Raw genomic sequence first — 242200 nt, 5'->3', positions numbered from 1 at the left:
CATAGCTAGGATTACAGGCGTGAGCCATCTTGAGCCATCCACCTCCAGCCTCAAGCTGCAGACTGTAGGCTTCATCCAGCTAACATCTGCAGCTCACCTTTACATCCAGCTCCCTTAACAGACTTGCCATACATTTTTTTTACACCCAGATTCCAGTCACATTTATGGGTTTGGTTTTTTTTTTTTTTTTTTTTTTGCACTTTTAAGTGCAAATGTCACTTTTAGCAATGCTTGAAGAAAAGTCATCTTACATCCCAGGAATATTCTTTCATTTCCACCCTTCTTCCAAAAACAAAACCTGTTGGGAGCTGGAGGTGTGGCTTAAGTGGTAGAGTAACCTGCTTTGCAAGTTCGAACCCCTGACTTTAAATCCCAGCACTGCCAAAACACTGCAGCTTGTTGGAATCTGCAGTAGGCTAGATAACGCCTCCCTCCCAAGATATCCATGTTCCACTCCCCAGGATCTATGAGTATTTTATCCTACAAGGCAAAGGGGAGTTTTGGAGAAAAGATCCTGAGAGAGGGAGATTATTCTGGATCACCTGGATGAGCTCAATCCATTGGATAATCGCAGTATAATCGCAGAGGGTCGGGTCAGAAAGAGGAGGTGTGACCACAGAAGCAGGGCCAGAGGGGTGCAGCCACCAGCCAGGGAATGTGACAACCTCCAAAGCTAAAAGGGGAAGAGGAATGGAGTCTCCCTAGCCTGAAAGGAATTCAGAGCCTTCATGTGAGTCCTTACAGACCATTTCTCCAGGACTATAAGAGAACGAACTTGTTCTAAGTTTGAGATCATTTGGTAGCAATAGGAAACCCAGTTCAATGAGCTCCTCCTCACAGCCTCAGGATGAGGTCTCCTTGACTCCACTTAATGACTAAACAACAAAGTGAGAGAGGATAGTTGACTCCACAGCAGCCAGAGTGGTCCAGACAGCCCCCTCTGGATGACTGCGTGAGGCGGAGTCCTGGTCTTCTTTACTGAGCACTTGGTTTTGCAGTTTTACCCTTCCGTGACTCAGTTGTTTTGTCTACAAAATGAGGGATGATAAAACAGAGGGTCCTCAGAATCACACCTGGCACCTGGTGACTGTTGCTCCTGTTTCAATCATGAAACTTAGAACCAGACCTGATTCCCCCAGGGCTTCAGCCCCCAAGTTGCCTAAATGCCTGAGGCCAACTCACTCTTGCTCCTGACTGTGCTATCTCCTCCCAACTCCAAGTTCTAGGACTCCACATTGGCAGACTGGAATCAGTGGTGGTGAGAGTGTTACATTATAGAAATTGGCACACACTTCACATCGTGCCTTTTTAGTTTTTCCCCAGAAAGGTTACCAGTACACCATAGCCTCAGTCTACCTTTTCCCCTGAAAGCAATTGGAAAATAAGAGCCCAGTGTTTGTAAAATCAGGCCAGCTGCTCTCTCAACACTTAGGAAGAAAAAGATCAAACTGAGTGTGGTGGTGCACAACTGTAATCCTAGCACTTCAGAGGCTGAGGCAGGAGGCTCATGAGTTTCAGGCCAGCCTGAGATGCTGTCAGAAAGAAAAGGGGAGGGAGTAATTGGGTGTAAGATAACACTTATTTCAGCTCAGTCTGCTTTCTTGTACCTTTGATATATCGGACCTGGTAGCCACAGAACAGCAACCTAACAAAAGCCCAGGGAGCAGCAAGTGACAAGTGTTGTCAGCCAGACCTGGTGGTTCCTGCCTATAATCCAGATTCTAAGGAGGCAGAGTCAGGAGAATCAAAAACTCAGGGCCAACCCAGGCAAAGTTAGCAAGACCGTGTCTCAGAAACAAAATAGGTCACACATGGGGTATGGCTTAAATGGGAGAGCATTTGCCTAGCAAGTACAAGGCCCTAGGTTTAATCCCTAGTCCCACAAAAATAAATAAATAAATAAATAAATAAAATTGATTCTTGGGATATAGTTCTCCAAGGCCTCTCAAGTTTTTATGCATACACACCACCTACCTTTGTTCCAGACTACCTTATCAGGGATGTTAGTAAACAGTATTGGAGGATAGTGTGTTTTTCTGGAGCCAAAGTCAGGCTTGGTGTCCGCTATGAGACAAAGTTCCCTTCTGTAAGCCTGGGATCCCATTTGTACTGTGGCCCACTGCGTCTGCAGGTATTGCCTGGTCCTCTTTTTAGGGGGGCACTGCAGGAATTGGGGCTCAATTCCAATGCATGTGCTGCTGGTCTGGCTATTGATGAGTCATAAGCTGTCCTTTGTCCCTGACCTTCTCACTGTCCCTGTCCCATAATTTCTGCCAGGATCAATGAAACCATGGCATGCTATTTTTTTTTTTTGACATTATGGGAGTTTGAACTCAGGGCTTTATACTTGCTAGGCAGGCTCTTTACCAATTGAGCCATACCCCCAGCCCTTTCTTCATTGGCTATTGTTTGAGATACAGTTTCGTTTTATGCCTAGGCCAGCCTGGACCTCAATTTTCCTACTTGTGCTTCCTTGCACAGCTGGGATAACAAATGCACCCCACCATGCCCAGCCATTGGTTGAGATGGGATCTCCTAAACTTTTTGCCTGGGCTGACCTCAAACCATGATCCTCCTCATCTCTGCCTCCCATGCAGCTAAGATTACAGGTGTGAGCCACTACCCCCAGGGCACGGAATGCTAATTTATAAGCTAGTAAGGTAAAATCTCAGATACTTCATAGGTTTGATGCCCATAGATTTAAGAATCCAGAGCTCTAAAAAGATGACAAAATCCAAGTAGAAAATGCACTGTCTGCTTACCTACACATATACACACAAAAGACCCAGTAAGCCTGGTTATATTGGAGAGCACTTTAATAGCCTACAAATTGATACCTTTATTGTCACAATACTTTAAGTCATTTTATAGTAACAGTAAAATTCTGAGTAACTTTATAGTAAAAGAAGAGAAACAGAGGAAAACAATTCCCTGAACAGTGAAATTTTCATACCCTATTATGATGATTGCCTACATCTGTCCAGTTTGCGCTCAAATCAAAGACAGCAAGCATATTTTACTCATTTTTTTTCTGTTAAAGTCACTTCAAATACTAACTGGGAAATTAGGAGTGATTTTTTGGCAAAGGAAAGTACAAAAAATTTTAGTTTCCTGGCAGGTTTAACAAGTGCATCAAACAAGTATAGTTTGGGGTCATCTGATGCTGTTTTTTGCAAGCCATGCTGCTCTCGATTCTCCATGCATGAGGACTGGCACACAAAAACAGCCTTTGAGCCAGGCATGGTGGTATATACCTGTAATCCCAGATACTCAGGAGGCAGTGGTCTGAGGATCACCAGTTTGAGACCAGCCTGGGCAAAGTGTGAAGATCCTGTCTCAAAACAAAATACAAAAATCTTTAAAGGACTGCAAAGGTCTGTAAATTCAAAGACAAAAATTCTCTCAAGTCTTAACAACCTTATTTTGTATTTTCTGCAACTCAAGCTCATGCAAACAAGGCAACAAGAGTACAAACAAGGCAACGATAGTGCCTGAAGATGATCAGAATCCCTTGATTATTCTACCAGCCACCCAGGACTCAACATCAGAAGCTTGGAAGGCTGGGATGAAAGAGGGTTCCCTGAGCACTCAGAAAATGGAAAGTTCCATCCTGGTGCCCTGCAGGCAATGACCTATTTAGGACTGACTGTCTTTCTGTGGTGAGAGATGACAAATGTCTCTTCACCAAATGACAGAGGAACATCAGTAAGCAAGTGAGAACCCATGTGTGACAGATCAAAGTGAGTTACCAGTTTTGGGGTTTTTTTTTTTTTTTTTTTTTTTTTCAGATCACCCAGGCGTTACCTGGATGGCCCAAGCTAGGGGGAGAAAAAAGGAAAGAGTGTAAGGAGGGAGGAGATGGTGAAAAATGCCTACAGGGCAAAACAAGGCCAGGGAGAATGGAAGCTGGCTTTGGGGTCTAGGATCCTGGGATCAGGCCTTTGTCCTCCTAGTTTGCTGAGATCCAAGACTTGTCCAGGAAACTGAAAAAGGCTATTCATTCCAACTTGCAAACCAAACTTACTACCCTGGTCTACCAAGCCCTTGTGCATTCTTCCTGTGTGCCCATAAATGCAATACCACCGCGGTTCTATTTAGCTAGTAATGTATAAAACACCTAAAATCCCAGATAGACGAGCATCACCTCATGGTTTTTGTGCAAGGACCTGAAACAGAAACAAAACTCATTTGAGATCCCCAGTTGTGTCCTCTCCAAAAAAAGGGACAACCAGGGAAGTCCATAGCTCAAATTTCTAGCATGTCTGGAAATACCTTTATTGTTCTTTTTCAACGATATAAAATGTATTTGCAAACACAGCTGAATCACCTCAATCAAGGCTCCTTAAAAATTTTCATTAAAAAATTAATCACAGAATTAATCACACAAATTAATTATCAGCAAACGAATCTCTTCTGATTGTAGCTCCAATGCAATTTTCTTGACCCTGCTTGATTTGAAAGTGGGACAAAAGTGTGTGAGCAAGGCTACTGTCCCAGGGTTGGCAAAGACAGCCCTAAACTATGTTTGCTAGCTTCATTTCCCCACCAGCCTTACCAAAGCTGAGTTGGATGACTTGACAGGAAGAGAGGGGCCCAGACTCAGGCTCCCAGGAAGCTTAGCCTGGAACAGGAATGGAGGAAGTGACATTCTGCTCAAAGAATTCCAACGGGATGAATTTTTTAAAAAACTGGAAAAGGCAATCTATAGTGCCAGTTCTGCCCTTTTCACAAGCGATGGCCACCAAATGAGTGCAAACATGGCAGCCTACAGGTGTGGAGTTGGGCCAAGAGAAAAGTCTTGCGTTCACTTGTGCATCCTCCACAGCCCAGCACCCAGTCTTCTCGCTCTGGCTGGGAGGGGTGAGGCAGAGTGCAGAGGCCGGCTGCCATGTCTCTAGCCCAGAATGGCAGCAGCAAGACACCTTGGCCCTCCTGCCACAAGCCATGAGGTCCTCCCTCCAGACAAAGAGGCCACCAATCTCTTTTTCTTTCTTCTTTTTTTAAAGCTTCTTCCATTTGAAACACCAAGGAGTAGTGACCCTTGGCCTCAGAGTAAATTGGTCTCTCCAGTGCACAGGTGGTCGTCAAATCTCATCAGTGTGTGGCCCTCACCACCCTCACCACCCTGGAAGTCAGCATGCTGAAACGCCTATGGCCAGAATTTCAGCTGGATCTGTTCCCAGCTGACCTTCAGTTACAATCACACGGTCCTGACCAGCTGGAGTGTCACATGTGAAGCCAGCAATTTCAAACACATCAAAGAAGGTATCCAGGGTGATGGCTGAATTCTTCCTGTGATTTGAAGCTCTATCTGTGAGGTATTTGTGTGTGTGTGTGTGTGTGTGTGTGTGTGTGTGTAAGAATGAAAGTGGAGAGAAACAATTAAAAAAAAAAAAAAGACAAAAGCAGTGTACCTTATATTGGTTTCTTCAAATACAATGCATGTGCCAAGAAGTAGGCATGAGAGAAACCTCTGGAATGACTAGTAACTTGTCCTGAGGCACTTCCCACCCTGCTGACTTCAAGGTCTCACACGCACAAAACTGTCCTTGTTAGGAGTTCTCAATATGTGGACAGGATTTCCAAAAGGTCCATCATTAAATAAGCCACAACAGGCACCAGAGATGTCCCACACAGGATAAGACTTGCCTTGGCAGGAGTAGCTCCAAAGTCACACACTCTCAAAAGCTTTGAAAGAAAAATGGCACAGAGCAGTGAGCAAGAGTCCTGGCGCCTGCACCGGCTCTTCTCCCCAAACTTGCCTCTGTCAGGGCCCAGCTGCCTTAGGGGCAGGCAGACTGGCAAGGGCACAGGGCAGGATGTCAGAGCACAAGGAGGAAACCCAGCCTCAGTGATGTCAAAGCTTAGCTCTGGTTTACTAAGCAAATTCTTCTTAGGCTCCAAAGCACGTGTTCACACTTCCTTCTTGCCTTTATGCAATGAAAGTTCAGAAGAGCTAACACCATGGGTATAAAGAGGCCTTAAGTCATGCCTTGGGGTGCACACGTGTTGGGAGGTATTTTCCTAGAGGGAAAGGGTTAGATGTCTCTGCAGCTGAGATGTCACTTCTGGACGTGTTGTAAAATGTGCTACTTGCAAAGTCTCTTCCCCTAAACTGTCCCCACAGGAGTCGGGTGTGTTCAATTGACTGATGCCACTGCGGGCCTCACGCCACACACATGCTAGAGCATCTACCTGAGGAACCTGACAAGGTGTGGCGATGGAGAAAAACCCTTGTACCAGTCAGTTAGCGTGCACCTCCTTGGCTAAGGGACAGGCACACCTCACTCTCGTGGGCACTTGCCTGTCCACCCCTCTTCCTCCTCAACCCCAATTCCACCCCAAGTGTGGGGCTGACTTCTCTTTGTGCAGCCCTGGCTGAGCTCTGCGACCTAGAAGTGGTGCTGGTGGAGGGCTGCGGACGACGGGCCTTTGTCCAGCCTCTTGACATGGCAGGAATGGCAGAACAGGTGGTCTTCCAGCGGGTAGCAGCGGTGACCATCTTCATCATTGAGCTCCAGACCACAGTCCTGGGGGAGAAGCAAGAATGTTCAGTGGAAACAAAACAAAACAGACCACGAAGGTGATACAAAGGCCACAAGTCCCCACAAATCAGCACAGGGTGCTGTGTGTTTTTGTGCAGCTCCTGCCCAGAGAGGTTCTGTCTAATATGGGAGCCACGACTACATGTCGCTGTGGAGAACCTGAAATGGGGCTGGTCACAACTAAGACATGCCGTCAGAGCAAATGCCACTGGATGTCCAAGAATAGGGCAAAAGAGGACCAAAACAAAAAAACAAAAACAAAACAAAAAACTCACAGATAACTTTTCTTTGGGGGTGGGGGGTTGCAACACAGGGAGACAGGGTCTCACTATATGACCCAGGCTGCCTGGAACTACGTAGCTCAGGCTAGCCTCCAACTCACAATCCTCCTGCCTCCGCCTCCCAAGTTCTGGGATTACAGGCATGTACCACCGTGCCTAGCACACATAACTTTTTATATTGATTATATGTCTAAAGGATAACATTTTGGATCTGTTGGATTAAAGAAAGTCATCCCATCTGTTTCTTTTAACTTTATAAATGTGGGTACTGGGAAACCACAAAGGACACACATGTCGTGAATTTGTGGTGTCTCTATCTCTGCTGGACAATGCTAGTCTAGAAGGTGTAGAAAGGTGATCAAACACCTTCACCCTCTTCTCCAGGCACCTGGGGTACCACCCATGAGCCACACCTACTTCTGCAGTGCTGGCAGTGGGACCAATCTATGTGTCCCCCATACGTAGTCCCAAAACGAATCTAATCTCCTTTTACAGGTATGGATGAAATTCTAACGGGCACCACCACAGCTGGTGAGGGCGATCCCCTGCCTCTCCTAACCATCATAGCACACTAGTGACTTCTTCAATGTGGGATGTCACACAGGACAGAGGAGGGCACATGGCCCCATCCACCTTCACACCCACCAGCTGACATGCCTGCTTCCAAGAGAGGTTTTTCCAGGGCTAGGCTCAGAAAGGAAATTTTGGCAGATATTAGAACAGCCTACCTGCTGGAGGGGAGGGAGTCTCTCCTGCCAATCATATACCTGCCTGACAACTTACCCTGAAACAGAACCTGAGCCCACATGCACAAGCCCCTCGGAGCGCTGCAGCTTCAGGAAAAGCAGCTGTGAGTTTCAGGACCCGCCAGTGCTAATGTCACAGAGTAGGATGAAGACCTCACGTCCCTGTGCCCCCTCCCCCCATCAGCTGCAGAGCACAGACCCTGGCCAGATCCCTGTGACCATCAATGGTCCCAGCAACAGGAGGCTTTTCTATGATGGACTCTGGGGGCTGGGCAGGGGGGCCTACCTCACAGTGGTAGCACTCCACGTGATAGTCTCTGTCCATGGACACCACACGGATGGTCTCATCTGAGCCCTGGCACCAAAGAAAAGCAAGACATGCAGAAGAGGCTGTTGGGGGACCATTGTATACCATGGGTCATGGTGTGGGGAGGGAGAGATTCTGGAGTAACAATTAGGGAGTCTTTGGGTAAAAACAAATCAGCAGTAAACACTTGTAGGAAAAAGAACAGAATTAGTTAATGAGAAAGAAGGTGGGGGTAGAGACAGCATTACCTACCAGAATGTCAGAGAAAAAAAGACCAAAGGGGACATTTACTTTTTTTGGTACTGGGGGCTTGAACCTTGAGCCATTCCACCAGCCGTTTTTTGTGATGGGTTTTTTTTCAAGATAGGCTCTTTCAAACTATTTGCCTGGGCTGGCTTTGAACTATGATCCTCCTGATCTCTGCCTCCTGAATAGCTAGCCCAGCTGACATTTACTTTTTAAGAACAAATAAAGACAAGCTTTTCTGCTCATCTGCAGTCTGAGTTAGTATCAAGTCAGAGAGTTTGACCTGCTAGAGGGACACACAGGCACAAAGAAGAGCATGGGAGAGAGGAGGGGTAAAACTGCTTATCTCAGAGTTGGGATTTTAGAGAGATCTTTTGAAAGGTGTAAGGACAAAACACAGCATCTTGTGAGCCCAGGGAGAGATTCTGATCTTAGAAGACCCTAAGTTCTGAAAAAGTTCTTACCTCAGGTGGAAGGATTGGAAGCCCACAGGCTGCACACTTTGGGGCCAGCACCCTGAGGGAAAAACAAGAAAGCCATACAGCACACCATGTGTTGCTTCCGAGAGGCGAGGCCCAGAATAAGACTTGCACTAGAGCCTGCACAGGGCCACCTCTTGCCCATTGCTCCAGCCCTTGGATAAAGGTTGCTCCTGCTTGTTCTATGCCATCTACTTCAGTACTGCTTTGGAATTATTCCCAGCTGGAACAGGACATTTGGCTGCCCCTCCCTCCCCTATGGACAGTCTAACCTGGTTGTTTGCTCCTCTCCTGGTGCTTCATAAAGCCCAGGAAAACTGAGAGTGGTGGAAACCAACCCTGACCTGGTACCTGGTGACAGTAGGCAAAGCTGGAGCCAGAGACTTGGTGGATTCCTCTTGAAGTCTAGTCAGGAAGCTGGTACTAGCTATTTCTTTTGTTTTGCTTGCTGCACTGGGGTTTGAACTCAGGGCTTCATGCTTGCTAGGCAGACTTTCTTACTGCTTGAGCCACCACACCAGCCAGGGTAGTAGCATTTTTGTTCTAAATTTTTCATTAAACTGACTTTTTTTTTTTTTTATATTGGGGCCTGAACTCAGGGTTTCATGCTTGCTAGGCAGGTGTTCTACTACTTGGTGTAGTTTTTGTCCAGGGCTGGCCTCTGACCACGATCCCCCATCTCTCCCTCTGTGTGGCTGGGACTACAGACATGCACCACCACACCCAGCCCCAACATGACTTTTAACCAGTTCTTATCTATGCCAGCATCAAATAACCTGCCAGGCCCGTGTTAAACTCTTATAACCACTAGGCTGAACAGGACAAGTAGCTACAAACATGCTGGCATTATTCCCACCCTCTGCTGAGGTCAGCATGGCCATGTGCAGTCCCCATCCACTCCTTCCCTCCTTACTTGTGATAATCTCGAACGCAGTAGATCTTGTTTTCTGAGTCCACAGTGAAGGGCACCCCGTCTAAACACTCATTACAGATGACACAGCGAAAACAGCCAGGGTGGTAGGACTTCCCCAGGGCCTGCAGAATCTGGGGTATAAAAGAGGCGAGGCCACGACTCAGCAGGGTGATAGGGAAGGAAGAAGCAATAAAAGGAAAGGAACACATAGGGCAGAGGGCCATGTGCACAGTCATACGACATGGATCAGATTCCTCCCAGAGTGTCACCTGGAGGAAGAGCAAGAGACTTTGGGGATGGGAAGTCTTGCTTGTTTAGATGTGTAGACATGAGGGGCCCAAACTGGAATCCTTCTTCTGTGATTTCTCAGGTTACTGAGCTGTTTCCTTTCCCACCCCTCCCCTGCTGCACGAAACTCTAATGTAGTTCTTTCTAGAACCATACTAGGAGAGGGCTGGGCCAGTCCTGGGACCAAATCCTCCCTCCCCTGGGAGATGCAGGAAATGAAGCAAAGCAGGACCACAGAAAGAGGCACCCCTGGTTTGGGAAGCCACAGAACATGGGAAAAGGAAATTCCACATGGAAATGGCAGAGCTTACACAAATCCTCCTGACTTCAGCCTCTTCAAATGCGACTTTGACGCCATGTGAAAATCCAGAAACCCTGACCAGAGTCCAGTTTATCTCAAACCCAGTCTAATAAGCAAAGACCCTTTATTGTTGTCCTTGTTTTTAAATACAGTGAAGGGAAAGCCCCCACAAACCTGCATTTGATCTGAATGTGATACCTGGATCTGCTACAGCCACCCTGAAACCAAGACAGAGTCAAGACATAGAAGGGCCGGGCACCGGTGGCTCACACCTGTAATCCTAGCTACTCAGGAAGCAGAGATCAGGAGGATTACGGTTTGAAGGCAGCCCGGGCTAATAGTTTGTGAGACTCTATTTTGAAAAAACTCATCACAAAAAAAGGTCAGTGGAGTGGCTCAAGGTGTAGGTCCTGAGTTCAAACCCCAGTACTGCAAAAAAAAAAAAAAAAAAAGACAAAGGGGAGACGGGAAAAATGATGCAAAGACCGTGCACCGTCCATCATTGCTGCACACTCTGACCCCGTCCCGGACTTCCTGAATGAGAAAATCAGGTGTACGGCTCCACAGCTGGTGATGATTTTTATATGTGCTACAGTTTGAGAACTATTGGTTTAAGCTAAAATGAGTCCGGGTTTTTCTGTTTGTAGTAGAAAGCATCTCCCTCTGTCCAATTATCTGTGCCAGGAAAAAGCAAAAACAAGTGAACAGTGGCATCACCCTAAGCAGAGAACCACAGAATGGTCATCTGCAGCCAGAGGAAGCCACACAAAAAGCTTCGAATGGGCTGAAGAAGGGGACTTGGAACTTAGGAGGGCTTGGCAGGACTTTGAGACCATGGGAAAGATGTGCTATGTTCCAGCTTCTTCCATAGGAAGCCTCAGGCAGATAACTGCAGGTCCAGCCAGGGAGCGAGAGGAGGACCTCGTGCCATCCTGCTGCCCCCGACGCTTAGCCTCCACACTTCCTCATTCCCTCCAGGTTTTCTGAGGCCCTTCCCATTTGTAACAAGCTGCCAGAGAGGAAGAACAACGTCAGGCTTCCAAAACGCACTTGGCGACGGAGGCCTCAGAATGCATTTCCTCCAAGAGTAATGCAGTCTTGGCAGATAGAGATCCTTAATTTAACCCACGCTGTGCCTAAAGTAAGTTGCCATTTTGCCGCATCCTGGCCAGCTGTAATGATTCTCACATGTGGCACTATGCCTTTTTTTTTTTTTACAGAATATACCCCTCTACTGACAATAAAGGACACAAACAATTTGTACAGAGCTGGATAATAGGGGCTGTGCTCTAAAATCTGGAAGAATCTGTCTGTGCATTATTAAAATTCTTGGCAGGAGTCAAGAGTCCTGCCTTTAATACCAGGGATCACTACTAGAGACTTTCTCTAAAAGTTTTCAAGTCCTCAAGAAGGCATCTGAGATTGCAGGTTCAGTTTCTCATTAGCCCCTAAGGTAGAGATTATCTCCCGAAATCAACTCCTTCCCTTCCTGGATGCACAGACCAATCCTCATGTTGAGACATGGAGAATAGACCCCTATCTTTGAATCAGGACTGACCGGTGACTTTCTTTGATCAACAGAATGAAGAAGAAATGATGTCTAGAGATTTCTAAGTTGAGGACTTAAGAAGACGAGCAACTTCTGCTCCTCTCTCTTGCTGTAAGGAAGCTTGAATTAGGCTACAATAAAATTGGAGATCACAGGGGGAGGGTCCTGGAGGGTAAGCAATCATCTGGGAGGCTCTAGTTCAGCTGTGTCACCAGATAAACAAAGCTAAGTGACCACAGCCAATCCCACAGAGAGCCAAAGGGTCACCTTGCTGAACCCTGTCCTAATTCCTGCCCCACAGAACCGTGATAACTCACTGTTGTTTCAAACCACTAAGTTTTGAAACAGTTTGTCACACTGCAGTAGACAAAAGAAGTCTTGGGACAACCAGAAGACCAGGGGTTTGGACAATATTGACCTCATAGGCAGTGGGTTTGCCAGAAGGACTCTAAAAAGAAAGATAAATTCTACAAAAGAAACAGAGCCCTACAAAATATGGCGGCCCTTGGAGAAGGTAGGGGGTGAAGGTCTATGGTTCCTGCCTGCTTCCCTCTGGGGAAATGAGTAGAGGCCATGTTCCCCTGGGGACGTCTTGGCTACTAGTGATGCCATGGCTTTCCCAGGGCTAAGCTCCACTGTGGTCTGTCAAGGCCTGGATAGCATCAAGTACTTGCATGAATAGGGAGGCTCTGTTCACTGCTGCTTTATAAATGTTAGCACACAACCAGCAGAAAGTATGCATGTCCATCAAAGGCACGCTCAAGGGTGCTCAGAAGTCTTAGCAACCCTGTACATAAATAGCTCAAAACTGGAAAACACCCATCAATTCCACATAATGCAATTTCCTTAAAAATAAATGAACTGCCAAGACAGGGAACAATGAGGATGAATCCCAAAAATATATTCTAAGTGAGGAAAGGCAGACTCAAAAGAGCTTACATTCTATGATTCCACTTAAATGAAGTTCTTCCAGGACCCTCAAAATGTGTCCATGGCCATGGAGGGTCCAATGGCAGTGGCCGTTAGGGAAGGGGATCTTGAATGGGAAGAGGCAAGAAGGACTTTCTGAGATTTAGGCAATGTCCTGCATCTCAATTCAGTGGTGGTTAAATTGGTAGGGGCACATATAAAAGCTCACTCAACTGTACACTTAAGATTTACCCCTTTTCCTCTGAATCATTTCTCAATAAAAAGGTAAAAAAAATAAATAAATAACAATGACCAGCAATTCTCTCTCCAGAATGAAATTAATGGGTCTGTGATGACAGAGAGGGACTGAGTTTTCTAATTAAAAGTATGTTATAGCCAGGCACCAGTGGCTCACACCTGTAATCCTAGCTACTCAGGAGGCAGAGATCAGGAGGATCACAGTTCAAAGCCAGCCCAGGCAAACACTTTGCAAGACCCAATCTTGAAAAACAAAAATAGGACTGGTGGAGTGGCTCAAGGTGAAGTCCCTGAGTTCAAGCCCCAGTACTGTAAATAAATAAATAATTAAATAAATAAAAGTATGTTACAAACCATTTCCCATGACCAGCATGTTACATGCTGGCCTTGAACTCACTATGTAGCCCAGGCTGACTGAACTCTCAATCCTTCTACCTCAGCCTCCTGAATGCTGAGATTATAGGCATGCACCACCATGCTCAATACATGCCTGGTTCTTAAAATTTTTGAAGACTGGTTTCCAATGGTGAACAGTTCAATCCCTGCATTCATTCACCTCACGACCCAACTCTATAAGGAAACACTGTCCTCACTGAAGAGACAAAACACTAAGAGGCAGGACAACCTCAGAGAGCCAGAGGCTGAGCAAGGAATGAGAGGTAAACAACTTAGGCCTGGTTCTGCTGCCTGAGAACCAAAGGACAGTCCTCCAACCCCATGTTAGGTATGGCTCAAGCTGGGCAGAACACAGTGGAGAAATGACTATACCCATCTGGCTTCGCATCTGCCTCCAGGGTAGCTGAGATTTCCACATTAAAGCAGGCAGCGTTTGGCCGCTCTGGTGGATCACCACCAGGCACACAGAGAAGTCAGAGGGAGGCCAGTGTGAGCCAAAGGGCCCAGCAGGGTGGAGGAGACAGCATGTGCAAACTTACCACATTGTGCAGTCTGAATGGTTACAGATGCAAATACCAATAAAAGCCAACAGCATGGTCCTGTTACAGAAACCAGCTGCACAGCACAGGGACTTCGAATAAAATCAACTGCCCCCACAAATCCAGAGAGGAAACACTGAGCTCAGTTGTTCATTTCTTTCTTCCCTGCATGCCTCCTCCTCCCAAGATGGTCTACTCTTGTTCAGCTGACTACTCACCATGTCCATGATCAAATGGCCACAGAGAAAACACCTGTCCGCAGACTGCTGGAAGCCAGAGTACTGCCGAGGAAGGGAAAAGAAAGTTAAACTAGGCTGCTAGAAGAACCAGCCACCTCCCCACAAGTCAAGAGAGTTACAAGGAATTTCTAAGAAATATGTGTCACTCTGTGCAGGAATCTGTCATTTCTTCGAGGATCACCAGCTGTGGGTTGGCTCATGGGCTCTCCTCTGCCACAAAAGTCATTACACGTACAAACACCACTCACCTAGCAACTGTGCCAGGCTACCTAAGAAAATCTTTAATCCCTAATCTCAGTGGTTCTCAAAGATTTGTTACCTTGGTGGAGTGGCTCAAGTGGTAGAGCGCCTGCCTAGCAAGCATGAAGCCCTGAGTTCAAACCTAATACTGCCAAAAAGAAAAAAAAGGAAAAGTCAAAGATTTGTTACCTGACATTACCCAGAAACTTGTAAGGAATGCACACTGTTGGGCCCTACACCAGAACTGCTGAATTGGAGACTTGGGAATAGAGTCTGGAGAGGTCTGGGGGAGCGGGGGGGAGAGAGAGAGAGAGAGAGAGAGAGAGAGAGAGAGAGAGAGAGAGAACGAGAACTAATGCCTTTTGTAGCGAGCTTCAAAGAAACTTGAGATATATCTCAAAAAAACTTCAAAGAAGCTGGATAAATATCTGCTTGGCCTTACTCCCTCCCTTACACACACACACATGGAGTCTTGAAATAAATGAGGCTTTTTAAGCTTGAAGCCCTGAGTTCAAACCCCAGTCCCACAAAAGGAAGGAAGGAGGGAGGGAGAGAAGGAAGAAGGAAGAAAGGAAAGAAAAGGAGGAACTTTCTTCAGAAAGCTTAAGATACTGTATACCAGAAGCTACTAGAAGCTTAGGTATTACAAATACAACTTGATGAAGAAGCAAAAGGAAAAGAAAGGTGGAAAGCAAAAACAAGGGAAGCTTTTTGCAACTCTACAATCAAGTGGAGGGTCTGTTGCCCATTCTCTAGGGATAACAGTTCTTTGTTTTCATTTGGGATCCTGCCCCCACTTGTGTTCCCATTCCTGTGGGGCTGCCTCCAGGCTGGATTCCAGGGCAGGGCGCTGACTCCAAGGCAGGGCAGGGCCAATCAGACCCTTGTGTTCCTCCAGCACCAATGATTTTGGCCAGAGGAGGGCATGTGAAGCCAATGAGACTTTGGGAGACGTTTGTGGAGGCTTTTTAAAGAGAGAAGGGCAAGAGTGCCCATCAGCTTTGAGGCTGAGAGAATGCAACACCATGAACACAGCCAATATCCAGGCACTGCCGGAATGAATTTCATTTCTCCTAAAGCCAGTTGAGTTGGCTTATCTGTAATTAGCTAAAGAGAGTTCCCATGAATCAACTCTTCCTGCTAAAAACTGAATGGAGCTTTTAAGGCAGCTGAGGGGGCAGGGAGGAAGTCAGGGTCCAGACCCTGGAGAGCTTCCTGCTTTGTAGCTACAAACCCTGGCTCAGATCAGGCGAGGCTGACCTGTGGAGGCTGGCCTCTGCTGGACCTCACTGAGCCACAGGGAGTACAAGGCTCAACATGCAGCTGCATTCTGGGAGAGCTGGGGACCACAGTGGGGTGGAGGACAGCCCAAGGACACAGTTCTCAGAGACAAGGTCCAAAGGCAAGGTAAGCCTTCCTGCTTTAGACAAGTGGTATGCAAGGGGCTGAGGGACATCCCTGGGACATGTCTAGTGGGGAGTGAGATGGCAGCTGCTGGCTGCAGAGGTACAGCAGGTCTGAGCTCAGATCTGGAAGTCCCAGGCACATGGATGGACTTTCAGGACAGGACAAGTGACAAGGGGACAGACTGAGGCACCCTGCAGCTCCTTCAGAGCACGAAGCTCGTCTTGTGCCTCAGGGACACCCAGGCCCCTCTCTCTGTCACCAGGTTCCCAACAGCACTGGGCAATGCAGAGAGCCTCTGTCCTGTGCCAGGCCTGTCCAGGATCCAGCTTGTGCCTCTGTCCCCCTGCACAGGCTGGGCGACACACTCACCAGGAAGTCTTCCTCACAAAACACTTTGCCACTGACAAAATAGAAGGCTTTTCCTCTCAGCTTCCGGCCTAAGGAAAAACACAAAGCGGTGGAAAGGATGGAGGGTTAGTAATGTAGTAAAAGAAAGGGGAAAGAAAGGTACATTAAAAAAAAAAAAAGAAAGAAAGAAACACATAACACCACCTATCAGAGTCTCCAAATACTACAAGATGCTGTGACCCCTGGGCAGAGGGCAGGCTGAGGCCAGAAGGAAAGGTCCCTGAGGGCTGACCTGGGAGTCACCTGTGTCCACCTTCTAGGGTCTTCTTTTTTTAGAAAGGTGCCAGCAGAATCCTGGGTGACAGGACGGCAGAGGCACACACCACAGTGGGTGCTGGCAGGTGTCTTGTCTCCCACAGCACTTTGGTATGTCCTCATGGATGCTGTGACAACCTTCCAGGGCTCTATAAACTGGTTAAACCTTTATTTCCATTTCCTCTTTCATCTGATCTTTAGAAAACAGTGTTGGAAGGGAATAGATTTTTTTTTTTCTCGGAGATACATGAGGCGGGTAGAGGAGGGAAAATGTCAAAGCACCCATCATCTTAAATGTCACCTTTGTTTCCATAAGGCTAAAACGCTGACTAGAGAACCCTCTCTTACCAACCCTTTTCTTGGAGTATGAGAAAATAGGGTGGCTGGCTGCCAGCGGCTCACACTTATAATCCTAGCTACTTGGGAGGCTGAGACTGGGAGGATCGTGGTTCAAGGCCAGTTCAGACAAATAAGTTGCAAGACCCCCATCTCCAAAATAATCAAGCAAAATGGACTGGTGGAGTGGCTCAAGTTGTAGAGTGCCTGCTTTGCAAGTGTGAAACCCTGAGTTCAAACCCCAGTCCCACCAGATCTCTCACATGCTAGGCAAGCATGTTACCACTGAGCTGCATCCCAACCCTACTATGATACGTAAGATTAAATGTTATAGCCTTCATCTCATAAGTGAGGACAACCAAGTAGTAAGTGACCAGTCTGTCACTCTACGACCTGGAGGCCACCGAGCATGACCGAGTGCTTGCTGAACACAGACCCACAAGAATCCAGTAAACGGAGAAGGCAGTTTTCATTATTTAAGGCACTTTTTAAAAAATTTATATATTTTTTGGTGGTACTGGGGTTTGAACTCAGGGCCTCACACTTGCTATGCAGGCACTCTACCACTTGAGTCCCTCCACCAGCCCTGTTTTGTGTTGGGTACTTTTCAAGATAGGGTCTCACAAACTATTTGCCCCAGCTGGTTTTGAACTTTGATCCTTGTGATCTCTGCCTCCTCCTGAGTAGATGGGATTATAGGCATGAGCCACCAGTGCCCAGCTTCTGGGCACTTTGCTTCTGTTACATCCCAAAAAGTGCCACGTCTTAGACAAGTATGTAAAAAGTCCTGTGACAAGCCACATTTGGAGATAATCTGATTGGTGACTGGCTGCATCTTCCAATTGGAAACAGACTAAAATATTGAACACTAAGGCGAGTAGGGGACCTGGCAGGAAACAGCAAAGGACATGGTTTCTGAGAAGCATAGAAGTAGAGAAAACGTTTTCTCCAGGCTGAATCTCTCCAGATCTGGCCAATGAAACAGACGCCAATGAACCTGGAACTCCCTGGCATCGCTGCCACTTGTCCTGAAAGTTGCAGTGTAGGGCAGGATCCAGAAAGTCCTCATTGACATTCACGCTAGAGCACCCAGCTGACATTAGGTGGCGCCAAACCAGAGGAAGAACCAGGACTCCTACAGGGCAACTCACAGAGAATGCCAAGCTCGTTGGCCCAGGAGGCTGGCTTGGGTCATTTCATTAATCGTGCAATAATGTGACTCCACGTTTTAGGCATTTGAACCTTACTTATTGTATTATGGTGGAGTTTTACTGAATCTTCATTTTGCTGATGGGGAAACAAACGCTAAAGAGGTCAGTCCAACTTATCTACATAGCTGAAAATAAGTAGAAGAGTTATGATTCGAACTCAGGTCTTTCCAAGGAAAAGTCACCACATTGTAGAGTCTCTCTCACTGTCTATTCCAAATGGGATTTCTCAGACTAGAGGGAATATCTTAGTCAGTTTGGTCTGCTAGAACAAAGAACCATAAGCTAGGGCAGTTTGTTTGTTTCTTTCTTTATTTTTAATTTTTTTGTGGGGGAGAATACTGGAGTTTGAACTCAGGGCCTACACCTTAAGCCACTCCGCCAGCCCTTTTTTGTGATGGTTTTTTCAAGAGAGGGTCTCTCGAACTATTTGCCCAGGCTGGCTTCGAACCATGATCCTCCTGATCTCTGCCTCCTGAGTAGCTAGGATTCAGACATGAGCCACGGGTGCCCAGCTTGCTTTAGTTATTTCTGAGATAGGGTCTCACATTTTCGCTCAGACCCACCTTGACCACGATCCTCCTATTTATGCTTCCCTCATTACTAGGACAGCAGGCATGCACCACCACACCCAGCTAGTATTTTTCTTAAAATAAGCACTGTCGAAGCAACAAGTCTTCTTTTAAATCATAAGGTGATCTCTTTACACCTGGTCAGTCCTTGTTTTACATGGGCTTTGTTCTTTCAAGCAACTGACTAGATTTTCCTTCAACGTTTGTCTTTCCCATCAAAATTAAAGGGAAAAAGTACATTTAAACTGATACATTTTGGGTTTTTTCTTTTCTTTTTGGTGCTGGAGATTAAACCCAGGGCAGTGCGTGTGCTAGGCAAGTGTTCTAGCCCTGGGCTACATCCCAGCCTTAAACTGAAATGGTTTGTGCTTTACATGCAAAAGAGCACTGGAGAGAAAATCCTCCTGGCTCTGGGCCAGAGGTTCTCAAACACCTGGCGGGTTTGTGACAACACAGACTGCTGGGCCCCATTCCCACTTTCTGACTCTAGTAGGTTTGGGGAGGGGTTTCGAATTGCCACAGCTAGTAATAAAGTCCCAGACGATGCAGAGGCACTGGCCCAGGGACCACACTTTCATTAGTGCCATCTCATGCCTGTCCTCTGAATACCATTTCCACCTGATGCGATCAGGTAACACCAGAGTGCCAAGAACTTGGCCATTCCTGGATAAATGCTGTGTGTGTGTGTGTGTGTGTGTGTGTGTGTGTGTGTGTGTGTGTGTGTGTTTCATATGCAAAATTCTATATTCTGATTGGTCCTGTATGCAGAACAGGAATTCCCCCTCCAAGGAAATAGTTGGTGATATGCACACTAACCATCTACCAAGTAACCAGTCTTTTCCTGACTTTTGGATTACAGTAGTCAAGGTGTTCTTTCTTTTCCTATTTTGACAGGGTTTATAAAATATTAACTGGTAAGCGCCTGGGGAATATGTCCTGGAGGTGCAAAGAATAAATATTTTAGATTTGTCTCTAGCACCTTCAAGTGAAAGAGGGACAATTCAGGGCTGCTAGAGTGTTCAAGTGGTAGCGCTCCTGCCCAGCAAACACGAGGCCCTGAATTCAAACCCCAGTACCACCATAAATAAATTTTTAAAAAATTGTGAAAAGAGAAAAAAAAATGCATCTCATAAAGCCAGTGTGAGTGAATGACGGAAGCAGCAGATAAGGATGTCACACAGGGCACCCATTTAATGAGACATGTAAAACCAGACTTGCAGTGACACTCACCACCTCCCTTCATTCTAGAAATAGAAACGAGTGTTAACTGATTTGGAAAAAGTAATTGGTCCAGGCAGCAAGATTACACCACAAATTTCAGTTCACAAACTGCTCCCTGACAATTTCCCCAATAAGGAGTTCCTAAAAAAAGGAAGTAAAAATTAACGATCATTTACACTGGCCCTTTTCTGGGAGGCAGTACTGGGGTTTGAACTCAGTGCTTTGCTCTTGCAAGGCAGGCGCTCTACCTCTGGAGCCACGCTGCAGCCCTTTTTGCTCTGGTTATTTTGGAGATAGGTTCTCACTTTTTGCCCCAGGCCAGCCTGGACATCATTCTCCTATTTATGCCTCTGCCTAGCTGGGATGGCAGGCACACATCACCACGCTCAGCTTCTTTCCGTTGAGATGGGGGTCTCAAGAACTAACTATTTGCCTGGGCTGGCTTTGAACCTCAATGCTCTTGATCACCACCTCAAGTAGCTGGTATGATGCCCCGATTGTCCTTTTAATATCCCATCCCAATTAGTAACTTCTGCCTGTGTGGTCCCAGTGAACACCAGCCGTGTGTGCCTAACTTCTATGTAAATTTAATTAAAATAAAGTAAACATTGAAAGTTCAGCTCCAGTTCTCAGTCAAGTCCGTTTCAAGCACATGATGGCAGCTACAGAACATTTGCAGCATTGCACAAAATTCTACTTGATCTACTTCTTCAACAGATTTTTTTCCAGAGCAGGTTAATTCTAAAAAGATAGTGCTCAGCCACGTGCAGTAGCTACTTGGAATGCAGAGATTGGGAGAATCATGGTTTGAGGCCAGTCCATGCAAAAAGTTCTTCAGATCCCATCTCAACCACTAAACCGGGCATGGTGGTTCACATCTCTCATCCTAACTACTCAGGAGGCAGAGGTAAGAGAATCACAGTAGGAAGTCAGTCAACAGCAGAAATGAGACCCTATTTGAAAAATAACTAAAGCAAAAAGGGCTGGAGGCAAGCCTCAAGTGGTAGAGGTTATGAGTTCAAACCCCAGTACAACCAATAAAAAGTTATTGCTAATAACAAAGCAATAGAGGGAGGTCAACCAAATTGGTTCAGTGCAAATGAAACAGATGCAATGTGGATTTCACAGCCTCACCTGGGTTCAGGGAGCGGAGGAACAAGGCAGAAAGGTGAAAAATGAAAAAGCACTCAGGCTTGAGGGATTAAACTTAGCTCTGCCCCTTCCCAGAATGACCTTGGCCCATCGCCTAACTCCTGTGGGTTCATGGTAGAAGGAGTGACAGCAGGGACATCTGGGGGGTCACCGTGGAGAGCCCGGCCCAGCGCTGACCCACATGAGGTGTCTGATGGTAAGTGACTGTGGCCAGGACCCCTTCACCAACCCTCAGCTTCCTCAAATGACACCTGCCTCTGGTAGAAGTCACATCACTTCCTCTCCCTCTGTCCAAGTCCTTTATCTGTAGTAAAGGGCCAAGCTTGGGGGTTGTTTTTCATTTCCATCTATCGGACTTTTTAAAAAGTTTATTGATTAGCATATTACAGTCATATGGAGGTACAGTGTGGCACTTACAAAAGTGCTGACAATGTATCTCAGATTCACTCTCTCCATCTTTCTCCATAAGCGCCATTCCCCTTATTTTCCTATAAAATGCAGAATGCAGAAAAATGAAACAAAATCCAAGCCTCAAGTATCATCCAGTTCAACTGGCACAAAGTCACTAGGTCAAACTGTTACAAAAGCTTCTTTTCTTTTGGCAGTGCTGGGGTTTCAGGACTTCAAGCTTGCTAAGGCAAGTGCTCTACCGCTTGAGCCACTCCGCCAGCACAAAAGTTTCTAAACAACTCCACCACTGTGCCTGTCTCCTGTGGACCAGCACCAGTCTGAGGGTCATACTGTGGGTGGCTCTGCCCCACACATTTGTTGTTGTTGTTGCTATTTGGGGTTTTGGGGGGAGGGGGTACTGTGATTTGAACTCAGGACCTCACACTTGTTAGGCAGGCTGCTCGAGCACTTGAGGCGTTCCCTAGCCCTTTATGCTTTTATTTCTTTATTGGGCAATACTGGGGTTTGAGCCCAGAGCCTTGCACTTGCTAGACAGGCACTCTCGCGCTCCCCAGTCCCTTTTTGCTTTATTTTTCAGGTAGGATGTTGTGCTTTTGCCCAGAGCTGGCCTGGACCTAGACCCACCTCTCTACGCTTCTCACATGGTTGGAATCACAGACAAGCAACCCCATGCCTGGCTTTTTGGTGGAGGTGGGGTCTTGCTAACTTTTTGCTCAGGCTGGCCTTAACCTCCACCCTCCTGATCGCTACCTCCCAAGTGGCTGGATTACAGGCATGAGCCACCATGTCTGGCTGTCTTACAGTTTTCTAAGTCTGTTGTCTTTTTGTTTGCCGTTCCCACTATTCCAGGCTATTCATCTTGATGAGGGAAGAGAATGTTGCAGAGTCAAAAACCCAGACATGTGCCGGGGTCTCCTTGGAGTGTTCTGGAAGGTACTGACCAGCTGGAGCCTGTGTGGAAACTAGCCAAGGTCAGGGACAAATGTCTGAAGAATGAGTGAAAACAGAGCCTTGTTTTCACATAAGCTGGAGATGGTGCTCATTCTCACAAACCCAGAAAGTGAAGAATAATCAGCCCAAGACTGTGTTCTGAGCTCATGTAACAAATCATAAAAGCAAGCCTGGAAAAGAATTCTGTGCCCAAATGGCTTAACTGCATGCCAGAACAAAGCTCAGGGGATTTGAAAATACAAAATGGCCAGGGCTTGTTTGGCATCCAATCAAAGATTACCAGAAATGCAAGGAGGCAGGGAAACTTGACCACAGTGGACAGACTGACACAGAAATTCCAATAAGCAGAGATCACATACTGTCTGATTCTATTTGTACAAAATGTCTGTATGGGGCAGTGTACATATTTTTCTTCCTCCACGAGCATCTTTGACTACGTGACTGAATTTGTGTGACACAGAAAATACAAAAAAAAAACCAAAAAAAACAAAAAAAACCACATTGGACTGATAATTTCTTACTAATACATGAACTCTGGTTAGAAAAGCTTTAGGAAGCTGAGGCTTCGTATGCATGGTCCAGTACAGTAGCCGCTAGCCATATGTGGTGATTTAAATTTAAACTCTACCTAATTACAATGAAAAATTCAATTCCTCAGTCACACTACACACAGTTGCTCAAAACCCGTGTGTGGTCAGTGGCTTCCATAGTTTGCAGTGCAGGACCAGTTAAGCAGAGGGGACTGAGGGCAAGGTCAAGGGCAAGGTCACAGGCAAGTTCCCAACAGACTGTGTTATATCCCCAGGATCCTCATCAGGCATGTACACACAGGGCTTCATCTCCAGACCCCAGGAGGGAGCCAGAAGTCAGCACTGTAACAGGTTCCCCGTGGACGTGCATGACGCACAGTGAAAGTTCTGGACCATAAAAGCAGTAAGTGGCAGGAACATGCGCTGACAGCCACCTGGACACGAGTATTCCCCCACTCACCAGCTGTGCCACCACTCTGAGGCCCCACATGCTCTTCTGTAAAATGAGTGTGGCTGGGGGGTGGAGGGCAGCAAAGGGCATCAGAGGCAGAGCAAATGCTCCCCAGAGAGTGGCACATGACACAGGTGCAAACAAAACTGTTTGGAAAAGGAGACAGGAGAAGGAAAGGAAAGTAGAAGGAGGGCGAAAGGGCCAGGGCTAGGGACAAATATTTAAGAGGAGAGAACAAATGACACGCTTGGCAAAATGAGAAAGCCAAGGAGACCTGAGCCAGGACTGTGGCTCTGAGAAGAGGCACCATGGACTAATTGTGGTGAGGGGCCCCTAGTGTGTCAGTTCCTTATGCTCTTCTTAGGGTTAAGGAGGCAGGTGACACGCGGGCACCACCAGGTACCACCCTTGGTCTGGGATTACTGAAGGAAAAAAATGGAGCATTGCAACCAAAACCATGCATGTAGGATCAGGTGCTCAGAATCTGCATATGGCCATAGGGGTGGAGGTCGTACCAAAGTTACCCTCTGAAATGTAGTTTGAACCTCTAGACCGCTCATGGGATGGACACACAGAGTCGTGTTCTCTGCTGCTGAGTCCCAATTCCAGTGCACACAGGGGCCCTCTGAAAACATGGCAAGTCAAAGTCTCCCTCTGCACTCGCCCACTGCACAGCCCTCCGCCCAGCTCCAGCCTATAACGTCTGTTAATTCTTCTTTCTCACTTTGTGGAGTTCCAGCTTTCTCCTTGGGTCCAGCTGACTGCTACAGAAATGGACAGCGTGGTGGGACAACTCAAAGCCAGGGAAATTCAAGATCAAAGCCCTGAAGGACCAGACTTGCAATCCAAGTCTCTAGCCAATCTCTCTCCTATGTGTGCATCTGGCTATGGAGTGCCACCTCTGCTGTTCCAAGCCCAGGCCACTCTCCTGCACTGACACTCCAGACTTTGTTGTCACAGGGCCCCAGGGAGCAGCTGATGCCAGAGCCACGGCCCTTTGGCTGGTATTCTCTGTGAGGAAAGGGAACCTCATATAGTGACTCACAGCAAGGGCTGCAGATCCGCACGGTTGTGGGTTCAAGTGCTGCCATGCTATTAAGAGCAATGCAACCAACAGCAAACAAAGGAAACTCTGCAAGCCACCATGTACTTGGCTGTGACACGAAGGCAAGAACAGGGCTGAAGGATTTAGGGAGCTGCTACAGGAGGAGGGCTTATGTGGTGTTCAGCCTACAAGAAAGCTTATCTCTAAATTAACGATAGCTATCCAGATGACTGTTAATGAGGCAGGATTACTGTAAATTAAAGGAAGACTCCTAGGTTCCAGCTCCACGATGTCAGAAAGTGTCAGCCCTTTCAATGACTGGGTGGACGAAGTCATTTACAAAGGCAAGGAGAAAGGTAAAGGATTCCAGAGGCAGAATTTAGACATTGTAAGAAAACCAAAATGGCCCATGAGAGCCTTCAAGGTGAGCCCGAATTCTGATTGTCTTATTAACCTCAAGTGACAAAATGGCGCTCTGTGCATGTTCTATGTAAGCTTGTCACTACTCATCAACAGACTTTCCCCTGACCTGGTGTGAATGAGTGAGATTTCACAAGCTTCAGCACAATCTTCGCTGTCCAGAAGGCCAAATGAACAATGGTGTACAGCCTTTGTGTGGTTGTCTCTCTCCCTAAGTAAGTCAGTACAGCTTCTCACCCAGGGATACAAGCACAGGTGACCACATGGAAATTAACCAGCCCCAACCTTGTCTTGCTCGTCTCAGCACTGTCCTCTCAGTGGGCTTGTCCAGTCCTCCGTGGTCTTCCTCGGATCTCAAACCTCCCAAGTCCCCAATCCCAGGACCTGGGCACCTTGGGCTCCTGGGGTAGTGTGTATGGTGGCTGAGTACCACGTGCAACATTTTCCAGTTCATATAGTTGCAAACTAATAGAAACTACAAATACCAACATAACAAACAGGTTTCACATCCACTCCAGGACCAAAGTTGTTTGGCCTTTACAAAAATGAATAAAATCTTACTTTACAGACCTAAAATGGCCTGGAAGGAGGACACAGAGCCTTGCCCCATGTTCTCTCTCACACCTTGTTCTGGAAGGTGCCAAAGGGATCGCCACCTGACCCCCTGCCAAGTCAACACACTTCTCTTCCTTCTCATTCCACCTCTCTCAAGCCCCAGACGGGCGCCAGTTTCTGCTCAGACAGGCCACTTGGCACACAAGTGTCTGTCACCATTGGCCGAGTCCATTCCTGGCTTCCATCCACACTGTGCCAACAGCGTCCAGTGAGCATCCAGTTGGGGTCATGGCTGCCTCAGATGGGCAGGGCCTGAGGAAGGAGAAGGGAGCCCCACAGCCCATATCTCCATAGCAACCAAACACTCTAGACCCAAGGAGCATGTCTGGAAAGAAGAGAAGTTGAACAAACCACACAGACGCCCCCGTGTTGGGCCCTGAATGCTTCCTTCTGGGAAGGAGTGCTAAGCAAACGGTTCAGCAGAGGAAAAAAAAGAAGCAAGAACAAGAAGTCATTCTCTCAGGTCTGTGACGACTCACAAACCTGATACCAGCTAAATGCCCTAAGACTGTGTCCACGATCCTGTCACAGTCCTCACAGTTAGGAGTATATGCCACAGGACACACTGTTGATACACTATAGTCAAAATTCTAAAAACAAAAAAATAGGTGTAAATTTGGAGAAAAACTGGAAGGAAAAACAGAACAGTGAAAATACCTATCTACAGTCCCAACTCAGCAGGTTTCTGTCTTTTAATTTGTCTTTGTGGGGATCGTGCAGTTCTCGCAGCTAAAAATGAACTAACCATGGCTGTTTCTTGTCAGTGATGGGGGAAGGAGGCATGTGTATCTGTGTAGCGGAATTCGGGTAAAAGGTTGCCTGTGTCTTGGTGTAACACCCCTGTAGCCTTCCAAAACACAAAAAGGGGTAGGAGGGAAAGTGTCCCCAACTTCTCATTTCTAAGGAGGCATGGCTTCCTGCCTGCCCCTCAGAATGGAGCCGTGGCCTCTGAGGCCACTTAGTGACTGTCTGGAATTGTTTCTCAGGGTCCCCTAACTTGCACTGCAGTCATCTGGCCCCTTTCATTTGGGTCATTCCTATGATATGCAGGACAAGGACCCAGGAAGCCAGCACCTTTCTCAATTCTTCTCTTTGCTGCCTATGTGTCTTAGTTTGTAGCTATAACTAAGTAGCACAGACTGAATAGCTTACAAAGAACAAAAGTTTCTTCAGCTCACAGTTCTGGAGGTCCGGGGTAGAAGGGCCATATATGGTGAGGGCCTTCTTGCTATTAAGAACTCTGTGGGTCCCTAGGCAGCATAGGACGAAACACGGCAAGACAGAGGACCACAAATCAGCTCACATCTCTCCTATTCTTCTTATAAAGCCACTAATGCAATCATGGGGGCCCCACTCCCATGACCTCCCAAAGACCCCACCTCCAAATACCAGCAACACATGACTTTGTGGGTTAAACATCAACATGGGTTTTGGAAGTGACAAATGCCCAGAACACAGCACTATTTGACCCTAAAAGAGGCTTTTGTATCTTCACTAGTTAAACCAGTCGGAGTGGCCTTCAAAGTGTGTAGGGGGCTGGGAGCATGGCTCAAGTGGTAGAGCACCTGCCTAATAAGTGCAAGGACCTGAGTTCAAACCCCAGCACCGCAAAAAAAAAAAAGAAAAAGTGTGTGTGAGCTTGACACCATCCCAACATAGGATTTTAATGCAGTAACAATAAAATTCAAGAAGCTGTGAGCATCTTACATGTACCATATATATCTAGCTGTAATCTAGATTTACATACCATACATAGATCTGCAGGAGCTAAGAGTGTAACTCAGTGGCAAAGGTTTGCCTAGCATGTGAAAAGCCCTGGGTTTGATCCCTGACATCAAAAAAAAGAAAAAGAAAAAGGAGGAAGTAAAGGTGAATGTGGAGTCAGAAGCTCTGGATACCAGTGCCAGCTGATTGCCAGGTTTGGACCTCAAGAATTTCTCCCCCACTCGCTGTCCCCACTTTCTAACAGGGGTGGACAGGATGCACCACAGCCCCCACTGTGTCATCTCCATGGCACTGAGGCTCACCAAGACAGGTTCCCAAGGACCTGCAGGGCCAGAACATGAAGCATCAGGCGCGTCCTTCTGTTGGAAGCTGAGCTACAGGGCAGCAATAAGTTAACTGAACAAAGGCAAATCACTTCTCGTACCAACAGAAGCTGCCCTGGCACATTCCTGGCTCTCCAGCACGCTGGATGTCCCCTGCACTGGAGAAGAGGTGGGACAGTGACAGCGAGGGAGTGTGCACACAGCAGGCCACTGCGCTTAGGCACTGACAGAGCCCAGGACCTGGGTCCTTCAGCAGCTCTGTACTAGCGCCAGGTTTGCTGGCCCTGGAGCCACAAGGTGTGCAGTTTACAGTTTGCATGACGACACCATCAAGCAGACAAGTTCAGGAGCAAAGGCTCCTCCCTACAGGGGACAGGGAAGGCTGCCTAAACAGGCAATGTTGGAGCTGGGCCTTTGGGCAGGGCTGATTTCAAATGTAAGAAGTGAGTGAGGAAAGAAGGTTCCAGGTGGTGTGGAGAAATGGGACGCACAGATTGGGTTTGGTGGTGATGGGAAGAAGGAAGTGACAAGACAGGGACCAGATCACAAACAGGGACATTTTTCTTGCTAGCCCAAGAAAACCCGCCAGCTCTGTCCTTGAACACCTGTGTTGCCACAATCTGAAGCAAGAGAAACTCAGTGCAGCTGCAGGTGGAATCAGTTGTCATCTGCAATGGATGACTGCCTGGGCCCTCACCTAAAACTCCTATGTTGAAAGCCCATCCTCCCAGGTGCCTCCCAGGCGGGTGATGGTATGAGAATGCAGGGCCTCCAGGACTAGAGTCCTTGTGAATGGGACCAGCATCCACACAGCTTCCTGCCCCGTCTGTGAGGACTGGGGGAAGGCACCCTCTGTGAGCCAGGAGGCAGGCCTTACTCAGATGCTCCATCTGCTGGCCCCTTGAGCTTGGCCTTCCCAGCCTCCAGAACTGGAAGGAATAAACGTCTGTGGTTTACAAGCTGCTCAGGCTATGGTGCTCTGTTACACCAGCCCCAGGGTCTGAGATACTCCTCCCCCGACAGCTTCCCTAGTTCAAATGATAACTAACTGCTTGAGGTGAAAAACAGCCTCTAACTACTATTTGTGGTTTTGTCCCAGTAAATATAACAAATATTGAGAAACGGAGGAGTCAAAAGTCAAAGACAAACATAAATTTTCAAGGACAATCTAATTACAACTTCCAAACACATAAACCACAAGGTATATGTCAAAGATTTTATTTGGCTCAAATCTGTAATTCCAAGTTAGTGAGACCCCCCCATCTTAACAACAACAAAAGAAAATCAAAAAACTGGGTATGGTGGTTTGTGCCTGTAATCCTAGCTACACTGGAGGTGTAACTAGAAAGATCATGATCCAGGCCAGACCAAGCAAAAAATTCAAGGCCTTACCTAAAAAATAACTTAAGCAAAGAGGGCCTGGAGTATGGTTCAAGTGGTAGAGCACCTGCATAGCAAGTGAAGACCCTGAATTCAAACCCTAGTACCACACACACAAAAATTAACTTATCATTTGAGCAAACCAATAAGATTTTGCAACTGGGAGAATATGCAGACCATTTACGGGCCATCAGGACTGCTGAAATAAATTTGCTTAATAGATGCAAAGCAGTCCCTCTCCATAGGGCAGCAATAACCACCTGCACCTCAATGCAGTGGACGACTCATGCGTGCTGCTGTCAGCATTCTGCAACCGAGAGTGTAAGACAAGGAAAGGCCTGAGAAGGACACCTCACACATCTCCACTAAGTCACACAGTAGACTTCCTGATCCACTTCAAAGTCTTGTCCAATTTTCCCCTACAATGGTGAACACTGATCAAGACACAAACTCTCAGGCATCAGGGCTGACCCGCGGGGCTGAGAGTTCAGGCTTATTCCAGGATCCATCGGGCCTGGCAGGTTAAGAGACAGGGGAGGCCCATATGTTTCCCTTTCCTAGGAGGCTTCTGAAATGAGACACCTGGTACTGAACCAGTGGCACTCAGCTATGACCAGGTACTTGGAGGTACCTGCAGAGCTTTGGAAAATATGCCTGGCCCACTCTAGAAATTTCACCCTTAGAGCTTCCTGATTCTCCCTGTTTTAAAATCTCCCCTGGTGCCAGGTGCCAGTGGCTCACGCCTGTAATCCTAGCTACTCAGGATCAGGAGGATGGTAGTTTGAAGCCAGCCCAGGCAAATAGTTCATGAGACCCTGTCTTGAAAATACCCATCACAAAAAGGGCTGCAGAATGGCTCAAGTGGTAGCGTGCCTGCCTAGGAAACCTCGCAAGCGTGAGGCCCTGAGTTCAAACCCCAATAGAGCAAAAAGGAAAAAAACAAAACAAAACAACTCCTCTAGTGATCCTAATGAGCTGTCAGGATTGAGACACTCCAGGCCAAATGGGGTAGGAAAGACCCCTTCGTCCTTGATACTCTGTGGCTTTTGCAGTAATGATTCCTTTTAACTGAGAACTGCTAATCTCAACATAGATTTGGAAAACATCAGTGGGGCATTTTCCAAAATCACTCCTAAAAATTAATCTTTGGAAGCAACCAAAAAGCAAGCACAATTCATGAGTTGGTCTCAGATGTGGCAAACATCCTGCAGGGCTGCCACGCCCACTGCCAGCAGCTGCCAGGAACTCACTCCAAGTCTCCTGACTTGGTGCATACTGATGGCTTCAGGCGAGCATGATGATTGGGACTTCATACTCACACCCCACGCACTCATGCTCACAGTAGCTTTCAAATCAAACACTGGGGTCAAAGAAGTGGCCGGCTCACCCTGGGTCTGCGAACTGATTAGTGGCTTTCTGGGTGTTCCCCACAGCAGGAGGCAAAACTGACAATGGGGTATGCCCTGAGAATCAATCGTTCAGCATACATTGTCAGGGACCACTCTGAACCCACTCAACTCATCCTCAGGCAATCTTGAGTACTTTGTGATAAGTCAATCTTACTCTGATGGCTTTGTGTGGGTGATTAGGAATTCCTGCTCTCAAGGACATTGCCTAGCATGCAGGGGGCCCTGGCTTCCATCCCATGATCTTCCCCATCCCCACCTTCTCTAACCGCGTGTCCCTTACCCCTCCCCCCAAGCGCCCCACACTTACTGCAGGCGGCACAGGTGAAGCATGCGTCATGGTACAGGTTCCCCATGGCCTGGCAGGCCTGGCCAGCCCCAAAGACCCCTTTGCTGCATTTCACACAGGCTCCTGCAAGGCAAGAACACACCAGTGAACCAGTGTAAACTGAGTCCTAAAAATGCCACCAAACAAAGTGAGGTGCCATGTCTCCCTCCCACAACCAGCCCATCACAAAGTCCATGGATTTCTCCTTTGAAATCTCTTTCTGTCACTCTTCCTTTCAATGATCAGTCCTTGCCACTGCAGAAAACAGGCACCAGGCCAGACTTCTACACCACTGCGAACACACACACACACACGCACACACACTGTCCTGCTAGTGTTCAGGACACCTCACTGAGTCAACCCACCTCCCTGCCAGAGATTTCAGTGGTTCCCACTGTTTATAAAATAAAGTCCAAAACCAACACCATGACTACAACAAGATAAACAGATAGGTTGGGCAATTTCCACTAAATTATTTCCTTTAATTTTCAGTAGACACTACTAACTAGGGTTTATTACCATCATTTTCTATGAAATGAATCAGACTAAATCCAGGGCTAGCAATGTAGTTCAGTGGCAGAGCACTCACCTGGCATGTATGAGGCCCTGGAATCCATCCCCAGCACTGGGTATCCAATCCCCAAGTTTGTCAGACACAGGCCCCCAGCCAAAACAAGCCTACTGGTTCACAGCTCTTAGCTCTCGATAAGGGTCCCCTGAGTGGTCCCCTACTTTGGCCCCTTCACGCATTTACAGACTTCCGGCCTCCCTCTCCACCTTTTCCATGACCTTGCCTCAACCTCTCAAGTTCTCTGGCTCTGAAGACAACATGACAAACCAGAAATGAAAAGAGCCAGGGTCTCTGAGCATCAGTGTTTTGTTGTTGTTTGTTTGTGGCTTCATGATGCCAGGCAAGTGCTCCACCATGTGAGCTGCACGCCCCAGCCCAGCATCAGTTTCTTAACTGGAAATGGAAGGTCATTCTATCTGTCCCTCAAGGTCCCAGGAGTAGCAGTGGAAAAAAAAAAAGCAGCTTTGTAAACCCAGGGATGATTTTACAGCACACAGCAAAAAACTGCTTCAACATAAATCAGCTAAGAAGGGCTGGTGGAGTGCCACAAGTGGTATAGCACTTGCCTAGCAAACATAAGGCCCTGAGTTCAAACCCCAGTACAAACCCCCCCAAAAAAAATCACCTAAGAAATTCCAGGCTTCACTATCGCCACTCCTATTCAACATAGTACTGGAATTCCTAGCCAGAGCAATTAGGCAAGAAGAAGGAATAAAAGCAATACAAATAGGTAAAGAAACTGTCAAAATAGCCCTATCTGCAGACGACATGATCCTATACCTTAAAGACCCAAAAAACTCTACTCAGAAGCTTCTAGACATCATCAATAGCTATAGCAAGGTAGCAGGATATAAAATCAACATAGAAAAATCATTAGCATTTCTATACACTAACAATGAGCAAACGGAAAAAGAATATATGAAAACAATTCCATTTATAATAGCCTCAAAAAAAATCAAATACCTATGTGTAAACCTAACAAAAGATGTGAAAGACCTCTACAAGGAAAACTATACACTTCTGAAGAAAGAGACTGAGGAAGACTATAGAAAGTGGAGAGATCTCCCATGCTCATGGATTGGTAGAATCAACATAGTAAAAATGTCTATACTCCCCAAAGTAATTTACATGTTTAATGCAATTCCCATCAAAATTCCAATGACATTCATTAAAGAGATTTAAAAATCTACTGTCAAATTTATATGGAAACACAAGAGGCCACGAATAGCCAAGGCAATACTCAGTCAAAAGAACAATGCTGGAGGTATCACAATACCTGACTTCAAACTATATTACAAAGCAATAACAATAAAAACAGCATGGTACTGGCACAAAAACAGACATGAAGACCAGTGGAACAGAATAGAGGACCCAAATATGAAGTCACACAACTATAACCAACTTGTCTTTGACAAAGGAGCTAAAAATATACGATGGAGAAATAGCAGCCTCTTCAACAAAAACTGCTGGGAAAACTGGTTAGCAGTCTGCAAAAAACTGAAACTAGATCCATGTATATCACCCCATACCAAGATTAACTCAAAATGGATCAAGGATCTTAATATCAGACCCCAAACTCTTAAGTTGATACAAGAAAGAGTAGGAAATACTCTGGAGTTAGTAGGTATAGGTAAGAACTTTCTCAATGAAACCCCAGCAGCACAGCAACTAAGAGATAGCATAGATAAATGGGACCTCATAAAGCTAAAAAGCTTCTGTTCATCAAAAGAAATGGTCTCTAAACTGAAGAGAACACCCACAGAGTGGGAGAAAATATTTGCCAACTATACATCAGACAAAGGACTGATAACTAGAATATATAGGGAACTTAAAAAACTAAATTCTCCCAAAACTAATGAACCAATAAAGAAATGGGCAAGTGAACTAAACAGAACTTTCTCAAAAGAAGAAATTCAAATGGCCAGAAAACACATGAAAAAATGCTCACCATCTCTAGCAATAAAAGAAATGCAAATTAAAACCACGCTAAGATTCCACCTCACCCCTGTAAGAATAGCCATCATCAGCAACACCACCAACAACAGGTGTTGGCGAGGATGCGGGAAAAAGGAACCCTCTTACACTGTTGGTGGGAATGTAGACTAGTACAACCACTCTGGAAAAAAATTTGGAGGCTACTTAAAAAGCTAGACATCGATCTACCATTTGATCCAGCAATACCACTCTTGGGGATATACCCAAAAGACTGTTACTCCAGAGGCACCTGCACACCCATGTTTATTGCGGCACTATTCACAATAGCCAAGTTATGGAAACAGCCAAGATGCTCCACCACTGACGAATGGATTAAGAAAATGTGGTATCTATACACAATGGAATTCTATGCAGCCATGAAGAAGAACGAAATGTTCTTCTGATAAATGGATGGAATTGGAGAACATCATTCTGAGTGAGGTTAGCCTGGCCCAAAAGACCAAAAATCGTATGTTCTCCCTCATATGTGGACATTAGATCAAGGGCAAACACAACAAGGGGATTGGACTATGAGCACATGATAAAAGCGAGAGCACACAAGGGAGGGGTGAGGATAGGTAAGACACCTAAAAAACTAGCTAGCATTTGTTGCCCTTAACGCAGAGAAACTAAAGCAGATACCTTAAAAGCAACTGAGGCCAATAGGAAAAGGGGACCAGGAACTAGAGAAAAGGTTAGATCAAAAAGAATTAACCTAGAAGGTAACACCCACGCACAGGAAATCAATGTGAGTCAATGCCCTGTATAGCTATCCTTATCTCAACCAGCAAAACCCCTTGTTCCTTCCTATTATTGCTTATACTCTCTCTACAACAAAATTAGAAATAAGGGCAACATAGTTTCTGCTGGGTATTGAGGGGGGGTGAAAGGGAGGGGGCGGAGTTGGTGGTAAGGGAGGGGGTGGGGGGGAGAGGAAGGGGGTGGAGTGGGTGGTAAGGGAGGGGGTGGGGGCAGGACGGAGAAATGACCCAAGCCTTGTATGCACATATGAATAATAAAAGAAAAAGGAAAAAAAATTTAAAAAAAAAAGCTCTGGAATTTTAAAAAGATAATAAAATAAAATGGTTCCTGTGTATCTTGAAAAAAAAAAGAAATTCCAGGCTTCCCAAGATCTCATCTGCCTCTGTGAATAAGCTGGCAGTCTCTCTAGCCAGGCCAACCCAGAATTCCTACAGCAACAGTCCAGGCTCTGGGCCATTATAATAAATGAATGATATAGTAATTAAATAAGTAATTCATATGATTAAAAGAGACAGTCAAAGAGGAAATATACCAAAATATACAGAGTGGTTCCTTTATGTTGTAAAATTGTAGCTTGTTTTACTTTTTCACATTTTCTGTACTAAAAAATATAAAAACCAGCTGGGTGTGGTGGTATACTTCTATAATCCCAACACTCAAGAGGATGAGGCAGGAGGATCTCAAGTTCAAAACCAGCCTGGGCTACAGAGCATGACCCCGTCTCAAAACAACAAACAGGAAAAAATATTCAAGGATGGAGGGTATAGCTCGAAGGTAGAGCACTTGCCAAGAGACACTGGGTTTCATACGATGCTAAAAAAACTTATACTGCAAAAAGTTTAATCCCAAAAGTGTTTGCATCAGCTTTGAAAAATCAGCCTTACAAGAATTATTTGTGTGTACAAGAGCTATCCCAGGGCCCAGCAGGCTGGCCCGCTCCTGGCCTTTGGTCAGTAGGGGGCGCACATGGCCTTTTCTAACTACCTGTAGTCAGGCTGCAAATCCTCAGCCTCCTGCCTACGGTGGAAAGCGCTGTTTCAGGGTTCCTATTTCAAATTAACAGACTAATCACAAAGAAAGCCCAAGCTTTGTTTCATCTCCATCACCCCCTTCCACCCACACAGGCAAAGAGAAAACAGCATGCCAGGACCCTTGAGTCCCCTGCCCCAACATAGGAAGCAGGATGAAGTAGTTATCTTTTGAATAGGGTCTTGCTTTTTTGCACAGGCCTTCCTAGACCTTGATCCTATTTACACCTCCAAGGTAGCTGGGAATACAGTTAGGAACCACCAGGTCCAGCTTATTGGTTGAGATGGAACCTCAGTAACTATTTTCTCCAGGCTGGCCCAGATCTGCCTGATCTCTGCCTCCCAAGAAGCTGGGACCCATCTTATTTTTGATGCATTTCAAAGTAAGCTGCAGACAGCAGTCTACTTCACCCCTTCAGCCTCCCTAGCATTAACTGGAATTTAGCATTTGCTTAGACTTATTGTTTCCAGGTAAAATTTACAAACAGTGAAACTCACAAATTATAACTCTATCATTCAATGAGTTTTAACAAATGAACCTAGGTGATCCAATCCCAAATAAAGCTTCGGAATACATCCAACAGCTCTAGAAAGTTCCTGTAGTCTCTTCCCTTCTACTTCCTCTCCAAAGGCTGTGTGTAGAAGATGACAGGACAGCTGGTACCTCCGTACCTAGCAACAGCAAGGTCAATGCACAGGTAGCAGCACTTTTGGCTCATGGCCTCCTACACCTTGGGCCGCTTTCAGGGCAGGAAATCCAGGGTTCTGGGTGAAGTGCATTCCTTTGCTTCTCTGAGCTGAGGGTGCCCACCTAGCAGTGAGGTGTGATCACAGCAGTGTCCTGCCATCACCACTCATCTTCAAGGCTCTTTTAAGCAGGCTGATAGCTCAGGAATGTCATGGTGCTATACCTACCGCTGGGAGCCAGGGAACAAAGGCCACTGGACACGGTTGGGGGTGGGGGGCAATGACCTCGGGCACGTGGGATGGAGTAGATATGGAAGCAATGGCACTGGTGTGTTCATCACTGGACACGGTGCCTACCGTGCCATGGCAGCTTCCTGGTTACATGGGCATTTGCCCTCCTCTCCTAGTAAGCTGTGAGCACCTTTGGAGCAGGGGCCATGTCTAAACTGTGACCTTGGGGGCTGATGGAGTGGCTCAAGTGGTAGAACGCCTGCCTAGCAAGTGTGAGGCCCTGAGTTCAAACCCCAGTACCACCATAAACAAAAACAAAAACTTACATAAATTGTGACCTCCACAAGCACTCAAGGAAATGCTGAGTCCCACTATGTAGCTCCTACACAGCCCTTGCCTCCTCACCTCCTTCCTTGGCACCCCTCTTATATCTTGGGCACATGTTTCTGCCCTTGTAAACATCTTTTTGTTTGTTTGTTTGTTTCCTTGCTTGCTTGCTTTTTGGTGGTATTGGGATTTGAACTCAGGATCTCACACTTGCTAGGCAGGCGCTCTACCACTTAGCCAAACTCCCAGTCCTGCAAGTACTTTTTTTTTTGTGCTACTGGGGCTTGGACTCAGGGCCTTCACTTTGAACAACTCCTCCAGCCCAATTTTTTGTGATAGTGTTTTTGAGATAGGAGCTTATGAACTATTTGCCTGGGCTAGCTTTGAACTGCAATCCTCCTGATCTCTGCTTCCTGAGTAGCTAGGATTACAGGCGTGAGCCACCGGTGCCCAGCATAAGTACCTTTTACAGAGGTTTGAGGTCCTGTTTGTCTCTGAACACCCTAGCCACTGACACATATAAAAACAAAAACACTGAAACAGAACACACGGGTGTCTGCTGAGCCCTGGTCATGACGTAATTCAAATGTAACTGTGACGATGGGAGAAAAATCTCCTTGGAAAACAAGGATCAGGCAGTGGCCAGGGATTTGTTACACTATTTGGTGATGCTAAGATTCGTTCCAAGACCACCCCAGCCCAAGCCCCTGGCTGGCCTGACACTAAACCTTTTGAACAAACAAAAAAAGGCAATTTGGTCAGGCGGCAACCAAGGCAAAGCTAGAGACTGAATGTCAACGCAGCGCAGTCTTGCACGTAATTCTTCTGGTGAACACAGCCCAAACGTGCAACAGCGCTGCTTTGTTAATGGCTGTGGTCTCTTCCTTAAACCCAACACAAAATTATTTAGCAGCAAGTACCAGAAGCACAGTTTGGCATAGAGTGACTGCCTGTTTCTACCCATGGAAAAGATGACCCCATGAACAGGACAGCTCACCACAAAGGAGACACAAGCTGACACTCGTGAGTCAGCAATGCAGCTGGCCTGGACCGAAGAAGTGAGTCATCTTGTAGGGCTGGGGGGATAAAAATCTGACCACCTCTTCCAGTCCTGCTCAGAAAGTGACTAGCAGCATGGATGACATCTTTAAGTGGCCACTGTGACAACGGCCCAGGGTCCTCCCAGGACTTCCTGCTGCATTATCTATGAACCTCAGCCCTTCCTCCACTGTCGATGCCCTGTCCAGCAATGCTCTGAGCCGGTAACCTGCTGCCTCCACCTCCCCGTCATGCTCTCTGGGATCCTGGGCTTTCCTCCTTCAGGCTGCTGGCATTGTTCCTTGCCACTCTGACCGCCAGGCGCAGATACAAAGCAAGGAAGGAAGCCCTCTGCATTCAGACCATCGGTCACAGAGTGAGGAAGAGCCCCTCTGGAGCCACGCCAATAGGAAAATACTTCGTCTGTTCAGCATATAGCAAATGGATGGTCACGTATTTCACAGACAAGAATAGGAAAAAAATAAACAGTGCAGGTTTCACATTCTAGGAAATGATGTACTAACCACAGAGGTTTTCACCCCATGAAGGAGGTGCTACCATCTGCAAGTTCTAGAAAGACCCTATAGCTTGCTAAAGGTCACACGGCTGGTTGGTTTGAGAGATGGGATCTGAGCCCAACTTACCTTCATGTGGCTATTCCTAACGCACACACAGGGACCCTCATAAACAGAAGGACCCTTTCCTCCCCGCCCAGCACACTCCCTGTTGGAGGGATTCAGACCCAAGATCAGCCCTGCCCCACCCATCCCTCCTCCCACTCTGCTTTGCTCCTGCCACACAAAGCCATCTCTGCCTGGGACCTCAACCACAAGGCCTCTCCCATGAAAACGGGTGGTCCACAGTCCCTCTGCCTCTTCCAGACGCTGCAGCTGAGTGCTTTCCTCCTGCCCCTGAGTCAGGGCAGCATCTGTCACCCTGGCACTTCTCCACTGCCTGGAGCCACGCACTGATGACAGGGTGACGAGCAAGAAGACCATGCTCCAGCCCTGCCCTGGTGGAAACCAAACTGCCACCGCTGGCAGGTGGGCTGCCCAACCTCACCTGGAGTCAGGCACAAAGTAGCCTGGCCCAAGGAGAGGCTGGGGCTCAACAAGCAGAGAAAGAACAGGCTGGGGGCGTGGCTCAAGTGGTAGACCGCTTGTCTGACAAGCTCAAGGTCCTGAGTTCAAACCCCAGTACTGCCAGAAAGGGAGCAGGAGAAGGAGAGAGAATAAGCTATTAGCTTAGCGTCCTTCTGCTTTCATGCCACCAGAAACACTAAACAAAGTAAGAAGCAGCATCAGCTGTCACTATAATAATCCTCTCGAGCCAGGAGAAAAGACAGGTAATGAGGAATGACTTCCTAGCCTTTCTTTCATTTTCTAAACTGATCTTTCGAAAAATGACTTTAAAGAGAGAAGCGACACACGATAAACTGCACACATTACCTTCTCATACACCTGTGAAACCATCACCAGGATAAAGACACTAAGCATACGCAGTGGTATGCTTACATACCACTAGGGACAGGTGGCCTCCCGCCTTTGTGATTCCCACCCTCTTCCTTTCCCCACCCCAGGCAACCCCTCATCTGTTTTCTGTCCTCCCAGCTTAGCCTGTATTTTTGAGAGTTTATATAAGCGGGATCTGGATTATGTACTCTTCTTTGGCTGTTTTCTTTCATTTGGCATAACTATTTTGAGATTCATCCTTGTTCTTGTGCGTATTGATATCTTTTATTTATTTATTTATGGCAGCACTGGGATTTGAACTCGGGGCCTCACGCTCACTTGGCAGGCACTCTTACCCTTGAGCCACTCTGCCAGCTGTATCAATAGCTTATTCATTTTCCTGCCATATGGTATTCTATTGTAGGGATGTATCACATTTTGTATATCCACTCACCTGTTCATGAGCATATAAGGTGTCCCCATTTGGGGGCTATTACAAATAAAGCCACTGTCAACGTTGGTGTACGAATGTCTGTACAGATATGTATTTGCTTTCCTCTTAAGTAAAGACCTAAGAGTGGAATGGCTGGATCTTCTGGCTGGTACAGGGTTCACTGCCGAAGACACTGCCCAAGTGTTTTCTGAAGACATTCGATCCTTTGACCTTCCCACCAGCAGTCCATTACAACTCCAATTTCTCCAGATCCATGCCAACACTTGGTGTAGACTGTCCTTAATTCTATGTCCTCTAAGAGGTAGGTGGTGGTATCTCGTGGTTTCAACTTGCATGTTTCAAGCAACTGATGTTGCACATGGGCAGCTTTTCATGAGCTCATTTACCATTCTCTGCCTTCAGTGAAGCATCTGTTCAAATCATTTACCCATCCTTTCTCCTACTGTTTTGTTGGCATTTTTTTGGTGGTACTGGGGTTTGAACTCGGGGCCTCATGCTTGAGCCACTCTGCCAGCTCTTCTCCCACTGTTGAGTGACAGGCTTTCCTTACATGTTCTGGACACACGTGCTTCATCAGAGACTGCTTTGCAAAGGTTTCGTGAGGGTCCTGCAAACTCTAGCTGCCTTGGTCTCAGCTCTGTTTCAACCCAGGGAGTCTGTGGGGCTCTGCTTCTCCTCTCCCTCCCTGTGCCATGCCTGGAAATTCCCACAAGTAAAAACCTGTGGAGGACTCGCCTTATTTGCGTCCTCTCTCGGGAGCCCCTTTCCTTTCTTTCTCTGATGTCCAGTGTCTTAAAAACCTTCGGTTCCTATATTTTATCTGTTCTTTTTGCATGTTTTATTTTTGGTTCTTTCAGGCGAGAGGTTAGTCCAATCCCTGCTGCTCCATCTTCAGAATGAGGATTCATTAAATATCAAGCACTATGCTAAACATAATTTTTGAGATTATTCATTTAAAAACAACTATCATTACTTTACAGATGAAGAACCTCAAGTTCAAAAATGAAGGAGAGCTGGGTATGGTGGAGCACACCTATAATCCCAGCACTTAGGAAGTGAAAGCTAGAGGATCATGAGTTCCAGGGCAGCCTAGTGAGACCTTATCTTAAAACAAAACAAAAGAAGTAGAAAGCCCCAACGTCAGGCTGACTGAACATATGTGACCTCTCTGGTCCACTCTACTGCCCTTATAAAGGGCTAAGGGAATGAGAGACGGGAAGGGTCAAAGTCGTCGGCTCCTCCTCAGACACCTGCTCCTTCGTGGCTGCGAGACAGAGTGCGCTGTCTCGAAAGAACCCCTTCTTCCTGTAGAGATGGTGGCCTGCCCCGGGGTCCTGGGCGTGGAGAGACCTCAGAAAAAAGCATTCTGTGTACCTAGGCATGTCTTTCATGGGACCACCCAGGAGCTCGGGGACTGGGAGGCTTTGAGATGTCATTAGTAAATAGACGAGGGTGGGGGATTCTTTCTGTTTTGATTTGGATTTTTTGATATAGATCTCACTATGCAATCCAAGCTAACCAGAACTCACGCCCTCCTGCCTCAGTCTCCCGAGCACTGGAATTACAAGCGTGCATCACCACACCAGGCTGTAGCACTTTTTAAAATAGAATTTATTTTTTAGAGCAGTTTACAGCAAAACTGAGAATGTACAGATATCCCACATACTCCCCGCCCCCGATACGGGCACAGCCTCCGCACTGTCAATGTCCCCCACCAGAGAGGTGCATTTGTTACAAGGCGTGAGCCTGTGTTGACATGTCACTAGCACCCAGCTCCATAGTTCAGCTGAAGGTTTGCTCTGGGTGCTGTCCACTATGGATCTGGACACATGCATGTATCCTACAGAGTAATCTCACTGCCCTGAAACTATCCCTGTATCTCCTCTCCATCTCTCCCTTCACATAACCCCCAGCCATCTTTTCCTGTCACCACAGTTTTGCTCTTTCCAGAATGTCATATGGATGGAATCATATAATAGGCAGCCTTTTCAGATGGGCTTTTTTTTTGGCAGTACTGGGGTTTGAACTCAGGGCCCTGCACTTGCTAGACAGGAGCTCTACCACTTTAGCCACTCCTCCAACCCTTTTTGCACTGGTTAGTTTTGCTTTATGCCTGGACCCTGAGCCTCCTATTCGTGCTTCCTTGAGTAGCTGGAACGACAGGCACATGCCACTGCACCCAGCCATTGGCTGAGATGGGGTCTCACTAGCTTTTTGCCTAGGCTGACCTTACCCATATCCTCTTGATTTCTGCCTCTCAAGTAGCTAAGATTACAGGCTTGAGTCACCCAAGTAATACTCATTTAAGGTTCCTCCTTGTCTTTTCATGGCTTGATCAGTTATTTCTCTTTTGGGTTGAATGATGTTCAGAAGGCTGAGAGGATCGTGGTTCCAGGCTAGTCCAGGTCAAAAAAAAAAAAAAAGTTTGCAAGATCTTGTTTCAACTGAAAAAAGCTGAGTGTGGTAGCATGCACCTGTCATCCCAACTACAGGCAAAAAGCCTAAAATAGGAAGATGACTCACTGGCCAGTCCTGCCTGGGTAAAAAATGAGACCCTATCTTCAAAATAATCAGAGCAAAAAGGGCTGGAGGCATGCCTCAAGTGGTAGAGCCAAAGGGTGAAGTCCTGAGTTCAAACCCTAGTGCTGGGGAAAAAAAAACAAGGAAAAAAAAAAAAACCAACTTGCTATGGGCAGAGACCTGGCTGTGTTCTTTAGTATTTCCATAAATGGAAGAGAAGCAGTGTGTCACCCATAGCAAATGCCACAAACCTTAATGCATTCAAAAGCCAGGGCTGGGGGAGGGAAGAGGTAGGTGACGTCACAAAGACAGGAAAACTCTGGGATGCTTCACATGACAGCAATGAACCTGGGACACTGGAGGTGACATGAAGTTCTGAACCAGTGTGGTGTGGGGGAGAAGGGGCCAGAGAGCAGACACCACACCTGTAAGGGAGACAGGGCTTCAGAAGGCCAAGGCTTTCCCCAAGAGGCTCCAGGCCACTCCCAACAGAACCTTCTGAAGACAGGGACCATCCCCTACTCTCAGTTTGCCCCTCCACTGTTCACTGGCCCTCATCTGGGAGGCCACAGATGGTGGAATTTTATATCTGGAATTTTATATACAGTCTTCCATGTGACAGAGAAGAAAACTGGGCAAGAAGCAGCACCAACAACACTGTGCCCTGCTATCACACAGTGTCCTTTAGGAGCCAAGGCAGTGGAATAGGCCTTACTAAGAGCTTTTCAACTCACCAGACCTAAGCAGTTTTCCTTTTGAGGGAATCTGGCACTTTGCTGCCATTGTTGCTTTGGTTCCATGTTAGTGGGTTGGTGAGAGACACATCAGACTGGCCTAACTCTTCACGGAGAGCAGGGGTTCTCAAACCACTAAGTGGGTAGGAACTTTTCTCAAAAAACATATTAAGAGAACCTCAAAAATATATAACCATCAAAAAAGAAGACACTATGGTTTAAGGCAGAGCCCACTTCTGCCTTCTGGAATGTTCTGGCCCCTGCAGTGGTGCCAGGAAGACTTGTTGAAAACCAGTAACTGCATACTGGATCAGTGTTCCTCATACAGTAAGTTACCTAATATTGGGGTTCAGTTATCTCCTGCACACCCAAAGCCAAAAGCCAAATTTGGGAGAATTATGGGAGTGGACCTGGTGCAGGAGTTTCTACCCCAGGGAAGGATCAGACCTGGCTTCCCTGATCCTGGCTTCTCAGCTCCCCCTCATGTACTTGTCTGGGGGCTACACTGATAAGGAGTGAACTCACGGTGGGCCCACCATGAACTGGAAGGTTCTGGAATATGTGCCCCTGCTGCTGGACAGGATGGCAGCTGACATACCGCCTGGCCTTCACAGGAGTGAAAAGAATGGAATCAAAACAGCACACAGTGGAAGTGACAAGAGGAGTAATCGGAGAACAGAGAGAAGCAGAGAACCACCGAAGCCCCCTGACAACTCCCTGAGGTACGTCAGGGTGAAAGAGTGGCCACGTGGCACAGGGTCACGAGCAGAGCCAGGAAGAGAACCCACCAGCCCAGCCCGAGTGAAAGGAAAAAGACTCAACCACTGGATGACATGTCAGAGGACAAATTCCCAGCATACACTGTCTCTCACCATAATAATGTGATTTTATTCTTTTAAGAGAACCAGTATTTTCTTTCTTGAAATAAAACATACCTTTGTTAGAAAAAAAGAAAGAAAGAAAAAGAAATGGTTTCAAGTTAAAAGATGCCAGCAGGCCAGGCACTGAGTGTGGCCCTAAACTCCACAGTCACATCTCGGCTTCTCTCACGGTGAGGAGGGGAGGTCACTGAGCTGTCCTCCCCTGTCCTCACCACTAGACATCCCAGGGGACAGCACAGCCATGAGGCATCTAGTGTGGGCTGAAAGGCGTTTGAGGCAAGGGTCAGGGCATCGGGTCAAGGGTGGGAGAGGGGTGACGATCGAAGGAGAGAGACATGCCTGGCGCACACTTGCACGGGTAGTCAGGACATATGTAGCAAGCTTCTCAGGTGAAGGACGTAGCCTGTGGACCTAGACAGCTCTGGGTGACAACAGGCTCTGGAAGATGGGCCAAGCCCTTGGGGGAAAGGCTGGACCTAGGACCCCAGCCACAGCCCTCCCCCAGCTGCCAAAAGCTCAGAACACATCCCCAGATGCGACAGGCTGAGTGTGGCCACCCAACATCACCTCCAAAATGGTTCCCACTTTCGGGGTGGGGCCGAGGTTGAGAACCATACACAGGCAGCACATGGCAATCCCGACACCCTGCCTCTGCCATGTCTCCCACATGCAGTGCAGTTCCTCGGTCATGGGTGAAGCCATCACCACGCCACAAAGGACGTGCTTAAGGCCATTCTGCATTGCACCAGCCTACTTTCTCCAGCTTCCATTAAAACACGATGGCCTCACACCCAGTGATGGCCTCACTGCAATGCAACAGGGAAGGAAGTTTTTAACGCAATTCCCCAATCACTGTGAGACTGAGCTCGCCCTGCCGGACTCCCTGCAGGTGCATTGCTGCTTGACACCACCCCTCCCTGAGCTGAATGATCCCCTGCCCTCCTATCCCCCAAAGAAAGGAGTTCATGGCATCGTGAAGGGCCTTCCACCCACCCTGCTCTTCTGCATACACCCTTCTCCCTGGCCTCCCCATGTCTCCTAGCTACACAGGCTACACAGTGACTTTTCTTAGCTCTCTCTAAAATATGAATGTCCACCGGCAAACAAAGGGTTCTGCCTGGCTAGGGTCAAGTGCAAGGGGGTATGCCACTTGTTATTTACCTGATTGGCAAAAGCAGAGATGCACAACTTGGCACAATGTATCAAAAGTATTTAAAAAAAAAAACTTACACTATGTGACCCAGTAATTTTACAGAATTTATGTAAGAAAAAAAAAAATCAGGCCAGGCATGGTGGCTTATGCTTGTAATCCCAGCTACTCAGGAGGCAGAGGTCAGGAGGATCACAGTTTGACACCAGCGTGGACAAACAGTCTGCAAGACCCTATCTCAAAACAACCCACCACAAAAATAGGGCTGATGGAGTGCCTCAAGGTGTAGGCCCTGAGTTCAAGTCCCAGTATTGCAAAAAATTAATTAATAAAATAAACAAACAAATAAAGGAGATTTTAATGCCACTTTTAATGCCACCTTTACACCTGCCTTAGAGAATAACCCAGGGCACACCATAAGGCCTTCTTCTTAGAAAAGATTGAAATGTTGCTTTTCAAGACTCTGGTTTAAAAGCCACAGAGCGAGTAAGCTACTTGCAAGGCACACACAACCTTATAGAACCAAGAGATCTTCCAGGGAGATGAACAACAACCCTGCCAGGGGAAGGAAACAGGCAGAAATAGGCTCACAGCCACTGTCCTGGGGCCACCACACTGAGAGTGGACAAGGGCTGCAGTGGGGGAGGGGCTAGTTTGGTTTTTCACAGGATGGACCTGACTGCTGATTGACTCAGCTCCAGGAAGACTGCTGGCTGGACAGAAGGGACACTTCCTAAAAGGAGAGCTGAGTGACACTTGTCTAGATGACACTTGTCTAGATGGTTGCAGGCAGGACATTCCTGTGGGAAGAGGGGAAGGGGCCCATCTAAATTCTGATTCTATAGTTATTTGCCTAAAATGAGAATGAGGTAGGAAAGAAATACAGCAAACAGAGTGTCCCAGGAAATCGCAGAAACCAAAACACAAGTGGCTTTGCCAACCAGGGACTAAGAGCAGAGTTTCCGGAGGCTGGGTTTTGTCCCGGGAGGCCCCTGACAGCGGAAGGAAGAATATGCTCCCAAAACACGCCACTTTGACACAGCGTCACTCGGCGCTAAAGGCACCTGGACACAGCAGATGCAAGACCAGCTTTCTAACGTTCCCCTTTCTTCCTTAAAAGAAGAGAATTTTAGCTGGGTACCAGTGGCTCATGCCTGTAATCCTAGCTACTCAGGAGGCAGAGGTCAGGAGGATCTCGGTTCAAAGCCAGCCTGGGGAGATAGTTCGTAAGACCCTATCTCGAAAAAACCCAACACAAAAAAGGGCTGGTGGAGTGGCTCAAGGTGAAGGCCCTGAGTTCAAATCCCAGTACCTCAAACAAACAAACAAACAAAATTTAAAAAAAAGAACAGTAAGAGAATTAAAAAAAAAAACAACAAACCCTCCCTCCCTTGTAAAGGATGGGCATAGCTCAGTGTTGAGTGCTTGTGTTGCAAGCGGGAGGCCATGGGTTCAACCCCAGTGCTATAAAAATCAATCAATCAATTAGCTAAGAGCTCTGGTGTAGAACAGGAGCTGAGCTCTCCTGCTGCCCTCTGCACCAGGAGGAAAGAAACAAATGTCCCTGGGGTTGTCCCGCTGCACAGACAGACCTTGCTAAAACCATTCCACCTCCTAGAGCCTTCCCCACAACAAGGAGTTATTCTCCGAGCTGCCCCTTCGTGTCCGAGCTGCCACAGAAGTGGGAATTTTGCCTCTTCTATGTGACATCCTTTCCTTAGGCGACTCCATGTCATAAAGCTTCTCTCCTGCTTCTCCTACTTCATCTTAATTCTCAAACCCAGCCAGGGCCCTAAGAGGGACCTCCTTACACCCTCCATGGTCACAACTTTCACTACAGCCTCCGGTTCTGTTTTTAAAAAAGTTCATTTGCATTCACTCAGATTCTTTCAAATTAAGTACCTAGGTGGTGGGGATGCAGCTCAGTGGAAGAGCACGCGTAAGGCGAAAATAACCAAATATGTATGCATATACACGCATCTATAGAGAAAAGAGTATTAAACGTCTATGTGTTTAAAAAACACCATCTTCACAGTGATTATCTAAGGATGACTTAGATTCTTTTCGTTTTTTCCTTCTAACTGGGATTTGAACTCAAGGCTTTGTACTTGCTAGGCAGGCGCTCTACCACTTGAGCCGCTCGACCAGCTTCAGTCCTAAACTCTTAAGAGAGCATAGTAACTGCTTAAAATGAGGGGCAGGGGGGAGGGGAATGGAGAAAGGATTAAAATCTCTCGTGAAGGCACTATTTCAGGAGAAGAAACTGGAAAAGTATCCACTAAGCACTGCCAGCTTGGAGAAGGTGGCTTAGGTAGCAACGAGCCAGGCGCTGTGGTGCACTTCTGTAATCCCAGCTATTCAGGAGGTTTTGAGGTCCGAGGCTGGCCAGGGCAAAAGCATGAGACCTTATCTAAAAAACAAGCTAAAAAGAGCAGAAAGGACCAGGGACATGGCTCAAGTAGTAGAGTGCTTGCCTTGCGAGTGCCACGCTGAGTTCAATCCCTAGTACCACCGAATATAAGCAACAATAAATAGATTTGTTGCACGTGTGTTTCTGTTTAAAGACGCCTTATCTGAGCCAGGCACTGGTGGCTCACATCTGTAATCCTAGCTACTGAGGAGGCCGAGATCAGGAGGATCCAGGTTCAGAGCCAGTCTGGGCAAATAGTTCTCTTGACCCTACCCTGAAAAACCCATCACAAAAAAAAGGAGTGGTGGAGTGGCTCAAGGTGTAGGCCCTGAGTTCAAAGTTCAAATCCCAGTTCCACCAAAACAAAAAGTGAAGTCTTGCATTAGGGACTCAAATTTCTCACTGCTCTGTGAATGTCCGAGAATGATCATAGGAGGCTACAAATATTGATTTCAGATCACAAATAAATTTTCACAAGTAGGCAGATATGCAAATACAGAATCCACAGAGGGTTTGGATGGGCTGCATATGCACCCTATTGGAATCCATTTACATATGTTTTAGAACACGCAAAACTAATAAAGGCTGAAAAGTCAGAATAGGGGCTGCGTGGAAGAGGCACGAGGGGACTGTGTGAGGGCAGAGCTGTTCTCTGTTTTGATAGGAGTGTGAGTTACGTGGGTGTGTGTAGGTGTCAAAACCTAATGAGGCATTTTCAAAACACAGCCACAAATTCCTAGACACTCCTCCCATTGAGTGTTGGTGTGGGCAGGGCTTGTGACTGCTCAGAGCAACAGAGCACAGCAAAAGTGACACTAAGTGGCCTCCCTGGTTGGGTGGGTAAAGGCCAGGGGACTGAGGGCATGGTGCCCATCCTGGAGCATTCAAAGCAGAGATCAACACCCCCCCACCACCACCAAACAGCACCATCTCTATTCTTCCCGTCCCCACCTTCACTTCCTTTGCTCTCTGGCCGTGAACTTGGGCATAGCTGCCATTTCACACACGCCACACACCCACTGCCGGGCATGAGTAACCCACAGAGGTGGCAGTCACGGGCCGAGGACAGAGGAGGGGCTGCCAACTCCAGCCTATTCACAACTTCTAAAACTGACCTCTGGCTGGCCCACAAAGGGCCTCTGTTTAATTCCCTGCCACCTGAGAGCCAGGCCTTAGCTCTGTCAGGCCAAGCCCCAGACAAATGGGCCTTTAGTAGCTGCCTGGAAAGCCACCTCCCAGCCTATGCCCCAACTTGGCCACCTGCCACCCTCCACATGCCTGCAGGAAGGCCCACGCCCAGGCAAGGGCTACAGAGCCTGACAGAGGAGCAGGGTACAGGCACATGGTCAGCCCACAGCCCCAAGTCCCAACATTCCCGGCCTCTCTGGACAGGAGGCACTGTCTGCTGTCTCCACTGTACTGCAAGGAGTGCTATGTCTGAACTTGAGAGCTGAGATTGCATTTTGAAGGGCACTGGAAAATTGGCTCGGTTACAACCACTGCCTGCTCTGTCTTGCCCCTGTGGACAGCAGCTTCAGGTTGTGGGCCTTCCCCTGGGTGGGAATACACACTCCAAGCCTTCCTGTGAGTGCATTTGGCCTTCTGAGCCCAGGCACACAGCCTTCTGGGCTCATTCTGCAGGTGGCAGCCATGAACTTGATCTCACTTGAACAAATCAAAGCATTTGTCCTTCTAAACACATCGATTGGGCTTGGCTTTAGTGATGCTTTAATATTTTGGGGGGGGGAGGGGAGGTGGTACTGGGGTTTGAACTCAGGACCTCATGCTTACTAAGCAGGTGTTCTATCACTTGAGCTATTCCACCAGCCCTTTTTGTGTCGGGTATTTTCATGATAGGGTCACATGAACTATTTACCCAAACTGTCTTCAAACCTTAATCCGCCTGATCTCTCCCTCGGTGTAGCTGGGATTACAGGCGTGAGCCCACGGGTACCCAGTTTTTTTTCTGGGCGGTGTGGGTCAGTGCTGGACATGGAACCCAAAGGCCTTGCACATGCTAGGCAAGCACTACCACTGAGCTACATTTCCAGTCTGATTTTACATTTTCAAGTAGTCACACTTACAGAGTAAAATCAGGCAGAAACTAATTTTAGTAATATATTTTACTTAACTCAATCTATCCAAGATAGCCTCAGTTCAACACAGAATCAACATAAAAATATCAGTAGCTATTTTTCTTTCTGTTTTCCCCACCAAATCTTTACATTCACAAGGTCAGATGATCCTCCCTACTGGACAGCTTCCATATGTCCTAGCTAATTCAGTCTTCTCAACAATCATATACACATTTGACCGATGGGGAAACTGAGGCACGGGACTACGAAATAACCTGCCCAGGGTCTTACACCAGGGGCCAGTCCAGGGTGGGCAGGTGCAAAGCCCACATCTCATGAGGGTGGGATCCCTACGCCAGCTTTCCTGATTGGGGAATGTCTCTCAAACAAAGACTACCCGTGTCTGCCACTACGTCCCTGTGCCATCCCAATCTGTCCCCAGGCCTCCACAGAGCTCTATGTGGGATCAGGCAGAAGCTCCCCGCTGTGACTGCAACTTCTTTGACTTCCTCCCCCTCTGTCCCGTGGCCCCACATCCTCACCCATCTCTCCTGAGACCAGATCCTTCAGAAACTGTCTACACACAGTGTCTGTCCCGGTACCTGTTTCTGGAAAGCCAGCCTACACATGCCCTCAGGACCCTGGCCTGGGCTTTGTTAAGAGACCTCCAAGGTGGCCCTGGAGCTGCTCCTCACCACCTTCCACCACCTCCTAACTCCACTGTGGCACTCATGGCTAGTCCCTTTGGAACTCTGGGAAACAAGTTCCCTGACCGTGTGATGCCAGTCACCCAAAGGACACTCCAAATAACTACAGAAATGCAAGTGGTGGCTCTAGGGAAGGAGCCCATCTCGCTCAGCCAGCGCCCCCCAGTGTCCTCACAGAGCCTGGCCCAACACAAGCCAAAAAACAACACACATGACTCAAAGCTGGCAGGGGACCCCAGTTCGCTGTGTGACCTCCTGTGCTCTAGGCAAATCTGTCACTGCAACACGTATCACACCCTCTGCACCCCAGGGCTTCCTCACCCTGAACCTCAAGGACAAGAGGGATCTCCCAGACCACAGGCCCGAATCTGAGGGTCACACAAAGGAAACCAAATTATAATAAGCACAGGATATCCAGTCTTCAGAGATGAGGGAACTGGGAGCAGAAGGCTGAAGCAAGGTCCCCAAGCTCACACAGCCACAAGTGGCCCCATACTTAGTGTGAGGGATGACTGCCAAAAAACCCCCTGGAGCCCAGCCACAGCTGGGGACTGGCAGCCCTCACAGCCATCTCTTTCTAAACTTACTACCTTACTGTGTCATCAGGAAGCAAACTGTGGTACAGGGAGGGGACAGAGACACTTCAGCAGATGCAAAACCCCAGGGCAAGTCTGACCATCCAGTGAACCAACTTGGTTACACCCCACTGAAAGGAAAGCCATAAACTCAGCTGAGAACCCAGAAGTTGAAGTTAAGGTCAAGGGAGGCTTCAGGCAACAAGACACAAAGGTGCTACTGACAGCTCTTCTGTAGTAACTGTCACCTGCTATCCCAGCAGGGCTGCCCTGATGTGTTTATCCCTGACTATGGGGTCTTTATGGGAAGAATGCCTTGCCCACCAGGTCCTCCAAGGACTTAACTCAGGTCCTCAGACTTGCCAGGCAGGCTCGCTATCACTTGAGCCATGCCTCCAGTCCAATTCCCTCTTCTTAAATGACAAACAGCATCATGGCCGGCTTCCTGAACTTTTTATATGTTACAAACATGGGGTTGGGGGTTGGGGGGAAGATAGGCCCTTCATGTGTTCCCAAGAGGCTTCCAGAAGTTAGCCATCCTCACTCTCTTGGGACACACAGATAAACAAGTCACAGAGATACAAGTCACAGAACAAGAGAGATGAGGAAGGAACTTGGCCAAGGCTACACTCACAGCTCCCAAAACTTAAAAATAACCTGGCTGTGGATCCTAAAGTCCTCCATTTGAAATGCACAAACAGAAAGTTCCCTAGCATCTGGTGTGACCCTGAGATCCTGTGTCCAGCTGGTTTCCCTGCCTCGGACATTTTGTTAACCTGTTTGTGCCAGAGTAGCGTTTCTGTTCAGTTTGTCGGGTAGACCCTAAACACAATTTTCATCCAAGTGTGGTTCCTCTATCTCTGCACATAGCCTGGCCCTCAGGACAAGGTTTGCTGGCTGTCCCCAAAAGAAATTGTGGGGGTGTCACACAAGCATCACACAGCACTCAGGGGTGTCACACAAGCATCCCTGAGAGCATGGCCCGCCCACCCTAACCCACACCCCTCAGTGGAACACCATGTCAGGAGCCAGGCCACTGAGCAGTCACATCCTGTGAGCCTCGAGGGCTTTGCCACTGCCCTGTGGTGGGACGCTCGGAGGAACACAGGCTCCTGGGCAAAAGGAAGAGGAACCTGGGTATTGCCCAGGGCTGTACCACAGGGTCCTGCTCCTCCACTCTCCCTCAACTCTCTGCTTCCTTGTTGCTCCCAACGTGGGCTTGACTCCACTGGAGAAGGGGGGACCTCAGCCCTGCCTCCTAAGTGGCCACAACACCCCAGGAAATCCCCTTTGTCAGAATGTCCAGGAGCTGAGAAACAGCTGAGGGACAGAAGTGGAGACCTCAGCCACCAAGCCCTGCAAAGCTACCCAGTAATGCATTGGGCAGGTTACTTAACTTCCGCGTACCTTGTTTTTCCCACCTGTAAAATGGGAACAATAAATAGAGTTGGTGGGGGGATTAAGAAAGCAGTACATGTGGGATGCTTAGAAAAGTAATTGCTTGACACATTGTGGCCAACATTCAAACCCCACCTAGGAATCCCTGTTCATCACCCTTCACCCTGGATGACGTCTCTCTATTCCTTCAGCAGACACGCACTGAGTCCACACCACGTGGGACACTGGTACATAGAGGGGGAAGACCAGTATAGACAGTGCTGGGCCCCAGGCCACTGTCCTCTGCATTACCAAAGGGCTCCCCACTACTGTGTACTGGAAACTTCCTACAGAAAATCTTAACACTGATTAGGTTTCTTTTTGGCAGTACTTGGGTTTGAACTCAGGGCTCTATGCTTGCTAGACCGGTGCTCTACTGCTTGAGCCATGCCTCCAGCCCTTTTTTGCTCTGTTATTTTGGAAATAAAGTCTCGCTTTTGCCCAGGCAGCCTGGATTGTGATCCTCCTATTTTAAGCTTCCTGCCATAGCTAGGATGACAGGCATGTACCATTGCACCCAGCTATTGGTTGAGATGGGGTCTCCCAGGTTGGCCCTGAAATGTGATCTTCCTGATCTCAGCCTCCCAAGTGGCTAGGATTACAAGCATGAGCCACTGAGCCCAGCTTTGTGTTTCTCCTTTTAACTATGTTTTCCAAAATACCCAAAGTATTGTGACTAAAAATGTAACCATGACTAAAACAAAGCTTGTTTAACTGTGTGGAGGTCTGGAAAGAGGGTGGCCCCTGCCTTTCCAGGCTCTCTGCCACTGTCTACAAGGATGCTCCCAGTCCCCAGTTAGTGCTGGGCTGCAATCCAGGTACCTATCACACACGGTGCCTGTCTTGACCCAGCAGAGGCCGGGGGCTTGCCTGACATAGCCCCTTGTGCTGATTACCTCGACAATATCTGTTTCTTGCCTCCCAATGCATCCTTTCTTCCAGAGTTCCATCTCCTAGACGGAAATCATAAATCAGAAAATGTAAAGAAATGCTGACAACCTTGGGCAAGCCAGGCAACAGTGGCTCACGCCTGTAATCCTAGCAACTCAGGAGGCAGAGATCAGGAGGATCATGGTTTGAAGCCAGCCCCAGGGAAAAAGTTCATGAGACCCTCTCTCAAAAAGAAAACCATCACAAAATACGGCTGGTGGAGTGCCTCAAGGTGAAGGCCCTGAGTTCAAACCCCAGTACTGAAAAAGAAAGAAAGAAAAGAAAGAAGGAAGGAAAGGAGGGAGGAAGGGAGGGAGGGAGGAAGAAAGAGAGAGAGAGAGAGAGAGAGAGAGAGAGAGAGAGAGAGAGAGAGAGAGAAAGAGAGAAAGAGAGAAGAAAGAAAAAAAGAAAGAAAGAAGAAAGAAAGAAAGAGAGAGAACCAACCTCTGGCAAGAATGGCTATGTCATAAAATCAGTTCCACACTCTGATTATTAATGGGAAAAGCAGGAAGACTGGGAAAAGCCAAGACATTCATTCCTGGTCACGGAGGGAGAGAGCAGAGGGGAGGACCCCAGAGAGAGGACACTCCGGAACAGATAGACAGCGTGGGAAACCCATGTCAGCGCTCCTGCAGGGGCTGTGTCCCCCACCCCAGGGGATCAGCAGGCAGGGGCAGCACTGCCCTGGCCAGAAGGACGTTGGCTAAGAAGGGCAAGGGCCTGGGCCTGTGTGGAGAAGAAGCTCGAACACTCAGAAACAGCAGTGAGACTGGAACACAGGGGCAGAAAACAAGACGAGCACGCAATGGCCTGGAGTCAGGGCCTGAGTGTGACTGCTGTGCCTGTCCCAACCAACCCAAGGCAGCACAGACGGATGAAGGAAACCGTGGGTCTGTGGACTTGGGGGAGGGATGCCCGCCCTCTGAATGAAGCCTGTGCCCCTGCCATCTGTGAAGGGGGCACCCTGGACAGAGCTGGCGGGCAGCCCCTGTTCTGGGACCCTGAACAGCTGCTCGGTTACAGGATTGGCCCACGTTGTTTCCTTTGCTAGAAAAAGTGTTCAGTATGTAATCTAGGCTGGAATTCTGTCCCATAGGTCACACACCTACTGCTAATAACATCAGGTAAGAAGTGCTGAAAAGGTCATTAAGACAAGAAAGAGGCTAGGGGGAAGGGACAGAGAGGATGGCTTTCGTAGGCGCAGTGTCTGGACTGCTCACATCGCCTCCTGCATGGCCACTAAAATGAAGTCAGGTGGAACAGGCTGGTCCGCCCCTGGCAGGCACAGAGCCACTTCCAGAACTCATCCCTATGTCCAGGCTATCAGTCTGCCACAGAGGTGTTCTGGATTCAAATACCACAACAGGAAGGTTGACCAAAGCCAGAAAAGTAAAGACAATGCCCAGCCTCTTCTCCCTCCTTGCAGGGGGCTAGGGCTGAGGGCCCTGTCTCCTGAGCAGCTTCTGCATGGATGGTCCTCGGGCCCCATAGCACAGGAGGGCACAGGAGCTGCAGGTCCAAAGGATGCCCAGTCCCAAGTCCTAAATGTGGAGGAAGGCGGTCTGGGAGGGAAAGGGAGCTCACAGATGTTTACAGCACTTGGATGGACAGTGACTCTGGAAGGACAAACAGACAGCATTCAACTCAAACTCTAGAGACGACCTAGACACACCGCACAAGCCATCAAAGAAGGAAAAGCTATGGCCCGGGTGGCTGTGCCACCTCTCATACCTGTGTAGCCTTGAGCAAGTCACCCAACCCCTGTGGCCTCAGCTTCTCGGTTATAAACAAAGAATGATGGTGCCTGAGTCGTAACAGCTGGGAGGATAAATGACAGCAATGCCTGGCACTCGGCAGGCACCAGGGCGCCCAAGATCATGGGCTCTTTCCTGTCCCAAGAAGCAAGGCTGTGCAAATACTTCACTGAAAGAGAAGTGGCCAGGGTGCTGGTGTGCACCAGGCACACCACACTCCTGAGGGGACCGCCCCAGCTACACAGGCCAGCTCACCCGAGGTCGCCACATTCCCAGGGTGGCTACGTTGCCTGACTGATCCATGCTGAGTGTGAAGGTCAGGCTCTCTCAGCCCGACTCAGGTGATGCTGGATGGCTTACCTAGCTTCCAGGCTCCCTGTGGGCACAGGTAGGGACCCGAATAGCACCCTTAATGGCCCTCTGCACACTAAACTTCCAGGGTCAGCTTCCCAGGAAACGCAGCCTGTGATAAGCGGCTCACTTCTACCTTTTTTCCTTAGAGAGAGGAGCAGAGTGAGGAAGACATGGACATGGAGAAGGGTGGGGCATAGCTCAACCAAGGCACAATGCCCTTTACACACACACACACACACACACACACACACACACACACACCACAGCATAAGAAGTCACACCACACCCCAGTGTCTTCTAACAAACACCCAGCAGCACAAACAAGCTTGTCCTTCATCGCGTGAAATGGAAGTCAGGCACAGAAAGATAAACACCACCTATTCTCACTTACACATGGAAGTTAAAACACTCATCTCAAGCCAGCATGTTGGCACTCGCCTGTAATCCCAACTACTCAGGAGACAGAGATCGGGAGGATTGCAGTTTGAGGCTAGCCCAGGCAACAGGTTATTGAGGACCCCCCTCCACACACTCAACTAGTAAGTCGGACATGGTGGTGCGCACCTGTGATTCCAGCTACCTGGGAGGCATAGGTAGGAGGATGGCCCTGGGCAAAAACATGAGACCCTATCTGAAAAATAACTAAAGCACACGTCTGTGTGCTTTATCCCAGAAACTCAGGAGGCATAAGTAGGAGGATTGCCATCTGAGGCTGGGCAAACTCAAAACCCTATTTTAAAAATAATCAAAGCAAAAAAGGCTGAGGACATGACTCAAGTGGTAGAGCACCTGCTTAGCAAGACCCTGAGTTCAAATATCAGCACTGCCAAAAACAAAAAGAGCTGATTTCAAAGAAGTGGGGATTAGCCAGTATTTACCAGAGCCTGGGAAGGGTGTGGGGTGAGGGATGGAGAGACATCGTTAACAGGACAAGGAGGAATGGCTCTAACGTCCTGTAGCACAGTAGGGTAGTTGACAATTCAGTATTTCAAAATAGTTAACAGAACAGATTTTGAATGTTCCCAACATGAAGAAATGATAAATGAAGCTGGGTGCTGGTGGCTCATGCCTGTAATCCAAGCTACTCAGGAGGCAGAGATCAGGAGGATTGCCCTTCAAATCCAGCCCTGGGCAAATAGTTCCTGAGACCCTATCTTGAAAATACCCAACACAAAAAAAGGGCTGGTGGAGTGGCTTAAGGTGTAGGCCCTGAGTTCAAACCCCAGTACCGCAAAAAAAAAAAAAGTAAATGTCAGAGTTCATAGCTATGCCTGATCTGCTTGTTTCACATTATAGCTGTGTGCTGAATGTCACACCACACCCCAGAAATATGGACAACTACTATGTGTTGATTAAAAACAAAAACTATGTATATATTTTATTTATTTATTTATATAATTTTTTTTTAATGTTTGTTTGTTCTTACCCAGCAGGGAGAGGGGAAAGAAATGTGACCTCTATGGAAGTCTATTTTACTAAACCCACAAAGAAAGCCAAGGAAAGCGCCAGAAGAGCCCTCCATGCTAAGGTAGTTAACCTATAACCAGAAACCAGGGGTCTGCAGTCTCTAAAGGCTCTCACAGGCTCTTGTCACAGTCAGATACCCAGGAGGTGTGGGGCTAGGCCAAGCAACCAGAATGACATTGGCCTTGATAGTGGATTGGAGTACTCCAACTCTCTCTGCCAAGAGCCCTGTACCATGAAAAAAATCGTGCACTTGGAAGTAAAATCTAAGCATTTAACAAACATTGTGTGTGATAAAGACAAAACCAAAACCTTTCTAGGATTATCAGATCCAGGGAAGGGGAAGGCGTCCGTGGCAGAGGCATTCTGCTGACCAGGTGGCTGGCCACCTGGTTCTAGAGACAGACAAGGCATCGTGGCCTGGAGAGCACTCGGTCCATTCAAGGTCCTCCAGCAGGGCCAGGCCAAGACTCAACTGCCAGATGGAACTTCCTGCCACACAGCCAGTCAGGAAAGAGAGCGTGGATGCTCCACTGCCAAGTAGCTGTGGGGCAGACCCCCCCACATTCCACGCACAAACTCCATGGAGGGTAACTGGGTGACAGCTGAAGGGTACAATGCTCCCTGACCAGCAATCCCTCTCCTGGGACTTTACCCTACCACTACACCTACAATGTGGCAGACAGGCACATTCTGAAGAGTCATGACCCAGGGACATTGGTCATCCATCACTCAACACATGCTATTCAACTCCCAAGACACACAGTCCAGTGTGGGAGCGAGGCGCAGTGGGCAGCAGGCCATGAATGGGACTGACAGAGACACACACCACATGCTACATTCATTGTACCGGGACATTCGACTAGAACGTCCAAGTGCAAAGGAGACTGCCTTTTCCTTGTGCAGACTTCTGGATCTGTGGAATTTTCTATGTGCAAATATGATGCATAGTCAAAAAATAAAGTAAGCATTTGGGAAATTGAGGCAGAAGGATCATGAGTTCAAAGCCAGCCTGGGCTATAGGCTGAGACCCTCTTGCAAAAAACTAAAACAGGAGCAGAGTGCAGTGGCTCAAGTCTGTAAACCCAACTACTCAAGAGGCAGAGACTGGGAGGAGTGTGGTTCAGCCTGGGCAAAAAGTTACCAAGACCCTATCTCAAGCAATAAAGCTGGTTGGGGTGGCGCACGTCATCCCAGCTACGTAGTGGTAAAAAGAGGAGATTAAGACCAGACTGGCCTGCACAAAAACATAGACCCTATCCCAAAAATAACTAAAGCAAAAAAGGACTTGGGGTGTGGCTCAGGTGGTAGAGAGCCTACTTTGCAGATACAATGCCTTGAGTTCAAACTCCAGTACCGTAAAGAGCAGGAAGGAAGGAAGGAAGTGAGTGCCGGGTGCCAGTGGCTCATGCCTGTAATCCCAGCTAACTGGGAAGCTAAAATTGGGAGGACTGAGGTTCTAGGCCAGCCTGGGCAAATAGTTTGCAAGACCCCATCTCCAAAATAACTAGAGCAAGCCAAGTACCAGTGGTTCACACCTGTAATCCTAGCTACTCAGAAGGCAGAGATCAGGAGGGTCATGGTTCAAAGCCAACCCTGGCAAACAGATCTCAAGACCGTATCTCAAAAATAGCCATCACAAAAAAAAAAGAAAAGAACAGCAAAGTGACTCAAGTGACAGAGTGCCTGTCTAGCAAGCACGAGACCCTGATTTTAAATCCAAGTAACAAAAAAAAAAAATCCAAAACCTAAACTAGTCTTCCATGATTCACCTGCCTCAACTGTACCCAAGTACCAAAAGCCACACAACCCACGCTCATACACATGGCTGTGGGCAGCTCAGACTGACCACTCAGGGGTCTCTGGCCTGAGAAAGCTACTCCCAATTGAGTCCTCCATGAACCTGTCACCGTGAGAGGCTAGAAGTGGCACCCAAAACACTTGAAATCCCACATTTCCCTTTTTTGAGAGCGGTCATGAGCAGTGCCACCCTGCTTCACCCTTCACGAGTGGGTAACTCCCAGCTACAAGATCCGCTTTCTGATCAAGATGCTTTCAAGTTCCTGAATCAGAAGAAATGATTCAAACAGGAAGCCAAAAGAAAAAATGCCACTCGAGGATAACTAGGGCATTCCTGGTGGGGACCCCACCATCACCCCACCAAGGTCAACTCCAGCAGCCCTAACTCACCAAAGTAGTCAGCCTTCGGGTGGGTATCCATCTCCCGCTCCAGACGCTGGGTGAGGGCTTCTAATTTCAGTTCTGCAGCTGAGGGTCCGAGCTCAGGACTGGAGATGAGGGTCTGGCAGGGCAGTCTCACCCGGGTGGAACTGGGGCTCCCTGGGAGCCTAGGTCCCAGGGTGCTGTCAGGGGACCAGTTGGGAGGACCCTCTTTAGGAGATAACTCAGGCGGGGTGGGCATCACTGGGTGGACAAGGCTAGTGGGGCTGAGCTTGGGACCAGGGCCAAGGTCCGTGCAACCAGGCTTGGGACCCAGTCCAGGGACCACACCTGGCTGGGAATTGTCCTTGCCAGCTGTGGAAGCTAATGGGGCAGAACTAGAAAGGTAAGATTTGGGCCCATCCTGGCACCGAGGCTGAGGGTGCACAGTGGGCTCGGACATCACACCTGGAGCCTCACACCCCAGTCCCAAATTTGTTCTTGGAGGAGCTCCTTGACTAGGGCAGCTGGGGGCCAGGGGTGCTGAAACAGACAGGCCCCTGGACCGAGCTGGGGTCCCATTCTCCACGCCTGGGTTAGGAAGGCCAGGGCTCACCCTCTGAGAGGAGGCAGTGCACCAAAGGCCTGCTCCCTTCTCATTGCTGCGGCCACCACCACCACCCTCCTGGTCACCACTGAGGCCACTCTCAAAAGACTGACTGAAGTTCAGAGAGAGCTGTGGCTGGTACAGACGATGGTCCCCGCAGGGTTTGGGCAGTGAGAGGTCACTCCCTGGGGGATCAAGCCACCCACTCCCTAGACTCAGGCCGATGCCAGGGGACACTCCTGATTTGTCACCCCACTTTGGGCTTGCCGAAGAAAGGTTGTCATAATAGTCTCCATGAGTGAGGCAGGAAGGATCCTCGCAGGGGCCTGGTGGATGGAAAGCAGACATCTCAGAACTTTCTGGACCCTCTCTAGAGCCACAGTCCTGGCTGCCAGGCCTTGTGCTGTGGACATACGGCCTGGCCCTCTGCTCCTGGGGAGGGTACGTAGGCTGCCCAGCCACAATGGTGGTGGCGACCCCAGGTGCCACTGTTGGGGCAGCCAGAGGGGGCTTGCCAGCACTGTCCACAGCCAGCTTGCTGCTCACACTAGTGTCCCGGTGGGCCTGTGGGCCCAGGCGGCTTCCCCCATTGACAGGACCTCTGCTCCCTCTGGGCAGGGTCTCTTCCTGCAGGAGCTGCTGCTGCTGTTGGAGGTGGATTTTGGCCATCTTTGTAGCAAACACCCTGCGAGTTTCTTCGAACTCCGGCTTGTTGCCTGTACCCTTGTCCACTCGGAAGAGCCCATCCTTAGAGGCTTCATACAAGTTCAGGTCCTCTATGAATTTACTGGCCTCCAGGCCCAAGTCATCATACTTATCCATGTTGCTGACCCGTATGGGGCCAGGCCCAGGCACCAGGAGTGAGCTTAGGGGCGGTAGGATGCTGGGGAAGCATCAGTTCAAGTCCAGCCCAGGACAGGTAAAGACTTCCACCTGCACAGCGTAAGGGTCATGATTCCAGGGCTTTCTATCCCGACAAAGTGAAGGTAGCTTCCAGGCCAGCTGGAACAAGTTTGCTTCCCCCCCCCTCAGGAGCGTCCACGTGGGGACAGCTGGTGGCGCTTAGCCCTGCTCTGAAGAGTTCTCTAGTGCAATTCACAAAAGGAGAAGGATCGGCAAAAAGAAACACGAGAGATTGTTTCTTAAAGAACAGAAAAAAATCACATCCACCTCAAGCAACCGGACTCGGAAACCCACGACAGGCGGCGGCTGGAGTGGGGCCGGGGTGACGCTGGCTGGGCGGGACAGGAGCGCGCGGAGGCCGGATGCGGCGGGAGCCGAGCGGCGGCCGAGGCGGGGACGTGAGCCCGCTTCCTCCGCGGGGCCCGGGGCTGCGATCCTGGGCGACGCGGAGCGCAGGGCGGCCGCGCTAGGAAGTTCACGGCCGCCGGGACGAGCGGCCCATTGTCCGATGGCGGCGGTGGCTGGCGCGCGCGGGCCGCAGGGCGGCGGGACGCGGAAGTGAGGGCGCCGGCTGCAATCCCGCCGCTCGCTCGCTCGCTCGCTCGCTCGCTCGCAAGCTCGCCGGCCGGGCACGTCCCGGGCCCGCGGGGAGGGGGCGGCCGAGGGGCGGGGACGGGGCGGGGACCGGGCGCGGGCGGGCGTCCCCCACCCGCCCCGGGAGGATCGGAGCTGGCAGCGTGGCCGGGCCTCCTGCCCCCGGCCCGGCGCGGCGCGGTGCAGCTGGGGAACCCCGAGACCTGCCCCGCACGTCCGCCCCGCACTCTTGCCCCGGGATTGCGCGGGAGTTTCCCGCCCCGAGCTGTCGCCCCCTGCGAATCCCGGAGGGATCGGGTGCTCCCTCCTCCCTTCCTGTCCCGGGCACTCAGCCTGGCCCCGCCCCTGGCAGCGCAGGGCGGGGTCCTCAGCCAGGCGACACTGAGAGGCCTCGGTGGCCTGCGAGGGCCGGAGACGCGCGGCTTGGAATTTGCCGAGAGTTTGGAGAGCGCGCCTTCTCCTCCGCACCCCTGCCTCAGTTTCCTGGGTGTGAAACAAATCCTGCGTGTTGCTTGAGGCTGCCTCTGTCCCCGGCTGTGCCTGACTCCCGGCCTGCCTAATTGGAAATCTTAGATGTCACCTGTGGTTAATCCCCTTTGACAGGTAGAGAAGTGCCCAAGATGTCCTGGTAACCAGCCAAGCGTGGATGGGGGCCCAGATCCTCTGAAGGCCGGGGATAGGAAAAAGTCACCTTGTGTCCAGAGCGCGCGAGCGTTTCACGTCCTGCGTGCAGCAATAAAAACACGTGCCCTGGTGGGTTCCTCTATGGGGACTCTTGATCCCCAAGTCGATCACTCCAGGGGTGATGGGCCTGACTCCTGGGCGTCCCCGCATGGCCCGGCACCTCCTATAGCAACTCCCAGGTGACCCTGAAGAGGTTTCATTGACCACACAGCCAGCAGCCGGGGTAGTCCTGGGGTAAATCCCAGACCAGCCACTGCCCTACTTAAAAACTCAGCGCTTCCTCGGGACCTCGACTGAAATCGGCCTTCCGGGCTTGGCGGGCCCCGCCGCCATAACCTGACTTGGGGGTCTTCCCTCTCAGTGCTCCGGCTGCAGGAGCTTCCTGGTGTCTGTCCAGAGCCTCCCCTGAACTTCTGGTGGCTCCTCTTTCCCATCCCTGTGGTAATCACTTCCTGGTAGAGCCTTTCCCCAAGGGTCCCTGCTCTTTTTCAGAACTTTCTTCATTATCTTGTCAGTTCTGATCTCTGTTTATACAGTCCTCTCTCGTATCCACTGGGAGATTCGCTCCAGCCCACCCCCACCTCCATCAAAATCCAAGGAATGCTCAAGTGCTTTATACAAAAGGGCAGAGTATGGGACTGGCAGGGTGCTCAGTGGTCGAGCACCTGCCTAGCAAGTGTGAAGCCCTGAGTTCAAACCCCACTACCGCCAAAAAAAAAAAAATCCTCCTAAAATGACATAGTATTTGAAGGTAACCTATGCAGTCTTACCATATACCTTAAATCTCTCTAGATCCTTATTATTTTGGCTGTGCTGAGGTTTGAACTCAGGGCCTACACCTTGAGCTACTCTGCCAGCCCTTTTTTGTGATGGGGTTTTTTCGAGATAGGGTCTCGTGGAACTATTTGCCCAGGCTGGCTTCCAACTGCAATCCTCCTGATCTCTGCCTCCTGAGTAGCTGGGATTACAGGCGTGAGCCACTTATGCCCTGTCTCTGTAGATAATTTATAATCCTAATGCAACATAAACGCTTTGCAAATAGTTATTGGATTGCATTTGAGGGAATGACGAAGAGGAAAGTACAGTCTGACATGTTTAGTACATAACACCATTTTTTTCTAGATATTTTCCATCCACTGTTGGCTGACTCTACAGAAACAGAGCTCTAGATACTGAGGGCCAACTGTAATCTTTCATTTATCTGTCCATATGTCTTTTTTATATTTGCTGAGTTGGTTTTTCCACTCCATTATACCATATCCCTATTCACTCAGTGCTTGGTTGAATAAGTGTTACTTGCAAGTCTCTATTTGCAGGGTTGTGACAAGGAACAAATAAGACAGTACACATGAAAGGGCTTCATATTCTGTAAACACAAAGTGTGGGCCGGTCACTAGTAGACTCTGAGTCCCCAGAAAGCTCGTTGAAAATGCAGCATCTCAGTCTGGAGCCCCAGCCTGATGGGCCCAACCCACCTTTTGACAAGGTTGCTGGGAGGGTGTTTGCACCATGCAGTTTGATGAGCACAACTGTAAAGCACTGTAATAGAATTAGGTGTTTTTATCTTAAAAGGATCTTCTAGGGCTGGGGTGGTAGCTCAGTGGTAGAGCACTTGCCTAGCATGTGTGAGGTCCTGAGTTCGAACCTCAGGAATGCAATAGTAATAGCAGCAGTAGGTGATAAAGATAGCCTCCTGTTTGCTGGGTATGGTGGCACATACCTATAATCCCAGTTATGACGGAGACACAGAGAGGAGGAGCTCAGTCCAAGTCCAGCCCCTTGTAAAATGCAAGACCCTGTCTGAAAAATAAAAAAGCAAAAAGGAAGTGCTCTGAGGGCGTGGCTCAAGTGATAGAGTGCCTGCTTAGCAAGTGCGAGGCCCTGAGTTCAAACCTCAGTACCGTACTTCCAAAAAAATAAAGATAGGGTGGTAAGGGAGGGGGTGGGGGCAGTGGGGAGAAATGAACCAATCCTTGTATGCACATATGAATAATAAAAGAAAAATGAAAAAAAAATAAAAATAAAGATAATATCCCATTAAGCCACATACAATGCCACTGTGAAAGTGTCCTTCTAGGCTAGAGAGGCCAGGAGACCCTGGATGTCTTACTGCTGCTGTTTAATATGCAAGAGACTTGAAATCCTGAGTCTCTACTCCCATGTCCTATGTAGGCAGCAGGAAACATTTCTCCCTGTTTCCCCCAGCACACACACTTCTCTCTACTTTATCCTGTTATACTAAATAAATCCTTGTTAAAACGTGAGAGAGAGAGAGAGAGACCAAAATTGGAATCCTAACAGTAGGCTGGGATGTAGCTTGCCTAGCATGCGAGAGGCCCTGGGCTCGATCCCCCAAAAAAAAAAGAAAGAAGGAAAGAATCCCAACCATGATTATTTGATATAGGCCAGTTTTGTCTGCTTAAATGTCCTTTTTTTTTTTTTTCCTTTGGTGGTATTGGGGTTTGAACTCAGGGCTTTGTGCTTGCTAGGCAGGCTCTCTATTGCTTGAGTCACTTTACCAGCCCAGTGAAAATACCTATTAGTTTCCCAAAAAATGTGTTCCTACTTACACACCAGTAGTTTAACAAGCAATACCTGAGCCAAACGTTTTTATCAGTAGGTTAGCACAGCATTGTATTTAAGTGTTTACCAATAAAGTTTTGTTTTGTCTTGTTTTACTTTGTCCTGTTGAATGAAACGTGTTCAGTATTTTACTTTTCCCAGCGCCTTTGTCCCCATACACTGAGTGACTTAGAAGCAACTGAGTGTGTTTCTCACAGGTGTGGAGGCTGAAGTCCAAGATAAACTAGCAAATTCAGTGTCTGGGAAGGACCTGCTTTGTGGTTCACAGACTGTACCTTCTCCCTGTGTCCTCGGACAGGGCAGGATGGCAGAGCTCCCTCACACCTCTTTTAATAATCAAATTGGCGATGGCTTCACTCTCATCACCTAAGCACCTGCCAAAGACCCCACCTTTTTTTTTTTTTTTTTGGTGATACTAGGATTTGAACTCGGAGCCTCAGGCTGCAAGCATTCTACCACTTGAGTCATGCCCTAGTTCTTTTCTTTTAGTTTGTTTTTTAGGGGCAGGGGTCAGCCTTGGACCATGACCCTTCTACCCCTGCCTCCCAGGAGATGGGATTACGGGTGTAAACCACCATTTTTTTTTAAGATGGTCTCATGGTCTCATTTCTTCATTCAGTTGGTCTCCAACTCCTGGGCTCAAGTGATCCTCCAAGCCACCAGGCCCCAGCTAAGACCCGCCCCCCACCTTCTAATATGTCATCTGAAGTGTAGGATTCAACACAGAAGTTGGAGGGTGGGTGCAACCATTCAATCCATAGCAATCACAGAAGCATGGGATCATCCCCAGGTGTGCGTGTTCCTCCCATGGCCCTGCCTGTGTGATGGGCGCCATTACCAACACACAGCTTTCTTTCCTTTGCTCCTGAAGCTGTAAAAACTGTCACCTGACACACTCATGGAATGTGCAACTCCCTCTTAGATCTGCGCAGAATCCCAGTAAGTCGGGCCTGTCATGTTCCTCCCCAGCTCCCAGCCCTCCAGCAATGTCCTAAACCAAGGGCAAGAGACCCCCTCGGCCCCCTGCTCACTCCATTGACTTCCTGGCTGTTCCTTGCTCTTGGCCTCGCCATACGTTCACTCACCCGCTGAACAAACGTTACCTTATCCAGCACCTGTGACACCCTGGGCTCTTTTCCAGGTGTGTGGACAAATAGACGAACATCCTTCTGCTATCCGGACTCCCATTCCAGTGTGGGGGTCGGGGAGGGTGGACAATAAACAAAATACAGCCTTAGAGGACAAAAAACCTTGTAGACAAAAAAAAAAAAAAGGTAAAAAAAAAAAAAAAGGGCAGGGAAGAGGCCGTAAGGAGGGGTGCAGAGGAGACCTGGCTAAGAAAGTGACACCTAAGTGGCTGGGCTGTGACTCAATGTACTGCACTTGCTTAGCATGTGTGAGGCCCTGATCTGACCCCGGCACTGCAAAAAATAAATAGATACAACGTGGGAGGCTGAGGGAATGATCCAGAGCGCCGGGGCTGGCAGCAGGAGGGCTGCTAGTGTGGAAGGAAGAGGAGACAGCTTCTGGGGTAGAGAGGCTGGACTCCAGTGCACATGACATTCATGGTAACAGAGGGAGGATTTGAGCAAGAAGTAGGTAGAACTGGTGGAGTGGTTCAAGTGGTAGAGCCCCTGCCTAGCAAGCATGAGGCCCTGAGTTCAAACCCCAGTACTACCAAAAAAAAAAATAAATTTCCCTGTGTACATCTGTGTTTACATGCGTGATAAATGTAAGTGTATTTTTAGAGGCGTGTATAAAGAACTGTGGACTGAGGCTGGGCTTAGTGGTACGTGCCTGTAATGCCAGCCCTTGGGAGGCAGATGCAGCAGGACCATGAGTTCAAGGCCAGCATGGGCCAGCCTGGGCTACATAGTGCTAACCTGTCCTACCCCCAAAAAAACTGTGGACTGAAGAGCACTTGAAAACCTCAAGTTCAACAGACTGTGGGCAGTAAGTCCACTGTGCTGGGCAGCTTGTGGATTACCAGGGGGCATGGGACAAGGGACTGGCTTGGGACAGAGCCCTGCTTATTTTGCAGTTAACTGAAAGGCCTTTCTGTGGCTTTTGCTTGCCTATAGGAACCATCCTAGCACACAATGCTGTGTGTGTCCCAAGGCTAGAGGGCCACTTCAGGGACAGCTCTGAAAAGAATCTTTGTATTTCAGCTGAGGAGATGGATGAAGAATTAAGAGCCGAGGCTCCTCTGGGCTCTTTCCATCCCCCGGAGCCCCGACCAGGCCAGGAAGCCCTGGCCCCTCCAGATCACTTCCTGAACCTTGGCCCAGTCTCACTGTGGCATCGCCCCATGAATGGACAGAAGCGCTGTGATGAAGGCTTTTTCCAGCTCTAATGAACCTTTGTTTCATGATTTTCTGCCCTGGAAAGCTGCCTCAGCCAGACCCAGATCTTAGGACCATGACCTTGCACTGTGTGTGGCCTCTGCCAGGCCGCTGGCGCCCACTCTTCTCCCTGCCTGCACCCCAGCCCTCCAGCCACAAGGCAGCCCAGCCGGAGCCATGTGCCTGGCCACAGGTCCTCAGAGCTCCCCACACACCCGCAGGGCTGTGGCCTGGCCATCCTCTCCCCGGACCATCTGCCCAGAGAACAGCAAAAGATGCTTAACGAGACACAGTGAAGTGGAGGCTGATTTGTGAATGAAGCCATTCTCAGGCTTATTTTTAAAAAATTTTTTTAATAATGTATAAAGGCTGGGCGTGGTGGCTCACACCTGTAATCCTAGTTAATCAGGAGGCAGAGATCAGGAGAATCTTGGCTCAGGGTCAGCCTAAGCAAAAAGTTAATGAGACCCCCATCTCAACCAACACGTGGGGCATAGTTTTTCTCACCTGTCACCCTAGCTATGTGGGAGGTGTAGACAGGAGAACAAAGTCCAGACTGGCCAGGACAAAAACACAAGACCCTATTTGAAAACTAAAGCAAAAGCAGCTGAGGGCATGGCTCAAGTGGTAGAGCGTCTGCCTAGCAAGCACAAGGCCCTGAGTTCAAACCCCACACCACCAGATAAATAAAATAATATATGCATATGGCTTAAGTTCTAAAGGCGCAACTGAGCACACAGTGAAAAGAAGATATCCTCCTCCTCACCAAGCCCCATCTACGCAGTGCCCCTCCGGGGCTGGCACTGTCAACTTCCCAAAGTACTTGGACGTGTACCTGTCTTTTCTTTTTCTTGAAGCACAGAAAGTCAAGGTGCACTGCCCCTGGCATTCTGCATTTAACAAGGGTCTCAGAAATCACTCCACACCATGTCTCGTGCAGCTGCAAATATTCCTTGTCCAGGGCGAGTCGCAGGTCATTCAGCCAGTGTCGCACCCACAGACACGCGGCTGCCTCATGTTTTGGCCGTTACACAGCCCGCGGCAGTGGGTGACTCCACGTCGCCCCTGTGCCAATGTCTCTGTAGGACAGACACTGCTCCTCCTTCAGTGGTTTCACTTGTGAGTTTTCAGCTTTATGATGAGTTCATTGGGATATCAGATGAATTTTCAATTTCCAGTATTTTCCACGTATAATTGACTTTATCAGGATGTAATCGTGTCATAAACCAGGGAGTGCCTGTATTCTCAGAACACCGCCAGGCCACTGAGATGACTGAGGCTTCTTTATGGACAGCTGGGCAGTCTGCCTTGCTGTCCCCTGGTGACCAGCTCAGCTGTGGTCAGTGTGAGAGCTGCCGATTGGTCGAATGTCACAAGTCGTGGTACTCACTCTGCCCAGCACCATCTGTACGTGTCACACCGTCTGCCCCTCCCACCAACCAACCACCCGAGAGATGGCTGCTCTTGTTGGCTCCTGCCTTTTATTCCAGGTGAATAAAAGGCGCAGGAGAGGGAAGGTGCTTGCATGAAAGCCACAGCCAGGAAACAGCAGGACTTGAACCCAGGCAACCTGGCTCTATGCCACCCCATCTCTCACACATAGTAACCCGAGTGAGCACTTGGCTACAGAGCCCACTAAAGCTGCATCCAGACTGTCCATCAGTGGACACAGGCTGGTGAAGCCCAGAAGGGGAGTGGTAAGTAAATCCCCAGATGTCCACCCTCTGCCCTGGGTGATGGCTGAGGTCCTCTCTACATTTAGATTTGTGAATCCATTCATTTTCCAACAGCACTGTCCTCCTTTGGGTACAGGCTGAAGGTAATAGTCACATGCTTCATTTTGCTTTGGTGCTGGGGACCAAACTCAGGACCTGATGCATGATGGGCACTCTACCACTGAGCTGCACTCCCAGGCTTTTAAACTTTTCCAGTAGCAGTGTGGTATATAGAAACAGTGTAGCATAAAGGAATCTTGTCAACTGGACACTGTGCAACCTGAACCCAGACAGACACCCAGAACCCTCAAAGTCCCCTTGCCTGGGCATAACCCCTATCCTGACTTCAAAATGTCCTAGATTAGTTTTGCCTGTTTCTATTCTTCATGTACACAGAGCCACACAGTATAGATTTTTTTTTTGATCTGGCTTCTTTTAGTCAACATTGTGTTTGTGAGATTTGTCGGCACTGTATATCACTGAGTGTCCATTTTTATTGCTGTATACTACTCCATTGTGTAAACAGGCCACGCTTTACCCATTCTGTTGCAGCAGGCACTTGCATAGTTCTCACTTTGGTGTGCCTGTGACCCATTTCAGGACAGGCTTTTGCTGAACAGTATGGGCATTTCTGTGCAGTACATCCATGGGAATGGAATTGCTGGGTCACAGGGCATGAGTAGATCCTGCCAACCAAGGCTTCAAAGTGGATGTGGTTAACCCCGCCAGCAACCAAGGAGAGTTCTGATTGCTCCATAGCCTCATCAACATTCGATAGCATCGGTCTCTTCACTTTAACCGCCTGGGCACTGCACAGAGGAACCTCGTTGTGGTTTCATCTCATTCCTCTAAATAAAATCCAGCACTCCAAATTCCTTTTTATATGGTCAGAAAACAGAGTCAGCTGGGCACCAGTGGCCCACACCTATAATCCCAGCTACTCAGGAGGCAGAGATCAGGAGGATCATGGTTCAAAGCCAGCCCAGGCAAATAGTTCATGAGACCCTATCTTGAAAAAATTCAATACATAAAAGGGCTGGTGGAGTGGCTCAAGTGGTACAGCCTACCTAGCAAGCATGAGGTCCTGAGTTCAAACTTCAGTACTGCCAAAAAAAAAATCATTGCAGAATGACTGGATTTCTTTCTTCCTTAAAAGTCTCTGAAGTAAACCTTCCCTCTGTTTTCTGCCCTGAGCTCAGGCAGGATGACCCAGGGTCAGTCCTTTCTCTGCCTCCTCTTTCTCTCTCCACAGCATGAATTGGGAGCCCCAGATTGTGTTCTACCTTCATGCTTACACAGAGCCAGCCCCACAGAGCCTCCACAATCTGACTCCATCACATGGACTTCGTGACAAGCCAGGTCACCAGGTCATTGAATCAGACAGAGTCACCAAGATTTCCTGTCCAACAGCCAAACTTCAGAGGATTCAGCTGCACAAAATTCTCCACCCAATGCACCTTTTGTTTGTCTGTTTTAATCCATCACAAAGACAGATGTGACACGATGGACAACTGAGGCCAATGTGGACAGGGAGGAAAGATGGACATTCCAGAAGCTGGAGCCAAAATTACCCACGAGAGCGTTAGAACAGAGCACGTCTACTGCTGTGCCTGGCTCTTGAAAGTTCCTCAGGTGGTCACCTGCTGGCCAATTGTCAACAGCCTCACATCTTAGGGGCTATCCCCATTTTACAGACACTGAAGCTCAGAGAGGTTGTGCCACCTGTTTAAGGTAGCACAGCCTGTTAGTGGGGAGCTGGAAGGCAGACCCGCCTCCTTTCAACACCAAAGACCTCGGCCCTCTAACAGCTGCCAGAAGGCAGCCAGGGAGCTCACTCGCTGGGAGCCCCACACTCAGCCCTACCTTTGGGACTGACACATAAGAGAGGAAGCTGTCCAGCTCCCATCTTACCCAAAGAGCACTGCAAAGCCAGGTGACACCAGGTGTTGACGATGGTGTGGTCCAGAGAAAGTTCTCCACCGTAGGACCATGTGGGATAGGGCGTGAAGGTCCTCTGATGGTAGAATGGTGAAAATATACACGTATTCCATTCACTGGCTTTATGAACTCTATGTCTTCTTATGAACACATCATCACGTTCCAGAAGCTTTTATTTATTGTTATTAATTTTTTTTGGCAGCACTGGGGTTTGAACTCACAACCTCACACTTGCTAGGTATGTGCTTTTACCACCTGAGTCACTCCACCAGCCCTTTTTTAGTGTTGGATATTTTTGAGGTGGGGTCTCATGAACTATTTGCCTGGGCTGGCTTTGAACCTCAATCCCCCTGATCTCAGCCTCCTGAGTAACTAGGATTGCAGGCGTGAGCCTCCAGAGCTCAGCTCTTGGCTCTAGAAGACAGGTCTGGGTGCAATGTCTCCATGGCCCCCACATGCCTATGTGTGCTTGTGCACGTGTACAAATCTACAGTCTATGTTACACAAAATTGTGACGATACTGCACATACTGCTTGGTAGTCTGATTTTTTCCCCCACTTGATTTCTTTCTTTTTTTGTGGTACTGGGGCTTGAACTCCGGGCCTTCACCTTGAGCCACTCCACCGGCCCTATTTTTGTGAAGGTTTTTCAAGATAGGATCTCTCAAACTATTTTCCCAGGCTGGCTTTGAGCCGCAATCCTCCTGCTCTCTGACTCCTGAGTAGCTAGGATTACAGGCGTGAGCCGCCAGCGCCTGGCTCTTTTTTCTTACACTGACCTATCATTCAACAGTTCTTTCAAAACTAGGGCCCAAGGTTGAGCTTCAGGGGAAACCACGAGGTTTCCAGAAGTACATGCTAAGTTTTGTGACGGGCTGAGGGTGGGTCACTGGTAGAGGACTTGCCTACTATGCACGAGGCCCTGAGTCAGATCCCCAATGCAGCAAAAAATAAAAAGAGTAAGTTTTATGAGGAAGTATAAATGCAGGGGGCAGGGGGCACAGGGGAGAAATGGCCCAAACAATGTATGCACACAGGAATAAATGAAAAAACAATTAAAAAAATTTAAAAAAAGAAGTATAAATACAGTCAGGAATGAGACCTTATCTTGAAAATACCCAACACAAAGCAGGGCTGGAGAGTGGCTCAAGTGGTAGAGTGCCTGCCTAGCAATTGTGAGGCCCTGAGTTCAAATCCCCCCAAAAAGAATGAATGTGCATTTTCCCAGAGAGTGGGCTGCAGTTTTGCTCACGTCTCCTAACCCTTAATGTACAGTGTGGCTTATGGCATAGTGTACACTGACTTAGGAAAGCAGCCCGTTCTGTGGGATGGCTTCTGTTTTTGCCCAATATGACTGTTCCCTAGGGGTAAGTTCCCAGGGGACAATGTTGAGTCAAAAGAAATGCCCCTCAGCTTTATGTCTTTTTGATACTATCGCCAAATACACAGGAGCTCTGGGAATCATGACCTTTGGTCTGAGGACGACAAAGTCCTGGCCACTGGAAGAGTCTCGGCTCTCTGGTGTTTTTATCCCTTTTGTCTCCTCACGGCTCTGGAAGGCATTAAGAGACATTTGATTGATTGTGTTGGTCACCTTTGCCTTTGTTGTCACTGTGTCAAAATACCTGACAGAAACAACCTAAGGGAGGAAGGATTTGTTGGCTCATGGTTTCACAGCATTGAGGCCATGGTGGCTTGGCTCCATGCACTTGAGCAGGCCATCATGGCAATGGGAGGAGTTTCTTCACCTCATGGTGGACAGGAAGCAGAGAGAGAGAGGTGAGGCCGGCAGACCAGGTATAGCCTTTGAGGGCAGCCCCACCCCTCAAGTTTCCAGAACCTCCCAAAATAACACCACCAGCTGGAGACCAACTTCACTGCATGAGCCCATAGGGGATATTTCATAGTCAAGCCGTGACAATGAGGAACACTGAGGCTCAGAGGGGTTAACCGTCATGCCCACATCAGGTCCAAGCCGAACTGCAAACTGAGGTCTGTGTGGTTCCACGGAGGCTAAATTAAGGGAGTTTTTAAAAAAAATAGTTACCTGGGGTTTTAGCTCAGTGGTAGAGCACCTGCCTAGAATGTGCAAGGCCCTGGGTTTGATCCCTATTACCACAAAAAAAAAAAAAAAAAGGAAAAAAAAAATGGCCCTGGGCCTGGGGTTGGCTGCCCAGAGGAAAGCCAAGTGTAGTGTCTTTTTCCTGACACCAAATGTGTGGGTTTTTCCACGTCATGCAATCTGCCAATTTTCTGACACCAACATGGTGTCTAACCGTTCAATTCTGACACTATCCAGGTTAGCACAGACTCCATAGGATAAGGGATCTGTCCCACAAGCCTGTCCCCCACTTCAGACATCAGCAAGTCTGGGTCCCCAGGCCATGGGATTCCCACACCCTCCTCCTCAGATCCAGTAACTGGCTAGAATGACCCAGGAGCTCATGGAAACACTCCCTCCTTGTTTACTGCAAAAGATGCACTCAGTGACAGACAAACAGAAGAGATGCAGAGCAAGGCATGGGTGATGGGTGGCATGGAGTCCCCCCCTCCCCACTCTGGACATAGTCACCAACTGGAAGCCCTCCCAATCCCACTGGTTAGGTGTTTTCTTTCCTCCCTCCCTTTTTTCCTCCCTCCCTCCCTTCCTTCCTTCCTTCCTTTTTCTCTTTCTCTCTTTTTTTTTTTTTTTTTTGATACTGGGGTGTGAACTCAGGGTCTACACCTCAAGCCACTCCACCAGCCCTACTTTTGTGATATTTTTTTTCGAGCTAGGGTCTCAGGAACTATTTGCCTGGGTCTGGCTTCAAACCACAATCTTCCTGATCTCTGCCTCCTGAGTAGCCAGGATTACAGATGTGACCACCAGCGCCCAGCTGGTTAGGTATTTTCTGAGGTTTCATTACATAGGCATAATTGATTAAATTATTAGACATTGGTCACTGACCTCAGTATTCCAACCCTTCTCTGCTGTCTGAGGTCAGGAGTTAGGCTCAGTGTTCAGGTGCCAGTCTTCATCTCAAAAGCCATAGAGGCCCCCTCTCCTCTCCAGGACTCATCTCATTAGCATAAACTCAGCTGTGCAGGAAAGGGGCTTTTTTTTTTTTTTCTTTACAAAGAACACAGGACAATCCTCTTGGAACATTCCACAGGTTTAGGGAGCTCTGTGTTAGGACCTGGACCAAGATCAAATATCTGTTTCCTACCATAGCACCCCAAAAATGGTGGCGAAGTGGAGAAGCCCAGGTAGCTGATGGGGTGAGGTCAAGGATAAGGTGCTGGAGAGACCTGGAGTGGGGCAGGAGAGATGGAGGTGTGGGAAGTGAGGGAGGGGGACAAGGAGAATTCCTAAGTCTTCTGTTGACACTACTGGGAGGGTGGGGTGACATGTGATTGGCCATTTACTAAAATGGGATAGATTTGGGGAGAACCAGGGCTGAAGGGAGAAAACAGAAGAGGTGAAAAGTCAGCTGAGCAGCCTAAGGGGAGGGGATGTGGAATGAAGCCAGGACATGAGTGAGCTCACCTGGGAGAGGGGCAGGGGCAGAGGATGGAGGGTACCCAGCCCCAACATCAAGGGAATGACATGGAGCAAAATCACCCAGGCAGCAGGAGGAGAAGAGGGAACCCACCCATCCATGGATTTAAGAGGAGGACTGAAAAGTGACTGACTTTGCAACATGAAGGTCATTGGTGGTGACCTTCAGTGGGGAGGAGGTGTGACCTCCTCCTCCTGGGATTTGTGACTAGATCTATTTTATTTAGGTAAGAAAGAAACGGGTGACCCCATGGAAGCAGAGATCAGGAGGATCACAGGTCAAGGACAGCTCAGGCAAAAAGTTAGCAAGACCCCACCTGAACAAATAAGCCTAGAGCGGTGTTAGAGAGCTCTAATCCCAGCTACTCAGGAAGTTAGAGGTAGGAAGATTGTGGTCTGAGGCTGGCCCTGGGCAAAAACTCAAGACCCTATCTGAAAAGTAACTAAAGCAAAAAGGGGTGGTGGAGTGAATGAAGTGATAGAGTGCCTGCCTAGCAAGTGTGAGGCCCTGAGTTCAAATGCCAGCACCACCAGAAGAAAAGAAAAGAAAGAAAGAGATGGGTGACTCCAGAGGACCTGAGCACATTTGTGCTTTATTTGTAAAGCAAGAAGCTCCTGGAAGCTGCTGGAATTTCCCTGTGAACTTGGGCTCTGGGTATGAAGCAGTCCCCATCTGCCACCGTGAGGAGAAGTGACCAGTGCTGCAGAATGCCAGCCCCACCCTCCAGGGACAGAAAGAGTCCCTGCTTACTGTCCTCCTGACTTCACAGCTGCTCAAGGCCTCCCACCAAGCCCGCACCCTGCTTCATGCCTCAGCCGCTAGGAGATAAAAACACAGCCCAAGGCCAAAGCGATGTGTCATACTTGGCCACCTGGCACACGAATCAAACTGACGAGTGAGGTTCAGAAGTTCAGCTCGAACACAGAGAGAAACCTGGGCTTTGACAGGAGCGAGCAGTGGGCCTGGAGACTCAGTATCAGATTTATGTCTTTGTAGCCTGTCTTCCTGGGAAGAGGATTTTAAACCACAGTCAACGCATGAGGCAAGAAGCCAGGACAGAGTATTGTGGTGTACTCCTTTAATCCATCACTTGGGAGGCTGAGACAAGAGGATAATGAGTTCAAGGCCAGCACAGGCTATATAGTGGGCTTCAAAAAAGGGGGGAAAGATTAATTCTGTGCTTTCTTTTTTCTTTTTTCATTTTACCCCGAGCCATGTCTCCAAACCATTTTGATCTGGTTATTTTTGGAAATGGGGTCTCATGAACTATCTGCCCAAGCTGGGCTCAAACCATGATCCTTCTGATCTCAGCCTCTGAAGTAGCTAGGATAGGCATGAGCCACCGGCACCTGGCAATTCTGCACTTTCTACCAGCTGTGGATGAACCCCAAGATACAGCAGCCAGTCACAGGGCACCCACCACATCTTAGGGTTGGTTGGACTAGAGCTGTTTTTTTTTTCTTTTTGTGGTACTAGGGCTTGAACTCAGGGCTTCAACTTGAGCCACTCCACCAGCCCTTTTTGTGATTGGTATTTTTGAGATAGGGTCTTGCAAATTATTTGCCTGGGCTGGCTTTGAACTTCAATCCTGATCTCTGCCTCCTGAGTATCTAGGATTATAAGTGTGAGCCACCAGCACCCAGCTTTTTGTTTTGTTTTTTTCTTGTCAAAATAAATGGGTGTTTGGTTTTGAAAATGTTTCCATGGTTTGATTTCCTCTGAGGACTGCAAGCCTCAGTGAGGGCAAAGTGCCTCAGGGGTCCTTCCTGGGCTGTGGGCTGGCTGTCCTGGATGATGGTCACTCCAGGCAGGCAGGGAGGCCTGAGAGGGAGGCTGCTTCTCTCTTACAGCCTCTACCCATTGGGGAACTGACCAAGCTGGGCTGGACAGAATAGGGAGAAGGGCCTGCTGGAGGAGGGCCTGTCTCCCACTCTGGGAGTGCCATCCCTGATGACCCAAATTTAGGGACAGGTATTGGAATAAGATTTGCTCTATTGCTTGAGCCACACCTCCAGTTCATTTTGCTCTGGTTATTTTAGAGATGGTAGTCTCTCGAACAATTCATCCAGGGTGGCCTCAAACCTCCAATCCTCCCAATGTTAGCCTCCCAACTAGCCAAGATTACAGGCCTGAGCCACCAGCACCCAGCAGCTTCTGGATTGGTTCTAAAGCCAGTGAGAAACACTGTGTTTAAGTTTTTGCCCCAATATTCATTCTTGGAAGTGAAGTTTAAAATGGGGAGGACAGGCTGGGGCTGCAGCTTAGTGGCAGAGCGAGTCTTACTGAGAGAGGGCTTGGGTCAGCTCCCCAGCACCAGTAAATTAACTTAATTAAATGGAGAGGCGAGGGATGCGGATGAAGGCCCAGGCTGACGCACCCTCCCAAAAGAGAGGCTTTTATAGCCCAGGAACCACCAGGCACCTTGGCAGGAAAATGTGCCCCTCTGCCCTCTTTCACGTGTGTAGTTCCGACCTCACTGAGTCTGTATGAAGGAACAGGCTCACACCTGGGAAAGTGGGGGCTTTTCCTGAGGCCGAGTTCCCAGGAGGGCAGCCCAGGAAAGAAATTCCCCTCATTGCTGGTCTTGGCTGAAGGTCTCACTGTTTCTTCTTCTGTAAGTGGAATCATTTGGATTTCCATCTGTATGTGTGTGTGCCTCTCATTCCTTCTCTCTCCTCTTTCTCTTCTCCCTCCCTCCCTTCCTTTCTCTCCATCTTCCTATTTATCTATCTATCACCTATCAGTCATCTACTATCTTTCTTTGATTTCTTTCCAGTGCTGGCTCTTCCACGTATTAGGTAAGTGTTCCACCAGAGCGCCCCAGCCTCATGCTTTTCTTTCTTTCTTTTTCTTTTTTTTTTTTTTTTGCAGTGCTGGGGTTTGGACTCAGAGCCTACACCTTGAGTCACTCCACTAGCCCTTTTTTTTGTGTGATGGGTTTTCTTGAGAAAGGGTCTCCTGAGCTATTTGCCCCGGCTGGCTTCTAACCATGGCTGCAATCCTGATCTCTGCCTCCTGAGTAACGAGGATTACAGGCCTGAGCCATTGGCACTGCTTCAGTTTCTTTACATGACAGTGTTTATTCATTCACTCACTTGTTTGTTTTGTTCACCCAATCGTCACTGCAGCCGGATTCTTGAGCCTAAAAAGACAGCGTCATCTTTGAATAAACCCAATCCTTAGCATGGTTTCACTGCCTGCATCCCCCTCACCCCCACACCTTCACTCGAAGGCCCCAGGCACACTTGCCTTTCAGTACCTCAAAGGACTTTGTTCTTTCCTGTCACTTAGCACTGGCATATGCTGTCCCCTCTGCTGGAACCTCCTGCCTTCTAGTTTGCACCCGATGGAGTCCATTCACCCTCCAAAGCCAGAGATGTCCACCCTCACGCTCACAGAGAGAAGCCAGTGTGTCATGATCTCTTGTGGACATTATCTCGCTGCATCTGCTTCTGTCTCCTCTGTCAGGGGACTCACAGCCCTCCCTGGGACTCATCATTCAGACATGGGAACCAGCTGCTCCTTGCAGAACAGGTGCCCTGTGCCCCTTACTTTCAACACATACAGCTTACGATTCTGGCAGCACACGGATTTTACACTGGAAACAAGGTGAGTCCCGGTCAGTGTCAGTGGTCCATTGGTCAGCGAGGAAGGCGCCTCTGGGGGTCACTTGCTGTTCACCTCTCTCTCTCTCTCTTTCATGGTGGGACTGGGGCTTGAACTCAGGACTTCATGCTTGGGAGGCAGGTGCTCTACCACTTGAGCCACACCTCCAACTCTTTTTTGCTCTGATTATTTTGGAAATGAGGTGTTGGTTTTTGCCCAGACCACCATGGACCGTGATCCTCCTATTTTATGCTTCCATCATAGCTGGGATGACCAGTGTGGCCACCACCCCTAGCTATTGGTTGAGATGGGGTCTTGCTAACTTTTTGCCTGGTATGGCTCCGAACTGTGATCCTTCAGATTTCAGCCTCTTACGTAGCTAGGATTTAGGTGTGAGACACCATGTCCGGCTTTCACCTCACACTTACCCAGGCCTCTTGGATGAGAAAATGAAGCCAATCTCCTTTTCTTCCTCAAGGAGTTTCTTAATTCCATTTATACAAAAAATGCTCAAATACAGCTCCCCCTCCCCAGTAACAACCATCTTTAAAATCTTCAGAGCAAAGTCAGTGTTGGTCCCCATCCCTTTGCTCTCCTGCTGTCTCCTTTGCATGACTGCTTTGACAGAGCCTCATCCATCAGGAGAGCTGGCTGTACAGGTCAGGGCCCTGTCTGCTCTTGGCTTGATTACAGACCAACACAAAACCATGTTCTAATTCCATGTTTAACCAGACATGGACTTGTGTTAACATGTTCCTTCTCCTGAATCATGTTTGTTTGTTCCTTCAACAAATATTTATTGAGGGACTGGGGGTGTAGCTCAGTGGCTTGGGTCCATCCCCAGCACTACAAAAAAAAAAAAACAACAAAAAAAAAACCAAAACCCAAACCAAAACGAGCAAATATTTATTGAGTGTTAGCTTTTGACTCAACTCACGACTGCTCTGTAGTAATGGGAAACAGAGATGGCTGAGGCCCTGTCCTGGTTCCCCAGAAGCACATGTGGTACAGGGGAGTTAAGGGGAAAGGAGAGACTTCACACCCGGGTCATACTAAAGCAGTGTGACCAAAGCATGAAGGAGGGACCCTAACAGCCCAGTGTTCTGGGAAGGCCGCCAGGAGGGAAGGCCTTGTGGATGAACAGTGGTTAGTCTGGTGAAGAAGTGTACTTCAAAACCAGGAGTGACGGCACACACCTATAGTCCCAACTACTCAAGAAGCAGAGGCAGGAAGATCACCAGTTGAGACCAACCCAGGCAAAGTAAGCAAGATCCTATCTGAAAAACAAACTAAAAACAAAAATAACCCCTTCTCCAAACCAACCAACCAACCAACAAACCACCAAGAAAAAACAAAAACAACGCCCATGTGAGAGTAAATATACACTCATCCTGTGAGCCGGGCGTTCCCCCTTGGGTGTTTATCCCAGAGAAATGAAAACTTATATTCATACAAGAACCTGTTCATGAAAGGTTGCAGCAGCTTTCTTGCTAATAACCCAAAGCTAGAAGTAAGGGAGAGGTCCTTCCATGGGTGAGTGGTCAAAAAATAAAAAAACTTTCAACTACTCAGGAATAAGCAGACTTGGCTACCGGTAAATGCAACTCCTCAAGAAAGAGGAATCTCAAGGGAATTCTGCTGGGTGAAAAAGGCCAGTGTCAAAGGTCACCTGCTGTACAATTCCGTTTATATAACCTTCTTGAAATGGCAGCCATAGACATGAACAGGTTAGTGGTTGCAGGAGTTAGGGATGGGGGGGTGTACAGCAGGCCACAGGAGGAACACTTGTAGGGGTGGAACAGTCTGAATCTGACTGTGAGAGTGCATTCACAAACCTGCATCTGTGGTTACAGTGCACACACACACACACACACACACACCACATTAACACCAGCAAAACTGGGCAAGCCTGAGTAAGAGTGCTGGATTCCACCGTATCTGTATCCTGGCTGCGATGCTGCCCTACAGTCCTGCAGACATTACCATCAGGAAACAGGGTGAAGGGTACACAAGAGCTAGCTGCATTCTTTCCTTTTCAAATTAACGTGCATTAATTGTACAGAGGGGTTTCACTGTGATACTTCCACACATGCACAATGTACCTCGATCAAATTCATCCCTTCTCTCCTTCCCCTTTATCTCTCCCTTCTTAAATGTAGTTCTGTTTTCATGCAAGACTATAAAGTACTTTGATCATATTCAACTTGCATTATTTCTTACACCTCCATGTGAATCTATAAACAAAGAAAGAAAACAATAAATATCAGCGTGTCAGAGGACTGTAAGTAAACACCGAACGGCCTAATACGATTGAAAGTGATACACTAGAACGAAGAGAGATTAAAATGAGGCAGAAGAAATGTCATGAATGAGAAGTTTTGAAAACTGATGAAAGAGGGTGAGGGGTGTGGCAGCTCATGTAGCAGAACACCTGCCCAGCAAGCACAAGGCCCTGAGTTCAAATACCAGTACCACACACACACACAAACAAAACCCCGAAATCAACCCATGGACTCAAATCCCATGACCCCCAATCAGTATTAATATGAGGGGAAAAAACCTACATTAAGGCACATGTTAGTTAAACTACTGACATTCAGAGTTAAAGAGAAAATCTTAAAAGTTGCCAAAGGACAGAAGACACAATCTTCAATGGAGCAAGAAAAAGATGACAGCTAATTTTCATCTGCAGTAATGGAGGCAAAAAGCCAATGGAATAACATCTAAAATGCCAAAAGAAAAGTCTCTCTCTACTGAAAATATAGAAAAAGTGTTTTTCAGACAAAAAAAAAAACCAAGAGAACTTACTGCCAGAACCCATTTTCAGAAACATTGAAGAAAATTCTAGACCAGGCATGAGGGCATGTGCCTGTAACTCCACCTACTCAAGAGGCCTAAGTAGGAGGATCTTGGTCCTGGGCTGCCCTGGGCAAAACCCAGACCCTACCTCAAAAATACCTGAAGCAAAAAGGGCCAAGGGTTTAGCTCAAGTGACAGAATGTCTGCCTAGTAAGTGTGAGGTCCTAAGTTCAAAATCCAGTTCAAATTCTTTAAGATAAAGGGAATTATTTCAGATTGAAGGTCAGAACTATAGGAAGAAATGGTTAGTATTTGGGAAATAAACAAAGACTATTTTTTTTTCTTTTTAAAATTTCTATAAAGACTCTTGGCTGTTTAAAGAAAAAACAATAAGCAATTTATGCGGGTTGTATGACCTACATAGACAATAAGTCAAAAGACACGAGGGGATACTGTGTAAGGATGGTTCAGTTTTAGCCGGGTATCATTGTGCATACTTGAATCTCAGCATTCAGGAGACTGAACCAGGAGGATCTTAAGTTCAAGACCAGCATGGGTTACACAGCAAGACCTTGTCTCAAAAAAAAGTTCCGATTTTTACATTGTGTTCATGAAATGGCATAATATTAACTCATGAAAGATATCAAAAGTTAAGGTTACATGTCATGATGTCTAAAATAACCCTTCAAATATGACAAAGAGCCAGCCATGGTAGTTCCTGCCTGTAATCCCAGTACTTAAGATGCTGAGGCAGGAGATCGAGAGTTGCAGGCCAGCCTGGGCTACCTACTGAGATCCCGTCTCAAAAAACAAAACAAAACATAAAAGCTATCTAGTTTTTTGGGTGTCTTACCTATCCTCATACCTCCCTCGTGTGCTCTCGCTTTATCATGTTGACCTCAATGCAGAGAAACTAAAGCAGATACTTTAAAGCAACTGAGGCCAATAGGAAAATGGGACCAGGAACTAGAGAAAAGGTTAGATCAAAAAGAATTAACCTGGAAGGTAACACACATGCACAGGAAATCAATGAGTCAACTCCCTGTATAGCTATCTTTATCTCAACCAGCAAAAACCCTTGTTCCTTCCTATTATTGCTTATACTCTCTCTGCAACAAAATTAGAGATAAGGGCAAAATAGTTTCTGCCGGGTAGCGAGGGGGGTGGGGAGGGGAGAGAGAGGGATGGGGGGAAGGGAGGAGAAATGACCCAAACATTGTATGCACATATGAGTAAAAGAAAAAAAAATAACAAAAATATGGCAAAGAGATATAAGTACATTAGCTGCTCAATACTGATGACTGTGTAAAAAAGAGTTATTTCCTCTTGATTTCACAGATATGGAAACTGAGGCTTGACCAGGTTAAAACTTTGCAGCAGGTCACCAGATAGGATACTCAACCCAAGTTGTGACCCATGTTGGGGCTCAGAAAACAGTACCCCAAAGTGTGGTGCTTTGGCATGCTATATGCTTTGAACTAAAGGAGAAGGAGGGTCTTTCTGACCTCCTGCCCGGTCCCTTGCCTCTCCTTCTCTCCTCAAACACAGGAAGGGCTTGCTCTTAGGTTCTGCTGTCTGCCTAAGACTGGATCTTCCAAAGGATTCACTTGTGGGAAAGACAGTGACCACACAAAGAGCCAGGGGAACTTTGTCCCAGAATATAGCCTCTTTGGGGACCCATTCATATCCCCTACTCCCTTGCCTCCTGCCCTTTCCCCATGAAGAGTAAAATAAGCAAACAAGTCTCCCTAGGTATTGGATATACACACATATATATTTGAGATTTTGTCATGCACAGAGTTTCTGTCACAACCACTCAGCTCTGTGCCACTGTGGATAGACAACTGGGCACGGTGGTGTTCCAACAAATCTTCCCTGACACAAACAAGTAGCAGGGCAGATCTGGCCCCCAGATCATGGTTTACCAACCTCTGCTTTGTTCCAATGTCCAGTAGCTTTCAGATGCCCAAGGAAGGTCATTCTTTCTGGTCTGCATCCAGAATGAGGGGCCAGAACCACCAGTTCTGCCAACAGGGTGTATTTGGTCTGAACGTTTGGTTGCCTCCACCCCTCTCCCTTGGGCCCTGACCCAGGATTTTACCTACCCAAAAGGCTCAGTTCCCTTTCACTCCTGCCTCAGGGGACTGTCCAGGCAGAGGCAGAGACTGCTGAGTGCCATTACTGAGCACAGTGTGCTCCCTCAGTGCTCTCTTTCTCTGTCTTAAAATAACCCCAGGCTTCCTCCAGCCGCTTCCTCACTCCTTCTCCCAGATGTCTCCCTGTGGCCTGTTGCGCAAAGCTCCCGCTCTGGTGGCCCTCTAACGTGAGGTCAGCCCAGCGCTTGGCCATCAAGTCTTTAAAACACACAGGGACTATTTTTAACAAGGGTTGTTGTGTCTCCATGACCAACTTCCAGCCATCAAACTGATCTGGTGCAGCTTGAGCAGAGGGGCCGGCGCAGGGCTGAGGTGAAAGGTCTAGCAGGAGACCACACCATGGGGAGGCTGGCATTTAAGACTGCCCAGCAGTTTTCAGCTGACAAACTGTCCTCAAACGACATTCACCCACTCTTCCTCTCAGGACACCCACCCCACTCACTAGTTGGCTCAACTTTGTAATGAAAGAAATCAAAATCTCAGCCATGTTGAGTAACTTACTAAAGGTCACAGAGTCCATTTAAGGTCAGAATCAGAATCAGAATTTGCCCTGCGTTGTCAAGCTTCATCCAAAAGTCTGTAACCATTTCTTGACCCTTGGCATCACTTCTGAAATTTGGACCTGTTGTTCTGGAGGTGCCTCACCTCTACCTGCAGGTAGAGTTTTGCTTAGGGGCTCAGGAATCACTCTTCTGAGCACCCTCAAATGAGAACTGCTGTCCGCTGTGGGCATCACAGTCCCACAGGCACCCATTTCAGCTCCACCAGTCCCCATGACCAGGCACCTTTGCGTAGCGTCCAACCTACACAACCGTACCAGCGGCCCTGCCGAAGAGGAATTTCAAACTCTTTCCACCCGCCCAGAAAAAGAAATGTGCAGGTACCTTTGTGGCTGGTATAGGAGACCACCTAATTCATGGATTGTGACCAAGCATGGTCTAATTAAATAAATGAAGAATTCGAAATGAAAAATTTCAAAAAAAAAACGTTAAATTCTCTCGCATGCATTAGGCAGCTCAGTTGCTAGGGAGACGCTCCCAGTCAGCCCTGGAAGTCCAGCGCTTTGCGGGAGATAACGCATCAGGCATCCCGCAGCACAGAGGGGACCGCTGGCGCCCTGAGCACGCGGTTTTTCCTCCGTGGCGACCTCCTTGGAACCAGATAACCGAGAATGCCAAAGCTCTATCGTATATGAGAACACACCACGGCCCAAACCCACTGGCCATCAGGGCGCGACCAAGCTGCCCTACTGTGCATTGTGCTGGACTCAAAATTCAACCTGGCTACCTCTCAGCCCTCGGAGAACGGTGAGGAAAACGGGCACCTGGGTGATCCCAGTACTGTTAGAGTTAACTCAAGGTATCAAGTAGACTTACAAGGATAATGACGCCTAGTTCATCAAATGAAAAAGCTCTCTGATTTCAGACTGCACATACCACAAAAAATGCCATTAAGCAATGGCACAGTGCTTTCTTATTTAGCTTTTTAATTTTATACTTAATGAAATATGTCTTTCAGACTCATTTAGATCAATTTTCTCGTCTATCACTCAGGCACATACATAGAAAGGAAGCTGTAAGTATAAGGACTTGGTTAAGGCTTGGTTCCCATTCAGAACCTCACTCTTTTGAATCACTTCTTTTATGGTACAAGGGTTTTGAACTCAGGGCCTTGTGTTTGCTAGGCAGGGGGTCTACCACTTGACCATGTCTCCAGCCCCTGAATCATTTTTATACAGAGTGTGGTGTCTCTACTCTCCACACTTTCATCCTCTGTGACATCTTGAGGCTGTGACATTTTTCCAAAATGGTGCTCCATTACCGTTTCTTGAATTTTCTTCCAAGTTGCTGGTATCTACTGTGCAAAATTTCAGTGATATCCATGTCACAACCATCCATTGCATTTAGGAATGTGTCCTGGGGCTGGGGGCATGGCTCAAGTAGTAGAGTAGTAGAGTGCTTGCTTAGCATTTATGAGGCACTGGGTTCAATCCCCAGCACTACAAATACATATATATATAAAGAAGAAGAATGTACCCTGCTAGACTGCAGAGAACTGTGCATCTCAGTACTGGTGAGACAGGTGAACCAGTGTGGGGAGGCAGGTTGGCCCTGCAGGCTCCATGTTGGAAATCTGTGCTCCCAACAATTGAGCGGCCAGCTGTGGGGCCTTCACCCTCCCCCTGCAGCGCGACTATTGCAACAATAGGCTGCATGACTTTCCCCAGCCACTTCTGAAAAAGGTGCTTTGTTCTGCTTGAGGTGGGCAGTTTGCATGCACGAGGGTCTGGGAGGGTTTGAGCATCTCTGGGCTTGAAGTCTTCATCTTCTAAGGGCCTCTGGGGTCAAGCCTCAGGGTCCTTCAGCACACACAGCAGGAAACAGAGGCCTGACCTCTCTCCTCCTGCCTTCTACCACGCTGTCCCCTGGGTGAGACACACTCTGGCTAACCCCCCCGCCTCTGACTGGCCACATCTCAGTGCTGGCCCTGTTGGATTGGACAAGTTCACGATCTGTTTTACCCTGAGATCCTGAGAGTCTCAACTCATGAGGATTCAAACCAGGTTCAGGTGGGGTGGCTCAAGGCACACAGTGACCTCTTCACATCTGGCCACCTCGGTTGTAGGACCTGTGCCCTCTGGATGAGCCTTCTATACTCCAGGGTAGTCCCTGCTGTCCTGGAAATGGGGTGGACATCTTGGTCTGGCTCCCTCCGCCATGGCCATTCACTGGCAGTGCTCCTGGATTTGCCTTTCCTCTCTCACACCTCAACCCAGTCCTCAGCTCTAACTGGCAAGAAGGTAACACTCAGGCTACAATGGTCCCTCCCAGCAGTGGGGTGATCGCTCACGCCACGCTGTCAGAGGAGGGGAGCACCTGCGTGGACGCTGCAGGTGGTGTCTTGTCTGAGCACATGTGAGCATCTACCTGGGCCCTGGGCTGGGCACTTCCCTGACAGCTGTGACTGACTAATTCTCAAGACTAAATTGCCCTCCCCACACCTCCGCAGTCATGTGGTGTGAGGCGTGTTCCTTTAGATGAAAATAAATCAGCAGGTACCTTCCCCCAAAGCCGGCTTTTAGCATGGTGTGTGGGATAGATAGCGTGTGTGTGTGTATGTGGGGTATTGTGTTTACATGTGGGGTGTGTGTGTGTGTGTGTGTGTATGGTGTGTAGTGTGCTGTGTATGTGCGGGGGTGGGGTGAGGTCAAAGTCTTCCAGGATTAGAACCCAGTGAGGACCAGGGAAGTGTTCCCTTTCCACCCTGAATGAACAGAGCATCCCTGACCCTTCAGAGCAGGAACCTAAGGAATTTCTCAGTTTTCCTGTAGGGCATCTGGGAAGCCTGCTTTTCTCTACCTCTCAAAATGTCCTAACATCCCCTAAGTCAACAACACTCGCACCAGCTCCACAAACCAATGTGTGAGTCTTACAGAAGAGATGGGAAGAATTGGGAGCAGTGAAAGAACTCTGGCATCAGACTGGTATTTTATGAAGCTGCACAGAAGCTCTGTAGAGTGAAGACCGGAGTCCAGGCCAATGGCAGGGCGGGCACCCACTGGGCAGGCAACGGAGTCTGTAATTATACAGCTATTTTAGACCTAGAGTTAGCAATGGTCAGATTTAGAAGGTACACAGCTGTCACTCAGGTGGCATCACATGGGATATTTAGAAAATAACTAAGAAGTACAAAGACAAGGTTGAAAACAAGGTCTGGTCACATAGCAGAGACAGATAGCTGCCCACCAAACTCTGGGTTCCTCTTCCCTCTGACAGCTGATGCTGGAAGAGGCTGACAGCTCCTTGCAATGGGCTGAGGCCAAAGGACTGAGGATTGGCTAGAGGAAGTGGGCAGAGTGCAGTATGGCACCCTCCTATGACTCTCCACGTCTCTCCCCAGCCCTGCAGGCTGCTCTGATGTCCTGGGCAACCTCAAAAGCCCAGAGCTGAAGATGGCTCCTCTGTGACCCTGGAACCTCCAAGACACGAAATGTGAATGGAATAGACCCTCCTCCCTTGTTCCCTTTCCCTGAGGATTAGACTTCAGGGAGAGAGAAATAGCGTTTGCTGTGCTGGATGCTGAATTTGGGGATTTATCTGTTATAGTATGTTGAGTATCAGTTCTGGTGATGAAGACATTTTTATTGCTGGAGATGACTTGTGGACAATCAGGACATGAGCAGACCTCTAGGTATTAGTGCACAGTTAAGGAGTCAGAGGTAATAATGACCTAACTGGTGACTCAAACAGGAGCTGGCACCCAGAGGTGTGCTGATGACTAAGATGTCTGTAGTTAATTTAAATGACTGAGAGTTAGCTGATAATCAATGGACACATAGATTATCATATGTTCCCGCAGCCCTGCTCTCAGCCTGTGTCTATCTGCAGTGGCTGCTTTTGTAACTTCCCACTGGCCAGAGTCCTACTCTGGAGGCCACCTGGCAAGCTCCCCTGACCTATCTTGTCCTTTCTAGTGGAAAGGATTTGCCTCTACCCAGTGAGTGACATCACCCCTGGGTGGCCTGCTTCCTCTGCAGGTCCCACACATTCCTTCCCACTCCACCCCTGCAACAGTGCCTGAGGAATGGGATCCCTTCTTTCAACTCTGAGGACAGGCCTTCTTCATGAATCCCAGATGGGCCTCCTATTGTTTGTGGCAGGGATGGCCTGGGGGAGCCTCTGGATGAACTGCGGAAGGCCCTTGCAGCCCTTCTGAGGTAGGCCAGAAGTAGGGAAAATTTCAGAACTTGTATGTATGTTGCCCAGGACAGGCACAGACCACTCGCACCTGTCTGGGAACTGCTACGCCCCTCCCCACTCATTATTAGGTGGGAATCACCTGGTTCCTCCCTTCCCATAGATTAGTGTAAGTTAAAAAGAAAAGCACCCTCTCTCTGCCGGAAGACTCTGCCTGCGCCCCACCACGCTCCCCTTTGTATTTCCCTTCCCTAACTTTTAATAAACTCCATTTACACCCACGTGTCCTGCGATGGATTCTTCCCACGGGACACAAAGAATTTGGAAGTCTTCTGCTCACAGACTGAATACTTCCAGCCTCCCTCTTCCATGGGTGTTTACTAGCTGTAGGTAGAACTAGGCAAAAGTGATTTTGTGACTTCTAGGTCCCTGTCTGGTGCCCAAAGGAGGCTCCTCTAGCTGGTGCTAGAGGTAATGGCTCCCAACCTGGTCCATCCCAGGTTAGAGGGAGCCCAGGTCCACACCGAATCATATGCTCAGAACCCCAGGGTGACCTCAGTCAGTGCACATTGACTGTGACCAGGCTTCCCAGGCCCAGGTCAGGAAGTGACGTCTTAGCAGGTTCTAGAGGAGTTTGGGGCCAACTGCAGAGAAACCTAGAAATCAGGACTGTCTTGGGAAATCCAGGAGGCATGAAGGCTGGCTTCGAAAAGGTCTTTGGGAAGAAAGTGGGGAGCAGGGTTGGGGTCATGGCTCTTCCATCTTCTCGTGTGTGGTCTTGGGCCTGGTACATGAGTCCTCAAGAACGACGTTAGTTAGCACTGCTGTTGCTGATGGCTGGGGGAATCACAGACCACAGGTCTGACATACTGGTGTCTGGCACGGACATGCTTTCTCAGAGGCCGAGCAAGAGCTGGAATTCAAATTCAGGGCTTAAGGCAAGGGATATGAGTCATAGGTGTTGGGCTCCAACAGGCCTGGGCACCTCCTTTCCTCCAGGGCCTCATTAACTCTGCGCCTCCCTCCCTCCTTTCCTCCCTAATGGGCAGCCTAGGGTGGGTGATGGGGGCCTGGATTTTGGGTCTGAGGCTTTTGTCCTTGGGTGCCCTGCCAGCACTGTCACCACCCGCTACCTTCCCTGGGGGATCCCCACTTGCTCACTGTTGGTCACCCCAGATTCCATTCTCCAAACTCATCAGCCTGATGGGAGCCTTTGGCTGCCCGCCCTCTAAGTGTCAGGCAAGGACCCAGCCCACAAAGCAGCTGTTTTCCACTGGCTCTTCTCACAGGAAAACAGGCGCGTGTGAGCTCTTCCCATCTCACCCACTCCTTTGCCTTTCCATGACCTCTGTGCAGGGTGTGGCAGGCCCCGATCAGCCACCCCACCAGGTTAACAAACACTTAACTCCTGTGCAACTTTTGCCTGGAGGCAGCACCAGGCTTTGTAAAATGTGGGGAGAGATGCTCAGAGTGGGATGTACAGAGAGTGGGTCAAGATAACCCTGTGTTTCCAGCAAATCACAGCTTCTTGGCGTCAGTTTTGACACCTACAAAAGGGAATGCTAGTTGTTTTCTGTCTGGTCTCATTCAGTCTTGTCTGTGTCAGTAGGAAAGCCCCATTGGAGGAGTGCTGCCTTCAGTTGTTCTGTCTCCAAGGCTGCAAGAGCCAAGGGCTAGGACAGGAGGAGACTCTTGCCTGCTCAGACTGTGCAAATGCTAACTTCCCAGGATATTTTGTGTTTCTTCGGATTCCACACCCAAGCAAAGGATGGTTTCCCCAACTGGGCACATCCTCCTAGGCAACTGGACATCCCAACCAAGAGAAAAAGAGAAAAGCCAAGGGGAACAGGTTCTCAGCTTGTTTCAGTCTTCTCAACCTTGTACTTCTTGTTTCTTGAGACAGGATCTCACTGTGTAGCCTCAAACTCTCAATCTTCCTGCTTCAGCCTCCTGAGTGCTGGGATCACAGCCATGTGCCACCATGCCCAGCTAACATTGTATATTTTGATGTTTTCTCCATTATCAAAATATGTCATGACCAATAAAAATTAGAAAATGCAGAAAGTAAACAGAAGGAAAAAATAATTCATAGGACCCTCATCCAGTCATCTGTGGGCAAATTTCCTTCATTAAAAAAAAATATGGTTCAGAGCACACTGTTTATGTATCTTGTCTTTTTTTGGGAGGGAGTGGGGTGGGACTGGGGCTTGAACTCAGGACTTTGTGCATGTAAGCAGCCACTCTATCACTTGAGCCACACCTCTAACCATATCTTGTTTTAGTCATGAAAAAATTTCCATGTTTTATATATATATATTTTGTTGTTGTTGCAGTCCTGGGGTTTGAACTCAAGGCCTCACACTGGCTAGGCAGGCACTCTTTCACTCGAGTCACTTCATCGGCCCTTTTTTTGTGAAGGTTTTTTTCAAGATAGGGTCTTGCAAACTACCTGCTCAGGCTAGCTTTAAACTGCGATCTTCCTGATCAGCTAGAACTACAGGCATGAGCTACTGGCACCTGGCTACATTTTTTTTTTTAAATGTCTTTTGGGGGCTGGAGGTGTGGCTCAAGTGATAGAACGCTTGGCCAATAAGCAGAAGGTCCCGAGTTCAAACTCAAGTACTGCCAACCCCTACCCTCATCTCCCAAAAGCCAAAATGTCTTTTAGGCTAGAGATGTTGGTCAAGTAGTAGAGCACTTGCCCACATGTGTGAGACCCTCGTTTCGGCACTGGAGGTGAGGGTGTCCCTTGCTGGCTCGTCTTTCACTGACTTTTCTTGACCAGCTCCCTGAAGGCCTGTGTTCCAGCTGGGATAAGGAAGGCCTCTGCCAGCTCATGTACTGATTTAGTCTTGAAGATCAGTTTTGCTTTCTTTGGCAGACTTCTAGTGTGGCGGTGTCCACCAGACACCTTGTGCACAAACTCTCTTTACTCATTTCCAACACAGAAATGACCTTGACATCTGCCCATGAGCCTGGGTAACCCCAAGCCCTCTGGAACCAACCTAGGCCCTTGGCCTCTCAGTCACCACCTGCAGAAAGGGCTCTGCTTCTATGCTTTCCAGGATTTATAGAGTGAAAACTTTCCAGAAGGGGAGCCCCAGTCAGACTCCCTTCAAAATGCACACTTGTAATCCCAGCTATTCAGGAAGTGGAGGTAGGAAGATCATGGTCTGAGGTTGGCCTGGCAAAAGTGGTAGAGTGTTTGCCCAGGAAGCTCAAGGCCCTGAGTTCAAACCCCAGTAACCATCAAAAAACAAAGAAACAAAAATGACTTTGGTCCACACTTCACCTGATTGCCATACATCAAGCAAGATGGGCAATTAGGTGAGGGATCCAGGAACATATGGCAGGGTAGCATTAAGTGGAAGCCAGAAGAAGTGGGTTTTGATCCTGGCTCTTCTACCTGTTAGCTGTGAAAATGGAGAAAATTACTGAACCTCAAAGCCTGTCTTCATAGTTATGAGAACAATCCCTTCCCCATGGGATTTTTGTGGAAACTAAATGAGGTAATGCATGTGAACAAACCAAGTTCAGTTTTTGACTGAATCCAGGCAGCCGATAAATGGCTGAGGTCATTCCCATCCCATCCACTCCCCCACAGGGAGGAGGCTTCTGTCCAATTATCCCACCATGTACTACCTCCTAGTAAGTACCAGCGAGCGCTTGCTTTCAACAGTTTTATCCAAAGCCATACCGGTTTCTGCTAGCTGGTCAGGCAAGTAGCCTTGAGACTTTACTGCTCTGGCCAGATAACGTGCAAATACAGGGCTTCCTACCCTGTCTCTTAAGACCACTTAGTTTACCAGAGGGAAAAACAGGACAATCAAGCAAAAACACTCCTCCCCTATGTGCCAAATCTTCTCATTCACTTATATTTAATCCACATTTGTCCCTATACATAATGAGATCCTGTGTGAACCTCTTAATATGTGCTCTAGAGTTCTGGCCCCTACCTTCCCTCCTGGTCCTTGTCTTTCCTAGCTCCACTTCATCACATCTTGGTGTTGGGCCACTGACCCCATTTAAGCTGAAGATTAGGGAGAGGAAGGACTCATCCTAATTTGAGAGGATGGCTCAAATGCATCAATTAATCCAGTGCTTCTGCTATCCATTAGAAGCCCTTGCAGAGTTTGTTTGGTTTTCCGTGGGGCTGAGATGGAACCCAGGGCCTCTTACATGTTAGGCACACACTCTGCTGCTGAGTTACGTCTCAGCCCCACTTGAAGAGATTTTAAGATAATTGATGCTCAAGCCATACCCCAGACCAATGAAACTGGAATTTCAGGGCATGGGGACCAGGCATGGTGCTGAGCTGGAGCTACGTATGAGACCTCAGGACTTAACTGCTGATGTTAAGGGGCTAGAGTCAGTGCTGTCTCCTGTGGAGTGAGTTCCAGAGCGTGAGGCCCACACGTGTCTCCCTGTAGCATTCCACATGGAGCTGGGCACACAGCCAGCGCTTCTGTGGTGATGGAAGACCTCACTCTGCTCCTGATTAATTCCTAGAACTGGAACATGATGGCTATTTCAAGATCACAGATATGTCCCAAAGTGATAAACATTTTATTACACTAAAAAAAAAAAAAAAAACCTGTCAACTTCGGGGGGACCACATCACAGGCCATTTCAGAATAATGGCACCAGATAACATAGCTTTTTTAACATCATAAAATGACTAAATGTTTCCCTGTCCCCATTAATTATTAACCACCGGCTATGGCCAGTTCTGGTAAAAGCACCTCATTCCTGACTTCATAGGTTTGCCTAATATACCCACAATTTGGGTCCACTCCTGGCCACCTTCCCAGCAGCTGGGAGGTAGGAGGTAACACCACAGTCCATTCCCCTAGGGTGAAGTTTCTCTTCCCAGCGACACCTCTGGGGGCTGCCAAGACAATGGCAACATTGCCATCTGGGGCCCACATGAGACATCTGGGGCCCGAGTCCCTCTGGGTGAAGTGGGGCTCTGAGGTTAGGGACCAGCAGCGCAGAGCACAGTTCTGCTTCCCTAGGTAGTGGTATGATGCAGGCCTCCTCATTCAAGTTCACAAGTGGAGCCCTGCCTGAGTGCATGTGCGTCAGCATCAGGATGGGAACAGCAGGCCACCCAGCTAGGATGTGGGGGAGGAAGAGGCCAGTGTGACACAGCTGAGGAGCCCTGGGGATATGAGTAGAGGGACCAGCACTGCTGGCCTTTACATTCAGAGCAGCTTCTCTCTAATGCTCTCTCACTGAGTTTTTTCTTTTCTTTTTTCTCTTCATTTTGTTTAGTTTTTGAGACAGGGTCTTGCTATGTAGCCCAGGTTGGCCTTGTGAACTTGAGAACCTGCTTCCCAGTGCCGGGATTACAGAATGCACCACCACACCTGGTGCCAGAGAAACTTCTGAAGGTCCCAGTGCCCAATTCCACACACTGGACACTTGAATGTGACCTGAATGGCTTCTTTACCTAGCCAGGAGAGCAGTTAAGGCATTGGGAAGTTCAGCTATGGCTCCCAAGCTGTAAGGCTCCTCGGTGCTGCCTGAGTCCAAAGAAGCACGTCACTCAGAGCCATCGCTAGGATCCAGAGGCCCTGGGCTGCTCAAGAGCTCTCACTTGCTTCTTTCTTCCCCCACCCAGCAGCACTCTGACTTCATATAGGGTCAGATGGCTTCCTCCACCTTGAAATGGGAGTGGGGAGCAAGGAATGGCTGCATACCCTTCCCCTTATTCCTCCTTTGCTCACGTCCACCCTGTCTCTTGCACCAGACCATGGCACACATGCATGCTCATTGACTCCAGTCTGTCCTGGTGAGAAGGCCAATGTCTTTTCCCTTTCCTAGGGCTGGCAGACTCCTTCCCTTCACCTCCTTCGCCTGGAAGGAGGTTTCTTGGAGGCCCTGTGCAGCCACAGCCTCCTTGCAGTCACTCTTGTATCAGGAAGTTGATGAGGGCAGTCCTGGGGGACAAGAAGGCCTTCTTGATGCTTCTCCCCTGCAACAATCTGACCCCCAGCTCACTCTGGAGAACAAGTTCGTGGACTTTGTCCTGGTCCCGGGCGACTTGCTGGGGCACGGGGACCTTGCCACAGGCTTTGTTGTTGATCTGCAAAGAAAAAACATTGAGGAGTGTCCTCAGAGTGGCAGGCAGCTCAGTACCAATCCCCACTGCCTGCCAGCAGAGCTGCTGTGCTGGTTTGGAGAAGGAAGTGGAGGTCAGGAGGAAGCCAGTTGGTAGCCTCCCAAGAGGAAACTCTCCAATGAGACAGATAGGATTAATGCCCCCGCTGAGAGGAAGAGACAGACAGACAGACAGACAAATAAGGGGCTTTGCGTGAGTGCTCACATGAAGAGTGAGGACTACTATGCATTTCCTGGATACAGCTGCTCAACACAGCCAGGGTGGAAGTCATATCAAAAATCCTTAGCATGAGACGCAGGAGAGGGAGTGCGCTATCCCCTTGGATTTTACCAGGATCTCAGGCAGGCCAACCTCTTTCTGATGACTGGCTCCAGAAGGGGGCGCTCAAGGGCGATGACTCAGAAATTAGACCCACATTGTGTCATATTAACATATTAAGTGTTCTGGCTTAAAATGGACCAGTCAGCGTGGCTGCAGTCATCTGGGGGCAACCCAGATGTCCTCAATCAGGACAACTGTCACATCACACGAGAACCGCCATGTTGCTGGGGAAAGGGAGTGAGTGGCTCAGAAAGCCTCTGTCCTCACAGCCTTGCTTCAAAACTCTCCATTCCACTGCTCCCACTCCACACTCACATCGCTCTAAAATGCTCTTGGTTTTCACTTGGAAAAATATTGTCATTATACATGAAAAGTGACTAGAGACAATTCTCAAGTTTCAAACACAGCACACTGTGGCATGGCTCTGAATCACCTGCTTTGCTTTTTCTTTTTTTAATAGAACTTAGCAGCACATCCACTATTTGCGTTAACCTACAAAAACCACTGTGTCCTACCAGAGTGTGAAATATTATTTTAAAAAAGTGAGCCTCCATGAGTCGAGGTTTTAGAATCTGTTCTGAAGTTTGTGAGAGACTGTGGTCCTCTGTCTTTGTGGCTCTGAGCCATTGGAGAAGAACTCTCATCTGCCACCCAAAAACTGTACTCTTTTCAAAATCTTGGGGGTACCCTTGTCAGTGAGTCACATGCCAATCCTCCTGTGTCTGCTCACTTTTTCCTGTGGAAGTAAACCCATGGCAAGACCTCTGGGCTTCCACCTACAGTGGGGGTTCTGGGTAGGGTGAGCAGGCCCGGTCTTACAAACTGTGGGGCTCTGGGCTTGATTCTCTCTTTTTAAAGGATATAATCCTTTGGATTACTGAGTGAAGTAAGTGAAATAACCTGTGAGAAGTGACCAGCTCATTAAGTCCTATGCACTCCACCTTTGTCAACTGGCCTGGCCAGGGTGGAAGGAGCTGGTCTCAGGCCAGCAATGACCCCTACTTCTAAACCCAGTGAACTGTCTGTGCTTACTATGTTCTGTGTGTCCCTGGAGCCTGGCGGGCTGGTCCTAAGTCATTCTTGTCCACAGTTGGGACTTGGGGATGGGCACATGACTTCTGGATATGGTCACAGTACCAAGTAGTCTTTCCCATGCTGCCAGGGCACCCTCTAGTGGCTCTGGCTGTCTTGGACTCCCTGGTGTCTCTTATCCAGGGCAGTCCCTTCAGGAAGACTGGGCCTCAGTTATGTTCCTCCCAACACTTTCCACAGCACAAGACACCAATTAAACGGGGAGAGAAGCCAGGTTGGGACCCAACACTGACCTTGGCCTTTAAGGTCCAAGGAGAACAGGTACTTTCAGCCACTTCAAACAGAGGTTCCCGCACCCTTGTCTCCACAAGGGCTGTGACATGGGGCTCCTCCTTCAAAGCCAAGGCCCATCTCTTTCTCTCCAGATGCCTTTTCTAATCTCCCAACCACCAGAGGCGGCTGTGCTGATGCCAGTAGCAGTTACAATTTATTTGGTGAACTTTGGACTGGCAGTGTGACCTTCAGGAAGTTGTGAAGCCCTGTTCTGCCAGGGTTTCCTCACCTGTAGAGAGGAGCAGGTCCTGGGGGACAACAGGCCTGCCCCAGGGCTGCTGTGTGGAGAAAATGAGTTTAGATCTGGAAAGTTCTACAGCAGCATCTAGCCCTTAGTGGGTCTTGTCATTAGTGTGTCCAGAAGCACTTCCAGAAATTACCCCACCTAATTCTCTTGACAACTGGGTCAGGCAGCCACTGTGTTTATCTCCATTTTGAAAGGAGAAAACTGAGGTTTAGCCAGACTTATACCAGGATGGCCCAAGTCCCATCTTCACCTTGAGGCTTCACAGACTCAGTGAGTGACAACTCACTCAGCTCATAGGAGAGAAAGCCTTATTTCTGCATCCCTGGTATTTATTTGGCAGAGCCCAGCATGTCACGAGCACAGAGAGCAGAGAACATGCTGAACAGCAGCATTCAGACCTGTGCTTGCAGCTTCTGTTCCTGGCTGGGCTCCAGTGAGCTATCACATGGAGTCGGAACCTAGGCCTCCTGCCTTGGCACACTGCCACCACCCAGAGCCCCCCAAGTTGGAGCCTACACACTTCTTTTTCATCCCACCCTTTTCTTTTGAAGACAGGTCCCACTATGTAGCCCAGGCTGCTCTGGAACTCCTGCCTTCACTCCCCAGTGCTAGGATTACAGGCACATACCACCATGCCTAGTGGTATTTTAAATAGAAATTCTGTGATAACTTAAATAGAAAGACATTCTCATAGGCTGAAACTTTGAGCTGGCATTTGTCAACTGTGCTGAGGACAAGTTCTCAAGAATACATAAGATATTTATTTCTCATAAACATTATTCAAAGAAATGTCCTCTCTGTGCCACAAAGGATGGTTTTGATTTTGAGGATTTTTTTGAAGGCTCCAGGGTCCCCTGCCCCCTCCACCCTGGGGGATGGGACAAAGTGATGGCCACAGGGAACTAAGTGTCCCCACAGGTGTGGAGCCCAGTGGCTGTTGGGCCAAACACTGTCTTTTCAAATTGACTTCCTGTTAGCCTGAGCTGCACAGGTGCAACTGGCTGGGCCTCTGTGAGGTTTGCTCTCTACAATCTGCATTCACTTTCTTTATTTTTCTCTTTCCCCTTTATTCTTCCCTACCTACCCCTCAGCTTTAAGCTCCATGAGGGTAGGGACTATCTGTCTCATTTGCTTTTGTATCCTCAGAACCTGGTACCACGCCTGGTGTAGAGCAAGTCCTGGATAATTACTGAAGAACAAATGAATAATCCATCCTGAGCCTGAGATCTAGGACCTCACTTCCCTGAGTCTGTTTCCTCAGCTAAAAAGTGAAATCAGTGCCTACTGTGAAGGGTGACATGAGTAAAGTAACATTCTGAATAGAAATTCCCTGGCCCCATGTGTGGCTCAGAGGAGACATATCAGCATATCCAAGAGAAATTCCCCATAAATGTGTCTCAAACAAATCAAATGTATAAAAATTACAGGAATACATACAGAAGTTATTTCCTATAAAAGATTTAAGCAATAAAACTACTCTTATGAACTGAAAATGATCCAATTTACAAAAAAAAAAAAAAAAAGGAAAGGAAAGGAACAAAGTCAGGAATTTTATGTAGCTGTTCTGAAATATATTTTACAATAACATATTCATGTATCGCCAGTTATCTGTCACCCTCTCTGTGCCTGGCCTGAAGACCCACCCAGGCATAGGCTGTTCCAAGCAGTCAGAAGGGAGGCAACTGGAAGCTGTGAAGCAGGACAGGTTGGTGCTTTCCCCTTTCCAATCCTACCAGGTCCCTGAGTCCAGCATTTACCTGGTGGTGGTATGTGGTGACAGACAAAAGCTGAGGGCAAATGAAAGACAGGCCTGTGTGTGTGTGTGTGTGTGTGTGTGTGTGTGTACGCTCAGAGGAGGCACTTACCAGAACAGTCACCTGTACTACATCAGGCTGCTGAAGGAACTGTGTGTCCACAGTGGGCCATGCCTGAAGCAGCACTCCAGTGTCCCAAGCATAGTGGTCACAGAGCTTCTTTGGCACCAGCGCCAGGCCTGCAATGCCAAGTCAGAGAAGGTCGGGTCACTCTGAGCACACAGGGTACATATGAGCTCAGGGGCAAGCCCCTGACTGGGAGCTGTCTGAGGAGGCTGGGGAGCCCCAGCACAGCTTTTCGGGCCCACCGCTTACTTTGGCCTTGTTTGTAATCCCAGGTTCATAGACCTGGGAGGTGTAAAAGCCCCCAGAGATGGAAAGACAAATGGACATGCTGCTCTGAAGTGAGCATTTGGAAAAAAAGTCTGCCAACTTTCAAATTCCAAGACCACCAAAAAAAAGTAAAAAACCACATGACCAACTTTCTTAACCCATTTTTTTTAAAAATCAGTTTTTCCTTTTTTTTCTATTGCTTTGTGATTTTTCCTTCCAAATATATGATACCAGCATTTGTTTCAGGACCATTAATTTCAGACCTACTCAAAGTATGTGTTTGTAATGAAGAAGAGACCTTGGCCAGAATATAAATCAATACAGTGCTTCTTTCACTGAGAAAGTCCTGCTTTAAAAAAAAAGTGGTGGTGGGGGAGATATGGCTCAGTGGTACAGTGCTTGCCAAGCATGCACAATGCCCTGGGCTCCATACCCAGCACTAGGGAAAAAAGACCAACAATAATAACAAAAATCCTATTGTCGACCTAATTCAACTGTGTGCTCTGTGACAGCTGGTGTATGTTCCAGCACAATCTCCCCATTTTGCCATGGATTGGCACTGACAGGTCCCAGGCCAGCCTCACGTCTCTCTGAGTAGCATTGGTCCATTCTGTTTTGTAGGCCTCTGTCTCGATTCCTGTGCCAGCACCAGAGATTTATTTGTTGTGGCACTCTTGTTGTGACCCTGTGTTGCTGGTCAACCTGAGGGAACTGAAGGCTCCTCCCAGCCTGGGGACCAAGTGGTTTATAAGACATAGGACCTTTCCTGGTGTCCAGCGGGCTCCTGTGGCCTGGGGCTTTTACGCTTCTTAGTGAACTTATTCCTTGTCTAACAAATGTGCTTTTTGGCAAAAGCAGAAAGTAGATTCCTGCTTTTTCACAGAAGGGATCCTATGATAAATCCTATGGGGTCACAGAAGGAGATATCAGTTCTCTATTTTAGTAAGCTGGCTGGGGGTGACATGTCCCGTGACCCAGCTGCAGCAGGAAGACGTCCAGAGCCTCCGTATGGAAGTTGCACAGATGAAAGGACCTTGGACCAAATGCACTGAGCAGAAGCTGCTATGAATTCCACTTAAAAACCAAGGAAGCCCAAGCCTTCCTGGATCCTTATTTATAGCAGCTGGCCCTGGCCAGCAGCCAGCATGTCCAGATAGATGGAAGTGGGGCCACCCTGCTGAGCCACAAGGAACAGAAACTCACAACACTGCTCATCATGTCTCTGTTTCCCTGCCCTTTTGAGGGAAGTAAAAAACACCTAACGCTTGCACAGCAAATAAAATGGTTTCTTTACACGACATAGCCAAGGTGACAGGTCAGATGGAAGGCTGGCCTTTGGGAAGCATGTGGAGAGTCTGAATTCAGGCTGGGAAGTGGCCAGGCCATGGCACGCAGGGCCACCACACAAGGTTGACTGTGACTCAGAGCCTACCCCCTTCCTTGGCTCCCTAGGAGGGCTGACCCTTCCTTCAGAATCACAGAACAAGGCTCCTTTCCCACCCTGAGAGATGATGAGGTTTCTGTGCCACCTTGGTGCCCCAGAGTGAGTGCTGGGGAGCTACGGTGACTGTGGTACTGGTAGTCCTCTCCTGTGACCTCCAAGTCGTCTGTTAGTACTTTCACACTGACAGCCACAGAAAGGTGACCCCTAACCTCCCTTAGACATTACAGAGGACTCTTCATCTGCAGGTCTCAATCTTCCCATACAGACCCATTTTTCTTCATAAACGGGGATAAGATTGTGACTTTCTGTAAAGAGTGGCTACGAGGGCTGGGAACGTAGCTCAGTGCTAGATGCTTCCCTGGCATGCGTGAGGCCCTGGGATTGATCCCCAGCACCAAAATGAAAACAATTTGGCTACAGTGATGGAGGCCCATCTTTGGACCTACCTCCTCCCCAACTCCCCATCCCCTGCCTGCATTCAGAAGGGAAGACCTGGAGGCTCGGTGGTATCTAAGCCTAGAGTAACCACAGTGCCTACTCTAGTTCCGGCAGTTCTAAGGAAATGAACAGGAAGCAAGGCCACTTCACTTCAGCCTTTCCCTAGAGAAACTGATTCATTGATGTGACTGAGAAATAACGACAGCCATGCAAGCATGGGTATTCACATATAAAATACTATCAGAAATTGGGGTGCGGCTCAGTGGTACAGCACATGTAGCATGCACAAGGCCCTTGGCTCAATTTCCAGCACCAAAAGCAAACAAATAATAATAATGAAAACAAACAATAAATAAAAACAATTTAAAAAAAAGAACAAAAAAAAACCAGAGCATCAACAGATATCTTTTTCTCCCTTGTAAATAATCTCTCTCACACACACAAACACATTTCTTTTCTGCTGTCTCTTTCTCTCTCTCTTTTCAGTACTGGGGTTTGAACTTAGGGCTTCCAACATGCTAGGCAAGTGCTCTAGTACTTGAGCCATGCCCCCAGCCCTTGTTGCTTTTTTCATTTTTCAGATGGTATCTCCAGCTTTTGCCTGGGGCTGCCCTTGGACTTTGATCCTCCTACCTCTGCCTCCCAAGCAACTGGGATTACAGGCACGAGCCACCACACCCAGTTTATTTTCTGAGAGAGTGTCTCACTAACTTTTGCCCTGGGCTAGCCTTGAACTGAATCTTTCTATTTCAGCCTCCCAAGTAGTTGAGTGCCTGTCTCCCTCCCTGCCACCGACTTCTACATGATTTGCATGTTTATGATTTTATTAATGAATATAGCAAAACACTGTGGCTACAAGATTTCACAAGCAATTTTGTTGTTGTTGTGTGGAAATGAAACCACAGGGCCTTGTGCATGCTAGGCAAGTGCTCTGCCATTAAGCTACATCCCAGCCTTCATAGCCACTTCTTACAAAGAGCTACAAAGAAAACTCTTTCCAATTATTTTAGGAAAAAAAAAAAAAATCTGTAGGCAGGCACCGGTGGCTCATGTCAATAATACTAGCTACTTGGAAGGCACAGATCAGGAGGATCCCAGTTTAAAGCCAGCCCAGGCAAAAAGGGAGATGCTCTCTAAAAAATATCCAGTGTACGTACACACACACACACACACACACACACACACACACACACACACACACACACAAAGGTGGAGTAGCTCAAGTGGTAGAGTGTCTGCCTAGCAAGTATGAGGCCCTGTGTTCAAATCCCAGTGCCATCAAAAAGGTTGTGTGCAAGAAGACTGATACCTGCAGATGAAGACTCCCCTCAGAATGCCTATCGGAGGTTAGGGGTCACCTTACTGTGGCCATCAGTATGAAGCACAACAGAAGACTTGTAGGTCACATGTGTGAGATGGCTGAGGCAAATATTAAGTAAGAGAAGGCACTGTCAATCTCTAACACCAGCCAGAGAAAGAGATGTTTAAGACAGATATTTTATCACCACAATTTAAATACAGAGGCTCCCTGAGTTTTGATGGCTCAACACACAATGGCAAGAAAGCAATGTGCAGCCACCAGGCACTGTACTTTGAATTCTGATTCTTTCTGGGAGGGCAGTATGTGGCATGACCCTCTCTCAAGATACTGGGTGGCTCCCATCAGCCACATGATGGCGATGGTGACAACCAGTCCCCTATAGTAGCCCCCCCTTACCCTGGGGCATATGTTCTGAGATCCCAATAAGTTGGACTTACTGTCTGCAGTCAGTTCTAAGCACCTTCCTCAGAAGTGGGGTGTGTATCAAATGAGTTCTCTCTCAGGGAATGGTGCTCCTGGGGCCCCAAGAAGGCCCAACACTGCCTTGACAATCCTGCTACATGACTACTGGGGGGGTGCAGTGGCCTCAGAGGCTAGTGGACACCCTGGCCAGGTGCATATGGGTGTGTATCTACTAAAACCCTGTCCAACAGAAACAGATTCCTTCCTCCCTTCCTTCTGTCATGTTCTGGAACCAGTTTCAATGCCCAGGACTGATGAATCTAGAAAGGCAATTAAAACAACAACTTTATTTTGAAATAATGAATAGATCACAGGGAGGTGCAAAGAAATTCAAAGGAGGTCCCATGTACCCTTTGCACAGGTGATACCCGGCATGACTGTAGCTCAATACCAAAACCAGGAAACAATCAATGCACAGAGTTTATCCAGACTTCATTAGCTTCAGCAATTTGTGTGTGGCTTAGTGCAACTGTGTGGAGCTTCACACAGCCACAGCCACAATGAACACAGAGCTGCCTGTCACCACAGGCTCCCTGGTGCTCCCCTTTTGTGGCCATTGCCCCTCACCCAACCCTTGATCCCTGGCAACCACTGATGTGTTTCCCCATCTCTATAATTTTCCCCTTTCAGGAAATGTTAGCTAAATGGAATCATGTAGCACATAACCATTTGAGATTAGTTTTAAACTTAGCATATTACCCTAAGAGCCATCTAAGCTGTTGTCTGTTAGACAGATATACTTTTTTGCAGTGGTGGGGATTGAACCCAGGGTCTCCTAGCACACACTCAACCACTTGAGCTACACTCCTAGCCGTTTTGGTTTTTACTTTGTTTTTGAGATAGGGTCTCACTAATTTTTCCAGGGCTGGCCTCAAACTGGGGATCCTCCTGCCTCTGCCTCCCAAGTAGCTGGGATTACAGATGTGTGTACCACCACACCCCAATTAGAAAGATCATTGATATTTAAAATTTTTTTTTGTGTGTGTGGCAGTACTGGGCTTTGAGCCACTCCACCAGCCCTTTTTTGTGATGGATTTTTTTCAAGTTAGAGTCTCATGGACTATTTGCCTGGGCTGGCTTAGAACCGTGATCCTCTTGATCTCTGCCTCCTGAATAGCTAGAATTATAGGCATGAGCCACTGGCGTCCACCTTTTGCTTTTAAGTAGTATTTTCCTTAGTGCACACTCATTGTAAGAAGGGATTTCACTGTGGAAAGGTCATTTTGGATGATGATGAAATTTTACCTCCAAATGGCATTCCACCAAGGAGCTCCTTATTAGATTTTCTGTTCTTTCACTGTCTAGCAACAAAGGAAGCCTTGAGCCTTTCATCTGAAAATACCATCAGTGACTCCAAAGACTCAAAATTTCCTTATGCAAGTGGGTAACACCCTCATCTGGAGGAGACAATATTCTCCTATGGTAAACAAAGGATAAGGTTGTAAATTCATGTGGTGTCTTTAAGCTTCTCTGATCCAAGCTGAAGGAAGGAAAAAAGGATTTCCTCTTCCTCCTCAAGTTTGTAAACTAACCAGCTGCTTGTCCTTTTCTTTATTAAAGGGGCAACTGAGCTGACTGGGGCTCCATGCACTGGGCTGCTCTCAAATGCTTTCTTCCTATCTGGGATGAAATGGCTGCAGTGCCTCAGGTTTTCAACTCATCCTAGAAGACAGATTTCAGCCCTGTGGCACTCCGGGCAAATCTCCCCTAGGAAAGCAGGCTTCTTCATGAACTCGGAAAAAGGTAGCTTCTGAACACCCTACCCACCTCCCCTATTCTCCTTATAGTCATTCTCAGGTTATCTTTCTAACTGCAGGGATAAGCCAGCAGTTGTATGAAAGGTAACTTTCCCAGAATAAATGAAGCATTTGTAAACGCTGTCCCAGAGCTCTGTTCTAGGTGTTTATAGGAAAGCGACAACTTTCTCTGGAAGTCATTTCACGTGGAACACAAATAACAAATAGCGTGGGAAGACCATAACAACAGCCTCACAACACTGTGCTTCTGTGTGCAAAGGATTTTCAGCATCTTGTTGCATGGCCCTTATTAACCTGCTGGGACATACAAGAAGGGGCCGATTCCCAATCTCTCCTGGGGTCTCCTGTGAGTTAACAAGCATGGGGCTACTCACCTGGCTATGTGGTACCCACAGCTGCTCACTCAGAAAGGATGATGCAGAAACATGGGGGAGATAGGAGGCAAAGGTTCACCATTAAAAAAATTAGTTGTTATGCATTTGGGATTTTTTTAAATTTGTTCTGAGACATGGTTTTGTTATGTATCCAGGCTCGCCTGGAACTCATGATCCACCTGCCTTGGCTTCCAGAGTGCTGGGATTACAAGTGTGCATTACCATGCCAAGCCCTGTTCTTATGGACTTCTAAAGTGTCAAAGAAGACCTTGACTAAAATGACCAGAGACTACAATGCCCACTGCTCTCAATTCCTTCCCCAGCTTTCTTATGAACACCTAACTCAGAATACAAGCTCGATCAGTGTTTACAGAATGACTGAACAAAACTGAAGGAAAACTAAGATTCAATTTATGTCCAATCATATCAAACAGTTCACAAAAGCCATACCATGTCATGTGTGGGAAAAGCATGGAACAAAGCCTGAAGTGGCTCCTTTCTATCACACACTTTACCATCTGTCCTGCCAGAGAAGGAGTGCCAGAGACAATACTGCAGTGTACATTCCTCCCAAAGTAGGGACTGGGAGACAGCAGACCAGCTTTCTCCCACCCACATTCAGATGCTGAGACTAGAGGGGCATGCAAGAGGGAGTTTTGGAAAATCCTACTTACAGCAGTTCTTTACTTTTCCCTTCCTGGGGGAAAGAAAAAGAAAAAGGCAGAGGTGGGACGAAGGAAGAGAAGAGAGGAGTACACTGTAGGTCAGAGTGGGTGAGTTAGGCACTGTTTTACAGCAAAGAAAGATGAGGAAGAAGGAGCAGTGTGCCATTTCCAAGCATGTGATCAGCAGTACTAGTTTAGGAGCTAATATAATAAAAGGATGCAAGAAGTAATAACATGGCCACAGCCTGGTGGTCCAGTACCACCTCCCTTCCAGGAGTTCTGTGTGCTCAGCAAGGAGTGCTGAAACCTGGTGAGAGAGGCACCAGCTCCCTTTCCGAAGTCAATAGAACCCGCATTCTCAACCTGACAGTGCTTATAGAGAAAAACTGGTCTGAGAAAAAATGATCACAAAATTCCAAATAAAACACCAGCAAACAGACATCTTTCCTCCAAATAGAATTTAACAGTACACTAAGAGTCTAGTACTCCATGTATGAATTGATCCCAGAATACCTTAATATTAAGCAAGTTGGACATAAATCATATCAAAAAGGGCAATGGAGAAAATGAAAAGGAAATGGCATTTCACCTCAACAAGTGAACAATGGCCATTAAATAAGGTGTAACTCCCTTTCCTCATATGTGTGCCAGTGAGCAAGGATAGAAGGCTGCTTCCTGGACATGACAGGGAGAACCCATTGTCAACCAACAGCCAATATGGCACCTAAGAGGAAAGTGTTAGCTCCATTAAAAACTACAGATCATCTGACCTGTGCAGGCTGGAGGAATCGGAGTTTAAGGCCAGCCTGGAGCTACACAGCAAGATCTTGTCTCAAAAAACTAAGAATGGGAGATGTAGCTCAGTGGTAGACTGCTTGCCTAGCATGTGCAAGGCCCAAAGGTCTATCCCTAGTACCATAAAAACCAACCAAGCAACCAAAAATCCCAAACCAAACCAAACAAACCAAAAAATAAGAGCTGGCGATGTAGCTCGGTGGTAGAGTGTTTACCTATCATGTGTGAGGTCCTAGGTTCAATCCACAGTACCACACAGACTCATACACAAAAAAGGGACTGGAGGTGTGGCTCAGAGACCCTGAGTTTAATCCCCAGTGGGGGGGGGGGGGGAAGGTCAGGCATGGTGATGCATACCTGTGATTCCAGAACTTTGGAGGCCAGGGATCTTGAGTTCAAGGCCAGCCTGGGCTACATAGTCAAGACCTTATCTCAAAAAAATGAACAAACAGGGCCAACAGACTGGCTTAAGTGGTAGAGCGCCTGCCTAGCAAGCATGAGGTCCTGAGTTCAAACCACAGTACCAACAAAAAATTTTTTTTAATCCAAAAAACAAAAAGTTTACAAATATAAAACAAAACCTAAAAATTTACATTTCATTTTTAAACTGGAAATACTCAGAATTGAAGTTTTTACTAACCCTGGGAAGCTAAAACAAGCCCCACCTGATGCAAATATGGCCAAACCCTTGCCTGGGGTCTGACTCAGAGTCCAAGTGTGCACTGATGGAGCACACCAGGTGCTCATACTGACATTGGTCTGAGCCCCTCTATCTGTTCTGGGGATAGAAGGAGAGTGCAGCTTCTGGCATCTGTCCTCTCAAACTTGTGAGCAGTCACTTGTGACTTCAAAGAGACAGGATGGGCCTGCATTGGATCACTCCAGCTCACATGCTGTGTTTATCATGAAGAGACTGAAAATCCCATGCATAGGGTGGGGCTCAGTGGTACAGCACTTGCCTAGCATGCATGAAGCCCTGGGTTCAATCCCTAGAACTGCAAAGCTAAAAAATATGTCTGTGTATTATCTCTGGAATCATGATAAATGTTCTCATTTCTGCTCAAGTATATGCAGAGATGACCCAGAGAATTTCTGGAACCTGATTTGCATCAAAAGCCTTAATGTTAGCGTGACAATGGTGGCTCACACTTGTAATCCTACCTACTTGAGAGGCTGAGATCAGGAGGATTGAGGCTTGAGGCCTGCCCAGGCAAATTGTTCCTGAGACCCCCATTTCCAAAATAACCAGAGCAAATGGAATAGAGATGTGACTCAACTAGTAGCACACCTGCTTTGCAAGTTTGAAGCCCTGAGTTCAACCCTCTCAAAAAAAAGTCCTACCCGCCCCCCCCAAAAAAAAGCCTTAATGTTTTCTACATCTTCTGACTAACCAGCTATGGTTACACAAATAACTATATCAGCTATTCAGCTTTTTTTTGTGTGTGTGGTGCTGGGGAATTTAACCCAGCTATTCAGCTTTTTTTAAACAACAATGTGAAATACACACACATGGGGAAAAAAAACAAAACAAAAACAACAACAATGAGAGGACAAAGGGCATGGCTCAAATGGTAGAGTGCTTTCTAGAGGCCATGAGTTAAATTCCTGATACTGCCAAAAATATTTTAAAAAATTAATAAAAACAAGGTAAGCCAGGTGTGGTTGGCTCACACCTGTAATCCCAGCTTTTCAGGAGGCAGAGGCAGGAGGATCAAAACCAGCCCTGGCAAAGTTAGTGAGACCCTATCTCAAAAACAAAACAACTGGGGATGTGGTTCAAGTGGTAGTGCACTTGCCTAGCATGTGCAGGGCCTGGGTTAAATCCCCAGTTCCACAAGACCAAACAAAACCAGTGTATAACTGTAAGCAGTCTAAATGTTCAACAACAGAGAATGGGTAAATAAAATAACGGAAAAGTATATGATCATTAAAAATGATGTCGCAGGGCTAGGGGCATGGCCCAAGCCGTACAGTGTCTGCCTTGCAAGTGCGGGCCCTCCTGAATTTAAACTCCAGAAGCACCACCACAAAAAAGAAGATGTCATAGAAAAATATTTAATGACTCAGAAGTAAACATGCTTGTGGAATATATAAATGAGTAAACTAAGGAACAGTATGGCCCCTAGATAAGAAAAGAGCAATAAAAGCAAGATGGTTAATAAAAGAGATGAAGTACCGTGTCTACAACAACATGGTCTAACTTAAAAGCATTATACTAGACGAAGGTGAGAAAGAAAGGACTACATATTGTGGCACCCCATTTATATAACATTTCTGGAAAAGGCAAAACCTCTAGAGACAGAAAACCAATCAGTCACAGCGGGGTGGGAGAGGGTATGGGATGGAATAATGGGGTAGAGACCTTTTTGGGGTAATGGGAATGTTTTAAAACTGGATTACAGTGATGGCTGCACAAGTCATCAAATGTATACTAGATGTGAGTAAATTTTATGGTATGGGTATCTTGTAAAGACATGGAAGAATTAGAACAAAGTTAAAAACAATGAGCTAGATTTGTGGATATAACCACTGATCACACAAGGGTGTTGGTGGTGGATACTTATTTCCAGAGGGTAAGAATACAGGGCTTTTTATTACCAATCCTTGGCATCCAGGAACTGGTCTGACAAATCACAGATAGGCCTCAGTGTCTGGCAACTAGCTGGTGCTCATGGCAAGGCCACATTACTCTCTTGTTAGATACAAGTGATCTCACAGACCAGGTCTCAACATCAGACCAGGTCATACAGGGCCGGAGCAAGACCACATCCCAGGCAGGATGGAGTTGTGTGGCATGAGATGTCATCATGCAACTCAGAATGGTGAACAATTTAAAACTTTTGAATTGTTCATTTAGGGAATTTTCCATTTAATATTCTTTTTCTTTGGCAATACTGGGGTTTGAACTCGGCCTCATACTTGCTAGGCAGGCGCTCTGCCACTTGAGCCACACTGCCAGCCCTTTTGTGTTGGATAGTTTCGAGATAGGGTCTCACTAACTATTTGCCTGGGCTAGACTTGAACCATGATCCTCCTGATCTCAGCCTCCCAAGTAGCTAGGATTACAGGCATGAACCACCAGCACCCAGTCCCATTTAATATTTCTGCACCTTGGTTGACAATGTACAAGTGAAACCTGGGAAGGGAAGCCACAAATAGGGGAAACTACTGTATTTGAACATCTGGAGGTGGCTTGAGATACCAAAATAGATAAAACCAAATTGTACGCTCATGGGTGTACAATGAAAGCAATGAAACAGGCCTCCTCTTTCTCAAGAGATGAAGAGTGCTTCCCTTCCAACAGAAACACTTGCTGATGATGCAAACACAGGGACACTGAGGAAATAACTGTCTATCTTAGCTAAACTATTCCACCTCCCCTGAAGCATTCTGAAGCAAATCTGAGTGAGATGGCAGTACTTTGAAAGTAGGAGAAAACAAACCTTTGTGATAGATATACACACTGCTCTGACCATAATCCTACCACAATTTCCACCCATCTTCTATATCATCCTATTATTTAGGTGGTAGGAATTTCAAATTCTCTACCACTCCTCAAGTTCTTCTCACTCAATCTTGCATGATGGCCCTTGGTTTCCTCACTTGTCACCACATCAGTCTATTAAATCAGGAGAGATCTTTCATGTAAATAGAAATGCCAAATGAAACGCATTTCCGATGGACTAGTTCTAGAGACATCTGAAGACTCCCAGGCATGACTCTTTTGCAGCTCAATTTCATGTCTCTTTGTCCATCCCCATATCCTTGGCCCAATTCCATCTGAGGAATTAGATGAAGTCCCTGATTCTCTGTGAGCCAACAGGTCTACAGATGTGGAGAGAAATCTAGGGCCTGTATAGTCAGACCTGCCTCAGTGTGGAGTTTAGTAAAAGCCATTTAGTACAGAGGACTGAATCACAGTATAAGTGAGTTAAGTTTCAGATCTGTAATTTAATTCCATATGCCTTTTATTCAGCTGTAAAGTAAGACCAAACATGAGCTCCCATCTTAAAAGAGCATTGTCAAATGAAGTCATGACTGGGAGGATGAGTCAAGAGAAGGAATGTCCTGTGGCGACATCAACGTTCACACTATTTTAAAGTAGGGAAGTGTCTCTCCTTTTGAAAGAGTAATCACATGGAAGAAATTCACAGTGCAAGACAGAGAGGTCCCTGAGTGAGATGCCACATATAGGACCTCCAGGCTGAAGACATCTGCGTTCTGAATAATGCATTACTACTAACCTCCTAGTTAGCAGTACCTGGGCAGACAAGGACCTCACGTACCTGCCCAGAGCTCCGAAGTTATGTGAGGGGCCATTGGGGCGGCCATCACCATCAGGGCACACAGAGCATCCTCAAACTCACGGCTGTGGAGAACGACCCGCTGGGAGGCTTGCTAAGGAAGGGAAAAGAGCGACATGAGTCTGAGGAGGACAAGTAAGCATGGGTAAGAAGGGCCAAGCATGGGTCTCATATCCAGAGATGCAGCAGATAGGAAGAAACCCTGTTAGCCCAGGATAGGGGACTCCGCCGCTAAACCACAGCATTACAAACAGCTGTGGCAGCTGTTTACCATGCTCGAGCCGGATGCGAGGCATGTAGTTCTCACAACTACCCCGGCTGACAGATGAAGAGGGCGCAAATGTGCCCTGGGGACAACATTAGTCAAACTCTTAACTACTCAGGTAGGTACCTAAGCACTGGGGACCCAGTGAGAAATGCAGAGACCTGCTCTAGGGTTTCTCACTGTGGAACCCCTAATCCTAGGATTCTCTCTACCCACTGCACCAAACAACAAAACTAGCCTAACCAGGTTATGGCATCCAGTACATGTGGGACAAGAATAATTGCAATTTTATGATACGTTTTTAACCTTAAAGTAGGTGTCAAGGTAGGCACGGTGATGCATGTCTGTAATCCCAGTAGTCTGAGGCTGAGGCAGGAGGATATTGAGCTTGAGGCCAGCTTGGGCTACCTCAAAAGACCTTGTCTCAAAAAACAAACAAACATCCCTCCCCAAATCCTGCCCCCTCAAGATACCCCAATAAAAGAAAGAAGAGGTGTATTTTTCTGAGTATGAGATGTAAAAATATTATACCTGGACTTTTTTTAAAAAGTGAAGGTAGCCAGGCACCAGTGGCTGATGCCTATAATCCCAGCTACTTGGGAGACTGAGATTGGGAGGACTGAGGTTCGAGGCCAGCCTGGGCAAATAGTTCTCAAGACCCCATCACCAAAATAACGAGCGCAAAATGGAATGGAGGTGTGGCTCAAGCTGCTTTGCAAGCTCAAACCCTAGTCCCACTAAAAAAAAAAAACCAAAACAACAAAAACTGCCTGATAAGATTTGAATATAACTTTATGTATAAAGGTATAGAGAGAGGCTGTGGGCAGAAATAGCGGCAAGGGGTGAAAATTAATTTTTTGATTTAAATTTTGTATACTATTTGCCTTTTTTTTTCTTGATTAAAATGTAGTACATCTCACCAAAAATTTGAGAAACACAAAACCACTAACAATTATGCTGTCCCAGGCTCTGAAGAAACAAAAATGTGTATATATGTGCTAATACACACAACCTTTTCATGACTGGGCTTTTCGTTGGGTGGGGGGTGGGATTGAACTCAGAGCTTCTTGCTTGCTTGCAAAGCAGGCGCTGTACCACTTGAGCATGCCTCCAGCTGTGACTGGACTTTTCATCACATGGACACCCGAATCACCTGCCTTACTTCATGAATAGTTTCTGGTATTCAGTATTCCTGGAGACGCGGTATTAATGGTGAGAATGCATTTTCTCCTTGTTGATATGATGGAAGGACCAGAGGATATAGAAGTTCTAAGTCTCTGTGATTATAAATCACCCACAGCAGACACCCAGGTTGAAGGACACACACAGTCACAGGGTCACAGTCCTGATAGCTGGAATGTTTTCTGAAGTATACATCAGCCTTACCTATTAGCAGTATGCTAGAACCTGTCTCCTTATCCTTGCAACAGACAGAAAATGGTCATGTTCAAAAGCCTCTGCAAATGTGATAGGTTAAAAAAAAAAAAATCACATCTATTTTTTGTTATTGTTGCTTTTAGTTTAATTTTGTTTTTTAGACAGGGTCTCACTATGGAGCCCAGGCTGGCTTTGAACTCAGGATCTTCCTGCCTCAACCTCTTGAGTGCAGGATTACAGTCATGTACCACCATGCTTTTAATTTTTTTGGCCTTTTTTATTTTATTTTTTTGGTGGTACTGGGGTTTGAACTCAGGACTTCACACTTGCTTGGCAGGTGTTCTACCACTTGAGCCACTCTGCCAGTCCTTTTTTGTGTTGGGTATTTTTGAGATAGGATCTTGAGAACAGGGATCCTCCTGATCTCTGCCTCCTGAGTAGCTAGGATTACAGATGTGAACCACCAGTGCCCAGTTTGCACTGGTTATTTTTGAGATAAGATCTCGCTTTTTGCTCAGGCCAGCCTGGACATGACTCTCCTATTTTATGTTTCCTGCTGTAGCTGGGAGAATAGGTGTGCACTACCATGTCCAGCTTTTCCTGGTGAGATTAGGTCTCACAAACTTCTTTGTGCAGGCTGTCCTCGAATCGAGATCCTCCTGATCTCAGTCTCCCAAGCAGCTAGGATTACAGGCATGAACCACCAGCACCCAGCTCAGGGTTAAGTATTTTCATATTAACATGTAAGTTCTCTAAACTGGGCACCACTGGCTCACGCCTGTAATCCTAGCTACTCTGGAGGCAGAGATCAGGAGAACTACAGTTTGAAGCCAGCCTGGGCAAATGTTTTGTGAGACCCTCTCTCAATGCAACCCATCACAAAAAAGGGCTGGTGGAGTGGCTCAAGGTGTAGGCTCTGAGTTCAAGACACAGCACCGCAAAAAAAAAAAAAAAGTTCTCAATAATATTAAGGATAGTAGCCTTCTGTCTATGTAATTATAGGTCTGTTTGTTTTTTGGTGGCACTAGGCTTGAACTCGGCAATGTCACGCTTGCTAGGCAGGCACCAAATAGTTGTAAGTGTTTTCCCTAGCTTCTACGTATCTTTTTACCATGGCTATTTTGACATACTAAAAATATCAAGTTTTATGCAGTTGAATCTGTAAATTTCTTTTTTTCCTCCTGTTCTGTTGTAAATTTCCGTTTTTGTGTGTTGGTGACAGAACTGAGGGCCTCATGCATGCTGAGCATATGCTGTGGCACTGAGCTCCACTCCTCTTCTACTGTCCTTAAAAGCCTAGGAAGGCCTTCATTTTAAAAAAGCACTGCTATTAGTTTTAGTGCATGTTTCCTACTGCCTAGTAACTAACACTATTTGTTGACAAATTCTTCCTCTGGCAAGAAAAGTGGGAGGCTAGCTGATGATGTGGCTCAAGCTGCCAGAGCACCTGCCTAGTAAGTGTAAAGTCCTGAGTTCAAACCCCAGTGCCACCAAAAGAAAAAAGAAAGAAGGAGAAAGAAAAACTGGAATCATATGTAGCACAAAGATGAGTGATAACGAAAAGGTTGTTTTTTTGTTTTCAGTGACAGTTATTCTGATCCATGTAGGTAAAATAAATATAAAATGCAGTGATGGCAAGAAAACATCACAATTCATTCAGGAAATCAGACAGCGTGGGGGGGGGGATGAAGAAGCAGAAAAGAGAGAGGCCTGATCTGGTCCTGGGTTTGTCACTAATCAACCAGATATGACATTTAAGCTCCCTGGGCCTCCATGTCCTTGCCTGTAAAACACTGGGGAAGAAAGCAGTTAGAGCAGGCTGTCTTTAAAACCCTTCCAACAACAGGACTAGGTTGTGATATGGAGAAAATGCTTCCTTAGACAACAGAGCCACATCAGGGAGGTGGTCTACTGTGCTGCTTTCTGTCCCTACCTTGGGATCCTGCAGGTCACTCTCCCACCCCTTTGCCACCAGCAGAGGCCACTTACCAAGAGGGCGCTGCTGAGTCCCATCAGCTGAGAAATTGCAGAATTCAGGGAGAAGTCCTTTGTGAAATGGGCCGTCACCTATTAGTAAAAGTTGAGTTATTCACCTTCATTAAAATTCTCTTAAGCTTTCCAGGAAAAAAAAAGTGAAATAGATTCAAAAGCTACTTATAAATACATCATCTAAAATAATCACTATGGTTCATAGAACAAAGATTTAAAAAATTCAAAGTCAATTCTGTTTCCTCTATTTAAGGCTGCAGCAAGGCTGGAGGTGTAGTTCACGTGGTACAGTACTTGCCTGGCATACATGAGGCAGGGCAGGGTGGCCAGAGCTACTGCTGAGCAAACATCAAAATGAGGAAACAGGAGATGTGGTGAGGGGCTCACACTCCTTGGCTATGTGACTTCAATTCACACAGCACATGGTCTTGCATTTTGAAATGTCAGAACACTAGCATGATTTGTCAGCCTTTCATGTTTGTGTACTTTTCAGTGCTGTAGGCAAGACTACAGAAAAATAACACATCTTTAAGATGTCAAGAGTTTACAGCTCAGTGAAATAACCCAAGCCTATTATCCGACAGAAGACTCTGCCAGATCCAGAGGAAAAAACATGCTATGAAAACAGCGCTGAGGTATGGCTCTGATCACTGAATTCAACCCAGGGAGCTCCGTTCACCTCACAGAGGGCACAGAGGATATTAAGTTGAAGAAGTGACATCAGATGAGACCCAGTCGGACTCTGGGCCACTCCAGGTCACACAAATCAGAGAGGAAGAGCCCTACCATGCCTCAGTGTCAACTGAATCAGAGTCCAGATAAGCAACCTTGGCTGACTTTATAGATTGATCAGTACATCTTTTAGTTTATTTTTTTTCTTTTATGGTATTGAGGATTGAGCCCAGGGCTTGACACATGATAAGCAAGCGCTCTACCATTGAGTGTGTTACACTCCCAGTTCTGAATCAGCACACCTTAAGAGGGAAAAATCAGCCAAAGAAGGACCTGCAGTAACAAATACCCATAAAAAAAATGACTTTGGATTTGCAAGAATTAACCTACAGTAACTCACACAGACATTTAGTTCCAAAGTAACCAAGTAGAAAAGCCCTGCTATGCTGAGCACCAGAGAATTTGGAGTCAAGGCCAGGCTCTCAGAGCGTGCTCGGGGATGCAGTTGCCTGGCACCCACTGCAGTTTCTCACCTGAGAGATGACCATGTTCTTGTACTCCAAGAGTTTGCGGGTCTCAGCTCGCTCCTCACTTGTCAGCAGCTGAGGCTGGGGGCTCGGCCCACAAGCTCTGGCCTCAATAAAACGGGTTGCCAGGGACCACAGACGCTGCTGCCACCTCAGCACCCCAGGGAGGGCATCGGCTGCATTTGGGGATAGTGAAGGAAACAGAAGGAACACTCATGAGAAGGATCCATGTGGTGGATTGGTCACAAAGCTGAGGGCATCACCAACCCCCCATGATCCTCCCTGGCTCCCAGCGTTGGGGAAGTCAGACCAGGACTGATGCTGCCATCTCCCAGGGTCCCAGATGTTCCACACGAGGCAGCAGGGCTGCTCAAGTGCTGCCACCAACTGTCCTGGGTCCATGACAAGACCTGAAGCTCAGTGAGATGGCTTCAGCACGCTCCTGCCTTGGTTAGCAAGCAGGCTGCCACAAGTGTCTCCAAGCTAACAGTGTGCTCAAAGATAGTCGGCTGACATGGGGACAAGCCCTTGCTCTCACAAGGACAGGTAACAGCAGTAGTGGTGACTTTAGGCCGTGCCTGGGAACAGCACTGCCATACAGTGTGAGGTACAGTGTCTACACAGTGTGACATAACCTGTGACCTTGCCGGGTGTGTGGACTATGTATTCCAGGCATGTGCAACAACTCTACTGCAGTGAAGGTGAACAGCTCACCTGGTTGCCTGGTGACAGAGGGCCAGTCCAGGTGCCTATACTCTTTGGCCACTGGGTCAGAGGTCCTAAAGCCCTGGGGGCAGTGGAGCCTTCCGGGGGGCTGGTCAGAAACAGGTTCTCAGAGCCTGTCCTGCAGCTGAGGGGAGGGTCAGAACCAGTGTGAGTCTATGCTCCTGAAGCCCTGGTGACTCTGAGGCAGCTTGTGCTAGGACTGATTTGTGACCACTATCCCAGGCCCAACTCCCAACCAGACACGATTATGTTGAAATAACTGGAGATTCAATAGGTGACACACACACTTCCTAGAAGGCTCAGATTCCCAGGCATCTACTTTCCTCTCCCACAGCTATCCTTGGGCAGATCACACAAAGCAAATGAACCTGTTGGATGGTTTTCTCTAGGACAGCTAGGTGCCCAAGACTGTTTAACTTCACAACTTCTTAAGTCCATACAGCTCTGAGAGACAAACCTCCCAAGAGGGAAGATGGGTTGGCTGAAGGTGGTCACAGGTAACACTGGCCCAGACCCCATTCAGGGCTTCTGTTTTGGTGAGGGAGGAAGACCCTGTCCTAGGAAAATCCATTGGGGTAGACCTAGAGAGGGCTGGCCTCTGCATCACAGGGGGCCTAGGAACAGCACAGAAGTCAGCTCCCCAGGTGTGGCCCCTGGAGACCTGGCATTAGAGTCTGCACAGAGCCTGCTGCTGCGAGGCCCACCCGGAGGCCATTGGCAGCTCTGAAGTGACTGGGCATCTGGAGTGCTACGAGTTCTGTTCTGTAAGCGGTCCTGAGGCCACACATGCCTGGGAACACTGGTGTAGGATGGCCTGGATGCTGGACAGGCTGCTCCTATGGAGTCGATTTCTACAACTCTTCACTGATGTCTTCCTTCCCCCACTTCCTTCTGAGCCAGGACAGATTACAAAGGAAGCAGGCCAGGAAGAGGAAGGTGACTTACTCTTCACATCCCACAAGATATCCTTCTCAGGAGGGGCTGCAAAGAGGATGTAGAGCCGAATCGTGTCGATCCCATACTGAGTGACAACTTCCTCAGGGTCCACGCCATTGTGTCTGGATTTACTCATCTTCTCCCACGTCACCTCTAACTTCTCTTTCGTTTTTGTGTGAACAGGAGCAGAACCTACATGCAAAAAAAATACACGGGGATGGCATGTACTTTTGACAGAGCTCATCAGAAAAACCTGGGCAAACAAGAAAACTGCCATTTGAGGAATCACATGAATTCACTCAACACGCCTTTCTCTCTCTATATACTATGTTATAAAAATGTTGTTATTATTATTATTATTTAGTGCTGAGACTCAAATCCAGGGCCTGTACATGCTAGGCAAGTACTCTAGCACTGAGCTATAGCCCCAGCACAAATGTTTTTATTTTGAATAAATGAAATCTACTTCACTTTCCCTTCTTTTTGCAAATAAATATACAGGTAATAATGGATTCTGTCAGCTTTTCCTACAAAACAAAGTAATTCCCCCCTTTTAAAATAAATTAATTATGCACAAAAGGAAAGTAAAATAGAATGAGAAGGGGTGGGGATATGGCTCAGTGGTGGAATGCTTGCCTAGCATGCACGAGGTCCTGGGTTCCATCCCCAGCACTACAAAAAAAAAGAAAGAAAACTTGCCTGCCCAAGTTGCAGGGTCTCACAGCACTTTGCTGTGAGACTTGGAGCCCCATTCACATCACAGTCACCAAAATACAATCTTGCACTGTCAGGGCAAGTAGAGCTGCTCTGCTAAATATGGTGGTTCATTATATGCCAGCCAGTCACACCTTCCTTGGAAGTGTCTCTTTTCCCACTCAACATTGCTGCTATAGACAGTGCTGATGGAAGAGGCTACGTTTGGATGAGGCATTCTTGTGGCTAGCCTCAGTGGAGCCTCTTCCTTAGAAACTGGAACTAAGAGACCAGAAACTGTTTCCATGTTGTTGCCACTAGAACCCTCCTACCACCCAGGAGATGGGCATGACTTGCCCTGAGGCCACCCAGGCTCCTGTAAGCTGAATTGGAGCAGAGGAAGAACAGGGTGGAAGAACAGGGAGCAGCAGACAGACTATGGAGAGGCTTGAGGAAGGCAGAGAAAGGAGAGGTTGGTGATCTCCTAAGTGCTGAGGAGCTCAGCTGTAGTTCCCGTGGCTGGGTCTCAGTGACGTCCCATTGTCCTTGTGTTGAATCCACATTTGGGTGAATTTTTGCCCTAACTCCAACAGCAACTGAACTCTCAAGGACCTGATGTATACACCTGACAGCTAACTCCATCTCTACAGATGGCCCCTGCAGATCAGGATGGGCAAGTCTGCCATGGAGGGGAAGGATGCTCACAGAACTGCCTGGAGCCATGTCATCAGAGCAGAGAGAGAGAGGGATGAGGTTCAAGGACCCACTCCCTGCTCTATTGTGCCCTACACTGGGTCTGGCCTTTATAGCACTGTTGTACAATTAGGATAAAGGTATCTGTGTGGGCAGAGAAGTTGAGAAGATAGAAAAGGATGGACACATTTGGTCCTGAAATGTATGGCTTGGAAGTTTGGATTTCAGACCCTGCTCATTCCCTTGGTTGGTGCCTTTGTACAGAGGACAAACTGTACAGCTCTCCTTGGACAACCCTGCCCATACTTTCAGAGAGCACTGAAATTTACAGTACCATAGATTTGGCTCCTTTCTCCTCTGATCTCTGCTGGAGAGGCCCTGACAAGTTTTGCTTCTCCAGCTTGTTTTCCCATGGACCATGCTGGCCGTTCCAAACCCTGATGTATGATTGGTTTGGTCAGGGAGTTCCACCAATGCTTCCACCTACCCCTCTCCAGTGTTTGACTTGGGGATCCCCCTGCCCCATTCAAGGGGTGGTTGGGTGTCCCAATCTCATCCATTATGCACTGGTTTTTCTAAAATGTAATGGCCAGAATGTTTCTCACAGCAACCCCAATAGGTGTTTCCTCTTCATTTCTAACATGTCACTTGCACATTCCCTGTGGTACACCTAGAGATCTGCAGGAGAAACTGCCTTTGAGGAAGGTGAAAACACAGCAGAGGGAAGAGGCCTGGAGAATCGGGGGCAGAGGAGTGTTCAAGAAGGCAGGACAATGGGAAGGCCTAGTGGCGTGAGTTTCAGACTCCAAGGTGTAGAGGGAGTGGGTAGAGTAGAGGCCTCAGGTTTTGAAATGTGCTATTGGGCTTTCTAGAGAGAAATGCCAGGAGACCCCCAGCTGGAAGACTGTCCTGGGTCCAGGGCTCTGTCCAACAGGGCTGGGCCAGGAGGTGGTGCCTGAGGGCCCTCTATGGTCCACACAAGGCAGAGCCCCAGTGACACTGTTGCTGTATGGGGCTGGCACAGAGCTGCAGAGAGCCCAGACCAGGACAAGCTGAGATGCAGAGACCACGAGGCCAATCAGACCCCTCCTGGTCCAGCCAGGACCAAGTGGCAAATGTCTGCTTGATCAATTACTCCCAGGACTGGCCTTAGTTCTCACCTGGACCACAGCCTGGCCCTCACCCTTTTATTTCGGTACTGGTGTTTGAACTCATTATGCTCCACCACTTGAGCCACCCCTCCAGCAGCCTGACCCTTCTTACCTGTGAGATCTACTTCCTCTCTCTGCAGGTACTGTCCTGATGGAAGCCGGAATGTCTGCCCCTTGATAAGGCCTTGGGCCAACAGCTTGTGAAAAGGCTCCCTGAGGAAATAAAGGGAAAAGGAAAGTGGAGGGTGGAGATATAAAGCATCCAGAACCAGTGTCACAAACCAAACCCACTGAAGGGCAGCTGACCCATGAACACAGGGTGGCTGACCAAGACTACCTGTAGAACATATTGCACAAGTGGCTCCTTAGGAATAAGTGATAACATGAAGTCAAATCGGCAGGCAAGTGGAAAGAGCCCTGGGCCTCAGATTTGAAAGGCCTGCATTCCTGCATTCAAATCTCAGTTCTGCTTCTCAATGGATTCTGGGAGTCCAGGCAAGTCTTCTATAGAACAGGAATGGGAAAGTCCTGCTTCAAACTACTGCTGGAAGACTCAATGAAAAGACTGCATGAAAACACTTGGTTTTTAACCCCACAAACATCAGCTGCCTGCTGAGCTCAACAGAGGAAGGGCGTGGAGGATGCAGGGATCACTTAGGGCTCCCCTCATGAAGGTTTCTTCCTTTTTAACTGAACCTAATATACAGTGCTTACTCACATTCTTTAAACAAATTTAAAATCATAGAAGTTATAGGGGAATATATCCTTGCCATCAAAGTTTAAGCCCTACCCTCCTTCCTCGTCCCACTCCTCTCCAAAGAGGCCGTTTTTATCCATTGTTTAGTGTGTAACCCTGGAAAAGTCTGGAGACCCTTTTCAACGATGTTACGAACACAATTATTTTTATACCCACATGTGATTTTTTTGGAATTTTTTTGGTGGTATTGGGGTTTAAACTCAGGGACTCGTGCTTACCAGATAGATGTTCTACCGCCTGAACCATGCCTTCAGTCCTCTCCCCTCCCCATTTGATTTATTTTTCAGATAGGGTGTCACAGCATTCTTGTCTTGAGCCTGCCTTAGACCTTGAACTTCCTACCTAGGCCTCCTGTATAGGTAGGATTACAGGTGTGAGCCACTGTGCCTGGCCCTAGAGTTTTTGGACGTAAGTAAGATGAGATGGTGCATTTCATCAAGTGACCCACCACTGCCCCCTTATGGCAGTGTGTAGATGTGCAACCTGCCAGAATCTGACCCTGACCCCTGCTGTTCTGCATAAGTTGCACTCCTCCTGCTTCATGTTCTAAAATCCTATCTCTTTCAACCTAAGCTGTTAATGAAACAGTACACATTAAAAAGTGATATTTTAAAAGGGCATAACTGAATTTTCACTATACAAACACAAGTATAACCAGCACCCAGATCAATGAGCAGTGCGGCCAATCTCCTGAAATCCTCCTGCCATCTCCAGACACTCACTCCCCACCATGGCCATCACTAGCCTGACTGCTCATTTAGTGTTGCCCGTTTCAAAACCACTTCTAACAAGATTTGAATGAGGGATTCCCAGGATGTCCACACTAGGGACTTTCCCCAGAACTGGCAGGTGTCAACACACAGAACAGTGATGCACTGAAACCAAGGCCCTGATTAAACAAACACAGTTTAATTTCTGAAAGTTAGCAACAATGCACCTGGATCGTGGAAGTTCATCTGGACTCTATCCTCTCCTGAGCTGTGGTACAGCAGGGATCTAAAAGCTTTAGATGGGTCATCTGAGCAGGGATAGCAAAACTCGACTCCAGTGACCTTACTTACACCACCCAGACCACTCAGAGCCATGGCAGTACTTCCAGGTATACTCATCCTGAGTCTCAGAATTCTTCTTAGTGCCATAAGCCCACTGTTGTTATGTGAACTGGATTATTTATTTACTCAACAAGTATTTGCTGAGTGGTGACTATGTGCCTGGCACTGATCTGGCACTGGGGTACCAATCCCTGCCCTCAGGGAGCCAGCCAGCCTAATTGCCATCATAGAACCAAGTCAATGGCTGGCCATGCTAGGAGCTGTGAGGGAGGGGAAGAAAGAGTGTAGCTGTACTTGAGGAGTACCTCTTCCTTCTTTCAAGACAAGTTCCAGGTCCTCAGCTTGGCCACCACAACTTCCTTCTTCTCATGTTCTGCTTTTTCTAAGTTACCCACACAACACACCCTATTGATACTCTTCCCTGAGCTATTGTTAAAACTGCCCATCTGTGAAACCTCAATTCAGCTTTAGGCTCTACTCCAATGCCTCTCCTCCACTGGAAGGTCTGGGAACCTCCTGGCCAGGACCAGGTCTCTTTCCTTGCTGAGGTGTCCAGCCTGGTACCTACAGCTAAACTTGACAGAGATGAAAATTTATTGTGTGTTCAGGGGAGTGGCTGACCTGTCCACTGTCTTCCACAGAGGAGAAGGAGGAAGAAAATCTTTGAAGACCCCTCCCAATGCTTAGTTCATAAAATACACTCAATAATGTTAATTGGTTTGAACTAAATCAAGCTTATTTCAATGAGTGAATAAATAAACTTCCCAGCACCAGAGGTCCCCCAACCAAGGTAAAAGAGGAAGCAAGAGGTGGAGGTGGGAAAGACACAGGAGGCTGTGGCCTCCAGCTGGGGCTACCCTCCCTTTTTGCAGGGATGGATACAACTGTCCACCTCCTGCTAGAGGGAAGTCCAGCAGAGGGAGGTGGGAGCGCCCTGCAGGCTCACAGAGAATTTCACAGTGGAGTCATGCTCACCCCCTGTGTTTTCCTCCCTCCTGCGGGGCTCTAGGGAATGCTCCATGGGGCACTGGGAATCTGGTGCTCATCTCTTGGCTGAAGCAGGCCACATCTGCCCTCATGCAGAGTTTGGCTCTGCATCCTCACTTGTTTATCCATTCAACACAAATTTGCATGACAATTGATATAGAGTACTCTTAATTAATTGGAGAGCTTATAGTATAAGAGGTCACTCCTAAATAACCACCAATGCCACAAGGAAAGGCTTAGAGCGTGGAGGTTCACGGTGCATGGGACTGAGGGACCAGGGAACATCAAGGGCCCTGCTGGAGTAGGGATCACATCCTGTTGCGGAGTCCATCACTCAGATTCACAGCCAGTGTGGTATCCTCATTTGTTCCCTCGTTCATTCACTCAACAGATGGTACTTAGGAACAAACCTGTGTGAGCAATTCATCTTAGGGGCTGTGCACAGCAGGGGCCTCCATAACAGTAAAAAATCTGCAGCTGTAAACCACCAACTAAGGCTTCGCACTCCAGGATCATCAGAGGCAGGGCCATGATGGAGGCCTTCTGCCTGAGGCCTCACACTGAGTCAGCTTTCTCTTATTCCTTCAGCATTACCCCCGGAGGCAGATACCGCCCCCTGCCCTGAAGCACAGATGCACACAGCTGCACGCAAGCAGATGATGACAGGTGATGGAGTTGCCACTATCTCCATGTTAGACCTACTTCACTAATTCAGAGATTAAATTAACCCAAGGTCATCTCTGTCCCACTTCCTCAGGAAGGAAGGAGGGGACACTAGGAAGGGAGGAAGAAAAGGAAAGGAGAAGAGGAAATTCCAAACACAGATGGATAGGCTACTTTAAGTTCTGTTTAATTGTGTATAAGGAGCATACTTATTAAGATGTGGCTACAAGTCTCAGGACATGCCAGAGCCCTATCTAGTGGCTGCAGAAGACATTCACATACTTCTGAAGCCTTGGACAGTCTGCTGTCCACTCTCTCAACCTGGTCAGGCAGCTGCTTATGGATTCCTGAAAGTGCAAGGAGACTGTTCGAACTAAGTTTTCCTTCTTCCTTGCTCTGTACATAGGGCATCCTTCCTGCTCACGTACTAAGTCCAGTTTCTAACTGTCAGCCAAGTTCATTCTTTTTTTTTTTTATTCATTTATTCACATGTGCATACACCAAGTTCATTCTTAAAAACCACAGTTTCTACTGCCTGGCAGCAGCCAGTCACAGACAAGGGGGCCTTATTAACATGCTGAGCCCCAGCAGAGCATGTCTTTCCATCATGATCCTTTCCCAAGAGCCCCGTTTCTGAGCAATCAGACAGTGAAGAGAATGCTCTGTGGACAGACAGCCAGAGCATGGCCCTTCCTGTGAAACAGCGACTTCTGAGGCCACAGCTCTGCTGACTGCAAACCACAGAGAGAACTGACTTCAAGGAATTAGTGTCTCTCTGACAAGAGTCCATGTTTGAGCTGTCTCACACAGAGAGAAAAGGCCTCCTTAGCCCAGGTATGTCGAGGTCCAGCTCCTGCATGGGAAAGCCAGGAGCCAAAAACAGAGGCCTGCACTATGCCCCTGGGCCTCAGCACCTTCCCTTCTGCAGAATACATACTGAAATGAGTGCTGCTGTAAAATCGTCAAGTTACATAACTACTGTAAAAATCTGGGTCAGACAGTGCATGCCTGGAGTCCCAGCACTTGAGAGGCGGAGGCAGGAGGATGAAAGGTTCAAGACCAGCCTGGGACACACAATAAGATCCTGTCTCAAAAAACAAACAAAACAACCCAACCCCAAACAAAGCAAAATATCTGGAAAAAAACAACAGTGCATTTAAAAATAATAAAACCAGTAAGTTTACCACCCAGAGACAACTATTATTGACATGCTGGCATAATTCTTTCTAGTCTTTTTCTCTTTCTCTCTCTTTTTCTTTTTCTTCTTTCTTTTTTTCTTTTTTGTGGTACTGAGGTTTGAACTGGGCCATGCCCCAGGAATTTTTTTTTTTAAAGTAGTACCAGGGCCTCACAAGCACTCTATCATCTGAGCCAGGTACCCAGTCCTTCCTTTTTTTATTTTTGAAAGCAGAAGGATTTATTTATTTATATATTTACTTCTTGAAAGATTAACTCTAGTGTGTGAACAAAAGAGAATTAAGGATGAGCCCAGGTTTGAGCTCTAACCATGACAGTCGACAATTAGTACGAGAAAAATTAAATGAGTATATGTTAATTTTTTCCCTCACCCTCCTGACTCACAGAAACATGAAGATCTGTTTGACTTCTCTTTTTAAATTTTTAATTTTTTTAATGTTTTAAAAATTGTGCTGGGTGAGGGCATATTGTGGCATTTACAAAAGTTCTCACAATATATCAAATATATCATACTTGAATTCACCCCTCCATCATTCTCCTTTATCCTCTCTCCTCCCTTTTTTAATTTTTATGACAGGGTTCTATGCAGACCAGTCTTGCCTTGAACTTGCAATCCTCCTGCCTTAGACTCTCAAGTGCTAGGATTACAGGTGTGGATCACCACATCTGGCTCAAATCCCTCCTGAAAGGACACTACTAATCAAAAGAATTCCAGAAACAGATCTATAAAATTCTGATTTATAGAGATTTCAAGGCACACGTGATTGGTGGGTCTCAATTTTTCCACCCAGACCAACTTGATAAAAGTTGTTTGGAGGCTCTCTGACTTCTGCTTGAAGAACTCTCAATCACTTGCTATAGAAAGTGGGTGATTTTCACTGTACTTGTGGCTGAATGGTTTACCAAAACACACTGGACAGGTGCTAGGCATGGTGGTGTATATCTATAATTCCAGCTATTCAGGAGGCAGAGGCAGGACTGCAAGTTCAAAGCCAACCCAGGCAAAAAGGTACCTGCGTCAAAAACAAAATGAAAACAAAGTTGTGGGGGTGTAACTCAAGTGGGAGAGCCAAGTGTGAGGTCCTGGGAGTATGAGAGAGAGAGAAAGAATGCCTCTGACCATGAGGCAGTGTTAGGGGGACAGTTTTCAGAGGCTATAGTTACCTGGATATCACTCAACAGGAGGAACATTGACAGCAGTGCTGAGAAACACTACCGATGACCTCTGTGCCATCTTCCCAAGGGGTAGCTTTGAGTACTCAAAGCATGGAACAGAATCTTACCATCTTGAAAAGAATTTAAAGAAAATGAGAATAACTGCACAGGTTTCCCTTTCTCTCTCTCCCTCTCCCTCTCGCTCTCTTTCTGGTGGCACTGGGGTTTGAACTTAGGGACTCAATGCTTGCAAGGCAGGGGCCCTATCTTGAGCCATGCCCCTATACCCTTTCAGCTTTGGTTATTTTTTGGACAGCTCCTTGTGTTTTCCTTAGAGTTGGATTTGGATGGAGTCTTCCTATCTACACCACGCATCCCTTGCAGCTTACTACCATGCCCAGCTTATTTGTTGAGATGGGCTCTCTCTAACTTTTTGCCTGGGCTGGCCTCAAACCTCAATCCTTCCAATCTTCGCTTTCTGAATAGCTGGAATTACAGGTATGAGCCAATGTGCCTGGTAGGACATTCTTTTAAAGAACATAAACTTTTATCTGTTTGTATCAAGGGATTAAACTCAACTTCCTTAAACAAAGAAGAATACATTATATATTCACTAAGAATGTATAATACCTGTGACAGAAGAGGACACAATTCCCATCCTCAGGATAATTTTTACTTAGGTAAATTCACTTCTATAGGTAAGAAATGCAAAAATGCAAAGAACTGTAAGTTCTAAAACCTGAAATACAGACATTTTAACTAATCTTACATCTTTAACTAATTTACACAAGGATCATGCTGGTAATGTGCACAGTGCCCTTCTGATGCAGATGAGTTTATTTTTATACATGAAGGTCTCTGGGCCTAATGAGAAGAAAATTAGTTTAAGCATTTAATTTATATCCTAAATTAGTTTTCTGTACAGTAGACATCTTTAATTCCATGTGTGCAGTGCAGAGGAGCTGGTCTGAGGGTGGGATGGAGACAGGGAACTTCAAATGTGCTTCTTTTTAATGAAACTGGGTCTTTGCCTGCACTACACAGGTTTTAAAAGTAACATATTTTTATGTATCAGAATTTTAAAAACACATATCCTTTGACCCAGTGTTAGGACTCCAGATTTGCTTTCCTTTCCTTGCTAAGAATATAGTCACTAAACCGTTTTTCTCTTTTGTAATAATAAATTGAAAAAATAGATGACTGCTTAAATAAATTATGGTATACTATGCACCAATTAAAAATGGGAAATTTGTTTACACTGTTTTGGAAAGACTACCAAGGTAGTCAAAAAACCAAAAGACATATACCTAATATATGTCATATTTAAAATGAGTGTATCATTAAAGACCATATATATGGAGATAAGCAAAGTATTTTTCTGGAAAAAATCAAAAGAAACAAAAGTGGAGGAAAGGGATGGCGGGGAGGTGCAATGAGGAAGACAGCAAATTCACTCACTGTGCAGTTAACTTTTTCATCTCAGACAAGCATTACTTTTTTTTAAAATTGTCAACATGAGCTATCTGGATGGGGAGATAATCAGACACCCTCATCCTTTTTTCTCTGTAATTAAAAAATATTCTAAAGGATGTCTCAGGCATTATGCTTCTAGCAAGATAGCAGAGAAGAGAGCCTGAATTACTGTCTTAGTGAAAACCACCTAAAAGAGCCAGACAAAATATAAAACACATTGTTTAAGATGTGTTATTGAACCAGCAAAAACAAACAAACAAACAAACAGAACAAATGACCAACAAAAACTCATCCCCTGCCCCCACATAAACAAAACAGCTAGAAAGTAGAGTCCCTGTGGCCACTTGCGCCCTGAGGCATCCATGGGCCCCCGGTGATGATGGTGAACCTCTGAGCACGCCATAGAGCCCAGAAGGTGGGAAGGAAAACTGGGGCTGAGCCACCTTGGGAGCAGGCCCTGCAGAAAGGCAGGTACCATCAATGTCAAGTGAGTCAGAAATGAACTGGAGGCTTGGTACAGAAAAGCAAGGAAACTTGCCTTCATGACCATGAGGCTGTCAGGAAGGAAAGGAAACTTTCTTGAGACTCTGGGCCCTTGCAGAGTCTGGGACTGAATCTAAGCCACCTGTATGGTCCTGAAAACCTGAAGCGGCGAATTTAATTAAAAGTGGCTTGGGTTGGCAGCATCTCCAGACATCAGGGAGAAGAAATCATCTCTAGCAGAGGTCGGAAGAGTCCCATAAACAGCATCAAGGCATATGAGCTCACAGCTAAATATCACACTCTCACACACACACACACACACATGCTCCAAGGGAACAAAGCTGCATGAGTAAGGACAGTAGAAACAACAAATGATAATTCATATCTATAATGACCTTAGATATAAGATTATCAGTTAGATATATAAAATAGCTATGTCCAATATATTTTAGGAAATAAAGGTTTGAGACTGGAGGTGTGGTTCAAGTATACCTGCAAAAAGACCTGAATTCAAATCCCAGTCCCATAAAAAAAAAAAAAAAGCCTGAAATATAGCAAGACTATACAAACAAGGCATATTTTAAAAGCCCAGAACTTTTTTGTTTGAGACAGGGTCTTGTTATAGTCTGGCCTGAAACTATGTAGTGCAGGCTAGTCTTGACTTTGCGATCCTCCTGCCTCAGCCTCCTCAATGCTGGGACCATAGGTATGTGCCATCATTCCTGTCCAGAACTTCTAGAAATTGAAAATGTAATGAATGAAATAAAAAACTCAAAGTTAATCAGGAGATTAGAGACAAAGACAATTAGACACTGGAAGACAGACACAAAGAAATCACCCCAGCGAATCATTGGTGGCTCACACCTGTAATCCTAGTAACTCAGGAGGCAGAGATCAGGAGGACTGCAGTTCAAAGCCAGCCCGGGAAATCAGTTCACAAGACCCTACCTTGGAAAAAACCATCACCAAAAAACCCCAAAAGGGCTCAAGGTGTAGGCCCTAAGTTCAAAACCCATATTGCAAAAAAAGAAAGAAAGAAAGAAAGAAATCACCCAAGGCTGGGTAAAGTGGCTCACCCCTGCAATGCCAGCTACTTGGGAGGCAGAGATCAGGAGGATGGAGGCTAGAGGCCAGACTGAACAAAAAAAATCTGGGTGTGGTGGTGCACACCTGTCATTCTAGCTACGCAGGAAGCATAAATAGGAGGATCAAGGTCCAGGCTGGCTCAGGCATAAATGTCAGATCTTATTTGAAAAATAATGAGAGCAAAAGAGCTAAGGCTGTAGCTCAAGTGGTAGAATGCCTGCCTGCTAAGAGTGAGGCCCTGAGTTCAAATCCCAGTACTGGGAGGGAGAGGAATAAAGAAGAATGATGGAGGGGGTGAATTCAAGCATGATATATTTGATATATTGTAAGAACTTTTGTAAATGCTGCAATGTAACCCAGCACAATAAAAAAGAAAAATTTTTTAAAAAAGCAAATGTTAGCTGGGGAGGAACGGGATGTGTAGGAAGAGGGGGGATGTGATTGGCGAGAAGGCACCTTGGGTGTTCTAGGTATTAGTAATATAATATTCTATTTCTACAACTGAGGAGTCAGGCATGGGTGTTCATTCCCCACCCCCCTCCTTCCTTTCTTCTTTCCTAGACAGCGTCTCGTTGTGTAGCCCAGGCTTGCCTTGAACTGTGATCCTCCTTCCTCCCCATCCTGAGTGCATTTTAGTCTTTACATTGTACAATATACTGAATATGTTTTTACTATATATAGGCTACTTCATGGGAAGAAAGCATGCCGAGATGTTTTTTGAATGTTAGGAAGAACCGATTATAGGCCAACAGGAAAAGAATTTACGTGCATTTACAATGTGATTTTCTAGGGTCTAATCCATCGTACCCATTTATCAGGAGTGATAAGCTAGGATGTAGCCAAGCTTAGAAAACGAAGTTCACACAGAGGGACTGGATAATAACCATGATCTCATATGAGATGCTGTGAAAAGCCACATAATATCAAGGCCACTCCTTTCTGCCTCACAAATAAAAATCTCAAATCACTTAACTAGACAGAGAAGCCCTGAAGGCTAGACTCTATGCCAATATGCCATATCCCATGCCATAGCTGATTAGCAATACATATACAGCTGACAAGGACCTCTAAAATAGACTTGAAAAATAGAAATCTTCTGCTACATATGTTTACTTTGCTTCAGAAGAAGTGACAGCTGCTTCAAGTTGCTGTTTGTGAATTTAATTCTTTTGCAAAGTAGTATAAGTACTCACCTGTGTTTGACCATTTTTTGATCGTGGCAAAAATGACTGAGGAATCTTGCGTAGAACAAGTGCATGACGGCATGTTCTTTCCCTCCAATGTATAAATCCACAGGCATCCAGTAATCTGCCAGGGCTGGGTTGAAAGGACTAGAAGAAAGAGGAATGGGCATTTTAAAAACGTACTCCACCACGACTACATAAATTAGGTAGACCTATTGTAATTTGCATATGCCCTGCATGAATTATGTCAGGGAAATACAGTGATTTTCTTTTAAGAATACAGTTAAAGAAAAGCTTATGTAATGAAGGAGATAAAAGTCAGATTAGTGTTAACTTAAGAAATTTATAAGAACGGCTACAGAAGACATTACTGATATATTTTAATAAATGCATTTTTTTCATATAAAATGAGAACAAGAGAAAAACATAACAGCACAAAAAGGTATCTCGGCATAATGAGTATTTGAGTACCTAGGGTTGTTTTTACGGGACTGAGATTTTTCAGATCTTAACAATAGGGGGCGTTGTGGCACTTACAATGGAGACTAATATGCAAATACCAAATGTTTCATTTTGAAAGCAGAAATTCAGTTTTATTTTTAAAAGTCACTTTAAAAGAGTCAGCAAGAGTATGGATGTGGCTTACTGAAGCAATGAAGTATATTCGGGGTATAATTGTCATAAACGAGCCCAGCAAGCTCTACTATGGACTTCTTTGCCAGCAAGATGCTGAAGGACAGGCCTCCTACGACGCCTTGGTACTAAGGGAGGAAAGGAACCTTCCCTTCCTCTGTTTTCTGGCTGCGGCCCTTGGGAAAAGGGACAGTGCTGACTGGGATAGACCTCTGCATTCCCAGCTAACACCCTCACTTCAGGTCAATCACAGATCTCTCTCCTCGAAGGATTTGTGCTCTATGGTTTCAAATACTGGCAAATTCTCTCTCCCCCACCTCCAGGCACTTTCCCCAGCATGGACTGGGCTGGCCCTAGCTATGAGGCTGGAAGCAGGAGCTTGTCACTCAGCCAACCATCACACGTGTGCATTTTAGCTTGGTTTCTCTCCTCTGGTTACTATGCCAACATTCTGGTAAAATTAAAACAAAACAAAACAAAACAAAAAACCTAACAAATGGCTCCCTAAAGAAACTGAACTGCAGATCCAGAAAGAGAAGTGAAGGATGGTATTTAGTTGGGAAACAAGTTTGAGATAAATTAAGAAATGAAATGTTCAGAGTAGCTGGGATTTATGATCTACCCAAGAAACCATCCTAGAGAGAACAACAGCGCTAGGAAGAAAATGAAGAGACCAGGGTTATTCATACATGGGGACTGGGAAGGCATCAGCTACACCTGGCACCAGGCAAGGGTCCCTTGCTGGGCTTTCAGGTCTGCATTGAAGGCTTTGTTTTGAAGCCCTGCGGGGGAAGGAGCCTGCCTTCCTGCATCTAAGCCAGCTGTTACTGAATGGGAGGCACAGTGGCCCCTCTCTACAAGGTGGCCCAGGAGAGGGCCACTCAGGTGGTTCCCAGTCACAGTAATCACTTGGCATCCTTTCTGCCTCTGTGGGAGATCTTTCACTGAGGATCCCACTCATTTCTGGAATGAACTCAAATGATGGAATTATAATACTGCAGGCAGGGAGGGCCAGCAGCAGCCATCTCACCAGAAATGCATTCTTGCACAACCAACGAAGAACAGGAGTGTTTTGTTTGCTTGTTCGTTTTTGAAATACAGCCTGGCTACATAGGGTCTGGAACTCACTATCCTCCTACCTCAGCTTCCCGAGCGCTGGCATTACAGGCATGCATCACTGCATCTACTTTTCACTTGTTAGCTATTTCTCCTGATAATTATTTAAAACGGTTTATAGTTTTTATTGTTTTACCATTTTAGGAATTTTATCTATTCACTGTATGTGGTAAAGGCAATGCTTCTTAGCTCTCTAAAGCTCCTCATCTTCTCTCCTTCCTGTAGAGTAACACCATGATTTTCAGTGAAGTACGTTAACACTACATTCTTACAGGAAATAAACTGCAGTGCCCTGCAAGGAGGGTGTGACAGTAGCATTTCCTTCCTTTTTCTGTTTTGTTTGTTTGTTTTATAGTTAGAATTTACTTGGTGGTGATTAATCTACGTTAATGATTTGATATGCTCACTTTAAGGAGCCTGCTTTGCTTTGTTTTATTTTGCCTTCAGTGCTGGGATCAAAGCCAGGGCTCTCACATGCTAGGTAAGCACTCCACCAATGATCTTCCCATCCCACCCAAGATATCCTGGTGTTCTTTTTTCTCCCTAGTACTGGGGTTTCAACACAGGACCTTATGCTTGCTAGGCAAGCTCTCTGCCACTTAAGTCATGCCCCCAGCACTTTTTCTTTTAGTTCACCTTTAAGATAGGGTCTCACACTCTTGTCCAGGACTGGCCTTGAACCAAGATCCTCCTACCTATGTCCCCATGTAGCTGAGATTATAGAAGTGCGACACTACATCTGGCTTTTTTGTTGAGAGAGGTCTCACTTTTTTGCCTGGGCCAGAAGAGGCTCTGTTTTGAGGCCGCAGTTGACCAACAAGGTCAGCTGCTGTGTCTTTGGGTCCACTGTGGTGTTCCTGCCAGCCCATGCTCTCTTAGCACTCCCAGGAGGCAAGAGGGAGGGCACAAGAGCAGAGTCATTTCTGCCTGCCTTGGGGTTCTGACATGGACATGTTTGCTTGGGACTTCCCACTGGCTCAGCTGAGGCCCTGGGAGCTGGCTGTGGTCTTAGGCTCCTTCATGGGACCCTCCCTCCTCCTGCTTCTCCTGCACCTGCCACACATGACCACAGTCCAGCTCCTTATTCCATGTTCTGCACAGGCCCTCCCCATTATATCTCTCACATGTCTAATTCTGTTTTGTGCTTGCCTCTTGGAGGATGCAAAATGACACACGCCACCAGCTCAGCAGGCATTACCTGTGAGGATTGTGAGGGTCAGTGTATCTGAAGTAGTACCATGCAGAGTCCACGAAGGTGTCCATTGTGTCTGTCTCTCTCCTGGCTGCTCCTTTGCACCTGAGAAATCAATGAGGTTCAGTAAATGGTTTCATTTAAAATATAATACAGTTCCCCCAGCTTTTGAGAAAGCTGTGACAATGAGCATGAATTTAAAATGTCATAAGAACAATACCACATTATGAAAAGACAATTCGGAGACAGCTCGCTTTTTGAACTGTATGGTACATGACGTTTTACAGAAATTTACAAAATGCAAATCTTAATCTTCAACCACTAAAGGCCTTTTTCTTCACTTCTCTGAATTTAACCTGGTAGGAAATCTAATCACCTGAGAGGACAAGGCAGCTTGTCTCTCTTGTGCATGAACTTCTACTTCAGGCATATCAGGACTGCCTTCAGCCAGTGCCAATTTTATGATGCTTATGAAGCAAATCAATGGATGAAGAGAAAGCAAAAACCAAATGTGGCTAGATGTGCTGAAAAATGAATTCAGGCGGGGGGGCTCATTCCTGTAATCCCAGCTACTGGGTTGGGGAGGGCTGAGATACAGAGGATCCCAGTTCAAGGGCAGACCCACTAAATAGTTTTCAAGATCTCCATCTCCAAAATAACAAGAGCAAAATGGACTGAAAGTATGGCTCAAGTGGTAGAGAATCTGCTTTGCAAGCTCAAAGCCCTGAGTTCAAACCCCAGTCCCATCAAAAAAAAAAAAAAAAAAAAAAACCTGGGTTTTTCCTCTGCCTCTGCTCTATGGCATGGGATGCAGAACTCCATTGGATGACCTTGGAAGGCCCAAAGGTTCCTATCGGTCTGTGGGAATCATTTGGGAGCATCCCTTCTCAACTCTTTGACAAATGGTGTCAAGCTGGGAGCTTGCCATTAGCTCTGGTGGGGAGTATGTACCACACAGAAATGGGCAACCATTGGAAATCAGGACTCCCCTGCAGACAGCTGGTTACTACACATTTATAAATACATTGCTGCTTAAAAGTGGGATCCTTTTTGAAGGGCAAAGAGAGCACTACTGATACAGAGAGAATGAAATGAGATCCTTGGTGTGTGAAGGGTTGAAAAGAAGATGCACTCCCTGCTGGGTGTGGCGGTGCACGCCTCTAATCCCAGCCTGGGCTATATGGTGAGACCCTGCCTTAAAAAACACCAAAATGGGGAGAGAAAGAGAGGGAGGGGAGAGAAGGGGAGGAGAGGAGAGGAGATTCTTTCTGCATTCTCTGTCCTAGGGATGGAGACACCCAGGGTTAAGGCTCACAGGGCCCAAGTGATAATTCACACGAATGTTCATAGGGTGTGGGCCTGTAGAGCTGGAAAAGAACAAGCTGTCAAATGCCATTCCATCCAGGGACTCAAGAGAAAGGACCCTTGGTCAAGCCTTGCTCAAAAGGGGGCTTAGCTCCCGAGACTCCTAGGCCTGATCAGCAGTGGACCAGCACCTCTTGTCTGTGGGTAGAGCCGGCTGTCAACAGGACCCTTGTGGCAATGGGAAGCCACATCAGGAGAGCACAGTGCAGGCTGAAGGCTCTCCCTTTGGAGGCACAGAAGCAGGGCCAAGTGTACCTCTACAGGCAGTGTGAGTCCTTGGGGGTTCTTAGAGAATTGGGAAGGAGGAATGAGGAATTCCATGAGGAATGGAGAAATATTCTGCTAATTAAGCATGCAAGGACTTTTTAATTTAAAAACAAAAGAAGGGTTGTACTTTATATGTTGCATTTGTGAAGCAGTTCACACAGGCTTAGTCAGGGCCTCCCACTGGGCACATAGAGGCCCCTAGGGTAGGAGCTTGTCAGAGAAGCCCTTGGGATATCCTGTTTCCCACCCAAGCCTGCTGGTCTCAATAGTGTACCTCTAAATTAGAGCCCAGTCTTTATGTGAAGAGCAATCAACCACAGAGATACTATTTTAGGAAATAACCAGAAGATAAAGGTGATCTTTTCTTCCTCACTTGACTTGTCCACTGGTACCAGTGCAGGTACCAGTTTATAAAAGGCATCACATCTGGTTAACAACACTCAAGGTTCTGGAGTTCAAGAGTGAAGAACCTGTACCTGTTGATCTCTGGCTGCTGTAGTCTACCTCTGCTATCTCTCCTGGTGGCACTAGCTCATTGACTCTCAGCCCTGGATGCTCACTGAACTAATCTCAAGGCCTGGTCTCTGGCCTCCAGACATTCTGCAGTCAAGGTGGGAAGTACTGACCCACCAACAAGCTGCAACTGCGGCAATGGGTGTAGGCCTCTTGTTACCACTAATCAGCAAAGAGAGCATGCTAGTTTCCTCCCAGAGCCACAGTCTCCTCCCAGGAAGCAGACCAGCGTTTCCTGTGTTCCTTAACAAGCTCCATGGCAAGTTTCAAAGTGGCATGGGTGACAGTGGTCCCACTCCCCTCTACTAGACATATGCTAGGTGCTCTGTGAAGCACACATGTGCTCATCTGTCTTTGGTAAAGCCCTGCAGTTCTTGCTGAGAGAACTGCAGCTCAGAGAGGTTAAGCAACTTTCCCCAGTTCAGATGGCCATTTAAGAGGCAGAAGGACCTGAATCCATCATTGTCTGATTCTGTAGCCTAAGTCTTTCAATTGCACTATGCAGCTACCCAGATACCAGCCCAGGAACTCAGCTCTACCCAGGCAGAAAACTAAACTATTGTTATCATTATTGTAATTTTGGTGGAACTGGGGTTTGAACTCAGAGCTTCATGCTTGCAAAGCAGGTGATCACAAATAAGGCTGCTTGAGTCACACTTCCAGTCCATTTTTCTCTGTTTATTTTGGAGATGGGGTCTTATTTGCCCAGGCTGGCTTCGAACCGTGATTCTCCCGATCTCAGCCAAGTAGCTAGGATTACAGGTGTGAGTCATAGGTGCCTGACAAACTATTTTAACACATCTTCATAATGATCCCTAAGCAGAGAAAAATGGCTCCTTTATAGAAGGAAGGAGGAAAATCCTTGATAAGTTATTTGTTTAATCAACTGACATGGCATCATAAAATCACACTTGAGACGCTAGTGAACTGACAGAAAAGCAGAATCTTACTCCAAGAGAGGAGAAGGGCAATGTGATAGGCTTCTGTATATCAGAGAATGCAGGCCCTGAAAACACTGCATGTCTTCTACTCTCAGATCTCCACTATTATCACAAGCAAACACCCTTTCTCCTCTCCAGGGAGCTCTGTGGAATACAAAATGGAAGACAGTGGTCTTTTTGTAAATACAATGATCACTTGTAGTCTTCCACCTGTTGGATCAGATGTTTCTGAAGGAGAAGGGAGGGTGCCCACACAGGGGCTGGACCAAACCCTTCTCTCAAAGGTCTCTACAGACTTGCAGTCTCTCCAGGCTTGGAAGTCAGGAGAAAGGGAGCAGTGAGCACTAGGGAAAAGGAGGGTATCAGAGATGCTGGGGGACATGACTCTTTACCTTGGGCAGGAGCAGTTCACCCACTCTGAGGCTGAGGCCAATGGGGAGCCTCCCTTGCCAGTGAAGGATGTGATGTTGGGCAAGGTGACTGGCAAGTCCTCCAGAGGAACAGGAATAGGGCCGCAGGCCGGGCAATGTATGATGGGGATCGGTGTGCCCCAGTATCGCTGCCGTGAGATCAGCCAGTCCTTCAGTTTGTTACTTGTCACGTCTCCGCCCACTCTCTTCTCCCGGGCTTTCTGTGTCAGGGCTAGAAAGGCATTTTGCCGGGTCATACCTGTGAACTGAGAGGGAAAGGAGAGACAGCTATTCCTCTCTGTAAGATGGTTCCTCTCTGTAAGATGGGTGCCACCCCCGTATCACATTCCACCCCACTCCCAAGGGACTGTCTGTGCCAGGACACATTGTGACTTTCACAAGCGCTGGGTACTTTTGCCTTTGTAGGCCCCTTCCTCCTTAAGATATATTAAAAATCACATCTTACCTCTGTAGTGATAGAAGAAAAATACAATATTATCCTAAGGAGAAGGAGGGGGACCAACTGGGGCTTAGGCCTGAAGAAGCAGACCACTCCCTTCGTTTTTAAGCACCCTCATTTTATAGACAGCAGGGCAGGACACCGATAGCACAGAAGAAAAATTCTCTTTTCACTGATGCATTCAGAGAACCAAATGAATGGAATAAATTGAGACAGTGTAGTTTCCTAACAACCTTGGGATTGGTTCAGTGCAGACATACTGTCACCATCTATGCGTGGGGCTTATGCTAGACCTTGGGGGCACAAAGATAAATGCAGTGTGGTCATGGCCTTAAGAGGCTCAGTAATGAAACATAAATAAGGCCCAGCTTGGTGGCACAAGCCTGTAACCCCAACCCCTTGGGAGGCAGAGATCTGGAGGAACACAGCTTGAGGCCACTGTGGGCAAAAAGTTAGTGAGACCCCCATCTCAACAAATAACCTGGGCATGGTGGCTCATGCCTGTAACTGCAGCTATGCAAGAGGCATTGGTAGGAGCATCATATTCCCAGGCTGGACCTGTGCAAAAAAACTAGAACTTACTTGAAAAATAATCTAAAGAAAGCAAAAAGGGCTGAGGGTGTGACTCAAGTGGTAGAGTGCCTGCCTAACAAGTATGAGATAGTAAGGTTCAAACCTCAGTACTGCCAAAAAATAAATAAATAAAAAGAAAAGAAAGAATAGCCATGTTTACCAAAAGGAGCCCCTCTTTTTAATTTTTTTTTTGTGTGTGTGTGTGATCTGAAGCACCTTCAGTAGTACAGGGCTATGCTCTGGGAACACCTCTTCTCCAACCTGCCCTGCACTCCTGTTGTCATACAGTTATGAAGCAAATTATGACAAGCTTTCTTCACTGTCTTTCTGTTCCAGAAGCTCACAGAAGAAATCAGCTTTTCAGTGTCTCCTTCCCTTCACTTACTGACAGAATCCTTTTGCCTAGATACTCAGCCTGGAGCCAGGACAGAACTCCAGTGACCACCTGAAGCCAGGTAGAATCAGTGCTTGGGTCCTACATGAAGGAGGGGTGTTTCTCTGAGCACTTGAGAAGTCTAATTTGGGCCAAGGATGGCCTGTTCTTTGCCCCAGAGACTTGGAGGGGGCTCGCTTCCACATACCTTGGGTAGGCACTCTTTACCCCCAGGGGCCTGTTCAAACAAGGTCTAAAACATGGCTCTGGGTTCAATATCTTAGAGCACGATTCATGTCTGGTGATGCAATTTATGAAGTGAAGGCATGAACATGAAGTCAGGAAATGTTATTACTCCTTATAAAGGAAAACAAACCAACCAACCTTGGCCATTATTCCCTTGTTCGCAGATAGATAAGATTATCTGATTCCAAACCAAGAAGCCTGGGTGTCCAGGTCTGACAGGATCAGGCTCGCCCAGGGAGGGGACAGTAAGCACTCATCCAGTGAGGCACAGCGTGGCCAGTATATCCTGGATTCTGCCTCACTTTAGAATCACCTAGGCAACTTTGCAGTCCCATTGTATTCTCACCACTGGTTATCACTAGATTAAAGTACATGCTGGGGCCCAAGTCTCAGTATTTTACCACTTTCCAGAGTGCTCTAAGCCACATGTTCCAACCTTAATGCTCACGCGGATCACACAGAGATCTTATTTGAATGGGATGGGGCCTGAGAGCCCATATTTCTAACAAGTGATGCCAGTGCCACTGGTCCTGGGACCAGGCTTTGAGTAGCAAGGTTATAAGCCAATGAATCTCAAAATGTGGTCCTTGGACTGCCAGCAGCAGCAACACTTGCAGATTTGCTAGAAAAGCCAATTCCTAGCTCCCACCTGAAAGACATGAGTCTGAATCTTGGCTGGGGCCTGGGACCCTGTGTTTTAACAAGGCCAGTGGTGACTGGTGTGAGCTAGATTTTGAGACTCACAATCCTAAGCCATTTCCCACTTCCACCTGCCACCCCTCAACCCTGTCTCTTTCACTGTTCTTTCTGGTTTGGTTCAACACAGACGCTGGGTTCAAATCCCACCAGCGATTGCATCTCCAAGTGTCTCATACTAGCGGGAGATAACCTTGACCAAAGAAACATGACTCTGAGCATCTCTTCGTTTCTACAAATGATTAAATTTGAGGTGGAATGGTAATGTAGAAAGAGCAGATGCCTTCCTAAGGCAGAAGAGTCAACTTCAGTCACCTCTTCCAAGAGACCAGAGATTCTCTGGAAAAGAATTTTTTTTTCTCAAGCAGAAGATCCCCAAATAGTTCAGTTACTTGAATAGCGTACTAATCTAAGACTGGACTGAATTTAGAATTGATCAACTTTTAGATCTTTATTTTGTTTTCACAGGCCAAGAAGCAAGACTTGTAGGCATGGGGACCAGTGAAAGGGCAGGTTGTGATTCACATGTGAAGGAAAATGGCTCATCAAACTCATTCCAAGGTCATAAGGTCAGAAGTTTAAGTTCTTAGGCACAATAGGGGAGGCACCAACCTCAGCAGAGCTGCTCAGCCTCTCAGTGCCATCTGGCAAAGTTTCTATGACTTCAGAGTAGGGCAGGCCCAGGGATTGGGCTAAGAGAGCGTCCTCTGAGCTGGTGCTGGGAATCCCTATTCAGAGGGGAAGAAACAAAACAACATCTTTGCAAGCACCCAACTCACAAAATAATCCACTGAAGTGGTTTTTTGTTTGTTTGTTTTTTTTTAAAAAAGAGACTTATCTCTTTCGCTGGTAAATCATAAAAACCACATCACGTCACAGTCTTGAAAAAACCCACCACCACCCTAATGTGATCCATTGACCATGTTGTTGTTATTTCCCTTAAGACTTTTTCCTTTCTAAAAATAGTTGTAATACAAAAATTTTTGTGAAACAAAAATACAATTCTTGTGAAACAGCACAGCACAAACTCTTGCGGACACCCCAACTTTGGATTGCCTCAGCAGTGAGGACAGTGGCTCTCTCATGGGCGAAGGGCGACTCCTGCAGCCTTTCCTAGCACTTGAGAGCATCCACTCTGTCAGGAAGCTGAAAGATGGCAACTGGGCTGTGTTCCCGAAGGCACTAGTACATTCTGAACAGACATTTATTCTTCAACCCACATGTGTCCTTTAGGAAATGAAGTCGAGCATAAGTAAATCACTCGCCCACGGGGGCCAAGGCCTGCTGTTTTGGCTTTAGCTGTGCATAAAAACAGGCTTTTTGGTGGCTGGTCTGGGGGGGTGGTTGCTCAGCCCTGGTACTGTTGACACTGTGGACTTCACTGTGGGCTGTCCTGTGCACTGTAGGATATGCAGAAGCATCCCTAGCCCCTACCTGTACCACTCCCTCAGTTGGAACAAAACATCTCTCAAACTGCCAAATGTCTCCTGGTGGCAAAGGGACCCTGGTTGAGAACCCCTCTTATTGGTCACCATGGAAACTTCTAACATGCTTGTGGACACAAGACACCATATGGAAAACTAAGGGTCAGGCACAAAAGCTAAGTCAGTTCTTGAACAACCTCTTTGGAATGGTTGACAAGCGTGGTTTGAAGTTTGAGGTTTAAGAGATGCGTTTGAAAGCTCTCTGGAATGGCGGAGAACTCTGTGATATGATGAAGAGTGCTATAGTGTTCCAGCTGAGATTATCAATAAAGTGAAGAAATGTTGAGTAGACTTGAAGGGTGAGGATAAATGGCCAGCAGTAAATAGTATCAAACAAGGTTAATGGTCAAGAAGGGAAAATAGTCCTTCACTCCATTCCAAAGCGTACAGTTTGGAGTAACTAGGACTAACGTTCGAATGGAGACATTGTGACCACAAAATTTATTTGGTCATATAAAGAATGTTGTTGTCCACAGTGTCGTGTAGCTCAGTAGATGTGAACTACTTCTAACAGTGCAGGGGGGATGGTGCATATACTGCTTTATTTCTTGTTTATTTCTACCTCTGTCCATGGAGAGCAAGAAGGAGTAATTTAGAAAAAAAATTAACTCTGTAACTGGGAAATCAAAGACAACAGGAAAACAATTTTCCATACATACCTAAAAAATCTAAATTTTTTCCACTTCAGAGCCCTCAATATTGAGTGATTCAACTCAAAATATCAGAAAAATAAAAACAATAAAAAGAACAAGCCCCCCCAAACCATATCAACAAAAGTTTTCTTGGCCAGGCACCAGTAGTTCTTGCCTATAATCTTAGCTATTCAGGAGGCAGAGATCAGGAGGATTACAGTTCAAAGCCAGCCTGGGTAAACAGTTCACAAGACCCTATCTCGAAAAAACCCATCACAAAAAGGGCTGGTGGAGTAGCTCAAGGTGTAGGCCCTGAGTTCAAGCGTGAGCACCACGAAACAAAAACAAAACCAGGAACTTTATCGTTTACCCTATTGGCTATATTAATAACTTTTATTAATTATCCAATGCATAAGAATAACAGGATGAATTATTTTAGTCCACACACACCTTCTAGGTTACAAGAGGATGACCTGAATGCTTAGTACTGGTTTTCAGCTTTGATATCTCTTCAAACCACTTCTCAAAAATTGAGCCAGGGGCTGGCAGAGTGGCTCAAGTGGCAGAGTGACTAGCAAGCGGGAGGTCCTGAGTACAAACCCCAGTACCAAACAAACAAACCAAACAAACAAACCAAGCCAGGTGCAGTGGAATTCCAGCTACTTGGGAAACAGAGATCAAGAGGACTGTGGTTCAAGGCCAGCCTGGGTAAAAAATTCCAGAGACTCCATCTCAACCAATAAGCTGGATGTAGTGGTCATGATTGTTATCCCAGCTACCAGAAACAAAAATGGGAGGAATGAGGTCTAGGCCAGCCTGGACAAAAAAACTCAAGACTCTATTAGAAAAATAAGTAAAGCATAAAGGGCTGAGCGTGTGGCTCAAGTGGTAGAGCATCTCAAGGCCCTGAGTTCAAGTCCCAATACTGTAAAAAAAAACAAACAAAAACCCCTAATATGAGCATTATGAGGAAAAAGATGGAATTTTAGTAAGAAATGCTACTTCCTCCCTGTGCTAGAACAGAGTAGAAACAACTGTCTCCCATCGGGTCTGGCCCTCTGGAACCCAGGTGGAATCTCCCTCAGGAAAGGTGGTGAGGAGAGACGCACAGGTCTGTCCTAAAGGCAGATTCTGGCTGTCTTTCACACTCATCCTTTGTTGACTTCCAGACCTCCTGTTATAAGATGGCAGTTTAGGATGCTCAAGAGTGAGCAAGGTTGCCAAGAACTTCCAACTGACAGCTCTAAAGGCACCTCAGACCTCACTGCTGTTTCACGATCCTTTCTTGAACAGGGTTCACCTCCTCCACAAAGGTTTACTGAAAACCCAGCCCAATCGAATCCCATCTAGGTGCCTGCTGACAGCTTTATGATATTTTTATTTGTTTTTTCAGACAAGGTCTCAATATGTAGCCCAGTGTGGCCTCAAACTCACCATCCTCTGCCTCAGCCTCCCAAATGCTTGGAATACAGGTGTGCCCCACCACCCCTGCCTTCCAAGTGCAGTTCTTAAAAATAAAGGATGGTTAAATGAAAAAGCAAGAAGCTGGGGGTGTAGCTCAGTGGTAGAGCCCTTGCCTAGCATGCATGAGGCTCCAGATTTGATGATCCCCCCCAGCACCAAAACAAATAAACAAAACCTCCAAACAACAAACAAAACCAAAACCAAAGGGCGCTCATTTTTACAAAAAGTCAAGACAGGTCACAGAATCAACAGTAAGCCCTTCCAAGTGGCATCAAAAGGTGACTACATGAGTCTTAAACATGCAGGATTTATTGTCACTGATGGCATTTTAAAAGTGGCTTACCTATTTTTGAATCCAGGGAACCTTCAAAGTTGGCTTTGGCCACAATAATGACAGGGACCTCCTGCTGGGTGAGCATGTTCACAGCCTTCACGGGTGTGAGACAATCTGAAAACGAGAGCAGATCACGTGCACATCAGTCAGCGAGGCACCAACAACGTCTGAATCTCAGAGGGGAAAAGTGAGAACAAGAAGCACTGGAACTGATGCCTTGTGCTAATTGTTAGAGAGTATGTCCTTTGAAGGGTATTAATAGATAATTCACACCAGCAAAAGATTAACAAACACACAAGAAAAAGTTCATCAATGCTTGTGAGCAAAGAACAGAACAGCATTTGTGCTTTCCAGATGGTGAAGTAGAGACACTTTCATCACCGCCTTTTTCTTCTGAAAAATATCTGCAGTAGACAGAAGAATGAAACACAGAATCCACCTGTGGGGAAAGAAGGGGACATCTGAATTCCAAATCATAACAGCTGAAGTTCAAAGTGCAGAGCATGCAGAAAATGACTGGGCAGAAAGGTGGGGGAAGAGATTTCCATACATCCTAAGAAAACAGTTCCTTCCCAGGTATCCTTTTCTTAGGAGATATTGAAGGATGTGTTCCAGCAAAATGAAGGGGTAAATGAAGAAAGACATAGGATCCAGAAAACAGGGGATTCAACAAAGTAAAAAAGGTAAGGACATTCCTAGAACAAAGACAGAGGAAAGGTCTAGGAGGTTACCCACGCCACAGAGGCTTGAAGAATGACCAGGTCAGATCTGAGCAGGGTACAGTGGCCCTACAAAGTGAAAATAAGGGAATTAACAGGTTATCAGGCAGGCTAGAATATGTCAAACATTGTATTGAGAAGGGTTTCAAAGAGCCATGGGGAAAGTGTGGGACACTTTAGCTAGAAATTCAAATACAAAGTAAATGGGGGGAAAAAGCCCTTTTTGCTTCTAACCAAATTGTTTCTTAGGCACCTGTGATTCCAGCTATGTGGGAAGCATAGGTAGGAGGATCATGGTATAGGCTGGTCCCAGGAAAAAATCTGAGACCCTATCTGAAAACTAACTGAAGCAAATAGGGCTGGGGGTGTGGCTCAAGTGAGAGAGTGCCTGCCTAGCAAGTGTTAGGCCCTGAGTTCAAATCCCATTACCACCAGAAAAAAAAAAGACAGTTGGTTTAAAAAATCTATTACCGCAGGGTCACAAATTATTCCTCACTCCTCTGTCCCATCCCCATTCTGATACTATGGAGACAGGCAAAGCATTAGTGAGCAATTAATTATTTAGCGTTCTGGGGCCTTCCAGGGAGGCTCTTGCTCTTTCTTGTGTGTCAATAATAACAAGGTTTTAAGTTACCCTTTAGTGAGACTTCAAAGAGTAAACTTTCTTGACAAAAAAAAAAAAAAAAAAAAAATCACTGGCGACTGAGCTAAAATGAGAGGTTCTGAAGCTAGAACAACTTCTGGAACTCGTGATACGCTCTACTGATGCTTTGATGGTCTCTCCTTCCTAACTAGTCATTCACACTAAGTCAGAAGTGGTCATGGAGAAACTGAGATGACTTCGATGATTATGGAAATAGACTAATTCCAGGAACTCTAGGGAACCACCTTACTTTTGCTCCTCTCTCAAAGGAATCAATGCCAAATTTGCTAAGCAAAAAACAGTACATTTAGTAAAAAAACATGAGTAACCTAGTTGGTCAGGTCAGAAACCAGGGAAATGTCCCAGGATCCTCCACCCTGTCACTTGAGATACTTCTTGGAGCTGGTTATTCTTTCTATTCTGCCTCTTGTGTTTCTATGGTCTTCATCATCTCTTCCCATAACTCATGGGATAAGCTGGTCCCTGTCTACTTGTGTCACCTCCTCCTCAGAGGCCCTCAGAGTGCCTTCCTTACCACAAACACCTGTAAGACCACCATGCCCAGTAGCCCAGTCACTTACTCAACTGAGAGATCTAAGCTCACAAGTCACATCACCTTCCTTAGGTCATGAGGATGCATCTAGGACCAGATTATTATTATTGTGTGTGTATTGGCGGGGGAGGAACTGGAGTTTGAACTCAGGCCTTTGCACTTGAATATGAAAGTATTCAAGTACAAAGCAGTTACTTTAATGAAGGGGAGGACTGCAGGAGGTCCATGTATTCCCAAAAGGTGTCAATTAGCCGGGGGGAAAAAAACACCCCTTCTCCTTCCCAAGAAATATCTGTTAGCACCAGGGAGACACTTGTCCTTTAACATCCGTTCATGCCAAAATCTCCACCCTCAGGCAATAAAAAAGGCTATAAAACCTGATTTCCAATCTGACTCAGGGGACCACCGGGTCTCGCTGCATGACTCCATGCGGCCTTTCCTTTCTCTTCTCTGCAAATAAAACTTTTCTGACCTTTCCCGCTCGAGTCCGCCTTTGATTTTCATCTAAGCTTGGAACAAGGACCCTCAACACCCAAAAATTCCAGCATATCATCTTGGCGACCACGAAGAGACTCAAATCCCCAATCTTCCTTGCCCACGTCTCCACAAGATCCTTCCTCTGGCCATACAAGCCCTCTTGGTTGCTTCAGAGCCCTTCATTGATAAAGTTATTTTTAAATTACAAGCCTTCAGCTGGTAGCAGAGAACCAGGTACCTGGGTCACAAGGCAAACAGGCAAAATAAGACAAACAAGCAAAAAAATTGATCAGGGTCACTCCAGCTGGGTGGCTGCAGCCAGATGTACCTAAATGTCTTCCCCACAACCTCAGCCACAGGTGGCAGTGGTGGGAGAGCACAGGAGAGAGGAGTGCCCTCACCCGGGGACGCCTGGGTAAAAGGAGAAAACTTCTCTTAAGGTGATCAGTTTTCCCTTGCTTCCCTTTTTAGATGGGGAATCAAGCTTCCAGGAACCCAGAAGGATCCCCCCTTGCCTTCTTACTAAAACACTGAAAAGATCTTGATCCAAAAAGTCTTCAACAGAAGCCATTCCAGTTTTACTGCACCCAGGCCTGGCCACAATATCCTCTGGGATATGAGGGAAAATGGCCAGAAAGAGAAAGCATTAGTTATAATACCATTCTTCAATTAGATATGTTCTGTAGAAAAGAGGGAGAGTGGACTGAAGTCCCATATGTTCAACTTTTCTTTTCCTAAGAGACCACCCAGAATGGCTGATATGCAGGCTAGATACCCAGACCATGGTGACCCTTGGCAAAAAGCCCCCAGACTCCCTTAAGGAAACAGAACCTGTAAAACCATTTGATGCTCAAGGGCCCCCAACAATGTCAAAGGGGGCCTCCCTGTGACAGAAATCAAATCTCCAGGGGATCCACAGGGGATATATCCGGCCCTGAGGAAACTAGTCAATGCCCCCACAGTTCCCCTCTAACCCCCTTACCCAGCTACCTCATACCCCCAACATCATCCCACAGGACTCTATCCCCTCCAGTCAATTCCCGGAGGGGATAGGGATCACGTTCCTTTTAGATTAAGTGAGCTTAAAGAAAATAAAAAAGGATTTAGGAAGTTACACTGAAAACCTGGATCCGTACATCCAGGCATTCAGAGAAGTCAGCCAAATTTTGAACTGAGCTGGAAGGATGTAATGATACTGTTATCGCAGACTCTCACTTCTCTGGAAAACCAGTGAGTACTAGGTCAGGCAGTGGCAGCTGCGGATGATTAGCACTTAGATAAACGTGGCCCTATGGGCCTATGTCAGACTGGTCCCTTTGAGGAAGGGGGGCTGGGGGAAGAAAGACAGAGACACTGGATACCTAAAAGGGAATCTGGATTCCCAATTCCCACAGGAGATTAGGCAGTACCTAGATATGATCCTAAATGGGACCTTGAGAATGACAAGGATGAATGGACCCGAAACCACTTCATCCACTGCATTCTTGAGAGTCTAAGGAGGGCCAAGGTAAAAACCTCTCAATTACTCCCAAGTCATGGCTATATAGCAAGGACCCTTAGAAGCTCCAGTAGCTTTCCTACAGAGACCAGTCACAGGAGAAGGAAATTGTCCTAAAACATAAATTTCTAACACAGTCAGCCCCAGATATTGGTAGAAAGCTTCAAAAACTGGTGGCTGAAGGGAGCAGAGGTCTAGACCAACTGGTCCGTGTACTATAATAAGGACTTAGAAAAAGAAAACAAGGACCTAGAATAGGAAAAGGGAAAGGATAAACAGCAGGAGGCTCTGATCGCAGCACTCTGAGAGGTTCCCCCATGGCACAGTCCAAACCCACAGACATGTTTTCAATGGGGACAGGAAGCCCATTTTAAGAGGGAATGCCCCTGGAGAAGGCCACGTCTAGGATCCTGCCCCATCTGCTGGGGAAGTCACTGGAAGGCACACTGTTCTTGGTTCCCAAAGGAACTGAGGCCAGAGCTTCCTACCCAATGATGGGTCCCAGGGCCTCCCATCCAGGCTCCTGTGACCATAAAACCAGAGGAGCCCTGGGTGATACTTACTATTGAAAAGCACAAGGTCAGCCTCCTTATTGATACTTGAGCCAGCATCTCAGCTATTGCTTTCTCTCCTGGACCTAGGTCCTCCAAGAAAATTACTGCTCAGGGCATATTAGGAGAGCCCCCAGAGCGTATTTCACCCAGTCTCTAGCCTGCTCCTGGGGAGATTTCCACTTCCTTCACCCCTTTTTAATTGTCCCAGAAACCTGTACTCCTATGCTAGGGCAAGACGTTCTATCTAAATTGGGGGTACAGCCCCTTTTACCCCCCAGGGGAGTACTTTTGCTTGCCCCTGATAGAGGAACAAGTAGACCCCATGGTGTGGACAGATGGACATACCATGGGTCGGGCACAAACGGCAGTCCCAGTCCTAATTCATCTCAAGGATCCCTCTTGGTATCCCCATACACTGACAGCAGCTACTTTGTCAAAAATGGTGTCAGACATGCAGAGTTTGCAGATGTGACAGAATTTGACATCCTTAAATCAGGTCCTCTTCCTCCTAATACAAGTGCTCAACTGACAGAATTAGTGGTTCTAACAGCAGCCCTAAAACAGACTCTAAGTATGCCTTCCTGATCCTGCATGCTCATGCAGCCATCTGGAAGGAAAGGGGAATGCTGAGTACGATGGGATCTCCCATTAGACATGCTCATGACATACTAACCTTCCTAGATGCTGTTCTATTGCCTAAAGAGGTCTTGGTGATTCACTGTACAGGTCACCAAAAAGGGGAAGGTAAGACAGCAAAGGGAAACAAGATGGCTGACAAGGCAGCTAAATGGGCAGCCATGCAGGAATATACAGCTGGCCCTCTCCTCTGGGAGGGGACTCTCCTTGCCCCAGATAGACCACAAAATCAGTCAGAGAAAAGTAAATAAGCCTCAGACCAAGAGTACCAGTTGGATCACTGGGGCTAGTGGGTGTCCCCTGAAGGAAAGCTATGGCTCCCTGAGGCACTCTAATGGAAAATTCTTAAGACCCTCCACCAACTTTATCATTTGGACTTAGACAATACTTTGTTTTGGTCAACAAAATGTTTAGGGGGACTAAATTAAGGGACACCACCCAACAAGTTGTACAGGGATGTGAAACGTGCCAAAAAACAGTCCCACTAATAAAAGACTCCAGGTGCCAGGGGCACAGAGGCAGGGGACCTACCCCAGGAAAGACTGACAATTAGACTTTACCCATATGCCAGGGGGACCAAAATGAAAACTACTGTTAGTATTGGTGGACACATTTGCTGGATTGGTAGAGGCCTTTCCTTACAGCACAGAACATGCTAGGGAGGTAGTCCGAGTTCCAATCACAGAAATAATCCCTTGCTTCAGTCTCCTTAAAAGCCTTCAAAGTGATAACGGGCCTACAATAAGGCAAAACTAACTCAGGGACTTTCTAGGGCACTAGGAATAAAACACCATCTCCACTGTCCCTGGCATTCCCAATCATCTGAAAGACACGGTTCCTACCCTTTCTGGGGCCTATATTTGCCATTACTCTCTTACTTGTGCTTGAGTCTTACATTTTAAACTCACTTGTCAAGTTTGTTTCCTCTCGCCTAGAATCCACTAAACTATAGATGCTCCTGATGGAAATAAAAACAACCTACTATCACAGTCCCCCAGCAACCCCTCTCTCGTGGTCAGCCGCAACACCATGGGCCCCTTCATCACCCCCTTTCAAGCAGGAATCAGTCACTGAATAGACTTCATCCCTATTCCTAACAGTAGTTAGGGTGATCATTGAGAGGGGAGACTTGAAGGGTGGACTGCGGGAGGTCCATGTATTCCCAAAAGGTGTCAATTAGCCGGGGTGGGGGGGGTGGGGGGTGGGGGGTGTGTGGAATGCCCCTTCTCCTTCTCAAGAAGGAGACCATCCATCCATGCCAAAATCTCCACCCTCAGGCAATAAAAAAGGCTATAAAACCTGATTTCCAACCTGACCCAGGGGACCACCGGTCCTGCTGCATGACCCCATGCGGCCTTTCCTTTCTCTTCTCTGCAAATAAAACTTTTCTGACCTTTGCGGCTCAAGTCTGCCTTTGATTTCCATCTAAGCTTAGAACAAGGATCCTCAACACCTGGTGGTGGCTTGAGCCACACCTCTAGTTCATTTTTCTCTGGTTATTTTGGAGACGGGGCTTTGTGAACTATTTGCCCAGGCTGGCCTTGAATTGTGATCACCCAAATCTCAGCCTTCCATGTAGCTAGGATTACAGGTGTGAGCCGCTGGTGCCTGACAATTCTTTTATTTATTTTTTGTGTTGATGGGGATTGAACCCAGGGCATTGTATATATGCTAGGCAAGTACTCTACCACTGAGATACATCCCCAGTCCTGGGATCAGATTTTTGGTCCTCTTGTGACTAATCAGGAGTCAATATGCAGAAATACCTCTGCAACAGCAGGAACTTGTGTTTGAGAATTTAAACTCCTATAAAAGTGCAATGCCCAGGCCCCTCAGTGGACAATATTACTATCCCTCTAAAAATCTGATTGTCAAGGGGAAAAAAAGCCAGTCAGTGACGATAAATGACAGCAGTGACCTGACATTCAGGGCTAAAATGTAACCCCAAAGGCTACAGGAGGAATAAACCCATATTCCTAGGGTAACTTTAGTTTATCATTTGGTAAAACTGCATTATACTGCACACTGGCCTTATGTGACTAGTATCACATGGTCTTAAAGTGCTAATTAATCTAGAGACTTTGAATAAATTGACATCTGCTAAAAGTATATTTCCACTCTGAAAATTAGGATTGGAAAATTTTAGTGCCAAGTGTAATGTTCCATTTAGAATTATTTCAGAGACTATTAAAAAGAGGGTAAGTAGCTAAGATCCATTTCAAATCGAACATTACAGTTGGCACTTAATTTGCCAAAATGAAATGACTAGGCCAGTCAGGTGTGTCAATGCCCAAGTGGTCATAAAAATACTACTGTTTGCATATCTTAAAATATTTTCTTAATTTGTTACATATGAAAAAGCTTTTGAATGTATAGTGTCTTTTAGCTCAGGAACTCAGCCTTTTATAATTTATTAGCCCATTAATCTCCTATTAAAATTACCTCATTTTAATTTGTACCCCTGAATGAACCATAAGAAAATATGTAAGGGCTAGATGTTTGCATTTTATAGTTTTTCAATTTTAGATATTATTTGATCATCACAGCCCTTAAGGAATCTCAAATTTCTTAGGAGGGTAAAGGAGTTTTTCCTTTAAACAGCTGAAAAGAACCTGATTTTTCTTTTGAGTAAGTAGAGAAAATAAACCTGAGAGAGAAAGCACATGATGAAATTTTAACTCAAAAGAATCTTTTCTATATTTTAATATATAACAAAACCAGATGAAAGAAAGCAAGGATGCCTGCCTTGTCCTCGGCCTGACCCCCAGAGGCATTACCATTAGGACTGAGGAAGCTCTGGGTGCTCCCTGGCACTCAGCAGGCTCTCAGGAAGCAATTAGGTGACTTAAGCAGAGGTAAATTGCAAAGCCACCGTCCAATCCTCCAATCTGATACCAGGAAACATTTCATTCTGTTTATTTAAAAGATGTCAGCTTTGTTAGTCAAATAATACCTGTTATTTCATACGCCAATAATTCAGATTGTGTACTTGGGTAAACGTTTATAGTCCATGAGAAAGAATAAGCATGAGGGCTGGGGGTGTAGCTCAAATGGTAGAGCTCCTGTATAAAGCACAAGGTCCTGAGTTCAAGCCCCAGTTCTGCCAACAAAATAAAAAAAGTATGATGAAAGAATAAGGGTGAGATTTCTGTAGAGCTATTTAAATTGCTCCAGAGGCCAATTTCTAACTGGTAAGGGACTTCCTTTTGCCTGCCTAAGCCATATCCTAACAGCCCCTTCCTTAGCTAAGAGCCTCCTGAGTTGGCTTTGGAGAGCTATCCCTCCCTCAACGGTTGCATTCTCGTGTTTAATTAGAGAAGGTATCTGGTCTTCTCTTGGCCAAGGAAAGAGTAGGGGCCCCAGTCACACCAATCAGACACTTTTCCCTCAATGGGAAACTTGTGTTTTTTGGCAGTATTGATGCTTGAACTCCAGGACTCACGCTTATTAGGCAGGCGCTCTACAACTTGAGCCATTCCAGCCCTCAACATGGGAACCTTGAACCAAGTCCTCCAAGCACTGGAGGTGGAATGAGAGATTTACTGCTGGTTTGCTCTGGGTATTTGTTGCTAGTCCCTACTGCTGCGCCCCCCTCTCCCAGTTCAAGTCTTCTTCCAGACTGGCCTTTCACTGTTCCCCCAGCCTTCCAACATGCTCCTCTTTCCCATGAGTCAGCCAGAGATGCATTCTATTGCTTGCAACCACTGAATCTCCACAAGTGCACAAGTACTCCCCAACTCTTTATTGACCAAACAACAAGACACGCTAATTCCAGGTAGAATTGATCCAGTCACAAAGCAGATTTATTTATTTATCTATTTTTGTGATGCTGAGGTTTAAATTTAGGGCCTTAGGCTTGTTAGGTGAGAGTTCTACCACTTAAGCCATTCCTCCAGACTGGAAAGCAGAAGATCCAGTCAGAGCAGGCCTGGGGTTTGAACACAGGGCTTCACTCTTGCAAAGCAGGTGCTGTATCACTTGAGCCACACCTCCAGTCCATTTTGCTCTGATTATTTTGGAGATGGGGGTCTCACAAACTATTTGCCCGAGCTGGCCTTGAACCTTCATCCTCCTGATCTCAGCCTCTCATGTAGCTAGGATTATAGGTGTGCTCCACTGGAGTGTGGCTAAATTTTTTTAAATAATAAAATGAAGCTATCGGGAAAGTTTTCTCTTATTCTCAATGGCCTCCCTATAGTCTCTTTCAGTCTTTGAGTACAGTTTCATTTGAGGGATGATCAATTAAGGGGAAGATTCTCTTCCTATCAGAAAAGAGCTTTCAGTTGAGATTATACTACAAGGGAAAGAAGTGGGCTTTTAGCCAGAGTTCCAGGTGCAGACAGCTAGTAACTCACTGTGAAATCAGAGTCAAACAACTAATGTATCCAGAGCTCTTTTACATCCTATGTTAGAAGAAAAAATTATAAAAAAACCCAAAAACCTAAGGTAAAGAACAGATAAGATAGTGCACAAGGGAGAACCACCATAAGGCAGTGATCCCACCATGTGCACTTCCACATGCCAGCTCACCTTCACCAGGGACAAGGGACTTCCGAAAGGTGTCCTTCAGAGAGCTGTGCCCATGCAGGAGTCTGTGGCTGGAAGAGATGGCCACATGGGAGGTGCCGTAAATGGCCTCAGGGGTGGCTGTGTATGCCATCAGCTTTTCTCCTGTGTCTTGTCCTTCGACCTGGTGGGAGGAAACAAGAGTCATTTCATGTCTCAGTCTTTCCTTTGGGCAGTGTGGTTCCTCAGCCACACCCCCTGGCTCTTCCCTCCCTGCCAAACAGTGGTGACTCTTCCTGACCTCAGGACAAGGGAGGGGAGGGGGGAATGAGACAGGGCCTGGCAAGTGCAGAGAACAGTAGGGGTGAAGAGAAATAAAGTTCCTCTGTGAGACTCCCTCCTCCAGGGCCCACCACCAGGCACGTTGAGGGTCTCAAATTGAAAAACCAGCTTCCTGGTTCTCTTGGCTCTTGGGTCTTTCGTTCAATCAAAAATCACTGTCAGTGTTATTTTATTTTTGGCCTGAGGGAAAAAAGAGCTGAACTTTCCTTTAAGTGTATAGAAAAAAACAAAAAAAATAAAAATCTCATTTTTCTAACCAGAAAAAGTTACTGAGGTTGTGAGTGTTTTGAAGAGAGAAAGATAGCACATAATTATGTCCTAGAACTGGTTTCAATGCCTTTTAAGGAAGAGGAACACATTACACATCAACTGAGTGCCAGTTATGGGACAGACGGACATAAAGGACATAGGCACTACTTTCTTCCTCCATTGACTCAGTCACACTGACACAGGTGAGTGCTGAGTGCCAATTATGTGTTAGCTGCAGAGCCAGGCTTGGGGCCAGAGAGGAACAGCATACACTGCCCTACAGGATGAAAATATTCCCTCTCCAGAGACAGTGTGTGCCCCATTCTCATTTTCAGGTGTGTCCAGGATTGGATATGAAAACACCTCCATAATGAAATGTTGGGCCCTGGAGAGAGTTTAGAAGATATTCTATGCCCAGGAGCCCAGAGGCTCAGAGATCCACATTCTCCATCCTGGTTGAGAAGCAAAGGCCCTTATCATGGGAACCAGTCTCGAGCTAATGCACAGACCCTTCTGCAGAGAAGGCCTTGCAAGTTTGCATCAAAGTCACACTGGACCGAATTTGAGAACACCTGCTATCTTCCCAGGAAAGCAGTGAGAGGGAAAGCCTGGTCCAGGATGCAGCTGGTATGAGCTTGGATCACTTGGTGAAGGGGAATTACAAACTCAATGGTGAGTGACAGGTGCTTGCAGACACCAGGTATGATTGTCAGTGGGAAAGAGTCTAGAAAGATAGGCCAATCTTGTTTCTTGGCTGCTGCTTCCTCCTCCCAAAGGTTTTGATGGGCACAAAGGTGAAGGCAGGGTTTGGAGTAAAATGAATGGAGCACAAAGTCTGGATTAGAGAAGGAGAAATGTGCAGGATACAAGAGGACACCCAGGTAAGAAAACACAGAACAACTCTCTGTCAGTAGAAACAAAGAAAAATATTACAGGCACCTTTAGAAATAGGTAGCCTTAAGTTGTGACCTTTCAGCAGTGTTTCCACAGCAGGTCACCAATCCTTAACAATTCTAAGTTTGTTTAGTTTAAAAATGAAGTTAGCTTTGTAACATGTACCCTTCCAAGAATACAGTGAGAGCTACGAACCCACCGTTCAGGAAAATGCCCACAGCAACATTTTGCACACAATTTCAGGGAGTTTGTGGGCCCCCAGGATACCCTCTGTGTGCCCTCTGCACTGGATAGCCAAAGGCACTACATGCCCACGGTGCCCATAAAGTGTGGCTTTATGTGCTGTAAGAATAGAATATGGTGGATTTTGAAGACTGGACTAAGACGTGAATTTATAATCTTTTTTATTGATGCCATCTTGAAATGTTAATATTTTAGATAAAAAGGGTTAAATAGAATGTTATTAAAATTACCGTCACCTGTTTCTTTGCACTAAAAATATGTGGCTACTAGAAAATTTAAAATTTAAAACTGATGGCTTGCCATCAATGACTTTCTATTGGGCAGTGCCACAGTGGAGGCCAAGTTGCTGGTTTATTCAATCAATGAACTCCAAAATGCAGAAGGAGATGTGTGAGCAGGAGTTGCTGGAGATGCTACTGCTTGATCACCTTTAATGTGAAGTCCAGGTGGCAGCCCACACAGTCCCCGATCCAGTGGGCCTGCATGCCCTTTATGCCATACCACTCTGGAAGGTCCGCCAGTGCGTCTTTCATGGCCTGTGGGAATGAGAGAACGGAGAAGTGGAAGCAAGGAGCTTAGTTAAGAGAGAGCAAAAACTTTGGGGCTGGTTAAGGTAGGAAAAGTGAGGACACTAAAGGAGATTCAGGATTTTACCCTCCCTTCATTCAGGTGCCCGAGTCGGAGGAGGCCAACAAAGGTCAGAAATGATACACTGATCACAACTCAATTCAGTGACATGTGTCTGGCCAATTTCTTCATTCTGAGGTTTCATGGACAAAAAAAAAAAGAAGCAAAGAAAGATCATAATTCACATCTCTGACTGTGTCTCATACATCCTTTCCTGCAGTCTGGGAACTAGAGAAAGAAGTTCCTGATCTGCAGACTGGCTCCATCCTTGACTGTTTCCTGCCCCAGAAAATTCGAGTGGACTGGGTTTCATTCTGACAGCACTCACATCCCATCTATCCTCCTCCTGCATTACTGAGCCACTCCTACAGAAACTCTCATTGTGTTTTTTCTTCTTGATTGACTTGTCAAGGCTGGAAAACTTCAGGTGGAGGTGCTTTGCTAAAAATATTCAGATGGAGATGAGGACAAAAGATTCAAAAAGGTTGAAATGTGGATGTTTTCATATGCTAATCTTAAAAAGATGCCTACTTAGGACCCAAGCAAATCTACAAATATTTTTAAAAACCAAAAGGCATTTTAAAAATTGACCAAATGAAGCCAACATCTTGAGCTACCCAAAACTCTCCTGAGTCTGGCTGCGTAATCAACACATTATCCATGGCTGCATTTTGATAAGCAGGATTTGAGAAGCCACTACCCACTCTCCAACATCCTCTCCTTTCTCCAAGCTGGCCCAGACCCAGCTCCACCAGAACAAGAACATGTGGGTAGCCACAGGGCTACAGTTGTTCACACTACAAAACTGTTTTTGTTTGGGGGGTTTTGTTGAGATTTTGGGAGTGCTGCAATTACACTGTCCTGAGTCAGTACTGATCTCATTTCATGTTCTTATACTTGGCAGGCAGAGTTGGCAGTGCCTCTCCTCCCCATCCTGACCAACCCCAATTTATAGATATCCTACAGGCTTAGAGAATCCAAAAATTCGAGGAAACAGCTGGTTTTTAGATTTTTTAAAAAGTGCTGTGAAATCTCTTTTCAAATAAGATCTGAGGAACCCAACGTGTCAGAGTTGAAAGAATACACCTTTCTCCTGGCTCTTGCCCCTCCCCACGGACACCCCAGGCTTGGTACCATTTGGAAACCATTAATTTATTCAACTTCCCTCATTTTACACGGGAAAAACACCCTCGAAAAAGTCATGTGATTTCCCTAAATTTACTCAACTAGTGAGCAGCAGATTCAAGATAACAAATTGTTCAGATTTTTTTTATTGTTCCAGGACCACTGTTCTTAGTTTTCAGGTGTCTCTGTGTAAACTAAAGACAGCCTCTTCCAAATGCAGAAATCAGAAAGTAATACTAATCACTTTTTACAAGGAAGTACTACATTAACTCATCTGAAATAACACTGTGACATTTCCCTGTGTTTTTTTCTTAGCATGGGGAGAAGTACTTGGTTGGCAAAGGGGCCTCATAGTCATTTTTGCTAGTATAGTTCCGAAAAGACAGCACTGTTGCTTTCTAGTATGCCACTTGAATGAAGATGGTTTAAATTGTGAGGCAGGCTACGTTAAGGATAGTCTGGGGCTGCTCACCATCTTGGCTCAAGGGCTCCTCCCCCTAGCCCTCAGGTGAGAGAAGCCAGGTGATGACAAATTGTCACCCCACCTCCAAGTTCAAGGTGGTATAAAAAACGACCTACCAAGAGACTTGGGCCCTTCTTCTTCCCTGCCCTCATGTGACTCCCCTTCCCTCAAAAAAGCTATTCTACTTCACCCCATCCAGGTGCTCTGCTTAGAGTCTTCCATTTGGAGCACCAGGACCAAGATCTCCTGAGAACAAATGCCATGGTTGCACATAATAAACCTGAGTACGAGCCAGTGTTTAAGAACATGAACCAGTAAGAGGTGGACTGAAGCACTATCCAGTCAAAAGGGCTTTCGTAAGACACAACGTAATCAGGAATAAGAAAGAGAAAGATTAAAACTAAAAAGCTGGAGATAAAAAGAGGATTAACTATAACATGGCCAATCTGGTGCTCTCTTCAAAGCAAAAAAAAAAAAAAGGCTAAGAATAAATCTACACTTCCCAAGAAAGGAACTGGACAGCTAAAGAACAGTTGTAATGTGACCACAGTAAGAACTCTGGAACTGGTTTAAAATCACAATCCACTTCAGGAGACCTGGGAAGAAGGTGCTTGGGCAAACAGAACAGCACAGATGTTTCCAAACAAGATTTATTAGATACTAAGGACAGAGTTGAGGGACAAAAGCCCTGCGAGCTGGGCCCAGATTTACAACAGAAGAGACAAGACTTAGTGACGACTTCTAATTAAGCAGATGCTTTTAAAAAACTTAACACTTAGAATACTTCTGAATCAGTGTGATTTGATTAGCAATTCTTTTTTAATTAGAATTTGTATATACTTTTTCTAAAACATATTCTGACTGGCAGGTTTCTTTATTTTTCTTTGTGGAATCATTTCAATACAATCACTTTAAAGATGGTGCATATTTGAGTTTGAAGAAAGGAAAACCACTTCTGAAGGCAGTTAGATGTTTAAAATTCTAGAATTTCCCTCTAGAATATTCTAGAGCAATAAACTTTCATTCACACCTCAGCTATCTCTCCTGCTCTATGACATGAAGTTGTGTGTGAAGATTTATGCATTATAAAAAAACTTCATTTGGCACAACCTCTGCCTTGTTTGAATTTAGAGAAGACATAACACAAATATAGCAAAGCCTCTCTATGACAGACCTACCTTAACCTCTCTTTAAAATGTAAGTATTTTCTAGTAATATCCATTTGCTGTGGCATTTCAATGCAAAACATTTATTTACAAATACAATTGTGCTACTCAGGAGTCTCAATGCCAGTGATGGTTGTTAACCCCGCAGGAAAGCAATCAGCTCTGAGGAAGGCACCCTGCTGCCCTGCTGAGGATACAGGACTTGCCAACAAAGTATGGATTTGTGGGGTTGCAGGGGCAAGAGGAAGAGAGGCACCAACCGGCTCACATACATCAGGTGTGCATCTCAGCTATGGGAAAAAGAGGGACATAAAATAGCTCCAAATAAAAGGAACTTAACAAGGCCAGGTGTGGTGGTGCACACCTGTAATCCCAGCACTTTCGAGGCTAAGGCAGGAGGGTCCCAATACATAGCAAGACCTTGTTGCAAAAACAAAAGGAATTTACACATGCAATATTATCAATGATGCTAGGAAGGATGGGTTTTCTGGGTACGACCATCAGGGACCACATTGCCTTGTATGAGAAGAAGAGTAAAAGAACCCAAAACTAGGTATAGTGGTATCAGATCCTAGCTACTTGGGACGTGGAAACAGAGGACAGAGAGTTCAAGGCCAGCCCTGGAAAAGTTAGTGAGACTGACCAAAAAACAAAATAAAGGGCTGGATATGGTGACTCACATCTGTAATCCCAGCTACTTGGAAGGCAGAGATCAAAAGAATTGTGGTTCTGGATCAGCCTAGACAAAAAGTTAGTAAAAACCTAGTCTCAATCAACAAGCCAGGTATGATAGTGCATGTCTGTAATCCAAGTTCCACGAGAGGGATAGGTAGGAGAACTGTGGTATGAGAATGGCCTATATGAAACATAACTAAAGCAAAAAGGGGCTTGGGGCATGTCTTAAGTGGTAGAGTACCTGCCTAGCAAGTACAAGGCCCTGAGTTCAAACCCCAATATCATCAAAAAAAGAAAAAAAAAAGGATTTCGGGAAGCTCTGGGGTTGGTCAGTCTCACCACATCTGTGCGGTAACTAGGGCCATTCTGAGTCCAGTAATCCCACCCTGCCAGCAGCAGAACCATTCTAATCCCAAGAGACGGTGACTGCGGGTTCTGAAATGTCACCAGCACACTCCAAGAATGTGGGTGACAGAAGCTAAACTCTGCCAATGGCACGGTATGTGCTCAATGGGATGATTTCTTTTTCTGTGGTGCTAGGGATCAAACCCAGCTCTTGCAATGAACTACCGCTGGCCCCACAGGACCACCTCTATCACTCTCCACCCCTGGACTGACTGTGACTGCAACCCGCAGAGAAGCACTATACCTGTGGCACTGGGCTATGCTTTCCGGGAAAGGTGAGTCCTGGTCTAATCATGAAAACCAAATGGTGACCACAGTCCTAGAGGACACGCTGTTCATTACCTTTAAGTTGGAATTAAACACTCCAAGACACTCAGGTCTAAAGAAGATGTGTAAATAATTGATAGCATAAGCCTAGCATCAGGTTGTTTTATTATCAATAATGGTAGTCAGTTTAGAATACTTCATTCTCTATCTGTCCATCCTAAATATAGCCCATCTCCCACTGATTCTAAGATGCAGTCATTCGTTGTTGTTGTTGTTATTATGGTTTTTTTTTGTTGTTGTTTTGTTTTTTGAGACAGTCTCTATGCCAGCCTCAAACTCACTATGTAGCCCAGGTGGCCTCAAACTCAAGATTCTCCTGCCTTAGCCTCCTGAGTGCTGGGATTATAGTATGTAACACTATACTTATCTAAGATACACATTTTTTCCCCACAAACTCTGAACTTGGGACATGTCTTTCAATCAATGGTGTCTTACAATTGATCAACAGCATTTTCCTTTTTTTTTTTTTGGCGGTACTGGGACTTGAACCCAGGGCCATCACACTTGCTAAGCAGGTACTTTGCCACATGAGCTACTCCAGAGACTCAGATGAGTCTCTTCTTAGAGATATATGTATTATATATCATTTAAAAAGTGTCAGACTTTGATCCATTTGAAATCTGTTACATCATATCAGATTTTTTTTTTTTTTGGTAGTACTGGGGTTTGAACACAGGGCTTGGGAGGCTCTACCACTTGAACCAGTCTGCCAACACATTTTTCTTTTTCTCTTAGTGGACAATTACATTTAAAACTAATCATCTGTTAAGATGGATAAAGTGTGGTGCCAGTGTGTGTGCTTATGCATAAATTTTTACATAGTTAAGATCGCATAGTTAAAATACTCTTTTAGAACTGCCTGAGCACATTTTACCTGAGTTCTCAACTCATTACAGCTCCAGAAAGGATTAATTCTGTATATTAAGCAATTCTGACACTCAAAGCTGGTTATCCTGAAATAGCAAGCAAAATAGAGAGAGGAAGGGGGTGACACTGAGGAGAACTGTCCCTTCCTGTGACAATACTTACTCTGGAGAAAGCACTGGTGTGTATTCTAATGACATACTGGCCCGGTGTCACTACTGTCTAAGCAGCTGGGTTCAGAAGGCCCTGCGTGATAGGCACCTACGCCGAGGAGAGAATAAAGGGCTGCACACCATAGCTCTAGCTCCGAGTGGTCAACAGAACAAACCAGAAACCCTCCAGTCCCCACTTCCCTTACTCTGACATCTGTGCCTGGGGCTCCTAGCTCACTAAGGCCCAACCTTCCTGCACATGCTGACTACTGCCTACACATGGTTCTCAGAAATGCTCCTTTGCTGAGAAACCAGCATCTTGTTATTTCATTTTATCTTATCTTATTTTACTTTTTGCAATGCTGGGGATCAAACCTAGGGCCTCAGGACGGCGAGGCAACTTCTCCACCACTTGAGCCACGCCTTTAACTCCCAATCCTTGTATTCTATCTGTTTTTAGACAACGCAGTGATTTTGTAATTTCAAGCAGCAATAAAAGCAGGAATGAGGGGTATCAGATGAGGGCAGGGATTAACAAGTATGGGGGACCCTGAGCTCAGTGTGACCTCAAGTTTCTTCTAGCTTTAAAATTCAAATGACTCACTAAAGTAAAGAGGATCACCAGGGAGTCGCCACCCTCCACGCAAACTGAGGCCCCTCAACAAGGGCTAATCATTCTTTCTTTCGGGGGAGTCCAGGCCAACCCTTTGGGAAGGAAGGAGGCCCATTTGCCACAAAGAACCTGGCTATGAGTCCAGAAAGGGTGCTCAGGGTTTCAAAGTCAGCTATATTGTATTGTTTTGCTTTTTTTTTCCTGATCAAATGTATGTTCTGTTTTTTTGTCAACATGCCCTAAGAAGTTCATTATTGACTTATTCCTCCCCTCCTGGAAACAGAAGACTGCTGCCCCAAGTGCTACTGAAGGCTGTGCCCCCTCAGAATGTCTCCTTTGTTCTTGTCTGCTCTGGAGCAGTGTGGGGGCATGGCTGTCTTTATTTCCCTGACAGGGAGTGATGGTACAGTGTGGGTAAGAAGCAAGAACCAAGGGGAAGGGAATGATCAGTCCTAGAGAACTGACCTAATGGAGGCTGCATGCTGACATTCGGAGGTGGGCAGGAAGGTCCTGCATCCAGGGAGGAGGCCGGATTGCCTGTATTGCTTTTTTCATGGAAAAACACTACAGGTTTGTAAATGCTGGAGCTGGGCCCAGCCCTGCTCCCACCGTTGTGAACCTTTCTGGACAGAAGCTCTGCCAGGGTCTGGGGTGCCAGCCAGCCCTCCTCCCTCAGCCTCACCTTCCCACCAGTTGTTGTCCAGCTGTTAGTCAAGAACCTACTCCCTCTCTGGCAGCCTCTTGCTGGGCAGGGCACTGCCAACCTCGAGTCCTTACTTTCCTTCAGCCTCTGTCCCCTTGGCCTGTCCCAGAGGGACTTCTGAGGGGCTGGGGACTGTCTCTTGCCTAACATCACCCACCTCCCACCCTTTTCCTTCTACCCCAGCACTGTCACAAGGGCAACAATCACCTGAGAAAGGCTAAGAGTACAGGATGGAGATGGAGAAGAACAAGGCTCAACTTGGAACGGCCCCAGAGAGAAGAGCCTGGAGAGGCCGTGCAAGCAGGCACAAGTGGGAGATGTTAGGTAAGAAGGAGCAGAATTTAGCAGTTAATTTGCAGGGAATCCAAATGGATCAGGGAGCTGGGGTGGGGGTAGGGGTGAGGGTATGCCATTTCTGAAAGGAGAGAGGGTGGGGCCCAGGGGAATCCAAGCAGAGGTGCAGTTCTATGAGGGTGCTCTGAGGGTGGTCTGAGAGTTCAGGGGTCCAGAGCTCGCTAATGTGGGCTCTGCTTCTATAACTCAGTAACCAACAGTCAATTGTTTTATTTTTCATTTTTTCAGATAGGGTCTTGCTATGTAGCCCAGGCTGGCCTGAAGCTCTTGATCCTCTTGTGTTAGCCTCCTGAGTGCTGGGATTAGAGGTGTGCCCCACCATGCCCGACCAATAAAATATTTTTTAAAGGGGGAGAACCTTAGGCCACCCTTGGCCTGGATCGACCAGAGGGCATGGTAGGGATGAATGTAGCAAGAGCTTCAGAGGCACAGGGATTTTAGGAGAAAATCCCCCAGTGAGTAAACCCAGCCATTTCCATCATTACATCCCAGATCTGGCCCGCATTCTCAGAGCCCCACAGAGAGCTTGGCAATTTGTCAGACATTTCTCCCTTGCTCCTCTTGGTTCTCAGTCACTTTACCTCATCTGCCAACACCCTATGTGTATGCGTCTCAGTCTGTGAAGGCCCAGGGATTCACACAGGAGGAAGCACTGTGTCCCAGGAGCCTTCTTGGGGAGATGGCAGGGTGGGGCCTCCCTGACCAACCCCTTTGCCAGGCAGTCTGGGGGTCAGGGACAACATTTGTGCCACTATGAGAGGCACTTCCTGGTACTATCTGTGAGCCAGTCTGTGTTCTGGTGCTGACACAGGACCAGAGGGCAGGCAACATGCCCTGTTCCAGGAGCAGCCGAATGCTTGCATAAGCAACCTAGAGCCTCAGACTAGAACGAGAGTCCACAGTGTAGGGGACTCGTAAGTGGCCAGGGGGGCACGGTGGAGGCTGGACCTGGTATCACTGCCTCTCAGTGGCTCTGCTGCAGTCTTCTCTACCACCTCACTGAGCTCCAGGCAGGGATTCCCTTCTCTGCCGGCACCTCCTCCCCCTGCAGCCCCATCACTCAGAGGAAGGCACCTATTTTCCCTACAGGTTTATAGGTGGAATCAGGAGAGGAAGGCACAGAGGGAGCAGGAACAGGAAGATTATCACCTCCAATCTGCTACTTTCATGATGGTGTGCTGCCTGACTGCTTCTCACCAGCAAAAAGTCCACTTGCTGTACACCTGGAAGGCAATCAAGCACTCCCTCACAGATAGTCTGCACGTCCATCTCTGCCTCCTTGTTGTCTTGGGACCACTGGGCAGACTAGGGCTCCTCCTTTCCTCTCCCTGACATGAAGGGATTCCATGGGCTGTGACGCTCCAGTTACCACAGTCTCCTACACCTACCTCTAAGCTCCTTAAAAGTAGCAACTTAGGGCCGGGCATGGTAGTGCATAACCACCAGCTACTTGGGAGATGGAGATTGTGCAGACTGTGGTTCAAGACTAGTTGGGGCAAAAAAATAGTGAGATCCAATTTCAATGAACAAGTTGGACGTGGTGATGCACACCTGTAACACCAGCTAGGCAGTAGAATTACAGTCTGAGACAGGCCCCAGGCAAAACAGGGCTACAAGCATGGCTCAAGTGGTAAAGGGCCTGCCTCACAAGCTCAAGTTCAAGGCCCTGAGTTCAAACTCCAGTACACCAAACAACAACACAAAAAAACAAAAGCAGCGACCTCAGTTTCTCACCTTTATCCTTAGCACCTGGCCCGGAGCTGATCTGGCACTGAGTGACATGGGGAAGAGCAGAAAGGAACACAGAGCAGACAGGCAGCAGAGACATCCAGCATCGCTGCTGGGACAGTACGAGCCTCAGCCCTCTCTCAGTACAGCAGGAGGCAGCAGCACCTTCTCAGAGGATGGCCAGCTGGGGTAAGTAAGGTGTAAGGGGACAGGCAGGAAACGGAGGGTGAGCAACACTCCTCAAGGTAGTGTGCCAGGAGGCTCTGAAAACTGCAACACCACCACTACCACCCAGTGTGAGGCTAACGTGGCACCCTGTTCATGGTTATGCCATCTTCCTGCCAAAGACCACATATGTCAGGGGCTCAGGGGCTATAAGGGCACAGGAGGTACCTGCAGATACCCAATCCACAGGTCTGGAAGAACTATCTCAGCAAGAGTTGTGTCTGCCACAACTTGTCACCCGGCGCCCACCGGTTGCATTCCTTGGCTTCTGTGTGGAAGGCTCTGGTCTACCCCTCCCCCACGCATGCCTTAGCACTGCTGCCCATGAGACACTGCCCACACAGCTCTGCCAAGATGGATTTGTGCTGGCCACACTCCCCTGTTGAAGCCTGCTCTGTCACAGAATCTGGGGCTGAAACCACATTCATGTTGCACAAAGCAAACAGCCCAGGAGCACTGCTGGCAGGGGTAAGAGCAGAAAAGTCAAGTATATCACACGACAGCCTCTGTCCAGCATTTTTTATTCCACAGTTGCCTGTGATTTTCACATTGGGCACTGCCTTTAAAATGTGGAAGATAAGTGAAGGACAGTGCTCCACCACACAGCTGTGACCCCAAGCCAGCCACCAGCCACATGTCAGAGGCAGCCCTCAAGGCCACAAAAACAAAGCTCTGAAGATACCTGTGATGGCCCAGCTCACTGGCCATGCCTGCACCCATTACCCATTCTCTTCCCCCATCTACCTTGCCTACAGAAGCTAGAAAGCCCAAGTTGTTTTCTTACTCTGTCTTGAAGCTGGGGGTGGTCACAGGACACAATTAGGGCTAACAGAACATCAGTGGAACTCTTCTGGTGGCTTCTGGGAATGTTACCGCTTTCTACATAAAAAGTCACTTTCATTAGCCCTTCTGTTTCTGTCTTGAATGGAGACATGATGTCTGGAGCTGCAGCAGCATCTTACAACCATAAGATCACAGACAGGAAAGAAAGGCAAAGAAAACCACTGAGATGCCAAGTCAGAGCCTTTAACTAGTTCAGTTCCAGCAACTAGGCCTTGCTATGTGAGAAAAATAGCTTCTTTGTTTAACCCACCATAACCTGGGTTTTCAGTTATTTGCAGCTGAAAACATTACTGATCAACTCAACATCTCAACCTTATCTATATGGCTAAGTCCAGACTAGTTCTATCATATCAGGTTTTAAAGCAAATGTCTTATCTTGTTTTGATGGCCAATGTGAAATTCCCAAATGTCAGGACTATGTCTCCTTGGGGCTCCCCATCCCACTGAGCTCAAGCCAGGGGATTCCTTAATGCTGCCATGGCCTACACACTCTCATCCAGGATATCACTCAACCCTGCGGATTTTGCCACTACCTCCTCCCTTCTCGATACTACTCCCACCTGAGTCAGAGTTCTGCAAGCTTGGACCACTGCAATAACATTCAAGCTGGTCTCTGCGTCCACCCTTACCCTTTCTGTGATGATGTGATAAAAGCACAAGTCTGATCCCAGCATTCCCTGCCTTACAACATGTTAATGATATCATATGGTTCCCATTATAAAGCCCAAATTCCTTAATATCTAAACCGCCTTGCTCGATTAGCCCTGGCCCTCTCCAGCCCATCCTGAACCTCCCATGTGGCTGTCGGTTTAAGCTACAGTATCCTTCCTTCAGCTTCTCAAACTCATCATACACTTTGTTTTAGGGCCACTACACATGCTGCTCCCTATTTGGAGATGGGGCACAGGGAGCTGCCCTCGAGCTTTCTGGTGTACCTCATTCTTAGCTCTCTGCAGCCCAAACACTGAATTGTCCATTTCAGATACTATACTTTTCTAGTCTATGTTTCAGTTTTGTTTTTTTTTTCCCCAATATTAACATTTGAATTCCTCCTTGTGCTTGCTAGGCAGGTCCTGTACCACTTGAACCATGCCCCCGGTCTTTTTTTGCTTTAGTTATTTTTCAGATAGGGTCTCACACTTTTGCCCAGGCCGGTCTCAGACCATCATCCTCCTACCTACATCTTTCTAGTAGCTGGAATGACAGGTGGTGAAACACCATGCCTGGCTTATTTGTTGAGATGGGATCTTGCTAACTTTTTGCCTGGGTTGGCCTCAAATTGTGATATTCCTGATCTCTGCCACTGCCTGCCCCTGCCCCAGGATGGTTCATTTTAAAGATGAGTTTCCACTCTCTCCTGAGTTTCCCCACCTGTCTACTCATCATCATTATCCCCAGCTTTTCCTCTAAGTCCCAGGGCATTCACATTTGGCTTTGATCAGGGCATCCTAGGGTCTATTTCTAGCAGATGATTTTTTTTCCCCTAAATAATGGGTCACAATTTCCTGCTTCTTTGCAAGTCTGCTAATTTTTCATTATAACATGTCGGACATGGTAGTTGAACCTTATAGGGAGGCTGGACCCCTGTTAGCTATTTGAATTGTGTTCTAGAAGTTCCTTTTAAACCTCTCAGGCTTGCTTCTATTTTTATTCAAGGAAGTATTTTTTGATTTTGTTGTCCTCAGTCCCGAGGTGGTATCCATATTTCTAATACATGGCCTTCTGGGTGTCTCAACTGCATATCCTTGGCTAGGCTGCTGCCCCAGGATCTCCCAGAACCTTGCATCCCCCTGGTGTCTCTGTTCTGGTCTCGAACCACCACAATTGTTTTCAGCTGGCATCACAGATTCTTGCTCTGCCTCTTTTGATTTTTGTTGCTGACCTCCTAAGTCAGCTTTTTCAGTAAATCTGCACCAGAGTTCAGCAAGAACCCGGCAAGTCACCATGGTAACTAACCACTTCTGCTGAACAGCTGAAATTCACAGCTGATGATTTAAAGAATAATGGTCTCTTCAGTTAGGTTATTACATTTCCAACACAGGCAGAGGTCAAAACAAAATCGCTAATTGGGTGACCTTTCCAATAACGCCTATTAGAGGATCATCTAACAGGTAGGTCTGGGAGGTGACCTGGCATCCTTCTACAATGCAGTGGACCCCCAACTGTTAGCACCAGAGGGGCTTCCACAGACCAGGAAGTACAGAGAGCAATGCCCTGGGCTTTCTTCTTCTCATTCAGCCTCCAGCATCACTGCTTAGAAGGAGCAAGGCACTGTGTCAATGAGTTCTAACGAGCACATTTCCAAATCCACATGCCGGTCTCAGCTGCATTCTGAATATATTATAATGGGAAAGGAGCTTCACTGAAGACCTGTCTGTTGAGGGAGAAAACTGGAGGTCATATTTCCCTGCAGCACTGGTGCTGGGATTTGCTGTACTACAGTTCTAACTTGGCAAAGTTTCATAGTGATCAGAGGTTCTTTAGAACTTTGTGCTTCCTCTGCATATAAGAACTGCAGTATAGGCCAGGTGTGGTGGCTCACGCCAGTAATCCTGGCTACTCAGGAGGTAGAGATCAAAAGGATTGAGGTTCAAGGTCAGTTCAGGCAAGAAAAGTTCACAAGACCCCATCTCAATCAGTGGGTGGGTGAGGTGACACAGTCTGTCATCCCAGCTATGAGGGGAAGCACAAATAGGAGGATCTTGGTTCAGGCTGGTCTGGGCACAAAGCAAGGCTCTATCTCAAAATCAGTCAACATAGAAATGGCCAGGGGTGTGGTTCAAGCAGTACAGCACCCTCCTGGCAAGTATGAGGCCCTGAACTTAAGAGTAATAGAGCCTACCCAAAGTCCTTTTTTGGACCAGTACCCTATTTTGTTGGAGTAACTGATGGACTGTGGTGATGAACTTGGAAACTTGGATGCTCAAGACTCCTTGCACAGGCTCGTTCCAGAGTACACAGAACGGATGATTTTCCCGGGTGCCTCTGACTTAATAAGCAAACCCTGCTTTCAAGTGTTGGCTTTGCCTTGAACCTCTGAATGGAGACAAAGTCAGAAGGCACTTAAGAGACCACTTGGTCCAACCCACTCACAATCTATCTTTCTAGATGTCTTAGCAGAGCCACACAGATGAGGACACTTTTCTGAAACACATAATTGCTGACATAAATATGGATGTTTTTGACCTCAGCAAACAGAGGCCTACAGTGGGACCTCCAAGTGCCATTCTTGACGTAAAACTGACACCTAAACCCGTCACCTTCTAAGACAGAGGCACTGTGAGCCCTCTGCTTCTGCTTCACGATGGTGCACTCAGGGCTCTGAGAGCCCGTCTACTGCTCCCCTCAGCAGTGGGGGCCCCCAATTCCCAGAAACCCCTGCTGCTGAGCCAACATGTCTGGCACTGCTGGGGCACTGCCAGGCTGACACTCACCTTTGCATAAGCTGTTGTTTTAATGAACCACTGCCTCAGGTACTTCTGCTCCACCTTTGCTCCCGAGCGCCATGAGCAGCCATGTTCATCCACCTGCTCATTGGCAAGCACTGTTTGATCCATCGGGTCCCAGTTAACCAAGGCCTGTTATAAATTGTAAGAAAGAAAGATGCAATCGGGTGAATGCCCTCCATAGGATCACTACTGAGTTTCTTACCTGTAACAGGGTCTAAATGCAGCACCATTGCCTGGGGCTTCAGGGCATCTCTTGGAGGGCTGCTTAGCCAAGACGCCACAAGCAGCTGTCAAAAGAATGTGTCACCTCCCTCTGTTCTTGCTTCTCATTAGAACAGACTTGGGGAGGAAGCATTTAAGCATGTGCCTAACTCAACTCTGCTTATCTTTTTGAATGAAAGATGAACTTACAGTATTGGAAATTTTAGTATATAGAGGAAAAGACAAAATGTTAGAATTTAGCAGAATGGGATTATCAAGGAGGAAATAAGTACACAAACTTTAATAAAACTACTAATTTTTACTGAATGGTTACCACAAACTGGTTTCCATGGTAAGTTGGCCCTTTTTTATACAACACTTTCGGAAGTAAGTACACACTCATCCTCACTGCAGATAAAGGCTGAGGAATAGAGAAGTTAGACAATGCACCTAAGCTCCTATACGTGAGTGACACAGATAGGGCAGGAACTCAGGTCTCTGAAACTAAACTATTTTTTGCAGGTTTTTTTTTTCCTTGGGTCACTGGAGTTTGAACCCAGGGCCTGTGCTTGCTAGGCAAGCACTCTACCACTTGAGCCATGCCCCCAGTTTTTTTGTTTTTAGCTTATTTTTCATTCAGGATTTCAAGTTTTTGTCCTGGCTAGCTTCGAACCTTGATCCTCCTACCTCTGCCTCCCAAGTACTTGGGATAACAGCCACGTACCACCATGCATGGCTGTTTTTGCAATTTTTAAAAACTTCTGTTTAAATTAATATACAGCATACACAAACTGGATAAATCTTAAGTGGGTACTAAAATATCCTGACTTGATACAGGTTGGTTTTGAAATTTTTATGGCAGACAGTGTGCTTGCCATACACAAGGCCCTGGGTTCAATTCCCCAGCACAAAGAAACATTTTAATAAGTAATTCTGGGAAGAGATGTGCTAGCTATTGTCCATTTTTCCCGCCAGACCCTGTTTCTTCCTGTGTTGTGGCTGGGTTAGGTTAGATCCTCCTCTTGGCTGAGTTTGACTGATAACAGGCACTCTGACTTCCTTCTGGTGGGCTGTGGGTGGCAGTGAAGTCTAGAGTCAGGGTGGGAAAGACAATGACTCATTTATTTCCTCTAAAATAAGGCTGCGCCCCAAAGCCTTGAATTCATAAATATATAGAGACAAAATATGGACAAAAGCACCTGGGATCTAAAAACTTTAGGTTAATGAACCAAAAATGATTCACTAACCTATTGTCACTGCCAGTATTAGGGAGCTGGCGGGGAGGGGTTTCACTTAAAGTAACAGGGAAAAAGAAGGGGCCACATACGGTTTTGCTACTTAGTTGATTCAAGAGGCAAGCCTCCACTCAAATAAAACTCCACACAAACAAAAACAAAAAGATTAAAAAAACAAACCCCCACACAGCTAAAACTGTATTAAATATAAAAGAAGGGAAGAAGACAGAAAAAAGTCCTGTTATCTCCACTTGTGCCTCCTGCCCCCTGTGAACCTCATAGGGGATGGGAGAAGCAAACTGCAGATTGCAGACTGCAAACCAAAGAGGACCTGATTTTCTTACTGATATTTCCCACACAGCCTGGCATTCCCCAGGCTCCATGTAACTAAATGCAATGAGGAGAGCATGCTCCCAAGAGGTGCACACCCCATAAATAAACCCTGGGTGCTGAATGAAAGACAAAAGTGTAATAGCAGTTTTCCCCTGAAGATGAGGAGGAAGAGGAAAATCAGCAAAGGATAATGCCTCAAATGAATGGCACGTCCCAGTGGTCCACCTCCACCATAGACGTCACCGCCCAGAGCCCCCAGAGCTGTCTCTACCCTATAGCTGCCCTGGAAGCTGGGCCTTTCCCTACCCAGCATTCCTGGATTTTCACACTGACTACAGATGCTGACGGCCGCTGATTTTTAAGCAATAACAGTTTTGGTAAATAGGACTTAATTTCCGGACAATTTTACTATTTGTTCTCCTGGTTGACATTTATGTTGTCTCTCACCACTGAAGCCGACACTGCATTCCTTTGTAGTTACCTAGCCTTGTTTGTAAAATATTGCCTGTATCTGTATTTTGAAATCAGCCTTAAATCAATGCTAAACATTAAAACACCTGCAAATACAGTGAACTCAGTGGAGTTTACCCACTCCTTCACAATGCTTATTTGACAACTTCATGGAATGAGTTCTTCCAAGTAAGGGACCTTCCTGTTAATCAGGGGCTAAACACTGGATTTATACATTTATAGTTTGTGTGGTACTGGGGTTTGAACTCAGGGCCTTGCACTTGCTAGTCAGGTGCTCTACCACTTGAGCACCTGCGGCCCTTTTCGACTTGGCTGTTTTTCAGACACTATCCCACATTTACACCCAGGCCTGCCTGGGCCTCAATCCTTCTACTTATGCTTCCTGCGTAGCTGGGATGACAAACATGCACCATTATGCCCAGCTTTTACCAGTTGAAATAGGGTCTCGCTTGTTGCCCAGGCCAACCTGGATCTCCATCCTCCTATGCTACACTTCCCACAGTCACTGGCATGACAGGTGTATGCCACCATGATTAGCTTTATTTTCATTGAGATGAGGTCTTGCTAATTTTTTGCCTGGCTGGTCTGGCTGAAACCAGATCCTCCTGATCTCAGCCTCCCAACTGGGTAGGATTACAGTGTGAACCACTAAAACCCAGGTTACCCCACGGTTTTTGTCTTTTGCCCCTTCTCTTTGTTGTTACTCTCCTAAAGGGGTGTGTCTGGAGGGGTGGAGGGTGGATATCTATAGGCTCCCCCGGGGTTATCAGGGCAGCATCACTCTGTTGTGCTGCCTGCCGCCCCAGTTAGGCCTCCTCTCCTCTCATCATTACCATCTTCTCTGTAAGAATCCCTCCTGCCATGGCCTCCTTGGGTCTCACCCATCACACAAGACGTCAGGCCCTTCCAACTCACACCCACCCTCAGCATGTTTTGTTTTCCTTGTTTCTTTCTCCAGCTTGGCTTTTCACTTATCAAAGACCCCTCTTGAGTCTACTGTGAAGCAGCTTCAAGTGCAGAAATCTGAGAAAGTACGTATTTTAGGGTATTGATTTTCTCATGCGCTATCTGCATCTTTCTCAACAAAAGCATTCTTAACTAAGGAACACCACAGATATTATTCAAGGCTCTATCTAGCTCCCACAATGCAACTTGTTCCATTCCATCCAGAATGGGCCTGAATCTGGGCTGAGTTGGGGAAGGGGGGGATTCCCAAGGCTACCATTTGTTACTGTCATCGCCTTCCAAAGCCACAGGTGGTACAGGGGAAGAGGTCCCCATTTGTGTGCAGTGTGCACACGTAGCTTCGGTGGGTGAATCAGCACTATCACCAGCTGCTACTGACATGCAGACAGCCAAAGACAAAGTAATAAATCAGTGGGCTCTCTGGTTGTCTAGAACGTCCAAGTTTAATAAGCAATGTCAATTCTCTCTCTAATAACAATCCATGCGATAAAACTTGTTTTTTAAACTGGAGAGTGGAATTAATGTTGTGTCAAGTACAGGTCTTTATGTTCACATTTATGGCTGAAAATATTTTTGTTTTGTGAGAACAAGAGCAGATGCCTTTTGCAATAGAACTGAACATTCAGTGGACAGTGCACATTTGGAACAAAACACTTCCACCCTCCGGCAGGCTTAGTAATGCTCTGCTCAGATCCCTTCCCTAAATGTCCATCTACAGAGCTTACAGCAGAACTCAATTTAAGGGCTGAGGCTACCTTATCAAAACTAAATAGTTACGACAATATTGTTAGAGGAAAAGTACTATACTTGAGTTGTTTTTTGGTCAAATATGCTTTGTAAACTATATTAGGTAAGGACTTTCTAAAGTCAATTAACTTTCTAAAATTAATTTCAAGTTTATATAAAGACATAGAAAGAAAATACCAACATCAGTGTTATATTTTAAAGCTAATTTGAAAGTTGTCATCCAATAAAAAAGAGATCAACCTGGAAAAAAACAGGACTAACTCTGACCTTTGAGCAGCGAGCATCGTTCCAAGTATTCGTCTTTTGTATCCTATTTATGATTTTTTCCCTACGATCATGACATTTTATGGTGACTTCAACATTTAAACAATGACTGGCAACAGAACATTATATATATATAGATATATATATATAGATATATATATCTATATATATAAAATTTTTCTTTTTTTTGGTGGGACTGGGATTTGAACTCAGAGCTTCACACTTGCAAAGCAGGAGCTCTACCACTCGAGACACACCTCCAGTTCATTTTGCTCTGGTTATTTTGGAGATGGGGGGGTCTCTTGAGCTATTTGTCTGGGCTAGCCTCAAACCTTGATTCTCCCAATCTCAGCAGCCCAAGTACCTAGGATTATAGGTGTGAGCCACCAGTGCCTGGTTGAAACATTGAATTTTTTTTAAATAAAAAATAATTTATTCTTCCCTAATACCTGTAGGCGAATTAGCCCGGAAACATTAGGTATGTTGTTTTTTACTTTCTACTTTCCTAATTTAAACACCATAATGACTGCAAGTAACCCCACAGGTGTGCTCAAGTAGTTATTTACTGAGCACACACTCTTGTTCTGGACAGCATTCCAGACCCTTCACAAGCACCTCCTGCATAGTTCTCACAGAGAGCCTATGAAGTAAGGAGAAGGGCTTGTGGGAGACAGAGTAATGGCCTCCCAAAGATGTCTTACATCCTAACCCCTGAAACCTGTGAATATGTGCCATACAGCTAAAGGGTCTTTACAGACAGGATTGGGTGAAGGATCTTTTTTCTTTCTTTTTTTCTTTTTGCAGTGCTAGGGATGAACCCAGGGCCTCAAACATGCCAAGTGAGCACTCCACCTCTGAGCTGTAACCCTAGCCCTTTTCACTTTGAGACAGGATCTCACTAAGTTGCCCAGGCCAGCCTGCAACTCATGATGCTCCTGTCTCAGCCGTCAAAGTGCTGGTATTGCAAATGTGTGCTACCACATCTGGCAGAGTGAAGAATCTTGAGATGGGGAGAGTAACCTGGCTTATCCAGGTGGGTCCAATTATAATCCCCATATTCCCCAGAGATGTAACATTGATTTGGAGAGCAGCTGAGGAGCTGAGGAGAGAGAGGATGACCTGCAGCCAACAAACCAACTGTGCACGTACAATGGGATCCTCCCTGCAACCCCAACATCTTCAGAAAAGTTTCTCAGCTCCTAATGTAAGGGCAGCAATGACAGTGGTGAGTCCATTTTGGATGAGAGAGGCACTTTAAAAGCAGGTATCTAAAGAGGTATGGGAAAACAATGGGCTTGTCAGAAATAACAAGCCTTTTAAAGTAATAAGATGTAGCTACACAGTGTGGGTAGTGGGCTCCAAGGCCAGTGTGAGCTGACCAGACCCTCCTGGAATGTCCAGATGGATAAGGAGAGAGACGGACAAGTGGTTGGATTTAAAGAGAAGTTGAGTAGCTGCCAATCAATCACAAATGTAATTTCAAGGAAGAATAGTTAGACCTTAGCCAGGTAGCATCCTATATCATCTCCTAGACTTCAGCCTTTCTTTAGCTTAGCTCTTTCACTAAGTCCCACCCGTCAGGGTGCTTTGCTATCCTTTCACTAAACTTTGTTCTTGCTTTACTCTTAATTCCTGGTCTGGCATCTTCAATCATCAACTACATCAGGACATAAACTCGGGATCAACAAATCCAGTATCACAAAAATGCTGCATGTGCCTGGCTCTGGATCTAATCCAACAGTGACAGTTTAGCTTTCCTAGTGGGCTTGATGTGCTGTAGAATTGACAGCATGAGCAAAGCCTGAGTGCAGAGAGAAAGAAGCAAGTGTCTTTATATGGAAAGTTACAATCAACTTACACATGTGATTAATAAACACAAAAACAAAGTGTCTTATAGAGGACTATTAAATAGCACACATAAGCGCTCCATGTGAGAAATGTTTACACGACTATATTAATATGTCACATCATTTCCTATGTGCACTGAAGACAACAAACAGTAACCAGGCAACCGAGGACAAGCAACACTGGGCAAGCTTATTGATGTCTACACAACTGCTCTTCACAGAGCTGTTGGCTCTTTCCTGCCATGCATGGCACCCTGTGCTTTGATTTTTCATTCCTTAAAACTCTGGTTTATATTTACACATGTGGTTGTCTCTTGGGATACAGATTGTGGTTCATTATATCCTCCCTGCCTTCCTGGGTGATTCCCACACAGAAGCCTCATTGGATATAACTGCTATCCACCTAGATATCTGTTAGGCTGCAAAATCACCTCTGAGTCTGCTGACAGGCACAGAAATCCATGCTTGTCTGGCTGTCTTTCCCAGGTGTTTGCTTCTCACATTGAATAACAGCTTCAAAAATTATCCAAAATTTAGGAGCAGGCAAAAGGGATTGCCAAGTGTCCTTTTAGTGTCAAAAGGGATTGTCGGACAAGCCCATATTCCTAAGGATTTTCTGATTTTCTAGGGATGTGTACTTTTGTTTGACCTCCTGCTTACTATTGTTTAAATTATTTCATAGCCCTGTCTGGGGAGAGGTTAACTTGTAGAAAACTGTATCAGTGCAAATTATTTTTGTCTGGGAGTATGCAAATAATTCTCATCCAAATGTCCTCTGAATCATAGAAAAGATGGCCCCAAAGGCAAGGTCACTGTGTGGCCCAGGACAATTAGGCCAGCTTTGATTCTGCATCAAGTCACTTCTGTGTCCTCTGACTCCACAAATCTCTTTGCCTTGAAATTTCATTTGAACTAGTCTTATCATCCTCATTAATTAATGAGTAGAATAAAATTGTTACCACATGATCATTTTATGTTTGTATAGCAACCATTTTTGTCAACTTCTACAAAAGTATGCTTCCTGTCTTTCAGCATTAGTACTTCCTCACCTCATGGGGCCCAGGCCACAGAAGCAGCTTTGATGTCTGCAGAAGTTAAACTGACCCAGAAGAATTTACGATGACTGAACATTAGTATAGTCAGTTCCATAAAGTTCTCACTCTGAATCTATAATGAAACTCAACCCCTAAAAAATTTTTTTAAACAAACAACAAGCTACTTGAGGCAGAGATGAGAAGGATCAATGGTTTGAGGCCAGTTAGGGCAAAAAGTGAGCAAGGCTTCATCTCAACAAACAAGCTGGGCACAGTGCCTCACTGCCTGAATCCCAGCTATGTGGGAGGCACAGATTGAAGGATCGAGGTTCGAAGCCAGACCAGGACAAAAATGCAAGACCCTATCCAAAAAATAACTAAAGCAAAAAAATATATATATATATATCAGTCTTCCTGGCCAGATTTCTAGGGCTTTTGTTGCTAGGGCCATCCCTCATTGCCTCATTTTAGTCCTTGTCACAGGGCTCCTGCAGCAACCAACTCATTCTTCAAGCTTTGCCCCCAGGGTCCCTCAAGATGGCATCAGTCATCTATCTCTCTGCCCCACTCAGTGCTACTATAGGGCTACAACCTAAGAAAGAACTACTTAGGGTCAGCCAATCATGATCTTGGACATCTGTTGGAAAAATAACAAAGAATCAGACAGCAATCACCTTTGCCCTCAAAGAGCTCCCAGTCTCAGCAGAACACAGACTTTCTCCAAGTAACAAGCCGTTTTTAGGTAAATAGGAAAGAAACCCACACCTAGACACAAAATAATGAACCTTCAGAACAACAGTGACAAAGAAATATAACACAGCAGGAGAGAAAGAGATTGTCTTCAAAGGAGCAGGGTCAGGGACAGCTGACATAACAACAACATGACCACAAGACAGAAATGTTATCTTGTAAGAAAGCTGGGCGTCATGGTATATGTCTGTAGTCCCAGCACTGGGGATACTGACTGTGAGTTCAAGGCCAGACTGGGCTCCACAACAAGACCTTGTCTCAGCAACAAGAAAAAAGTGGTGGGAAAAAGTAAGCCGCTTGAAGTTCCAGCTATCTGGGAGTGAGGTAGAAGGGTGCGTGAGCCCGGGAGTTTGAGCCCAGCCTGAACACAGTGAGACCCTGTAACAAAACAAAACAAACAAACCAAGGCTCTACTATTGCAGGGGCCAGGTAGTATGGCACTTGCCGAGCATGTGGGAGGTCCTGAGGGTTTTGTTGTTGTTGTGTGAGGAAATGAGGAAAAAAAGGGAGAAACATATCGTGCTCCCCATGCTAGAAATGGGAGTAGAGACTTGAGGTCCTGGGTTTGATCCCCAGCACCACGGGGGTGGAGGCAGGAAGGAGGACAAAATAAGATTATTTTCAGACAAATAAAATAGTCTCCTGCCAGCAAACCATCTCTACTGACAAATCTAAAGTATATACTTCAGTTGGCAAGAAAGTGATCCCAGATGGATAGATACAAGAAGCTACAAAGGACAAAAAGGATAGTAAATAGTTGCTAGTGTAAAATATTGACTAAAAAATCATGATAATGTAATATTTAAGAATAAGCTAATATTAAAATATATGACAGGTCCCATGTTCTGAGGAGATAAAACAAAAACAAAATAATGGAAGCACCCCAGACCCAAATGGAGTGTTTAACTTTCAAACTAGCAGGAAAGAAAATAACCCACTCAAAGGAAAGCAAAAATGAAGAGGAAGTTACGGATGGAGTAATCAAGGGCAACAGATTTTTATGAAAGCAATTTTATTCAAGACAAGGGAACTTAATGCCTTAGTTATCTTGGTCAATTTGGGCTGCTCTAACAAAAATAGCACAGATTAGGGGACATAACAGAAATTATAGCGTCAGTGGCTATAATCCAAGCTACTTGGGAGGCTGAGATCAGGAAGATCAGCCCGGGCACATAGTTTGTGAGACCCTACCTCCGAAATAACCAGAGCAAAATGGACTGGAGGTAACATACCTGCTTCTTTCTTCTCTCCACTAGTCTCCCTCTGCCTCTCTCTTTAGGTGGAGAAGGGGCAGATTAAAAATCAAACCACTGAGATAAAGAGTTTTCAAGGCTTTAAGTTTGTGTTGTGTATGTATGTATTTTTGTGGTGCCGGGGATCATACTGCCCAATTCAGTGAACCAATATTCCCCATGTGACCAATGCATAATGTTACAAAATCATGCATGGAGGGAAATCCATTCAAATACAAAATAGTCCTGTTGGTTGTAATTTAAGAAAAAGTTCACGGATGTCATTTCAAACTCGACATTTGTGACAAACGCTTCAACACTATCACTTAGAGCTAGGGATGCAGCTCAGTGGTAGAGCACTTTCCTAGTATGTGCTAGGTCCTGGGTTCAATCCAGTACCACATACAAAAAAACAAAACAAAACAAAAACCCCTACAATTTACTGAGTTCTATGGAGCAGCAAAGAAAATATCTGGATTATCTGAATTAATTACTAAAATGGTCCTTGGGCTCAGTGGTAGAACACTTTCCTGGCATGCTCAAGGTCCTGGGTTTGATTCCCAGCACCACCCTAAACAAACAAACAAACAAAGAAATCAAATCCTCCTCCACTTTAGCATATGCTGCTCATCAGTTCTTCTGGGGTTTATCTGGGGTGTTGTTGTGGAAGATATCTTTAGATCGGATCCGATGACCTCTGTTATGAAGTAAGACATCTTCATCAGGGCCACGAAATATCCCCCCTTGTACTTTTTGGTCTTTCCTATCTTTAGCTTTAATTGTTACTTCCCGGATTTTAATGAAAGAGACACAGACTCCAACTCTTCACCTATGACTCTTTATTAGGAAGGCTCACCACATCACAATGACAGTGTAAGTATTATTCACTGTAAAACAAGGAATGTGGTGGAACCACAGAAAAGTCCATGTGAATCTGTGCCATCAGAGCCCTCTGATCAAAGGACAATGTCTCAAGCAGAAAGCCACATTGCATTTCTCCCTTGTCACTTCTGAACCTTCACGACCAAGGCTGTCTAACAGGATGCTCAGGAGGAAGGAAATGTCCAACATCTGTGCTATCCAATGCTAGCAACCACCAATGAAGCTACTGCACACTTGGAACTTGGCTAATATGGCTTGGAACCTGGCCTTTTGATGTTAATGTAAAACACTCAAATTTAAACAACTACATGCAGCTAAGGATATCGTAGAGGATGGTGTGTGATGCTCTTGCCCAGTCTCCCACCATTCCAAGCCGTATCTACAATTACTGAATTCCTAGCAAAGCAAACAAGTCCATTTCATTTCTGTAGCACTGGGATTGTTGTTTGCCTTATTTTTTTTTTTTTTGGTGCTGAGGACTGAAGTTGGGGCCTTGCATATGCTAAGCACGCACTCTACCAGTGAGCAATAGTTATAATAGTTCAGTCCAATAGTTATTTCTAATTCTTCCAAGAACCCTGCAAGAAAGATGTTAGCAGATAAGAAACCACATTTCCTAGAGGCTCATTACCAGGCAGCAGAGCTGGGCTCTGAGAAGCCTCACGTCTCCTGTGATCTCCTTGTTCTCATTACGTGCACTAGGCACTGTCTTATGTTGAGAATTCAAGGGTGAAAAAAGCCCAGACTGCCTCGAAGGCACTAGCCTGAGCCAGGCAGTAGTTACTTTCTGGGTCTACTATGGTTGATTTTATGAATTTGAGGTAGTGTTCGTTTTCATTGCTACTGCGCAGACAGGGTTTATTTCTCCCTCATGCAACAATGATGCATTCTAAGGAGATGGACGAGATTTATAAAAGTTTAAAGTACAGCTAATTTTAACTCACCTCCTTCTGATAGGCCAGTCCAGCTTCATAAAGCTTAATAAAGAGGTACTGAGTCCATTTGTAGTAATCTGGCAAACACGTAGTTATTTCCTGCCAAAAAGAAAGAAGCATTATGCATGGGCCATTGTGAGCATTCCTTTGTGAGATATACATGTCGGCCTTGCAATTCAATTTTGAAACACGTCAATTAGACACAAAAAAATCCACCAACTCTACTTTCACAACTCATAAAGTGAGGGATGCAATACTGATTGACAGGAGAGATGTTACTGAAAAGCAAGTTCAATGATGAGAAACTCAACTTCAAGGGTTTTGCACATCCTCTGCCCACCCACCCATGCAACTAACAGGTGAATTACACTGTAGGAAAATGGGTACTTTTTTTTTTTTTTTTTAATATGAAGTGCTCAGATGGAACTCAGAGCCTTGTGCTCTACCACTGAATTACATCTCTAGTCCTTGGTTTTTTGAGACAGGGTCTCACTATGTTGCCAAGTCTGGTCTCAAACTTGAGACCCTCCTGCCTCTGCCTCCTAAGTGTTGGGATTACAGATGGGTGCACCATGCTTGGAGGTATTAATATTTTTCTCAGGAGGGAGGGAGGAGGGAGGGAAGGAGGGAGTGAAGAAAGGGAAGGAAGGGAAGGAGGGAAGGAAGGATTTGCTTGTTTGGTATGATTTCACTTCAAGCTAAATGTTGTGTTCCTGCACATAACTGGGGTCTGGTAACCCCTGTAGACTCATTATAATCCATTTAGTATTCCATTATATGAATCAGGCTGCTGTCTACTTAGGAAAGCTAATTAAATATGTTATCAAATATTAAACTTAGTGAGAAACCAGCTGACTTATTTCCAAAGGTAGACCAAAGGTTCTCAAACTTTACTGTCTGTCCTAAAGACACACTGCCATAGATTTTTTAAAAAACTGTGACCAACCAACTTACAAGATTTGCAGATGATAAAGCCAAGTACACATAACAATCTCTACATGGTCATATGTTCTTTAACTTCAAAAATTAGCAAGCAGAAATGAATGAAGGGCTAGGGATGTAGCTCAGTGGTAGAGTGCTTGCCTAGCATGCACAAGGCCCAGGGCTCAATCCCTAGTACTGGGGACAAAAAAAAAAAAAGAAGAAGAAAGAAACAGATGAAGATAGGGGATGCTTTTAATGGTTCCACTTGTAATAGACAAAAACAGCAGGTGCTGGGGTTTGAACCCAGAGCCTTGGATATGCTAGGCCAGTGCTCTACCACTGAGCTCCATCTCTAACTCTGAAATAGATTTTTTTTAGCAGTACCAGAGTTCGAACTCAGGGCCTCACACTTGCTAGGCAGGCACTCTGCCACTGAGCCACTCCACCAGCCTTGTTTTGTGTTGGGTATTTTCAAGATAGGGTCTCTCGAACTATTTGCCCAGGACAGCCTTGAACCAATATCCTCCTGATCTCTGCTTCTCAAGTAGCTAGGATTACAGGCATGAGCCATGAGCTCCTGGCTTTGTAACAGAGTTTTAATAAAAGGTATACTTCTATCAAAAGTGCAAATGACTCATTTTCCTTAAGATGGGTAAAGCCAGGCAGAGGGCTTCAAACCCAGGACGGAAGAGAATAGCATGAAATGAGCAAGGTGTCAGTTAAGCTCCAGGTAGCTCCAAAGGGCTGTTTTCCTTGGTAAAATGCATTGGTCTTTACATACACTCTTTTGTAAAAATAGCAAAGTAATATTAGATGACTCTTTTTTTTAAGTGAAATGAGTCAACTCTGACCCCCACTTCACCTCCTCACTGGGAGACACATGGTAAATAACCAGCCAGGTTAATGGCTCTACCTACCAGCCTGGCTCCAAGCAAGGCCAGAACTATAGTTTCTGAGCCATGAACAAAACACAGCCATAACAGCTCCCAGGGGCTCTGTGGCCATGCAGTGTGCAAGGTGTTGACCACAAAGAACTTTACCAACTTCAGAACCAGACTAGCACAGTACGCATACAGGCTGGCTCCCCAAACCTCCAAATCCCTGGGATAGGCGATGAGAGGGAGAGATGGGCGGTTATGGCAAAATATTCCCAAACCTTGTTATTGTGAAACACGGATTTTTTATTTTTGTCGGTATTGGGGCTTGAACTCAGGGCCTCATACTTGCTAGGCTTGCTAGGCAGGTGCTCTACCACTTGAGCCACTCTACCAGTGACCTTGTTATTGTGGCTATATCTTTTTGAAAAATCCTTATGCATTAGAGGTTTAAAGAAATATGTGAAGCAAATATGAGAAAATACTGACAACTATCAAATTTGGGGGATAAAGGTTTCCTATTCTCTTTTTATTTTCTGTATATGAGTTGCTCACAATGCTTGTAATGAATATATAAGGAATTTACACATACTTTCTAAGCTCTAAACCTGCTTCCATAAGTCAAGAGTAAAAGCCACACTGTAACAGAACAGCATTGTCTTTATCTAGGCTTACCTAAAGTAGAAAGGGGATAGACAAGTCAGGAAAGAAGTCTTTGTTCACACAGCATTAGCCTCCTTTCACAGACATGCCATGAAGAGTGCATTCACCTGGAGGAGAGGGAGGGCGGGGACTCAGGCCCCTTTCACTCTGGATTCCATCTGGGTCTGACCTGTCTTATTTACATTGTGTTTCTGCATGCACTGATTGAAGGAAAAGCAGCACTTGCTGCTAAGCAAGTCTGGCTTGAGCCCTGAGGTCATGTTCAAGTGTGTGACCTCCTGCCCAGAGAAGCTGGGGCCCCCAGAGGGCGCTGTGCTCCCGCCCATCTCCTTTCATCTGCCTGCACATGGCTGGGCTTTGGCTGGACTCACACATGGCCAGTGTCACAAGAACCCTGAACAGGCACCACTCAGAAACACATTTCCTAAGAGTCATGGAACACTTCTGGAGCCCGCCCTGATTTTCTGATTAAAACAAAACAAAACAGAAAGAGCTATTTCTAATGGTCCAGTTCCATGGACATGGGTCTACTAGGGTCTAGCACCCAAAAAGATGTTAACAGACCTTTCTTCCTCTCTCTAAGCAGGGTGCTCAGGTGGAAAGGTCTGGCTCCCCAGGGAACATCTGGCATTGACTGGAAACTGTTTCTTTGCCACAGCTGTGTGTGTGTACAGGATACTGGATTGTAGTAGGTACAAGCTAGGCACGCTGTTAAACAAACAAACAAACAACTATCATGTATAAGACAGCCCCAGGGGGGAAAAAAGATTTAGTCCTCAATGATAATAGTGCCAACATGGAGAAATCTTGATTCAGTCCCAGCCTGAAGCCACAGGAAGATTAAAGATGAATTAGCCAGGATGGGCACGCCATAAAAAGTAATAAACTGGATAAAATGTCAACAGGCAAAAAGCAACACGAGTCAATTAACTTAACTTAGTTTCCCTTCCTTACCAGATGCTGTCCTATCTCTGCTGCAGCACACAACCCCGAATCCTCCACCAACTTAGAGACCAAGCAGGAGACAGATCAGAGCTGGAGTTGCCCGCAAAGAAAATTCTGAAGCTCTACTAAGCATGTATAACGTGGTTTTCTGGGAATGAGCAATTTATTTTGTCACCTAAATTTTAAATCATTTAATATGTCTCCATGTAGTAGTTAACTTGGAAAAATCTCATGTAATAAGTTCATATAATATGCAGCAGATCACATCTATAATCTCAGTCACTCAGGAAGCAGAGATCAGGAGGATCAAATTTTAACCAATAAAAGCTGGGTGTGGTGATGTACACCTGTAATCCCAGCTAGGCAGGAGACATAGGTGGGGGATCTCAGTAGGATGCTGTCCCCTGGGCAAAAAAAAGCAAGACCCTATCCAAAAACTGACTAAAGTAAAATAAAAAGGGTTGGGAAGTTACAGTCCCCGAGTTCAAACTCTAGTACCACATACATACATACATACATACATAAATCACATAAAACATTTTTCTATCTGAAGTTAGAGAGGCATACAGCTTTTCTCGATAAGACAGCAGTTTATCTCTTCCATGAAACAGTTGTTGAACAAACAGATGTTATAGATCACTCATTAGACTCTGGCTCACACCCAGATATCCAGATCCAATTGTGCCTGCAACTCCCAGTATATGGGTGGGGCTCCCTGCTGCCCACAAGCTGTGGGCCAGCACAGGCCTGGGAAGACTTGTTTGTGAGACCACCAGAAAGGCAAACAGACTGTTCACTGTGTTTTAAAATTTCTTTCCATTCCTGTTCCCTTTTCTCTGCTTTCAAGTAATCCTGCGCCTACACTAATGCACCGTTGTTTTTAATACAGCCAGGTAATCCAAACATATAGCTCTGAAAGCAACTGCAATTAGGTCTCACTCCACATAGATCTCTATCAAGGTGTCAGCTTTTATATCCTCCCGAACTTAGAAAGCACTATCTAGCTGCCAAGAGACCAAATTTATCTTCTGGGATCTCGACTAAAATGATTCCTCCACATGGTAATTTTTTGTTCCACAGTACCTGACTTTCACATTAAAATTGTTTTGCACATTTATAGGCAAAACCCAGAGCCTAAGGCAGAAGGTGAGTGTCTCAAAAGACAAAGGGGACTCAAAGCATCCTCTTTGGGATCTGCCACCTCCACCTTAATGACCCTGCATAATTAACAACTAAGCCAGCCTGGCCAGTGGCTCTTGTGGCCCAGTGACTTGGCAATGTGCAAGTCCAGAAAGGCTGAGACACAAAGGCCTAACCTATGTCCCTGATACGGAATAACATGTGGTCTGTGAGGAAAAATCATGGCAGTTAGCCTGGGGTCTCCTCAGGCTGCCACTCTTTGCTCCAAGAGAGTCTGGGACAGTGTGATCTCACAGAAAGCCATCCAAGTTAGAGCCACATGACACAGGTCCAAGTCTTGTGTCATCACTTGCTCTCTAGCCATGACACATGCTCCCATGTACAAAACGGGAATGATACAACCCATCTTAATGCGTGGTGCTGGGGACCAAATGCAACAATGTGGGTGATGCACAGACTGGGCACACAGAAGGAATGAAGGAGTACCACTCCCCTTGGCACAGTTCAGGGTATGCATGGCAGGGGGAAGCTGCCCCAGTACCACACACTCAGCATGGGCAAGGCGAGAAGGACAGGAAAGGGCCAGTGCAAACAGCTACTGTCCCTTACCAAATACTGGCTTTCTCACAATAAAGAGAGAGTGTTCATGAAGCAAAGACCAAAATCCATGAACAGATGGCAAAATCCACCCCAGCTGCTCCCAGGCAGCTCTAGTAATAGCCACTGCAGGGGACCTGCTAGGTGGCCCCCCCTCCCTGCTTCTGCTCAGGGAGGATTTAGTCAGGTCCTTGCTTCTTGGTCCCGCTGCATCTGACAGCAGTTGGGCCTAGATCACGGAACAACTGAGATCACTGCAAGCCATCATGCCTCACATTGGTATCACAACCTCACAATATTTAGGTCATCCATTAGGAATTCAACAGAACAAACACCTGACGCCACGTTAGGTGTCATTCTCAGTCCTGTCCACAGGAAAACAAGCACAGTCAGAAAGCCGAGCAGCCACCAGCATCACAGTTCCCAGCCAGAAGCTCACTCACACACATTCTTTGGTGATGTGCATTTTGTTATTTTGTTTGTTACTGCAACAGATCAAAAGGAAAGTATGGTGACAGCGACCACTTTTATCTCTTCCCAGGTGCATCACTTCTAAGCAGAGGGATTCTGAAAGCACAGTGCAGCACAGGAGGAGCTAAGAGCTTATGATTTAGCCTGTGACATTTCTACCACAGGACCTTCCAGTGAGCCTGCCCTCCACCTCAAATCCTCCCTGATCATCTCCAACCCACCTGACATGGATTGTCTTATGTTCTACTTCAACTCTCTTTTTCAGAAAACAAGCATAGTAAGAAAACAGTAAGAAATAACCACTTGAAGCCCACCTTCATGGCAACAGGCCAGACCTTTTCTTCCTGGAAGAGAAGTAACTCTTGGTGTGCGTGGGTGTGTGTGGGTGTATGTGCAGAAACCTTAATAAGAGTGGCCTGTCCGCCCTAGGAGCTTCATGGGAAGACAGTGGAAAGATGGCTAGTTCCTCACTTAGAGGCTCCTCAGTGACCCTTAGAACAACAGCCCTAACTTGGGTCTGATTAGCCCATCCTATGTTCTCTGTCTGGGGCTTTCTCTTTTGATTTTTCTCTTGCTCTGCAGAAAGCTCTCTATTGGCAAGGAACTGAGATAGGACTCCAGCCAACAAGCTAGCAAGGTCCCAACCCTCAGTCCAGCAGCTAAAACCACAGAGCAAGCTTGGAAGCAGATCCTATCCGAGTTGAGTCTTCACACAAGACCTCAGCCTTGGCCTTGATGGCAGCCTTGTGAGGGACCTTGCATCAGAGGACCCACACTGGGTTCCTGTCCTGCAGAAACTAAAATAGTAAATATTCATTGTTTTAAGCTACTAAATTTCAGAACAATTTGTTACGCAGTGGCAGATAACTCTTTCATTAGCAAAAGGGACTAATGTGTGGACCAAATTCTGGGATGGAAATGAGTATAAGTGTGGATAGAATCATTCTGTTACAGGGAGACCTAGTTTTCCAGGTCTGGCCCAACTGAATGCCCAAGTGTCGTTCCCTCATTTCAGACCCAACACAGACTGGCCATGTCATTTAAGCCCCCATATTGGTTCACCTTCTCAACAGGATGTTGTTGGCTCACAAAGACAGGAGGAGGGTAATGCATGGAAGGAGCACAGGGTTGGCAGGCTGAAGACCAGGGCCTGAGTACTAGCTGTGCCCTCGTCTCTCTGGGCCTCATAAGTCTCACTCAAACACTGAGATGCTGTCACTGTTGTAAGGATCAAGGATCTGAAGAGGGTCAGCCTCCTTTCCAATACTGTCTTCCCCATAGGAGCCCAGCAGGTACATAGTAATCTTCATCAAGGAAAAAACACATTCATGTGGTGGTCAAATGTCCCTAGACTTAAAAACAAATGAAACCCTTGAGACTGGGTCCTTGCTAATTTTCCTAAATACAACAGGCTTTATAGAAAAGAAGAGTCCCATTATTCTTGGAACCAAGAATAAAGTAAATATAGGCTCATGAGAAATGCCACCCAGATTGATAGCCACACAGTGTTCTAAGAAACCTGTGTACAGAACCTCCAAAACTCCAAAGGCAAATGAAGAAGAACCACATTTATCTCCATTAGCAATTTCTACACCAGCAGAACAAACTGGTGGCATTTTAGGAGACACACTTGGTCAGGTGTCACACTAATGCAGCATTCAATGTCTGCCCCCATTTAATTCACCAACAAGAAAATACAGACCAAGGGTCTGCTCCCCAGCCTTTATCCTAAGACACTCACTGGAGGGCACCACAGAGAACAGAAAGATGGGATTTACAACCCAACTCCAGGCTTTGCACACTTATCCACTCACTGAGTCATTCTGCAGATGTTACATTCCAACTACACACCAGCACTGGGCTTCAGGCACATGACAATGACCTTTCCTCCACTTTGGAGAAGATGAAGGCCTTCCACATCCTCATCATTCTTGAGCAAGGCTTCTCAACATTTTCATCCCCACCCCACCCATTCCTTGCCATCTGTCTCTGAGGGGAAAGAGGAATCCTCCCCCCGCTTAACCCCACCAGCTTTCCAGGCCCAGGACCCACCCTCCCACCTCTCCAGGTGCATTTCATCTCATTTGCATCTTTCCCAGTGACTGACTCCTTGTCATCTACAGCCCACTGGGTCCCCAAGCTAGACCAAAGGGGCACCTCTTCCTCCTTACTGAACTGTTATTCTCCACAGCTCACACTGCCCAGGCTTCCTCTCGGCCTCTTCCCTTTATTCCTCTTCCTTCAACCATCTGTCAGATTCCATCTTTGCCAAGGTTCAGTCTCTAACCTCCTTTACCTTCCCTGTTCCCCTCTGCAGAATTGAGGGAACAGGTGTTAATATCAGGGTAATTAATCTTGACCCTAACATTTGTGTAAGCACTCGTTTTGATACAATCATGTTCCTCTACTCAGGACCAAGACTGAAAATGAGCATTTAAAGAAAAGTGAAAATGACAAATGCTAGACACTGCTATACAGAGTGTGCATTTTGTTCTTTAAAGGTCTTGCTTTTCAAATCTAGAACTTCAGAACACGGGACATTCTTAAGTAATTTGGAAGGTTCATGCTCTACATGCTGTTAAAGTGAATTTAGAGAGTATCAATAAGAGAAGTCAAGGTCTGTAGTTTTAATGATACTGTCTTTCTTACTGAAAACAGCTTGATCAGTGATCTCCTCTTTCTGCTATTTTTCTTGGCCAGAATTTTTAAGTATTATCATTTTTATAGTACCCAAAAGTTTGTCCCCACTACACACTACACAAGAGTCTATGAACAATCCCATAACCAGATAAGAAGCAACAATTTGCTTAATTTCTTGGTAATTGTTCTTTGCCAGTTGACAAGAATTTCATCAAAGCAATCTAACAATACAGACAGCTTTTCTAACTACACATTTGGGAACAAAAAACCCTTCCATTAAGCTACAGATGAGATTAATTGGTTTGAGCTGCAATTTGTTATCAGTCTAGTTGGGAGGATGCCAGTATTTCAGCTGCCCGAGCCAAATGAGCTCTCTGCAATTGCTCCATTTTTCTAGAAGGAAAAGAACATTAACGTAATCTGCCACATCCCTGAAAATTTCAGGACCAATAGGACAGAACCATGTGACAGATGTTTTCACGATGCCAGTTCTCCAGCACTCCTGGGCAATATGAGACTGATTTGTTAGACATGGCACGGGTCCAGAGGAAGAGGAAATAGCAGCTCATCAATTCCATGGATGCCAACAGTGCCCAGAAGGAGCTGTTCAGCTGTCTGCAAACGCCATTAATCAATGAGTAGTAGAAACCTGCCATGGTTTAAAAGACTTTGTTCAAGACACGGGACTAAGAAATAAAACCATCAACTTAGAAAAGTCACAGGAAATCACTTTGACAGTCCAGTGACTTCCAAGGGAAGCGTTGGGGAAAAGCATAAATCAGAATCTCACAGAACATGGGGGATGTCTGAGAGCTTGTTTGGGGGTTCTGGCAGGGCAGTGTAAGAAGAATGGTCCTCCTCTACCAGGAAGGACATCCTCTTCTGCTCAGCATGCAGCCTCAGGAGGGACACATGGGGAGCAGTGAAGGAGGAAGGGGACACTCACTTAGCTAAGCCAGATCAGCCAGATCAACCCTGACATCAATGGGGTGACAGATGTCCCAGATCCCTGCACATCCAAGGTGGGGGATTTTTTAAAACTACACATACCATCTTTTGCTTCTGGGAACACAAGGTAGTTTTGCTTTTCCCTACTCTTTCTATGAAGTACACCTAAAAACTTTGGTGTGTAAAATGTGTCTGTATGTATTTTTTTTCCAGAGTTTTTAGATGAACTTGGTAAACATACATATGAATAAGCAAAACATTCTAACATCCTAAAAAATAAGGAAGGCAAACTGTTAGGGGCCTCAGCACTAAGGAATGACACAGTATTGAGGAGTTCCACCACTGGTTTTTTTTTTTTTTTTTTTGGTAATGGTCCATAAATCCCAGAGTTATAGCTAATGAAGCCCCAAACTCAGAAACACCAATGAGTGGAAAGAAAGGAAGTAAAGAAGGAAGGGAAGGAGGGAGGGAGGGGGGGAGAAAAAAGGAAGGAAGGGAAGAGAAGGAAAGGAAAGAAGAAGCAAGGAGAAAGGAACTGAGAGAAGAAAATCAGGAAGGAAGGAAGGAGAAAAGGAAGGAAGGAAGGAAGGAAGGAAGACCCAACTGACTTGCTGCTCTGTCTAGGCAAAGTGCCAGGAGAGGTACAACCTGGCAAGGAAGAAAACTTCACTAACACCCTATTCCAGCTACCGTCACAGAAAAATCTACAGCTCCAGCCCCCTGAACAAAAGCTAAATGGAGAGCCTAGACTTGCACTCTTGGGAGGCTAACAAGGCAAGAACCCTCCTTGCCAGGGTGGTGTCAGGAAGTGGGTGGAGCCCTGGGACTTCTCTCCCTGTGGGCACTAATGAACAACCCTATTTGTCTCTGCTGTGCATTGTCGGTGGAGACCACGGGGGAGTAGGACTTCTACCTGCAACCTTAAGGAATGAGATGCCCCTCCCTCTTTGTGACAGGACAGTGTCAGAGAAGGTGGAATGGAGTCAAGAATTCTACCCATGCTCAGTGACAATAATAGGGCCACTCCTCCATGTGTTGGGAGGCCACATGGGGACAGTAACTCACTCCCAGTCAAAGTGATGTCAATAGAAGCCCAGAGGGGAGCCTGTACTCCTATCCCTGGGGCCGAGGAGAGATGAGCAGACTTGAAGACAGATCAATAGAACTTATCTGATCTGAACAACAGAGAAAACAGACTAGAGAAAAACAAACAGAACCTCAAGGACATGTGGAACAACAAAAGACCTACTGTGTGCACACTGGAGCCTCCACAGCGAGGGGAAAAAGGGTGGGACTGAGGAATATTCAAAGAAATAATGGCTAAAATACCCCAAATTTGGCAAAACCAGCAGACTGAAGTTGAGTGAACCCCAAATAAGAAAAATCCAAAGAAATCTACTCCAAAACACATCATAATCAAACTTACGAAAATTAAAGACAAAAAAAATCTCGAAAGCAACCAGAGAAAAATAATGTATTACCTATAGGAAGAAAATAATTCAAGAGATGCAGGACTGTCACCAGAAACCTAAGGGACCAGAAAGAAGTACTACAACATTTCTCAAGTCTGAACGAAAATCTAAGATTCAGTATCCCATGAGAATATTACTCAGGAATGAATGGGGGAATCAAAACTGTCTAAGCTGAAGAAAAAAGAGAATCGGTCATGAGCAGATCTACCCTAAAAGAAAGACTAAAGGTCTCTACTTAGAATCAAAATTGATTTTAAAAAAAAGAAAAGGAATCTTGGAATATAAGAATTGAAGAAGAGAGAGAAGCAAAAATATGGGTAGAAAAACAGACTTTCTTTCTTGAGTTCTCTCAATTATGTTCGCTAGCTGAAAGAAAAATAACACTCTCCTAGGTGACTCTCAATATATATTTAAAATAATTATGTCATAAATGGGGAAGGTTTAGGAAAGGGAAGTAAAATTTCCATGCTTCATTCTCACTGGTAAAAATGATCATACCAGTGAACTGTCGTACATTAAATACAATGTTAAACTAAGCCACCACTAAAAAAATTCACACAATGAGATATGAAAAAGCACTACAGGTAAATCAGAAAGAAACTATAAAAGAAATTCAAATAATTCATCAAAAGATGGAAAAAGAGTTGGGCACTGGTGGCTCCTGCCTGTAATCCTAGCAACTCAGAAGGCAAGATCAGGAGGACTGCAGTTTAAAGTTAGCCCAAGCAAATAGTTCATGAGACCCTACCTCAAAAAAGCCCTTCACAAAAAAGGGCTGGTGGAGCGGCTCAAGGTATAGGCCTGCAGTTCAAACCCCAGCACTGGGAAAAAAAAAAAAAAGAAAGAAATGATAAAACCCAAGGGAGAAATGGACAAATCCTACAGTTGAAGGCTTCAACAGTTCTCTCTCAACAATTGCATAACAATGATATAGGTAATAGAAGAATTCACCATCATCCAATGTACCTAATTGACGGTTTATAGACTCCTACAACCAACCATAGCTAAATGCATATTGTTCTCAAGGCAGATTCCAAGACAAATCATATCCCGGGTTTGATAAAACTAAAGAATTGAAATCAAGGCTCACACCTATAATCCTAGCTACCTGGGAGGCAGAAATCAGGATAGCAGTTTGAAGCCAACCCTGGGCAAATAGTTTCTGAGACCCTATCTCAAAAATACCCAACATAAAATAGGGCTGGCAGAGTGGCTAAAGTAGTAAGAGCCCCTACCTAGCAAGCATGAGGCCTTGAGTTCAAACCCCAGAACCACCAAAAAAAGAACTGAAATCATGGTGTTTTCTCTGACCACCATAAAATCAAACACAATAAGAGCAGGAAAATCTCCAAATATCTGGGAACTATACACAAAGGTAAATGAGACATAAGTCCCAGAAGAAGTCGCCAGAGAAATTTTCAAAAATACTTAATTGAATGAAAATTAAAATACAACAGATCAAAAACTTGGGAAGCTGAGGCAGGAGGATTGTGAGCTTGAGGCCAGCTTGGGCTACATGGAAGATCTTGTCTCAAGCAAACAATCAAATGAAAAAGAAACCTGGAAAATTAAAAAAATAGACTCAAAGTAGGCAAAAAGAAGAAAATAATAAAGAAGTGATCAATAAAATTGAAAATAGAAAAGCAATGGCAAATTCATATTTAACAAAATTAAGGGTTTTTGTCTTATTAAATAAAAATGGTTCTTTGAAAGGATTAATGAAATTGACAAAAGAAAAACAGAACAAAACTGTTAATATCAGGAACTAAACAGGCTACCGCTCTAGACCCTGAAGGTATCAAAAGGATAACAGAAGACTATGAACAACTTTATGGATGTGAATCTGACAATCTGGATAAAATGGACCAATTCTTTAAAAAGCACAGGCTACCTGGGCTGGTGGAGTGGCTCGAATGGTAGAGCACCTGCCTAAGCAAGTGTGAGGCCCTGAGTTCAAATCCCAGTACAGCAAAAAAAGGAAAAGCATAGCCTGCCACAACTCACCCAATATGTAACAGATAGTTGGAGTAGCTTGATAACCACTAAGGAAACTGAGTCATACTGAAGAACCTCCTGAAAAATTTCCCTGGGCCAAGATAGTTTCACTGGAGAATTCTACCAAATGTTTAAAGAATTACCACTAACTCTACATGATCACTTCCAGAAAGGAGAAGAGGGAAGGAACCTCTACCAACTCATTCTGAAGCCACTATTCCCCTCATTTCAAAACCAGACAAAGGTATCACAAGAACAGAAAACTACAGACAAGGTCCCTGTGAGCACTGATGCAAGAATTACCAACAAAACATCAGCAAATAGAACTGAGCAAAATATAAAAAGACTTACACACTATAGTCAAGTGCAGCTTATTCTAAGGATGCAAGGCTAATTCAATATTCAAATGTATATATATTTGGTACTGGGGACTGAACCCAGATAGGCATATGCTCTACCACTTTAGCTATGCCCCGAATCCTTTTGTTTCTTTATTCTGTTTTTGAGACAGGGTCATCTACCTTTTGCCCTGGCTGGCCTTGAATGTACAATCCTCTTGCTTCCACCTCTGGGATAGCTGAAATTACAGGGGTGTACCACCATGCCCAGCCTGAATTCATTCTTAATGGCAACAGACCAAATGCTTTCATACTAAGATTGGCAGTGGAAGGGTGTCTACTCTCACCACTACTATTCTAGTACCATTCCAATGGTACTAGAAGTTTTATCTAGTGCAACAAAACAAGAAAAGACAAGGAATGTGGATGAGAAAGGAAGAAATGAAACTATCCCTAACATAAATAGTATGATGATCTTTGCAGAAAATCTATAAAATAAAAAACTCACGACTAGTAAGTGCTTTGTGAAATTGAAGAATACAGATGAACATAAAAAATTCAACTGTATTTGAATTTTATATTAGCAATGAACTCATAAAACTGCACTTAAAAACACAATACCATTTGTTAATTGCTTGAAAAATGAAGTCTGTAAATCTAACAAAATGTGTTTAAAAACTATATAAAATGTAAAAAGTACTGATGAGAAGAAACTTTAGAAGAACTAATAAATGAAGAAATACAGCTGTGTTATTGGATTCAATGATTCCAAACTTAGGAAAATTACAGAGAATTAGTAAGGGTTAGCAGGATTGCTCGTTGTGAGATCAATATGAAACCAAACAGAAAATTAAAATAAGTTTGTTTTTACTTTTTTTGGGGGGGGGGGTGGATGACTGGGGTTTGCACTTGCAAAACAGGTGCTCTACCATTTGAGCCACAAGTCCAGTCCATTTTGCTGTGGTTATTTTGAAGATGGGGTCAGCTCAGGCTGACCTCATCCATGATCCTCCTGATCTCAGTCTCCCAAATAGCTAGGATTACAGGCATGAGCAACTGGCACCCAGCTAATAAACAAGTTTCTTTAAAATGAAATACAAGACAGAGAGGGAGGGCAACAGGAAGAGGAAAGTAATTAAATAAGAAAATGGATGCAGAAGAGGAGGAGGGGCCAGGCTGGAGCATCTTCCCTCCTAGCTTATAATTAGCTGGTTAGTGCCAGGCTTTGAAATATCATTGTGTCCTCAAGAAATTTTTAAAAAGCAGTCATTTTTGCACTTTTAGCAGCCCTCCTGGTGACTATTTTCACAGCCCAAAGCTTTATTTATTTATTTATTTATCTTTTTAAAGGCAAGGTCTCACCATATATCAGCCCAGGTCAACCCTGAACTCATAATCTCCTGCCTCAGCCTGCCTAGTGCTGGCATTACAGGCCTACACCACCACACTCAGACCAGAGATTTTACTTCTAATTTTTTTACTGTGGTAAGATATGCATAAATCAAACTCATCATTCTAACCATTTTAAAGTGTATGGTTCGGTGATGTTAAGTACATTCTTATTGTGCAACTATCACCATCATCCATCCCCAGAAGGCTATATATATATGTCTAATATTTCACAGTTAAAGGAAGTGATAAAAGTAATTCCTGTATTTGCACAAAAAAAAATACCTACTTTTTATTTATTTATTTAAGATTGGGTCTCGCTATGCAGTCAGGGCTGGCCTTCAACTCCTGGCTCAAGTGGCCCCCAGCCTTAGCCTCCCAAGTAGCAGGGGCTACAGGGGCATGTCATTATCCCTGACTTATTGCAAGTTTTTTTTTTTTTTTTTTGTGATACTGGGGCTTAAATTCAGGGCCTTCACCTTCAGCCACTCTACCCCTTTTTTTTTGTGGTGGGTTTTTTTGAGATAGGGTCTCATGAACTATTTGCCCAGGCTGGCTTCGAACCACAATCCTTCTGATCTCTTCCTCCAAAGTTGCTAGGATTACAGGCGTGAGCCACTGGTGCCTGGCTTAAATTTTGCTTTATTATTCACTTGTGCTCTATCCTCTGTCAGAAGGAACTGATGGTGGGCCTGTATTTTGATTCCTCCCTAATAAGCTCTGGGTGCATGACTATTCTTTTTTTTTTTTTTTTTTTCATGACTAGTCTTAAGATTCCTTTTTCTGAACAGAAAAACAAAATCACAAACCTACTGAGTGAGGAGGGAACCAGAAATCTGAGCTCTAACAAGCTCCCTTGCTGATTCTCATGCTGGTGAAACTGAGAACCAAAGGTATGAGCATACTCAAAAATAATCTTTGTTGGCCAGGCACATGGCTCACACCTGTAACCTTAACTACTCAGACATGGAGATGGAGGATCACAGTTTGAGGCCAGCACAGGGAAAGATTAGTGAGACCCTATCTCAACCAAGAAGCCAGGCATGCTGGTGCATGCCTGTAACCCCAGCTAGGAGAGAGGCATAGGTGGGAGGAGCTCGGTCTGAGGCCAGTCCTGGACAAAAACTCGAGACCCTATCTGAAAAATACCTAAAGCAAAAAGGACTGGGCTCAAGTGGTAGAGTGCGTTTTCTAGCAAGCACGACACCCTTAGTTCAAGCTACAGTACCACCAAAAAGAAATAATAATGATAATAACAGCTTGTTGTTTTCACAGATTAACAACTTCATCATCAAACCTTTCAGATATACACTTAAAGCTCACAAGTTCAAATGCACACATCTGTACCTGCCTGATGTACAAGACTAATCTGGAGGCTGACTCAATCATGGACAGAGAGAAGTTTTATACTCTAAGGCTTCCTCCCCACCCCCACCACTGGTTCTGGGGTTTGAAATCAGGAGCTCATGCATGCTAGGTAGGTGCTCTACCTCTTGAGTCACACCCCCAACCCTTTTTTGCGTTAGTTACTTTCAATAGAGTTTTCTGCTTTTTTGCTGAGCCAACCCTGGACAGCAATTCTGCCATCGCCTCCTAGATAGCCTGGATGACAGAAGTGCACAACTGCTTGTTGGCTAAAGTGAGGTCTCACTAACTTTTTGCCCAGGCTGACCTTGAACCTTGATTCTCCTGCCTCTGCCTCCTGAGTAGCTAGAACGACAGGCATGAGCCACCACGCCCAGCCTCTAATGAATTTAAAGAGTGGTCAAATCTCTCCCAGTAACCAGAAGCATTCCCTTGAAGAAGCTGTAGTTCAGAGGGGCAATAGACCATGCCTACCACGTGTTAAATGGCAAGACCCAAGAGCAAACTAAAGATCTTGGGCCCAGATCTTGGCCCTGAAAACACTCAACAAGTATTAAACGGGGAGGTTCCATCAACCACATGTCACCTTGATAGATATGACCTGCCTGGGCTGGCGACCACCAGGTGGGACCATGACAAAACAAACAACTTCCTTAAATCACTACATTTACTGAGCAGGCCCAGGAGCCAACCCCTCTTTTCCTTGTTTTTTGTTTGGTTTTTTTTGAGACAAAGTGTCACTATGTGGCTCTGGTTGACCTCAAACTTGCAATTCTCCTGCCTCAGCCTCCAAGTGCTGGGATTACAGGCATGTACCACAATGCCTCATGCCTTTTAGGGCTGAAGAGTCCAAGACTACCCTGGCCAAGGCGATGAAAACCACTGTCATGTTTTAGGCTGGCAAACACCAAGCTGAGCCAGCTCTCCAAGAGGTCAACTCCATGGGTGCCATCTGCAGGTAAGGAGTCATAGTCCCAAGTGCATTCTGAGCACTGACCTCTCTGCACTGGCACCAACCTTACTGTAGATAGGTAGATAGCCAAATTACTTCAGCTGAAACAAAACTGCCTAGCCTTTCCAATGTCCAGGGCCATCAAAGGAAATCCTGCAGGTATCAGCTTCATTTCCGAGTCCAGGGAGAACCAGCAATCCAGAGCCAGAAAAGTGCTTCACCTGTGAGGACTTGAAAGGGGGACAGGAGTCAAACACTGGAGAGCCTGCTACTCGTTGTCAAGGTAACCGCTCCCAGCTCTCAATGGGAAGCTTCCCAGCCATGTTTCCAGGTGCTCACTTGCCCTCAAGTTCTTTTTGTTTTAAGCCATTCTTTAAATTCTTTTAAAGCAAGAAAACACACTTAAAATATTCTTTCTATTATTCTGGAAGTCTCATTATTTCTTGTAATTTAATCTATCAGATGTCCAATCTTCAATGTAAATAAAGCATCACGATAGCAAGGGCCTTGGAGTCCTGGTTCTTCTCTCCGTAATCATATGAACCATGCTGTCTTTGCAGGCAGGAATGGTGCAGGGACTGTGTTTTGATGGAGAGAGGGCAGCAAATAAGCATGCGAAGGGCGGGGAAGGAAAATCTGAAGCAAAGGCCCTTCGAAAAGAAGTGCAGGGAAAGAAGCCACAGCAGGAGAGTCCTTCCCACATGGCACACCGTGCAGAGGCACACACTGGCACTCCATGACGTCATGCTGTTGCTAACTGCCTTATGTCTGATGACGGAATTACGCTTACAAGAAAGCATGCCAGCTGGGCACCTGTGGCTCACGCCTGTAATCCTAGCTACTCAGGAAACAGAGGTCAGGAGGACTGCGGTTCGAAGCCAGTCCAGGCAAATAGTTCAAGAGACCATATTTCAAAAAAACCCATCACAAAAAAGGACTAGTGGAGTGGCTCAAGGTGTAGGCTCTGAGTTCAAACCCCAGAACCACAAAACAAAAAGAAAGTAAGCCAGCAAGACAGACAGGAGCCGTCATATTTTAGTGACACATACTGAACTCTTTATAGATGAAATTATATCATGGAGAAAAACAGAAACAAAGACATCTGTGCTGATGCCATCCACCCTCCCTCAGTGGCCACCCTGCTTTACAGGCATAAGGGACTGTTGAACAAAACCTGAGTGAGCTCAGCACTGAAGTCCTGTCCCCATAAAACTGTGGCTAGAGGATGGCCCAGTGGCTCTGCAGAGGCTGGGTCCCCTCCACCAGTGACTTCTCATAGCCATGAACACCCACACTCTCCACCTCCTGACCACATGGCCTGCAGGAGGGTGAGGTCACATTTTGAGTTTGCTGCAGTGGAAAACGCCTTAGGATCAGTGATTCCTGTGTTTACCTGGTCTCAAAAATGCGCAGAGCAGTCAGCCTTATTACCAGGCACACAAGTGCAGAAGACCAAACACAGAAACACACAAACTCAGATGCCAGAATTAAAATCCAACCCAAGGTCTCTGCAAGGAAGAAATTCAAAAAATAGTCAACTCATGATGAGACTGCTGAAGAAAACAAGCAAGTCAAATATTCCAGTTCTGGAATATTTCCTCCTTGTTTTGGTTTAATTTTTCATTTCCAATGAAGGGGATTGTTCAGCAAGCACCAGAAACAAATCATAAAGCCCTCCTCTGACAAATTCCACAGATTCCCTTTGAATCTTATTAGGTTTGAACTTTTATTTTTCTTCTTACAGTTGTCTGATTTTGAAGGCAACTCCTAGGGGCAGCCCCCAATACAAGTGTCCAAATGATTCCTGATAAAACCATGCCCAAAGATATATTTCAGTTAACATTCACAGTCAAGCCTGGTCCAGAACCAGCTCAGATACCACAGCACCGGAAAGAAGGCAGAGACACATGCCTCAATGGGCCCCACCAACAAGAAGCTAACTGCCACTGTCACAAGAAACTCAAGGGTCGCCCCCTAGAACTAGTTCATGATCATCAAGTTATAACTGAACTGTAAGTACAGATCTTAAATGTCCCCAAAAGCTATTGTGTTAAAGCCCATGTGTTACTTCCCAGCATGGCACTACTGGGAGAATGTGCAACCTTTAAGAGGTGGGCCTAGTGGAAGGTTTCAGGTCATAGAGGAGGGTGTGCCCTCTTCCTTTTCTCGCTCCCATCCTGGCATGAGGCAACAGCTTTGCCATTCCACACGATCTGTGCCATGATGTGCTGACTTCCCACAGGCCCAACAGGGCCAATCAATCTTGGCTAAGCCTCCAACTCTTGGGCTAAAATAAACCTTTTCTCTTCATAAGTTGATCCTCTCAGGTATTCATTACAGTAATGGGAAGCTGGATAACACAAGTGCAGCCCACACCTTCTTCTCAGAATGGCTGTTGATTATTCCAGAAAGCAAGTGCCCCTCGAAGAAACACCCCCTCTTGCTTGCTCTCCCTCACTGCAGTGTGGAATTTCTTTTCCTCTTTCCTCTTCCCTCCACAGGTGCCCAGCTCCTCACATTCACCTTTTACTTTTTACTTTCCTTCTCCTCAGTGTGATACATGCTGTTTGGGAAATCACATCTGGAAAAATGGCCCAGGGTACTGTGCTCAGAGCATCATTTGATGACTATTCTGGCTCACCAGAAATGGATCAATTCCAGGAACGTACACTTGCTTTCAATCCAGAGAAGGAATCGCTTTCTAGAAGGAACATGAGAATGCAGCCCAGTTCTACAGGGCTTCTCACCCGGGAAGAAAGATGCTGTGACCCAGGTGGTAAAAGTTGGTTTTCTGTCTGGAGGAGCAAAAAGACATTACTGAGGCAGCTTGTTTTTAAAATACTTGGTTAGTTGTCAGCTAGCCATATACTGAATTGTCTGTTTTTTATGAGATTTTAGGACTACTGCTTGCAAAGGGTACAGATCTGCCTTGTCAATTAAATAACCTCCTCGCTTTGCTGTGGTGCATGCATCAAACACACTGTAAAGGTTTAATTAAAGAGACTTGTGGAGTTTGGGGCAAGAGGGCACCTGAACACATGCATCTAAACTTGTTTCTGTTTCTTCCATTAAAGCAACCAGCAGAATCTAAAGATGGGGGCCAGAGGCCTGGCTGCCCCAACAATGACACCATAGAATGTGCCTCCGACACAATGTCAAGGAATTTTAGCATAAGCCAAGGACCATAAGCCAAACGGCATCTCCCCTCTAGGAGCAGGCTGGTTTTGTGAAAAGCAGGGCTCTGGCACCCTTACTCAAAGGTGCAAGGTCAAGGGGACCATGGATGCTGGGAAGTCAGAAAGCTAACAAACTGGACACTGCTGGGAGGGTGGCTCGGCAACACTTCAAGCAGATCCCTAATCCAGACAAGCAAATGATACAGCAAATACAAAAGCTTCTGCTGCCCTCTCCCCCAGGTAGATGGACTGCTACACCACTTAGGAAACAGGGGAAACCCAAAGGTACCTACAAGATTCTGAAGCAAACAAGAACGCAGCATTCCAAAGTTATGAAAAAGTTTGGAAGCAAAAATAAATTGTCAAGAGCACCTCCTTGCATTCAAGAAAGTCTGTGAAGATAAAAATGACAGTAAAAGAAAAAGAACAAGAAAAAGCATCTGGCCATGATTTTATTTTTGAGGAAGAAAATAGGGACAGGGAGGTGTTATACATCTGTAATTCCAGCACCTAGGAGGCAGAGGCAGGAGGATCATGAGTTTCAGGCCAGCCTGCGCTGCATAGCAAGTCCTTGTCTAAAAACAAAGAGAAAGAAAGAAAAGAGAAACTGAGTAAGAGAAGGTAAAATAAATCTAAAACTATGACAAAATTAATATGTGTGTTTAAAAACTATACAAAGCAACATTAGTTCTAAATAAACAGAGTTTGAAAGCAAACACGAGTTCTCCAGAAGACAGAGAAAAACAGGGTGATCAAAATCACAAGAGCATGGTAACAACAAACAATAGTGAGCATTCTTGGCAACCCCAAAGAAAGCCCATCCATGGATCATAAATGTTCTTAGGAAATTAGGGCCAGAGGGTCCACACCAAAATACATGCCCCTGAAAATGGCAAATGGACAGGCTGAGGAAAATTCTGCGGCCTTGGACCTCTCCATGGAAACCCAGTGGATCTCCATGTGTGACTGAACTGCACAGAGCTATTACTACTTATACCCCACCCACAGGTGACCACACATGAACACTGGAGAAATCCCAGTCAGAGCTGTACTATAGCTAACAGTATGGTGCTGGTGCCAGTTTTGTGATTTTGATATTGTATTATGCAAATCTGTATAATTTGTACAGATTACTATCCTGCCAACTTCCTGGGAACCTGTAAGTATCATTAAAAAAATAGACTGGAGGTGTGGCTCAAGCATGAAGCCCTCAATTCAAACCACAGCCCCTCCACCAAAAAAAAATAGTAGATCGAGGTCTACTAGAGAGATTAGAAAGAAACCAGACAATGAATGAATTCCATGCACCAGCAACTTGCTGCTCATAGGCAATGTAGCAGAATCATGCTTAGTTATGAAAACAGTGTGCGGTGTCAGAGAACCCAAAGTAAGCAGTAAAATAAAACTTCAATGGAGTTGGGGGGCAGATACTGAGGGGTACAGATGAGAAGAAACTTTGTTGCCACATATTAAAATGAATTACAAGGAAATAGTAATTTAAAGCAGTTTAGTAATGACATACTAATGAATGGATCAAATGATCAGAAAGAGAACTTAGGGTCAAATGATAGTACAAAAGAACTTGGTCTAGAATAATGTGTCTTTTAAAATGACTAGAAGAGAAAGGACTACTTGAAAATTTAAAAACAGAAGCAATGGTGATTTACAAAAAGTAGTCATTCCTTATATCACATACTAAATATAAAACCACATAAGATGGAGAAGGAAATAAAATGTGTGTATCTTATCACAAAGAAGGCCTTCCCAGGTATATGTCTGTGTACTAATAATGTCCCACAAAATGCAAGGAGTATGACAGACCGAGGGAAAATATTTGAAACAAAGCAAAAATCATTAAGAAAAATCATTAAGCACTCCCTACCTATATGGCAAGAGACCTGATTAGGTCATTCTTACACACACTCAAAACTCAAACATTTATTAAACACATGAAAAAAAACAAAAAAACCCTCACTGACAATAAAAGAAATGTGAGTGAAACGACTGTATAAAAGCATGGGAGAGGAAATTGTGTAACCTTCACAGAGAGAAATTTGCAACCTGTCCTTGGCTTGTTTGAGAATTCATATTAAGTAATAGAACAAGTGTGTTAAGATTTCTGCTCCACGTGTGGAGGCTGAGCACAGCAGTGCGAGTTGGCCAGCAGATTGGCCCAGCCCTGCCAAATGGGTGACCAGCAATGAAATGATAATGATGAAAATACCCGCCTCTCAGAGCTTTCTAGGGGTCCAAAGAGATAATCATATAGTATCTTTATGGCACCTGGCCAAGGGCAGGGGTCAGCAACTATCGGTGGCCTGCACCATTGCACTACAGGTTCAAAAGCCCTTCTGTGACACACCTGCAGTCAAGTGGGTTTTTGAATAGTTTCTAATCTCTCTATCTAGGCAGGCCTGGGAAAGTACCTGGAAATTTCACTGTCCAATAGCAAAATATATGAATATTGACTCTCAGGGAGATAAACATCAGTTCAGGCCAGGGTTGCAGTCAAGTAAGTTATGAAAGGCTATTTCAGCATCACGCCAGTGGCTGGAAGGTATGTGAAAATGGTACAACGCTGCAGGATTTGATAAATGGGGGTTAATGTGACATGACAACAATAACTGAGGATGAGGATATGAAAGAAGCCGTAAGAAGGCTTCCTGAGAACCTTTATAATGACAGGGTGTTTGTATCAAGAGAGCACTGGACCTGACCAGGGGCATCAGATCTCACCTAAAGAGCAGTGGACAAAATATTTGGAGGATAAATTCTACCTTGAACCATATTTGAAAGAAGTTACTCAGGAACGAAAAGAGAGAAGAATGGGCAAAGTAATCACGTAGCTGAAATGTGTGGCAGCAGCTGGACTTAAAGTTATTTTGATGAAGTTGATTAAACCTGAAACACACAATTTAAGATTTAGTCTGCACACATATTACTTTAAATTAATTCTATTATAATTAAGAAAAATAAATCATGAAAAACTTTCATTTGTCAGAGTTTTCTGGATTTCGGCTTTGCACAAGAGGGACTGATAACCTGTATTTTAACAGAGAAACATTAAAACCTATCTGAATGTACAATAGTAAGAGATAAGAGTCATAAAAAGGGAAATTATACAGCTATAAAATGAAGTTTTCAAAGAATATGCAATAAAATGTGAAGATGCTAATAAATACTAGGTACAAAAATAAGTAAGATTAAAAGAATAAATGCTTTATGGGGGCTGGGTCGTAGCTCAGTGGTAGGGCACTTGCCTCACATCCTCAAGGCCAGGGTTCCATCCCCACCATTAAGCTGAATTTTGTACAAGTAGGTCACACAGATGCTTACAACTTAGAAACATAATTTATATGCCCACACCAGGATATTACACTAGCCACACTGATTATCTTTTATACTTTCAGTGTTTTCTAACCTTCCACGATGAACAGGGAAACAAGCCAACAGTTATCAAGAAACAAGCCACTCACGTACGGCTGATGTTCTCTCCTGCACAGGAACGGGCGGGTCACCACTCTGGAGGGCTAACAAGTCCACGTTTGCCTGCAGGATACCAGCTACCTCTTCCCTGACAGCTCTGGGCACCACTCAGTTCTCTGTTACCAGCCTGTATTTCATCCTCCGCCAACAATTCCCCACTGGCACCTCAGGACAGCTTGACCCAGGCACCCAGAGCTTTCACACCTCTGCCAAGTGAGACAGTGAGACCCTGCCACTCAGTGGTAAAAGGGGCATTGATGGTGTGATTAGAACTTGACTCCCTCCATGCCTTTACATAATGAAGACACAAAAGAAAAAAAAAATCAAACCTCAAAGCCTGTTCGCATGCACTTGACTTTTATCTTTTTTCACCAGACCCATTAAATTTCAATCGTTTCTAGTGCTTCTCCTACGATAAGCAATGTGACCCCATCATTTTGTGGAGTAAGTGGAACACTAAGAGGGACTATGCATGGGAGGGGCCCTCCCTGGAGGGGACAAGCAACCTTCGATCCTACCCAGAAGGCCACTGTTCATTGTCTACAGAGTGGACCTTTAGCCAGAGCTCTGAAAGGCTCAGTTCCCAGGTGGTCTTCATGAACTCTTCCCAGGTTTGGAATTCTCCACTCGTTTTGGGATATAACAGTGAAAAAGGTCATATTCACAGAATCATTATGGCTGTTAATGAACCTTAATTCTAAACTTAAAACAAAACGTAAAAAAAGAAAGAAAAAAAAATCAACACTAATCACCTAAAGGACCAGTGGGTTGATATTTAATCATTCTAAGTAGATTCTGACCACCTTCTTAAACTATTGCTGAGAGCAAGTGAAACCCTTGAGCAGAGCTTTTGCCACACATAAATGATAGCCCACTATGAAGTTACATAGGAAGTTACCTCTCCTAGCTTAATTCCACAGAAAATTACTTGTTTTCAGGCAAATTATTCACTCAGGATTCTTTGATATTTGTGGAGTGCTAATCCTGCTCTCCTGTCTCCTTCTCTTCTCAGAACCCAAAGAAGACCAGGACCCCATCTTCCAAGCAATCAGACCCTTCATTAAAACCAAGACTCTCCAGTTGGGAGGCAGAGATAGGAGGATCATGGTTTGAGGCAACCCAGGCAAAAGTTACTAAGACGGTATCTCAAAAACAAGCCCACGCCTACAGTCCTAGCTAGGAGACAGAGATCAGGAGGATTGTGGATCAAAGCCAGCCCAGGTAAATAGTCCATGTGACCCTATCTCAAAAAACTCCAACACAAAACAGGGTTGGTGGAGTGGCTCAAGTGGTAGAGCACCTGCCTAGCAAGCACAACGCCCTGAGTTCAAACCCTAGTACTGCCAAAAAAAGAAAAAAATCAGGTGTAGTGGAGCACTCTTGTAATTCCAGCTACTCAGGAGGAGGTAGGAGGATCATGGTCTGAGGGTGGCCTGGGCAAAAGCATAAGAACCTGTCGAAAACCAAAACTATAAAAAGCAAAAGGACTAGGGCATGGCTGAAGTCATAGGGCATCTGCCTAGCAAGCGCAAAGCTCTGAGTTCAATCTTGAATACTGCTAAAAAAGAATTTTAAAAAACCCCAACTGCTAGGAAGAAGGGCTGACTTACCCGATCCCAGCTGAAACACAGGCCCAGGTGGTCAAGCTGGTTCTTCATGTGTTTAATGTTTCTGTAAAACAAGGGAAGCAAGTTTGATTTTGAGAAGGGTTAAAACCATAAATAAATTACACTCTGAGGATGTGGAGGGTAACTGAGGCAACACAGATTATCCTAAGGGGCTTCTGAGTGTTGTTTTGTCTCAACAAAAAAATTACTCACTAAGAATCAGTGAAAATACCAATATATTAGAAGACACCCATTATTTGGACATAACCCAGTAGAAATCACAATGGTCTTGGCTCTGAATGGCCTCTTCACCTGGCCATTCAGACAGACAACCCCTTTGAGCATGTACTTCTGGCTCCTCTCTATATCAAGATTCTGCACAGATTTAAGCCAAGCAAATACAATAGTGATCCAAAGGTGGATGTGGTGGTGCACACCTGTAATCCCAGCACTTGGGATACTGAGGAGGATTGTGTGGATTAAGAGTTTGAGGCCAGCTTGGGCTACATAGCAAGCATTGTTTCTAAATAAATAAATGGGATGAATGAATGAATGAAAGCAATTTAAAACAAAAATCTTAGCTGGGCACAGGTGGCTAACACTTGTAATCCTAGCTACTCAGGAGGCAGAGATCAGGGGGATCTCGGTTCGAGCCAGCTCAGGCAAATAGTTTAAGAGACCCTATCTCGAAAAAACCCATCACAAAAAAATAGGGCTAGTGGAGTGGCTCCATGTGAAGGCCCTGAGTTCAAGCCCCAGTATTGCAAAAAGAAAAGAAAAGAAAAGAAAAGAAAAGAAAAATATCAATGTTCAGGCTGGGAGTGTGGCTCAGTGGTAGAGTGCTTGCCTAGCATGTGTGAGGCCCTGGGTTCCACCCCCAATATCTCACACACACACAACCTTAATGTTCAAATTGTGACAATTCAAAAGAAATGAAACAGCTCTTTTCAATCAAAATCTAAGACCTAAAACTGTCCAACAATTGGGAAACTGGAAGAGAAATGTGCTAATCCATTTATAATACAATATGGAATAAAGAAAAATAATTGTTTCTTTCCTTTTCTTTCTTTTTTCTTTTTTTCCCCTTTTTTTACCCCCTCTATTTGGTGGTTGGGTCAAACCCAGGCCTGCGCATGCTTGGTGAGCATTCTACCTCTGAGCTACATACCCAGCCCTTTTTCTTCCTTCCTTTCTTTTTTTTTTTTCTTGAAGAAAAAGGATCAGGAACTGGAGGTAAGGCCTAAATGGTAGAGCACCTGCTTTGCAAGCACAAAGCGCTGAGTTCAAACTCCAGTCCTACCAAGTAAGAAAGAAAAAGGATGAATTCATTTTTACTGTAACCTCTTTTAGTTCAAGCAGACTAAAAAACATGAAAAACCAAGAAAAAGCCCTGTCTATGATTTCCGATTAGTTCATAATAGCTTATTTTTAATTCCAGGCCCTGTGTTAAACACTTTTCATAAAGTAATTGATCTTTATCCTGACTGAGGTTGGAACTATGACCATTCCACTTTTTGGTCTGATTAGTAAACCAAGCACAGACATGTCAAGTAATTTGCTCAAGATGACAAGCTAGCACAAAGGAAAGGCATGATTTGCATAGGAGGCCTGACCCAGGTGCCATCTTCCCCACAGCTATGGTCTAGTGGAGGGATAGCCAACATTCTGCAAAGAGCCGGATGAGGATGTTGTCAGCTTCTGTGAGCCATATGGAACCTGTCACAACCACCTGTTGTTTTGTGAAAGCGGCCAGGGATGGCACATTATTAAACGCATGTGACTGTGTTTCAATAAAACTTTATTCATGAGAACTGGCAGGGAATGACTTGGTCCATAGGCCAAGGTTTGCCAACCCCTTGTCTAGCCAACATCAAACTTATGCCATATTTGATCCATTTTATTTGAACCATCACTTCCTCCTTTCTTTCCATCACTTCCATTAATCTAGAATCAACCTTAACTGGGAAAGTGAAACCTAGGGATTAGGAAGAAAACATAACTGTGTGTAGTAGTAGAAGTGAGGCAGATGTGTTCCCAATGTCACCTGGGCAAGAGAGAGCAAAGGGAGGTGAGAGGCCCTGGAACTGCCTCTGCATCTCTGAGGGTAAGAAGGGGAGGATGCCAGGACCTTGTGAAAGGGACTGCTGTAGCAGGCTCAGAATGTTCTGCTGGATTCTGGTGTGAGGTGCTCATGACTTTATCAGGAGGGAGAGGGCTAGGAGGCATGGGGGACATGGAGAGGATGGAGAGAAAGCTGTGCCCAGCACTGAGTGGCTCTATGCTCCATGATGACTAAGTTCCCCTTGCTTGTGAATGATGAAAACAAAAAATTAATATTCAGAGAAAATTATAGTATCTTCGTTCGATATAGGTCAAACTATGGTCAAGAAGACAAAGCATTACAGAAATTTAACAAATGCAATTTTCTCCTTGTTTTTGTTCTCAAAGATGAAAGATTAAATGAAGAATAGCTTGGTAAGTAAAAAGCATCAAAATGAAAATATAAATGAATAAACTCCCTATATTGTCAGACAAGAAGGCAGCGTGTTAGCCAGGCAGGGTGGTACATGCCTGTAATCCTAGCAATCAGAGGATGAGACAGGAGGATGGAGAATTCAAGACCAACCTGGGCTACATAGTGAGACCCTGTCTTTAAAAAAAAAGATAAAAGGAGTAGAGCTTTTTTAAAAAGATGAACAACAATACATGTAATCCCACTTATTTCCTGGCAGGCTGCAGTGTTTTGCTTGCCTTGTTTTGTATTTCTCATGTATAAGCTAAAAAATTTTTCTAAAAAGGTTCTGTACACAAGTGTTTGAAGATGTGTGTAAACGCATACCTCTGGGTCCAGCTTTCTGGATGTAAATTCCTCTCTATGGCGGCATTTTCAGCAGGCAATCCAAATGCATCCCATCCCATGGGGTTGATGACCTAGCAAAGAGAAGACAGACATCAGTCGTGGCAAACTGCCAAAACCTGTGTGTTGCCCACCCCTGCTAATCTGCTTGCTCTCTCTCCATACACTGGGAGTTAGCTGGCTCCCTGTGACACAGGACAGAATTTAGGTGTATATCAAGGCGCCAACCACAGTCATCTCTGAGTAGCGTTTGCATGAGTACTTTACTTTCTTCTTGTCTGTATTGTCCGTAATGATCCCAAATTGTTTTCCTGAAATTATAAAATGTTTCTTTCAACTTCAAAAATATGTATATTTGAAATGTATAAGCTTTCAAAACATTCATGCATGTCAGAATTTTCTAATAAGCAGCATGCTGTCAATACGGCAGCCGGCAGCCACCCATGGCTATAAACATTTAAGCTTAATGAAGATTTGACAAAATAAAAAATTCAGTCAGTTCTCAGTCTGGCTAGCCAACTTCCAAGTGTGCAGTAGCCACAAGAAGCAGCTACTGAACCAGACAGAAGCCATTCACACTGTCACAGGACGTCCTACTGCACATGCTGCTTGAGTGCATCACATCTGATGACTGGGCTGGTGGCCTGGCTCTAGCACCTTCCCTGTTTTGTGCACATCCTTCAGCACCCTGCCAAGCTCAGCCAGCACCCCAGAGTCCAGCTCTTCTCCCTCTCTCTCCTTTAACTAGGGCAACACACTCTTTTGAAAGGTCTACATCCCACTTCATCCTGAGGTCCACTCCTTTCTTCCCTATAGTAAGGAAGAGAACCCCTATCCAAACAGCCAGATGTGGAAACTAACAGGAATTCACGTAAGAACACAGCAAAAATAAGCCTGCAAAGCCAGAGTAACTTTTGAAACTGGACATACATAAATTAATCCTTTGACCATCCCTATACAGCATTTACACTAATCTCTAAAATATCCTATATATTTTAATTAACCACAAGCCACTAGCTATGCTTTGGGTATAAGAAATAGTCCACAGTTTCCTCGACTTATCACCTGTAAAATGGAGATGATAATAGTAACTACTTTACCAGATCACTGTGGGGTTAAATGAGTTAATAGAAGGAAAGTGCGAGGTATAACGCTGGTCATTATTATTATTATTCCTAAAGATTACTGCTTGTAATCACTTCCACAAGAGCTTTCCATTCGCCAAAGATCTATAGATCTTAGAACTTGGAGATGCTCTTTTTTTCTTTAGTGGTACTAGGGTTGAACTCAGAGCCTCAAGCTTGATAAGCAGGCACTCTCCCACCTGACCCACACCTCCATTTTTGTGGCTATTTTTATGACAGGATCTTGCTTTAATGCCCAGGCTGGCCTTGGCCATGATCCTATTTGTATTTCGCCACGTAGCTGGGATGACAGGTGCGCACCACTGCACTCAACCATTAGTGAGATGGGGGTCTTGAGAACTTTTTGTCTGGACTGGCCTTGAACCTCAATGCTCCCGATCACCGCCTCCCAAGTAGCTAGGATTAGAGGTGGGAGCCACCATGCCCCACTTGAAGATGCTTTTGAGATCTATTTTCTACTTCATCCCCCTTATTTGACAGTGTAAGCCACAGGGGTCCAGCGAGAGTGAGTGCTGAGAAGCATTTACAGAGAGGCAAGGATGGGCCTGTGAGAAATTCTTTTCTCCAAATGGATGGCCAGCTATAGCTGAGCTGGCAGCCTCAGCAGCAAATTCTCCTAAACTAATTTACACGCCACATGCAGGAATGACGGATGAAGCATGGGCTGTGGCATCAGATGTATACAGAAGGCCAGGCAATCTGCTCATCAGGAAAGGCATCTGTTTTTTAAACTCTGTCCCCTACCTACCATTCTCAGAAAATGATTCCCAGCCACAAAGCCAGGGACACAGTTTCTCTCCCAGACAGATTTCTGAAGCATGCTTATGGGACTGTCTGGGGAGGTGAAAGAATTTCTAGAAAATAGCCCATTCTAGTGGACCTCCTGGCTGGGAACTGCTCTGTCAAGGGGTGGGGTTTTGTTTTGCTTTGCTTCACAATCATTCAGAGAACCTGAGCTCGTGTTCAAATGCTTCCTTGAGATAATGATGGACTAGTGCCACCTCGTCACCCACACGTATCAGAATGGGGCAGTTTCAGTTAGAGATAGGATTGCTTTCTTCTACAAGTAACTTCCTTTTTTTACTATAGAACTAATGCATACTTGCTGTAAACAATTTGGTAAATAGAAACATCTAGAAGAAAGTAAGATCCAACTATAATTCTACCTCTCACATACCCCCGTATGTTCTTAAGAATGAGGCAGGACACTGGAAGTTCTTATCCACACTGTGCAGATCATAGGTTCAGAGGGCCAGCCAGGAAATGGGCCTTGTTTGCAGTAAGAGACCCAACATTTCTTTCCAGCATAATCAATGGCTCCCGTCAGGGGTGCTGACTAAAAGCAGCCTAGCTGTTCCTGCCCCAGCTGGTTTGAGGTGGTCCATCAGCAGATGCACAGAAAGGGGCCTGTCTCTGACTGCCCTGGGCTGGGACACTGCCCTCCAGGAGACTTTGCTGTATTGGAGCTGGTGGTAGGTATGACTCCCTCACATCTCTCTAGAAGGGATTTGGGCTCAGTGAACAAACAGAGCTGTGGAGTCCTCAAACTTGCTGTTGCTCCAGGAGAGCGAGTTGCCCAGTCTTGGGAATCTGGGAAGCCCAGGATTTCCTGGGATGCGTCCCAAGCCATGACCTTCAATTCCTGCACCTCTACCCATTCTGAGGTCAATCCAAACAAAACCCTTTTCTTTTTTCTTCACTTGATGTTTTTCATCTACTAAGCTTTTTTTTGGCAGTACTGGGGTTTGAACTCAGGGTCTCACACTTGCTAGGCAGGAGCTTTACCATTTGAGCCAATCTGCCAGCACTTGATGTTTTTCAAATTATAAACATCATACAAGCTGGTTTTAACAAGTAAAACAATGCAATGATAAAGAAAGGCAAAGCTGATCCTCACCTGCACAGACAGTACATCCATGATGTAATCAGTAACACCAGCCTTTGCATCCTTCCACATCCTTCTCCTTCTCAAACATACATATGTAAACATATCAACACACATCTAGGGGTGTCTTTATTTTTATGGAACTAGAGCCTATTATATGCACTATTTTATGACCTGCTTTTGTCATTCAACAAACAGTACACCACAGACATCTGTACAAAATATGAAAGTACACAGTATGTATGTCTTTCTTTTTTAATTTGAACATTCCCTGAGCGGATCTAGTCTATGCAGTTTTAGTAACCCGAGGTCTCTTTGGCTCTTGTGAAATGTGGCAGACCCCCAGTATTTCACCCTGCCAAACAGCATCTCTCCTGGGAAACTGCTCCTTCTCCGACTTCTAACAGTCCTGGCATGGCATGGAGTGCCAATCAGAAAAACCTCTCCTGGCTACAGAGGAAGGCAGGGGCCTGGATCCTTCCCCAGGCCTGTTGGAGCTAGGCCAGGTGCTAGAGCAAGAGGGGACTGTCCTCCTTGGTCAGGAGTTACAGGGCTCTAGATGGTCCTGTCCCCACCTCATACTGATGTCTGAAAAGCAGAGTAGCAGCTGGAGAAAGGACACTGACGAGCTTCAAAGACTGGTCTCTGTCCTGCTGGGCCTGGCTCCTGCAACACTTCCTTCTGTCCTATGAGTTATGCCAGGATCTGTAAAAACAAACAAAACCTCCCTTTTTGCTAAAGCTGCCCTGAGCCGGGTTTCAGTCCCTGCAGCCAAAAAAGCCTGATTAAAACAAGCATCCTTCAGCTGATAGCTTTTTCTCGGATACTGCTTGATTCATCAGTGACAAGTGTTATCCCGTGCCTTCTACTGAACTTTCAGTTCTTTCCTTTTCTTTTTAATTTCCAAGACCTAATCTTCTTCTCCCTCACTCTCCACCCTGGGCTGGGAACAGGGAACAGGTGCTGGATTTCTTGAAAGTTCTGCAGTCCTTCCCGGGACCACACCTGAGCTCTGCTTCCAGCTGCACTGTAAATTCTCCCAGGGATGCTGGGTTGGCAGAATAACGTAACTGTTGTGTATCTGTTCCACAGAAAGGGGAAAATGGATAACTTAATTACCAAAATGGCAGTGAGTCAATGATTCCACCTATTAACATTCTGTTAGGGGCCATCCGTAATTTTAAATAAAGTCAATACAGAGACTGTCACAAAAAAAACAGTCTGGATTTATGTAATTCACTTATTCATTTCTATTTTTGTTTTTAGATGGAATTAACATGAAAAGATATTCTTAGCTTACATGTTATCCAAGCTGTCTATGCACAAAAAGTTAGAAAAAAACTTAAAGTTTCTAATATTTCAGATTTTTACTGAAAATCAACAAAAAGAAGACCAGAATAGACTGGAGAGGTCTTTCTGCTATGTGAAGAGTTCTTCCCACCTCGGGCCAGATCACTGGACCAAATGTGCACGTCTATGAGGTACCAACCCAGAAAGGTCCCCTTATTCCTACAGCCTGGGTTTGCCAGCGCCTCCATGACCAGGGGCGGAGCTCATTCCTGTGCTATGTGATGACTCACTCCTGTTAGGGGAAGAGGTAAGACATGAGCAAGACTCCAACACACTCAAGCTCATCCCTCGGGCAGCAGACTGATGATGTTGTCATGGGCCGTGTATGTGACACTGTGGCACATGCTTCCCTTGCCAGTCCCACTCATTGTTCAGATCAACTACCTCCACTCTAGGTCTAAGATGTTTAGAGGCAGAGCAAGTAGTTAGCATGCTGAAGGCATGGATTTGATTCCCAGCACTGCTAAAACAAACCGGATGCAGTTCTTGTCTTGATTTCTCTATGCCAAAAAGGTCCAAATCATTCATTTAAAGAACTTTATACTCTCCTTTTTGCCTTTAAAAATCTATTCCCTTCTTTCTAGTACCGTATATTCTTATATGGGCCCCTACCATGAGCCCACCTGATGGCCCTCAATTTTCTAGGAGTTAGCCTCTTGGATATGAGTACTTTCTGCAGCTTCAGGACATTTTTCCAGGTATTTGATTTATTTTTATATCTACCAGAGATATACTGTAAACTATACATTCTATCAATTTGGAACAATGGGAATCTGACACCATGGTGAGTGGCAGAAGAATAGAAGGATAATTTTAAAATAATAGATGTAAAAATATTCAGAGACTAATCAAAAAGTCCTAGTAGCTTAACTTGGAAATCTGCACAATAAACTTGCAAAGTCTGAAAAGCCAGCGTTTCCACCTAGCTCTTACAACACATCCTCTTAAGTATGAATCAGTACTGAGTGAGAAGCCACAGAGATAGAGATGGTGATGGCACCTAGCAATTCCAAACAGCAAGAGGTCAGCTGACACCACAGCTTGGGAAACGTGACTTAGGGATCAGCCATTTGCCACACAAGGCAAAGTGGGGATGGCTCCTGGTCAAGGAGTAGTGCAGGGACACCAGCAGGCTGCAAACCCCACCATGACGTGAGCTCAGGGCCAACTATGAAGATGAAGACCGGGCTGGGATTATAGGTAGTGCATACCTGTAAGACCGAGCATGAGGCCAGTCTAGCTAGATAGCAAGTCCCTGTCTCAAAAACCATGTCAAACCAAAAGGAACAGATGAAAGACAGGAGCTACTGGTGAGGGAGCAGCAAGCACAGGGATCAGAACCCCGCAAGTCAAACCAGAGCTGCCTGGGAGGTGAGGCTGGAGCTGGGGCTTGGCCCGCCTCTGTGGACCTAGCCACGTGAGCCCTGGTGTCAAATGATCAGCTGGCAGGTTGGAGGCAAGCAGACCAGAAAAAAGGATGCAAGGAGAACACAGCTCCCTGCAACAAAATTGGGACAAAGCTCTGGTGGGACAAACCCTGGGAAAGCCTGGAGAGACAGTGGGGGAAGGAATGGTCAAAGGGGGCTAGTCTTACTAGGTTGCATTTCTTTTTTCTTAAAAGTCAATGTGGAATTTTATGCTCAATTTAAAAATACTTTAAGAAAAAAAAAAAGAACAAGGAAAAGAACAGGAAGTAAAAGCAAGTACACTTCAAAGAGTTTAGAGGAGGATGGGAAGGGGGCTGAGGCTGCTGGTCCCCACCTTCCCAATGGACACAGGACAGGGCCAGCTGCTTCACCTCTCCAGCAATGGCCAGCTTCCCTGTGATCATAAAGCAAACTTGGTATTTGAAATCAACTCAGCTTCAAACTGACAGCAGCCATGGTTACTGCTTCTCAAAAAAAAGGCTATTTTCAGAGACTGTCGTGGCTTCTTTGGAGGAGGTTCAACCTTTCGATTTCCAAGAAAAGAGAAACAAGATTTAATCTTGTTTAGCAAGTGTAACAAGCCATTGTTATTACAGACTGGATATAAAAGTCAAGTGTCTACTTTAGAGCAAGCAAAACCAATGACAGACCCCAGGCCTGAAGCGGCAGCCCTCCTCTGAGGATGTGGATGGAGGGACATGACAGACAGACAAATCAGCCAGTTTCCAAGCACAGCCCTGGACCAGTAATTCATTCTTCCCTTCAAACGACATCTGCGAGGATAAGCCCTGGAAATCTACTCTTACTTTCTGATGCTCCAGAGATTTGAAAATTTGAAAACTAAATGCCACACGATGCCCTCTCTGGGTGCTTCATAAACACTTGTTGACTGACTGGCAAACTGAGAACCGACGAAACATACATTATGGTTCACTTGCTAGGAACTTCCCTCGCTTCCTGGTATTTGTGGGTAATTACATTATGATTATGCAGCTGCCAGACACAGAGCCTCAATTTTCCTCCTCCTCCTCCGCAATGAATAGCAAAAAGGCCCAAAGCAAAAAACTCTAACTTAGACAATGCCTGGTGGCTTTTTGCCTGGGACTAATTACTCCTAGCCCAACTCTGGGAGGGGACTTGGCACTTTGATGCTTCCGTCACCCCGGCTTCTGGACCAGAAGGTGCTGGGGAGAACAGCCGAGGTGGGAGGCGGGTAATTTTATTTTCCGACCATCTGTGCATACGACATATGAAAACACAACAAAACCACCCATTTGGAGCTTGGCTTTACATATGTCACCAGGCATTCTATGAGTTTAAAAAGAAAGCAACTGGCAGGGCAGCCTTTCCTGTTTACTGAAAGAGAAGAGCTTATCTCTGGCTTCAAATGGTCCCTGCCTAAACATGCAAATGCTGGCACTCCTTAATTATCACTATACTTATTTGGGGTTACGTTTGAAATTTAAAGGGTTTTCTCATCTCACACAAACACTGCAACAAATCTTGTGAGATGGATAAGGCAGGTCACCGGTGCTCCAACAAAAGCTGCCAACTTCTGATAGATTCACCACCCCCACACCCCCTTCCCTCCGCTTACACAGCCCACACCTACGTGCACATCCATGGCCAGGCCAGCGGCTTAAGACCCTAGCTTTCTTCTCACCTCAATGGGATCCATGTTTGAACATCCATTTTGGCTAGGCAGATGCTGCTCCATTCATGTAAGTGCTAAAACTGGAGGAAGATCTACGTCCTAACTATCTGACCTGCTTATTTACAACACAGATTCCCCTGCTCCATCTGTGCCTTTTGGAAAACACCACAAAGAATAAGGACCACTGCCACACACAGAGAAGCTTACAGAGCATCAGTGTTTGGGTGCCAAATTTGGTGGCAACAATGTCATGTTCTAGGCTCAAATGGAAAGGTCTACTGGTTTCCAAGGTTTATTTTCACCTCAAGGATAGTCTTAAAAAAGATTAGTCAGGTTAAGAATATTCTAGATCCTCTAGATTACCTTACATGGTAACCACCAGAACTATTCGCAAACATTTTGATTCTTTCCCATTCCAGCACACAATAGGAGTGTACTTCTTGTCATTGTTGTTGTTAATTGTTCCTTTGAGACAGGGACTCTCTATGCAGCCCAGGTTGGCCTAGAACTTGCTGTGATGCCACGCTGGCTCAAACTCAAGATTCTCCTGCCTCAGCCTCTGGGATGCTGGCAGCACAGGCATGCTTGACGCACCTGACTGGAATACACACTTCTTTACTTCTTGAGGTTGGACTTGCCCATGGCAGTGAAAGTGACCTGAGATTTAAGGGCCAGCCACAGAAATGGGGGAGGCACTGACTGAAGTAAGACCTGCCAACAGCCAGGTCCCTACCACTGGAACACAGCCCTCCTGCCAGACAGGTGACAAAGCAAGAAATAAGCTTTTCTTGTCTTAAGCCACAGATTTGGGGAATGTTTATTTCTTCGGCATAACCCAGTTTTATCCTGACTGATGAAGCTTACCACTAAGAAGTACCACATGAATTGGGTGTCTCTGGGTTTGTAAGTTAAGTGGCATGTGACCACTCTGAATTCAATATTTACCAAAGAGGAGTCCAAGGACTTTGTTGCTGGCATTTGGGAGTGTTCAAGTTTGACAATGTTATTCTGGGTGGATATGTATAAACACTTAGTCTAGATTTCACTTTTTTAAAAAAGTGTCCATTGAATCAATCAATTCACAAATAGTTAAGGCTTAGCAGATGGTAAATTCCTTGGGAATGACAAGTTGTAGATGTACAAACCCTGTCGGTTCCATGGAAGCATTAAACACTAGATGCACAAAAGGAGGTAAAAGAGACCTTCTGTCCCCAAGAAGCTTATATGATTGGGCAGAAAAATAGCACGTGAGGAACATGTAAACTTAGTTATGCTTAGTTTGTGGTTCTGACTGTAAGTACTAAAGTACTTCTTGATATTAGGGGCTGGAGAATTTAGGGGTGGAATTACAGCAGAAGGAAAAATTTTAGCTCACAGAAAGAATGGCAGTGACTTACTTAGAAAGGACAGTGAGAGGTACTCCAGGAAGGAGACATAAGGTAAAAACCACAAAGCCAAACTGTAATCCATGACCTGGCCAGTCTCACAAAATGCAAAGGCAAACCAGAGACTGGGAGAAGGCACTTGTACTGCATCTACCAATAAAAACTCAACAATCCAGACAACTTGAAAAACAAACAAACCTCCTAGGTAAGCAATAAGACAAACAAGGCAAGAGGGACTTGGTAAATAATGTGAACAATCAGAGAAGACATTTACATAGACAGAAAACATAAAAATATCTCAGCCTCACTGGGATAATAATCAGGAAAATGTAAATTCAAAACGCTACTGATGGCTAAGGGTGTAGCTTAGTGGTAGAATGCAGGCTTTGCATGCATGAGGCCCTGGGTTTGGTCACCAGCACCAAAATAAATAAAAGTAAACACAACTGGATGCCAATTCCCATTTATCAAATTAGCAAAGATTAAAAAGTCTAGAGTTGGCAGAGTGTCTCAAGCAGTGGAACACTTGCTTAGCAAGTGTATGGCCCTGAGTTCAAATACTAGTTCTTCCAAAAAAAAGTCTATCACTACGTATTGCTGCCAAGGATGCAGGGCATTAAAAAAGCTCATTCCCTGCTGGTGGGAGTATAAATTGGCACCAAACTTTAAGAAAGCAATTTGACAAGCTGCAAAGGCTGTGCCACTTCTTGCACAGGCTAAAAAGTCAGGCACAAGGATGTGCACTAAAGGAAAAATTTGATGCCAACTTCAAAAACTATCAGTGAAGCCAGGTATGGTGGTACACACCTTTAATTCCAGCACTTGAGAGGCTGAGGCAGGTGGATCCTGAGCTTGAGACCAGCCTGGGCGACACAGTGAGACCCTATCTCAAAAAGCTAAAACCAAATAAATAAATACAAAAACAACTAATGTGAAAACAGGTAATTAATTCTGTTGCAATTATATAGTACCTACAATAGATGAACTAACTCTAGAGCCACAGAAAGGATAAATCTTGAAACAAATAATGAATAAAAATATTTTATATAAAACTGAAAATACACAACACTACATTTAAGAGTGTGTGTATCTTCAATAAGAGAGTAAATCGTGAAAACATGAAGGTAAAAGACCACAGCCTCAGGGCAGAGGTGACTTTGAGTTGAAGGGTGGGAATACAGCGTGGAGAAACAAGTGTAATGCTTTTTGTATGTGTTGAGGCCAAGATGATCAAACGGTACTATCTGTTACACCAGGATGGCAGGTCTGAATGTATGAGTACTTCTATGTTCAAAATGCTCATAAATTTTTAAAGTACCATATTTACAGTAAAGGGACCAGGCAAAATGGGGCACACCTGTAATCCCAGCACTCTGGAGGCTGAGGTAGGAGGATTATGAGTTTGAGGCCAGCCTGGGCGACACAGCCAGACCCTGTCTCTAAATAAACAAATAAATAAAGAGAACAAACTACTTAAGAGGAAAGAGAAAAAAGAGGAGGCAGTCCAGAACACAAAGTGAGGTAGGATGACAAATTCTTGAAAAACACAACTTCTTAAAACACAGACAGAAGCAGGAGATCTGAGTTGTCCTGTATTCATTAGAGATCATCCTCCAGGAGAAGTATGCTAAAGAGTAAAAGGAAAGAGTAAAGGGCGTAGGCAGGGGTGAAGGTAACTGACCTCTGCCAGCCATGGGAGGGCCTTTGTCTTCCTCCTCTGATGAGTTTCACCTCATTCCTCAACACCCATGTCTTTAGGGGAGCCTTCCCAACTCCCCAGTCTTTACTTCCCAAATATTTTTGAATAGTTTTTTCCCATCATAAACAAATACTTGCTCACCTGCCACTCACAGCATGGTAGAATTTGGATCTTAGATGTCACTAAAGGTCCATGTGTTGAAGGCCTGGTTCCCAGAGTGGCACTAATTAGGAGCTGGCGGGACCTTTAAGAGGAGGGGCCTAGTAGGAGGTCTTTGGGTCACTGAGGGTGTGTCCTTTAAGGAAAGAGTGGGACCATGGGACCATGACCCCTTCTCTCCTTCTTTTTTTGGCTATACTAGGGATGGAACTCAGGGCTTTACTACTGAGTCACACCTCCAATCCTTTTGCTTTTAGTTTGTTTTACAGATAAGGTCTCATGCTTTTGACAGGGGCCAGCTTTAGAGCTCGGTCCTCTTACCTTTGCCTCCCAAGTAGCTGAGATTACAGTATGTAACACCATGTCCAACTTGTTTTTGAGATGGGTCTTGCCAACTTTTTGCCTGGGCTGGCCTCGAACCTCAATTGTCCTGTCTCCATCTCTACAGTAACTGGGATTACAGGCACTTTTCACCAGACCCAGCCCTCCCTTCCTTTTGCTTGCTTCCTAGCCATGAGGTGAGCAGTTTTGCTCTGCCATGCACTCCTCACCATGGCCATCCGGCACTCCCACCAGAAGCCTAGAAACGATGGGTCTATCTGATCATGGACTGGAACCTCCAGGACCATAAGCCAAAACCAACCTTTTCTCTCCATTAGTTGATGATCCCAAGTGTTTGTTACAGCAGCAGAAAGCTGACAAACACACAGCAGTTGGTCTATCTTTGTTCCATTGACTTCACTGCTTATCCAATAACTCTGTTTACATTTGTATCTGCCATTCCACTGGCTCCATCCCACTTCCATCCCTAGAAAAACAGCCAACACATGGTTGCCCCTCATTCATTTAGATGTTTCATTACAACATCTCCTAGGCATGAAAAGAAACACCAGGATTTTCACATTCATCGTCAAAGTCGCTCACTCTTAACTGAGGTTGGTTTATCACTTGTCCTGAACATGCATTACCACATTATGGCCCATGGGTGGCATCTTTCCTTACCTGCATCCCTCTCATCCTCTGGAACCGGGCAATGGTGTCGCTGATGGTGTAGACACGCACGTGGCCCATGTGCAGCTTGCCAGAAGGATAGGGGAACATGGAAAGCACATAAAACTTGGGCTTTGATTTCTAGGAAAGAGTGACAATGAGTATTTATTAAGTATTATTTTCTAGGAATACTGTATGTACTAACATTTTGTCACCTTAATATGTTCCTTTTGAGAAAAACTGTCCTCATTATGTAAATTGAGAAAAATATTAAAACTCAAAGCCCTGTTTTAAGCCAAAGAATGTCCAAAAATAATGTCAAACACCTCTAAGCAGTAATTATTCATCTATATTTTTATTTTTTTCCTGTTTTAAAAGCTCCTCTTCACAGCTTCTTTTCTGTTTGTCCAACAGAAAAAGGTGAAATGGGGAGGCCATGAAAAAATCTTAACCAGTACAGAGAATAAGTTGTTGTTTTCCCAGGCTGACAAAGAGGCAAACACAGATCAGCTATGTGACTCTCCAGCCACCAACGCAGCAGCAAGAGAAACAGGAAAACTACACGTGTGTCTAAAGAGAATGCAGGCAGGAAGTACTTATTGGGTTGCCAGCTTTTGGCACTTAGCTCTTCAACTATAAGATGGTGAATGATGTAAGTGACATATGTAAGAGGTGATAAGGCTCCAAAGAAAAGTTGTACACACCTAAACCTAACTCAAGACCAAATCCTAATGCTAACCTTAATCCCAGCCCTATCCCTGGACCCCAAGCAGAATTAAGACTAACACTAACCCAAGCTAAAAACCCTGCCCTAACAATAACACTAACACTAACCCTGACACTAACTTATCTCTAATCTTAATCCTAACCTTCACACTAACCCTAAACCCTAACACTAACCCTAACCCAACCATAAACCTACTAACCCCTAATCCTAATCCTAACCTTAGACCTAACCAAAATCCTGATGAAGAACTAACACTAACCCGGATCCAAGCCCTAACCCAAACACAGTCATAAATCTAAACCCTAAACCCTTTGCAGCACTTAAACCTACCCCAAACTCAAGCCCTAAACCCAAAACTAACTCTATGTGCAGTACACTAACTCTAACCAAAGCCCTGATCCAAACTCTAACCTTAACCTAACCCTAAATTTAACACTAACAGGAAACCGTAACCCTAACTCTAACAATACCCCTAACCATGGGTTACCTATCCAGGTAATAGAAGGCTGCCTTCTAGCCAGCATCAAATTCTCCCATGGTGTATATTGGCAGGGGGGTGGGGGGGCAGAGAGTGCTCTGAGGAAAAAAAGAAGAGAAACAGTAACTGCTTCTGTTGGTCACTGAGGGTCAGCTGTCTGCCTTCACCAATTTGTTTCTGCCTCCTGGTTCTCCCTCTTTGCTCCTTCATCCTTCCAGAGCTTTGCAAGACAAATGCAAAAGGAGTGCACGAGTGTGTGGGGGGTGATTTTTAATATTTTTTGTTAAGCACTTGCATGAAAGCTAATGGACAAAGCCAGCTGTAATCAGGAGAGGAGAAGAAACAACCTCTTGCCAAGTTCTTAAACTTCCTTCAGCAAAGAAGTTATATAGACCTTTAACAAAGCCACTAACAAGGGGCAAAAAAAAAAAAAAAAGAGGAAACTTTCCTCTGTACTGCTCATCCTCTAGAAATGACCAGGGTAAGCAGTGCTGCCTGGAGGAAGAAAGGCAGAAAGAGAGCAAAGAATGTGGAGACCACAAACCAGAATCTGCTGAAATGACAACTGCAATGATTTACATAATCAGAGCAGCAAGCAGGACCCTGGCCACACCCTTTAACTAGAAATTGTGGATTCACAGCTTAGGAAAATCTCAGGAGTGAGAGGGAGCCTCTGAGATCAGGGCTGGTGGGGATTTAACTGTTAAGAAGGTGTCCAGCATGGTGGCTTGTGTCTGTAATCCCAGCTGCATGGAAGGCAGAGATCAGGAGGATCAAGGTTCACAGCCATCCTGGGCACAGTTACTGAGACCTCCATCTCAATCAATAAACCAGGTGTAGGGCCAAGGGAGCCATAGGTAGAAGGCTTTCATGAGGCCAGCCCAGGCAAAAGTATGAGACCCTACCTGAAAAATAAGTTTAAAAAGGACTAGAGAGGGGTGTGGCTCAAGTAATAGAGTACCTGCCTAGCAAGTGCAAGGCCTTGAGTTCAAATCCCAGTAATGACAAAAAATAAAATAAAATAAAGAAGGTGAGTGAGGCTGGGGATGCAGTTCAGTAGCACAACACTTGGCTAGAGTAGTCAAGGTCCTGGGTTCAATACCCAGCAGCAAGAACCCATCACTCTATCAAGCTCTTTCTGCAATGTATCAGGCCTATTGCCATTTCTTTTCTTTTTTGAGACATGGTCTGGGTGTGTAGCCTAGGCTGGTGTTGAACCCTCAATCCTCCTGCCTCCTGAGTGCCGGGATTACAGGGATGTGCCACCATGCTTGGCTGCCATATTGCCTTTCTTTAGGAATTTTTTTTAGGGAAATGGGAAAACACCCTGTTAGAATTCTTTGGGAGCACTGGACATGCAATCCCAGCCTCAAAGGGCTGAGACAAGAGGAGAGTCTGAGGACAGCCTGGGTTACAATTGCAAAACTCTGAAAAAAAAAAAAAAAGAAAATGTGTGATATAAAAAACCTTAACGTTTGCTATATCCAGTTTTTGATTTTTTTGTTTTTACATAAAACATTTATCTCTTATTATAATCACCTCATTTCATTATAATAATGTGTATTTTGTTACATTACTTTATCTTGCTCCAAACACTTTTTACTTGTAGCTTCACTAATATCTTTTTAATGTTTGTTCAATAAAGACTAAATTAATAGCAAAATCAAATAATTCATCATAAACTTGCCAAGCCAAACTCCAAACCTGAGTTAATAAAAGATACATAGAAAAGCACTGCTAGCAAGTCTTTAATATTCATGAATATTTTTTGTTTATTGCAGAAAATGTACTCAGCCTACTGCCTGGCCCTGTCTTTTGTTTTTCTGCATGAATGAAGCATTTTCCTGTGACAATGAAATGAGTTCTGTCATCTGGGGATGGAGAAAAGAAGAAGAAACTCTGGAAGCTTGTTATAATTGAGCAGGAGTCTGATTGAAAGGGAAATTTTCATAATTACATAAAAGTGGAAGAATTTAAGAGAAATTAAGATGGCAAAAGATGAGGAGAAGACGGCTTTTATATGTGGGTCCTATTATTCTCGTCAGGCTAACTTAAGTAGGAAGATGACTCTGCCTCTTTATGGATCATGCTCTAAAACTGTCACTAAGGGTGACACACCCCACAGAAGTACAGAGCCCTGGCTTGACCCTCACTTTGCCACTAGCTGGAAGGCCTTAGGCAAATCCCTGGGTCTTTCTGGGCTCCGTCTGCTATTTATCAATGGAAGTAAGGCAGAAGAAGGTTCGGGATGAAAGCATGAACTCAGGAATCAACTGTGTCTGGAGTTGAATCCTGGCTCTGCCCATGCCGCCTGTGCAGCTTGGCTCTGCTCATCACCAAGCCTGCCTCTGAGCTCCCACCTTCTTATCCCCCAAATGAGGGTTCAATACCTACCCTCGGGCTTGATTCAGGATTCAGTGGTAGTCAGTGGCAGGACAGAACCTGGTAGGTGGAGGAATGCTTACCAGATAGAATTTGTGTGCGTGTGTCCCTGTGTGGTGTGTGTGTGTGAGAGTCCAATGTGGTGCTAGGGATGGAACCCAGGGCTTCACAGTATGCTAGGCAAGGGCTCTACTACTGAGCACCATCCCAGTCTGGAAACAGTGACACCTGACTTCTAACAACTCGTGTGGGTAAGTTTCAAATGCACCTACTGCCAGAGTAAGATAGGTTGTAAATGCTTTGACTCCACCAGCATTCAGTCAAAGTCTCATCTCAGTTCCTGATAAAGACAATACATGTCTTTGCATTATCTTATTTATATAACACTTCAGTTTGTAAAATGTTGATTTTCAAAACAAGCCTGTGAGATAAACAATTTGAGGAACCTGAGACTCAAGGAGGCTAAATGACAGCCTAAATCGCAATGATATTGTGGGGTGCAGCAGCAATACAGTCCTGGTCCCTCTGACGTCCCCCGTTAGGTACTGAGGATTGAAAGCAGGGCCTCAGGCATGCTAGGCAGGTGCTCTACCACTTGAGTCACACCCCCAGCCCTTTTGTTTTGTGTTTTGTTTTTCAGTTAGAATCCAACTGACTTTGGCTGCTTTGGCCCTTGGAACTTGCCTGTCTCTGCCTCTTGAGTAGCTGGGATTACAGCTACTCACCTCATTGAGGGCTTCCATTTTCAAAGCATGACACAACAATCACAGGGGATCCACACAATATCCCATTTCCCCAATTATCAAACAGTTTATTTCCTCTGTTTAATATTTTGTAAAACTATATGCTTAGGATGAATGAGATGTCACAAAAGCAATAAGCCACAACTCTGAACTATGTGGGAGTCACTAAATGATAATCTAAACTGAAAGAAAAAAAAAAGAGTTTTACTCTGCTTGTTCAGAATTAAACTGCTCCCTAGAGTGTGTTTCCAAAATACATCTAGTTAGGTTAGCCTATCCACGTGACAGCTTTTCATTTCCTAATGAGATAAAGTCAAGCTTTCGTCATACAATTATTCAAACCTTCCTTCCTATCATTTCATTTTACTTGTTATGTGCTACATCTCTCTCAATTCCAGATTTTCTTTCTAACCAATGCCAAAGTCATCTTTAAGTTGAACACAAATCACTCCCCTCCTCTTATCCATTTTTCTTAGCAATTGATCTCATAGAAAGAATGAGTGTGGCTGGGCATGGTGGTACATTCGTATAATGCCAGGAAGCAGAGATACGAGGATCAGTCTGAGGCTGGCCTGGAAAAGTTAACTGAAAAACAAATAGAGCAAATACAAAAAAAACAAAAAAAACAAAAAAAACCTGACAGCATGGCTCAAGCAGTAGAGCATCTGCCTAGCAAGCACAAGGTCCTGAACTGAAGAAAGAAGAAGGAGGAAAAGAGGAAGAGAAGTAGTCGTCATAGTAGAAGTATGGGTGAGACGCCAGTAAGAAGCAGGAGATGGGAAAAAATAAGACTGGTGAAGAGCGGTCATATACAGCCATACCCAACTGTTTGCCTTGGCCTAACATTGATATTTTAACATCTATATTATTTGGCTATTACTATTAAAAAGGATGACAAGAATTTAGGAGTAAAACTCTCAGAGTTTTCTCTGATCAGAGCAACATCTCATGTAACAGATCGTTCCTTTCACTTGTCATTTATCAAGAAGTGAGGATTAACACATCCAAGATTCTGGTCTCCCAGAGAAGGAGCAGAGAGCATTGCATGGAAACCCACTACAGTCAAGTATTTAATGCACTAGTTCTGGTAGAGTACTGGGCTAGTACATGAGGGCCAGAAGCCAAGGTTCCACTAACTCACTTAGCTGCTACTGTAAGGCTGGACCCCAACACCAGATCAGACCGGGGAAAACACTGGCATCCCTCCCCAACTGATACTGGAGTGGTAGAACAGGACTAAAGTCAAGGTCAAGGCAGCAGAGGGGAAGATACCCCTCAGAACATGTGGCCATCTGGGTAGCCCAAATGCCTCCTAGTCTCACATCCAACCAGCCTGTGTGCTGCCCCATGGTGCAGGGGACCCCATACCTGCTAGTGCTCCTGTTTCCATGCTACCCAGCATGCCTGGCACACCCCTGGTGAACAATATTACGAAGCATACAGCCACCATACTATATCTCTGCTAAGCCTCATCACCCTTCTTAACCCTCTCAGGAAGGAGCAAGCACTATTACTGCCACCCTCCACTTTAGATAAGAACACTGAAGCACAGAGAAACACAGAGGTCACACACCTAATAACTTATTAGACCCGGGTGGGTGAGCTCATAGTCCAAGCCCTTCGTCCCTCTTCTCTGCCGTCTCAGAATACTCACATCAGCTTCTGAAATTTTGGAGGCTTGATCTTTTATTTGTTGGTGCCACCATTTCTCGACATCCTTTCTTGTCTGTAGCGTATACTCTTTTGTCCACTTCCCTGTGGCACTGTAAATACTTCTGGTCCATCCTGGAATCACTGTTTTCTCCCATCTGATGACATCTGGCCCCCTACTGAGCTGCCGTTTCAGAAGAGAGGCATAAAAGCCCAGTCTCTGCCAAGCAGAAGCCATTCTTAAGAAAGTGAGGAGGCCCCGGAAAAAGAGATGGAAGAATCTGGAACTTTCTCAGGGCTTCTTCCTGGTCAGCACAGCTGAGCATTCCCTGCCCACTTACATGCTTCTCTTCTTTTGATTTTTTCCTAAAAAGAATATTTTAGAAGGTAGATAAAGCTAAACACAAACTCTTTAATGGAAAATATAGGTGATCCATGCCCCAACCAAAGAAACAAAACCCCCCATAGGAACAAAGGGAGCCAACCATCTGGACCAGCTCCACTAGAACCTTACAAGTAGCATGGGAGGCGATGTAGCCCCTCCCTCCTTTCCCTGTAAGCAGGCCCAGGGTCAGTCCAGGAGGCTGCACATGTCATCTCCCCAAGCCTCAGAAGAACTCTGTAAGTATATCCTGGCTTGGCCTTAGGTTCAAATACCAGAAGAAATCTAAACAAAGGTCACCTTGGAGGTCTAGAAATCTTGAGCTATTATTGGCATTTTTTCATACATATTATAGCACAAGCCAGGAAATGACCACAATTTAGAAGACTTTTTAATCTATTTAGTTCTTCATTCATTTATCAACTATCTATTGAGGGCATCAGGTCCACGCACTGTGAAACCAGAGCTTTCAAAAACAAGAGGAATAAAGGAACCTGATAATCTAGATTGGTGTTAATCTGATTCTCTCAAAATTCTTTTCCTATCTACTAGGGTTAGACCTGTCTCACAAAGGTACTAAAACACAAATGTTGCCAGGAGTGTCACCATAGGCTCATAAAAGTGGGATTGAGTCAGGTGTGGTAGCTCACGCCTGTAATCCCAGCTACTGGGAAGGATGGAGATCTAAAAACTAAAGCAAAAAAAGGACCAGGGGTGTGTGTGGCTCAAGTGGTAGAGCACCTGCCTTACAAGCACAAGACCTTCAGTTCAAACCCCAGCACCACGAAAAAAAAAAAAAAAAGACCTCACACCCATATAAAATGGCTTCCCAGTGCTGGCATTTTATAAGGCGATCTGCCAGATCAAGCACATACCAATTCTCACTGCATTTAACACCTCTTGCTTCTTTCAGGGGCAAAACCAGAGACAGACTGACGCAAAAAATCTCCCTATCAGCAGGGTGTAGCTATTTTAAAATAGGTAGATGTGACTGTGTGCATGAGGATGTACTCTATGAAGCTGGCTGAACACTAGCACCTCTACTTGACCACCCAACATGTGTGTGCTCTGCACAATGAGGTGATTACGTTTACTTTTAGGGCTGGGGTGTCTACATAATTAGAACTATCGCCAGGCATCACAGAGTTCACGGTTCTCTTTCTACGTCAGCATCCCCGTACCTTTGCAAGTGAAGGATGCCTGTTAGCAGATGGCACACAGGTACATCCTGCCCTTTCTCTACTAGACAGCATTCCCTAAGACTGTAAGGGAGTGTTCTGGGCTATCCTCCCCAGTAGAAATAACAAGAAAGAACAAAATTAGGTAAGTTGACCTGAATTGCAAACTCCCAAGTTTTTGGTTTCAATGCTGATTGACCATCGTGATGAATGAAATACCAAAGAGTGCAGTTAAATCGTCAATGAGCAGTACAAAGGTCATGCATTCACTCAAAATCCTAATTCTGTTTCTATAACTGACATACCATAAACTAAATCATGAACAACACATAACAACACTCCCTGCCCATACAAATAAGCTTTACATTATTCCTGCCTCCCTAGTAACTTCTCTTTTGCATAAACCAAAGGACGAGAGAATCCTGAAATACAGCTGTTATATAAAAAAATGTTAAATTCAAGGGTTGGGTACAGTGACTGATACCTGTACTTATACGTGTACTCAGGATCAAGGTTCAAGGTCAGCTCCAGTAAAAAGTTCCCAAGACCTCATCTTAACAAATAAGCTGGGTGTGATACTGTGCACCTGTTGCCCCAGCTATGCAGGAGGCATAGGTAGGATTGCAGTTCAAGGCCAGCCTAAGCAGAAAAGCAAGACTCTATCTGAAAATAACTAAAGTAAAAAGAGCTAGGGGTATGGCCCAAGTGGTAGAGCACCTGCCTAGCAAGCTCAAGGTCTTGAGTTCAAACCCCAGTAGTGTAAAAAAAAAAAAAAAGTTCATAAAGTAGAAAGTGACGGTGTTCTTTTTCTTTTGAAACAGGGTTTCACCTATATAGTCTAGGCTGCCCTTGAACTTGTGATCTTCCTGCCTCAGCTTTCCAAGTGCTGGGATTATAGGAGTGTGACAAGTTATTCAATGAATGGGGGAAAAAGTTCAAATCAGACTCCCACCTCAAATCATAAACTGGGAAAATCCCTGATAGAATAAAGAATTTTTTTTTAAATACCACACAAAAAAGGGCTGGGGATGTAGCTCAGTGGTTGAGTGTTTGCCTAGCATGCACAAAACTCTAGATTTGATCCCTAGTACTGTAAAAAAAAAAAAAAAAAAAGGAACCAAAACAGTAAACTATCACAAAACAAGATGAGAATATAGATGAGTATTCAAGACTTTCTGTCCTGAGCATAAAAACAATGAAAACATTGAAAGGAAAATATGAACATATTTGACGCTAAAAACGTAAAATATATGTCTAACAAAAACTCATAAAGCAGGTGTGATGGTGCATATCTATAATCCCAGCACTCAGGAGGCTACAGCAGGTGGATCACAGCCCTGCCTCAAACAAAAATCAAAACCCAAACAGTGTCATGAATAAAATTATTAGAGAGCAAACTGGTAGTCAAAAGAAAATGACTGCCAATACTACAATGACAAAAGGTCATTCAGCCAGGCACTGGTGACTCACTCTTGTAATCCTAGCTACTCAGGAGGCAGAGATCAAGAGGATCATTGTTCAAAGCCAGCCCAGGCAAATGGTTCATGAGACCCTATCTCGATAAAAAACCATCACAAAAAAGGGCTGGTGGAGTGGCTCAAGTGGTAAAAGTGCCTCCCTAGCAAATATGAGGCCCTGAATTCAAACCCCAGTAATTCCACAAAAAAAGAAAAGAAATATACATTATAGACTGCAGGCAGGAATGTAAACTGATTCACTTTCTCTGGGGAGCAATCTGGTCATGTGTTCAAGATCCTTTAAGGAAAGTCCAAGGACTAGGGATGTAGAACATATGCTCAGCATGTATGAGACCCCAGGTTCAATCCCTAACGCCAAAATCCAAAACAGAACAAAGAAACACTGTAAGTATGGGGGTTGGGGATATAGCTCAGTGAAAGAGTGCTTGCCTGGCCTGTTCAAGGTCCAGTATTCCATCCCCAGCCTGCAAAAATAAATAAATAAATAATAAAGCCTAGGGGGTCCCCAAGACCACCTCCTGTACTTACCAGTAGGACACACTAGGCACAAATAGCCTGTACTCGTGGCTGATTTTTATAGGACACCTTGGGTCTCAAAACTATTTCCTTCCTTTATGTCCCAGAGCCTGCTCTAAGCCATTCAAAGGACCTCCCACGGCATCACCATGAGGGTAAATTACTCTTCCTGACGTCCACGAGCAGTCATTTTATAAGACAGAACGAATGTGAAAGGTGCAGCTCATACATTATGTTTATCCTCAATTTGGGCTTTTTTTTTTTTTGTGGAACTGGGGTTTGAACTAACTTGCAAAGCAGGTGCTCTGCCACATCTCCAACCCATTTTGCTCTGGGTTATCTTTAAGATGGGGTTTCACAAACCATTTGCCTGGAATGGCCTCAAACCTCGCTCCTCCCAATCTCAGCCTCCCAAGTAGCTAGGATTACAGATGTGAGCCACGAGCACCCCATGTGGCGCTTTTCTTCCTTAGCTCCAGTTCATCCAGTTCCTTGTTTGGAATCTTGTCTCTTCTTCCAAAGCATCAACTACCATTACCCCATCCACTACCCCAGCCATCTTTAGAGTCAGGGTTGACCTCAACCTCACTCAGAGCTTACGGTTAAGCTCCAAGTTAAGGTTTTTGAGAACAGAGACTTCAAAACTGGATGGAAAATGATATTAAATAGAGAAACCTAAAAGAGGAGGAGACAGGCAAAGAAAGAGAACAAATAGGAGAAGTATATGAAGGCAACTGTGCCCACCCAAACAATGTGCAAGAATGTACCTGGGAAAATTCGTCTTAAAGAAAACAATTAAGCCCAGTGTGGCTGTGCACTCCTGTAATCTTGGCAACTTGACTGAGGCAAGATTGCGAGTTGGAGGCCAGCTTGGCTACCTAGGGAGAATTTGTCAAAAAAGAGAGGGGGGGAGGGGACAGGAAGGGAAAGGAGAGGGAGATGAGGGTATGCGTGTGTGTGTGTGTGTGTGTGTGTGACAGGGAAACCAAGATTTACATGTTCATGTCTAGTGTTTTGACAATGCTAATCCCCTGTGTGATCTCAGGCAATTTATTTCCTGCCTGGAACTTTATCTTCTCTTTCGGTAAGACACTGGACCCAGACGATTTCTGAGGACTTTCAGACAGTAACATGCTGTGGACCCCAAAGGTGCAAGGAACGACCACTGACTGGGTCCAAAACCCTTCCCAGGGAGCGAAGATCCAGGGATGAGGGTAGAGGAACACTGGAGAGAGTACAAAACCATGTGGAGATGTGCGTTTTTGATCCACACCTATCAACAGGGTCCGTGACTTGAAGAATCCGAAGGCTAGGATCTCTGAGACTTTCCGGGTTGGAAACCCGCAAGGTTCCAGGACCACCTTAGCCCGCACCGTCCCCTCCTGCCCCGGCAAACCCGAACCTCCAGTTCTGAGGGGGAAAGGGGATCAATCCGGCCTCATCTCGTTCCGCTGAGTTAGGCGGGGGTTTACCTGCTCACAGGCTCTGGCCTGCGGCTCCTCTGTGCTTGGTTTCCTGAGCCTTTAGACGCACACGGCCCGAAGTGTCACCATGGGCGCCGCCATGCTGGCAGAACAACAACTTTATCGAAAGTGGCTGCCGCAGACACAGACAGGAAGGGGTGGGGTCGGAGGCAGAGGGTGCGGAGTGCGCAGGGGGCGGGGCGAGCCGGGGGCGGGGCGAGCCGGGGGCGGGGCGAGCCGGGGGCGGGGCGAGCCGGGGGCGGGGCGAGCCGGGGGCGGGGCGAGCCGGGGGCGGGGCGAGCCGGGGGCGGGGCGAGCCGGGGGCGGGGCGTCTGCCCTGTTGCACTGAGCCTGGGCTCCGAAGCCCAGCTTTCAACGGTCTTTTCTGGTTGAAGCACTCTAGATGTCTGAGGGTCACGTTATTATTGTAGCAGATGCGTGAGAGCTGTTCGTTTAGGGTAAACCAGACAGCAGCGATGAAAAGGAAGCTAATAAAGTTAGACGCCAAGGTTCAAATCCCCACATCGCAACAACTGTCTGTTGGGATTGGGGAGGCCAGTTGACTTCTTGATCTGTAACTGATCACGTGGTGAATGAAGCATCCTCTCACACCATATTCTGTGATTGTGTAGTCCTGTGAGGGGAATTACCTGGCCAAGAGTAGATCGGGGTTAAAGTGCTTTTCTCACACCATAGGAGGGCTGGGAATCAGGAAAGCGAAAATGCCTGACCAACTTTCCTGGAAGAGTTTATGTGACTCAGTTCCACCATACACACACACCTGCCAAGGGCTTCTTGCCTGTAATAAATCAATGAATCAATGAATTGCAAAGGACCAGTGGTGTTATACTTAAAAAAAAAAAAAAGTAAAATCCTACTTAAAGGTGAATTTGAAAATCTCATGTATGTGAACTATCGGGAATAAAATGGATTTGCTAACTGCAAAATGTTGGGGTACTATAGGACAAGAAAAAAATGTTTGCAAGACATCTACATGTATGGGTCTGAAATTGACTACCTCTACCAAGCAAAATTAGCACCATTGCTATCTGTATTCTACATCTTAGCTTCTGTTCTTACAGCAAGAACAGTAGTTGACAGAAAGGCAGTTAAAGGTCCTACAGATCAAATCCTCAAACCCAATGGCCACCCAACAGATAACCAAAAAACTCCTTGCCCATTTTCATGTTTTGAACAGTTTCCTCACAGCTCAAAATCCTAACACCTTGCCAAGCACCCGTGGCTCATGCCTGTAATTCTAGCTACTTGGGAGATTGAAATTAGGAGGATTGTCATTTGAGGCCAGCTCATGCAAACAGTATGTGAGATCCTATCTCGAAAATAACGAGAGCAAAACAGACTGGAGGAGTGGCTCAAGCAGTAGAATGTCTGCTTTGCAAATGTAAAGCCCTGAGGTTTAAATCCAGGTCCCGCCAAAAAAAAAAAGAAAGAAAAGAAAAATCCTAACACCTTGGCTCAAATCTCCAGACCAGCACCAACCTCACCTAAGGACTTGCTAGAAGTGAGAATCTCAGGCTCTACAGCAGACCTACTGAATCTTTTGACAAGATCCACAAGTGACTGAAGGCACATTCAAGTTTGAGACTTACTGTCCTGGAATGTGAGAGGAAGAGACAAAAATCTTTTTTTTTTTTTTTTTTTTGGCGATACTGGAGTTTGAACTCAGGACCTCATGCTTGTTAGGCACTCTAACACTTGAGCCACTCTACCAGCAGAGACAAGATCTTGAAGAACACTGATCCATCCTGCTCATTTTACAGATGTATAAACTGAGGCCCAAGGGAACTCACTGCCTTGCTCAAGTTCATGGTGTAAATTAGTAAAAGGATTAATATTCAAAACTGGATGTCCAGCCTGCCAGAAGATCCCAAATTGCAGATTACAAAGACATAAGGAGTAGAATTTCCAGTCCAATTGTCTTATTTTAAAGATGAGGATGCTGACATGGGAAGATAAGTCATGCACCTAGTTGATGGCAGAACCAGGATTCCAACTGGGTCTCTTGATTTCTCCACCCCCTACACAGGACACTTTAGTTAAGCTGACACCATTACCCTGAGCACTACCTAGGTAACCTAGCTGAATTTCTACATCAATCTTATTTTTCTTTGAAGATCTGGCTGAAACTGGTTGGCTCTAAGATGGCTACCAGAGCAACCACCAGGCAACCTATTACTTCATTATAATCCCATCTACAGGATAAATGGCACACCCACCAGTGCATGACATTTGACAACTGCCACATCGAAATTGGAAAGAACCATTAAAAGGAAGACAAAGAGGCAGCTCCCAAATTCTTGAAAATTCTCTGCTCAGTCCCAGAAGTCATGAATATTCTCCCCTTTTCTTTTAGTCCACCCCTCCTTCCTGTTTCTTTTATTCTTTATCTGTAACCTCCTGACTCCCAAGGGTTGAGTTGATTTGTGGGTTTATTTCCCACTTATCCTATTCTTGGCTAAGAATAAATTCTTCACTGCTCAATTGGTGCTCAGTCTAGCGATCGATTCCACAATTTGGGGGCAAAAAACCTGGTAACCATGCCATGAAACCATTGACTGACATATTAACCTGCCACACTGAGTATCTGCTTGAATCATACGTCACTACAGTGCCTCTTTAATATGGTCTACCTTTAATATGGTTCAAAAGCTCTTTCCTCTTATGAATTAAAGTTAACATTGACATTTCTAGAATAGTATTTCAAGTGGAATTTTCTAAAAGTCATTTGCTTTACTGAAAAGTTGCTATTTTTACATCAAAGACAGTGGCATGAAAGTAAATCTTTTCACTCTTAAAGAACTTGCAGCAGGGTACATTATTAAATGGAAGAGATGTTGCGGGGCTATGGAGAATGGTATACCATTTTTGATATTTTAAAAAAGGAAAGGGAATAAAAGAAATACATTGGTTAGAAAATGCATGGAAAGAACCTTACAAAAAATATATTCCAAACTGTGATGATTTCTAGGAACAATGGGATTGTATGGGTCTTCCTGTTCATGGTGTTTCTGTATCCCTTTTACTTATTCTAGTAGCTTGTGGAGCTGTCTATGGCCCTCAAAGATACACAGATCCTAATTCTGGGAACCTGTGAATGTCACCTTATATGGCAAAAAAAAAAAATCTTTGCACATGGAGATCTCTCTCTCTCTCTCTCTCTCTCTCTCTCTCTCTCTCTCTCCTGCCAAGGATCAATCCCAAAGCCTGATATATGCTAGACAAGTGCTCTACCACTGAGCTACAGCCTCAGCTCCATGAAAGTTCTTATGAAAGATAGCCAGGGGAAATTTTGAGACAGAAGAAAAGGCGCTGTGATGACTGAAAGAAGATGCTATGATGCTGGCTTAGAAGATGAAGGAAGAGACCATGAGACAAGGAAGATAAGGAGTACAGCTCTCCAAGATGAGAAAGGTAAGCATACAGATTTTCCTATGTGATCCAGCAGCTCCACTTCCAGAGAGAAACTCAAAAGAATTGAAAGCAGGGTCTCAGTGAGGTCATTTGTACGCACGTGGTCACAGCAGTGATCTAGGGACTAGGCAGAGTTCGAAAAATCTGGTGGCTGAGAAGGATGGCTTGGAGGTTGATAAAGAGTCACCTCCTGGACTGCTGACATTAATGGAATGACTTGTGACCTACAGCAGGGTCTTGTTCACTTATAGCCCCTGGAGCCTGCAGAAAATAGCAGCCAGTTTGACTATGAAAGGCCCAAACTACCTGCTCCTGACATGTATAAAGAATCAATGACACATTTCTAGTCTCTGAAAGTTAATGACACAAAACCAATTTTCTGGGTCTTACCACCCCCAGTTTCTGCAGACCCTCCCAAAAATTTGAGGTCTTGGGACCTCTTGGTTCTGTCTTGACCTGCCCACCATCTCATCTGGAGGGTGTGTTTTTCTTTGCTTTGCTTGCATTTATAAACTTGTTCCTGCTTAAGTGTGTCCATTCTTAATTTCTTTCTCCAATGAAGACTAAAAACACTGGAATCCAGTGACATATTTTGGTAAGCCAAGACAGGACACTGGAGGAGATCCCTTATTCAGGAGCAGGTGACTTTATGTTTCTCTGATTTTGATAAACCTAACTGATTCTTTATCGATATGGAGGTACAGGACCATCTTCTCAGTTTTACTCTCTCATTCTGGACTATTATCTTGCAAAACTTTCCTAACAGTGAAATTTTACTCCTCCTCTATCCTGTGTCTAGAAAGACAAAATAATTACCCAATAATTTGCCTTTTATATCCTAAACTGTAACTACAGGTTTAACTTGTAAAGATTTGGGGCTTTTTGTGTATTTTCTCTCTTTGCCTTCCTCTTGCTTGTATAAGATAGTTTTGCTATTCAACATCTTTTGGAATTTTTGTTATTGCAGCCAATCCTAGTTGGAATGTAACATTCTGTAACTTTTAAACTCACATAAGATCAAGGGAGGGATGGTGATATGTAAAAGTACTCTTTAAAAAATCTAAGTGGCAGCAAAGTTTGCAGAATATCTGCAGGCATGTGTGGACAGGTGATCTTTGTCTCATTTTGTCACAAATATAGTTTGGGTTTAAAAAATAAACAAGGTAAACAGGAACCAGGAGACATAAAAATGGTTATTTAAAAAGGAGAACATTTTAGATAAGAAAGAATTTTGTATATGATTAAGGTTTTGTCCTAAAAGCAAAAGGATTGTTCCAAAATGAAAGGGGGCAGGTAAGGAAAAAGCCAGAAAGCTAAAAGAATGTCACAGAAGGATTGTGTTAGGGTTTCTGCTGAGATTCGATTGTTGGAATATGGTAGGGCACAAAGGGACATAAAAGAAATGTAGGAGAACATTTCCTAGATAAAAAGGTTTTTACATGGTAAAATAAGATTTTGTCTTAAAATAAAAAGTTGTTCCAAAATGGAAACAGGCAGATAAGGACAAAACCAGGAGGCTAAAAGCATGTCACAGAAGGACTATGGTAGGGTTTATAATGAAATATAATTGATTTTTTAAAAAACATCATTCTGAGTGAGGTTAGCCTGGCTCAAAAGACCAAAAATCGTATGTTCTCCCTCATATGTGGACATTAGATCAAGGGCAAACACAACAAGGGGATTGGACTATGAGCACATGATAAAAGCGAGAGCACACAAGGGAGGGGTGAGGATAGGTAAGACACCTAAAAAACTAGCTAGCATTTGTTGCCCTTAATGCAGAGAAACTAAAGCAGATACCTTAAAGCAACTGAGGCCAATAGGAAAAGGAGACCAGGAACTAGAGAAAAGGTTAGATTAAAAAGAATTAACCTAGAAGGTAACACCCACGCACAGGAAATCAATGTGAGTCAATGCCCTGTATAGCTATCCTTATCTCAACCAGCAAAACCCCTTGTTCCTTCCTATTATTGCTTATACTCTCTCTACAACAAAATTAGAGATAAGGGCAAAATAGTTTCTGCTGGGTATTGAGGGGGGGAGCGGGAGGGGGTGGAGTGGGTGGTAAGGGAGGGGGTGGGGGCAGGGGGGAGAAATAAACCAAGCCTTGTATGCACATATGAATAATAAAAGAAAAATGAAAAAAAAAAAAAAAAAAAAAGAAAAAAAAAAAAAATAAAAAAAAAATAAAAAACCCCAATGCTGTCTTGATAAATTTATAAAAGGCTCTCTAAAAATTTCCCCTTAAACACCAGTGAAATGGGGAAACAAAGATGTGTGCCACCAATCTCCTCTCTGAGACAGCCTGCTCTTCTCTGTTAGGGCAAAGTCTTCCTTCTCTTAATAAACTTTACTGCTCTTAATACACTTTGCTATTACTTTAATTAGGTTTGGGGTCTTGCTTGAAATCTTTTCTTGTGGGAATTCAAGGACCAAGAACCCCAACTGAAATTCCTGGTAATAGCAGCACCATTCACAGCGGCCAAAAGTACAAGAAACCCAGGTGTCCACCAACAGATGAATGAATAAGCAAAATGTGACATATACATGCAATAGACTGTTATTCAGCCTCAAAAAGGAAGGAAATTCTGACATAAGCTACAACTGGATGAATCTAATGCTAAGTGAAATAATCTGAGCACCAAAGGACAAGTATTGTATGATCACTCTTATATAAGGTACTCGGTTTTAGGGGAACCTACTGTAGCAGTGAGGAGGACCAGAAGAGAGACAGACAGGCCTGTGTTCTGATAAAGTAGCAGGGGGGAAGGGATGGCATAGCAGAGATAAAACCTCAAGAATCCAAACGTGAAGAAGGTCACTTAGCACTAGGGGTAGAAGGCCACTAACACTAGGTAAAGTAGACTATAGTGGTGCACGTAACCACATATGGGTTAAACCTTGTTTTTTAATTTTATTGCCTCTGTAACCTGCTTGCAAGGATACATAAGGCGAGACCCCCTTGTTCTTGGGGCTCAGCCTTTTGCCATGAGACTGCTGAGACTGTGCCAGCACAATAAAGTGTTGCTTCCTTGCCTCAGAGTCCATGTCTCCGTTTGAGTTTCCTATAACACTACAAGCCCCATTCCACGTTTTGGCACCAGATGTTAGATTGCGAAAAGGCACAGAAGGATAGGTGGGAGACAGAGATGCTAGACTGAAAGAGGCATGGAGAGACAGGCAAGGAGATGGTTCAACATCTGCACAGGTTTTATTTGGGAGACGGAACCTGTGGGGGGGTCTCCAGCAGAGAGACCCACGTCCACTTACACACTGGAAGTAGATATAGGAGGTTGGTGGAGAAGTCCCAGGAAGGTCAGTGGGTAGAAAAATCCTCAATAGACCCTCTGACCCTCCAGAGATAATGGCTTAAGCGTGAGTGTTTGTAGTAAATGGCTAAAAGTGGATGTTTGTTATTCTTTAGGGCCAGGTAGAGAGTTCTAGTAAGCTACCTGTGAGGGGTGGGGGGAGGGTGTCTGGTCCTAACATGGTTGCCCTATGTTCACCCTAACACTCAAGGCAGTCAAATTTGTAGAGCAGAAAGTAGAATGGTGGTTTCCAGAGGAGTGGAGAGTTGTTTTTGTTGTTGCTGTTTGTTTTCTTTATTTGTTTTTTTTGAGATAGGGTTAGAATTAATAACCCTCTGGTGCTGAAAACAGACACACAAGAGATAGAAAATCTTGACAAAGCAATTTTCTCTTGATCAAGAGGGTGCAAGCATGTGCTCACTCCCATTAAGCAACACACAAGCACAAAATGGCTGACAGCGGCTCCTCCTTATATCCCTGACGCTGTTGTACCTGCCCCTCACCTGGGATTTGTCCAGGTCAAAGGTTCACAGTCTTTCCTGATTGGCTAAAAGGCTTGGGGGGATGGGTTAGGGCATGCAGTTTGTTGGGCAATGGAGTTGTACAGGAATCTGGAAGAAGAAGCAAGGATCCTTTAAACATGCAAGTCACTTAAGATGGCGAACTGAGGAATTTTTAAGTAATCTAAGAGGGTAATAAATACTTCGATAGAAAAGATCATTTTTCTTACACTATGTAGCCAGACTGGCTTTGACCTTGAAATTCTCCAGTCTCAGCCTCCCAAGTGCTAGGATTACAGGTGTCACCATCATGCTGGGCTAGGTCAGTTATTTATTTTTTTTTAATGGGTACAGAGTTTCAGCTGGAGAAGATAAAAAGAGTTCTAGGGATGGGTGGTGGTGATGTTTACACAGTAAAGTGAATATATTTAATGCTATTGAAACACTACTAAAATACTTATGTTTGTGTATTTTACCATGGTTTTGAAAAGACAAAAGAGATCCTCTCCTACAGTCTTCATAGGGAGTGATTCCCCCTCCCTACCCTTTAAATAAAAATGACAGGACGCCATTGTTTGGACTAAGCTCCTGCACTAGGCCCCAGCAGACCAAGCTAGAAATCAAAATGAAGTCTCTCACACTAACGTTCCACATCACCAAGCTGAAACTAAGCTGTTTATCTGAACTTCTGAGAAATCAGAATTAGATAGACAACGGAAAATTTCCCAAATAGGTCCATGTAAATCAGAATGGTAATGAAGTTCCCACTGCTTTAATCTTCACACAAAAGAACTGACCTGAAATACCTGGATGATATTAATCATCAGTTACCTCCCTATTGTTCTCAATCCACCCCTGCCTCACAAGGAAACTAACTCTGAAAGGACCACTCTGTCTCATTCTTTCCTTTCTCTTTTCTTTGGCCTTTATCTTTAAAACCAACCTCTTCTGCCAGCCCATCAAAACACTCTGTTTTATGAAGTGTTGACTAATTCCAGAATCAAAAATCAAGTCAATTCAGATTGTTAAACTAAATCATTGTAATTTTGTCTTTTGGCAGGTGTTGTATGTTGATAACACTGTGATTTATGGATCTTCAGAAATATTCTTTACATAATACCTCTCATTGACTAAGCCGACCTCTCTAGAGTTATACCCATAACATTTTTGTCCTCTATGCCCAGGACTCAACTTCAAGGGTAGGTCAGAGTCACACAATGCTAGAGAACACAAACACAGGAGAGCTTCTTCATATTTGAATAAGAGTTGATAGGAGCATAATAATAGACACCCTCATTTGAATGGTTACTTCTAATGTTCCCCCTTAAAAGTGCTTGCTTTAGGTTTTAGGTAAATACTCTTTCTGGTTTCTCACATCCAAGATAGCCTCTAACAATCTCCACCTGGGGTATTCACAGGCTTTGTAGTTCCTCCCTGTAGAAATAAGCTCACTTGTCCAAACTCAAAGAATGGACTTAGAGACACATAGAGTACAGTGAAAGCGAGACTTTAATGGTGGTTTTGCAAGATTGGGCACCTGTTGAGCAGGCACAAACAAAGTGGTTACAACAAGCATTATATTCTCTGATATGCAAGTCTCTCTCCCCAGTTCCTCATTGGCTGAATGCTACGGGGTGTACATTCTTTCCTGTACATCACCTAAATCTTCTATTGGGTTATCTAAAAATATGCCTCTCTTGGGCTTGGTCAAATTGTAGAAGCTGGCTTTTAAATGCTAAATGCCATTTACAGGTCTCGCTGTGATGTGCTTTCTGACACGTACACAGTTTTTACCCATTTCCTTGTTCTATCATGACTTACTCCTGCCAGTTTAAGTTCCCTTATCAGTTGGCCCTCCCCTCAACATCAGCAAGCTGATATGCAAACAAGCAGCCAGGGTTTAAATGCCTTGCCTTAGAAATGGACCACCACTGACTTTATTAGTAATGCACACTCACTGTGCCATGGGGAGTCAGTGTGACAGTAGAACTAGAACACAAGAGTAAGGTGTGTTGCTTTCCAGAATGGTTATAAAGGGTGTTACAGCTTCCATCTTAGTCTCTCTCTCCCTCTCTCTTTGCCTCTCTCCCTCCCTCTCTCTCTCTCTCTCTCTCCTTCTCCCTCTCTCCCTCTCACCATCCCATCTCTATTATCATCTTCATCCCCTTACAAATATGTTCATAATTTCCTATTCCTTCGGACTGCACCAAGAAGGGTACAACTGCTAATGTAAGCATCTAGGTAGACATGGCAGGAACAAGGAAATACCCCTGGCCACAAGATTCCACTCCCCTTTTGCAGAGGTGAAATCATAAAACCTTAGATGGCCCTTTGGTTAGAATAAAGTCCTATATCCTCCCTATTAAGCACACTTTCCATATCAAGCCTGTGAACCCACCTTGAGGGGTGGAACGACCACTATATGGCCTGCTACTGGCTGCACTAAAGGAAGGAAGGACAAAGAGGATCAAGTGCACAAATGCCTGCCCTCGCCTTCTCAAAAGCACAGGCATATGACTTCCCACACATGGGCAGCCACTGTGCAGTCACCAAATCATTTGAGGAGGACCAAAAGGCTCTAGTAACCCTGCCCTACTGGTTAGTAAAAATTCTCCAGTCTCTGACAACTTGGAAGCAAACTCCTGGCCTCATGCTCGGAGGTGTACTTTCACTTTGCTACTTTCAGGGGTTTTTTGCAGTGTCTTAATCTTAGATGCTGCACCTGAAGAACCAAGGAACATCTCATTCACCATAATTTAACCTTCGTTTCTGTGTGTTGCTGCCAAAACACAAAGTACTTGTATCCAGATCATGAAGGGCAAATGAAAATGAAGAGCTGTCCCACACTGGAGAAGACAAGGATGACATAATAATCAATACATGGTGTCCCCTGGATTAGATCCTAGGCCAGATGATAGAAGGAAACTCCCTTAATATTGTAAGGGGAGCAAACGTGAGAGAAAATGACAGAAATAACCATGGGGATATAAAGGGACAGATGGAAGAAGTAACTTTGTTTTAGATAAAGGAAACAGAAAGGTACACTTAAAAGCCGGGTGCTGGTGGCTCACGCCTATAATCCTAGCAACTCAGGAGGCAGAGATCAGGAGGACCTTGGTTTAAAGCCAGCCTGAGCAAATAGTTCATGAGACCCTATCTCGAAAAACCCATGACACACACACAAAAAGGACTGGTGGTGTGGCTTAAGGTATAGGCCTCGAGTTCAAACCCCAGTACCACAGAAAAAAAAAAAAAAAAAAGGAAAACATTTAGGGAGACTGAGAAACCAGCTTTGCACACAGGTGCCGAGGCACAGCAGTCTTTGTTCCTAGATAAGGGAAACAAGATAAAAAACCTTCCTAAAGGCAAACATCTAAAGGAATGAAATATAGATTCCTAAGGGACTGTAACACAGCAAACTTTCACAAGATAAAAACAGGGTCTCACCAGAATAATGAGCGGTGGTCATAAAATGTAGGTGATAAGCCTCGAGGACAAGATGGACTAACAAGAGCCTCTTGGAATGTCCAGTCTGATAAGGATGGAGGGCAATTAGAAGGTTGGGCTTGACCAAAAGCCAATTAGTCAATTACAGCCAGTGTCAAAGATAGAGTGGAGAGGGGTGTCTAAATTGGCCTCTATATAATCTCATGAACTTCAGCCATTCTTTGGCTTAGCTCTTTCACTAAGTCCTAGGCATCAGGGTGCTTTGCTGTCCTTTCAATAAACTTTGTGCTCGCTTTACTCTTAACTCCTGGTCTGGCGTGAACTTTCTTGTTCAGTCTTAACCGCTGTCCTGTGTCTTCAATCATCAACTGCGCCAGGACATGAACCAAGGGAACAACTATCCAGTCCAGTATCAATATGATAAAGAGCGTATTATTTATCTGTTTCTGAGAAACAAACCATCTCCAATATACCATAGCTTCTCACCTCAAACATTTACTATCTCCTTTGGATTTTGAAATGGCTTAGATGAATGGTTCTGCTGCAGGGTTTCTCACTGGATTTCAGTCAAGCTGTCAGCTGGAGTGCGGTCTTTGAAGATGGATGGTATTGGAGAATTCCTCACTCTATACCTTTCCTTATAGGCTAGCTCATGAGGTGGTTTTTTCCCTCCCAAGTAAGGGATGCAAGACACACATGCACACACAGAGAGAGAGAGAGACAGACAGACAGACAGAGGATAAAGTAAAAGAAAGAATCCAGGAAACAAGGAAAAACTGAAGGAGAGAAGAATGAAAGGTAAGAATATGAAAAAATACTGATCTCATTGAGGTAGACTTTAATTTTTTTTCTGTATTAAGGCATTGAGGATCTTTATAACATGTATATTACTTTGTGATTAAAAAACAAAACATATTTATTTTCTTAACTCTAGGCTCAGTCCTTTTTCAAAACTATTAGTATCACCACCCCCCACCCCCACATTATAAGAGGCTTCCATAATATGGCCACTTGGGAAATCCTCTTTCCTTCCGATGTATGTGTTCATGTGTCCTTTTATGGCAGTTGAGTTTCAGCTTCAACCACTGCATACCTTTCATTCTTGAGCACCCCTTTCCCCAGCGTCCTGTGGTCCTTCTCCAGTTGTCTCTTCTGTCTTGGTGTTCATTTTGTTGATGTTGTGAATACCATAGCAGCCAGGCCCTGTGTCAGGAGATGAATACACAATTGTAACAGGACAGGCTCCCCAACCTTATGGAGACTCAAACCCAAGTCCTTGCCTCCCTAGCTCTCCTCCCTGTCTTGGTGCTCTTGCTTTTCTCCCTATCTCTGTGTCTTCCATATTATGGGGTCTGACCTTCCAAGTTTCTCTCCCCTCTCCTCCTCTTCCCTCCCCTCTCCTTCCTCTTTCCCTTCCTCTCCCCCCCTCAAGCATCCTCTCATATCATCTGTCTCTTTCAGATCCTTACGTCACCCCCTCTTACCTTGTTTTGCCTTATTCACTCTGTTGGAACCTGCCAAGGTTTAGACATTCTGGAATTATTTGGGTACGATGACAAAAATTTTAATGGCCAGCTTGCTGAGTTCTTTGTGGACTCCCTTAGTATCTTGCGTGTCATTTGAATTGGTACAGCTCTGCTTCTCTACCCTCTGTTGGTTTCCTTACCTCCCGCTCCTTGCTGTGCACTCTTTGTCTAATAGAAATGTTGTGCTTTTCTATCTCCAGAAGCAGGAGTCTCTGTTACATTGACCATTTCTTCCCCTTAGTGTAAAGCAATACTTTTCCTCCTTTCTTACCTCATTAAGTAAGGCAGACTCACTAGAAATGGCCTAGAAGTGTAAACGTAATCCATAACCCCAACTTGACATTCATTTCCATGCATTTGTGCCCTTTTCAAACACAAATCATTGGTACAGTCAGGTAAATTCTTACCTGAGCTGTCACATTTCAGGCATTGATTCCGATTTTCTGAGAACAACTTTCAGCCTTCCATTATAAAGGTGAAGGCAAGCCCAAAAATTCATGGTACTGTGTGGCTGTTCTCCAATAAAAAAATGTCATGGCTGCTATAGTCAAATGACTTAAGGTGCAAGATTGGCTTGTCCTCTATTCCTCCATTTTTCCTGATCACTGCTTCTGGACTTCCCTTTGGGAAACCACCAGGTATGAACCATTTAATCTGGACACTTGACCTCCACTCTCAGGTCTAAGACCTGGCTTAAATCAATTGGTTCATTTCTTCCCCTGAGCATGAAGACAGTTCACCCAGGCACAATCACCTATGATGAGGATCCAAGGAAAGCTAGGACTAATGCTGGGAATACCAGATCTTGAGTTCTCTAGTTCTCTTTCCCGGTGAATAAATATTCTAGAAGGTGCCGTAGTTATCCTAGAACACAATGGAAAGAAAGTGAAATAAAAACATATGACCAGGGTGGGGGGAAGGGGAGAGTAATGACCCAATCATTGTATGCACATATGAATAAAGGAAGTAAAAAAAAATGTGACCATGTGGAGGAGCAGGAATAAGGGGAGGAGGAGGAAGAGGAAGGAAGGAAGAAAGAAGAAGGAGGAGGAAGGGGAAGAAGAAGAAGGAAGGAAGAAGGAGGAGGAGGAATTGAGTCCTGGCGCCATGGAAGGGTGAGGCCCCAGTTTGCCCCTTGAGTTCCCAAGCACAATAGCTAGCAAGGCCTCTTAATTATTCAAGCCACCTCACTTGAGCTTTCTGTTTATTGCTGCAAAAGTTACCTGCTATACACACATACTCAACTGACAAAACCTCTGCCTCCGTCCACATAGACTTGGTCTCAGGTTGTGTTGCCTATTTTCTCAAATATCTTTCATCTCCTTCCACTGCACCCTGTACCTGTTACAATCCTTTCCTCCCCTTCACCTGGACTATTGCAAGAGCCATCTGCAGGACTTTGTAGACATCTATTTGCTACTCTAGATGGCTCACAGTAGGTTGTCAGTAGACATCTTCTAAATGCAATCTCTTTAAATGGGAAAGTTTGATTGATTCTCATTATTCACAGATTCTGTTTGTGATTCTATCTACTTGCTGAAGTTGTGTAACCCCCAAATTGATAGTGTTCATGATGCTCTGAGGTCATTCTCTGACATGCACGAAGGAATGGGAGAAAATTGATTTCCCTGATAGGTACATTCTCAACTGAAATTGAACGAAGTGGCACTCTGTCTTCTTGTTTCAGCTTCCGTATTGCAAACAATGTCTTTTTCTGGTATATTCAGTATTAAAGTTTTTACATCTTTGTGCTTTTGCTGTGTAAGATGGCCCCAAAGTACGCAAGTGCTGCCTAGTGTTCTCCAGCACAAAAAGACTGTGATGTGTCTTACAGAGAAAATACACGTGTCTTTTATGATCAGAGGCTCACAGGAATCTAACCCTGTATTCTCCTTAGGAACACCAGTTCCTTAGGAACACTGGTTGAGTATCTGATAAGTCAGAACACTGGTTGACTATCTGATAAGTCAGTGTTCTATAATGTCAGAGGTGACATTAAGAAGCTATGATTATATAAAGCAAATAGGATTGGCATAGTCTAATATCATATCTTAGTCAACAAGAGCTTATGCTTTGGGTAGATATACCCTGGATTTATTCACTCTCTCTCTCTCTCTCTCTGTTTTTGTTTGATTTTTGAGACAGGATGATCTCACTTTGTAACCCAGGCTGATCTCAAACTCATGATCCTCCTGCATCTATCTCCCAAGTGCTGGGATTTTAAGTGTGTACCACCACATCTAGTTAACAGCCTGGTTTTAAAGAGGGCGCCTACTACTTTTTTCTTTTGTTTTCTTTTCCATCCCTTTTCCCTTTCTCTCTCTCTCTTTCTCTCTCTCTCTCTCGTTCTTTCTTTCTTCTTTCCTCCCTCCCTCCTCCCTTCCTGGGATTGAACCCAGGGCCTTGTGGATGCAGAGCACACGCTTTACCACTCAGTTACATCCTCACTGGCCCTACTATTTCCAAAATGAGCAATCTTGGGCAAATCGCTTCCTGAGCCTCAGTTGCTCTTATGGTAAAATGAGAATTTTTGTGCTGGCAGGATTAAATGCTCTTACCATATGAAGTGCTTGGCCAAGTTCTAGACTGAGTAAACACTCAGGTGTCAGGTATACTATTTTTGTTTCTTTTATTGAATCTAGAGTCAATCTGCACACACTAGTAAGTGGGTGGGAAGTGCCAAGGCTGCATAGTAAAAAACAATGATCTCTATTATTAACTTGTTCAGTGGAGGAAAGAGCAGTGTGGTGCAGACATCTACCATATCTCTGCCAGGCTGTGAGCAACTTGAGGACAGGAACGGAGTCTTGTCCACTCCAGGGGAGACACCATGACAAATGAATATCTCAGGAGAGATAGATGTTGGGTAGAACTGAAGCACAGTTACTTGCTGATTGTGACAATTTGTACAACTCACCCTCAATTGACTCATCTGTAAATGGGATAATGATAATGATCCTATCTTGTAGGGATAGTGTCTATTTAAGTACAATAATCCATATTAGTGCCTAATACAAGGCCTGGAATGTAAGACTCCATTAAATGCTGGTTTCCCCATCCCTGACGCAACAGTCAGCAGCTTCCTGGTTTGTGTATCTAGCCAAGTTAGCTGTGCCTTGAGATGTGACCCTGTGGCCTATACTTGTGAGCTGGGTGAATTTGCAAATGACTTTCCCCATGGAGGAACTGAGCTGAGCCTGTCCCCAAGTTCCAGGAGCCACTTCCAGGGAGAGTGCCCCAGTCTTCTGTTCTTCTACTCTGAATGGAGCAGAGCTATGAGACAGGAAAGAAGCAACTTAAAGCCAACACTCTTAACTGGACATGCACTGCGATTAATATTAGTTGAGTGCAGTGTGCTAAACATCTCATTAATATTAACTCAATTCAGCTTCATAACCAACCCTCTGAGGAGGTGCTATCATCTTTTTGTAGAAGAAGAAATTGGGACTTGGGGAGATTAAGGAGGTTGTTCAAGACCACCTGGCTGTAAGTGCTACAATAGGGATTATACCCCAGCAGGCAGTCTCCAGGGCCTATGCTCTTAACCTCTAAAGCTGGGCTGCTTCCCTTACCACTTCATGCACATACCTGCATGATAAAGGTGGATTAAGTGTCTGCTGCAGAAAAAGCAGCAGGCCTGTCACCTGACCATCATCCCATGGAGGAGGTCCGCTGCCCCTCCACATGTAAAGGCAAAGGGAGACTTTGATCCTCACTTACATGTCCTAGTTTTTGTCACACTGAGTCTCACCTTCTTTTAAGCCTCATTTTACCCATGTAA

General features: G+C 45.7%; 2 protein-coding genes across 3 annotated transcripts; both read right to left on the bottom strand.

Moving 5' to 3' along the window:
- Positions 1-2798: 2798 nt before the first annotated feature.
- Limd1 (LIM domain containing 1) lies at positions 2799-67099 on the bottom strand. Of its 2 annotated transcripts, none has more exons than XM_074059205.1 (8): positions 58085-60150; positions 30363-30464; positions 16013-16080; positions 13976-14038; positions 9518-9648; positions 8590-8641; positions 7859-7927; positions 2799-6530 (listed from the first exon to the last, which is right to left on the bottom strand). In XM_074059205.1, the coding sequence occupies exons 1-8, from the start codon at positions 59481-59483 to the stop codon at positions 6393-6395; spliced, it is 2022 nt and encodes a 673-aa protein (XP_073915306.1). In that variant the 5' UTR covers positions 59484-60150; the 3' UTR covers positions 2799-6392. The 2 variants fall into 2 exon arrangements, with proteins under 2 accessions (XP_073915306.1, XP_073915307.1); XM_074059206.1 differs by lacking the exon at positions 58085-60150 and adding an exon at positions 66603-67099 and having other exon boundaries at positions 3752-6530.
- Positions 67100-90130: 23031 nt separating this feature from the next.
- Positions 90131-226348, bottom strand: Lars2 (leucyl-tRNA synthetase 2, mitochondrial). Its single transcript, XM_074059886.1, has 21 exons — positions 226216-226348; positions 221194-221555; positions 215222-215350; positions 203498-203589; positions 200662-200722; positions 175685-175774; positions 164764-164907; positions 151488-151595; positions 149356-149515; positions 139755-139859; positions 136444-136559; positions 133466-133749; positions 129994-130092; positions 127056-127193; positions 117122-117222; positions 114482-114664; positions 112817-112986; positions 111612-111689; positions 107963-108074; positions 96139-96266; positions 90131-92304 (listed from the first exon to the last, which is right to left on the bottom strand). The coding sequence occupies exons 2-21, from the start codon at positions 221425-221427 to the stop codon at positions 92125-92127; spliced, it is 2712 nt and encodes a 903-aa protein (XP_073915987.1). The 5' UTR covers positions 221428-221555; positions 226216-226348; the 3' UTR covers positions 90131-92124.
- Between the last annotated feature and the right edge of the window lie 15852 nt (positions 226349-242200).

The sequence above is a fragment of the Castor canadensis genome, chromosome 17, assembly GCF_047511655.1.
Source record: "Castor canadensis chromosome 17, mCasCan1.hap1v2, whole genome shotgun sequence".
NCBI lineage: Eukaryota > Metazoa > Chordata > Mammalia > Rodentia > Castoridae > Castor > Castor canadensis.
Note: the sequence above shows the minus strand (reverse complement) of the source record. Positions and strands in the feature narration are given on the sequence as shown.

Excerpts from the sequence above, each read along its gene's own strand:
- Lars2 (XM_074059886.1), bottom strand. The coding sequence starts at position 221,427 with ATGGCTTCTGCTTGGCAGAGACTGGGCTTTTATGCCTCTCTTCTGAAA. Across the intron at positions 215,351-221,193 it reads CCAAAATTTCAGAAGCTGAT|AAATCAAAGCCCAAGTTTTA; the intron begins GTGAGTATTCTG and ends ACTCTTTCCTAG. Across the intron at positions 117,223-127,055 it reads CAAAAAATGGTCAAACACAG|GGAGCCTTTTCACAAGCTGT; the intron begins GTGAGTACTTAT and ends TTATTTCCTCAG.
- Limd1 (XM_074059205.1), bottom strand. The coding sequence starts at position 59,483 with ATGGATAAGTATGATGACTTGGGCCTGGAGGCCAGTAAATTCATAGAG. Across the intron at positions 14,039-16,012 it reads TTTGTGAGGAAGACTTCCTG|TACTCTGGCTTCCAGCAGTC; the intron begins GTGAGTGTGTCG and ends CTTCCTCGGCAG. Across the intron at positions 6,531-7,858 it reads TGGAGTGCTACCACTGTGAG|GACTGTGGTCTGGAGCTCAA; the intron begins GTAGGCCCCCCT and ends CTTCTCCCCCAG.